General features: G+C 38.0%; 3 protein-coding genes and 1 long non-coding RNA gene across 5 annotated transcripts; 2 read left to right on the forward strand and 2 right to left on the reverse strand.

Moving 5' to 3' along the window:
- The first annotated feature begins 7,029 nt into the window (after positions 1-7,029).
- LOC129768581 (GPI ethanolamine phosphate transferase 3) lies at positions 7,030-14,402 on the forward strand. Its single transcript, XM_055770329.1, has 5 exons — positions 7,030-7,145; positions 7,205-9,469; positions 10,577-10,813; positions 10,873-13,866; positions 13,926-14,402. The coding sequence occupies exons 3-5, from the start codon at positions 10,643-10,645 to the stop codon at positions 14,118-14,120; spliced, it is 3,360 nt and encodes a 1,119-aa protein (XP_055626304.1). The 5' UTR covers positions 7,030-7,145; positions 7,205-9,469; positions 10,577-10,642; the 3' UTR covers positions 14,121-14,402.
- Positions 14,403-14,780: 378 nt separating this feature from the next.
- On the reverse strand, positions 14,781-15,414 carry LOC129768582 (uncharacterized). Its single transcript, XR_008741693.1, has 2 exons — positions 15,279-15,414; positions 14,781-15,144 (listed from the first exon to the last, which is right to left on the reverse strand). It is a non-coding gene; the product is annotated as an uncharacterized LOC129768582 (long non-coding RNA).
- A 15,685-nt stretch (positions 15,415-31,099) lies between these two features.
- Positions 31,100-227,495, reverse strand: LOC129764994 (uncharacterized). 2 transcript variants are annotated; one of them, XM_055764722.1, is made up of 9 exons: positions 227,219-227,495; positions 175,695-179,562; positions 80,018-80,139; positions 79,783-79,946; positions 63,995-64,163; positions 47,359-47,517; positions 47,104-47,272; positions 46,853-47,019; positions 31,100-36,791 (listed from the first exon to the last, which is right to left on the reverse strand). In XM_055764722.1, the coding sequence occupies exons 2-9, from the start codon at positions 178,958-178,960 to the stop codon at positions 36,583-36,585; spliced, it is 4,425 nt and encodes a 1,474-aa protein (XP_055620697.1). In that variant the 5' UTR covers positions 178,961-179,562; positions 227,219-227,495; the 3' UTR covers positions 31,100-36,582. The 2 variants fall into 2 exon arrangements, with proteins under 2 accessions (XP_055620697.1, XP_055620695.1); XM_055764720.1 differs by having other exon boundaries at positions 175,695-179,567.
- Positions 227,496-269,581: 42,086 nt separating this feature from the next.
- LOC129766970 (putative uncharacterized protein DDB_G0271982) lies at positions 269,582-270,649 on the forward strand (the record flags this gene model as incomplete). The annotated part of the gene is made up of 2 exons (XM_055767566.1): positions 269,582-269,665; positions 270,515-270,649. Coding segments are annotated over 2 exons (219 nt in total), but the record flags the coding sequence as incomplete, so codon positions are not given.
- Between the last annotated feature and the right edge of the window lie 17,709 nt (positions 270,650-288,358).

Genomic DNA, 288,358 nt, shown 5'->3' on the forward strand with positions numbered 1-288,358 from the left:
CAGGCCAGAGCTCCTAACAAGGAAGGAGCTCGAGTAAAGGTATAACACACACACACACACACACACACACCCAAAATTTCCCCCACCGAAAAGTAGTTGCGAGTTTCACTCGGACGGACCAATCTGGAGCCGTCTGATACTGAAACGTATTCGCGATTACGGGAATTTTGGAAGGGGCATAGCCCGTAAGAGACCAAAACAAGTCCAGGAAAATAGGCTCCCTGGCTTCGTTGCCTTTAATTAAATCCGTGATTCTTAGGCCTCACTTGCCGACATCTAGGGAAATAAGTTCCCTAGATTAATCACGAAGCGCTCGAGAGAGGACGAGCGAAAAGTCTTGCTTTAATTGCAAGCATCTAGGGAGTTCACATTCCCTAGATTTACATTGGTGGCTCCAGAGAGGAAGCCTTAAAACTCACGAACTTCGCGCACTTCGAGGCGGAAAGAATAATTGAACTAACGCACTTCGCGACAAAAGGACTTACTCACGCATCCTCGCGATTGAAAAAAATTGTTGAATTGAACTCCTGTTTGAATTGATTTGCGCCCGTCGGAGTACGGATGAGGTTCGGTCTTGTAAAGACGAACAAGGTGAGGCTGTCATGAGGACACCACCTAAAAGCCAAGAGGCATAATAGCGCATATCTCAGGAAACAGTAGATCGGTCCTGCAAGACGGACAGATCACCAAGGCAACAAATAAACAGTAATTTTGTCCTGCAAGACGGACACATAGCCAGTCAGGCAATAAAATTCCCGGCTTTGAAAAGCGGATAAACGGCGGAGGCACAGGTGCCTCGCCAATATATTACCCTGTCACGAGGACCGGTAAATGATTAATTTTACTATTGGAATCCGAGCTTCGGACTCAATTAAATAAGCGCAGACATCCAGGCGCCTTATCAACAATTAAAGTAAGAATGGCATCCCACAACGAAATTAAAATATTGTCATCCGTTGAACTAGCTCGTTTATCCATCAAATGTCTGAGACTTCTGGATAACGAATGCCAGGCCGAAAAAGTCGCGCTTTATGCTAGATGGAAACAGCATGATGAAGAGTATGCGGCAAGACATGAGCGAGGATGGACGGCCGAAGATGATCAATGGAAAGCTGAGGTGGAGACAGGAGAACACGCAAATCTGAACGAACTTGAAGAGCGAAGTTCGAAATATAAAATTGTAATCGATGAAATAGCAGCAGCTCATGGTATCCAACTGCCTCTGATCAGAATGTATGCAGTGAAGGGTCCATTAGAGCCTGTCAAAGATATTAAATCGGTAAACATTGTGGCAGATAAAACTATTGAAACAGAGGAAGCTCTTAGTGAATCGGCCACAGGTGTAAGAACTGTGGCGAATGAAAGAGAGTCGTGTCAGATAAGCGACACCACTCCAATAGGAAAAGTTGCCAGTAAGAATGTGGGCAGGCCCACTAAGGAACGGGCTATGACGTCAGATAAAGAACAATTGATCAATGAAATAATTCTAAAACTGAAGACTTCCGCATTAAATAAGAAATCGGTTGCAGTACAAGTCGATGAACAAATATTGGAATCTATGAGAAATGAATCGCCGTTTGTGATTAATGAAAATAATAACATCAGATCAGCAAGCCCGACGCGTAGAAGAAAACGTAGAAACAAAATTATAACAAAGGATGTCTCTTCACATTGGTTCAATGTATCGAAACTAATGAAATTAATGATGATGTTCGTAATATCGTTCACCCTGATCAACGCTATGTCAATAAAACCGATCGACACTGACGGATTGATGTTTAATCACCCAGGACCGTACTTACTGCATAAAGACACAGGGCTAACACATATACAAACGAACACAATTCCCGGTGATGAGGACAACCGTAGCGAGATTAACCGAAATATGTTGTATGACGGAAATATGGACACCTTTGAAAATTTTTGTATCCTTCGTAAGAAGCGAATTAAGAAGTCGGTGGATCAGCCGAATACTTTGGAAAATAGTGATGATATGCAGGAAATCCATATAGACGGCATTTATCAAATGAAGGATCCGATTGGAAGCTATTGTATGCAGAAGAAGAAAATGCTAAAATTGAATCAAAAGTTTGTGGAGAATTTCCTCGAAGATTTCAATGCTAAGTTATATGATTATCTGTCCGAGCTTCATGTCTATCTGAATGAAATGAATGGGCTCAATGAATGTGATGTTGAATTGGAAGAAGACTCAGTTGAAATTAATGAGGTAGAAAACATCAAAATGGAGACAGAGTCGAATTATGGAGAAGATCATAGTATCGCGTTATATCGATATAAAGTATTTTTGCAACCGGTCACAGAAACAGTGGGTGCAATTTCTCAACACATTTAACAAGGATGGTCTCACGAGAGGGACAAGGGTGAGATTATAGTTAACACCCCTTAGACGAACTTAGACTTAGAATGGAAAATGTAAGTTAAAATTTATGGTAAATAACAACGTAGATTGACTCAGATGAAAAATTAATAAGGCTGAAGCAAACTAGCTCATCCTTTAAGATTAAGGATACAGTTGCCGAAACGACCACACAGGAATATGAGGGCCGGCGTATGAAAAATGAAGTTCCCAAGATGGAACCGAGGGATTTGGGACCACCCAAATCTTATTTGCTTAGAGGAGATTGCAAAACAAAACAAGACTAAGGGAGAACTCCAGAAAATGTTCATGGAGGCTTCACGGGGAAAAGGAAAATCCATGATATAAAATGAAAATAAAATAAATGAATGACTACAACGGAGAGGTCAGAAACATTTCACAATTGGATGGAGTGAATAATTTAAATATTACCAGAGGCGGCTGTTTATGGAAAAACGAGTTTGACAACTGAACAAAAATTGATGCAGAGGAGAAATTTGCAGTCGATAAATAACGGATGATCATAAAGCGTGATTAATGTGAAGTATAATAATCGGCAATAGGAATAAACAAATAGTAATACTGGAAGGAACAATAATGCTGCAAACTGGGAAAATGAAGCGCTCGGATAGCGCAAACGGTTCGACGAGAAAATTGATGTGCATGCTGAATAACCACCCAAGTGGAAATATGGAGAGCTGTTTGAACGTGTAGCCAACACGTGTGTAATGTTACTGAATATAGACCCATGACCGGACTTCAACTACGCTTTTGGAAATGTGGATGAGTTCCACCATCAACTTTACCAGTATCATCGATGGCGCATCAAGAAGGAAACCTCTACTGGCAACATGGTATACCGTGCACGATGTAACCTCGCGCCAGAGGCGAGGTACCCAAGATGATCCAGTCAACTGATCTGGAAATAGACGTCGATGCTCGCTGCCAGAGCATCGTATCTGAAAGTAGCAGACCAAGGATGTCCGAGCTCGAAGCCAGAGTATCAAATCCGAAAGAAGCAGCCGATAGATGTAACCTCGTGCCAGAGGCGAGGTAGCCAAGATAGATCCAGCCAACCAATCTGGAAATACCAATAGATGCTCGCTGCCAGAGCATCATATCCGAAAGTAGCAGAGCAGAATGTCCAAGCTCGCTGCCAGAGCATCAAATCCAAAAGAAGCAGCCAATAGATGTTAGCTCGCTCCAGAGCCCAGGTATCCATGTTTCGAAGGACCAATCATTGAAATCGACCAACCATTGAAAGGAACACCGGATGAAAACGGGTATTATGCCGAAGAAATTTAAGTGTTTTTAAACTCTGTTAGAATATAAGGATGAATGTAAAATAAATGATGCTCCGAAAACATGTAAACAAATAGAGATATAAGTAACACAGGTAGCATAGGGTCCGTTCAGGAATTTTATAAATCGAACAAGTAGATTTATCAGGGCCGGAATGTTACGGACCCAATTTAGATAGCAAGGCCGGCCAATAAACAAAATAATGTTATTGAAGCGCAAACGAGCGCATAGAAAATTTATAGCCCAATGAATCACCAGATACGGCCATGTGATTCATCCCTTTTTTATTTTTCTTTTCCTTTTTGTATAGCTTCAGACAAGCGGTGCATGACGCACCAGAAAGTAGGGACAAATAAATAAACAAATTTGTGACCCGCACGATCCTCTGAATAGATCGTATTACTCATAGTGTAGCGCAGGCATACAAGATAGGAAATCACGTGTTCATTTGGGACCGTGAGCAGGCAGCATAGACAGATAAGGCGCCTGGAATACACAAAGACAACAAGGCACCAGGCGAAAGATGATTATTGCTGGTAATAAGCCTGGCCTCGCCCATTATCGAATATACGAAGGGCTATAAACAAAAATAACATTTTAGGTCGACGATGAGTAATAAACTTTCTAAATTGTACCCCTCTAGCGAGAGCGACAGAGGTCCGCAGAGATAAGCGGGTAGAAATTACATGGAGGGAAATAGCAGGCAGACAATCGATATGGGCTCGGTTGTCTGAGAAGGAAAGAGAGATCTTTTCTCTCCTTTATAGTTTTAACGCCTAGGAATGAATTCTTGGGTATATATACTCGGGATTCTGGCCTAGGAAGTCAGTTCAATTCCCGTTCAATTTCAGTTCAGTCAAGATTCAATTTAAGTTCAGTTCAAAGTTCAAGCATCAGTTCAAATAAAAACGGAAAGTTCAATCAAGTAAAATAGTTCAAGTTAAAAATATCCGAATCCGAAAACCCACTAAGCGTTGACAACCAGGCGTCACACATCAGAATCCGGATACCCCCAAATTGGCAACCAGGCGCCACGCACCAGGCCAGAGCTCCTAACAAGGAAGGAGCTCGAGTAAAGGTATAACACACACACACACACACACCCAAAATTTCCCCCACCGAAAAGTAGTTGCGAGTTTCACTCGGACGGACCAATCTGGAGCCGTCTGATACTGAAACGTATTCGCGATTACGGGAATTTTGGAAGGGGCATAGCCCGTAAGAGACCAAAACAAGTCCAGGAAAATAGGCTCCCTGGCTTCGTTGCCTTTAATTAAATCCGTGATTCTTAGGCCTCACTTGCCGACATCTAGGGAAATAAGTTCCCTAGATTAATCACGAAGCGCTCGAGAGAGGACGAGCGAAAAGTCTTGCTTTAATTGCAAGCATCTAGGGAGTTCACATTCCCTAGATTTACATTGGTGGCTCCAGAGAGGAAGCCTTAAAACTCACGAACTTCGCGCACTTCGAGGCGGAAAGAATAATTGAACTAACGCACTTCGCGACAAAAGGACTTACTCACGCATCCTCGCGATTGAAAAAAATTGTTGAATTGAACTCCTGTTTGAATTGATTTGCGCCCGTCGGAGTACGGATGAGGTTCGGTCTTGTAAAGACGAACAAGGTGAGGCTGTCATGAGGACACCACCTAAAAGCCAAGAGGCATAATAGCGCATATCTCAGGAAACAGTAGATCGGTCCTGCAAGACGGACAGATCACCAAGGCAACAAATAAACAGTAATTTTGTCCTGCAAGACGGACACATAGCCAGTCAGGCAATAAAATTCCCGGCTTTGAAAAGCGGATAAACGGCGGAGGCACAGGTGCCTCGCCAATATATTACCCTGTCACGAGGACCGGTAAATGATTAATTTTACTATTGGAATCCGAGCTTCGGACTCAATTAAATAAGCGCAGACATCCAGGCGCCTTATCAACAATTAAAGTAAGAATGGCATCCCACAACGAAATTAAAATATTGTCATCCGTTGAACTAGCTCGTTTATCCATCAAATGTCTGAGACTTCTGGATAACGAATGCCAGGCCGAAAAAGTCGCGCTTTATGCTAGATGGAAACAGCATGATGAAGAGTATGCGGCAAGACATGAGCGAGGATGGACGGCCGAAGATGATCAATGGAAAGCTGAGGTGGAGACAGGAGAACACGCAAATCTGAACGAACTTGAAGAGCGAAGTTCGAAATATAAAATTGTAATCGATGAAATAGCAGCAGCTCATGGTATCCAACTGCCTCTGATCAGAATGTATGCAGTGAAGGGTCCATTAGAGCCTGTCAAAGATATTAAATCGGTAAACATTGTGGCAGATAAAACTATTGAAACAGAGGAAGCTCTTAGTGAATCGGCCACAGGTGTAAGAACTGTGGCGAATGAAAGAGAGTCGTGTCAGATAAGCGACACCACTCCAATAGGAAAAGTTGCCAGTAAGAATGTGGGCAGGCCCACTAAGGAACGGGCTATGACGTCAGATAAAGAACAATTGATCAATGAAATAATTCTAAAACTGAAGACTTCCGCATTAAATAAGAAATCGGTTGCAGTACAAGTCGATGAACAAATATTGGAATCTATGAGAAATGAATCGCCGTTTGTGATTAATGAAAATAATAACATCAGATCAGCAAGCCCGACGCGTAGAAGAAAACGTAGAAACAAAATTATAACAAAGGATGTCTCTTCACATTGGTTCAATGTATCGAAACTAATGAAATTAATGATGATGTTCGTAATATCGTTCACCCTGATCAACGCTATGTCAATAAAACCGATCGACACTGACGGATTGATGTTTAATCACCCAGGACCGTACTTACTGCATAAAGACACAGGGCTAACACATATACAAACGAACACAATTCCCGGTGATGAGGACAACCGTAGCGAGATTAACCGAAATATGTTGTATGACGGAAATATGGACACCTTTGAAAATTTTTGTATCCTTCGTAAGAAGCGAATTAAGAAGTCGGTGGATCAGCCGAATACTTTGGAAAATAGTGATGATATGCAGGAAATCCATATAGACGGCATTTATCAAATGAAGGATCCGATTGGAAGCTATTGTATGCAGAAGAAGAAAATGCTAAAATTGAATCAAAAGTTTGTGGAGAATTTCCTCGAAGATTTCAATGCTAAGTTATATGATTATCTGTCCGAGCTTCATGTCTATCTGAATGAAATGAATGGGCTCAATGAATGTGATGTTGAATTGGAAGAAGACTCAGTTGAAATTAATGAGGTAGAAAACATCAAAATGGAGACAGAGTCGAATTATGGAGAAGATCATAGTATCGCGTTATATCGATATAAAGTATTTTTGCAACCGGTCACAGAAACAGTGGGTGCAATTTCTCAACACATTTAACAAGGATGGTCTCACGAGAGGGACAAGGGTGAGATTATAGTTAACACCCCTTAGACGAACTTAGACTTAGAATGGAAAATGTAAGTTAAAATTTATGGTAAATAACAACGTAGATTGACTCAGATGAAAAATTAATAAGGCTGAAGCAAACTAGCTCATCCTTTAAGATTAAGGATACAGTTGCCGAAACGACCACACAGGAATATGAGGGCCGGCGTATGAAAAATGAAGTTCCCAAGATGGAACCGAGGGATTTGGGACCACCCAAATCTTATTTGCTTAGAGGAGATTGCAAAACAAAACAAGACTAAGGGAGAACTCCAGAAAATGTTCATGGAGGCTTCACGGGGAAAAGGAAAATCCATGATATAAAATGAAAATAAAATAAATGAATGACTACAACGGAGAGGTCAGAAACATTTCACAATTGGATGGAGTGAATAATTTAAATATTACCAGAGGCGGCTGTTTATGGAAAAACGAGTTTGACAACTGAACAAAAATTGATGCAGAGGAGAAATTTGCAGTCGATAAATAACGGATGATCATAAAGCGTGATTAATGTGAAGTATAATAATCGGCAATAGGAATAAACAAATAGTAATACTGGAAGGAACAATAATGCTGCAAACTGGGAAAATGAAGCGCTCGGATAGCGCAAACGGTTCGACGAGAAAATTGATGTGCATGCTGAATAACCACCCAAGTGGAAATATGGAGAGCTGTTTGAACGTGTAGCCAACACGTGTGTAATGTTACTGAATATAGACCCATGACCGGACTTCAACTACGCTTTTGGAAATGTGGATGAGTTCCACCATCAACTTTACCAGTATCATCGATGGCGCATCAAGAAGGAAACCTCTACTGGCAACATGGTATACCGTGCACGATGTAACCTCGCGCCAGAGGCGAGGTACCCAAGATGATCCAGTCAACTGATCTGGAAATAGACGTCGATGCTCGCTGCCAGAGCATCGTATCTGAAAGTAGCAGACCAAGGATGTCCGAGCTCGAAGCCAGAGTATCAAATCCGAAAGAAGCAGCCGATAGATGTAACCTCGTGCCAGAGGCGAGGTAGCCAAGATAGATCCAGCCAACCAATCTGGAAATACCAATAGATGCTCGCTGCCAGAGCATCATATCCGAAAGTAGCAGAGCAGAATGTCCAAGCTCGCTGCCAGAGCATCAAATCCAAAAGAAGCAGCCAATAGATGTTAGCTCGCTCCAGAGCCCAGGTATCCATGTTTCGAAGGACCAATCATTGAAATCGACCAACCATTGAAAGGAACACCGGATGAAAACGGGTATTATGCCGAAGAAATTTAAGTGTTTTTAAACTCTGTTAGAATATAAGGATGAATGTAAAATAAATGATGCTCCGAAAACATGTAAACAAATAGAGATATAAGTAACACAGGTAGCATAGGGTCCGTTCAGGAATTTTATAAATCGAACAAGTAGATTTATCAGGGCCGGAATGTTACGGACCCAATTTAGATAGCAAGGCCGGCCAATAAACAAAATAATGTTATTGAAGCGCAAACGAGCGCATAGAAAATTTATAGCCCAATGAATCACCAGATACGGCCATGTGATTCATCCCTTTTTTATTTTTATTTTCCTTTTTGTATAGCTTCAGACAAGCGGTGCATGACGCACCAGAAAGTAGGGACAAATAAATAAACAAATTTGTGACCCGCACGATCCTCTGAATAGATCGTATTACTCATAGTGTAGCGCAGGCATACAAGATAGGAAATCACGTGTTCATTTGGGACCGTGAGCAGGCAGCATAGACAGATAAGGCGCCTGGAATACACAAAGACAACAAGGCACCAGGCGAAAGATGATTATTGCTGGTAATAAGCCTGGCCTCGCCCATTATCGAATATACGAAGGGCTATAAACAAAAATAACATTTTAGGTCGACGATGAGTAATAAACTTTCTAAATTGTACCCCTCTAGCGAGAGCGACAGAGGTCCGCAGAGATAAGCGGGTAGAAATTACATGGAGGGAAATAGCAGGCAGACAATCGATATGGGCTCGGTTGTCTGAGAAGGAAAGAGAGATCTTTTCTCTCCTTTATAGTTTTAACGCCTAGGAATGAATTCTTGGGTATATATACTCGGGATTCTGGCCTAGGAAGTCAGTTCAATTCCCGTTCAATTTCAGTTCAGTCAAGATTCAATTTAAGTTCAGTTCAAAGTTCAAGCATCAGTTCAAATAAAAACGGAAAGTTCAATCAAGTAAAATAGTTCAAGTTAAAAATATCCGAATCCGAAAACCCACTAAGCGTTGACAACCAGGCGTCACGCATCAGAATCCGGATACCCCCAAATTGGCAACCAGGCGCCACGCACCAGGCCAGAGCTCCTAACAAGGAAGGAGCTCGAGTAAAGGTATAACACACACACACACACCCAAAATTTCCCCCACCGAAAAGTAGTTGCGAGTTTCACTCGGACGGACCAATCTGGAGCCGTCTGATACTGAAACGTATTCGCGATTACGGGAATTTTGGAAGGGGCATAGCCCGTAAGAGACCAAAACAAGTCCAGGAAAATAGGCTCCCTGGCTTCGTTGCCTTTAATTAAATCCGTGATTCTTAGGCCTCAATTGCCGACATCTAGGGAAATAAGTTCCCTAGATTAATCACGAAGCGCTCGAGAGAGGACGAGCGAAAAGTCTTGCTTTAATTGCAAGCATCTAGGGAGTTCACATTCCCTAGATTTACAGCGGATGAAACGTGCTGGTGCTACCGACACTCCCTAAATAATGCAAACTAGAGCGATGCAGCAGGAAGAGGAACGAGAACTTTCCTCGTGTACGCTGCTCATAGAATAAGTGATATATTATTATTATAATGTATCCTAAGTATGTGGAGTTAAATGTAATCAAATAGAATTTTTTAAATTAAAAATAATTATAAACATTTTTATTATCCCTAATGATTATCTCTCACAAATGAGAAGCAAAATTTTCACTGATATTGCACCAATGTTGGACCAACAAATCGTAGTTTGTTTGACGTTTGTGCCTACCATTTTTCTTTCGTAATATGTACCAATGATTAGTAGGGTAGAAAATGACTAGAGAATTGGTAACATGTACCAAAAAATTCGTCGTACTTACTAACTATTCCTCTCAGTGTAGTTTATGTGTCGTGCATAGAACATTGATACGAAATTTGCTCTCAGTGTATCATCTCTCGAAACTAAACTAAAGAATCCATCTCCCATCAGCTGTTCGTAAGATGACATTTTGAATGGCTTCGAAACTGTCACAGCGTATGTTTAGAAAGAGGAAAAACAACGTAACTCATATTAGCACCGAGCGCACGAATCTACTAAACGATTAAGCAATCGTGGATAGACAGCAGTTTTATCTAAATTATAGTTTAATTAACAGTGTCGCGATAAACGTCGGCTGTAACGAGACCGAATCGGAATAAAAATTTTTGATACGACATTGCAGGTGCCATAAATCAGAAAATTTTCTTTTCTCAGGCGTTCAACCAAAATGAGTTTGCCCTAGTGAAGAACAAACCGAGGTGAAAAATATAGTAGATTCCAATGGCTAGTTCCTGGAATTTCGTGTTCGTGCTCGTGTGGCTATCGGCTCTGCTGGGTGCTGGCATACACCTGTTCTCCAAAGGATTCCTCCTGACCCGGATAGCGCAGACCGATTACAGCACCTGCATTCGCTATGAAGATTATAGGTGTGAGAATGATAAAAACTTTAAGGTCAGGAAAAGATGTTAATTTTCCATCGCCTGTATAACAATTTTCAATTATATTTGTAGGGTTCCTGCAACAGCACCGGAAAGGTGGTATCGATCCTGCAGAATGTGAACGTTTCTGCCAATATATGCTTACCCCCAAAAAGCAAGGTAATTCTGCTGGTCATTGATGCTTTGCGTTACGATTTCGGAACCTTTGATGCGAGTCTCGAACATCCGCTGCCGTACCAAAACAAGCTGCCGGTACTGACGGAGCTGCTGAATCGCTTTCCAGACCATACCCGCAAGCTGAAGTTCGTTGCGGATCCACCCACAACCACCCTGCAGCGATTGAAGGCGATGACCACCGGCAGTTTGCCAACCTTCATCGATATCGGTTCGAATTTCGCCTCGCCGGAAATCAACGAGGACAACGTGGTCGATCAGTGGGTGCGGGCGAATCGGAGCGCAGTATTTCTGGGGGACAACACCTGGACGGAATTGTTTCCCCGGCGATTCAAGCGAAAGTATGACTATCCGAGTTTTAATATCCACGATTTGGACTCGGTTGATAGGGCGATAAAAGGAGTTTTACCTAAAGAAATTGCGAAGAAGGATTGGGATGTGATTGTGGCACACTTTTTGGGGATTGACCACTGTGGACACCGGTATGGGCCGCTACACGGAGAGATGGAGCGGAAGTTGATGGAAATGAATGATGTTATACGCAATGTTACCGACCAAATGGACGACGAGACAACGCTGATAGTTATTGGGGACCACGGAATGACGCAAACCGGTGATCATGGCGGGGAGTCAGCCGAAGAGGTGAACGCTTTGTTTTTTATGTACTCGAAAGGGACTCAACTGTTACCCGAGGAGTATGACGAATTCCGCAAAACGATGCAGCAAATTGATTTGGTTCCTCTGTTGTCCGCATTGCTGGGAGTACCGATTCCGCATTCCAATTTGGGACAGATCAATTTCCAGTTGCTTCCGGATGTGAAGATTGATTCGTTTTTGCGCTATCAACCCGCCTTACTTCATCTCTGGCAAAACGCGCGGCAGATTCAGAAGTACTTCCAGCAATATGCTGACACAAACCGAGGAACATTCACGCTGGACCACATCGATGATCTGGAGAACAAGTTTCTAATTCTTACTCAACGCGTAAACACAGTATATACGGAAGCCGCCTTTCAGAGTTTTTCCAAGGATCTCCGGCTGTACCTGAAGGACATATTGGATAGCTGCCGAGACATTTGGGTGAAATTTGACCCGCAGCTGATTTCACATGGTCTTCTTGTTACTTTCCTGAGCTGCTTTGGGATATTTCTACTGATTTGCAACTCAAACGCGTACCAGCTGGGGCAAATATTCAACGGAACGGCCGTGTACTACATCGTGGTTCTTTCCTTCATGGCTGGCACTTCCGGATTTTTCTTCCACCAGGATTTTGGCCTTTCGTCGGCCGAACATGGGACCCTGTTCTTTGCGTCTATCGCCTCAATCGCCGTTCTGTTTTTCCTCATCATTAAAAATTGGCCCAGCATAACCGATAGTATCAGTCAATATCAACATTCGAAGAATTTCGTCACCCGGATATCGTTCACCTTCACGACTTGCGTATTTTTCTCCAACAGTTTCATCGTGGAGGAGCAGAAAATCCTCTCCTATGTGCTTATCGGGTTCTTCCTGCTGGCGCTGTACAACGTCCACAAGAACAGTCAATTCAAGGTGTCTCGATTTCGATGGGCAACGATGCGAAAATCCGCCTTCTTCAAGCTGCTTGCGCTGGCCCTGTTCGCGATTACGCTGGTGCGAATCTCCAGCAGCTACTTCCGTTGCCGCGAGGAGCAGGGCAACTGCACGGATTACATTGTGAAGGCACCGACGCCAGATGCGAGACGTAAGACCGGACCGGAATTCGATCTGGTGCCGGTGATTGCCTTGTCTCTGTACGTGATCTGCGCCCGCTTGTATCTAAGAGCTTGCGGTAATCTGACAGGAAATGCGATGAGCGTTATGCTGGCCAGATACGGCCCATCGGTTGGGGCCGTTTGTGCTTGTGGTCACTTTGTGCTAGCCAACAGTAACACAAGAGGAATTCCACAGATTCACGTCGATGCCCTTGCTTGGGTGGTCTATGTGATGCTCCTAATCCAAATTGTGACCATCGTGGTTCGCCCTTTGATGGTTTTTGTGCTTCCAAAGAAGAAAGATATGATCAATATCCTATACAGCGATCGGAACGTCGCTCCGGAAATCTACCGCCAACTTAAGGATAACTACAATTCGAAAAATCCCCTCCCACCGAATGAAGTACCCATTGTTTGTGGATTGGCAACAGTCTACTCATCTGTTTTCATCGGACTCGGAATCATCCTAACCATTCTGCTGTCCCTACTGCTCGGCTCGAATGGAACCACCGGACTTGTGATTTCGCTCGTCATCACCGTTAGCTATGGCATCATAGCCTCCATCCTGCAGTACGAGAACTCCAACAACTTGCTGACCTGTCTCCAGCCCACGTTCGGCTCACTCCTGTTCTGGATCATATCGTCGCAGTTCGGATTCTACGCCACCTCTCACCAACCCACGATGTCGCAAATCGATTGGAACGCCGCATTCATTGGACGCACCTGGCGTTACGACAACAATAACGTCATCTCCGCAATCCTGGTTCTGTTGAACACCTTCTCACTGAACTTCCTGCTGTCGGTGCTCTTCCCGCTGATTCTGCTCACCCCGTTCTGTGTGTACACCATGTGGCCATCGTTGGCGCAGAAAACCTACCAAAAATCAACAACCACCGGAGGGGGCAGCGGCAGCAATGGTGCGAAGCGGGGGCCTAAAAGTGCCCGCAAGGTTGATGGAGGTAGCGTGGAGTACAGGAGCGTAACGGTGAACAAGGTGGAAGATGGCGTCGATGAAGCGGCGGCGGCGGGCGGTTCCGTTGGGAAGGAAATCGATTTCGATGTGACCAAGGGCGAGATCAATTTGTACGAGAATGAGAAACTTTTCATTGGCACCGCGTTCAAGACTGCCTGCCAACTCGTTTTGATTCAGGGAATAAGGGTAAGCCATTCCGTTAATTATAACGCCAGAAATATTCACGTCTATATTCATATTTGTAGATATTCTGTGCCATGTTCGCCTGCACCCTGCACTGCAGACACTTGATGGTGTGGAAAATATTCGCTCCCCGATTCATCTACGAGGGAATTGGCAGCTACATTGCATTTATCGGGCTGAATTTGGGCTTCCTGGTGTTGCTACGGGTCCATCGTGCGGTCAACACGTTAATCACCCGAATCAACAAAGATCGGTAAATTGATTCTCAGTGAAAGGTGAAAGTCCTTTCTCTAGTCTTGGATTCGGTATTAGATTTCATTCATTCATTGAAAGGACGTTTCACGACAAACATTTATAACTTATCACAATACCATAACACAGTTTAGAGTTAGATTAAATGATAAAACACGCGCGTGTTGTTTTAATACTTCGAATCTAATATTAAACAATGATTCGATGTACGATTTATAGGTAGACTTTGTTAGTAGCGTAACAGTAAACACAAAGAGCATGTGTTCGAGTTGATTTGAAAACCTATGAAATGTCTTTGCTATTCATCCGAACTCTCCCTTACTTCCTAGAATCTAAGACCTCGATACACTCTATTTCGATGCGACCGAAGTTTGTTTACTCAATAGTTCTATGCCGACATTTATGTCCATATCCTCTGTGTAATGAAATTAAATTCTCTCACCCACTTTGCCAATCTCAACGAGAGCAAACTTTCAAATTAACTCACAGAATCAACATGTAGGATAAATGGGGGGAATTTGGACCCCTAAGCAAATCACCTAATATTTCTAAACCAATTCGGTTCAACTAAAAAATGTCACATTGTATACTTAGCTACACTTGTCTTCTCTCAATCAATAATGTTTAATCATTATATCAAGCTTCAAACAATTCAAACAAATGTGTGTTTCATCGAAAAAAAAACTTATATTTATGTAAAGTATTTTGGGATAATGTTACAATCAGTAACAGTGTTCTGGGATCGATACCAGGTGTCTTGGCCAGATTCCAGACCAGTAAAAATTGGATTGAGACCATCTCGAATTCTCCATGGATTTTTTTTTTATTCTTTATTTAAGAGACTTTCAGCCTCCTGGGTTGGTTCGTCTTTAATTCTCCATGGACCTTTTCACTGTTGCTCGAGCATTTTCCAACTCTTTCAATGCTTGGTCAAAGAAAATCCGTTCTTGATGGCCTGCGTTGTTCTTTCAAGCTCCTCCTTCATCGCGTGTGGTGCCCATCCTCCTTTTGTAAATCTGGAAGCGGCATCTGGAATCAATTAGACCAAAGAAAAGCCTCAAATCTGTTGGACCAATCCACCCCACAGAAACGTGTCCATGTCACCCCACACAACATGCAAAAATTAAAATGCAATTAATTTCATTTATTGTTATCAAAATTACAGTTTCGCTGCATCAAATTGTTGCACTTCTGTCGGCGAACAGAACTTTACAGTACAATACACAAAAAGTTTGTTTAATCAACGAGAAAAACCTTAAGCGGACCTTACACTCTCTGCTTACACGTTCAGTATTGTTGACAATATGATGACATTTGAGAGCATAGTGACAGCTGAACAAAACCGACGACGCAGAAACCAAGGCGGTATAAGGCAAGGCGCAAATTGAGACGCATATAGCGCGAGTAACTTGGCGCGATATAGCGCCTGTTTTTGTGGCTAATAAAAACATATAGAACGGCGCAAATTGGCCAGATGATGCGAGATGGTGGAGCGCTCGTGAGACAAGACTCGCGCGATGCTGTGGCTGAACCACAGTTTCTCGTGCTGGTCATGCCGGTTGTGGTAGTTGTGTTGGTGAACAATCATATTGCGCCGTGGGTTTGACACTGTATGGCTGTACTGGTCGGGTGATTGTGTTAGTAAATAAATATATCGCGCAACTCTGTGTTAATCAGTCATTGTATGCGAGTGGCATGTTATTTACACCAAACTGCGACTCAATATGCGCTCCACCACGCTACGTTTGTGGCACGTATGAGTCGGGTTGGTAGTCTCGCGTTCGCTTACGAGCGCTATACGCTTCTTAATTTGCGCCTAATAAGGTGGAACGTTATGTCAGAATTCCTGTTCAGCCATTACTTGAGTTCGAATTGACAGCGGCCAAACGGCTAGAGTTTTCTGAGGAAGAGGAAAACAAATGGCATGCAATGAGGAGTGCATACCGCTATGTGTTTACTGCACATAAACGTTGTTGTTGTTAGCGCTGTTGGCTTCATTGCTGTGTTTCGGTGACTGCTGCAAGTTATTGTTTTCATTGCTGGTCTACGGGACGTGAGGGTTGTCGTTCCTGCTGGTATTGGCAATTCATCGATTTTTTTTTTTGGCAGACTTATCTCACTTCTTAACTAGGCGAACCTAGCCAGAATTTTCACCTGCCCCCGGGCTTCTGAATGCCAAAGGGGGACTAGGCTCTGCGGAATGCACGTATCTGCATGCTCGTGCTGTTTCAGTCCTGACCGAGAAATTGTCGGACAATCGCGCAGGTGCTAAGGATGACCGACTTTTGGATGCCGGCCAATTCCTTCTCCATGTTCAACACCTTTAGCGCTTCCAGAAGTGTCTTCGGGACAATTCCAGTTCCAGAGAGAACGACTGGAACAATTCTTGGGACCTCCCTTAGCCCCCACAGTTCCTTGAGCTCCACGGCCAATGGTCGGTACTTGCAGATTTTGCGACCGTGGGTCGCCTCCAGATTCTGGTTCAGTGGAATAGTGACATCGATGATGGTGACTTTGCGGTCGCTCTTGTCGTAAACCATTATATCTGGGCGGTTGTGGTGGATCGAGAGGTCGGTCAGAACAGTGCGATCCCAGTACAGCTTGAAACGGTCATTTTCCAGGACAGGTGCAGGCAGGTACCGGTAGTTTGGTACGTTGTCTTCCAGTAGAGCACATTGGAGCGCCAGTTGTCGATGAACAATACGGGCCACGTTGTTGTGGCGCTCGGTGTAGGCTGCGTTGGCCAAACCGGGACAGCCTCCCATAATGTGCTCTATGTTTTCACCTGGTTGATGGCACATCCGGCAAATGTCATCAACGTCTTGATGCCAGACGTACCGCCTGCAGTTTCTCGTCGGCATTATCCTGTCCTGGATGGCTATCATGTCGGCTTCTACTACTGAAGAGAGTTCACCACGCGTTAGCCACAGATTAGATGCGGCCTTGTCGACGTGTGGCCGATCCAGTTGATGGGGGTGGGCACCATGCACTGCCTTCTGCTTCCACGCTGCAATATTCTCCTCCACTGTCTGCAGATTGCAGTTGAGTTGGTACTCCGCTTGCGCCAAGTGCAGAGCGCTGTATCCTCTGTCGGCGGCGCAGACAGCCCGGTATAGCGCGTTCTGCGAAGTACTCGCGCAGTTGTCGTACCTGGGCAACACACAGTGCAGATATGTCGACTATTCCAAGTCCCCCTTCTTTGCGTGGCAGTGAAACTCTCTCCAGTGCCGATTGAGGATGGTGCATTCCGGCCTCTTTAAATGCTTTCCTCATCCTCCTCTCAAGGTCCTCTAGGTCAGTTTTGCTCCATTTGGCTACACCAAAACTGAAGGTCAGCAGGGGAACCGCGAATGTGTTGATCGCGCGTACCTTGTTCCCCGCGTTGAGGAAAGTCCTCAGGACACAGTTCACTCGACTCAAGAACTTGTCTCGCAGCTCCGTCTTGATGTCGGAGTGGCGAATCCCGGTGAGCTGTCGGAATCCAAGATATTTATAGGATTCGCCACGAACCATGTCTCTTATGAACTCGCCGTCATAGACCTCGTAACACCTAGAGGCGAATGAACTGCAAAGTTTAAAGCCTCTTAAAAACAAAGAAACAAACAACCTCGTAACCTCCGGATTCGGTAAGCTGCTCTTTCAGCAGATGGACACAGCGGCACTTGTCAAGGCCGAACTCCATGCAGATGTCCCTGCTTATGCTTCGACAACCCGGATAGCTACACCTAGACGCTGACGTCAATCAGCGTAGACCTTGAGATCATCCATGTAGAAGGTATGGGTCACTTCTTCGTGGGCGCCGTCGCCATACCTTATTTTATAGCCATGACCGTTTCTATTGAGCGTCCTACTGAGGGGGTTCAGTGCCAGACAAAACCAAAGCGGGCTGAAAGAGTCGCCTTGGAATATCCCCCTCTTTATCTGCAGCGTTCTAGACTGCAACACATTTTCCCCATCACTGAGGTGTAGAGACGTACTCCACTGCCTCATCGCATGCTGCAGGAACCTAACGACGACGGGATCAATTTTGTAGAGCTCCAATACCCGGACGAGAAACGAGTGAGGTATGGAGTCATAAGCCTTCCTGTAATCGATGTAGGCCATACTTAGGTTCCGCTGGTTATATACCGCCTGGTCGACTATGGCTGCGTCGATGATGGCCTGGTCTTTGCAGCCATGCGTATTTTTCCTGCATCCTTTCTGCTCTTCTGCGATGATGTGATGCTGTTCGCAGTGAGCAGAAACTTTGGCGGTAATTATGCTGCTCAGTATTTTGTACAGACTCGATAGGCACGTTATCGGTCTGTACTTTGATGGGTTCAATGTGTTGCTGTCTTTCGGGAGGAGGAAGGTGACGCCACGGGTGGCGAATTCAGGAAGGTTGTGTGGGTCACGTAGCACCTTGTTGAAGCACTCAGCTATCTTTGGATGTGCGACGGTCAGCTTCTTGTGCCAAAAGTTCTGGACACCATCGGGGCCCGGTGCTGCCCAGTTCCTCAGGTACCGCGAGGCTTCGCGGACATCGTTCTCTCCGACGATGATAGCTGGCATCTCTCCAATTTCACCACAACTCTCCTCCTCCCGTCTTAACCACATTTGCCCGTCGCGATGTTCTACTGGGGTCTCCCAAATACCAGCCCAGAAGTTCGTCACATCGCTAATATCTGGCAAACCTTCGCGGTAGTCGGGCTTCTCGTCGCTAATGTGGTTGTAGAACGCTTTCTCGTTATCTCTGAACATCCGATTTTGTTCCTGGCGCTTTGCAGAGTCAGAGTAACGTTTCAGCCGTTTTGTAAGGACGCTCAATTGCTGTACCAGTGTGTCGAGTTTTTCCGTCAGCTGGTGAGCTCCCAGCTGGCGAAGTTCAGTAGGCCGCACGATCACAGCAACTAGGCGACATAATTTCACCGATCTGCTGCCTCTTTTGTACGCCATCAGTCTTCCAATTGCGGCGCGCTTGTTTAGGATCCGTTGCTCCAATCTCCTTCGCCATGGACGGCCTTTCACGGAGATGTTGGAGCAGTCCGCCTCTTGGCCTAATACGGTATCCTAAACTTTTGGCGGTCGCCACAGCAGCACAGTAAACTTTCAGTTGCAGCTCCTCCATGTTCTCAGCATCAACCAAGTGCAGCGGAAGAACGTGCTCGTTCATGAGCTTTACTGCACTTGTCAGCCTGCGGGAATGCTGCAACTTCGGGATCCTGGGGCGCGACAAAGGGTCCGTGTCGCGGAACTGTGAGATCGCCTCGTCGTAATGGAAGACCAGATCGCGTAGTAGTTGTTGATCTGGCTGTGGATCTTCCGGCTCAGGGGGTTGTTGTACTGTGGCCTCCACTGGTGCTGATTCGCGTGCCCCACTCGCGAATGAATTGCTCAGCCGTACTGAACTTCGTCTCGACACATCGCTTGCTCTGCTTGTTCTGGAGCTTAGTTCTCTCTGCACCTGCTGCTTGATCTCGTCGACTTGCGTTTGGGAGAGCATATTGTTGCGTACAATCGCTCTACGCCTCGCGTTCATCGCGTTTTGGTCAAGCCTCCCGACGAACTCTGGATACGCTTCCTCGAACATTGTGAGTATTCGAGGGCGACCGCTCATGTCCGTCTCCAAAGCAGTGCAGATGTAATAGGCGCGGATCACGAATTCGTTCATTTCGTGTGTCCACATGATCCGTCGCCTAGTAGTACCCACAAGTGTGGACGACTGTCGTCTGACAGTCGCAACACGCCTCGTAGGCGCAGCGTTTCGTTGGTGATGTCGATGGCTGCTGTTTCCGTGTGGCGGTAGCTCTTCGGGTTGAACCCGGCTGGTGGCCCGCTCTTGCACATCGCCCTCCAGCCGCTGGCCGCTCGCTCTTACGCCCGTTCCAGGACCAGCTCCAGTTCGGGGACCCTCCTCGGGCGATCGCATTCTGTGTATTCTTCGTGAACGTAGCTCTATTTTCTGGGTGTATCTCCTTTGCCCGGGAGACAGCGGGTTGGCAAGGCCTCCATGACCCGGGAGGCCTTCCCCGGGAGAGATATAGCGCTCTGACTCGCTCGCACCCCCTCACTTAGCCACTTTCGACACCCGTTCTCGGAGCCAAGACCAGGTGTGTGTTTCCAGTTCACGCCCGATCTAAAAATGTCGTCATATGATCTTCGTGGAGGCGTGAGATAGGAACATTTGAGACCAGCAGGTAGGCTCCTACCCTAGTGTTGATCCCCATTTGAGAACCTTAAAATTAAAAATAGTCGCTGTCATTTTTCATTCCCTCTCGCATCTTCTATGCCTTATCCTCATACTGTCGAAAACGAACCACCTGTCAATTGCAGCTCCTTGGCAGAAACGAGGCTCTGGTAACCCTATCCCAACCAATGCAAATTGAGCGTGGGCAGCATAAAACAGGGCTCGCGCTTAGGGGGCTCACGTATCGTTTAATATTTGGAGTATATATGTTAATATTTGATTACGTTGGATAGTTTCCTTTAGCAAGCGATGTTTGGATACCCATCCGGAAGCTTTCTTTGCCATTTGCAACTAAAATCATTGCTGCAGAACTTCATTTTTTATTTTAGGTTATGATTTCTATGCTCATGATTTTCTATGCTGGCTACAGAAAAGCGGGCATCTTAGCAATGACTTGCGCAGAAATCCGGCTTTTCTGATTTTCGATCATCAGTATTGTGACATTTCATAAAAATGGACATCGAGACTGAGTTGCCAGATTTGAAAGCGTGTCTGTAAATACAGTAGATTTCCGATTATCCGCGGAATAATCTGGAAAAATCAGTGCGGATAACGAAAATCGCGGAAAATGCAATAAAATACTAAAAATTGGATTCAAACACGAACAAAACATAATTCAGCATGAAAACTATGTTTTATCAATACAGAAATCATTAGAGTATCCACCTATACGCACATATACGCCAGAGTTCAGGTAATGTGGGACCTAACACAAAAACTAAATAGCAATAGCTTACCACTCACTGACGAATTTCGAGAAGGTCACGAGAATTACTATGAAACTCGCTTTCGCGGATAATCGAGGTTTCACTGTACAAAAATATTTAATTTTTGTTAGTCTTTTTTTGCGATTGCAATTAAATTTTGTGAACTTCAGAAATTCTAGGAAACATAAATGAAAGCATTTGGTTTGGAAAACTGATACTTTTAATAGCAAAATATGGTACTTTTCGCAATACAAATCAAAGCCTCAAAGTAAACTGACAATGTGATGTTGAGAGAGTGGATGAAACGTAACATCGTTTTAGGAGTTTTCTTAATGTTATGGACTCGGTTTTTTTTGCGCTAGCAAACGAGGCAGCCACTTCAGTCTAAGTTGTGTGTTTCTTCATACTCGCTATGAAATTTGGAGAATGAGAAGATCAGGGAAAATCACAGGCGGAAAAGCGTGCGGTTATTCAAGGTGTAGGATGGATATGATCTATAAATTATATATGCGGTGTACAGAAGGAAAGGGGTGTAAGTGACTCGATCGATTTTCCCACAATCAACAGTTTCTTTCGTGAATAGCTCAGCTGCAAAAACTTTTCAATTCGAGTTTGCTACAGAACCGATAATTGAGGATCTGACCTATGGTTCACATATATTTGCACCTATGTTATGACCGAAAGTGAGAGTCGATGAGAATAAACTCGAACACATCACTTACACCTTTTCCCTTTTCAGCCCCTCATATTATCTTATTCATAGAATGAAAATATTTGCTTGCAAACAATGTAACTCGCATATATTTTCCCAAACTAAAAAAGTCACAGGAAGGTTGTGTCCGAGACACGACCGCATAATTGACGTAGGATTCCGTTAGGTTATCTGTTGATTTTGGATAATTACATCGTTAAACTCTTTGATAATGATTAGGTGGACCTGAAAAAGGCCGTTTTGTTTGGTTGTTGGGTATTGTTTGTTCATTCCACCAGTGTTTAACGGGTGATGATGAAAGAAGAATGAGAAACAGTCGTTGGATGGTGCGTATCAAATAAGGATACCGAAGTGGAACGAGATATGATGAGAACCGCCCTCTAAATCCTAGATGAGATGCCTCTTGTGATATGTATTGATGAAATAAAGAAAAAAAAATCACCAATGTAATATAAGATAATTATTAATACCGAACACAATTATCATTTTTTCTTATCAGTAAAAACATGTTACTTTAATATAGCGAAAATATATTTGAAATGGGAAAGGTAATTTTCTTTTATAATTTTTACTTTCTGATCAACCCAATGCGAATTTTAATTGGACTAACAATACCTAATACTATATGTACACCTAATACTATATGTACACCTAATACTATATGTACTATATGTAGTGAGACTCTATGTTGTACGGGAAAGGGTTAACACAACGGCTATCGTATACAATTTTACACCTACCCTTGTGCTAAATTTTTCACAATACACGATCGGACATTGATATGGAGTTTCACGAAGCAACCAACATTAAAGTTCCAAATTTAAATTTTATTTGCTAGAATTATTCATATCACTCTTCTTACTTGCAATATAAAAATGCCCCCGACTTTCATGTATTTGCAATGCCGATTTCCATCAGGCAGCTTGGTTTTGATGTCTCTGTTTGGGAACACATCTCGGCGGGAGCAAAAGCTCCCCCTACTTTCATGTATTTGCAATGCTGATTTCCCCTAGGCAGCTTGGTTTTGATGTTAGGGAACCGCCTCATGTGTCGTCAATTTCGAACAATCAGAAGTGGGTATTTCCGTTAGGGTAGGGGTTGAGATTTTTCAATTGTTTGATAGTTAGTTTAATGATATATATTATTTTATTCAATATAAAAAATTGTTTTGGAGTGCCGAAATCGATTGACGCAAAAATTTCATCAATCCGTGAAAATGAAATGACTGAGCAATAAGCGTTTGAAATTGGACAATTTTAGCGATGTGCTCGATTCTCGATTTTCAATTTGTACCCCAATATGTTCCCAAAAGACGTAATCCTACGTCAATATATTATTTAGCACTTCGATGTTTATTTAAAATTACATTTGACGTAACTTTTATCGATGTCTGGTCAACGAATATTCGCTCGATTAATCGAATACTTATAGACATTTCCTCGAATGAATCGGTTATTGCTATATGCCCCTACGAAAATTTTAGACATTTCTAGACGTGATATGATGGTTCCCTGTTAGTTGTTAGTAGAAGATGTAAATATAAACAGTATTTTTGATCATAGTTTTATATAGTTTTTGTGGTAAGTGGAAAACAGTAAAATAAACTCTTTTGTTTCAAAACAAATTGATAGTCCTGAGAAGGACTGGAATGGTTTAATGGGTTGTACGGAATCTGCTGCGTTTCAGTCGGATGTAGCAGTTTAGTTTTGGGAGCGGTAGCTTTTACGGATTCGCTGATGCTTTCCTTGACTTTGGCGCCATCGGCTTCTGTGCGTCGATTTGCGAGGGTTTGATTGGCACAACCATGACGAGCTAAACGACGGATAGCGAGTGTGATACCATGCACTTCGCTCCTCTGCCTCCTTTGCAGCATCCAATTGTTGATGTGAAGAGGAGCGCACTAGCAATGCACACTAGATTTAATTCGATGCTCTCCGCTGCTTCCTCTTCTTTGCTCCCTTTGCCACATCGCATCCATCGTTGGTTGCCGATGGCTTCCTCTCCTTTGCCACACCGTATGGTGTTGGTTGATTTGTAGAGCACTGCACACTAGAAGCCCAGATGTTTGCCGATCTGAGCGTTGAACGAGAATGAGAAATCCAAAAATGCTACCGTCCTTTTATATCAGTTGGTATGTGAGAAATAGGCGCCCCCCCCACTCGCTCGCCATGCAAATATTTGACTTATTGGGGAACGAGAGAAGCGAAGCAGGCGAAGAAGAAATGACGTCAATTTCGACCAATCAGTACCGTTTGGATAGGGGTTGAGATTTTTCAATTGTTCGATAGTTAATTACATGATATAAATTATTTTATTCAAGGTGAAAAATTTTTATAGAGTGCCGCAATGTTTTGATGTCAAAATCTCATCAACCCGTCATAAAATGACTGAGCAATAAGCGTTTGAAATTGGACATTTTTCACTATGCGATCGATATTCGTTTTTCAATTTGTACCCCAATATGTTCCCGAAAGTCGTAATCCTACGTCAAAAACTGGCATCTCTGAAACAGAAAAGAACAGCCTGTATTTGTGAAGCGAGTATTATGATGTGTTTTTGAGAAGGAAAAACAGATTTTGAAGTCTAATTTATGAATGAAAATTAACTTTTTCGAATCAAATTAGTATTCTATGTGAATACATATAACTTTTTTTCTACAAATGGTGAAAAAATCTGATACGAAAATTATGTCTGAAATTGAATTTATATTATAATAATAATTTTTTGTAAGAATATCGGAAAATTTAGATGAAATAGGTTAAGTTAGGGTAAGTATTTCTTGCTACAAGTAATTAAATAACGCTATGTAAGAATTTTCATTCAAATCTGAGCAATTTAATATTGCTTCAGAGCCTCCTAAACTGATGGAGAATAGTTTGGATCCAGGTTGATGGCCATATTGACCGTGTAAGGTGTAAAAATATTGATTGAGGATAGATCGGATGTCGAAAGCCTGGCTGTCACGATATTGAAGACAGTTATTGTCAATAATTTTGATCGTGTAAGGTGCCTATTAAAACCACGATCGGAAAACTCACATTTTTTGTCAATCAAAGTGCTTGCCCTGTTCTACCAAAGTATTTTTTACGTTAGGTACATTCGGTTCAACAATAAAAGGAGATGACATTATAAAAAAATGTAAGTTGAGCCGTACTTTTTGAGATAAAGGGGTGATCCAAATAACCCCGTATGTCCAACTCACCCTACGTTACCCTACAGGAAAACGTGTTTTTGTGCGGTTTTCTGTTCTTTTGCGATTTTTTTTGTGCTGTATGTGAAAAGAAGCATATTTGACGAAGTTATCGTCCATTTAGTTTTTTTTCGATGATTTATATGCATTTCAGTGCGAAAAAAGCATATTTGTGTCTAAATTATCCACTTCCCAAATCACTCCAATCCTTCCATCAAATGCCTCATGAAGCGCATGGCATGATTTCTAATAGCAACAAATTTCAACATGAAACTAAAAGCATAAACAGCCACGAGTAACCGAAAAGGCAAATTGTCCCATCGCAAAGCAGGGAAACAAAAGGAAATTTAAAGGCGTGGATTTGAGTTATCTTCTCAGATGAAAACATTGTTTATGCGGTCCCTATCTACCGCACAAAAAAAGATTTTTTCAAATTGTGTACCGAACACGAAAAAGGTTTGCCTGTACTGTTGGTTGCTCGGTGTCTAGAGCATCACTAAAGCACTGAAATTATTGAAGCAGTTATTCCGTATCCTTTAGCAAAATTACAAAGCTCTCAGAAACAACACTCAGAACAGTTACAGAAACTCCGAATCAAATCGTAAAGTGGTGACTGCAATGTTCAAAATACACTTTTGACTTAGAACATCTTTCATTAAGGGTGCAAAACCAGAAAACAATTCACGTTTTTGACGTAGAACTACGTCTTTCATTAAGGGTGTCAAATCAGAAAATAGGTCACGTTTTTATGAAATAAAATTAACGTTAATAACTATTTTTGCCGTTAATAACGTTAATAACGGATTTTGGCGATTTACATACTAAACGAATCGGAAATTTCGTAAGATTTGTTGAATATGCTATACATTAGAATCCCCTGGTTTTTAAATGGTTAAAATTCATGAAAACTAAGCGTTTCCATTTTCCCATACATTTGTACTGTCCATTTGTGTGCTTTCCCGAACAGAGCTGTCAATAACGAGCAACTTGTCGCCGACCAACGGAGGGGAAATCGTAGGATTTAAAGTCTCCGTGAACAAAGGAAAAGTAGAAGAATGAAGGGAAATACTTGCCTACAGTATAAACAGTGGATCTCGCTGAGGCAAAGTTGGTGCAGTGAAAAGCGCTCGCACTGAACCGGGCTTTCGCGAGTGTGACACCGCATCGAACAACAGCGAAGTAGGCGATTTTGGCGCGTCGGTCGAAAATGTAAATGTCGTTACCCAGGCAGCAACCAAAATCAAGCTTCCCCCGCTAGTGGTGAAGGCGGTCGCTCTTGACAAACTCTTAAGCGAATTCGCATCGACGGGTGTCACAGCAGAGTACAAGGTGTGTGGCATAATTCAGTCTTTTTCCAAGCTGTTAAGATTGTTTGTTTTCCGTCATCATTAGGGCTTCGTTGGTGCCTTTGACAATGCATCAATGCATTAAACTGACGTTATGGCGAAGCAGGCGTTAAGGTTGTGCACCAAAAAATTATTTGAGGCATACCAAGCATCTTGAATGTCTTACTGGAATGTTATATGTTATTTGGGTTCGCGTGCCAGTCGTAAAACTGCCTTCAACTAGGATTGCATTTGCGCTAATATTGATCAATGCTTCATTGCTACTGTTTTCGAGGTTGTTTATATTAACAAAAAGAGATTATTTAGCTTGTTTAGTAACCAAGAAAGTAAATGTCGTTCTGGAATTTTATATGTCATTAGGTTTCGCTTGCCAGTAGCAAAACTTCCTCCACTAAGGGTGACAGCTGCGCTTCTCTCGAGCATGAGAAAGTAATGCAACTTTTTTCGAGGCCAGTAATATTAACAGAAACGTTTCTTTTGAGAATAGCGCAAAATGATGAGAAGTGTTTACATTCCTAGTAGTTTCAAGCCACCAATGTACGGCTCTGTATGCATGCTATGACGAACGCTTGTTTGGCGCTTGGTCTACGTTGTACGAACGATGCCTAGAGGTGCGTTTCCTTTGAGGCAATACTAAATAATATGTAGATGTAGATGTGATTGATGTAGTTATGAGATGTGGAATAATGGTGCTGGTGCAACATGTATAGAATCGACTGTAGCCGAGTCTATGTCAATTTCGAAAAAAGCCACCGGAATAGCATTCGTAGTAAATTTTCAATGCATTGACATGAAATAAATTGCGACATACGATCAGTTAGTGTATTGTTTTGCGAGGGCAAGAATGAATCATCAATCAATTATCGTCAACTGATTCTACAATGAAAAAACCATTTCAGAGATTATTCTACTAACAAGTTGTTTCTAAAACTTCACAGCATTATAGAATAATATCTGAAGGTATGAACAAGCGACTTATACAGGGTTTTCCAACTTTAAATTCCGAAAGTAAATTGAAATAAAACACACTTAGAATTCGAATTTTGATGAAACTTTTATTTCAAATTAAAGTTTGGTTTATGCCATTATGTGTGAAATACAACATCATTCAAATGTCCACCTAGGGCTTTCTCGCACACCTTGATCCGGAACAGGTAATTTTCGATGACTTTTCGGCACATATCGGGCGGTATCTCGGTCATAACTTCACGAATGTTGTCTTTCAAATGTTCAAGAGTTTGCGGAGAGTTAACATAGACACGGTCTTTCGCATAACTCCGCAAAAAAAAAAGTCTAGCGGGTTCAAATCGCATGATCTGGACGGTCAATTGGCATCACCAAACGCGAAATTATGCGTCCCTAAAATTTCGTTCGCAATATGGCAATGGCCACATGTCATCCGTATCCATATCTTCAATTTGTGGCAAAAAAAATCGGTTAACATGCGGCCATAGCGCTCACCATTCACAGTTACCGTCTCGCCCTCCTCATTTTCAAAGAAATACGGCCCGATGACTCCACCAGACCATAATGCGCACCAAACAGTGACTTTTGGCGGATGCAATGGCCTCTCAACAATCACGTGTGGATTTTCTGAGCCCCATATACGGAAATTTTGGGTGTTCACATAGCCACCGAGCACGAAATGTGCCTCATCGCTGAAGAAAATTTGATGCGAAAATTCAGCATTTTGCTGCTGTTGTTCGTTCACCCAATCGACGTATGCCCGACGCATTCCATGGTCACCACGCTCTAATTTTTGTACCAGTTGGACTTTATATGGATGTAGCTGCAAGTTGCAAAGTTGCAAAATGCAAAATTCGTCACAATGATGTGTTTGACAAGCCCAATTGCTGAGCACGTCGTGGAATCGAAACATTTGGGTCATCCTCCACACTGGCAGCAACAGCAGCAATATTTTCGGCCGAACGCACATTACGATGATGCACAGGTCTCACAATATCCGCTACGGATCCAGTTTGTTCGAGTTTACGCACTACATTAGCGATTGTGTGCTCTGTAGACCGTCCATGACGACCAAAATCCATCCGTAATGCTCGAAAAACATTTACCGGTTTTTCATCATTTTTATAGTAAAATTTAACAAAATTAACACGTTGTGCGATGCTAAAACGATCCATATTGTAAAATGGCAGACATTCATCTAACGATATGACGTTTTGGTTGACAGCTATGTCAAACGATTGTCAGCGCAGGGCTGTATACTTTCGGAAGCCTGTAACCCTGTATAAAATAACAGCGTAGTTCTACGTCAACAATGCGGTCGTATCTTGGACACAACCTCCTATATTTTTTTCTATTCCGAGCGCGAAATGCGTAGCGTCCATCTTTTTGATGTACGATGTAACTGCGTCACGAATTTCTTCAGTATAATCGAACCGTTGACCGCCGAACGCCATTTTTTCTGTTGGTGTTGCGTTGCGCCACCTAGCGTCGTCGAATGGTGTGATATACAGAAGAAGATACAGATTCAAACTTTTATCGCCCGAATTGTCCTCTTCTCGATCGATCGATCTGATGCTTCGCAATGATTAACTGAACCGCGCCACAGCTAACCCACGCACAGTCAAATTTCGGCCCTGTGTTGAGATTTGCTTTCCACCCATTCTCCGGAAGCTTCCTTAGCGTAAAAAACACGTCACTACGCACGAAAAGTTGACTAAACAGTTACGAAAATTATGTTTGTGTCAGATATAAACAACCAGCTGTCAAAACCAAGGGGTGCATCAATGAAGAAAACACGGCAAAACAAATTTACGCATGTGGATTTTTTTATGTCATACCCTAAAAGTACTTTTTTGTTTTTTTTTAAAAATAAATCAACGATACTGAAATGACAAATTGGTCTACTAATTACCAACATTTACGTAGTATTGACTGGTATATCGAAAAAATTAAAAAAAAATTACTATTGGAATACTTTGATTTCAAATTTTGCGTCAATCAGTGCACCATACCATACCATAACAAAACATACCATGATAGTTATCCGGAAGATGGAGTAAAAGCAATACAAAATTGTCTTACCTGAATGAGATGTTGCGTAGCCTCCTCTACTGGATTGTTTGTTTACGTTTGTTCTTCAATCTCCTTATGATCTTTAAGTTACCCTTGTAACTTAAGTGTTCTTCAATGTTTTCCAAATATATGACACGCCATTCCCATTTCCATTTACGTCTTTTCGCCACACTTTGTCTAATATCTGTCCGTTTCACCCTATAGTTTTCGCAGTAAATTTCGTAGGTAATTTCAATGGCCCTTCGAGCTTGTTCTAAAATTTATGGTCTAATAAAAAATCTTGTCGTCGATCGATCTTCTTTTTTTCATGAACTTTGTTTCTTGATTGTTTTATCTCCGTTTCCGTCACCGTCTCGAAGTTTCTTGATATGTTGTCAATGTCGTCAGCGAAACCTAGAAGTTAATTGTTTATCTGTTAGGGAACGTTACATCAAAAAAAAATCCAATGGAAATCACGTGGCCAAAATAGTTGACGTTGAGCTGTAAGTGTATCGTATATTAACCATTCTCTACCTGTTACAGCAAGTCGACTGGGCTTCATGGGGCTGCTATAATTATCAGCCATTCCATGCCAAACCGATATAGTTGTTCTCAGATTTTCGTCAAAAGTGGTAATTTTGTTCTTTAGCGCAAAACATCAGACCCGTATGTTTTTATTTTTTTATTAGGGTACCCATTTCAATTTCAGGGTGGTCCAAAAAAAAACAAATTTTCCCACTTTTTCCTAAAAATTACTTTTTTTTCGAAAATTCATAACTCTTGAACAGAGCTGCATTTTTTCATCAATGTCACCGACAACTGACAAATGGTGACTGGCGGAGTACGATGCAACAATTTGCCTGTTACTGAGCTTCGTCAATACGTTTTGACCGACCAAGTAGGCGGTAAAATTGTCAGCATCGAATTGATGATTGTCGTTGACTGCATTTTATTCTCATCGAGCAAAGGTTCGATTTTCGTTCCGGTTGTTGTTCCCGGTATTTACTAAAGTAAATACTATGTCGAACACGCGATAACGTGTAAGAATGGTGTTCAGGTAGCCCAACGTAAACAAATTCACCCTGGTAAACGAGTAAACTTCCATTACATCAAGTGACATAGTATTTTTCGTCTTGACGATCATATGGCACTGACTTGCAACATGCTTTGGTCGTCAACACACTCTGACAAACTATTTAGAATCGAAGAGTGAGGAATTTGTTTTGTCGGATTATATTTTGTTGCACGTCGTTTGGTGGTAATGTTGCAATGGTCGTCATAGTAGCCCATTGCGATTAGAATGGATTTAATTTTCGTTATTATTGAATGTAGTCGTTTTTTATTGTTTTAATGGCTTTGGACTAGAGGGCGCCATTTTTTTTCTTGAAGGTTGAGGATTTTTTACATAACACATATTGATATTAGAGATGCTATTTTTTTCGTTTTTGAGCAATGATTTTTCAAAGGTTAATGAAAAAAAAATCCCAAAAATCATTTTTCGGAAAAAATGGAGAAAAATGATTTTTCGGATCACCCTAAAATGGAAATGGGCACCCTGATGAAAACATAAAAAAACGGGTCTAATGTTTTGCGATATAGAACAAAATTACCACTTTGAACGTAAATATAAGAACCACTATATCGGTTTGGCATGGAATGGCTGTTATGCTAACAAACAATTCTCGGGTGCCCTAGGAACCAAACCAGTCTCCGCTCGCTGTTCGACCATGACCATCGCAAAGCAAGGCTTTCGGACATGACTGCATCATCCATCGTGCGCACCAGTAGCTCATTATAAAAAAAATTCAATATATTTTATTTATTTCTGATACATTTTTGTCGTGTGTGTGATTCATTCATTATCATCATCATCATCATCGTCGTCATTTTATTTATTTTAGTATCCTTATTACTTGTAATTATCAACATTTACAATTAAAAATATCATAAAAAGATTACTATTCGTGAATCCTTCCATTTGATTTCTCACTTTCATCTTTACTCTCGTTCCCAGATTAACATTCGTTCTGTTGTTCTGTAATATTTTATGTGTTTATCTCTCTGTCGTTTGCAATGAACCATACCGATATTCTTTTTTTTCCGGCTTTTGTGATAAACATTTGTGTTGCTTGTTTCTATATTTGAGAGAATCGTTTTGAGTAAGTGTGCTTACATATACATATATTTGTCTCCGTTTGAAAACGTCTTCAACATGCATTTCGGGGAATCGGGGGTGTTGTGTTACGTTCTAAGTCGATTGTGGCAAAATCTTCCAACACGTCGAGACGCTTTATCAAACACTTATTTGGAAAATGGTAGTTTTCACTACATTTGTAAAATATGGTTGCTGTAGAGTTTTTCTTTTGCTTTCGTGTCCTTTCTTTGTGTGCCTCCGCGTAGTGCTAATATGCTTCAATGTTTTTTTTTGTAAATATAGTTTTACCTAGTACACTATCTTTCTCTCTCTCTCTCTCTCTCTTAGAAGATTTTTGTGTGTATTTCTGTGTTTGTGTCGTGTGTAAAGCAAATAAATTAAATGACAAAATATGCCTAGCTCGAACCCTAGTGATACAAAAACAGACTACATAGTAAATTTACATGTTACCGTAGAAAGGAAAATAAGAAAATCCGCCTAGCATAATCAAACAGTGCAAAGCATAACGAGATGAATAATTGGGGAAGGCGGCGAACTAAACGAATCGACTTGAGGCGAAAAAAAAATAAACAAACGGAGAAACAAATTAATGAGAATGTGATGACAAAAAAACAAAACGGAGCGAATCGAGGCTCCGCCGTGTGGCAAACGTATCATATATCGTGCGCTAAAACTAGTTGCCTTTCCTTTGCGCAACGTGGTCGAATGATATTCATGCTTGTTTTTTTTTTTTACATTTGATTCAGTCTAGTTTGCTAATATTAATCGATAACTAAACGTAGTTTATATTCAAAGTAGTTTTATTCTAATGTCAGCCTGAGAGCTGAAAGACGCATGGAAGTGTGAAGTGTTTGTTTGTGGGGGCGCTGAGGTACAGTTTCTTTCAATGTGTCGCACACGGTTGTGTGGGAGGAAGTGGAAAGCGAGGGGGAGGAGGGGTTTATATCTCAAGTGGAAAATAGTTTTCTTTGCCTTTCTTCGTTTTTTTTCTACTGCTCATTTTCGATAGGAAGCCAAGTTTTTCGTTATTGTTTGTAATCTTCCCATTTTGCGAAATCAGTGTTGTGTTTTTGTCTGTATGCATGTGTATGTATGAATTGTGTTTATGTTTATGTCCTAATGTCTAATTAATTTTCTCATCGTTGAAGTCATCATATTTACAAATTGTGTGATTTTGTTTTCATTCTTAAGCCTATCAGACTGGATAGAGGAAAGAAGAAGCCAAATGCATCGACGTCATCCACACGTTGGGAAATGCCGAAGAAAATGCGAAATGAAATGTGTTTGTGTTTGTGGCAACGATTCCGAATCAGAGTGGGAAAATCGTTCCACGAATCGATGAAAAGCTCAATTAGTTTTTGTATATGCAAAAGCGAAAAAAATACTCGTCTACGTGAGCCGCAATTAGGAGTCTCGTGTTGTCTACTGGGAAGGGATTTTTTGGGGGGGTGGAAATGATTATAAAGTTTCGAAAATTCACGGCAAAAAAAAGATCGTACTAATTAGGCAATACTTACAATACTTATCATTGTAATAATACCGCTTAGTGGATTATGGATCTGTTCCGGGGACAAGACAAAAACGTTTAACCTCTAGAACAGCGGTACTCAACCTTTTAGACGTCGGACTACGTCTTTCATTAAGGGTGCCAAATCAGAAATTAGGTCACGTTTTTATGAAATAATGTTAACGTTAATAAACATTTTTGCTGCCAACCGATTTTGATGATTTGCATATCAATCGAATCGGAAATTTATTTGATATGCTATACACTACAATCTCCTGGTGTGTAAAGTGTTGAAAAATTTATGAAAACTAGAAGCATTCCCATTTTTCCAAACATTTGTTCTGTACATTTGTGTGCTTTCCCGAACAGAGCTGTGAATAACGGGCAACTTATGAAACCGCGAGAATAGAAACAACGAAAGGGAATAACGAAAAGAGAATATTTGCGGCTTAAACTCCACCCTTGCACAGTTTGGTCGCTGTCGCTAGCGTATAAATATTGCATCTCCTCTGAGAAAAAAACAGTCTCTTTCTATACCAAAAACAACGAACATCGCTTATTCTGCCCGTTTTGCGTCATCTTCGTTTTCCCTCGAGCTGTGGACGAATGCGAATATTTCACTCGCTGTGTATCTGACAGTGCAATCAGCACATCGAGCCGAGCCGAGGTCATTCTCGAGATGATGTTTCATTCTTATCGATGCATCGGTGTGTTATGCGTTCTGTGCGTTCTCTATGGGAGGCTTGTTTGATGCTGGTTGAATGGCGATGCACGGAAGATGTTTATAGGTGCGACACCACTGGAGCAACACTAAACAACGTTCAGTCCAGTTCTTTGTTTTTAAGGAGACCTTAAACTTTGCAGTTCATTGCACAACATTAAAAATGACACTTGATACTTGCAAATATCGCAATTATTGTTGTTTTTTATGGAAAATGTATATTGATAAGGTTAAGGAATGTGGAATAATGGTTTTGCTGGTTCTCACAAAGACAAAAAAAGAATCTTTTTTTTTCTAGAACTGCTTATACAAATCTACGCGAAACATTAAAACGCCAGTTAGAGCAAATTTTCAAATTAACTCATAGAATTAGCATGTACTATTGATTGCTCGCTTTCTAGAGCGACACCCAAACACTGAAATTACTGAATTACCAAGTAGTTTTCCAATATAACCCACAAAACAACGATCCAAAGAATACTTAGAACGACAACAGAAAATCCGAACCAAATCGTAAGTGTGGTGGGGTGGAGTCATCGACAGCAGACGCCTGCAGCTCTCACCACCAGAGATGCCAACCTTTCTGATTTTTCAGGATTTCCCAGACTTTTTGGCAATTTCTCGGATATCCTGACAAACATTCAACTTTGCCTGATTATACTGAAATGATCCTGATTTTCCCTGATTTTTGCACCTTTTACTTTATCGGAATAAAAATTATCCATACTAGCTCATGGAATAGGTGAATAAACTGAGAAAGTCTCTCAATAACTCATAACATCATCATCATTACACATTACTCTTCTAAAGGGTGTCCCACATCAAATTGTATCACGGAAAAAAATCGCTGTAGACAATTACCCATTGAGTATTTTCTCTTGAAAATTTGAATAGAAGTAGTTTAGAGTGTATTGTTTATACTGCTGTTAGTTTTTTATCGCTGTCTGATTTTCGAAAATTTTAAAAATGCCGTCACCCGAAAAGCAGCGTCGTGAATTGATTTTGCGCAAGCAGCTGGCAAGTCCTCAACTCTCTCATCGGGGTATCGGAAAACAACTCGGAATCATGCAGTCAATGGTGAGTCGTGTGATTGAAAATTACTACGACACTCTGAGCATCGAACGGAAGGAGAAAGGTGGTCAGAATGGATGTTCTATTAGTGTTCAAGATCATGAGCGTGTCGTAAAGTGTTTATGCGGAATCGCAATGCTTCGGTCAGCGCTGTGGCCAAAAAGTTAAATCTGTCCAAGCCTTTCGTTTAGGGAGCCATGAATCGGGAGAGGATACGTACAAAGTGCAGAAGGTTCCAAATCGTGACGAACGGCAAAATACGGGCCCGGAAACTGTACATTCAGATGCTGACGAAGCCTTATGTTCTCATCATGGATGATTAGACTTACGTGAGGTCGGACTTCCGGCAGCTTCCGGGGTTACTGCTCTTCATCGCCCAGCACTAGGTCGATGTTCCGGAGGAAATAACGTAGCAGAAACTTTCAAAGTTTGCCAAGAAATATATGATTTGGCAAGCGGGAAACAGGAAACGGGGTGCGGCGTTCGTGACAAAAAAGTATTAACGGTTAAATCCTTGCACCTCAAACGTAACGCACACATTTTCGAAACTTAATTTTAAACATACACCCCAGAAAAAATGCAGAAATGATGTGCTGCAAAAATACAGAAGCGCTCTCCACTGGACGGTATGAAAATCGACATAGTGTCTCAATCGAACGATATTGACTGTGTGTGATCTTCTATTTTTCCTGTATCGTGTAGCTGCCTACCAGCTGGTGCGAGCCTGTGACTTGAATAATCAACAGTTCATTCGCCTGTAGGCCTAAAAAGGCATACATTTGGTAACGAAACTAGACTCTCGACCTTGGGCCGAGGCCATTTGGAAAACCTCGTTGCCGTCTGGTCGCTAGCTAGATGATTGATGAATCGCGAATCAATAAATTACAACGGGCGGAGCTTAAATTGCAATATTTTCTCTATCAACATTGTCCGTAGAACGAACGCTGCATTTGCTCTATTTATTTCATAAAAATGTGTCCTATTTTATGATTTGGCACCTAATGGTGCTGAGATTACTGAAAGATGCAGTTCAGCGTCGAAAAAATAGATAATGATTTCTGGGGTGTTCGCATTTAACAAAATATTTTAAGATAATGTAACACCAGATGGGCCAACTAGAAAAGCCCGCCGGACTATATGCGGCCCACGGTCCGCAGGTTGAGTATAGCTGCTCTAGAGAACCTAATGCAAACATAAAATATTTCTGACGACATCTTTGCAAGTTGCAGTTGTCGTCCACGAAGGAACGAATGAACACATTGTTATCCATAGCCGTTTTAAAAGTATGATTGTTTCGATAAGTTTAACATTCTCTCTCTCGCTCTCTTATGCCAATGGAATGGCAATCGAATTAGGATCTTCAACCGGAAGTGGTTTGTCTGTTGGACTTGAGGATAACTGTGGCGCAATCAAGCTAAAATACTATTTGTTACAACTGTGACCGGGGTCAGTTTGTCGACACAGATGATCGCTACAATGTTTTGTATCTGTATCTTTTTTTTGTTAACACTTGCTGTGTTAAAGTGGGCTATTCAAGTGGGAGTTATGTTTTCGAAAATCGGGAGATTGTGGCGGCTTATATAGAGTCAACAAATCAATTGTATGGGTAATCGAGGTGGACACACTTAAATAAACAGCAGTACCTGACGTCTTGTCTGCGGTTGCTGTCGGTGGCGAGTTGTTCCAGCGGCGTCGGAAGCAGCAGCAGCAGCAGCAGCAATTGCGGTCGTAGAACTAGAAGCAGTAGTTGTAATAGAAGCGTCAGCGGCGGCGGTTGTTGTAGCTGATATATTAGCGTGTACGATCGCCAATTATCAGAAGGGGGCCGCCTCCTTGTATTCACTTGGGTCCATGGTGAAGAAGTCCTCCAGCTTCCACTGGAGCGTCTCGAAGGTGGGCCGCCGCATCGGATCCTTGTTCCAGCACTCGAGCATAATCTCGTACAGACTTGTGTTACAGTTCGGTGGCTGGGGCATTCGATATCCGTGCTCGACTTGGTTCAAAACTTCGGCATTTGTCATACCTAAAAGAGCAAATAATGAACATTAATACTTCACGGAATCCAATGCTGTTAGCTGTGCTATTGAGCTGAGCACTGACAGGAGAGTAGAACAAGAGAGAAAAGAGGACAGTCGTGTATTGGAGACAGCTCTAGTAATGAGTGTTCAAGTAGTGTTTTAAAAATTGGAATAAAGCAGGATATTACATTGGCGATCAAGCCAGGAATGTTTTTCTTTTTTTTTGTACTCTATTTATTTTTTTGTAACCTATCACCTTCGATTTTGAGGATTAGTATTCCGAAATGTGGTATCCATTTTGTTGTAAGAAATTGGGCTTGTGAAGAAAACATCGACCCTCATAGTCATATATGGACATATGAGGTGGAGCAGTAGGTAGAATATATTTGTATTGATAAACAAAATATGGTGTCGTCATTATTTACATTCAATGTGGAATGTACATGGCGCCTTCGTCTCTTCCACACTGAAGTAAATTATCTCATTCGTAGAATCCGAACAAATGAAGCGTACAAGTTTGCCCCAAAACGTGCGGTCCGAGGCGTATGCCTTACATATTTCTGTACCGCAAAGAAATATGTAAGGCATACGGCATAATATGAATGATTAACGAGAGTTGACATTTTTAACCATTATACCTTTGCAAACTCAATAAGTTCCCTAGTAGGGTAACACGGGGTGAGTTGGACCACCCCTTTATCTCAAAAAGTACGGCTCAACTTGGATTATTTATAATGTCATTTTCTTTTATTATTGAACCGTATGTAACTAACGTAAAAAAAACATTGGTAAAATTCGACAGGTGGAAGGAAACGGTAGCATGAGAACACAACAAGCACTTTGATTGTCAAAAAATGTGAGTTTTCCGATCGTGGTTTTAAGGTTTTTCCCGCTGATTAAACAAACTTTTCGTGTATTGTACAGTAAAGTTCTGTTCGCCTACAGAAGAGGAACAATTTGATGCAGCGAAACTGTAAATTTGATAACAATAAATGAAATTAATTGCATTTTTATTTTTGCATGTTGTGTGGGGTGACATGGACATGAGGTGAATTGGTCCTACATGTTTGAGGCTTCTCTTTGATATAATTGATTTCAGATGTCACGGAATTACAAAAAGAGAATGGGCAGACAACATTGGAAGAAGGACGAGCTTGAAAGAGCAACTCAGGCCATCAAGAATGGATTTTCATTGACCAACAACGAAAGTGTTTGAAAATGCTCGAACAACAGTGAAAAGATTTATGCAGAATTCGAGATGGTGTCAATCCAATTTTTTTGGTCTGGAATCTGGCCAATCGGGTATCGATCCAAAAACACTGTTACTGATTGTAAAATTATCCCAAAATACTTTACATAAACATAAGCATGTTTTTTTCGATGAAACACACAATGGTCCAAATCACCCCGCAACAAATTTCAATGTCCAAAAATCATATCTTTTATTTTATGATATATTTGGTAGTTTGAAGCTTGATATAATGATTAAACATTATTGATTGAGAGAAAACAAGCGTAGCTCAGTATACAATGTGACATTTTTTATTCAGACCGTATTGGTTTGGAAATATTCGGCGATTTGCTTAGGTAGTCCAAATTCCCTCCTTTTCCCCTACATGGGTAGTTTATCTTTTATAGTCCGATAGAGAATTAAGTTTGACGAAAAAATATACTACGTATATAATGCGATTTCAGCCATTACACTACACTTCTTATACAAAAAGCTACCCCACATTATCCTCAATTGTGCAACATGTCAAAAGTAAAAATAAGTGAAAAGTTAGCGTTTGATTATAGTTTTCCTTAATTTTGTCCCTGAGTTTCATAATGAACTTTATCGTCTTGATAAGCATAATTAATCATTTCATACTGCTAATACTAAGTCATTATGTTGGCGAAAAAAAGAAAGTGAGTGACGCTCATTGGATTGGATTTATTCGCCGAACAGATAGTTTGATTTAATTCATTTAATTTTTATTTCGTAATGATCTATAGAAATAAAAATGATTTGGTATCCGTTCCCCACGATTAATCTCGAGAACAAAGCAACGGATTTAACAGTATCAGGATTGATGTGTTTTAGTCTGCGTCAGATTTATATGCTAAAAAAAATATGAAAACCATTCGGAAAGTTGGAGGATTGGAACGTCATTTTGACATAGGACTACGTCTTTCATTTCTATACCGGGGTGTAAAATCAAAGTTTCGAAAACGAAAGCGTTACGCCGGAGACCGAGATTTTGAGCGTTAATAGCTCCTAAACAACTGAACGAAATGGTATGATAAACACTTCACTTCAAAAACTTGTTTCAATAGTCTTAAAATTGCTTTCAAAACAGGTTGCTATTGAAATCACCAATCGGTATATAAGCGAGCGGCGCTCGGAAATCCACTCAGTTCTAATTGAACAGCGATTGGAGCATGTTGTCGCTGTTGCGGTGAAGCTCTTTATTTATCATGAAAGCGCGGATGAACGGTGTCACCAAGAGCCTGTTTGTGCACCCTAGGGAATCTATCAGGAGGAGAGTGATGCCACAAACGGTTCCCTGGGAAGACATCGCTACACACACATACACGCGCGGCTATTAACAGGTGGTTATCGAGTTGGCATTAACCACTGGTGGGCTTCCAGTATCGAGGAAAATGTGGAAATATCTAATCGTTACTGAAAATAATCTGCCAGTTCCTTTGGGAATTTTCAAAATATATTCATGTGAAAGAGTTTAATTGAATGTTTTCTATCCATGTAACACTGTGACCAAATACATTTGGTTTTGTGGTTTTTCAATCAATCGCAATTAACAGGATAGCTTCAGAAGATTATTCTTCCCCATCAGTAGGATATTTCCGTATCCAATATTGTATGCGCCCGCAATCGATTATTGCTCATTCGCCGAAAGTTCCGAGCTCAGAGAGTTCATTCCCCTCTAGTTTGCCTTCCAAATTGCCATCGTAAACCACACCTTCTCTCGATTCAATCACACACAAAAAGCATACTTAAGCGATATTCTGGTGGTGAGACACATTCATTTTTCGTGAGGACATCGACAAGACAACATCGTTGCCTAACGTGCTGGAGGAGGTGGACGGCGAAGGATCGACACATACACGCGCAGAACTCTTTCCGTTAGGATGCCATTCAGTATCGAGAAAGTTCCGGAAAGATCTAATCATTGCTGGAAAATAATCTGCCAGTTCCTTTGGGAATTTTCAAAATATATTCATGTGAAAGAGTTTAATTGAATGTTTTCTATCCATGTAACACTGTGACCAAATATGTTTCAATCATGTGCTATTAACAGGTGGTTATCGAGTTGGCATTAACCACTGGTGGGCTTCCAGTATCGAGGAAAATGTGGAAATAACTAATCGTTACTGAAAATAATCTGCCAGTTCCTCTGGGAATTTTCAAAATATATTCATGTGAAAGAGTTTAATTGAATGTTTTCTATCCATGTAACACTGTGACCAAATATGTTTCAATCAAGTGCTATTAACAGGTGGTTATCGAGTTGGCATTAACCACTGGTGGGCTTCCAGTATCGAGGAAAATGTGGAAATATCTAATCGTTACTGAAAATAATCTGCCAGTTCCTTTGGGAATTTTCAAAATATATTCATGTGAAAGAGTTTAATTGAATGTTTTCTATCCATGTAACACTGTGACCAAATACATTTGGTTTTGTGGTTTTTCAATCAATTGCAATCAACAGGATAGCTTCTGAAGATTATTCTTCCCCATCAGTAGGATATTTCCGTATCCAATATTGGATGCATAAAACCTTGTGCCTCCAACGTAACGCTCTCGTTTTCGAAGTTCTCCAAATATTCATTCATTCAGAATGAATTCAGATTCAACTTCATACAAATGATCTCTAAATCAACGATAGTCCTACGTCACCCTTGCGGTTATACCATAGATATAACCCACTTCCTGTTTTTTAGCAAGTTTTGTATATCTATATAATTAAAAATGATTTGGTGTCCGTTCCTAACGATTTAACTCGAGAACGAATTTTTGAAAGAGTCTCGGCTCAAAAAAAGCCGCTTTTGAAAGAGTCTCGGCTCAAAAAAGAGCCGCTTTTCGAAAAGTCTCGGCTCAAAAAGGGCCGCGATTCAAAAAAGAACCCGCTCAAATGAGCCGGCTCGTTTCAATGAACGAGCGGCTCTGAGTCGATCACTGAACGGGTTTTGCCCACCTCTACTCTGTCGTTGTTTTGAAAGTATGCTGTGTTTTGTTTGTAAACACAATAAGCTTGAGGGGAAACCTCGCTTGGGATCAGCCTGTCCCTTTCACGCTTCAGGTAAATAATTTCCCTTCTGCTTTGTTCCGTACCGCTCTCCTAACCAACTTAGTGACAAAACGGCCTCACCTACTATCATATATCCGTCTTGCGTGAGACAAACCGGTAATGTAAATAAACACAATGACGAAAGAAGGGATGTCAGATATGGGTAAATTGAAAATCATTTCGTCTTATTTTTTTTTCGAAGTTTTTCATTTTGCAAGAATTTTCAAGTAATATGTAAGAAAAGAAAAAAAAGATGGGTATAGTCGCATATTCAAAATTATAAAAATGAGTGGGTTATATCTATGATATAACCGCAAGGTTGACGTGGAACTACCTTAGCTTAGCAATCATTCGTTTGCATTGATTAAATTTTTGATTGAATGAAACAGTTTCCAAATTCAATTGAGTTCAATATATTTGCTCTGTGATTGAAAAAAATGAACAAATGCCATGTAAAGTCAATTCATTTATTGTGATTGATTATTCTTCGTTACAAGTAAATTTAATGACGGACCTTTTACGTTTGGTATGAAGACTAGAACAAAATATATGTACGGAAGAATTATCAAACGTTTGATGAACCAGCCTAAGGCTGAAAATCTTTCCAATAAAGACAAAAAAAAAAAATCAAACGATTATTTTATTTTACATTTCCCTCTGAAGTTTACATCCCAAAAGTGTACATACTTCTCGAATCTCGAATTTGCTTGAAACTGGGAAGTTCATTCGCTTCTAGTGTCTGTACGATTTTCCCAGGTTCCTAAGTTTAGAAGATCATGTTAGGACAGACATATTCCACTCTGCACAAAGGCAAGCGAGGACAAAAGTACTCGCAGTTTGCATTTATTTGCAGAGCCGATTTCCACAGAAACCTCGGTTTTGAAGTCTGTGTTAGGGAAACACATTTCAATCGGAACAAAAATACCCCCGACTTGCATGAATCTGAAACACCGATTTCTCCAGGCACCTTGGTTTAGAAATCTCTATTAGGGAACACATTTCGGTGGGAACAAAAGCTCCCCCTACTTTCGTGTGTTCTTCTTCTTCTTTTTGGCTTTAAGAGGGTTTAAACTTTTCAGTTCATTCGCCTCTAGGCTCTTTCGTGTGTTTGCAATGCCGATTTCGCTGCTTGGTTTTAAAGTCTGTGTTAGGGAACATTTTTCGATGAGAACAAAAGTCCCCCTACTTTCATGTATTTGCAATGCCGATTTCCCCAAGGCTGCTTGGTTTTGATGGCTGTGTTAGGGAAACCGTAAATCGGGCCAATCAAAACGATGCAGTTAGGGCGTTTAGATAACGCCTAATATTTTACAGTTATTCAATTGTTTATCTAATGAAAAACAACATTTTGTTAGTTGCGATAGATGCGTAGAAATATTCCCTATCAAGTGATGCAAACATCTCTCCTATCCAGTACGAAATATTCGAGCTATAAGCATTTGAAATCTTTCATTTTGACGTAGGACTACGTCTTTCATTTCTATACCGGGGTGTAAAATCAAAGTTTCGAAAACGAAAGCGTTACGCCGGAGACCGAGATTTTGAGTGTTAATAGCTCCTAAACAACTGAACGAAATGGTATGATAAACACTTCATTCGAAAGATAAAATGTCTACGCGTTCTATACTTGTTACTTTCTGATCCAAAAACTTGTTTCAATAGTCTTAAATTTGCTTTCAAAATAGGCTATTGAAATCACCAATCGGTATATAAGCGAGCGCCGCTCGGAAATCCACTCAGTTCTAATTGAACAGCGATTGGAGCATGTTGTCGCTGTTGTGGTGAAGCTCTTCATTTATCATGAAAGCGCGGATGAACGGTGTCACCAAGAGCCTGTTTGTGCACCTTAGGCCAGAAGGGAATCCATCAGGAGGAGAGTGATGCTACAAACGGTTCCCCGGGAAGATCTCGAAGCAGCCGCTACACACACACACATACACGCACGGAATTCTTTCCGTCTGGATCGAGAAAGATCCGGAAAATAATTTGCCAGTTCCTCTAGGAATTTAAAAATACATTCATGTGAAATAGTTTATTTGAATGTTTTCTATCCATGTAACACTGTGACCAAATATGTTTCAATCAAGTGCTATTAACAGATGGTTATCGAGTTAGCATTTTCATTGGGGGGCTTCCAGTATCGAGGAAAATGTGGAAATATCTAATCGTTACTGAAAATAATCTGCCAGTTCCTCTGGGAATTTAAAATTACATTCATATGAAAGAGTTTATTTTAATGTTTTCTATCCATGTAACACTGTGACCAAATACATTTGGTTTTGTGATTTTTCAATCAATCGCAATTAACAGGATAGCTTCTGAAAATTATTCTTCCCCATCAGTAGGATATTTCCGTATCCAATATTGGATGCATAAAACCTTGTGCCTCCAACGTAACGCTCTCTTTTTCGAAGTTCTCCAAATATTCATTCATTCAGAATGAATTCAGATTCAACTTCATACAAATGATCTCTAAATCAACGATAGTCCTACGTCACCCTTGCGGTTATACCATAGATATAAACCACTTCCTGTTTTTTTTTGTGTTTAGGTTTTCATTTTACCCTCCATATATTCCGGTTAGACGTAGTCCCACGTCAAAAGGGTACACTTGTGTATGGTAACATATACTAAATTGTTTACAAAAGTGGACGTTTCAGTTACATCGGATTGTTGTCTTCAGTATATTTTTTCATTTGTTGATTTGCACACTAGAAAAAACCAAAATAATTGAATTTCAAATGCAGTTTTATTTACACTTGCACATTTTTGAACAAGTACGTTATATAAAGTTCTTGAAAAAATTCTGGCTCCCCTTCTAACGGAAAAGACAATTTGAGGTTATGGGTGTGTTCGACAAATGGAACATGAAATAAAAAAAATTATAGGAGGTTGTGTCCAAGATACGACCGCATTGTTGACGTAGAACTACGCTGTTATTCTATATAAGTCGCTTATTCATACCTTCGGATATTATTCTATAATGCTGTGAAATTTTAGAAACAACTGCTTAGTAGAATAATCTCTGAAATGGTTTTTTCATTGTAGAATTTGTTGACGATAATTGATTGATGATTCATTCTTGCCCTCGCAAAACAATACACTAGCTGATCGTAAGTCGCAATTTATTTCATGTCAATGCAATGAAAATTTACCTCGAATGCTTTTCTATTTTTTTGCCTTTTTCGCAATTGACATAGACTCGGCTAGACTCGATTATATACATGTTGCACCAGCACCATTTTTCCACATCTCATAACTACATCAATATATCTTTGGCACCGCATGGGAACAACAATGACAACACTTGCAAGTATCAAATATCATGCTACATGTATAGTATTGCCTTAAAGGAATCGCACCTATAGACAACGTTCGTACAACGTAAACCAAGCGCCAAACGAGCGTTCGCCATAGCATGCATACAGAGCCATACATTGGTGGCTTGAAACTACTAGGAATATAAAACACTTCTCATCATTTTGCGCTATTCTCAAAAGAAACGCTTCTGTTAATATTACTGGCCTCGAAAAAAGTTGTATTTCTTTCTCATGCTCGAGAAAAGCGCAGCTATCACCCTTAGTGGAGGAAGTTTTGCTACTGGCAAGCGAAACCACATACAAAATTCCAGAACGACATTTACTTTCTCGGTGACTAAACAAGCGAAATAAACTCTTTTTGTTAATAACAACCTCGAAAACAGTAGCAATGCTTCATAGCGCTAATGCAATCCTAGCTGAAGGCACTTTTGCAACTGGCACGCGAACCCAAATATGTTATAACATTCCAGTAAGATATTCAAGATGCTTGGTATTCCCCAAATATTTTTTTGACTCACAACCTTATGATGATGGAAAACAAACAATGTTAACTGCTTGGAAAAAGACTGAATTATGCCACACAGCTTGTACTCTGCTGTAACACCCATCGATGCGAATTCGCTGATGAGTTTGTCAAGAGCGACCGTCTTCACCACCAGCGGGGGGAGCTTGATTTTGGTTGCTGCCTGGGTAACGACGTTTACATTTTCGACCGACGCGCCGAAATCGCCTACTTCGCTGTTGTGCGATGCGGTGTCACACTCGCGAAGGCTCGGTTCAGTGCGAGCGCTTTTCACTGCACCAATATCGCGTGCATCATTGGATGACGCTTGCCTCGAAATATTATTGCCCCTGGCAATGCGTTCGTTTTTTGCAGGGCTCGAGCCTGCCTTACTCTTCTTCTTGCTCATCATACACTACGCGAAGCATCCAATTTATGACGCGGAAAGAAAAACACACGACACGAATAACGCGTAAAACGAACAGAAAAAACAAACGACGATATCCAAGTTGGATTTCCACTGGTGGGGTCCAATCTTAGATCGAAGCGTAGCGAAATCAAAGTGAACTGGATTGCTCAACAGTCCGATGCCGAATGAAAGTTTGCCTCAGCAAGATCCACTGTTTATACTCTAGGCAAGTATTCCCCTTCATTCTTCTACTTTTTCTTTGTTCATGGGAACTTTGAATCCTACGATTTCCCCTCCGTTGGTCGTCGATAAGTTGCTCGTTATTGACAGGTCTGTTCGGGAAAGCACACAAATGGACAGAACAAATGTATGGGAAAATGGAAACGCTTAAAGTTTTCATGAATTTTAACCATTTACAAATCAGGGGATTCTAATGTATAGCATATTAAACAAATCTTACGGAATTTCCGATTCGTTTAGTATGTGAATCGCCAAAATCCGTTCGCGGCAAAAATAGTTATTAACGTTAACTTTATTTCATAAAAACGTGACCTGTTTTCTGATTTGGCACCCTTAATGAAAGACGTTGTTCTACGTCAAAAAACTACATCTAAAAATGTATTATTCGTTTAATATTTTAGTGTAACAGAACCCCGGGTGATTGAAAAACTGTTGAAACATTCTATCAGGCGTTGTAAAAAATTAGAGGTAGTAAAAAAATCGCAAGCTTATTCCGAGGAGGCACTTTCTTATTTATATTTTTTTTGAAAATTACAGTGCCAAATGATCATTCATTACACAATATTTTTAATCGGGTTTTACAAAGGTGAGGGTTATATAAATGTTATCAATAGGGCAACATAACATGTGTAACTTTCAAACGCAGTTGTTTTTGAAGATAAACAACAATCGTAATTGATTTCTGCTCAACATTTGGAAAGTGTCAACAATTAGCGAGGTACCCTAATCCTAATTTTGTTTAAACTCAAGATAATAGACTGTATTCGACAAAGTTTTAGATCTTAGTGAAATATGAACTTTTGGCGAAGGCATCAACTTTCTATCTTTTAAAGTTTTTGGAATATATGGTATTTTTGTATGGAAACTCCTGAAAAAATAATGTTTTATTCGTAACCTTTGTGTGTGTAAATTCTCGCGTTTGACAAGTTTTTAACATGTTTCTAAATAGAAACAAGCCTCCGAAAAATGTAAATCGTGATAATCTATATATATATATATATATATATATATATATATATATATATATATATATATATATATATATATATATATATATATATATATATATATATATATATATATATATATATAACAAAAAAACATTCTTGTTACTGTTCATATATTTTTTTATAATCAGATTGAATCAGGGAAATAAGTGGTACTGAGCTGATTGACAGGCGAGTAGCACAAGAGAGAAAAGAGGACAGTCGTGTACTGGAGACAGCTCCAGCAGGAAATGTTCAAGTGGTGTTGTAAAAGTTTGAATAGAGTAGGATATTACACAAGCGTCAAGCACACATACCTGGATACGGTATTCTACCGTAAGTGACCAACTCTGTCAGCAAGATGCCGAAACTCCACACGTCCGACTTGATCGAGAATTTGCTGTAATTCGCCGCTTCCGGTGCTGTCCACTTGATTGGGAATCGTGCCCCGACGCGTGCTTCGTATTCATCCTCTTTAATCAATCTAACGACGGGGGCAAACAAAATAGAGACGATTAGCTGACTAATTCCAAGCCACTTAGTATTCTACCGACGGATCGGGACGTACCTTGCAAGGCCGAAATCGGCAATCTTAACGATGTTGCTATCGCCAACGAGTACGTTTCGTGCGGCCAAATCCCGATGAATGTAGTTTTGCGACTCGAGGTACGCCATACCGGCCGCAATCTGGGCGGCCATGTCGATCAGCTGGGGAAGCTTGAGATTTCTTCCCTTGCCTAGGAAGAGAGAGATGTATGTAAAAATAAAGTGTGTTTTTGAGTGAAAGTTTAGTCCGTGACTAAGCCAAAAATCGAGATGGTACCTTGCAAAAACTCTAACAGAGATCCATGCTTCATCAGCTCGGTGATGATATAGATTGGTTCCTCCAGGGTGCACACAGCGTACAGCTGAATCAGTTTGTTGTGTCGCAGCTTCTTCATGATCTGAGCCTCCGCAAGGAAATCCTTCGGATCCATGGTGCCTGGAATGGTTCGGTGAAAGAGAGGATATGTAGATGAGAAATGTGGCTCTAGGCTTAGGTTGAATGAAACTGTCAGCGGATATGGGCAACGATCTGGGTAATTGTCGCATAAATATTCCTATGTTCGTTGTATCCTTAGAGCACCAATCGCGCACAATGCGGTCAAGAAATCGATCGTAACTCGTTGTCTCCAAGCGCAAACACAGGAAGTAATAAAGAGAATGAAGGGCAGAAAGTAATCACAGCAAATTAATCTGTTTTTTTCAATCGATCGAAAACACAGTTTCGTGTGATTATATTATTTCACACTTTTCTTAAGACGGGATATTTAGATGAGAAACAGTCAAGTCGGTTTTTGACCCCATTTTTTCCCATTGGAGTGGGAAACAAAATCGGATAAAGTGGCAACAAACCGCATATTCGTTTCGAAAACAGTGATATACAGTGGGTAAACTTTTTGATTGGAACATAAGGTTGGAGCGCTTCTTCATAACGTATGCATTTAAAAAATGGACTTATTTCGGATGGCGATGAGAGAAAAACTCAATGGATCAAAAATACTACAATGCTACAAGCCGTCCAAAAAATGATTGGCCGCCCTGCCTCACGATAGTTGACTGGAACCTTAGCCATGATCGATAAACAAATAAATGTCAGCATGTTCTTCAGATTTTTCGTGACCTTGGCTGCTTCTCTGTTTGATCACAAAAATATTGGAGTAGATCCTCCGTTTGTGGTTAGCCCAGCAATTTTCTATCGGTCAAAGCAAGAGGACTTTGGAAGGGTTGGCGGACTTCATTACAACGTCTATTTTCAGCCGCTCTTTCTAAGTGACTGCCTGCGACTCAGACACGACCGGCCTAGGCTGACGTTTCCGCATAAAAATGTCCATTTTAACCACGTACTCGTTCACAGTTTGGCCGGTTGCTCCGACCCCTCGGCTCAAGGCGCGGGCTCAGGGCGCTTCCTTGCTCTTGGTCTTCCTCTTCAGCATCTGTCGCACTTTACGGTTGCACAGCACTGTCGGACGATCAGAGCCAGGCTTCCTTTCGCCGTTCTCGTCATTATCCTGAAGAAAAGGGATGTTGTAGATGCCGGATCGCCTATATCCCGATGACACAATGTAAGTGTTCTGAAGAACAATAATTTTTCAAACGAATGCTGTTTTTGTCGTCCTGCGTGTAATTTTGTCGTCACCAAAAACCCCAAAATTTTTCGAGCTCAATCGGCTGTCATTTGGACAAGGTCTGTATCCACGATAAGCTGGACATCCAAAACATGTAATAAAACAACTATGAAGCTTTAAATCTCCAATGTGTTACAGGTCGGACTCGATTATATACAGACTCGATTATATGTGATTCGATTATATACAATTTCGGACTCGATTATATACAGTTTGGAAAAAAATATTTTTTTAATACTTCAAATATGACTTATTTCAAGAAGAAATGTAACCTTTCAACGTTAAGGTGTAATGTATGTGGCTATTACATGTACAGTGGGGTAAAAATCGTGATTTTTGAAAATTTTCACCATGAATTGTTTATATCGATATTGCAGCCAAATTAAGAACGATAGAAGTTCGGTGTCGAAGAACAAATTGTAGAAAGGTTAAAAAGCTTCAATTTAATTGATAAAAACAATCCAGTTTAATATAATTTTTTTGGGATGAAATTAATAATAACACATTAAAAATAATTAGCTTTTATGTTTTTCATTTCCAAAATGTTATTAAAATCCACTTATTTAGATGATTCACTACTATATCCTGTACTAAATTTTCTCATCTATTAAATGAACGCAACAAAATCGTCTTCTGTAGCGTACTTTGTAATGTAGAGCCAGTTTGAGGCAACAGAGTCCGAAACAAAAAAAAACTCTGTCATTGTTGAAATTCGAACATATGCGTAGAAGGTTTTTTTTCATCAAATATGATCATCTATCACCTTCTGAAAGAATCCGGATAAATTTATTTTTTTCATGTGTGAAAGGTGTTTTCTGACTTTAAGGGCTTGAATCAAAACCCAAATTCCTCTTTAATATTCAAAAAACAAAAAATACATGCAAAAAAAATGAATAATACAAAACTTTTTTTTTTTTTGACTCGATTGTATACAGGATTCGATTATGTACAGTGATAAGAAATCAAAAACTGTATATAATCGAGTCCGCGCTGTATTTGTTTCATGTGTATGGAATATGGAGTAATTCCATGCCAAATTAACCGAAAAACGACCTATTTTGACGCAACCCTCTCCATTTTTTTAACCTTGTACATATGGCTACCCAAAATCACAATTTTCATAACCATATAACTGATTTTGAATACGACTGATTTTTCATAAGCAGAAAAATTGAACATTTTTAAAAAAAATCATAGCTCGAAATCAAGATTAAAAAATAATAGGTTCTCAAATGGGGATCAACACTAGGGTAGGAGCCTACCTGTTGGTCTCAAATGTTCCTATCTCACGCCTCCACGAAGATCATATGACGACATTTTTAGATCGGGCGTGAACTGGAAACACACACCTGGTCTTGGCTCCGAGAACGGGTGTCGAAAGTGGCTAAGTGAGGGGGTGCGAGCGAGTCAGAGCGCTATATCTCTCCCGGGGAAGGCCTCCCGGGTCATGGAGGCCTTGCCAACCCGCTGTCTCCCGGGCAAAGGAGATACACCCAGAAAATGGAGCTACGTTCACGAAGAATACTCAGAATGCGATCGCCCGAGGAGGGTCCCCGAACTGGAGCTGGTCCTGGAACGGGCGTAAGAGCGAGCGGCCAGCGGCTGGAGGGCGATGTGCAAGAGCGGGCCACCAGCCGGGTTCAACCCGAAGAGCTACCGCCACACGGAAACAGCAGCCATCGACATCACCAACGAAACGCTGCGCCTACGAGGCGTGTTGCGACTGTCAGACGACAGTCGTCCACACTTGTGGGTACTACTAGGCGACGGATCATGTGGACACATGAAATGAATGAATTCGTGATCCGCGCCTATTACATCTGCACTGCTTTGGAGACGGACATGAGCGGTCGCCCTCGAATACTCGCAATGTTCGAGGAAGCGTATCCAGAGTTCGTCGGGAGGCTTGACCAAAACGCGATGAACGCGAGGCGTAGAGCGATTGTACGCAACAATATGCTCTCCCAAACGCAAGTCGACGAGATCAAGCAGCAGGTGCAGAGAGAACTAAGCTCCAGAACAAGCAGAGCAAGCGATGTGTCGAGACGAAGTTCAGTACGGCTGAGCAATTCATTCGCGAGTGGGGCACGCGAATCAGCACCAGTGGAGGCCACAGTACAACAACCCCCTGAGCCGGAAGATCCACAGCCAGATCAACAACTACTACGCGATCTGGTCTTCCATTACGACGAGGCGATCTCACAGTTCCGCGACACGGACCCTTTGTCGCGCCCCAGGATCCCGAAGTTGCAGCATTCCCGCAGGCTGACAAGTGCAGTAAAGCTCATGAACGAGCACGTTCTTCCGCTGCACTTGGTTGATGCTGAGAACATGGAGGAGCTGCAACTGAAAGTTTACTGTGCTGCTGTGGCGACCGCCAAAAGTTTAGGATACCGTATTAGGCCAAGAGGCGGACTGCTCCAACATCTCCGTGAAAGGCGTGAGCCTCCATGGCGAAGGAGATTGGAGCAACGGATCCTAAACAAGCGCGCCGCAATTGGAAGACTGATGGCGTACAAAAGAGGCAGCAGATCGGCGAAATTATGTCGCCAAGTTGCTGTGATCGTGCGGCCTACTGAACTTCGCCAGCTGGGAGCTCACCAGCTGACGGAAAAACTCGACACACTGGTACAGCAATTGAGCGTCCTAACTAAACGGCTGAAACGTTACTCTGACTCTGCAAAGCGCCAGGAACAAAATCGGATGTTCAGAGATAACGAAAAAGCGTTCTACGACCACATTAGCGACGAGAAGCCCGACTACCGCGAAGGTTTGCCAGATATTAGCGATGTGACGAATTCTGGGCTGGTATTTGGGAGACCCCAGTAGAACATCGCGACGGGCAAATGTGGTTAAGACGGGAGGAGGAGAGTTGTGGTGAAATTGGAGAGATGCCAGCTATCATCGTCGGAGAGAACGATGTCCGCGAAGCCTCGCGGTACCTGAGGAACTGGGCAGCACCGGGCCCCGATGGTGTCCAGAACTTTTGGCACAAGAAGCTGACCGTCGCACATCCAAAGATAGCTGAGTGCTTCAACAAGGTGCTACGTGACCCACACAACCTTCCTGAATTCGCCACCCGTGGCGTCACCTTCCTCCTCCCGAAAGACAGCAACACATTGAACCCATCAAAGTACAGACCGATAACGTGCCTATCGAGTCTGTACAAAATACTGAGCAGCATAATTACCGCCAAAGTTTCTGCTCACTGCGAACAGCATCACATCATCGCAGAAGAGCAGAAAGGATGCAGGAAAAATACGCATGGCTGCAAAGACCAGGCCATCATCGACGCAGCCATAGTCGGCCAGGCGGTATATAACCAGCGGAACCTAAGTATGGCCTACATCGATTACAGGAAGGCTTATGACTCCATACCTCACTCGTTTCTCGTCCGGGTATTGGAGCTCTACAAAATTGATCCCGTCGTCGTTAGGTTCCTGCAGCATGCGATGAGGCAGTGGAGTACGTCTCTGCACCTCAGTGATGGGGAAAATGTGTTGCAGTCTAGAACGCTGCAGATAAAGAGGGGGATATTCCAAGGCGACTCTTTCAGCCCGCTTTGGTTTTGTCTGGCACTGAACCCCCTCAGTAGGACGCTCAATAGAAACGGTCATGGCTATAAAATAAGGTATGGCGACGGCGCCCACGAAGAAGTGACCCATACCTTTTACATGGACGATCTCAAGGTCTACGCTGATTCACGTCAGCGTCTAGGTGTAGCTATCCGGGTTGTCGAAGACATAAGCAGGGACATCTGTATGGAGTTCGGCCTCGACAAGTGTCGCTGTGTCCACCTGCTGAAAGGACAACTTACCGAATCCGGAGGCTACGAGGTCTATGACGGCGAGTTTATAAGAGACATGGTTCGTGGCGAATCCTATAAATATCTTGGATTCCGACAGCTCACCGGGATTCGCCACTCCGACATCAAGACGGAGCTGCGAGACAAGTTCTTGAGTCGAGTGAACTGTGTCCTGAGGACTTTCCTCAACGCGGGGAACAAGGTACGCGCGATCAACACATTCGCGGTTCCCCTGCTGACCTTCAGTTTTGGTGTAGTCAAATGGAGCAAAACTAACCTAGAGGACCTTGAGAGGAGGATGAGGAAAGCATTCAAAGAGGCCGGAATGCACCATCCTCAATCGGCACTGGAGAGAGTTTCACTACCACGCAAAGAAGGGGGACTTGGAATCGTCGACATTTCTGCACTGTGTGTTGCCCAGGTACGACAACTGCGCGAGTACTTCGCAGAACGCGCCAACCAAAACGCGCTATACCGGGCTGTCTGCGCCGCCGACAGAGGATACAGCGCTCTGCACTTGGCGCAAGCGGAGTACCAACTCAACTGCAATCTGCAGACAGTGGAGGAGAAGATTGCAGCTTGGAAGCAGAAGGCAGTGCATGGTGCCCACCCCCATCAACTGGACCGGCCACACGTCGACAAGGCCGCATCTAATCTGTGGCTAACACGTGGTGAACTCTCTTCAGTAGTAGAAGCCGACATGATAGCCATCCAGGACAGGATAATGCCGACGAGAAACTGCAGGCGGTACGTCTGGCATCAAGACGTTGATGACATTTGCCGGATGTGCCATCAACCAGGTGAAAACATAGAGCACATTATGGGAGGCTGTCCCGTTTTGGCCAACGCAGCCTACACCGAGCGCCACAACAACGTGGCCCGTATTGTTCATCGACAACTGGCGCTCCAATGTGCTCTACTGGAAGACAACGTACCAAACTACCGGTACCTGCCTGCACCTGTCCTGGAAAATGACCGTTTCAAGCTGTACTGGGATCGCACTGTTCTGACCGACCTCTCGATCCACCACAACCGCCCAGATATAATGGTTTACGACAAGAGCGACCGCAAAGTCACCATCATCGATGTCGCTATTCCACTGAACCAGAATCTGGAGGAGACCCACGGTCGCAAAATCTGCAAGTACCGACCATTGGCCGTGGAGCTCAAGGAACTGTGGGGGCTAAGGGAGGTCCCAAGAATTGTTCCAGTCGTTCTCTCTGGAACTGGAATTATCCCGAAGACACTTCTGGAAGCGCTAAAGGTGTTGAACATCGAGAAGGAATTGGCCGGCATCCAAAAGTCGGTCATCCTTAGCACCTGCGCGATTGTCCGACAATTCCTCGGTCAGGACTAAAACAGCACGAGCATGCAGATACGTGCATTCCGCAGAGCCTAGTCCCCCTTTGGCATTCAGAAGCCCGGGGGCAGGTGAAAATTCTGGCTAGGTTCGCCTAGTTAAGAAGTGAGATAAGTCTGCCAAATAAAATATACAGCAAAGTAATTGGAAACTCATTGAACTGTTTAGAAAAAATAATATTTCAAATACACCGTCGAAAAATACTAAAAACTTTCGTATCTCAAAATACTAGGAACCCTTAGATATTTTTAATACATTTTTATTATAAAACCCTTTCAATCCAATAAATTTTGATATACAGTAATGATTTTAGAATAAAGATTTGAATTTTTGAAAATTTATAAATTTTCAATACTTTGAGAAATCGTAGTCATTCATTTTTAATAATTCATATCTTTATTTTTAAGAGTCCGACACCGCACTACTATATGTCAAAATTGGTTAAAGGGGAACCCTGGTCTGGAAGGTGGAAAAAATCAAGTTTTCTTTTTTTCATTTTTGGAAAGCTTATGCCCTCAGAAATGTTGTCCTAAAAGGATTTTTCGGTATCTGATTTCGTTGGAAAGTTGCACCAAGAACTATGAAGTCACCTCAAGGGAAGAAGCATTGCTGTTCGAATCTTCAAACGCGTTTTTCTCGAAACCACAGTGTTTGGATTTCGATCAAAATCGAATGATACACAATGTGTCATGCAAGTAAACTCTCATGAACATATAACCAAATATGAGAGGATCATTCAGATACTTGTATGAATGTCAGTAATCACTTGTGTAACATTTAGTGATTAAACTAAGAGAGGAACGAAGACTGTTGATTGCATATCCGATCTGTATCAAACATCGCATACCATTTTCGAAGCCTGCATACAAGTTTGAACCGCATATATCGTCCCATTTTACTATAGCGAAACCCACTGCACAGAAAAGTGCAAAGCAATAAATGATACAAGGAAAAATTACGTCATCATTCAGTCACCATTTGCGGAGAGCAGCGAATGGGAAAAGAGATAAAACGCGAGAGTTTTTGCTTCTCACTGGAGCGGTGTTGCTAATAAAACTATGCGGTCTATATGAATATGCATATTTCAAGGGATAGCGGCGTTGAAAATGGAAAATATAATCTGACTACCCTCCCTTAGCCACTATCGAGCTAAATAATAATATAGTTTGCACTCTCTGAGACTTTAAAATCAAGATCTGCTACATTAGCTGAATATGAATCTTTCGCTTTGCGTGGTCCGTATGATCCTGCTGTTTCATGATGCATGGAGAGGTCGATATGCATATGTTAGAGGCAAAGAAGAAAATAAGCGTTCTGACCAAAAGCGTATATGATAGCTTTGCTTGCATGCTGGTGTGCAACAAAGTGCGAGCCGATGCAGAGTTGTCTCGTTCTCTTTTGTGTCGTGATTTGCAACACATAACAACAAAAGAATACCGCTGGGAAATGTTTCCTGAAAGATCATATTTGAACGAACGAAAGCGATTTTTTCAATGAGTGGACCATTTGGCAAACACTGCGAAACCATGTTTTTTCAGCTGGTGGTATCGATATCTTCTTCTCGATCGATTTGGCTGAAATTTTTTAGAAGCATGTAAAAATGAATTATCTAAAGCGTTACATAGCCGTTTTTTGATATAATTTTTTTCGATTTTTATGAGCATCTAAACAGAGATTTTACATTAAAAATAACTCATTTTTAACAAAAAGTGGCAGCCATTTTGACAATTTTTCGAATTTTCTAAAACCCCTATGTGACGCCTTAGGTATTGTCCCAATGTTTCGAAATATTCATTGGAATTCGTTCTGCGACAGCCCGTTGCTTCAAAACCGATACCACCAGCAAGGTATCGATTTTCAGACAGCATTACGCATCTAGCTGTCAACAGCGTAATAATCATTATTTGTGCACTCAAAAAATGGAAAATACATCTTAAATAATAGCCAAAATACCCGAACACTTCACTTTATTCCTAGCATTCGAAAGAAAATCACTAAAATTCATTTTTTTTTGACCTTCCAGACAGGGGTCACCCCTTAAATTAAATGAGTTTTGTAATAAAATATATCGAAAAATATCGAAGGATGGGCCTATGAAGATACAAATATATTTAACATTGAATTCAATTTTAGAGTAATAGTTTTAAAATATTTTTTTTTAAATACTTCAACTTTTTTTTTTTTTTTTTTTATTAATTCGTTTATTTTTGCAGGCTCAGTAACTTAAGTTTAAAGGAGCCGAATTCTTAAATATAATTTTAAAACTATATATATAAACAATTTTCTTACATCTATGGTTAGTAAGGTGGAAAACCGATTACTCGCGGTGTACTCGAGTTTAGAAGGGTGACATATTTTTAGGAGAAGGATGGGGTATAAGAAAACTGTAACAATGTTGATGAACACTCAATTCTTAAATCTGTTTGTATATCTATAGACTTCAACTTTACCGTGCGTCATATTTTAATCAGACATCTCGATTTTTTTAAATAAAGTTAAATTTTTCCACATGCGCCCTTATGAAAAATCAGTCGTAATTAAAATTGGTCGTATGATAATGGAAATAATGATTTTGGGTGACTGCTATCATATGTACAAAATTTCGAAAAAAAATCGGAGAGGATCGGGTCAACGGTGTGGAATTGCTCTATGGCTTACAAATTTAAACATTAAGAACATCATCATTCTGTATTTATATGAAAATCTCCTTCATTAAGAGTTATTGGTATTTTAAAACTTCTGCTTCTTTCCAGAAAGCACCCACTCCATCAGACCCCACTGTATTCCGATTTGATCACATTACGGTTTTAGCATAGTGGCATTGATGCCATATTGGATCAACACAAAGGATTTTGATGCTTGATTGATAGACGATCTTCGAACAACGGGACGACAAAAGATAATTACGTTCAAGTCTCAACAGACGTTGCTGCCTAATTCTTTCGAGCTGAATTCTGCCGTTCTACGCATAGTTGTCCCATGCCCCAAAATCAGCAACTGAGTAAAACGCAATCGAAGTTTTCTAGCATACTTGTCTACCAGAAACTTAAAGCATTTCAGTTGAGCAATACAGCGGGCTTCTTATGAGCAGTAAACTATTGTGTTATGAAATGTGAAAAAATCCCTCACTTGAATCAATCAAGCTTTATTATAATTTTAAAAATTCATGGTGGGACAGATATGCCTAGAATATCAACATGGGACAATTGAACTTGATGGTGTTTTTTGAAATACTGGAAACAAACAATAAGTTTTCTCGTATTTTTCCGAAAGATTATGCATGAAAATATTGTTTTATGAAGAAAGGAGTGAGTGCAAATAATCACGCACCATGCATCATCAGTGCCGAACATCGCACGCGAAGCTACACCATAAGAGGCTTTTATGAAAAAAATGTCACCTCCAATGATTTCACAAGAACTTGTAAACCGTGTTTTTTTACTCGTACAGACATGGTAGATGGTTGCAATCAATTAATCAGACCGTGGTTCCCGTGTTTTTTGTGTCGTCAATGTCTCAGAACGAGATAGTTGGGAATTTTTACGATTTTCTTCATTGGGATTTCACGTGCATCACATGGGGATATATTTGAAGCAATCAATGAAGAATATCAAATGGAATGGGAAATGTGGGATCTTTCGAAGGTAGGAAGCTGCACTATTTTGAACCTGTTTAAATAATTTTGAATTTTTAAAATGACTTGATTTTTTAAAATGATTATCCGTTGATGAATATCGATTCGTTTTTTCTCTTCAAACGTTTTGAACTCATACACTTCGTTTCATAACTATAGAACTACTCATATTTTTAGTTCCCAGTGATATACCGGATATGATTATACATGGAGTTGAATATATTAGTTATCTCTGTTTATAAGACTAGCTGTATACTAGAGTGCCAATGAATTTATGGGAAAAACTCGACCCTAAAATTTCAAAAAAGTTACCCCATACAAAATGTTCGAGATGGTAGTAGTTCTCGGCGTTTCATGCAATTTTAATACATTTGGCATCGATTTTTTTTAAACCCCGTTTTCCTTTACTCCTCCCTTGGCTGATTTTGCGATTTTCAAAAAACTCAAACTTTGACCGCTTTGCGACACTCTTCTTGAGCTGAAATTTAGCATAGGGTGTTTTTTCGAGGTGGTGAACATTTTTATGGGGTAACTTTTTGAAATTCGAGATGACCATTTTCATTGGCACTCTACTGTATACGCTTCCTTTTTTGATGATGCGCAAAACCCTCAAGAACGGAAAAACGCTTGTTTTATATCTCAAAATCATGAATTTGTTTCTTCTTCATACTTCTAACATCAATTTCGCATGTATTACAGGTGGTCATAGGCCTGCGTTGGATTGTCAAGTTGAAACAATTTTAATTCTGCGGCGCTAAGTACTAAAAAGCTTTGAGGAAAACGTATCAATGGTACAAATTCAGATTTGAGTTCTCGGATGATTTTCAAGATTCGTCAAATTAGGTTCGCCTCAACTTTCACCGATTTCCAAAGTAGGAAAGCTGAGGTTAAGGTGGACAGATAAAAAAGCATTCTGATCGTATCTTTAGAAAGTTACGCTTTCCAAAACTTGAGTGCAGTTTGTTGTAGCATTGTACTGTTTCTCGAATAATCGGTCATATATATCGCAAAAAAGTGTTTTTCAATGTTTTTTACTAAAAACAATAGACCGAATAGAACGGATAGCTAATGTAATATGCAAATCCAAGCGTCTTTCATTGTTTATCCAGCAATTGAAACGTACACAAAAAGAGAGAAAGGAAGAAAACGTCTTTTCATTACTATCTTTTCACTGCCGAATTACTCCCACTAAAAGCTGTTCGTTTTACCACTAATTGTGCAATTCATGGCACTTTCATCTTGCGTCTAAGTGTAGTGGTTAATGGAGAGTTCAAAGCATATTAACGAAATTCGAACGTCTTCTTCACAAGGGAACTCTTAAAGCTGTTCCAAAATTTTGAAATTTGGGCTACCAAAAAGTGACCATGTAACGGAAAATGAAAGATTTTGAACACTCACATCTCGGCCTTTTCTTGATGAATCGCCGAGATGTCCACCTCAATCGATTGGAAATTTTTCTACGCACCTATTGAAATATCGATGCAAGGAAATTATTTTAAGAAATTATGAAAGCAAAGTAGTGTTGTTTGGCTTCGGTGGTAAGCGTGTGTTTGTTAGACCTTCCTTGAAGACATAAACCCTACCCCAATACACGGTTGAACATGGCGGCGCTAAAATCGTGATGAAAAAGGTGTTTTCGAAATTTTGGTGGATTTTCGGTCAAAATTTTTTTTCTCGAGATAACACCAGAATTTTTTTTTTGAAACTCTCGATTTCGTGCATCCCTCTCTTGGGAGATTTTTGAGAATCAAAAATAAAAACTTTGAGCGTTTTGAGGCACCCCTAAATCAAGTTCGGACAAAAAATTGGGCTGAAATTTTGCACAGGTCTTTTTTTTTGGGCCAATGTCTTAAAATTGCATGAAACGTAAGATTCCTGCCATCTGTATTTTTTTTTTGTCTAAAATCGACACTGGGACTTTCGGAATACGAGGCAAAACGTATGGTTTAGGGTGTCAATGAAAATGGTCATCTCGATTTTTCATAAAGCTTCGCGTGAAATATTTATTTACACGATAAAATACCAATTTTTTTTCGAAAACAAAATTTAAGTTTTTCGAAAACCGAAAAATATAAAAAATATATACAGGGTAACTTCGATATAATGTATATTATACTTTTAAAACTGTACGTTGTATCGAATTGTACATTATATCGAAGCATAATAAAGAACTCAGAAACGAAGCTTATACTACTTTATTGTGTTTCTGTTTGAGTAAGGTTCATGAATAAATTCAACTAGAAGACGAAGCCAACCATTCTGATGAATAGAATCCGGAATCACAAAACAGTTGTATTTCGGGATTGGTTAAAGGTACAAAACAGGCTTTAGTATAAGAATACAGATAATTTCTAGTTCTTTCAAAAAAAAAATATTCAAAAAATTATTCCTTTGGACTTTGAAAATTTGTACGTTATATCGAGTGACGTTATATAGAGGTTACGTTATATCGAAGTTCCCCTGTATATTTTTTCGATGCCAAATGTCTTAAAGTTGTTATCTGTTATCTCAAAAAAAAATTTAAGTCAGAAATTGACTTTTTTGCATTCGGTCGATTCTCCGACTGAAAAGTCGATTTTTTACAAAATTTCGTGTTGATTTTCCCCCCATTTCGCATGAAGTTCCATATGAAAAGCCGAGATGACCATTTCCATTGACACACTTAACCATATGTTTTGCCTCGTATTCCGAAAGTCCCAGAGTGTCAATTTTGGAGAAAGAAACATTTTGTTTTTGAACATGTTGCTCGCTTCATGCCGCGCGTTCCAGTACTGCGTCTCCATCGTACGGCAGAAGGCACCTTCCCGATTATTTTTTCATTTGCAACAACATCGAAAATAAATTGGATTTAATATATAATTTTTAGACAAAAAAAAACGAATTTTCTACTCAACTCGACCCTGATGCATGCAACAACGATAAACTTGATTTCCCGTGAATTCCATAAGTGTAACAATTTCAATCTAACTATCTGATATCATAATTTACACTGGTTTTAGTGAAACAACCCCTATTATTTTCAAAACAATTAGTGGGATTTATTTAATGCTTTTTTTGGTATATTGAATTGTTTATCTTGTAGACTATTATACCAATAAAACAAGTTGTTTTCTACCTTTTTTTCTAAGTTATTTTATTAGTTCTCCTACGCTGTGTGAGAGAAAACACAACACTCGGTTTTTCAGTGAGTTAGCCAAATCTAAAAACAGGTCACGTTTTCATGTCATAGTTTTAATGTTACTAACTATTTTAACTGCGAACGGATTTTGATGATATTTATACTAGGGTGGCAATGGATGTATGGGAAAAATTTGTTTATTGGCCCAAAAAATGACCTGTGCAAAGTTTCAGCTCAATCGGATATGATTTAGGGGTGCCTCAAAGCGCTCAAAGTTTTGATTTTTTGGAAGATTTTCCAAGGGGTTAAGTGCCAAAAAGTCGATTTTCGGCCAAAATTTTTTTTCGAGATAACACCAGATCTCGACGTTTTAGGCATTTTTAAGACATTTGGCATCGAAAACAAATTTTTGATTTTCCAAGTTTCCTTTACTCCCCTCTTGAAAGATTTTCAAGGATCAAAAAATCAAAATTTTAAGCGGTTTGAGGCACCCCTATATCATGTCCGATCGAGCTGAAACTTTGCACAGGTCATTTTTTGGGCCAATAAACAAATTGTACATGGTCGGTTTTTGAAATTCGATAATTATTTTTTTTCCATACCTTTATTGCCTCTCAGGCTAAGTCCCAAAAGGTCGATTTTCGGCCAAATTTTTTTTTTCGAGATGACACCAGATCTCGACGTTTCATGCATTTTTAAGTCATTTGGCATTGAAAATAAAATTTCGATTTTCCAAATTTCCTTTAATAACAACCTCCCTCCCCCTCCCCCTTGGAAGATTTTCGAGGATCAAAAAATGAAAATTTTGAGCGCTTTGAAGCACTCCTAAATCATATCCGTTCGAGCTGAAACTTTGCACAGGTCATTTTTTTGGGCCAATAAACAAAATGTACATGGTCGGTTTTTTAAATTTGACATGACCATTTTCGCTGCCACCCTAATTTATACCAATCGAATAAAAAAACCCTGAGATTTGTCTGATTACCCGTAAATGGTTTAATTTAACGAAAATTTGAAGCATTTTCAGCAAAATGGCGTTTCCGTTCGATACAAAGGAAGGATATAATAGAAGATATCGCGCATAGTGGTGCAATTCAGTTCGGTGAAGGCACCGCGTCGATTTCCATGCCGTCTGGTGGAGAACGCTTCTGTATTTTTGCATCACACGCACACATTGTTGTTGCTTTTATGTGTTGCCAAAGATAGACTAAAAAGCAAAAGATAGACATGAAATTAGGAAAATCGACAATTTTTTTTCGATGCTAAATGACTGAAAAATGCAAGCTTTGTGATCTCGTGTTATCTCGAAAAAAAAAATTTGACCGAAAATCGACCTTCTGGAGATTCAGCTTGAGTGGCAATGAGTGTTTGAAAAAAAATCATTATCCAGTTTAGTGAACCGACCATGTGCATTTTGTTTATTGGACCAAAAAAATGACCTGTGCAAAATTTCAGCTCAATCGGACAAGATTAGGTGTGCCTCGAACAAAACAAACAAGTAACACAAGGGGTGCCTCAAAGTTTTAATTTTTTGACTAAGATTTGAGGTCAAAAAAATTTTTTTAGGGTTAACACCAGATGTCAACGTTTCATGTAATTTGAAGACATTTAGCAGCAAAATGTTTTTTTTTAAGAAAACCCTGTTTTCATGTACCCCTCTCTTGGGAGATTTTTTAGAGTCAAAAAATCAAAACTTTGAGCGTTTTGAGGCACCATCAAATCATGTCCGGACGAAAATTGGACTGAAATGTTGCACTGATCATTTTTTGGGCCAATAAACAAAATATACATGGCCGATTCTCTAAATTCGATGATGAAATTTTTTCATACATTTACTGCCGCTCAGTCTAAGTCCCCAGAAGTTCGACTTTCGAGGTGTACCGGTAAGTTTCTTCGGTTTTACAACAGATGGTGTAACTTGATCATTATTCCAGTGAATCAAATTTCCAGATATTCGTTGGAAAGCTACTGTCATTGCACGTCTTTTTTCAGTATATGTCGAAACAACATAGTTTTTTGCCACTTCGAATATGTCGAATTTCGTACCAACGAGAGTGTTTTCGCGGGGAGTGTTACTTTATTACATCAATATGGAGAAAAAAGCTGCGGAAAGTCACCGCTTTTTGGTGGAAGTTTATGGTAACTATGCTCCCACTTAGCGAACTTGTCAGACGTGGTTTGCACGGTTTAAAAGTGGTAATTTTGAACGATCTGGACCGCCATAAAAGTTTGAAGATGAATAATTGGACGCTTTACACGATCAAGATCCGTCATAAATGCAACAAGCACTTGCAGATACACTTTGAGGAGCTCAGCAAACCATATTCGATCGTTTAAAAGCAATGGGAATGATCCGAAAGATAGGACATTGGGTGCTGTATGAATTGAAGTTACGAGACGTCGAACGCCGTTTTTTCACGTGCGAACAATTGCTCCAACGGCATAAAAGAAAGGCTTTTTGCATCGAATCGTTAATGCAGATGAAAAGTGGGTCCATTACGACAATCCTAAACATCGGACAACGTATGGATACCCCGGCCATGCACCTCTACTGACGACAATTGAACATACTTGGAAACACAGGAAAGAGAGGTCCTATCCCACCCGCCGTATTCTCCAGACATTGCTCCGTTCGATTACTATCTTTTTCGATCGATTCAACAGGGCTTGGTTGACCAGCACTTCTTGACGAAGTCAAAAATTGGATCGATTCGTAAGTAGCCGACAAACCGGCCGATTATTTCCGCAAAGGTATCCGTGAATTGCCAGAAAGATGAGAAAAAGTTGTGACTAGCGATGGGTAATACTTTGAATATTAAATTTGTAACCATTTTTGCAGAATAAAGCATTAATTTTTGAAAAAAAATGAAGAAACTCACCGGTACTCCTATCATAAGGAGTTTTTTCATCTGAACAAATGACTACTGGAAAACATTATCCCAAAGCTTGGAAGTATTTGATGACCAGAACCCACCGAACTCGACCTGAATATCAAAATCCAGAAAGCTTTTCTCCGCGATAGTGCGTTAAGTTACAAATCACTGATTGTGCGTCAGGTTTTGGTACGAAAGCGCGTCTGTATTCACCGGATGTGGCACCACATGTCAGTTCTTTTTTCCCGAAAACCAAGGATAAACTAAAAGACATTTATCGACAAAGAACTGTTTTGACCGGCCTTTTTTTAAACGAAATAGAGCGTGCATCGAATAATCGAATAATAACATCAGTAAATATTGAAATTTTAATTTTAAATACTAGTGTTGAAAATCAATTGACACACTGTGTATGCTCTTTGAATGTACAAAAACCGTAAGTAAAGAGTCCATATAATGTGCGTTAGAACTAGTTTCGTTTTTTTTGTACAGCAAACTTACCAGATTTGAGCGTCTTGATGGCGACCGGCGTCGTGTTGTTCCACAAACCTTCCCAGACGTCACCGAACTGGCCGGAGCCGAGCTTGCGGACAAACTTGAGCGACGTTCGATCAATCTCCCACTGATCTCGTGTGCGATGGGACAGCCCATCGGTGACCGGTTTCTCGATCTAGAAGAAAAAAAACGAAACACAGAGAAAAAAAAGTTGGAATCAGTCAGATTCGAGAATGTGACACACTGCGCGCGCGTTATCAGATTCGCAATCAAACAAACACGGTTGCGATTATTTACGAATGCTGAAACGGTTTCTATGCTGGATGGTTGGATGGTGATATTTTTGCTGTATCGATTACCGCGGAGGAACGGGGTAAACGAACCTGGGGCAGAATCAAAACAAAGGATGAACCAAAACGGGGTTTTTCCGCAAAACACGAAATGCTCTATTCACCAGAAACGGGGAGGGGAATGAGTGGGTGTTCGCACAGGAAGGATGAGGAGGAGAGAACAAGAAAAAAGTCGTCACCGGGGTTTCTTTGAAAGCACGTGATGCCATTTGTAACGATGGGTGGGGTGTATTGGCTTTTGCATGAAATTTGCAAATGCCCATCGGCGGGATCACCTGACTCTCTCACATATGGGCGCGATGGATGAGTTGGAAGCATGCGATTAACATTTTTGGTTTCGAGCGCCACAACAAAACACAACACTGCAGAAAAAAAAGGTTATTCGGTTTAAGGTGGATGGGTCAGTTGTCGCCAAAAGGCGTTTGAAGCAGAGAGATTGTAGTTGCTAAAAGGTTACGCGGTTCTCGGAAATGCAATAAAGTCTGCGCTCGGAACATTATCCCTATGAGGTGTCGCATCAATATCTGAAGTATTCCTATGCTTGTCGAATGCCTACACACCGGTATCAGAATCGAATGGTGACACATCAGCGGAGCGTTTGTTTTATGCGTCGATTTATATTCAGATACGGGTGCACCACGATATTAAGATGGGCAGATATTGTTTTACGGCGAGTTTTACTGCATATTCTCGGGTAGTATACGGGGAAGAAAGTCGTAAACGTTTAAATTCTTCACTTCAACAGATGGCTGTCTCTCTTGGGTGTCAAGTCTAGGACGAAAACAGTCGTAAAAAATACATTTCATTCCGATAATTACTGGTGGCGTGTGCTGAATTGCTGAATTTGAATACCGTTGTACTTCACGCAAAATCCCAATCACTTACACGCGAACACAAACATATGAAGAAACTTGATCTTTGTTGATTGATTTTTTTGGCTTCCTTCATCTAATCCAACGTCCATCCAACATCTAATTCGTTGTTGTGTGTTCTCTTAGTTGCGGAAATAGAATCGCTCAAAAAAAGGTGAGAGGTAGCTCCACTCAACCACTTAGCTGCTGCTGGCTGGCTGGCTGGCAGTTGGCTGGATCTACACAGAAGCTTCTTTCAACAATTCTTGCAACACATTAAAAGTACCGCTATTCAGTGGATGACGAGAATGCAGATTCGCGGGTAGCCGCCGCCGCTTTGTGGGGTAGCTTCCGGAATTCGTGATCAATGTTTGAAAAGATTGTTTGTTCGCGGTGAAGTTCGTCGTCATTTGTTGTGTAGCACTGCACCACCATTGATTGAAATCTCTCACCCTCGCGGGCCAGGCCGAGGCCCAAGGTCCGATTAAAACATGGAAACGTGCCTTGGGTCTGGCATTTTGCGGGGTAGGTATAATTTGATGCGTTGAAAATTATCCGTGTGATTGATTCGCGGCGTTATAGCGGAACTTTCCTTCGTTCATACATTGGACTAGAATCTCGAAGCAACACGGTGGTGTGCGCATTAATAGTTGTAGTTTTGCTGAGCGCAATTCGATTCATTTGGACGAATTACTGAAGCACATTTGAAGAACATTCAATTATTTGTGTAGTTAAAATATACAGTGATAGACATTCGTTTAGCCGCACTTGAAAAAAAAAACTTGAAACACTTACAAAACAACTAGGAATGTTCTTTTTATCGGGATACTTATTTGCTGTAGTGATAGTATATTTAATTCACTTTAATTGGAAGGACCTGCGTCACAATCACACACACACAAGGCGGCATCGGTGAATATAAACATTCAAACGTTCTTTTTTTCCCGAGACATACGTTTAGCCGCAGGGCATAAAAATCACCAAGCCTTTATCTGTGTTTTTAAACGGTTTTATTTAGCTTGCCCTGTTTGTATGTTTGTATGTTTGTATGTTTGTATGTTTGTATGTTTGTATGTTTGTATGTTTGTATGTTTGTATGTATGTATGTTTGTATGTTTGTATGTTTGTATGTTTGTATGTTTGTATGTTTGTATGTTTGTATGTTTGTATGTTTGTATGATTGTATGTTTGTATGTTTGTATGTTTGTATGTTTGTATGTTTGTATGTTTGTATGTTTGTATGTTTGTATGTTTGTATGTTTGTATGTTTGTATGTTTGTATGTTTGTATGTTTGTATGTTTGTATGTTTGTATGTTTGTATGTTTGTATGTTTGTATGTTTGTATGTTTGTATGTTTGTATGTTTGTATGTTTGTATGTTTGTATGTTTGTATGTTTGTATGTTTGTATGTTTGTATGTTTGAATGTTTGTATGTTTGTCTGTAGCGCTGAACCATATTAATAAAAAATTGACCCCCTTCCTGTTGACCGATTGATCTGAAATTTGCAATACAACTTTATCTCTGTAGTCATTATAAAATTGCGTATTTCATTTTCTCGAAAATCCAAGATGGCGGCCGCTACAAAATGGCGGATTACATATTTTTTCAAAACCTCATCAATATGGGTTTTCCAAAACCGCATAAATATGGGTATCAAATGAAAGGGCTTGACTGGTAGATTACGGTTATTTGAGAAAAATGCAAATCCAAGATGACTGCCACTACAAAATGACGGACTACATATTTTCTCAAAACTTCATCAATATGGGTATCAAATGAAAGGGCTTGACTAGTAGAATACGGTTATTTAAGAAAAATGCAAATCCAAGATGGCTGCCACTACAAAATGGCAAACTACATATTATGTCAAAACCCCGTTAATATGGGTATCAAATGAAAGGGCTTGACTAGTAGAACAAAGTTATTTATGAAAAATGCAAATCTATGATGTCTGCCACCATCAAATGGCGGGCTGCATATTTTCTCAAAACCCGATTAATATGGGTATCAAATGAAAGGGCTTGAATAGTAGATCACAGTAGATCATGAAAAATCCAAATCCAAGATGGCCGCAATCACAAAATAGCAAATTACTTTATTAAACAGTTTTATTTAGCTTGAACTGTTCGTATGTATGTTTGTATGTCTGTAGGGTTGTCCCACATTAATAGAAATTTGACCAATAGGAACTGACCGAATTTATAAAATACCTTTATCTCTGCTGTCATTTTAAAACTGATTATTTTGAAAAATCCAATTTGGCCGCCGCTACAAAATAGCTGATGCCATATCATCTCAAAAAAAAAAAAAGGTTGATTGAGATATGTGTATCAAACGAACGAACTTGACTTGGAGAACACACTATTTATTTTCTGCAATCCTCTCAATATCGGTTTCAAATGAATTTTTTTGACTGATAGAATACAGTACAATGGTTTTATTGTAGAGAAATATTCTAATGAAACAGATAATGTACTAAAAATTAGAAAATAAAATAAGTAAAAAAAACTTTTTAAGTTCAACAGTTTAATTGTAATTAAACATAATAATGTACTAAAATCTAGAAAATAATTAAATAACAGTTAGCAGTTATCACACCTCTCCTTCATTAGTCTAGGGCATTGATAAGAGTAAAATAAAATCGTGGGGCACGTTGGATTTCCATTATCACAATTAGCGACTTCTACATATGTCCCACGATTTTATTTTAGTCCAATTGGGATGGTCCGGACTGTTACAGTTGCTATTGGTACATTTTAAGTCAACGGCATGTCGTGAGATCGAAGCGAAACTTTGGGGGCGGAAGTTTGACAATGTGGGGAGTCGTTTCCTATCACAGCAAGCTCCTCATTTGTTTCATTTTCACCCGTGAAGTGATCCGAAATTGAGGTGGACATACTAAATATTAGCTACCGATTGGACTCGAAATGACATTCCATCGGCTGTAAAAAAAACATTGCCATAGGATTTGACTATTTTCGAAAATTTCTTAAAATTTCAAATGATGTCTATAATCAGATGGATATGTTCTAAGACTCCACCACCTCGGAATAATCTTGTGTGCGTCTAATTCATATGAAAAAATAGTCATTCCATCGGCTACAAAAAATAGTTATTGGTATCTTCACCGTCATTGCAGCTATTCAGGAGACAGCCCAATTGACGCCATTTGTTTTTGTTTGTTGTGTAATATATGCCTGATAAAATTGTGATGGCAGATTAATCATAGTCATTCATTTTATCGTTGAAAAAAATCGTGAAATCTCAAGGGAAGTCAGCTGCTAGTGATGTAATCTATCGAATGATCGATTGATGACTGCGAAAGTTGTCTGTTATTTCAACGATTACTACGCAATTAATAATCGAAGCGTGGCAATGATTTGCGTAAATTTTTTTTCACTAGGGGTTTTTTCGTGGGAACTTCTGAAAAACAAATGTTATGTTCGTAACATTGTTGTGTGTAAATTCTTGGGATCGGAGTCTTCTTGGCATGTTTCTAGATAAAAAAAATTGCTGAACATGTCAAAAGCGAGAATTTATACCCAAAAATGTTACGGGTTGAACTTCAGTAGCAGTTTTTCAAAAAAAAAAAAAAAAAAAGGAAAAATTTGTCATTGGATAAACTTTTCCTGTATTCCTGTAGAAATACTCTCCTTTCGATGTATGGATGACTTGTTGGTTATTGTATGAGCTATTTATATATTTTTACAGAATTCAAATAAAAATATTATCAGAAAAAATATTTCAATTTTAAAATATTGTTTAAAATACCACAGTGCATATCGAAGGAAATTTCTCTGACGAAAAATCCCCCGGCCAGAACGGGAAACCAACCCGAACACCCGGCATGATAATGTGAGACGCTAACCACTCGGCCACGGGTGCACCTCGTTTCTCCAATATATATATTTTTTAAATTGTTTGATACTTTTTTGATGAAAACTTATACGTTTCTCTACATTATTATACCAAGATGTCAAGAAAAATTATAGTTTTAGAGTTAGCAAATTTTGTAAAAATTTAAGACCAAAACATTCATCCTTTTCAAAAAGAAGTCTTAATTATTTTCTTGAGATTTCAAGTAGCGAAGTTGCTCCACTGGCCAATGTCTTTACATCCACAATGTTTCTCTGTAAACTGTGATGGTGTTACCAATGCCCAGTAAATTTGGCTACAGTTTTGAAAAATCCCTGCGAAACAAAAACACGTAGGTCGTTCACCCGAAACGCAAATATAGCGTTCGTTCTATGGAGAGAGGAAATATTTTAATTTCAGCTTCATCTGTTTTCAACTTATTGGGCATAAATAACTTTTTCGTGATTTCAAATATGCAGTCTATTTTCAGCTAGCAAGTTCAATGCATTGTGTCCTAATGATGATATCACACGCAGAGATTTTGCTCGATGCAATGGTCAGGAGCAAATTCACTTCGGAGGATGATGTTGTTAGTGGAAGATATCACACACAGTGCCAAATCGAGGTTGTTAATAAATGTGGAAAATCGAGCAACAAATGTTTGATCTCCGAGTGTGTCTCAACTGCAGGAAAGTTCGCCGCGATAGGATTCACGATGAATATTCAGTTCAATGCGTGCATTGACATAACGAAAACATATTGCGACATACCTCCAGCTTGTGTATTGTTCTTTCGAAGCAACAACTAATCATCAATCAATCTTCTTCGGTTTATTCAAAGGTCACTCAAACATTCTACTAAAGTGTTATTTCTAAAATTTCGATGCATTCTGGAAAAATATCCGAAAATCCGAGACAAGCGAATTGAATGAAATCTTTTCGTAGTCCTACGACAACAATGCGGTCGTGCCTTGGTCATAACCCTCTATAGTTTTTTTTCGTCTGTAAACCAAATCTCACGTTTTTACATCTAACTTGTCCGAGAGGCTACGATCATAACCTCAGTTTGTTGGTTTACCAGTTTGGAGGTAAACCAACACCGCATTGTCGATGTAGGACTACTAAATTATTTCCAGCAAAAATATACATTATAAAAATTTAAAAATTAATGATTTAGTACAAATATTTGGTAGCACTGACAAGGGCCGACAAAAGCGTGCTTGCACTGAGGGCCGCAAACGGTTCGCAAAGTAATAAAAAGCCAATTTAAGCAAAATGACAGATTATCTCTTAGCATATACCGTTGGTTGTTCGCTGTCTAGAGCAAAACTGAGACACTGAACTTATCGAATACCCAAGTAGATCTAAGTACCCACAAATAATACTACGCAGTATATAGAATTCCTTTAGCGCAACTGAAATGCGGTTGATTCGATTTTCTCACTTTCAGCGCTGTAATACGGACATCAATCGTTTCATGTTAATCCAGTAAAAGGTAAAACCCCCATGCTCACGTTTATGAATGCTTTCATTCAGCGTCTAAGCTGTACGCTAGCAGGATTGAGCAGGATTGACTTCGATTTCAAATCCCTAATGGCTTATTAATATTGGAAACGGGCAGAAGCGAATGCATAGTTGCCCGTTATTGACGGTACGGATAGGTAAGCACACAAACTGGCAGAACAAATATATGGGAAAATGGGAATTCATCAATTTAAACCGTTTTCCGTAAAGGGAATCGTAGGGTATAGCACTTCAAACAAACCTTAGAGAACCTTCCGATTCGATTGGTATATAAAGAATTGGGTCCTAGCGGAAATAGTTATTTCATAAAAACGTGACTGGTTTTCTGAACCGGCAAAATAATTCTTCCAGCTGAATCCAGCTCTAAGAAAAAAAAAGCTAAAGACGTTTTACAATTTCCCACAAATGCGAAGAATCCTACTCCGTACCCATTAAAGATGCACATCCAAGTTACAACGAACCAACAACCTTGAAGAATGCGGTAGAGCGCCATCATAACATCCAAATGTAATAATGTGTCGTCTGGGGAACGCTGCATTCAGATGAAACAATAATAATGACTCAATTCAAGCCCAACCAACCCCGTGTCCTGCCCCACGGGTTTGAAGGGGTGGTATGCGTTAACCGCAGAATGGACCATAGGGAATGCACCGTTGCACCAGCAGCAAACCAACCAAAACAAAAACAACACATTTCACACGGTATGCTGCTGCGTGTGAAGAGGGGCATCAGTTTAAGAGGTTTTCTTTCGGTTCTTCGCACTGCAATAATCCTCCCTCTTTACACTGTGCGGCGATGTCCGTTTCTTTCGCGCTTTTATTACCTCCCACACTCTTCTCGTTGTCCCAGCATACAGAGTCTGAGTGACAGCCGTCAGATTCCAGGAAAAAGAATCACTCAACGTGACGAATCTTCCGGTAGCTAGCTGCTGTTGGGGCGATTGGCTGCGGCGCAAAATTTGATGAGCCGAGACAGGTTAAGTAGGGATAAGGTGAACTAAAATGATGGACCTATGGAATTTGTACCCGCGTGATTAGTCTGTGTTGTAGTTGAGTGCAAGTGAGCCACCTTAAAACAATCCGAGAAATACCAGCAACAATGTTCAGCAGCGTGAAACACGCATTTGTGCATAGTTCTAATCGACCCTGGCGTAAAAATCGCGCGATAAAAACGCTGCATTGTAAAACAAGCTTAACACATGGAGTAGCTCCCGAGAACAGTCTACCCTCAATCAATAAACCAAATAAGGGTGTAATTAATCGTTTGTTTGAATCGTATGCTTTAATTTCTTTTGCATTGCGGGCGTGAATGTCCAATTGTAAGCTTCAAGAGCAATCTCAATGTCGGGTGAAGGGTGGTTTTGATGAGCATTTGAATCGCATTGTTTCGATTTTCTATCGACAGTTACCCCTTGAATCGAATCGATTAATACAAGCCGGCAGCAGCATTAACAGAATCACGCATTCAGAATCCTACAAATTCACCGGGTGCGCTTCCCGAGAGCCGCAAGACGTTACGCCCCTTGAATATGTATAAAGTCGGATACAAAACGACTCATATCGCCTGTCATGGGTGCTGCTGCTGCACGCGGACCAGCAGACGATGAGGCGGACATCCGCTTCCTAGAACACCCAGAAAAAGCAAGCGAAACATGCCTCCCGGTCGGCGAGAGGCTCGTACCAACGCTTGAAGGCCGCCAACTTTACCAAGAATTACGACGATTGGGCTAGGTGGCAGGCATCGCGCCTGTTCAAAGGCGTGTTCTTTCGTGGATCGTGGGTCGCACTAAATTTACGACTTTAGGAAGAGTCTCAGATATAATAAAGAGTTGAATATTGGCAGTTGGGCGGCAGGTCGCGCGATTATCGTTACCCGGCGGTGGTGCGCTGCTAGAATCTGTAATCAGCTGGTCATGTGTCAGCCACGGATAGTGGTGAGCATATCGACGACGAGTCGTCGACGAAATGTACGCATTTTAACAGACAAAGCATGAATTGTTTGCGTGGTACTTTAAATCGTTTTTGTGTCTTGTCGCTCTGCGAAAAATCGATTCTGGTGGACGATGCGCGGACTTAAACAACACATTCAAGGTCGCTTTCGTGTCGCGGTTATGGCTATCGCCTGCGGCAGCTGCGTGCACAAAGTGTCAGCAAGCGTGCGTGTGCACACACGCCTCATCGATGGCTGCTGGTTATTACGGTTCGATCCGATAAGCGTTTTCGACTGCCAGAGCTTTTGGGAGGTTCAACGGGGTTGGACGGGGTATGATTACACACAATGCGATACATGCTTGCACAGAAGAGAATGATCCGTAGGGTGGGTTTTTTTTTCCAGAGTCTTAGATGGTGAAGTGATAGAACGACGTGGAGGGTGAATGATTTCACCCTGGTTGGGGGTAATTTTCTAGCGGAGTATACGTTATGGAAACAACAATAACAATCAAGCTACGACACCGAATATTCTACAATTGGAAATGAGAGGTCGATCATGCTGGGGGTGTCAATGAACTTATTAAACACACGCTTGATGGCTCAACGAGACTGCACGGCTACAGTTGATGAGTTTTGGCGCAACGGTTTTTACCGGCAGCAAATGATTTGATGTGATTTTGAATGTACCCATCGCGTTACACATGGCTGATATTCTGACAAGTGGATGTTTTAGAAATCATTGTATTGTTTTTTTTTTCTTTTATTTCATAGTTTTCCAGTTGAATTGATATGAAAGTTGATATCGAAAATAGCAAATTTACTTTCCAAATTGTATCACGCAACAACGGATTGCAAATTTAAAGTACACCCAGCTTCGAATCGCAAGAATTAGAGAATATATAAATAGCTGAGGTTCCAGTTCGTGAAAGTTTGCCAGCGAACGTTGGGTCAAACTGATAGTTCAAGCGGAAAGTAAGGAGTAACTAACGAGAACCAAATCAAGAAAAAATCTAGTTTTGATGTCATGAATGTTGAACATATAAATATAAACCTATTCAAGCAGGAGCAAATATTTGTAATTTTAATGAACACTATACCAAAAAGTGTATATTTTTTCATAAAGAAATATCAGAGGAAAATTCAATAAGGAAGCTCCAAAATGACTTGGTTCTGCTGAATTGACGTTCTATGGAAAAAAAAGTCATTTTCGACGTTTTGGACCACAGAAAATCTATGTTCGCAAAATGTCAACAATTCCTACAATTCCTAGTACAAGCACCATTATAAGCGCATATGCTATTGAGAGCCAGGAATACTGGTTTATAGTTATAAAAACCCGTAAAGCCTTCGAAATCATATTACCATCTACCCTTTTCAGAGTCATCAATTTTTTTTTGCTAAAAAGATTTCTAGTTTGAGAATTGGAAGAACAAAGTGTTTGAACATGTGCATGTCGAATTTAGTTCAGCTTTAAAAACGTCAAGTGGAATATTTATTACACGTGCAAACGATTCAATTTTTCCTCGTTTACTTGAATTCTATTAAAGCTCAATCTCAAGTTTTTTGATCATCATATAATTTCTTTATACATGCTCAAACGTTCTATATTGCTTTTCGAAAAATTTTAGACACTTTTTTTATGTCGCCATTGATTTGCAACATCCTGTGGTGTTGGTTTTTTCGATTTTTCCTGAATATACCAATTTTTGAAAAAATCGCGATTCAACTTGACCGATTTCCGATCTGATACCTACAAATAAAAGGTACTGATGAACTTTCTACAAATACAGCCATTCCATGCCAAACCGATATAGTGGTTCTCAGATTTTCGTGAAAAGTGGTAGTTTTGTTCTTTATCGCAAAACATTAGACCCGTATTTTTTTTATTTTTTCAGTAGGGTGACCATTTTCATTTTAGGGTGGTCCGAAAAATCAACTTTTTCCATTTTTTTTTTTTCCAAAAATGACATTTTTCATAACTTTTGAACTACCAGACCGATACAGATGTTCGATATATCAAACTAAAGCAAATATCCTTGTATTTTTCGGAAAAATACTAAACCTGCAGAAAAATTGAATTTTGTTCTCGTTATTATTGATTGTATTCGTTTTTTTTTTATTGTTTTCATAGTATCGGGACCGAAGACGCTATATATTTTTATATTTTTTTCTGGAAAGCTGAGGATTTTTCACATAGCATATGTCGAAACTAAAGAGGCATTTTTTTCCGTTTTTGAGTTATGATTTTTCAAACTTAACCGATGGTTCGAAAAATAATTTTTTTCCTTATTTTTCCAACACGAAAATTCATAACTTTTGATCTACTGGATCGAATCATCGTTCCATATTTCTATGCGACTAGATTGGATGTATGCGATGTATGCGTATGCAAAATCAATTAATTGGTAAATGTGTCATTTTTTCAAAAAAGACTGGCTAATTGGCTTTGATTTGATATATCGATCATCTGAATCGGTACAGTAGTTCAAAAGTAATAAATTTTTGAACAAAGTAATTTTTGGAAAAAAGTTAAAAACGATTTTTTGGATCATCGGTTAACTTTGAAAAATCATGACTTATAAAGGAAAAAAAACGCCTCTTTGGTTTCGACATATGTTATGTGAAAAATTCTCAGCTTTCCAGAAAAATTATAAAAAAATATAGCGCCCTTGGTCCCGAGACTATGAAAACAATAAAAAACGAATACAATAAATAATAATGAGAACAAAATTCAATTTCTCTGCAGGTTTAGTATTTTTTTAAAAAGACAAGGTGATTGGCTTTAATTTGATATGTCGATCATCTGAATCGGTCTAGTAGTTCAAAAGTTATGAATTTTATGAAGAAAGTCATTTTTGGAAAAAAGAGAAAAAAGTTGATTTTTCGGACAACCCTGAAATGGAAATGATTACCCTACTGAATAAATAAAAAAATACGGGTCTAATGTTTTGCAATAAAGAACAAAACTACCACTTTTCACGAAAATCTGAGAACCACTATATCGGTTTGGCATGGAATGATTGAATACGGAACTGTACTTCAAATGCTTAGATTTAAGTAAAACCTTTGAAAATAGCTGTTTTTGTGGTTTCCGAGGTGTCGAGACAATAGAGAGGGAGAGAAAGAGAGAGAGCCTAGCTGTTCACATCATTTTTGGAAAGCGAAGATTGCCATACAAATGAAACACAAATGTCTGCATAACTCAAGAACTAAGCATGCAAACAAAATTTGGCATGTGGATGTTTTAGGGGGCAAGAAAAGTTTCTATTGTGATACGAAACTACTCACCCTCTTTAAGTTTGGAAAGGAGCTGCCACATGAATGAAATACAAATTTCTGCGTATCTCGAGAACCAATCAAGCAAAGGGGTAAGCGCAAAACTCGAAGAATGAATTGTCCGATTTGAGATGTCATCATTTCATTATATTTTCTTTATCAAATATGTATTCCATGTAAGAAAGGAACATGGTTTTTGCAAGTGATTGAAAAATGTTGAACGAGAATTGTATCTGAAAATAATTTGATATTACAATGTCGAGTTTTGGTAGAAGTACTAGGAAATTCATAGTAAGGTAATTGTAAAGGGTCAATTAGAAGATCAATCAATGAATAGTACTGCGATTGGACCCAGGAACGTTCGCTTAGCAAGAAAACGTGAACATTTGAATGTATTGATAACAAAAAAAACCGTTTTGGACGGAACGTAGTTTGCCGGGTCAGCTAGTGGTATATAAAAATTGTACTTTTCTGCTGCATTGGTTATTCGTTATTAACAGCACGGGTTGATAAGCACAGAAAATCACAAATGCACAGAACAAATGTGTGAGAGAATGAAATGTACAGGTTGGACTCGATTATCCGGGATTCGATTATCCGGAATTTTAGACTCGATTATCCGGAGTATCAATATTGATATCAAATGAAAGGGCTTCACTAGTAGAATACAGTTATTTATGAAAAATGCGGCCACTACAAAATGGCGGATTACATATTTTCAGTAATTTATAAAAAATTATGAAAAATGCAAATCCAACATAGCGCCATATTTTTTTCAAAGCCCCATCAATATGGGTATGCTCGACTGGAAGAACACAGTAGATCATGAAAAATCCAAATCCAGGATGACCGCAGTTCCCAAATAAAAAATTACTTTTTAATGGTTATATTCAGCTTATCCTGATTGTATGTATGTTTGAGTGTTTTTAGGGTTGTCCCACATTAATAGATAATTGACCCCGTTCCTTTTGACTGATTGATCTGAAATTTGGAACATACTTTTAATTCTACTGTCATTATAAAACTGCGAATTCTATGTTCTTGAAAAATTTAATTTGGCCTCCAAAAAATGGGGGGTATATGATGAAACAACTAATTGTGGATAATGGAAAACCAACGTTTATTTCTTACCTAATTTTATTCGGAATATTGTCATGATGTACTGTATTCTATTAGTCAAATCATTTCATTTGATACCGATTATGAGGAAATTACAAAAAATACATAGTCGACCATTTAGTGGCGGCGACTTTTGTCTCGTGTTCTCCATGTCAAGTCATTTTAGCGATGGCCAAATTGAATTTTTTGAGATCATGGAATACGTAGTTTGATAATGACAGTATAATTAAAGGTGTCTTCCAAATTTCAGATTAATCAGTCAACAGGAATGGGGTCAATTAACAAACATTCAAACATACATACAAACAGGTCAAGCTGAATGAAACCGTTTAAAAAGAAATTAGTTGTTTGGGGCCTTTGGGGCGGCCAATTTGGAATTAAATTTTTCATGATTTGCTATGTTCTACTAGTCGAGAACTTCCTTTTGATACCCATATTGAAGAGATTATGAAAAAAAATATATGGCGCCATTTTGTGGTGGCGGCCATTTTGGATTTTCATTTTTCATAAATTACTGTAATTACTGTATTGATGGGGTTCTGAGAAAATTTGTAATCCGCCATTTTGTAGCGTCCGCCATCTTGGATTTTCAAGACAATGAAATACGCGGTTTTATAATGATACCAGAGATAAAGATGTGTTCCAAATTTTAGATCAATCGGTCAACAGGAAGGGGGTTAAATTTATTTTAATGTGGTATAGCGCTTCATACAAAGTTACAAAGTTACAAAGTTACAAAGTCACAAACATACAAACGGATCAACCTAGATAAAACCGTTTAATAAATAAGTGCAAATCATAATCATAATACGTTTACCGAGAGAAAATTGTTTTTATATAACTCGATTATCCGGAGTGAAAAAAAAATTAATACTCCGGATAATCGAGTCCGACCTGTAATGTATAGAATATCAAATCTTGAGGAATTGAAGATGGTTCAAAAAATATTTTTTCAAATTTTTCCAAAAAAGTCTTTGTTGAAAAAATCATAACTTTTTAACAACTAGACCGATTCAGTTGATCTAAACATCAAATTGTAGCCAATGATCTAGTTTTCTTTTAAAACATATTACGCTTGGGAAAAAATGGGATTTTCTTGTTTGTAATTGGCGATTGTGTTAGTTTTTCATAGTTGTCTCGGTTAAAGATAGAGGCGCTATAATTTTTAAATTTTTTTTTTGGAAGCTGAGGTTTCTTTTACATAAAATACCCAAAAATCAAAGATGTGTCTTTTTTCGTTTCGAGTTATGATTTTTCGAATTCAACTTGTTTCCCGTCTTCGTTCAATATTCCTATGCAACTAGACTAGATCTATGCTACTATAAACCGATTTCTTCGCAAGTGTTATATTTTTTCCGAAAAAAGACTAGCTCATTGGCTTCAATTTTATATGTCAATTAGCTGAATTTGTCCAGTGGTTCAAAATTTTTAAAGGTTTAATTTGATATATCGATCTTCTGAATCGGTCTAGTTGTTAAGTATTTTCGTAAAAAGTCATGTTTGAGAAAAAGGGGAGCAATGGATTTTTCGATTAATGAAAAAATGAAAAAATACTAATATAATATATTGCGATAAAGAACAAATATGCCACTTTTCACGAAGATCTGAGAACCACTATATCGGTTTCACATGGAATGGCTGAATAAGTATAATAAGAATCAAATGCTGTTGGCTTTCTGAGAAATTTGGACTTTAAATCCTTAATTTCACGAATGAATGAATAAAATAAAATATTATCCATAGTGCGACACCGAAATGAGAATTTTACGTAACTTTTTAAGCCTTTCGTAGGGAACTTTTATGAACAATAACAAAACATCATCTTTGAATTCGTTGAGTTGATAAACCTCTATGGGAAAAACGTTTTAGCTGACGAGAGAGGATAATGTGGAATGGCTGATGGTATTAATGGTCATACCATAAATCGTGTACAAACCAATATTTCTCTCGATAAGTTTAGTGAAAATTTCAGTAATATAAAATATCTCATACAGCGCATTCCCTATAAAAAACGACAACCCTTCAAACTCCATGACGAGGTTTCGATTTCGGTTCGATGGCGACTTCGAGAGCTGAACAGAAATAGATTCAACGTTGCTTGAAGATTAGAAGCGAATAAACTGAGAAGTTGAAAGCTTCTTAAGGCAAAAAAAGAGAAGAAGTAGCTTGAAGACGGTTCATTCAGCATTCACTCGAAAACTACTGTTTTTGTTTCGGACAAAAGAAAACAAAATAACGGAAAGGAATCAAACGATTGTTTAGTCAAAATCACATCAATTCTTTTGCGTGTCCCGGTATTCAACAACTATTTTCTGTACATTTTGGATTAGCGTGGTAAGCCAACGACAATCTAAGAGAGGGATAGGTGACTGACTTAAGGAACTTTATTTGTAGTGAACCAACAACACAAAACTACATCAAACTTGCTCTATGCTCACAGAGTGGTTGTAACTCATCCTACCTCAAACATCTGATAGTAACGACCGGACTGATAAATGAGTTGGTTCGGTTCGTTTGTTTGTTTTTTTTTTGTTTGATTATGATGCGCATACGTGTGATGAAAATGATCGGATCTCGAAGATGGCGGAAGAACATATGAGAAGATGGCGACAACAGGAGAGAAAGAGACAGAAGACAACACCACAAAACAGCACAGCAAACAATGGTGAGAAAGAGAAAGAGAGAGAAAAAGCAAAAGAAAGCAATTGTGAGACAACCAGTGTGACCAGTGATGTTAGAATGTGTATGATAGAGTGTGAATAAGTGTGTTTTGTGTTCAAGTAATGCTGAAATAATGAAGTAAAGCTAGAAATGAGGCAAAATTAAACGAAATTATAGCACTATAGAAGAGAAAAATGATGAATGCAATTGATGTGGGCCGGCTTACCTGTACGCATGGTTTGCAGAGATTCACGCAAAGCCCATCGGAGTCCTTGCTGTAGTGTTCCACGAGTTCCTGCAGCGTTCGGAAGGTTGTCCGCCGGGCGATGAAGAACCCTCCCTCATCCAGCTGCCGGATTCGATAGTGCTTGACAGTGTCGCCATCACGAACTGTTAGGGAGGAGGAAAATGTCATAATCGATTATTCTTCATCCAGGAATCAGAGATGCTTTCAAACTCACCCGACAGCGAGTAATCGTTGTGTCGACTCTCCGAGTCGCGGATCAAGAACGCGCCGTGCTCGTTTTCTGGCAGCAACAATTTCTTCTCCGCCTCTATTCTCTTGATCTTTCGGAAGTACCATCTAGGGCGGAAGAAAAAAGACAGAAACAAAACAAAAACAAACGAATTAGTCTTATATTAGTGTTGAACTTTTAGGTGGTTCACTCATTCATTCATTCATCGTTCGATAGCCGAAGTGACAACATCACAGTAGGATTTTTTCTCTCGCTCGAGTTTGGTTTTTGATCGTGTTCGTTCAAGTTTTCTTTTTGCGCGTTGGCAAGTGACGCTCTGTTAGACCCAGCCATGCGTGATACGCGCGGTGGCGCGAGTGTAAACAATTCCGGGAAGCGCTCCCGGTCGGTTATGAACGTCGATCCGTCGACCGTCGCTGCTGATCCGTCGGCAAAAAGGCTTTTAGCAAACAATCGGTATGCTGTGCTGGAAAATGGCGCTGAGCCGCCAGTTGCAAAGAAGGAGAAAGTGCCTCCTTTCTACGTGAAAGGTTTCCCGGAGAACCTTCGGGAAAGCATCGATTATTTCGTGAAACGAGGGCTTAAATGTACAATCCGTCTGTGCACAGAAGGGTTCAAAATAATGGTTGCGGCAATGAACCACTACGCTGCGGTGGAAACGCTATTAAAGAACCTGAAGGTCGAGTATTTCTCCCATGATATCGAGGCCAACAAGCCTCTCAAAGTGGTTTTGCGCGGCCTTCCAGACATGGACGTAGACACGCAGCTGAAGGAGCTCAAGGAAAAAGGGCTGAAGCCAGAGATCATCCATAAAATGAAGCGGCATGACCAGAAACGTAAATATCGAGACCAACTATATCTAGTAAACTTGGTGAAAAATTCCACGTGTCTCAAGGATTTGGAAAACATCCGCACCCTTTTCCACTTCGCCGTGAAGTGGGAGCGCTACCGTCCGGTACACCGTGACGTCACGCAATGTAACAATTGTTTGTTGTTCGGACACGGCACCAGAAACTGCCACATGGCAAACCGGTGTATCAAATGTGGAGCTACGCACGCCGCTGATGCGTGTGGTTTAATGGAGGATGCTGACCCAGTATGTGCCAACTGTGGAGCTGGTCACCTGGCCACCAGTAGGGCTTGTCCTAAGCGTGCTGAATATATAGAAATCAGAAAGCGAGCTTCAATCGGTAATCAGCCAGGTCGCAGACGAGTACCGGAAAACAATCAGCAAAATTTCCCTGCCATCGTTCAGCGTCGCCCGATTCCAGTGCTTCAACCACTCCCACTCAACAATCGAATAGCAGCCTCTGCTGCAGCAACATCAACTGATAGGGTTTCCAATCCCTCGGTTCGCCAGAGACAAACGTATGCAGCAACCGTCGCATCATCCCCGTCGCCCCCAGGACTTTCCTGGAATCAAGATCGTTCCACTCCAGTTGTGTCCGGAGAGACCGACGATTCCCCGTTCACCTCTCAAGAACTCGTCACTCTGTTGGCGGAGGTAATAAATATCTTGCGAAACTGCAAAACACGATCTGAACAGCTGCAAGCGGCCGTTGCTCTCATCGACAAATATGGACCGTGAAAACCTCCGAATAGCAAATTGGAACGCTTGCTCGCTCAAGAGCAAGAGCATTGAGTTCATTGGTTTTCTCAACGAGCAGAACATCGACATCCCCATCGTCACAGAAACTCATCTAAAGCCCGAAGTCAACATGTACCTTCCTGATTTCCGGCTCCTTAGGCTTGATCGAACGGACTCTAGGGGTGGAGGAGTGGCTGTTATTTTGAGAAGGAATATTCGCTGTAAGTTACTACCATGTTTTCAACTGAGGACCATTGAAGCTTTAGGGGTGGAAGTTTCCACTTCTGTTGGCCCAATCACCTTTATCGCGGCCTATTGTCCGCGGCAAACGAATGTAAGAGATGGCTCGACAGCAGCCTTGAAACGTGACATCGTGAAGCTCACTCGCAGGTGGGAAAACTTCATTATTGCCGGCGACCTGAATGCCAAGCACCAAGCCTGGGGCAACAGTCGACGTAACCAGAACGGAACTGTGCTCGCTGAGGATCTGCAGGCGGCGCAGTACACCGTCTTGAGCCCGGACTCTCCCACCCGGTTGAGCCGATCTGGTGCTCATTCAACCATCGATTTTTTCCTCACCAACATGGCAAACATATCGAATCCCGTCGTCTACCAGGTTCTCAGCTCGGACCACTATCCGGTGGTGGCTGAGGTTGGCTCCACTGTCCATAGGTTCCAAGTATCCAGACGCAACTACCATCATGCCACCATTGGGTGCGGTTTCGGCAGTGCGTTGATGAGTCCATCGATTACGAAACCCAGCCGGAGACAACTGATGACATCGACCAGTGTCTTCATCATATTAACGAGATGATTTCCCGCTCAAGGGAGAACAATATTCCATCATCCAGACAAGTGAGTAATACTCCGCACCTCGAAAGAAATACCAAAGACCTCATTCGTCTCCGTAATGCTATTAGGCGGCAGTACCAGCGTACTGGTCAACCCAACTTAAAAACACATTGCAACCGCTTTACAAAAATTATCCAAGCCAGGATGGTGGATCTTCGCAATGAAAATTTCAATAATTTAATCCGCTCTCTCCCAGATTGTGCTAAGCCGTTCTGGAAGATCACAAAAGTCTTGAAAAACAAGCCTAAACCCATTCCACCACTGATTCCACTGCATCGCCCGACTGATTCAAACATTCTACTGATAACCCCCACAGAGAAGGCTGCTGAAATAGGTCAACATTTTGTTAGCTCTCATAATCTGGGACAACACATGATCAGCCCGCATGAGGCGGCTATTGGTGAAAGTTCTACCATCCTCCAAACGATTCCGAACGTTTTTCCCGAAGAATCTGAGATTTCAGCTGACGAACTGTTGACCTATATCAAATCATCCAAAAACATGAAGGCCCCAGGTTTCGACAACATCCTGAATCTGGAGCTCAAACATTTGAGTCCCAGTTTTTTCAATCATCTGGCATTGATCTTCAACCAATGTCTCCGACTTGGCTATTTCCCCTCGTGTTGGAAGTCAGCCAAAGTCATTCCCATCCGGAAACCTGGGAAGGATCCCACGGCCCCTTCTAGTTACAGACCTATCAGCCTTCTTTCGGGGTTATCAAAGCTGTTTGAAAAAGCAATATACCAGCGTCTTTTGATATCTGCTGAAGGGAATAACATTTTGATCGATGAGCAGTTCGGTTTTAGGAAGGGTCGATCGACTATTCATCAGCTGATCCGAGTCACCAACATTCTCAGACGGAACAAGTCTGTCTCTAAAACATCAGCCATGGCATTGTTGGACGTGGAAAAAGCGTTCGATAATGTCTGGCATGATGGCTTGGCCTATAAGCTGCAACGATACGGTCTTCCAATTTTCCTCGTGAAAATCATTCAGAGCTATCTACTAGACAGGACATTCCGAGTCTCTCTCAACGGCTCCAACTCCGATGCTTTTTACATTAGCTCGGGTGTACCACAAGGAAGTATTTTTGGACCCATTTTATTCAACCTATTTACATCTGACATTCCAACTCTCCCTGATGGAGGAATATTGTCGCTGTTCGCGGATGACACATCCATAGTATATAGCGGAAGAGTTATCGGACCTCTCACTGCCAAACTCCAGAGAGGCTTGAATGTCCTGTCTGAGTACTTTAGCAGCTGGAAGATCTGTATCAATGCAGCGAAAACTCAGGTCATCATTTTCCCTCATTCTAGGTCTCCCAGACTTGTTCCGTCTGAGAATAACTCAATACGATTGAATGGCTCAGTGGCGGAATGGACTAAAGAGGCAGTGTACCTTGGCCTCACACTAGACAGCAAGCTTCTTTTCAGGGAGCATATTGATAAAACGAGCACTAAGTGCAATATCCTAATTAGCTCATTATATCCACTTATACATAGGAGATCTACCCTATCCTTGAAAAATAAGTTTGCTGTCTATAAACAAATTATCTTGCCTGTCATCGAGTACGGTATGCCCATTTGGGAGAGTTGTGCTAACAGCCACCATCTCAAACTGCAGAGGATCCAAAACAAGATCCTCAGGATGATTTTGAATAGTCCACCTCGAACTCGAAACTCTGAGGTCCACCGCCTGGCTGGTGTAGCGACCCTGGAGGAACGGAGAACGGTAGTTCTAGAGAGGTTCAGAGTTGCTTGTCTGCGATCCGCCCATTTGATTGTACGCGATCTTGTTCACTAGGTTAGGTTATCAAATTCTTTCAATTAGGTAGGTTGTCAAAATTTTTCAATTAGTTAGGTTATCAAATTCATCTGATCCTTTACTTGCCTTCAAAGTATAATTTTGTACAACCAGTTGAAAACAACAAACTTTGAATATTATAAAACTGTGAATTCCAAAGATGAAGCCGTTTAGGCTAAATCAATTGATATGTATAACCAAATTTATAGAACATTTGTTAATGTAAATAAAAGTTATTTTACTACTACTAGGTGGTTCACTCTGCCATTGACGATAGCGCGATGGGATTCATGTTATCCGCAACCAGCATCCACTACTTGAGGTAATTCTTTGAATGCATAATTACGGTGAACGTTATGTTGAAATCATGGTACAAGAGTATATTTGGTTGACTGATTGTAAAACTTGCATTTTTTTTATTAACAATAATTATAAATAGTCATATAAAATTCTAAATTCTGTTAAAGGATTTTATTCGTTTTTCAGTAACAAAAATTATGTATCTGATCAACGTTTTAAGATATGAGACATGAGTAAGATACACACAATTCAAATCGATATATCATGACATCACAGTAAACCTATTCGGGGAAGTTCTTTAGAGCCCTGATTTTGGGGAATTTTCTTCGTACTGAGAAATTCGTTGTTTCGAATATTTCCGATTTCGTTGAAACTCTACTCGGAATTTTCACCCTCGAGCATGGGTAGACGTTATACAATAGCTCGTACATCCTTCCCTCGTGTGTTAGAGGGATGTGTTTTTCGCAAATATTATCGCAGACAATGTCACTGTTCTAATTTCGCTGCAATATCATTAAACAATTCCATGTGAGCCCTCAATTAAAATCTTCAAAAAAACACGATATTCCACTATACACCCAACATTATTTTTGGATTAGGATTTTTCTTGTGGAGAACTGCAGCTATGGACCGGGTTTATTGGAGAAGAGTAGTGAATCAGATCTAATCTCAATGGGATGTAGAGTCATAGTAAATAAATAAATAAAATAAAATTGTGTACAACCCAAAGCTGACGTTCAGTCTGAGAGAAAGAGATATCTGCTTCCATACATTTACGTTTTTTAAAGCATTTAAAAAAGGTTATTTGTTCATTTTACCTTTCAGCACACGAATAAGCATTTTTTTCTTTCGAAGATGAAATGTTTTCTGCTGGTTTGGGTGTACTTATAATAGTCAATAAGCTTTCTAAATTTCACCTTAACTTTTTTTAAACTGATTATATACATTCCTCTTTATTCCACGCGGCGAGTGACGTGAGATTGCGAAGTTTACCACTTCATTCTGGAAGCCACAATACAAAAAAAAAATACAAAATACATACAAATGAGAACACGACTCCAAATCTCACCTAGTGACGAACTGTAGTCACGCCATTCGCCTACGGGAATGCAGTGACTTTAGGCATCTCACGTCATTCGCCGCGTGGAATAAGGGAGATTATATACATAATATACGAGTCTAAAACTTTTAAGCTTTTGTAATGTTTAAATCGAACTCATTATGTAAGCATCGCGATTTGTTCATATGGTATAAAAAATTCCAGTTCCGTAATGCTAATGTTTTATTATGTAAACCAAGAATCATGTTTCATACATGCATGATTAATTTACGTGCTGTTATAGTTTCACTGTTTCATTATCACTGGCGCTCGGTTATTATAATATGATGAATAAAATATAAGAAATGGGGAATGTATGAAGTTGAAGTCATTTTTTCACAGATAACTCTTACTATCCATTGTTAATTTTACTTTCATAAGACAACTCGATATATAACTAAGTTTTCCGATTGATTAAAGCAGGACATAAATTTCATTCAAACGTTGTGCGCCAAATGGACAATATTATTTTAATCACACCTGTCAAGCATAATCAGTCCAATCAAGAAAAACAAATGCCCCGCGATAAGCCTAAAAGCGGATATAACACTTAAAACACCACTAAACATTACCGCTACCGCCATTGTCGGTACCTTTGATCATCGACTCGATCGCTGCGTTAATTTATTGATCCTTTGTTATTGATTGTGGCAGTTTTCACTTTTATGACCATTCTTGGCCATGCCATGGTGGGTCTCGTTAGCCATCCCAGCGATTGAATACTGTGACGAGCAAAAAATGTGGATCTGCACTTTCGATGTGTGTAAAAAAACGAGGATACTGAACTGCTATAATGGGGTGGGCAGATTCTTCTAAATGTCGGCACATTTGCTCTGATCCTAACAAGCGGTGTTCGCGAAAGCGTTAACCTGAAACTCGAAGATGAGAGGTCGATCTCTCTGATCCAGACAGTGATCCTGATTCCCAGCGGGAGGAGGCACTTCTTCGTAGCGGTCCGTTACTTTTACTATAATGTTCCCCTTTTCCCAAATTCTGGAGGTTAAATAATAAATGGAACTATAATGCGAATCATAATGAGATTAGCACCATAACACTCCTACAGGATCTGTTTGGAAAGTTTAACAGTCGAAGCAACAATTAGCAACCATAAGGCAGAAGCTACCCATCGAGGGCCGCCAATTTCCAGCATTCAGTGAAATTACACTCTCGAACGATTCTTAATTATGAGAAATTGCACAAAAACGCCTCTCAGGCCAGATAAGGCTATTTTTATGGCCCGCAGATATACATATTCATGCATTGCATCTAATTTTTCGCCACTCTCTTATATCATTCGTCATCATCAGCGCCGCCAACGACGTCTGCCGCGCGGTAATTTGCTGGCGTCAGGCTTCAGCAGCCCCCAGCTCAGGTGTGCGCGTCGCGCGTTTGTTTTGGGTTGGAAAGAGGGTGCTGCCCCCGCGGGGTGAAAATGGGAGGTGTGTTTCTCTTTCTTCTCGGAAAATAACACCGCACATAAACAAACATCAAATTATGCACACCTCGGGTTCCACCGCCGATGCCCTGGGCCAAGCATTCCACCCACATTTGGGACGCCACCGTATTCGCTAAACTGTTTGTGCATGCATCTCGTTGTCACCATTTGGAGCCGCCGCTGGGGTAATTAGGAGCGCCTGCTAGTTTATACTCTTATTTTTTCATCATGCCTTGTTCGATTCATCGGCGTAGCGTGTTGTTGCTGCATCCACAAGTATCACTATCTACATGACAACACGACCACCGATTGATGCTAGGCACCCGGTAATTAGTGCACTTTCTTCATAGCCATCACTTATGTGCAATGACAACAACTGCCGCCGACAGTAGCAACCAGCGCTGGCCAACGCTGGATCAAGCCCCGTGGAAAGCCTCGGACTAATTACAAGTTGCGATGATCACGCTGAAAAGTGGTCCCGGTGGTTCAACGAATGCTCTCTCTCTCTCATTCTCTATCTCTATTGCTGCTCGGAAATGACTTACGAAATTGTTATCGGGGAATGAAATAAAAGAAAACTTTTGCCATGTTTCACGAAACAAACCATTACCCGTATCAAAAGATAGGTTGGTTTTTGTTGAGGCAAGCTTCGTAATTAAAATGTTCATTTTGTCAATTGCCACCTGATAGTGCGGTAATGCGGACATATTTCATGTTAGTTGGGGATGGACTTTATAGTCCAAACCGCGAAGAGGAGAATGGGCATACCCAGCTGGCTGCAAAACAAAAGATAGTCGTGTCAGTGCTGTTCACACATATCGATGTGGGAACTCCGGAGGATGACTACGGGATTCCTTAGGATTCAAAAAAAGGTGTTCAACAAAAAAAAAGCTTCGAACGAAACGCGAGCAAACGTTTATAAAAATTGAGAGACTCAATTTCATAGAAGCCACTGATAGAACATATTTTAGAAACAGTTGTAACATTTTGAAATTATATTTCACCTTCAGTTTTCATCGAAGAACATAGCTCTCACCGCTGAAAAATACCTTTTCCACATCCAGCTTGAAATACACTGCCATTTGACGTTAGTCTACAATTCTCTAGTTCACGAAAATTAAATGATCGATCGGAAAAAAATCATCAATTAGTCAGAATCAGAGTAGCAAAATCTCACACTCATTTCACTGACAGTGCGAGATATTGAGACAACATTAAATTCAATCACCAATGCCTCTGCAGTTCATGACAAATGAACCGAACTTAATTACATGCAACCGACACTCCGTCACGTGGAACATTTGGTTTTTGCATTATTCCCCACACTCATTCGTGTCACTGTCTCACTGATAATGAACACCCGAAATATTCATACGCATCTTCGATCAGCTGACAGTGGATGGGAACAAAATTCCATCCAGAGAAATATCATTCCACTGACACCGCGTCAGACGTTTATATGCGTGTTCGTGTGTATGTTTTCCTGGTATGTTTCTAGCCCCGGTCCCATTTTTGTGCCTCTTATTGCACACACATCGATGGGCAACGGCACATTCGAGTGCTGAGTTTATGGGTGTATGACCAAAGAAAATTTCACCAGGACGCAATGAAAGGTGATATTTTCGGCTTGAGCATTCACTGACATCGAGAATGGACTGATATTTCTGTCGATGGAACGAAAACTATATCAAAACAAACGTGATCCAGCAGTCATTGGCACCGCGACACCGCGATAGAAAGAAGAGAAGAGTGTCGATGGAGATATTTTGCACTGATAAAAATTGGTTTTCGATTTCAACATGTTCTTTCGAAATTTAGCATCCTTGGTCAGAATACACTCCCAAATTCACACAAGCACTCTCCCAAGGCAAAAAAAAAACATTAAAATCAACTCGCGTTTTATTACTTTGGATATTACTTTAGTGTGCATCATTTTTTTAAAAATAACTCTTTAGTAGGAACTTTTTGTGACCCTGAAAAGAACTGATGGTTTGCGTGGTTTTGTGGAAGCAGCTGAAAATGGTTGATTCGTAATCCATTCTTGTTCTCGCGAGAACAGTACACAAGCATTTCTTCTTCTAGATACACAGCAGATACCGAGTGCAACCACAGGAGATTATATATTTGTTACTACCAGCACTATCCACCTTTGACAACGCATTAAATCAACAATGCTTATGTATGATTAAACACGGCCCTTCCATATCGTTGGGTGGAGAGTATGTGGTGGATGGTTTGCGTTAGTTGCTCGTTGTTGACTGCCCAGCATGGGAGAGTAGCACATTTTCTGTTATTTTTAAGATCATTTGAAGTAATAAATCGGGATGCCAAAACATGTGCTACAAATTAAGTCGGATTTGAATCGTCAATCCAGACAACCCGGATGCACCGATTCCATTCTATACCTTATTTATATTATACATGGATTTTTATTATTTTTTTTCAATAAAATGATTAAAATCGAAAAAAAAAGAAAAAAATCGGCATCTTCAATGAAAATTCCAGTGCCTCTTTCAAACTCAAAGATCCTTGTTCCGTGTATGTCGCTGAACTGGGTGCGATATATTACGCATTAGGGATCATTGAAACATTGCCCATCGACCACTATTTTATTTTTTCAGACAGTCTCAGCTCAATAGAGGCAATCCGCTCAATGAAGGTTGATAAACGCTCATCTTATTTCCTAACAAGAATAAGACAACTATTGAGTGTTTTGGTCGAAAAATTATTCAAGATTACCTTAGCATGGGTTCCCTCTCATTGCTCGATTCCGGGGAATGAGAAAGCGGACTCGCTAGCTAAGGTGGGCGCTTTAGAAGGCACTCTTTTTGAAAGGCAAATTGCTTATAATGAATTTTTCCACATTCCTCGTCAGTATACGCTCGTAAGTTGGCAGCGCATGTGGAGTGGTGATGAGTTCGGTCGTTGGTTACACACGATTATCCCTAAGGGCTCGACGAGTGCATGGTTCAAGGGATTGAATGTAGGTCGTGATTTCATTCGTGTGATATCTCGGCTTATGTCCAATCACTACAACCTAAACGCGCATCTCTATCGCATTGGGCTCGCAGCAAACAATCTTTGTGATTGTGGCGATGGCTATCACGACATCGAGCATGTTGTCTGGTCGTGTATCCGATTCCATGCTGCTCGCTCTCAGCTCTCTAGAGCACTGAGAGCACAAGGCAGACAATCGGATATCCCCGTCCGGGATATCTTAGGTAGCCGCGATCTTGATCTTCTGCTTCATCTATACCTGTTCCTCAGAAACGCCAATGTCAACGTTTAATGATGTTTCCTTCGTTGTGTCCCTGTTTCATATCCATCCTATCCGATCTATAAACTTTTACTTAGTTGCGGCAATACATACACACACTCTTTACAGATACACGGGCCAAAGGTTGTGTAGTCCACTGATGATTCAACAAGAGCCAAAGGTTGTACCGCTCATGACAACTCTACACGAGCTGATGATTGCGCCGGCTAGCGACCATTCTATCCTGGATTCCTCGAGTCGAGAAAGACGCTCCACGCTAGATATGGGGTACAGACTAGGGGGGCGTTGCTGATTAATGGTCAGCTGCATCCCAATAGGAAGTATCCCGTGTCGGGCACACGTACAGAGCATCGAAGACTGCGACATACCAATTATGAGAACACTTGTAATACTAACCTCGAGTCAACCGCGAGTAATCGGTTACATATTACTAACATAGTCTAAGCAAACATTGTCAAAATATTGAACTCCCGGCCCCGTTAGGCTGACGCCATATGAGCCTTAATAAAATATATATTTTGAAAAAAAAAAATAATTTTCGATGTATTGGTGGGCACAATCCGCTCTCTGATCTGTCATTCTTATTAAAAGACGTAAGTGGAGCAGGACTAAAATCGGTGCGGCCGGGAGTTGGAGAACTGCAGCTATCGACCAAGTTCATTGGCGGTATAATGTTGTGAATAAGGTCCAATCTCTTCAAGGGATGTAACATTATTGTAAATAAATACAAATTAAGAGACGTGGTCGTACGTCAAAAAACTTCGTTTTGTATGATGAATATAGACACAATTCTCGTTCAAGATTTTTCAACCACTAGAAAATAACATGTTTCTCCGTTACATGGAATAAATATTTTATACAGAAAATATGATAAAATAAAGACAGCCCTAGATCGGACAATTCCTCTTATCAACACATTTGGCGATCAATTTTTATTTATATAGATAGAAGAAGATATAGGAGTGCGTTTTATCACATTAAAATCCATTTCAACTTTCAATTTCGTTAGCGCAAACATCAAATGGACTAATAACGCTTGTCACTATGTAATTGTAGAACATATGAGGATTGAATTTTCCCATTTTCCTTCAGAGTTTTCCGAAAATTTTCGATTGTCATGTTTGGTTGAAATATGTGTATTATTTTTACAGGACGCTCTCCACATTCCAGAGAAGGGAGGGGTGTCATACCATCACAGAAACATTTCTCGTACCCAAAAACTCTCACATCCCAAATTTAGCTCCATTTGCTTGATTAGTTCTCGATTTATGCAGAAGTTTGTGTTTCACTTGTATTGCAGCCCCCTTGCTCTTAGAGAAGGGATAGGTGTGTCGGACCACCAGAGAAACATTTATTGCTCCCTAAAACCTCCAGATGCAAGTTTTGATTCGATTTGCTCGATTGGTTCTCGAGTTATGTAAACCACCCCTCCCCTCTTTCTATATCCTCCACATACCAAATTTAGTTCCGTTTGCTTGATTGATTCTCGAGTTATTCAGACCCCCCCCCCACTCCTTCAGAGAGGAGGGAGAGTGTGAAACCGCCATAGTAATATTTATTACCCCCTAAACCCTCCATATGCCAAATTTGGTTCCGTTTGCTTGGTTAGTTCTTGAGTTATGCAAAAATCAATGCTTCATTTGTATGGCACCCCCTCTTAGAGAGGGGGGAGGAGTGTCTATTCACCACCGAAACGTTTCGTGCCTCCTAAAACCTTCACATGCCAAATTTGGCTCTATTTGCTTGATTAGTTCTTGAGTTATGCAGAAATGTATGCATCATTTATGTGTAGGTACACAAATTCGGTACCCCGTGGGTAATTTGGTACCCACCCGGATCTCCGGCGGTAATGAGCGCACTCTAGTGGTGATGAATGATGGGGTGCCAAATTTATACCCAGGCATCTCGGGTACTCAAATTTGAATTGTTTCACTTCTATGCTTAAAGCTCCGAGCCAAATCAAGATTTTTGAAATCGGTTTGCGGGGAAAAGTGTGCAATAGATCTCTTTATTAGCTGACGTAATATGAAGAAATTCCGAGCATTGGTCAAGAGCTAAGTCCAAAAAAAAAAAAAAATGAGGTACCGAATTTGTACCAGTTCCTCTATGCTTCATTCATATCTAAAAAACGAAAAAAAATAGCATCTCTGATATCGAGATATGGTATGGAAAAAAACCTTAGCTTTCAAGAAAAAATAAAAAAAATATTGCGCCCTCTAGTCTAAAGCCATGAAAACAACAAAAAAACGACTACAATCAATAATTACGAAAACAAAATTCATTTTTATTGCTAGTTCAATATTTTTTATAGCTCTATTCGCTCAATTGGCTTCAATTTGATGATGTCGATCATCTAAAACGGTTCAGTGGTTGAAAAGTTATGAATTTAAAAATTTCACCTATAGGAAAAAGTGGAATTTTTTTTTTCGAACCACCCTAAAATGGAAATGGTCACCTTTACCGAAAAAAAAACGGGTCTAATGTTTTGCGATAAAGAACAAAATTACCACTTTTCACGAAAATCTGAGAACCACTATATCGGTTTGACATGGAATGGCTGTATGAACAATACACCTATCCCTCGATTTACACTGAAGATAGGTTCCCGATAAAACCGTGTAGAATGAAATCTTAGATTTTGCTTTTTTATACCGTGTAAAACGAAATGAACGCTCAATATATACTCAATTCAATCCTTTATTAAAGTAAAATAATTATAAAAATCTACGTATGAAATTCTGGATACAAATAAACAAAGAATTCATCAAGAAACTAAATTGCAATAAGTTTATTCGCTATCACCACTTTTAGGAACTACCAGTATTTTTGTTCTGATTAGTATAAAGTCATCCTTATCACTTGAGCATTCCTGATGTGATTCTGGTTCAACAACAACATTATTTAAGAAATTTCCAGCCGAAAGTCGAAAAATATATCTTTCCTTTACTTTTCATTTTTGTCTTGGCATTCTAACAGCTTGAAGAATTGACACAAATTACACATAAAGACTCCAAAAGTGATAGCCAATTAATAACTTGCCAGTTCTGGAACATAAAATCGCACTCGCAATCAAAACTATGATACTATTCTACTTGCTTACATATGAACTACATATATACATTTTTCAAGTTTTTCAAAATCTGTTATTCCACAAATCGTGTAAAAGTAAAATCGTGTAAAACAGGTACCGTGTAAATAGGGGATAGGTGTACTTAACTTAAATGACACTCTTATACCTAATCTTTATTTTTCATGGTTTTCGAGTTGTCGGTACGATAGAACCTCTACTATAGCTTTTATATTATAATTAAAAGCTCTCGTCTCTTTACATAACATATAAAAAATTCCGGATAATTATTTTTCGTTTCAAAGCTATGCTTTCTCATTTTGTTTTTTTGGGAATTTTTCGGGATTGGTTCATTTTTATCAGTATCTTTTGTACCGCTCGAAAATTGTTTAGATCTTTTTCCAAAAAAATGCGCTACGCACTTCTACTTTCAGGCAAATTTAAATATAAAAAAAAATTTATGAACATTGAAATGTTCATATTAGAGAGATACTGAATTATTATGTTTTAGTTGAGATCTTTTTATTTAGAGATTATTTTTTTCAGATATTAAATCTATTTTGTAATCAATAAAAATGTATCTTAAAAAACGAGAAAATGTCTTTCAGAATTTGCTATATGCATATGTCATGTCATTGAGCTTCTGAACTATAACAAAAATCAGATAGTATATGTTTAATAATCTCGACAACATTTTTGCTTATTGATATAAAAAAGTTAGCTTTCCACAAATGATATAAACATCTCAAAACCACACAACGATTTTTTAAAGATTCCGCCTAACATCTAAAGTATTTGAAGTAATGGTATTTTGCTTGGAGAGTTCATCTAAATATCTTTCATTCGCTGTTAAAAAATCGAAAATCGGTGACCTCTGAACCACGGTTGGGACCGAACCGAACCATTATCTGCTAAAATCGACAAAAAACTAATTTTTAGAACCTTCGATTCAGAACACTGCATTCCAAGGGCCAAAAAAATATGATACGAATTATTTTTTTTTCTTAACACGTAAACTTACAAGATTTGAGCCTAATCTGATTTTTTGATTGATTCTGACATGGTTCACTGGACTTGACGGTGCTATGATTCAACAGTGAATATACCATCTAAGTGTTGCAAACAATACACACGAACAGAACCAGCATTCAATATCATTCGTGGTCAATCATCGAAAAAATGGGTATACAAGAATTGGTGAGAATGTGGAGTCAGTACTTCAATGTGAGCACCCTCGATATATACAGTCCTCGTCTAGATAGCAACGAAGACATTGAATGCAGTTTATCATATGAGCTTCTTAACCACGCGTAACTCTTCATTTCGATGTCTACAATATTATTTGAAATGTCATTATTTGCTTTTATGCCTTAATATTCTAAAATATTTGTAAAAATAGGTAAATAGAATTGTTTCTTATTTTATCGCGATGTAAACATTTTGCAGTTCGTGTATAACAGCAGCGATTGTTTCCAATACCGGATTTTGCTTCAATTCGAGCCCCTACGAACATCGGTGTACTTCAGCCTCCAATTCAACCTTCCAGTGGTGCTATTCTCTCCGCGTCACGAACACTGCACGATCTCTGTACGCTACGGTCTGCAACCGTGCTCTTCACAGTGCAACAATGCCCTTCACGGTGCGAGAAACTTTCCACAATTCCCACATAATGAACACTGCGCGGTGCTGCGGAGCAACGATTTGTTGTTGGATTGACGGAAGAATAGTTCTAGACTGCTCCTCCCCGAGCTGCTAATTGCCCGGCATTGAATTTTCGTGTAAATCCTTGCAGCGACCTGAAAGGTCGCGCGAAAGCAGCTCTCGAATAATGAATTAATACCTGCACGCTAACTGCGACCGCATCGTTCAAAAAATAAAACGTTAGTACAGTCGACCAAATTGTCTGTCAACAGCAGCAATAAACACCGACGCTCCATTAGTCACATAATGAAGTCTCGTCGGTTGCGCTTGTCGTTTAATTGAGATTAATGCTGAAAATGCGATGCGCAGTAGCGCGACTTCGGGGTAGCCGCGTAGAGCTTATTTTCCCAGGTTACGTTGGAGTCGGCTGGGGTGAATCAATGGCTATACGACACAGGCGAGACAACTGATGAATGTATGCCGGCCAACGTGATCCATAATATAATTGTTCTCAATCCCCACCCATTGTTGTTGGCTTAGTTTCTCAATCCTGGTAGCCCTTCGGGGGAATGGTTTGATCCGACTACCGACAATAGTTGTGTTCATCTGCTCAGCATGTAATTATAGTAAATAATTACAGGAGTACTACTGGAGCTATTGTTGGGTTGAGGTTGAATCAGCAGGGCTGGAAATATCAAATACGGAGTCGAAATCGGACTGCTTGCCTCGAGGCTGTCTCGGGAAGTGTGTGTAATCACTAGTAGTGATGCTTCGTAGGGCTAGGTTTAAATTTAGTTTTGATATTGAGGGCTGCTCCTCTGCCGTTGCAGGTTTTGTAATTCAGCTATGATAAAACCCCTTCCCGTTTGATTGCAGTTTTTTCATTTATTTCTATTTAAATTAGACCACGATCTTCAAGCTTGGGAGACGATTTCACATGGACCCTATCTATCCTAAGGAAAAAAGATGATTTTTCGTTTTGGAAAATCCCAAAGTTCTTCAAATTTTTATATCGTTCATATTTCTCATATTTTTTATATTCTTCATGCTCTTTATATTACTCACATTCTTAATTATTAATTCTCCTATTAATCCCATGGTCATGATTAAAGTTCTTGCGTCAATCAGTTCTTGTACGCGTAAAAATTCAAGTTTTTGCACACAACTTGGCGTTTCGGATGGTTTCGGAAACGCCCAATTGTTGCGAACGACGCACACTTCCGGTCTTCCGGACTTTGGCAAATCACCGCAATACCACTTGCCTCCAATCAGTGTTGCCACATTTTCATCTGTCCCAGAGAAGTAAAAAATCTTTCTCTGGACTTTTTCTTCCCAAAATCTATACCATCAAAAATATTCGTTGCAGGAAAAAACTATTTTATTAACATGAAAAAAATACTACATTAACATTTGCAAGTCATTTCAATTCATCAAATGCTCGATCTCTGAAAGTGTGATTTCCTTACGGAGTCATTTTACCTTTAGGGTACGGAATTCATTCTCCAGATCTTGCATGCTCCCATCGTAGAACCCTGGAAACGCCTCTAACACAACGAATTCCGTTCTTATGAAACTGATCAAATATTGCATTGTAAATGCTTTTGTGATCAGAAGCACCAAGTGATACTGCGGCGTAAAAGTTGTTGCTTTGTTCAAATGTAAGAAATTTCACACGCGGAAAAAATCTGCACAATCTGTACTTTTCGACGAATATCTGTACCCTGTACCGTACAGAATCTGTACCAAAAATAACGGAAAAATCTGTACCTTTCCAGATAAATCAGTACGTGTGGCAACATTGCCTCCAATTTGCACACCAAATAGATAATGGTCGCTGTGGATGGTGATACTTTTTCAATATTTGATATTTTTTCATTTTTATAGCGTTCTTTTCCTTCATTGAAGAGATTTTCAGCCGTTCAATTTCAAGAAATTTGCTAAATATTACTATTAAAATGACAACGATGATATTTTTAGCTTTTTGTTGTTTTTCTTTTGGTTCTTGTCTCTTCTTCTTTTTATCATTCTTTTTATTCAACTTGTTACTCTTCATCTGCTCCTTCCTTCTCTCTTCTTCGTTTCCTTTTTATTTTTATTACTACGCCGAATTTATAAAAATGAAAACTTTCATTACTCGTGGTTTTTTACTATAGGAATTGATTTTTTTTAACAAGAATAACGCAAATTATAAATTCTACAGATTATTCTGCATACAAAAGTGACACAATGAGTCTTTATCTTAAAACCATCGCTAGACAAAAATAATTTTTGATAATCAATCTTAAGACAAACATTTGCATATGTGTTTTTATGCGTTTCCATATGTGTAGTTTATTAAAAAAAAGGCTAATTAACACTATTCCTACCAAAGGTGTCAAAACATTTTTAAGGAATAAAATTAAGATTGATTTGTGTAAAATTTCATCATTTTTTTGGATCATAATTTGGTCCAAATTATGCATAACAGATATACAGGCCAAACTCGATTATATACAGACTCGATTATATGTGATTCGATTATATATAATTTTGAACTCGATTATAAACAGTTATATAAAAATATATTTTTTTATAGTTCAAATGACTAATTTCAAGAAAAAAAATGTAACCCTTCAACGTTAAAGTGAAACTTAAGTGGATATTATGACTACAGTGGGGTAAAAATCTCGATTTTTGAGAAGATTTTGCTTGAATTTTCACCAGGAGTTGTTTATATCGAAATCGCATCGAAATTAAGAAAGATAGAAGTTGGGCGTCAAATAACAAATTGTAGAGTGGTTTGAGAGCTTTAATTTGATTGATAGTAACAATCAAGTTTAATATGAGTTTTTGGGATAAAATTAATAATTGCACATTAAAAAATACTAACTTTTATATTTTTCACTTCCAAAATGTTATTCAAATACACTAATTTAGATGTTTCACTACTATTTCCTGTACTAAATTTACTCATCTTTCAAATGAAAGCAACAGAATTGGCTTTCGTAGCGTACGTACACTAGTGTAGAGTCATTTTGAGGCAACAGAGTCTGAAACAAAAAAAAGTTCTATAACTCTGTCAGTGTTGAAATCCGAACATATGCGTAGAAGGATTTTCTCTATCAAATATGATCATCTATCACCTCCTGAGAGATTCTAAAAAAAATTTTTTTTTCATGTGAGAAAGTTGTTTTCTGACTTTAAGGGGATGAATAAAAAATCAAATTCTTCTTTTATTTTCAATAAACGAAGAATATATACATAAAAAACAAATAACAAAAAAAAAAATTTTTGACTCGATTATATACAGGATTTGATTATATACAGTGAAAAGAAATCGAAGACTGTATATAATCAAATCCGCGCTGTACTTGTATATTAAAAATAATATTGAGGAATAGAATTGAGAGGAGGAAAAAAATTAAATTTTTATTCAGGATTTGAATCATTATTGCAAAATTCTACTTTTACACTCTGCTCGAGTAAGCAAGTTGTCATTCGACGGAGCTTTAATGGCAATATCTTCTCTCTTCGTTTAAAAGAAACATCATTGCAAGCGACCGATTTACGAGCGAATGATTCTCAGTAGTATTCTCAATTTCTCTTTATGGACGGTACGGTTGGAAAAACACACAAATAAGCAGAACAAATGAATGGAAAATGGAAATGCTTCTGGTTTTCTTCAATTTAAGCCATTCACAGACTAGATTTCGTAACGTGTAGCACATCAAACAAATCTCAAAGAATTTCCGTCTCGATGGATAGGTATGCAAATAATCAAAATTCGTTCGCAATAAAAATATGTTATGAACGTTAACATTATTTCATGAAAATCTGATCTGTTCCTGATTTGACACCCTTGCTGAAAGTCGTAATCTTACGTCAAAAAACTAAGGAATGATTTTGTTAGTTCTAATTATTGTTAGTTCTAATTTTGTTAGTTCTCTTTCACTTTGTCATTTTTAGTGAGATAAATTACTGTTATTTTTTATTCAGATGATTCAGATTTGATGTCTCGGAACATAACCCACTGTCCTTTTTTATTCAAATAATTTTTCGGTTTAAAAAAAATCTGTTGCATATCTCTAAAGCTTCAACGTTCAAGTTTTGGAATAATTTATATATAAATCAGAGTAGCACATCACCGTAAATTGTACGACAGGTACAAAATGCTATACGTATCCTCAGAATGAACGACTTGTAACATTAGTTTCATGAGTTTGAAGGTAAGAAGTATATGTATATTTGGGTGCCAATGAATGTATGGGAAAAAAGCGATCCTAAAATTTTAAAAAGTTACTCTATACAAAATGTTCACCACCTCGTAAAAACACCCTATGCTAAATTTCAGCTCAATCGGACTTAAGCGAGAGTGTCGCAAAGCGGTCAAAGTTTGATTGTTTTGAAAATCGAGATAACTATTTTTATTGGTACCCAAAATCATACTTTTCGTTTCGTACTCCGGAAAAAAAAGTCCCAGAATGCCGATTTTTGACAAACCATTTTTTTTTCGAGATGACACTAGAATTCGACGTTTCATGCAATTTTAAGATTTCAATTTTTTTTCGAACACCCCGATTTCCTTTCCTCCCCCCACTGGTAAAAAATTAAAAAAAAACTCAAACTTTGACCGCTTTGCGCCACTTTCCCTTAAGCCAATTGAGCTGCTATTTTGCATAGGGTGTTTTTTCGAGGTGGTGAACATTTTTTATGGGGTGACTTTTTGAATTTCTAGATGACCATTTTCAATGGCACACTAATGTATATGTAGGAATGCGTATGTATGTGTGTGAGTTTCATCAATTCTTGCAACCCTCATACCTGAAACTAAAATATATCTTTATTGGAAGGTCCTGAATGAACGTTCTAGGAAATCTATGAAAACTGAATAATGAGTTTAATTGTATTTGCTATTGAATTGTTAGGAAAATCATGTTAGCCCACAAAAATTTTCAAAAAAACAGAAAGAATGATATTTTTGTTTACAAACCTATATATAAAAATGTGTTCGTAATATATTCCAAAACTTGAATGTTCAATGCTTTGAAATGACGTACATCCCATCTCATCCCAAATCAACGCTTTCACGATGTTACGGCAAAATGAGCTAGAAGTTTCGCACTCTTTTTTTGGTCGATTGTAATATAACCAATTTTAGTTGAGATTATTATTTATGAAGACATTTCAAAACCATTAGATAACTTTTATCGGATTTAAATGCGCTTTTCGACAATGTTGTTAAGAAATTTATTGTAAAAAACAGAAAAACTAAATTAAAAAAAAAATCCCATCGAATCTTTTTTCTGTAGTTCTTAACTGAAAATGAAGACAAGGACGAATTTCATGCCAACTCGACTGGCCGTTGGCAGCACCATTTCAGATAGCAGTGGAACGTTGTGGGTGTAAAGACATGGGTCATTTAAGCAACTTTGCATACTTGAAATATTCGAAAAATAATTAGACAACTTTTTGGAAAAAGCCTAATTTTTTTCTTAAATTTTTACAAAAAATTATAACTTCTAAACTATGATACCTACAAAATTCATGCCAAAGAATGTAAGAAATTGTTTGAATTTTTACGAAAAAATACCAAAATTATTTGGAAAAAAAAACTTTTGCCGGAAAAAAGGTGATTTTAAAAATAAAAATAATTTTTTCTCAAAAACATATTTTTTTTTAAATTCCCACAAATACATATATGAATAGTCCTTAAAATTTCCAACAAGTCGTCCATACATCGGAAGATGGGCACTTTTACAGGGAAAAAGTTTTTCTAACAACATTTTTTTTATATTTTCTTTGAAAAAATACAACTAATCCTAATTTTGTTTACAGTCAAGTTAGCGATATAGCGATCGACAAAGTTTTAGATCTTAGTAAAATGTGAACTTTTGTCGAAGACGTCAAGTTTCTATCTTTTATAGTTTTTGGAATATAAGTCATTTTTGTATGAAGACTCCTGAAAAAAAATAATGTTTTCCTCGCAACATTTTTGTGTATAAATTCTCACGTTTGACATGTTCTTGACTTGTTTCCAAATAGAGAAAAGTTAGCAGAGCATGTAAATTGCAACAATTTATACAAAAAAATGTTACGAATTAAACATTAATAGTATTTTTTCAAAGAAAAAAATTAAAAAGTTGTTGTTCGAAAAACTTTTTTTATGTAAATGTACCCATCGCCCGATGTATGGAAAATTTGTTGGAAATTCTTTTTCAGAATTTTAGAAGCATATGTTTTCGAGAAAAAATTAATTTTAATTTTCAAAATATTTTTATTTCAATAAAATTTTTTGCCAAACAATTCTTTGATAATTTTTAATGACCTAAGTAACCTAAGAAACCTAACCTAAGTAATTTCCTACATTTCATTGATCATCTTTTTGTACATGTTATAGTTTTTAAATTAAGATTTTTCGAAAAAAAAAGTTGAAAACACTCAAAATTTAAAAAAAAACTACAAAAAAAAATATCAGACCTACAAAATTTTAGTCAAAAAATGGAATGTAGGAAAATATTTTAGTTTTCATTAAAAAAAAATTTAAAAAAATTTCATTGAAAAAAATTATTTGGAAAATTAAAATTCATCTTTCTCGATAACATATGCTTTAAAAATTCTGAAAGAGATTAGATATAAATAGCCTATAAAATTTCCAACAAGTTTTCCATACATCGGACGATGAACACATTTACATGGAAAAAGTTTTTTGATCAATGTTTTTTTTTTTCATGTTTTTCTTTTAAAAAAAGCTATTAATGTTCAATTCGTAACATTTTTTTGTATAAATTATCGCATTTTAAATGCTTTGCTAACTTTTCTCTATTTAGAAACATGTCAAACGTGAGAATTTACACACGAAAATGTTACTAGCAAAACATTATTTTTTTCAGGAATCTTTATACATAAATGACATATATTCCAAAAACTATAAAAGATAGAAAGTAGATGTCTTCGCCAAAGTTTATATTTTAATAAGATCTAAAACCTTGTCGAATACACTATATCACTGTCTTGACTTTAAACAGAATCAGGATAAGTTGTATTTTTTTCAAAGAAAACATGAAAAAGTTGTTGTTAGAGAAACTTTTTCCCTGTAAATATGCCCATCTGCCGATGTATGGACTACTTGTTGGAAATTGTAAGGGCTATTCATATATATTTTTGGGAATTTAAAAAAAATACGTTTTTGATAAAAAATAATTTTAATTTCGATTTTTTCCAAATACTTAAATAATTTCCTACATTTCATCCTTTGACAAGAATTTTGTAGGTATCAAAGTTTTTGAGTTATAAATTTTTGTAAAAAATTAAGAAAAAAATTGGCTTTTTCCAAAAAAGTAGTCTAATTATTTTTCGAATATTCAAGTATGCAAAGTTGCTTAAATGATCCATGTCTTTACACTATCTTACTACTATCCGAGATGGTGCTGCCAACTCCTAAGACGAGTTGGCATGAAATTCGTCTATGATTCATTCAATTGATCAAAATGTGAGTTTATCAATTTTGAGGAATCATTTGAATCTTACAATTTTAGTTTTTTTTATTGTAGTTTTTTTCTTATAATAATACGAAAAATATTATAATTATATAATATTTATTATTATCAATCATATGTGTCGTATATACTAAAATCAAATGTGAGATTTTTTTTATTCATATACAACCATTCCATGCCAAACCGATATAGTGGTTCTTTTCGATTTTCGATTTTCGTCAAAAGTGGTAATTTTGATCTTCATCGCAAAACATTACACCCGTATTTTTTTAAAAAAAATTTTATTAGGGTGCCCATTTCTATTTTAGGGTGGTCCGAAATTCTCATTCCACTTTTTCCCAAAATTTATAACTTTTGAACTACTGAATAAATCGGTTAATGATCGACATATCAAATTGAAGCCAATTAGCTAGTCTTTATTCAAAAATATTGAGCTCGCAAAGGAAATGGATTTTATTTTCGTAATTATTGATTGTAGTTGTTTGTTTATTGTTTTCATGGCTTTAGAGTAGGGGCGCCATATTTTTTTATATTTTCTCTTGAAAGCTGAGGGATTTTCTACATAACATATATCGATATCAGAGAGGCTATTGTTTCGTTTTTGAGATATTATTTTTCAAAGTTTACCGATGGTTCGAAAAAAACTTTTTTCCCCCTTTTTTCCACAAAATTAATAACTTTTGAACTACTGGACCGATTCAGATGATCGATATATCAAATTGAAGCTTATGAGTTAGTTTTCTTAGAAAAAATATTACTTGGATTTTCGTATTCGTAATTATTGATTGAGTTAGTTTTTCATAGTTTTGCGGTTAGATAGAGGATAGAGGCGGCTATATTTTTTAATATTCTTTCTAGAGAGCTGAGATGTTTTTTACATAATATATCCTAATATCAGTTATTTTTCGTTTTTGAGTTATTGTTTTTATTATTATTATTTTTTTTTATTTAACATGTTCTTAGTTTTTGCTCAATATTCCTGTGACTACACTGAACTCATGCGACTAGAATCCAAGCTTCCCGCAAGTGTAATATTTTAAAGTTAGCTAATTGGCTTCAATTTACGGTTATCTAAATCGGTTCAGTAATACAAATGTTATGAATTTTTGCAATAATTCATTTTTTGATAAAAGGGAAAAAAGATTTTTCGGATCACCGATTAATTTTGAAAAATCATATCTCCCAAACCAAAAAAAAGCTGATATCTGATATCGAGATATGTTATGTAAAAAATCTTCAGGCTTAAAGAGAATATAAAAAAATATTTTAATAATTTTTTTTTATTTATTTGAAAATGTTTTTATTTTGTATGACATTTGCGCGAAAAAATAACTTTATATGAAAATTTTGGTGCTGGCGTTGATGTTGCTGAATTTAATTTTCGTTGGATCCTGACGATGTTTATTTTGTGTCTGTACAATTTTTCAATTTATTTTGAATCCTTCTTCTTCTTCTTCTTTTTCTTGGTATGTTTTTTGTGGCTGTGTATTTGAACGTTACTTCGTCGGTGTTGTTTTAGTGACGATGTCTTGAATTGGAGAGACTTCAAAAATTTCCAGTTCATTCGTCTCTAGTCTCAAAAAAGGCCAATTTGGGAGAGTAAACTTAGTTTTTGAAATGCCATCTTGCCTTTGTAAGGTTTTGGATTTGAACCTTACAAAACCTAATCATAAATGAAATTGGTTATATGTCAATGAAAAACAATATTTAAGAAAGCAGTAGCTATAGGAGCAGAAAATACGGATTTCGCATTTCAAAAATTTTAAAATTGACATTAACTTGGGCTCTGCGCTGAACATAGTTTGACGTAGAAAAGTTAAATAATACTGCAAGAAGAATATTAATATGTTCGAGTATTGCACAATGCTTTGTGACATCCAAATATACTTGCTGTTCGACCGTAAAAATAATATAATATTCTCGGGGCAAACCTTAAGCTTCCGCGCGCTGTCTTGACGGACAATTTGCGTCACAACGGACGCTGTGGCGTGAATTTAACGCGTGATTGGCAGAGTCAACTTACCTGAAAAGAGAAAAATAACAATAGAAACGCCATTAGAGCTTATTCACTTCGGCTTCCAATTAGTGTAATTAGTCAAATCGTCTAATGAATGGAAATAATCGCTTTTTAATGAGTGAGCACATTATGTGTTCGGCGCGGAGAGATGACACTTCGTGGTACGGCATCGCGGAAACCGCACGATAGGGATTTTGAGAAAATGAAAACCACTTCAGATGTTCAACGACAACCGGTATATCCCGTTGTAGAAAAAAAATATCAAATTGGGTAGAACAAGAACATCATGATGATGGTTATCAATTAATTTCGCTGATCGATTGTTCGTGACGCGTGACTTGAACTTGTCGAAGCTTCCAGCCACAGCATCTACAGATCCCGCGGAACGTGAAAACGATGTGCACCGACACCGTGGCGTCGCAGGCATTTCGTCGGAAGAGATATATATCGTTCAGATTATCCGCCGATGTTGTGCAATGCGCTTCTCGGCGAAACGGCCATGCCCAATCATAAAAAAATATGAGGCACTGTGGCCCAGGAGCAAAAAACCATTCATCGCGCACAATTATTGCACGCAACTGGTTTGTGGCGACGGGAAATGGAAGGAAAAGCCGCCCGATGCCGGCTTCAGTTTTCACAAATTGGATTGTATACATGTTTGTGAGACAGATACTGCTTCCGGATCAGGTGACTGATGGCAAGTTGCGGGAACCCGTCATCGCCGCCATCCGAGCAAAAAGAAACAGGAGCCAATCAGTGGAAGATAACTTTTTTTTCATTACCCGGGGATACATTGATACCGAAGTAGAGTTATAAATATGAATGATCAATAATTGGATGACCCCCACCAAATTCCTCTGCTTGGTTAGGTCAGCAATGCCGGAACTAGGAATGATGATGCTCGATTTGTGTAATTGCGGTATAAATCACGCGAAGGTGTAGTTCTTGAAGATCAGGCAAACGGTGTTGAGAAATAGCGTTGTCGCGCAGGATTGCATAATTTCACATGGTATAGCGAAACTTTCTCATCTGAAATAAAGAGACATGCGAATGAAACGATTTCCAACCATTGTATCATTACTCATCGCCGCCATCGGCACAACATGACGTCTTTTTCATTGTCGTATATTTCACGCCGAATAACTATACAAAAAATAAAAAACGAACCAGAGACAAAGATTGAACGCGCGTCGTCCATATTTACAAGCTCCATCGAAAGAACCCTAAAAAACAGAGTGCACACACAGTTGAAAGTTAAATAATGAGACACTTCAAGGTGAGATACAAACGCGGAGCGCAGAATGCATATCGCGGAGGGGTTTGTTTTTGTGGGGGTGGCGAAGCTTTCTTACGAACGCTGCTTGCAGCAGCAGCAGCATTGCACATGAACTGCAGTCGAGTGATAAAAAAAAAACAAAATCATGAATTATGACAGTGTATAGCCCGCACTCACGTGTGCATGACTCGGCCGCCCGATGGTGATGATGGCGATTGTCAACCTTACATTGCCCATAACCACACTTAGGTTTGGCCCTCGGGAGATAAGCGGTCTAACGAACTCAAAATCGCGTTTTAATGGGTCGCAATTATAGTGCGTTTAGTGTGCTCAGATCGTAACCGATTCGGTTTTTTTTCTGTTGCTCCGAGGAGCAACCAGCTGCCACAGTTGCAGTGCGGTTAGTTTTAGGAGTTTTTATTCTGAACACGCGGTATAAACAACAAGGTAACTGTTCAGCGATTACCACTGAAATTGATAACAATCGTATCGAGACCAGACAGCAGCATTACAGTTATACTAGAGGTATCCGTCAGATACAGTATTTTGTATTCCAGTTAACTTAAAAAAACAAGCATTAGCTCCTTATGACCCAGAACAATCAGCGAGCGCAGTAGGATCATGTCGAAACGGTTATTTTTACCGTTTATACCGAATAATAATGACAGCGCAAAATTTTGCTGATGATGATGACGCGAAAAAATACGAAAAACTTCCAATCAGACAACTGTCCGAAGATACCTAAAGCAGCTAAAGCAGCTCCTTGTAGATAAATAAGGTTTCCCAGTGCTTTAGAACAGCAAGGTTCTAACGGGGTACCTGGAATCTTTACTCATGGACGACGGAACGTACGTAAATATGAATTTTAGACATTTTTCAAGGCAGAAGATCTATAATTAAACATATCGAGATGTCACGAACAAATTTAAGTTTCTTTTCTCTCAGGAATTTTCTTGAAAATTCTTGTTTGTGGCTGCGGAGTATTACAAACGTATTTAATTTTCACATTTTCAGTTTAATGTTATAATTTCATATTTTGCTTAAGTGTGTCCTCTATTTTGTTGAACTAAATCTAATCTTCTTGGGACGTTTTCCACCGCTCTCAAGTTCATGGCTTTTACTCGGACGTTTGTTTGTTCTGATAACAATTTTGTGGTCGTCAGAATACATAGTTTGTTGATTTTCGGTAAACTAACGAGAATCACTGGAATCCTCACTTCAAACAAAACTTTTGAAAAAAAAAAATCAGTGTTTCGCAACTTACCCAAAAACCAAATTTGAAAAATAAGTCTATAGCAGCATTCACCATAACAAATCAATGTGAAATGGCAAAAATAAGGCACTAGATGAACTGCGCAATCCGCGATGTTAGGTCTCTATAGCCAATTAATGGCGCGTCCGATTATTATTCGAACAGTCGTGGTTTTAATACCAGAATGATGCATCAATTGAATTTCCAATTAGTCTTTTTCAAGACTAGATGCGATTGATTTTTTTAGAATGAAGCCTTTCTAATAGAAAAAAAATCAGAATGACGCAATTGAGCAATTCCATGCCAGATCGGCCGGCCGCTAACTCGACCCTCTCCGATTTAATATTGAATTTAATTTTTGGGTAAGATTTTTTAACAGTGTATTTAAAGTATTATTTTTCTAAATAGTTCATTGGTCCAACAACTTTATCAAACATCATATCTCAATCAAGCTTCCGAATTTTCAGTTACGATTTTTTGAAAGAAAGATCAATGATTTTGAATACACCCTTTCAAAAATCAGTCGTAATTTAAATTGGTCATATGACAATAAAAATTGTGATTTTAGGTAGTTTCCATTATAAGTACCAAGTTGATATTCTAGGCATGAGAAAAGCCGCAGTACAACTAGTGCCAAAAAAACTCAACTTTCTTCAAAAATTAAATTGTACATGATTGACTGAAGTAGGATTGGGCGATCCTTAGAAAAAGAAACTATTTCTATTTTCTAAACGGCGCAGGGATCGATTCACTGATTAAATCGGTATCATCGAACTTTGAAAAAATGCCTTTATTCCAATTTATTTATTTGTTCTGTATAAGTATTGTCGTTTCTTTAAACATGAAATTAACATTTTATATTTCCATTCAAACATCAAAGGCATTTCAGTTTGATTCTCAGAATGATGGTAACAACAGGAAAGCAGGAAAACGGGAGAGCCCAGAAAAAAAGTATTTTGCATGAAATTCATCTTAAACCATCATGGAATTATCTAATTAAATAAACTAATTGAAAATTATTATTAGAAATTGATATTCATCTAGAACTCCGCTGACAATAATCCTGTTGAATCCAATCATTTAATACGCCTGGCATTTAGTTGAAATATTGGTAATTGTCCCAGTTCTAGCAAAAAACGCTTTAGCTGGATCTGATGTCAACATCCCATCTCGTCACAATTTTTACTGTCAGCCTTTTGAATATGATGGTATGAATATAACTTGTGACCACTTGTTTTGTAATGACCAAACTTACAAAACTGCTTTTCCTAAATTTACGACCACTAATTCGATAACCTTGAAAGGGATCCAATGTTTATGGAATTTGTCAAGTGGCTTTTGGTAAGAATCAATGTCCACTGAAAAACAAATTTACAATATTTTTTTTCTATGATCAAAAAGGTCGGAAAAAATAGCAAAAAAAAAGATGAATCGAAAAATCGAAAATCAGAGAGAAAAAAATCGATCTTCTAAATATCTATCCAAGATCGCCCAATCCTATTCACTATCACTAATTTGACATCCTCCAAAGTTATTCAAATGTTGTTTATAAAATTTTTCAGGTGGTGAGATTAAAATCGATGTACATAAAAAAAAACTTTAGGATCGAAAAAAACGAAAGCAAAAGATCAATCTTTGCGATTTTTTCGGGTACAATGAATCGATTCAAAAAATCGGAAAAAGAAATGGAGAAGATCGATCTTCTGAGAAACGATCCAAGATCGCCCAATCCTAGACTGAAGACATGCTTGAAGGGTCAAATTCTGATCCCACGTTCATTAAACGCATAACCACTGGTCGTTTGACTTTCTCCTATTTCCGAAACTCAAATTAGCGCTTCGTGGGACCCGTTTTGACAGCACTGAAATCATTAAAACGAATTCGCTGCGTAAAAAGCTGCGTGAAGACAATTTCTGAATACAGCTATAAACAGTGTTTCGATGACTGGATTGTTCGTGGAAAAATGTGTATTGCTTTATAGGTAATATAATTTTATAAATTTTAAATTTTGCGAAAATGTAATTTGAGATGATAAATAATGAATTTTCTTTATAACCATAAATTCCCGGTATATATTTGTCAGAATGTACAGTTTAATTTTCATTGTAATGCGTTTGTAAATGTTTTTCTAATATATTAGATTTTTTCAGTATTTTTACAATTTGAAATTTTATTTTTTTTTGTGTTTTTAAAATAAAAAAAGTTAGACACAACACTGCTCTAATTTCTATTTAAATATGTTTGTATGTGCGTAAGTATGTGCTGTGTAATTTTTAGAGCATTGCGCGGTACAAAAAATACTTAATATTTTTGGGACTCAGATTTCACACGTAAATCACACACGCGGGAATGTATTTGTGTGTATGTGTGTGTGTGTGTGTGTGTGTGTGTGTGTGTGTGTGTGTGTGTGTGTGTGTGTGTGTGTGTGTGTGAATTTTTCTGAATTTCAGAGCGATATAAAAAAAATTTACATTTCGAAATTTAGATTTTTTTAGAATGTTAGGGCCCGATACAGCTCTTTTTTGTAATTTATTTTTTCGTGTGATCTTTCTGAATTTTATAGAGAATTGCACGGTACAAGCAAGAATTTAGATTTTAACATATTTTCAAAAATTGATTTGGGCCTCAACACAGCGTTAATTTCAATTTCAATGTATTCGCGCATGTTTCTGTGTGATTTTTTTTCAAAATTTTTAGAGCTTTGCGTAAACTTTATATTTTTAGTATTTTGAAATTTTAAAAAAAGAGACATGATTTGCATACCAACCGTATCGAAAATCGTCTAAGATTGGTTTGATTTTCCAGTCCGTAAATGGATAAAATTCCCAACAATTTAAGGCATTAGCAAGTCCTTTCAAAACCGCACTGTCAATATTTGTTTGTGCTTTCAAAAGATGTATGTGCATTCAAAACTTCTGTGCTTACAGTCTAATGGACTAATGGAGTGGAAAAGCACTAACTTTATGTACAACTGAGAATCACACGCACATAAATCGATCGGTCGTAATGCAAAATATTAATGCAACTGTTGAAGGAAGGCAATCACAATTTCTATTACACAGTCTCGCTCCAGCTCCACCGAGCTGTCAAGTCTCTATAACACAAAGAAGAAGAAGAAGAATGTTCGCAATGTATACTCATCAGAGTTCATGCATTGGTAATAAAGACATAAAATTTCAACATATGGTCAGCTTGTGTATGGCTCTCGCGAGTGTAAGATTGAATCACCACAAACCATCTTCAGATGCTTCTACAAAATCACGTGAATCATCTGACTTTCGGGTTGATGGAATTCGGGTTGATGTTGTAGGATTAGAAGACCAGAAATGAAAAGTATTTTAGCAACCATAGTAATGTGGCATGTGGAACAATGCCAAACAGTAGTTTCAAGTGAAAAAAGATGTACTGTTGGAAAAATATGATTTTGTTTTATTTTATGTTATGTTTTATATGTATATGAAATATACTACCTTGATCAAGATGTTCCCGAAATCACCACCGTGTGGCGCTCTCAGTCACCCGTTTCTATTTCTTTTTGTAGGTTAGCACATCTGTCTTCTTCTTCTTCTTCTTCAATGGCACTAAAGTTCCTAGAGGAACTTCGCCGTCTCAACGTAGTATTACTTGCGTCATTTTTATTAGTACTTAGTTGAGATTTCTATGCCAAATAACACGCCTTGAATGCATTCTGAGTGGCAAGCTCTAGAATACGCGTGATCACAGTGCAAGTCGGAGGAAATTTCTTTGACGGAAAATTCCCCCGACCAGAACGGGAATCGAACCCGAACACCCGGCATGTTAGTTATGACGCTAACCACTCGGCCACGGGAGCACTAGCACATCTGTCACATTCTATAAAAATATGTAGTTTAGTTGTTCGCGACCGATAGCGCGAAGGAGGAGCAGTAACACAATAGTCATTTTTCGTTCCCATCCCTATCCTTATTCCTATCCAAATATATCCCCTCATTCTAAATGCATTGTTTGGTGTATGACACATCCACAACCAACACAATATCCCGATGCGAACGCATACAAACAAATACGTGCATGAAGAAAATCCCTACCAATATAATTTTCATTCCAAATCTATACGTTGAATGTGTCGCATCGCGAAATATATCTGTTGTGTTTAGTTAGTAGTTATCCAAGTGTGTTTAATTCTCCAACAAGCCACATCCAAACTGTATGGTCTTCCATAAGACCAAAGTACCAAATTACCTGAGCAAATTATCTGAGCTTTCAACATCCCGGCCTCCTTCAGCCGAAGGATCCGCTACCTCCTCAATGGTGTGATCCATCAGTAGTGTTTTACATTTCTAAAAGTTACGCTGTGTTGAGTATATCTCCTACATGGATTCTGATGTACAGGTCGGACTCGACTATATGTGATTCGATTATATACAATGTTGGACTCGATTATAGACAGTTTGGGAAATTTTTTTTTTTTTATATTTCAAATATGACTTATTTCAAGAAGAAATTTAACCCTTCAACGTTAAGGTGTAATTTAAATGCTTATTACATGTACAGTGGGGTAAAAATCGTGATTTTTGAAAATTTTGCTTGAATTTTCACCAAGAATTGTTCATACCAAGAATTGTTCATATAGCCAAATTAAGAAAGATAAAAGTCGGATGTCAAAGAACAAATTGTAAGGCGGTTAGAGAGCTTCAATTTAATTGATAGAAACAATCTAGTATGATATACATTTTTAGGATGAAAATAATAATAACACATTAACAATTATTAACTTTTAAGTTTTTCACTTATATCTCGAGTCCACCGCGAGTAATCGGTTTCCCACATTACTAACCATAGATTTAAGAAAATTGTTCATATATATAGTTTTAAAAATATATTTAAGATTTCGGCTCCTTTAAACTTATGTAACTGAGCCTGTAAAAATAAACGAATTTATAAAAAAAAAAGTTTTTCACTTCCGAAATGTTAATAAAATCCACTAATTTAGATGTTCTACTGCTATATCCTGTACTAAATTTCCTCATCGTTCAAATGAAAGCAACATAATTGTATTCCATAGCGTCCGAAACAAATAAAAATTCTTTAACTCTGTCATTGTTGAAATTTGAACATATGCGTAGAAGGATTTTTTTCATTAAATATTATCTTCTATCACCTGAGACCTGAGCGAATCTGTATAAATTTATTTTTTTCATGTGAGAAAGGTGTTTTTCGACTTTAAGGGGATGGATCAAAAATCAAATTCCTCTTTTATATTCAAAAAACCTTAAAAAAACATGCAAAAAAAACGAGTAAAACAATTTTTATTTGACGCTATTATATATAGGATTCTATTATATACAGGGAAACTTCGATATAACGTACCCTCGTTATAACGTACCCTCGATATAACGTCACTCGATACAACGTACATTTTACCTCGATATAACGTACACATTTTCAAAGTGTAAAGGAAAAAAAAAATCATTTTTTTTTCTGATAGAACAATGAATTATCTGTATTGTGATGCTAAAACAAGTTTTGTACCTTCAATCAATCCCGAAATACAGCTGGTTTTGTGATTCCGGATTCTAAATGAATCAATCTTTAATCAACAGTACGAAGAGAAACATTATGAGAAAGGCTGGCTTCGTCTTCTGATTGAAGTTAATCATTAACTTTACTAAAACAGCAACACAATAATGTATTATAGACCACGTTTGTGAGTACTCTATTATGCTTCGATATAACGTACAATTCGATACAACGTACAATTCTGAAAGTGAAATGTACGTTATATCGAAGTTTACCTGTACAGTGAAAAGAAATCAGAAACTTTATATAATCGAGTCCGCGCTGTATAATCTTGTATTTTTCATTTCCTGAATAAATTCCGGAAACTTTTTGATCATTGTCGTAGTATATGAGTACATGAAATGATTACTTACGCTTACAACAAATGATTGCAAAAACTACGATTGCATTTTCAATCAGCGGAAAAGAACAATGGATCAAAGCTCACTCAAACAAAACATCGATTCATTCCGATGAACAAAATCGACCGGGCATAATTAACATGCGGGCAGTGATTGTAAGGTTAATAATATCTTTAAAAATAAACAGCAAACAATTCAGAATAATCTGGAACAGATGAAACCTTGCTTCTGTTGTCAGCCTCACATATAATTTCGAACAGTTCATAGCGAATTTTCATTCCAATCAAGCACACATGGGTGATGTTCGCCAGTACCATAGTATTGAACCCATATCGAATAATGACGACGAATAAATCCGCCCAGTTTAAATGTGTGGGGTGGTGTGCAATCAAAACATCCGCAATAAATAGCTGCCACCGTATCACGCAAACACCACTGCGAAGGAGGGTCGGTCATGGTGTAGGACACATCGTAATGATAACTTTATGCAAAGAATAGTCACTGCAGAGTTTTCCCCCACCCTCGGGGGATATCTCGCCATCGTATCGCGAGAAAACCCGTTCCATCCACCAATGCAATGCGTACGACGATAATCCGCGATATCGCGTTCATGTGTCAAATAATAAACGGTTATTTACAGCCGCCGTGCGAATGATTCGCAACGCATGTTCTGCTGTTTGGAAACATTGCCCCGTAGTGATCAACAAAATGCATGCTAAAGAATAGAGCGTAGATGATTTATTGCGCCTCCTCGATTATCGCGCGTAGGAAACGCGATCGAACGCACTTGTGTCACTTTTTGTTTATGTTTTTTTGAAGTTGTTTTTGTTGTAATCAGCGCCGCCCGACGTTGTGTCCAGCCAGCAGTTTCAGGTGCCCATCTCCTGTGCCGATGCATTCCCGCCCGCCTACGGCCACGGAAAATGCACACGTGAAGGGTTAATTTTAAACTGCATCCGTTGGCGATGCCCGATAAGCGCGTCACACCTTGTGGCGACGGGGTGGCACACAGGTACGTGATAATGTACCATTTACGGGGGAATTTGATTCATGCGCGGCGTCGATAGGAATCATGTTGATGGTATTTGCAGCAAAAACAACTATCCTCGCGATGGATGAATTTTTAATTGCTTGGATCATCGGCTCGTGTGCGCGCGCAATTGTTTCGGATTTGCGCCGGATCGTGGCTTAATTGCTGCCACCACACAATCGAGATTCTAATAAGCCACGAGATACCATCATCATGATTGGGAAAAACAAATTGAAGAAATCACAAATCGGTGAATCTAAAATATAATAGAAAGAACATCAAACACTGATATATCAGCAACGTGCAAACTCGTGTACTACACATGATGAGTGAATCAGCAATCGGAGCGATGTATCAAAACACACAGTTCTGTACACTCGCGCAAACCAAGAAAATCATGGGCGGTTGTAATTAGCGGTTACATTTGTTTCGTATTCATCTTCATCCTACGCTTTTAGGTGGCTGGAGTCGGAACCGGGTATATAGGAATCATGCAACGAAGCACATCTCCAACCGACAGCGAAATCCGCTGCTGTCGGATCGAGAATGGGATTGAGTCGGTGGCATCCGGTGGTTGTTTTCGATACACACCGGTGAGGGATTGTGAGGTTCATTGTTTGTTTCTCCAGCTCTAGCTCTAGATTATGGGGTTGAAAATAAGAATTACCCTTTGTTTGAAAATGCTTCCATGCTTCCAGAGAGCTACTGCTGCTTTAGCAGATGAGAACGTTAATGTTCATGATCTATGACTGGGAAATTACGCATCTCGTAGAGAATGACATTCCAGATTTCACGAATGATCTACTGGGTTCGAGAATATAAATCCAAAAGTATATGGCAATAGATTATAATTGAGAAAACGGTTATTTGTACCATTGTGCCAGGTTTTGGACTGGACTATGTGTGCATTGCGAAATCGTCATTTAACTTCTTGGTAAATTGAAGAAGACTAAGAGAACACGATTTAGTTTTTGCCATTGATTTTCAGACATTTTCTTCCAGAAATAGGAATATATCAACCATCGTGACAATAGTCAACGTTCAAAAACTCTTCAAAAACCATAAGTTTTGGCCAAAAATAGGCATTTGGTAGGCAGTTCAATATTTTCCAATGAACTTCATTTGCGAAGATTGATCAAGCGATGTTTGGATCAGAAGATGAATTTTTAAAAATATGTACAATAAGTACAAAAACGCAGAAATATTTTCACGTCAAATTAGTCGAAAAACAGCCTTTTTTGACGCGACCCTTATCGATTTTTTCTAAATGTTTTGATGTTTTGAGATATAAAAGTTTTTAGCATCAGTTCCATTTCTGAGTAAGATTTTCTAACAGTGTATTAAAAATGTTATTTTTCCTCATTAATTTTAATCCATCATTAATTTTTCAACAATTTTGTGAAATACCATAATTCAATCAGACATCTGGTTATCGAGTTAACATTTTTCGAAAGAAATTTTTTTTGTGCATTTGTTTTATTTTTTTGAATAGGGGAAATGTGGGCATAGTGGTCACCCTAAGGAATATGTCCATTTCCAGCGTCCACACATCGATTCAATTCCCGATTCTCGAAGAACATTGTATCTCAACTCATTGTTCTTCTAGATAGCAAACGGCTTTCACTATAAAAATTCAAAATAGTACACTTTTCATCATTAGAAAAAAAAATGAAAACCCGAAATTTTTTTTTTGTAAACTCGCACATATCAAGCTAAATGGGATACATTTACGCGTTTTTTCGTCATTAAATTCTTCAAACATAAGGTTCAAACGCGTTTTAAGGTGACTATCAATATGACCCTTATTTCCAAATTTGTTCAAATCATACTTTATATAGTAGGTACATGTATGAAATAAGCATGGCCTATTCACCTAGAGCCTCAATTTTAATTTTCTCATACATACAAAAACCTAGTACGAAACACATAACGTTCCACATAATGAGGCTTGGTTAAGTAAGAGTCGCATATTTATCTAGGGTCAAAGCCACAAAAGGATCTTCTCCAAGAGCAGAATTTGATGCGATATATCAACTTTAGTAAACAGAACGATGTAAGTTGTTATTCACCTTTGCCCCCAAACATCAAAGTAATGTCCATGCTAATTAATCGCTGAGATTAAACAAAATATCTGTTCACCTCTCCCAGAATATGTTAACAGTCGTCCAAAATGATGATTTGTCCAATACATCAGTTTAAATAAACTAAATTTCACGAGAAATTCCTTAGATACCATGCGCACAGAACTACGGCCGAATGGCTATCGAGAGAGCAATTTCTGTTGCCGACAGCTCTTCTGAAGTACAGGGTGACTCAAAAGTCATTAAATTCTATAAACATAAGGTGACTATCAATATGGCATCCATAGTCAATAGTTATACCGTTCTGAATCATATTTCGGACAACATCATATCTCGGAAAACTCAGTCATAATTCAAATTGGTCATATGATAATCAAAGATGTACTTTTGGATAACTTTTAGAAAAAATCGAAGTAGGTCGATGCAGCGACCGGCCGATTTGGCGTGGAATTACTCTAAATCAAAAACAGACAACGAGAAATATCTATACCTTTCTGAATTCATGATATTTCATGTAAATAAGGCTCAGCTTTACAAAAATGATATAAAAAGCTAAAATCTCTTCAGTCTGTTTTTCTGACTTCTCAATTTTAATTTTATTCTGATTTTCTGTTATTCTACTTTTCGTAGTTTTTCCGCTTTTCGACCTTCAGATTTTCTGCTTTTCTGATTTTTTGCTTTTTTTGCTGTTATGTTTTTCTGTTTTTCTGTTTTTCCGCTTTTCGGCTCTACTGCTTTTCTTATTTTCTGTTTTTCTACTTTTTCCGCTTTTCCGATTTTATGCTGTTTAGATTTTATGTATTCTGAACTTCTGGTTTTCTGTTTTTCTGTTTTTCAGTTTTTCAGTTTTCTAGTTTTTCAGATTTATGTTTTTTTTGTTTGGATTTTTTAACTTTTTGATTTTTTGATATGTAATTTGTCTTTCAGTTAAAAAGTACGTGATTTACCATGTTCTAAATCTTATCACAGTTTTCACATTTAGATTCCACATTACAATTTCAAAATTGCAAAAAATGCCAGATCCTACATCTCAGATACAAGGTTTCATTCCTATCATTGTAGAGTCCAGACTACAGGTGCCGAATTTCAGATTCCTGATATCAGATTTCAAATTTCAAATTTCAAATTTCAGATTTCAGATTTCAGAATAGAGATTTCAGATGTTAGGTTTTAGATTCCGTAGATTCATATTCCAGAGGTTCTTTCAATCTAGAGAATCAAATTCCTAAGATTTAGATTCCAGAGATTTAGATTCAACAGATTCAGAATCCAGAGATTCAGATTCCCAAGAGTCAAATTCCAGGAATTCAGATTACATACATTCAAATTTCAAAGATTCAGATTTTAGAATTTCTGATTCCAGAATTCATATTCTAGATATTCGTATTCCAGAAATTTTGATTCCAGAGATTCATATTCCAGAGCTTTCAGAGAGTTAGATTCCAGAGATCCACAGACTCAGATTTAAGGGATTCAGATTCCAAAGAGTCAAGATTTAGATTTCAAGCATTCATATTCCAAAGATTGTGATTCCAGAGAGTGAGATTCCAGAGATTCACATTCTCAAAATTCAGATTCTAAATATTCGGATTCCGAAGATTTATTTTCAAGAGATTCATATTCCAGAGGTTTATACTACAGAGATTCAAATTCCAGAGATTCAGATCTCAGAGATTAAGAATTCAAAGATATAGATTCCATAGATTTCAGAGATTCATATTTCAAAGAGTCAAACTACAGAGATTCAGATTTTAGAGATTCAAATTGTAGAGATTTAGATTCCAAAAATTCTGATTTCAGAGATTCTGTTTCCCAGAAATATTGATTCCAGAGATCCATATTCTAAAAAAATCATATTCCAAAGATTCATTTTCCAGAGGTTCATATTCCAGAGGTTCATATTCAAGAGATTCAGATTTCAAATATTTTGGGTCTAGAAATTCAGATTTCAGTGATGTAGATTCCACCGACCCAGGTTTCAGAGTATCAGATTCCAAAGAGTCAAATTCCAGAGGTTCAAATTACAGAGATTTAGATTCCACAGATTTTAATTGTAGAGATTTAGATTCCAGACATTCAGATTTCAGGGGTTCAGATTCCTGAGATTCAAATTCCAGAGATTCAGATTCCACTGATTCAAATACCAGAGATTCATATTCCAGAGATTCATACTCCAGAGATTTTGATTACAGTGATTTAGATTCCAGAGATTCAAATTCCAGAGATTTAGACTATAGAGATTAAGATTCCAGAGATTCATATTTCAGAGGATGAGATTCCAAAGATTAAGATTTCAGAGATTATGATTCCAGATATTCAGATTTAAGAGATTTTGATTTCTCAGATTCAGATTACAGAAATTCGGATTCCAAAGAATCAAATTCCAAGGATTCAGATTCTAGAGATTCCGATTTCAGAAGTTTAGATTCCAGCGATTTAGATTCCAGACATGAGGATTCCAGAGTCTGAATCTCCAGGGATCCAGATATTCAGAGATTCAGAGATTCAAATCCCATGAATTCAGATTTCAGAGATTCAGATTACAGAGACTCAGGATGCAGAGATTAAGTTTCCATATATTCAGATTTCAGAGATTTGGATTTCACATATTCAGATTACAGAGATTCAGATTCCAAAGAATCAAATTTCAGAGATTCAGATTCCAGAGATTCAAATTCCAGAGATTCAGGCTTCAGAAATTTAGATTCTAGAGATTCAGATTCCAGATATTCATATTCCAGATCTTCATATTCTAGATATTGAATATTCAGATTCTAGATTCTAGATTCAGATTCAAGACTCATATTATAGGTTCCAGATTCAGCTTAATTCCGATAATGATCCCAAATAACATCGTATAATAATGTTTTAGTGATTGTGATTAGTTCAAGTAAATCATGACTATTTTAACGCATGAAGTATTCCTTTTTACGAATCCATTCTCTTTGTCTGTTTTCTAATACTGAGAATAGTGCAGATAGTATTTTTTCTATTTTTTTATTTCAGTATCTCCCCTTGACAGTTAAGATAAAATTTTCAATAGCAATGTTTCCACAGTAGGCCAGAGGCTATTAAACTGAAAATCAAATTAGCGTAATACGTCTACAAGTTCTCTATATCTGAAGATTTCATTTTACAATCGTAATTACAAAATATATTATCTTCATACCGTCTAAACCTTTCAGGAAAACCGAGCATATAAGCTGCAACTCGAAGTGGAAAGTCGCCTTTAACTCTATTTAATTCAAGCTTCATTTTTCCGCAAACATAAGAATTGTATCAAATTGTTTACACTTTTTGTTGTCGTTAAATTTGTACAGTCATAAAGTCACTCAATCGTAGCTCAGTAATGACGCTGGCTTAATAAATTGCTGCTCTCTTTCCAGGCTCAATGGATAAATTATTTCCTCTCTTCCGTGTAAGCTTTTTTCGCTTCGCATGCATGATATTCACAATTAAACAAATTTTGACATTTTCAGGGCGAATCGAGACATTCATTTATTCGAGTTTCGTTGTTGTATCCAAAATATATTCACTGAATCTAATAAAAAATCGTAAGGTGGAAGGTGGTGTAGTAATCCAGTATGAGTTAGCATTTTTTGTAGAAGACTATTCGAGACAATCCATTTCGATGAAATGAAACGAAAGAAACTTTCAATCAAAAACTACAAGTTTTCCGAAATGATGGAGGAGCGCAACTGAAACGAACGAAACAGGATGTATCGATTTCATTCCACCCCGATAGACTAAAATAAATGCATTTAAAATGATTCTGATTGATGTGAACGAGTAGAAAAAAATTAATATGTGGCTTAGTTTCGAAGAAAACGAACCCTTAACACAACTGTCCACAGTTTTGACGCGTATGCGATTTTTACAATGGAGAAAAACCACGAACCATCTCACAAGGTTTTCATTGTGAACACATTTCTGGTCAAAACACAACAGATATCATCGTTCAACCGTCATATTCACCTGACATGGCTCCGAATGTCTTCTTTCTCTATCCAAAATTTGATAGTTGAAAACAGATTTTTTCCATTACATAGGGAATAATTTGCTAATAGAACTGATGTTGATTCCGTAAAATGCGTCCGGGAAATGTTTTTAAAATTGAACTGAACATTGGAATAAGTTTTTCATTCCGGAGAGGCGATACAATAAATTTGAAAAAGTAATTAACATTTTGTGTTGGTCCGTGGTAGGGGGAAACAACAGTCAGAGCATAATTGAACAATGATATGTAGTGAGCAACGAAAACACAACACAATTACGCCGATTTCCGTTCATGCGGTTGGGGTTGACATTGTTCGAGGAAAAATTGACTTTTTCAGTGGCATTGAAGTGGCAATTTATCGAAACTACTTCTTGTCTAATTATTTGTGTTTGCTCAAATAATAGTTTATGTTTGAATACGAGCATTTTCTTCTGAAATCTTGCGTACGCTATTCTGTGATTGAATGGAAGGACAACGCCAACAGAAAGATACCTTGGCATTGATTTTAATTGGTTTTTCGAGTAAATATTTATGTAACGCGTGCTTTGAGATTTCATGACCAAATCATGCAGTGTTTGGTACCCATCAGCACCAAGGTGAGAGCCTTTAAATTGTCACACTTTCAATATAAATTGATTCTAGCTAGTTTTTTTTTGCTTGACATTGGCGAAATTTGCGACCTAGACTGACTGACTAACAGGCATCAAAATAAAACATTTGAACGTTCGATCAAGGCGTTCGCCGGTGTGCTTAGCTAGAATTTGCATTAGTCGCCCCCAATGGCCGCCACCAAGCGGTAATTCTTTGCGTATATGCTCTTTTTCGTTGGTTTTATTGAATCTATGAAGTTACCATCAAAAGGAAGCGGCATTCGGTGCGCATCAAGTGTTACTTATGTGACTCAGATCCTTGTGGTTGGAGGCGTGCGAAAACTGTTCCAATTTGAATTGGATCCGTTATTTGTTGTGTTGGATTGAATTGTTCTGGAGTACGTGATGTAATCAGTAATAAGTGATATAAAAATGTTTTGAAAATCATGAATCGTTCGAGATAGCGTCGATAACATCCTGTGGAGAGAGCAAAAATCCGGAAAACTAGGCCAAAACGATCACTTTTTGTTTCGTTTCGCGACATCCGATGTGTTTAGCATCCTTTGCAGTGGCACACGACGCGATTGGGTAAACATGAATTGTCGCGCGCGGGCGCAAATGATTTCGCTCCCACTCTCCTCCGCACGCGTAAAGGCGTGAATTTAAATCCGCGCGTATGATCCGTTTAGAAAAAAAAGATTATCCTCGATGACGGAGAGTGGCGACGACAACAAGGAAGGTAGAGAGAGTGCGGAAGAAAATGGAAATTGGCCGAAAGACGAAATTGGATTACGGTGCTAATGAACTCCGTCGCCGGACGGAATGTTGAAAACGCTTGAGAAGAGAAATGAGGGTGAGGAAAACGAAAGCAAATATACACATCGACGAAGCGACGTGACTTAGAAATGCAGCACAACAACAAGAAGTAAAAAAAAAACACAGAAATCGAAAATCGAAATTATTTGGTTAAGTAATGCAAGGCCATTTTGGCGCACAGATTGTGCGATCGTGTTAACCGGCGCAAGTGTGGAGAGGGCGAGCGCGCGCATGGCTTATTACGTGAGTTTTTCTGCATATTTGGCCTATATACGTGTACGGCCTTGAACTCGGGGGGTATCGGTAGAGCGCGAGATGATCGCATACTGATGGTTCAGTGGTGTCCTGAAAAGACCGAAATAAGTTATTTAAAAAATTCTACTAAAATGTATCCAAAATTCAATTCATGAAAATAGGAACATCAACACAGCAATTTTGATCACGGTGAGGACCTTCGAAAGGTGAAAGTCTGCTAGACCTAACTGGTACAATGTAAACTAAACTGTTAAAAATGCCTTAAAAATGTGTCACAAATTCTATTTATGAAAATCGGAATACGAAAACTGCAAATGTTAATCATGATGAGGATTTGGAACAAGTCAAAGTTTAAAGTTAAAACTGATGAAAATAAACTGATGAAAATAAACTGTTGAAAAATGAACAAAAAATATATCCAAAATCCAATTTATACGAATTGAACACCGCAATTTTGATTAAGATGTTAACCTCGAAAATGTAAAAAATTGTTGGAAAAAACATATTCTCAAAAGATGTACTAAAATGTTGTCAAAATTCATTTTTTAAAGACTTGAAAAACCAAAAAAATCATCATCAATCATAAAAAGCATCAAAACATCAATTTGAACACGATGAGGACCTCGAAAAAGTTAAAACTGGGAGGATTAATTTGTGAAATTTACTGTTAAAACGTGTACAAAAAAGTATAAATAATATTAAATAAATATATCCAAAAATAAATTAATAAAAATCAAAGCACCAAAACATCAATTTTAAACACGATGAGCACCTCGTTAATGTGGGTTAAGGCGTTAAGGTGAGATAAATTTGTGGAATTTACTGTTAAAACATGTACAAAAAATGATTAATAATATAATCAAAAATTTTTGGAAAAAAATCCATGTCAGAAGATGTACCAAAAATGTGTCCAAAATTCACTTTATAAAAATCGAAGCATCAAAACATCAGTCTTGAACACGATGAGGACATGTACAAAAAATTATAAATAATATGATTAGAAATATCCAAAAATAAATTTTCAAAAATTGGAATGATTTGGTCACGTTGGAGATCTCAAAAAAGTCAAAGTTTGGTGAGTTAAACTGATAAAATTAAACTGTACTAAGAATAAAATATGAAAATAACGATAAGTTGGACAAATCAATTTTTGGAATTTCGTTACTGTTGAACGGCTGGATCGATCTACGGTATCTTACCAGCAAACAAAAGGGGACATTTGAAGTTCAGTTGAGTATTTTTTATACAAAGTACATTCAAATTACTTTCATTTATTAGTAAGAGAATGAATAGAGGTCCAGAAGTGTGAAAGTTAAGACTTTACACAAGATGTTTATCGGCAAAAATGCGATTTCACAGTCCACCCAAATTCAGATTGGTGAAGTCTAGGTGAAAAAACTTTTGATATCGAATAATGGATGCGTTTGAGAACAAACGAATAAATTTTTTTTCGATAGAAAAAAGAATATCCATCTATTTCCGTTTTTCTAATTTCAACTCGAAACATTTGTTTGACGAGTGTTTTCTAAGAGTAAAAAGGAGAGCATAACGTGAATCTATATCCTTTTCTGCCTGGGTCGTGTATGTGGCAAAGTATGCGAAAATATTAAATGAGTGCTTATTTGCAATGTGTCTCTTGTTTCGCTCGCTCATATTGCTTTTATATTACGGTAGCATATCTCTATATATATAAAAATCTCGTGTCACGATGTTCGTGACCGAACTTCTCCGAAACGGCTCGACTGATTTTAATGAAATTATGCACAAAACGTTTGTTAAGCCGATTGCCATATATTTAATACCGATTAGGGTGACACTATACAAAAAAACTATTTTTCTAAATAAATTGAATTTTTTTTTTGGTATTTTTTTTTAATTTGGTTTCAGAAAAAAAATAAGAACCCAAATTTTTATCCTTTTAAACTCGTCCAATTTTCTAATTTTTTATTTTGCGATTTCAGTATTTTTGTAAACACAATATCCAAATAAAAAAATAACCGCCGCTCAATTTTCAAAACTGGGAAATTTATCTACGTTGTTGAACGACGAATAGCGCTACGTACGCTTCATCGAACTTACATCCATTATTATATATGTTAGTTATTGTTTATTAAATCATTCAAACAAAATATTCACTAGAAACAATTTATTTGGCAGAACAAAGTTTGCCGAGTCAGCCAGTATATTATACAAATGCTATACGAGTGTGGAAGAGTACCACATTTTCTGTTATTTTTAAGCTAATTTAATGTAATATATCGGGATGTCAAAACATGTGCTAAAAATTGATTTTGAGTGTACGATTTGCGGTCAGCATTGATTTTCTGCCATTTGAAGAAAACTGCAGCAGAATCGCATCGAATGCTTGGCGAAGCTAACGGTGAACATGCTCTGGTAGAATCACAGTGCATAGAGTGGATTCAGAAATTTAAAAACGGTGATTTAGACGTGAAAATTAATGAACGTGGAAAACCTCCGAAAAAGTTCGAGGGCAGTAACCTACGAACCCTTTTGGCCAAAGATGACACTCAAACGCAGCAAGGTACGATTCAGAGAATCGGAAAATCAGTTCCACACGAGCTGAACGAAAGACAGGAGGAAAACTCAAAAATCAACATGTGAATTGGAGCTCCTCAGGTACCAAAGGAAATAATTTTGCCATTAGATTGTGACTGGCGATGAAACGTGGATTTATTTCGAGAACCCTAAGGTTCAAAAATTTTGGGTGAGACAACATCGTTTGCACGGAGGAAAAAATTAAAATCTCACCACCGTAACGAATTAAGTCAGTATTTCCGGTTAGAAAAGGAACAAAACAAGAAAGGTGTTTGCTGATATTAAAAGTTCAAGTATATTTTTCATTTCGAGAAACTTTTTTAACAGTATATTTTCAAAGTTATTTTCTCCGTGTAGCTAATTAAATTTCAAATAATGTTGTCGATGATCACATTTTGACCAGACATGTAGTCATAAAACAAATATCATTTTAGGCACCAATAATTTTTTTTTTATTTCATTATTGACACATTAAATTGCATCACATCAGCTCAATATTTATGAAAGTTTAAGCTCTTATCTCGATGAGATTGTCTTTAATTTTCAGATTGAATCTAGTTATTTTTTATCCCTTTTGTTTATTTTAGGCTCATTAGCATTTTAGCTGTAACAGAGCCGAATTTTAATTGTGTACATGTCACATGTTTATCATATCTATAATTAGCACATAAACACAGCTGCCATTTTTCGGCGTTAGAGTATTCCCTTCTATACCATTGCATATGGTACACATTTACACAGTAGCCATTTAGGCGTAAGAGTTTTCACTCTGTTCTTCCATTATCTAGTTAGACCGGACAGCGAAGACAGATCATTGTTGAGTTATTTATAGAACAGCAGCCCGATGTGTCTTGCAGAGCAGAGCAGTTGTATGGATGAATCGATCTTATTTCGACCGTGGATCGATCCCATCGCTGATGATTGTTGCGTGGACGTAGTTATTCTGTAACAACACAAACAAAGATGGTCAATGAGGACCCTGAGTTTTGAACTCACGATCGATCGCTTACTAAGCGAACGCGCAACCAATGTGGCTACGGAGACCCCCTAAATCTAGTTACTCGTAGTAGTTTTTTTTATTCGATCGAATAGAAAAAAAAGCTGTGAGGAGAGATATTTCAGGTGAAGGTTCGAAATGTTCGTTGGATGGTAGATGTTTTTAAAAAAAAAGTTCAACGAATCGCCACTCGGCTATAACAGATCAGATCATCAGATATCAGATTAGAGTATTTTACTGAACATGGAACATGAAATGATTCTATTACTCCTTTAAACCACATCCGCCTTAACAACGGAGGTTTTCAATAAGGGTACCATTAGTAACAATTTGCACTAGCAGTTCAGAAACCCTTCTGTCAAGCCACATGCGTCTAATTATATGTTCTGCGAGAAACAACATAAGCGTGACGAAAAGTCATTTTCTCACTTTATAAGTATCCGAACATTACAGTAATAATGAACACTCTATCAGTAATCAGATCCACATGCGCCCAACTAAACAAAGGCTTCCTGCTGCTGGATATCATCTCCAAAGTTGCGCTCAATGAATGCAATCGGGTGAGTGTGTTATAGAGTTATACAATTTTGTTTACCCGATTCGATTAATCGCACTGCGATTCATCACATTAGCGTAAATAACCAGCCAATGCTCCCGCGTTTCACGAGTTAGCGCTGCTCCCATTCAATTGTATCGCTCGTCTATTAGTTTAAGATTCGCGCAGTGATAACACTACTCCCGACTGACATAGATTCAACGCGGAATGAAAACAAACAAGACGATAATAAAATCGAGACAATCGAATGTGTGCGTGTGTGTGTGCCCCCCCTGGGGCTATAAACATCCCTCGAGGCCATGGCGCCATCCGTTACCCGCGAGAAAGTAGTATCTTCGGTTACTTTTTCCCATCTGTTCAAAATACGTTCCGTCTACAAGTTCTCCCATCGATCGATGATGGCGTCGGCTGTTGGTGGTATAATAACACAATTGAACGATAAATTTTTATTGGATCGTAATCAAAGATTCTCTCGGCGGCTGCTGCCGCCGCATGGTTTATATATGATGGACCCAGGATTTTTTTTCTGTTGTATTTGAAGGTACGTCTACGTTCCACCTAACGGCGCTGGCCCAACGGTTGTTTTCGCGTTGCCCCCACAGTGCAAGAGGGGAGTATTTACGAGCCCAGCGAGACAATGACGAATGGAATTCGCGCTGATAGATGATTGGCTGATGGCAGAATGGCAGGACAAAAAAGCGGCCTACCCGCTGGTGATGATGATGATGATGTGGATACGATGAACTCAGAAGAAGATAGGTTGCCTTGTTTTCTTGCCACTTTTTTACTCAGCCCTCAGAGAAAATTTAGTAGGACAGAAGTGACAAAATATAAATGCGAGAAGTGACCACTGAACTGTTCTGTGCACCAGTTCCGTTTGGGTAGGAGGATGGTACGTGAACGAATTCGACACGCCCTCCGATGCTAAGTGGTGTTCTGAATTTCTCATTTCGATAGTCATCCTCTGACATGCCAACGCACCACACCTCGCTTGGTATTACCACTTGCAACCTGTCGCGAGGTTATTGACTCGGACTATCCGCAATCGTAGAGTATAATTTTGGCAAGCTCCCGTCAATATTCGCATCGGAAAGAGTGTTCACCATAATTAGTGCGTACACAAATCGAGGTTCAAAGGCCTAGGTGTGTTCTAGCAACCTTGAAACAAGTCTAGAATAGATCCAGAATGTATCGCTGAATTGCTAGAAAGCATCCGGTCATTGGTATACACCAATCGGTCACCCCGCCAATACCTTCGGAATATAAATACTGCTGAAGCAGGGAATGACCTCAATACGTACCTTTGTACAATCGAGTTCTGTACGTTCGAGGCGACCTCTCTGCAGAAAGAGCCTCCACGTGCCATCTGCGGGTCCAAGGTCTCGCGTTGATTGGCTTTCATTTTGGGGGCAACTCTGCTCTGTCTGGTTGTAGGCTTGATGGAGTTCGAGTGTGTATCGTTTCGTTTTCGTTTACGGCCATTTTCATTTCGTTTTGCTGCGGTTCTTTCAGAAAGCATCCTCTTTCGGCATTCGGAACGCTAACACCTTGACCGCCAGCCACGGCCGATTGCATCCTGCAATTATCTGCGTCGAAACCATCCATTATGGACGCGATTTGTGGACTTTGCTGTTGTTTACAAGTGCTTGCAGTTGAATCAAATCAATATCGAAATCAAAAAAAAACCTTTGTTTTTATATGTTTTCGGAAAATGAATCTTTTTTACACAGCATATCAAAAGTTCCAGAGAATATATACACAATTTCCGTTATTGCGATATATTTTTTTTCTAAATATCAAATCATATATTTCATATAATGAAAAAAATATCTACAAACGAAATACATGTTGTCCTAAATTTTGAAAATGCTGTGTAAAAATTGGTCGGATTTCTGAAAATCATACAAAAAAATAGGGTCACCCTTAGAAACTTAGAGTCACACCTCAGAAACTATAAAAAACGGAAATAAAAGATTTCGTCTGAAATTAGGCATATTTTCGTAAACATATAGTTTATTAACCTTCATTTGTTGTTAAAATATCAAAAGACGGCCAAGCAGCTAGAAAAATATAAATTTTTGAAAAATATTCTATTCGTCTAAAACAGGGGTTTTCAGATTTTTTTTAAGGCAGAGCACTTTTTATAGCAAAAAAAAAGACGGGTGGGTAATGTCGGGGACATAACCGGAGTGACGTAGGACTATACAAAGGGGACAGCTTTTGTTAAATATATATATTTTAAATATATTGTTTTATTTTCTTCTCCTACGGGAATACCTACCTATCTACCTGAAAAATGGATTAGTTTACTGTTTACTCTTTATGAATATGTTGATGGTTCTGAAAAGAACCTTTGGTGTTGTGTTTTTGTTATCACTCGATATTCCCATCTTGTTCGGTTAAACCTTCCAGTTTAGCTATTGCGTTTGCCATTCGCCACAGCTTTCACAGTTGGAAAATTTCTTCCCATCCAGCTTGTGACATGTTGTTCAGTAAATTACATTTAATGCGACGTGCCGGAGAAACACTTTGCCACTCACTGAAACTAATTGTTGCCTTGATGAGCGCCGAGCCGAAGCTGCTCTGTTCTTGATGCGGGTTTTCTGATTGTTGTGAGCAGCTTTGCAAGCCAACTCGAGCACTCCGACGGCCGAAACTCTATAATCGCTGTTAGGTATACTGGTGCTCCGGAACCAATCCGTTCGGCCTAGTTACCCTTGCGGAGCAATCAGTGAATGCGACCAACAGGGAACTGGAGACCTGCACGGTTCGAGTGAGACTTTGCCTTTCCCTTAACTTGTCCTCCTTTGTTACGTCCACGATGCCGATGCCGTACAACCACACGGGTTTACGGTTTGAAAGAAAATAAGATATTTTTTTGGGGTCCGCGTGTTTTATACTCTAGCGGTACACACTCACAGGATAGAGACAAGTCGGCAGACTCAGCCAGAGGGGCGAGTCCAACGAGACGAACGAATGAGCGTTAAAAGGGAGCGATGGCAAAAAAATACATTCATTACGATTTGTTCGCTCGTTGGATTCACATGCAGGCTCTAAAAGGGTCCTTTTCAGGATCACAAAATTATCTTCAATCTAAAGAGTTTATTGTTTTGTTATCACTCGATATCCCCATCTAGTTCGGCTAAACCTTTCTGTTTAGCGATTGCATTTGCCACTCGCCACAGCTTTCACAGTTGGAAAATTTCTTCCCATCCAGCTTGTGACATATTTTACAGTAAATTACATTCAATGACATGTCGCATTACCACCACTCAGTATCGGATTGGAGGTAATTTTAACTTGTAATTGAACATTTGCGATGACAGTGGTACAGTGTCGACTTTCAATGTGGGGTCATAATTTGGACCCCGAACTCTATGTTTACAAAAATTTCCAACTAAATATGTCGCATTACAGGTCCGTCCAATTAGCTAAATGTCGAGATAAGTGTAAATTACTGTACTTTCAATCTAGAAGCAATTTAAGAATTGGTGAAAATCAATAAGCTCAGAACAACTGCCAAATTCACATACTCATCATATCCTGGCAAACAAATGATGAAAAAATCAATTTGTGTTTTATTATTATTTTGGATAATGTTTTAGAAAGCATTGAACTGTATTTCCTAAACTCTTTTTTGGAAGGTTTAATGGCCCTGAAAAGCGCCTTGTTTTATGGAATGGTTCCAATTTAGAAAACTTAGTACTCGTGGTTTTGAAAAAAAACCATTTCGAACGCCCTCGATGCCGCCTTGTTCTGGATTTGCCACCAAAGCAGTCTGTATAAAGAACAAACTTTTTTATCTGCTACCTGACGTTTTGCGATTGCGTTTGCCACTCGCCACTCGCTGCAACTGCCTGTTGTCTTGATGTCCACCTAACCGAATGTGTTCTGTTCCGAATGCGGGTTTTCTTATCGTCGCGAGCAGCTTTGCCAGCTAACTCGATCACTTCGGCGGCCGAAACTATATAACGTCGGCTAGGTGGACTGGTGCACTGGTACTAACGCGCTCGGCCTAGCTACCCTTGCGGGGAACTCCAGATCAACACGGTTCGAGCGGGATTTTGCCTTTCCCTTCACTTTTCCTCCTTTACCATGTCCAGACATGGCTGCTTGGGTTGGTTTGTTGATGTGTTGTGATGCGAACCGATGTGGTGTACGGTTTGAATGAGAATGATCGTTACGGCAGCGGAACGGGGATTTTTAAGCTGACTGGCTGGCTCGAGAATTACGTATGTGTGAGACTGCGACCAATGTTTCGTTAATTTTTTTCATTTTCCTTCCCAATCGTGCTTTATTTTAATTCGCTGCTGCTCTGGTTGCCCGTTTTGGTCGGTACGATTTGAGGAGCACAAAATGGACCAATCAAAAATGGGCACATAGTGTATTTGGACAATGCTTGATATTTCACAATTATTCAATTATTTATCTCATGGAAAATGAAATGTTATTCGTTATGATAGATGCGTAGATATATTTCCTATCAATTGATGCAAAAACCTTTGCGATCTATTGAGAAATGCTCGAGTTATAAGCGTTCCAAACTTGCATATTTTCCTACTTGTTCAGTGCCTAGATTTCCATTTCACCCCCTATATCTTCCGGTTAGACGTAGTCCTACGTCAAAACATTTGACGGAGCACCTGCATTTTTTAATCAATAAAACAAATCCTATTCCGAGGTGGGTTTTCAAGGGGGTCTCCGTAGCCACATTGGTTGCGCGTTCGCTTAGTAAGCGATCGATCGTGAGTTCAAAACTCAGGGCTCTCATTGACCATCTTTGTGTGTAGTTACAGAATTACTACGTCCCCGTAACAATCATCAGCGATGGAGATCGATCCACGATCGAAATAAAATCGATTCATCCATACCACTGCTATGCTCTGCAAGACACATCGGGCTGCTATTCTATAAATAACTCAACAATGATCAATCAACTGTCTCCGCTGTCCGGTCTAACTGGATAATGCAAGAACAGAAGTAAAACTCTTACGCCTAAATGGCTACTGTGTAAATGTACTATATGCGATGGTATAGAAGGGAACACTCTAACGCCGAGAAATGGCAACTGTGTAACGTGCTAATTATAGATATGATAAACATGTGACATGTACACGATTAAAATTCGGCTCTGTTACGGCTAAAATGCAAATGAGCCTTAAAATAAACAGAAGGGATAAAAAAAAACTAGCAGACTCGGCGAACTTCGTTCTGCCTACAATTGATTTTTGATGGCAATAACTTTTTTTCCTCTTGGCAATTTTACGCCTCCGAAAATTTATAGTGACATAAAATTTTCCACTTGAAAACAGAATATAATTAGAATAAAAATGGCAGTGAATCAAAACAAAATAAAAAAAATAAACACAAAAAAGTGAACAAATTCCGGTAACAAAAACGTTTTCCTCGTTTTTTGTTTTTTTTCTCCTTATCTTTCATTTTCCCGTTGATTTTTGCTTATTTTGCATATAAATCTGACCCGGATCAAAACACATTAAATATCAAATTCAATTGTTTTTCATAACTGGACCATTGGTTGTCATTTGTACCACAAATTAATGATTTTGATGTGTAGTTTTCGGGATAAATACAAAAGCTTCAAAAATACTTCATTTCTTATGAAAAAACCGTACAAAAGGTACAAAAAGTACATGAAATCGAAAGTTTTTTCACGATGCAAAATGACTTAAAAATGCATAAAACGTCGATATATGGTGTCAACTCGAAAAAAATTGCCGAAAATCGACCTTTTGGGACTAAGCCTGAGTGGCAATGAAAGCATGGAAAAAAAAAATCATATAAATCAAAGAACCGACCTTGTACATTTTGTTTATTGGCCAAAAAAAAACCTGTGAATTTCAGCTCAATCGGACATAATTTAGGGGTGCCTCAAAACGCTCAAAGTTTTGATTTTTTGAACCTCGATAATCATCGATTTTTTTTTTCGGAGCCAAATGACTTAAAAATGCATGGAAACGACGAGATCTGGTGTCATCTCGAAACGAAATTTTTTGTTGAAACCTTTCGAGACTTAGGGTGGGCTTGAGTGGCCAAAAAATCAAAACTTTGAGTGCCATACAAATGAAACACAAACTTCTGCATTATTCGAGAATTAATGAAGCAAACGAAACCAATTTTGGCATGTGGAGGTTTAGTCACAAACACAAATTTCTGCATAACTCGAGAACTAATCTCGCAAATGGAAGCAAATTTGGTATGTGGAGATTTAGGGGAGCAATAAATGTTTTTATGCTGCTTTGACACTCCTTTGCTCTCTCTGAAGAGAGGAGAGGAAGGGTGCTGAACAACTCGAGAACTAATCAAACAAATGGAATTAAACTTAGCATATAGAGGTTTTAGGGATCGATAAACGTTTCTTTGGTGGTTCGACACTCATTTCTCCTCTCTAAGGGAGAATCTTGAACGAGAATTGTGTCTGAAAATAATCTGATATTATAATGATGAGTTTTGGTAGAAGTACTAGGAATTTTATAGTAAAAGGCAAATTCAACGGGGTCGATTAGAAGATCAATCAATGAACAGTTCAGCGATTGAACTCATGAACTTGCGCTTAGTAAGAAAACGTAAATGTTTCAAGGTACTGATAACAAAAAACAAATTTTAGGCGGGACGAAGTTTGCCGGGCCAGCTAGTTATAATTTAAAGAAGAAGAAAATGAAGAAGATATGTATTTAATATCGCTTCAACTTTGAAGACATACATCGATTCAAATTCAATCTCATAATAATGTGTTTCAAATTAACAAAAAAAAAAACGATTGGAACAAAACTTTCATTTATATAAAAATAATTATTGTCGTGTGTAACTACATTCAAGAACTTTTTTAACGTTTTTTCACATAAACATCATTGGATAATCTTTGGTTATTTCTCCGATCCATCAAGTTTAATGAAATTTTCATCATATCTGGTACATTTTATGCACCAATAATAACATAAAATAGTAGCAATCAAAGCAGAGAATCGTGCATCAATCGGGCATTTCAATAGAAAACGGAAAAAGTGAGCTCCATCTGCGCTTAGAAATTGCACCGGACGAGATTTGAAGAGTTGTATCATCTGTGATTTCTATTTTAGTTTCACTCCAGTCATCGAGCAGTCAACGGCATTTCTTAAGGCTAAGATTTTATTTTTCTTTCTTCCTTTTTTTGCTAGGATGAAATAGCCTAGCAAAAAATTGTAAACTGCGCCTCAAACGTGGTTTTTGAGCTGATGATGCCAAGGTGGCCCTAGCTGTATATATCGATTTTGGAAGGTATATATATTTGGTCACATAAAATATTCGAAGATTCAGAAAAGCAGAGCCTTTTTTTCATTTCCATGAAACATCTAAAACTCAGAAATACATTTTTTTTTGTTTTTGAAATATTCAATTTTTTCTTATTTTTATGTGATTTTTGAAATTAAGGAAAAGGGCCTGGCCGGGTAAGGGAGTAAAAAGTGCCCCCAAACCAAATCACTAGCTGTATGGCAAATATAGTAAAGGATATTAAATAAGAAATTTTGGCGGTTTATTTGAACCCCTATGTGGTTTGACGTAGGATCTATAGTGACAAACGTACTTTTTCGTGCATTTCACGCCATCCTCAATAGATCCGAGATAAAAATTTGAAAAAAATACTGAATGTGCATCTTACTACGATGTATCAAAAAAAATTATCAAAAAAAAATTTCATCAAAAATTTTAGTACTAAAAAAAATAATGAAATCTTGAAAATTTTTTTTTTGGGATTTAGAGATTCAGTACTACTCTAATTCATATTTTAATGTGTTTCTACGGCTTTTCTAGATATGTGTGATTTTTTTCAGATTTTTTTGAGTGTTGCGCGGTATCAAAAAAATTTTTTTTTATGTTTCCAAAGAGTGGTTAGGTAAGGGAGTAAAAAGTGCCCCCAAACCAAATCACTAGCTGTATGGCAAATATTGTAAAGGATATTAAATAAGAAATTTTGGCGGTTTATTTGAACCCCTATGTGGTTTGACGTAGGATCTATAGTGACAAACGTACTTTTTCGTGCATTTCACGCCATCCTCAATAGATCCGAGATAAAAATTTGAAAAAAATACTGAATGTGCATCTTACCACGGTGTATCAAGAAAAATTATCAAAAAAATAATTCATCAAAAATTTTAGTATTAAAAAAAAATTATGAAAATTTGAAAATTTTTTTTTGGGATTTAGAGATTCAATACTACTCTAATTCATATTTAAATGTGCTCTTACGGCTTTTCTAGATTGATAAATATCGTCAAGCTGTTTTTTTTTAAATATCTAATAATAAAAATAAAATAATAAAAAAGAAAAATACACAGTACAAAAAAATGTTATAGATTTTCTGGCATTTCGAAATTTTGAAAAAAAATATAACTTTGAGACCACAAATTCGATTTGTTTTTTTATTTTAATCTTTCAATTGAAAACCACGAATACAATAAAATAATCGATTTCAAAAAAATAAAAATAATAATGCAGACGATGAAGAAAATTATTTTGTGTCACACAATGCTCTTAAAAATTCAGGAAAAATTACGCCACATGTAGAAAAAAGACACATACGAACGCATTTAAATAAAAATTTGAGCAGGAGTGGGTCTCAAAGTTATATTTTTTTTTCAAAATTTCGAAATGCCAGAAAATCTATAACATTTTTTTGTACTGTGTATTTTTTTTCATTTTATTTTTAGTATTAGATATTTGAAAAAAAAACAGTTTGAAGATATTTATAAATCTAGAAAAGCCGTAAGAGTACATTTGAATATGAATTAGAGTAGTACTGAATCTCAAAATCCAAAAAAAAAAATTTTCAAAATTTTAATATTTTTTTAGTACAAAAATTTTTGATGAAATTTTTTTTGATAATTTTTCTTGATACACCATGGTAGGATGTACATTCAGTATTTTTTTCAAATTTTTATCTCAGATCTATTGAGGATGGCGTGAAATAAACGAAAAAGTACGTTTGTCACTATAGATCCTACGTCAAACCACATAGGGGTTCAAATAAACCGCCAAAATTTCTTATTTAATATCCTTTACAATATTTGCCATACAGCTAGTGATTTGGTTTGGGGGCACTTTTTACTCCCTTACCTAACCACTCTTTGGAAACATAAAAAAAAAATTTTTTGATACCGCGCAACACTGAAAAAAATCTGAAAAAAATCACACATATCTAGAAAAGCCGTAGAAACACATTAAAATATGAATTAGAGTAGTACTGAATCTCTAAATTCCAAAAAAAAAATTTTCAAGATTTCATTATTTTTTTTAGTACTAAAATTTTTGATGAAATTTTTTTTTGATAATTTTTTTTGATACATCGTAGTAAGATGCACATTCAGTATTTTTTTCAAATTTTTATCTCGGATCTTTTGAGGATGGCGTGAAATTAACGAAAAGTACGTTTTTCACTATAGATCCTACGTCAAACCAGATAGGGGTTCAAATAAACCGCCAAAATTTCTTATTTAATATCCTTTACAATATTTGCCATACGGCTAGTGATTTGGTTTGGGGGCACTTTTTACTTCCTTACCCGGCCAGGCCCTTTGTTACATTTTAACCGCTTGGTCGATTTTTAGGCGAAAATTTGATTTTTCAGTTTATATGATATCGGGACCTGGAAAAAATATATATCTCAAGAAAGGAAGCACATATCTTGCTAAATATGTTGCGCACTGCTTTTCAGAAAGCCTATGAAAAGCTCGATTCTTTTTGGTTTCGATACCTCAAAAACTTTAACAGTTTTTTTTTCAAAATTTTTGCCTGGAAAAACGGTTAAGCGGTTCAAATGTAACGATTTCTTAAAACTATCAACAATCGCCTAAACATGAGGAAAAATTAAATATAACTTCCTGAGTTTTAGATGTGTTATGTCAAAAAGTAACCATAAATAGCATAACAACTTTGACCTCAGCTCCTTGAAAACGACAAAAAAATTAAAAAAAAGAAAATAAATAATTTTTTCCAGATTTTGAATGAGTTCAGGATGATGCTTCCTACTTTTCACTTTTCACTGCAAAACATATTCGTAAAAATGTTTTGAAACTCACTTTTCACCACAGAACATATGCGTAATCGTTTTTTTTCAATTTTCCAATTATTCTCAATATTCTACAATTTAAAAACAAACTTTTGTTCTATCTATAAGAATAGAAGACTCGGCGAACTTTTTCCCGCCAAAATATGGTTTTGGGTTTTTTCCCGAAATTATGGTTTTCGTATATTTACAATTGACAAACGACGACGTCTTTTTGATGTAATAACAAAATGCTAATCGCACTTACAGATACCATAGAATGCCTTCTCCTCGCATAAAAATTCTCAGAAAGCTAAGGACTCTGTTCAAAAATAAGTTGCTTCGAACATTTTTCCGGAACATCTTATTGTCGCCTATCAGTGTTTTATGTCACCATTTACCGTGCCCCTAGGGCCCCTTTCACCGTGCATTTAGAGTTTTTATCCTAGTTCCATCAGGAAAGATAAAATCATCGAATGAAGTTTATGGTTTATGGTTTATATTTAGTCGTAGAATTTATTTGTGAAAAAAATAATGTATGAACTTTATTTAAAGGAGTATCAAATTCAATTCTGTTAAAACTAATCGTGGAATATTGTCTCAATACGAAATACATCCAAACTTTGGTGAGCCAGGAATTGCTTATGCACTCCCTGGAACCAATTCCTTAGTTGACGCTTTGTTACTTTAGGATATCTTTTGATGAACTTTTGATTTTTTCCCAACGATCCAGGGTTGAAGTTGAATAGAGTTTTCAACTTCATAAGGCGCCCACATTATCCCACACAGATCCAGAGCCTTTTAATTGTAATTGGAAGACAATAACGAGATGGCTCATTCTATAAAAAAATAGACAAATTGTTGTTTATGTATTGCGAAATTTCAATGCACGGTGAATGGAGAATTCTGTTTTATGAAGGATCCATTTACCGTGCATTTTTGTTTTGATGAAAAATCAATGTAAACACTATTATCTTCTATATTTGATACGCAGCCTCAACAAACGTATATGAAGCTGCGATTGTACGGTAAAACAGGAGAAAAACCCATGCAACAAGTATTTTAAACACTAAAATCTCAAAAACGTTTTTGCCACTTTTCTTCGTAGGGACACTGATGGAGAGCTAATTGCTTCGGATGTAGACAAAAAAAACGTCAAACCGAGACATTAAAAGGATCTTTATCGCAACTATGCCCCATATCAAAGCTTTTATACTATTTTTGGTAATATAAATGCAAAAGTGGGGTATTCTCCCACTATTTCGAAAAAATATTGTAACATATTTCGAAAATGCACGGTGAATGGCGACTTAACGGTATAAGAAATATACATATTCCACCTGAACAATCCACTATTATTCTCACAATAACGAGCACGAGCCTTAACACGTTCGACGCCCAACGCGACGTTTTTGAGTTTCTTTGCAGAGCCCAACTTGCGATTAAATTATTAAATGAAGATCAAACTTAGTTTGTAGATAACTTTTACATGATCTAGCAATGTTTATTTCCAATTGAAGACGAATTGATGACAATAACACATCTTCTTCTTCTTCAATGGCACTAACGTTCCTAGAGGAACTTCGCCGTCTCAACGTAGTATTACTTGCGTCATTTTTATTAGTTAAGATTTCTATGCCAAATAACACGCCTTGAATGCATTCTGAGTGGCAAGCTCTAGAATACGCGTGATCACAGTGCAAGTCGGAGGAAATTTCTTTGACGAAAAATCCCCCCGACCAGAACGGGAATCGAACCCGAACACCCGGCATGTTAGTTATGACGCTAACCACTCGGCCACGGATGCACACAATAACACATGCCAAAGTTATATTATAGGGGTTTTGCAAAAAACTGCAGTACAAACCTACTATTACTATAAATTAATAAAAAGTACAGTATGAAGAGTATAATATCATGGTTATGATTTTATTATTTTTCTTCATATCCTATACTTACATTTCGGTGCCTATTCTATCAAATTCCTTCTAAAAATCCTACTCAATTCGAGCGAGGAAAGTGTCCCCCATATCTGGGTGACGGGGCGTCGAAAGTGTTAATGGAGTCAACGTTCATTCCGATTTCAGAAATGTATTCCAATTGCAAAAAAAAACTTTTTTTTGTAAAACAAAGGCGCAACAGTTTTTTTTTTGCATATTTAAATCAAAAGTATTTACATTATAAACGCCTGTCTTAAGAAGTTAAAACATCTATTTTCAACGTTTACAGCAGATCGAAATGAAATCGTCATGAAAATGCAGATTATAGAAACCTAAGTTTTTGATTTGGATGAAGGTTTGTATTTGTTTTGGACTAGGACTCAAGAGTAACTTTTCAGAAGGGTGTATCGATTTTAGTAAGAGAAATCTTCGATCAATTCTACCTCAAAAAGTATGAGTACCGAAATCGAAATGGTGTTTTAGAAAGAGTTTCAGAGAATCGATTTTTTTAAACGTGAAAAAAGTATACTGAAATAATAAAAATGGAACTTTTTCATTTACAAAAAAAAATGCAATATCGGTAAAATTATTTTTGACGAATTTTGACGAACGAATTTTTATCTCCTGGCGGCGAAATATAATTCGAACTCTAGTACAGAAGTGTAAAGATAATAGAAAGCGTATAATTTGACCAAGTACACCAGACAGGAGACAAAACGCGAATGCCCGACAAAAAAAAATCTCCACCATCGCGAAAAAACGCCAACTGCAAAGACGTCAGTGACTTGTATGCTTCGAACGGAACGAACCCGGGGAAATTCCTTACTTATCACCGCCATCCGCTGCTGGCTGGAAAATCGCATTCGCGTACAGAATGTAGCAAAGAATGTGTGCAACACATTGTTTATAGCCGCCGCCACCGCCGTACAGTTTGTGCGCACAGTACCGAGGCGCCGCAAGTCGCCGATAAATCCGGGAAAGTTTTTCCTTCCAGCGATACGATGGTATCACTCTGGTTGTGGTTTGCGAACGTTACTTCCAGCTAAGGCAAAGAAAACAATCCACGAAGGAGAGACACACACACGGGGGGCTAGAGAGCTAGTTTTATGATGGACAGCATGTGTAATTTGGTAGGATCTAAACGGCGTCGTCACGGTTATCCGAACGTCGTTAATCACTTTAGCCTTGTTTTGTGCACAGATTTAAATCTCACTCGCCTGTCAAGCGCTCCCTGATGTGAGGGGAGACAAGAAAAGGTTGTAATTTCGTTTCGATTACCGTGCATATTTTCCTGTGTGTATTTCTTTTTCATTTCTCCTGCACCAATTATGCAAATATGATTTGCAAAACAAATGGTCACTGCACCACCTCCTAGCGTGAGACGCGACGTGTTCATCTTTCGTTCGACCGTGAGCGCATCAAAAATGCATTTCTGCAGCGATGTCGCCGAGGATTATGCTGACCGTGCGCGTGTTCGAGAGCGCGCCGATTTGTAGCGTGCCAATTGAGGCTACGGAGGCGCCATCGTCAGGAGAGCAAAAAAAAAGTACGTTTGAGCTAGTCATATCAAATTACAAAAGAGGTTGTACTGTTGCTACTGCTGAAGCCTCCCAACTAGCACCCCCACTAGCTTCTCCACCCTTCTTTTTTTTTACTATCGGCGATATGCGCACAAGCGCAATGAGGCTGAAATGTAGACTTTCAACCTTTTTCTAAATGGCGTTTCTTGGATTGCTGCTGCTGCCGGCCGCATAAAATGAGGCTGGCCTGGCGCCAGCGACACGGACGGTGCGTACGTATGCAACGTCTTTTTTTGCCTGCTTCCCCCTCCCAAGTCGGCACAGGTTTTGCACAACAAAACGGTGAAAAACCTGCGTGCAATCAGCTTACGGGGGAGGCGGCGCGCATCTAAAAATAAGTAATGCATCGTCAATCGATCAGGGTGGTGTGCATTCGAGGATATTTTTAAATCAACAGCAAGAGTAGCCAGATCAACGATTTTTTTCATACTTCAAAAAACCACAGATCATTAGGCAAACTCTATAAAATGTTGTACAAATTCTACGGATTTATAATGAAATTTTAGAAACACGCATTTCTGCACGTTTTGTTATGACATGCTTGACAATGCATTGTCATGGTATGCTGAAAAAAATAATAAAATTATTATATTTAGACAGCTTCGAGATAAACATCTGAAAATTTACATCTTACTATGGGGTACCACGACATTTCGTTCAATAAAAATTCCTTCAAAAATTCAGATTTATTTGGTATCAGAAACTTTGAAAATAAAAAAAATGTTGTGCCCAGCACTGCTCTATATTTTACATAAAATCATTTATAGGGGAAAGGGGGCAGTTTCGGAAAAGGCTTCTCAAAAATAAGTGGTACAATAGCCCTTCCACCAAAAACTGTCATATATTATGACAGCTCCTGGTCGTTTATTACTTACGAAAACAGCACAGTGCTTTTTTTCATAAATAAATTTTGCTATTGTTCGACAATCACAAAAGCAATTGCACTTTGGAAACAATTAAATATTGTCGTGAAAATGGCATAAGTCATGTATCCTTTCCACCTCATTGCACACATCGCTTACAGTTGCTGTATGTTTCAGTTATGGACCCTTTCAAGCAAAAGCTTTCAGTTTCCTCGAACGATTGGCCACTGAACCATTCTGGAAAAAAACATTTCTATACACGACCTTGCAATTATAGTTGCACTGGCTTATAATGCTTCTTCCACACCGAGTAATATCCTAGCTGCATTCAAAATGAGAGGTTGCTATCCATTGTCAAGAAACGTTTTTTGACAAAAAATTTGAATGCTACAATGATTTCACCTACTGGAGCGGAAGTAGCAACTGCCTCACCGGATAATACAACAATGCTCCAAACATTGCGTCTACTGTCCCACACCTGGGACACATTCGAAAAAAAGGTAATTTTCCAAAATTCGAATACAGGCAAACCTTTTTTTGTGCGGGGGATAGGGACCGCACAAAGAAGTCGCATAAAAAAATCGTGCAGAACTTCACCAGCAGCTTTAAAAATCGTTTTCGGTACACATTTTGAAAAAAAAAAAAAGTTTTTTGTGCGGTAGATAGGGACTGCATGAAAAAAGTTTCCCCCAAGAAAATAACTCAAATCCACGCCATTCACCATTCAATTTCCTTATGTTTCCCTGCTTTGCGATGGGACACTTTGCCTTTTCAGTTGCGCGTGGCTGTTTTGTGCTTTTAGTTGTATGTCGAAACGTGTTGCTGTTAGAAATCATGTAATGCAAAAACTTATAAAAACTTAGAGCATTTGATGAGAAGATGGAAATTATTTTAGAGATGGATAATTGAGACTCAAATATGCTTTTTTCGCACTGAAATGCATATAAACCATCGAAAAAAACTAAATGGACTTCGTCAAATAAGCTTCTTTTTATATACCGCACAAAAAAAAAATCGCACAAAAAAACCGCACAAGAACAGAAAATCGCACAAAAAAAAATTCGCACAAAAAAAACTGCACAAAAACAGGTTTAACTGTATACCATTCGTAATCGCAGCAACGAACACCTCTAACGCGCTCTTATGATACTTCGATGTCCGATGTCATCCTGGTTGTTGAATTCAGGATTGTTTTTAAAGTTTACAAAAAATATTAAAAATCAAGAAAAAAAATCTCCGAATATGTTTTTGTGTTTTTGAATATTTTTTAAAATTTTAAATCCCAGCACTGTTTTAATTTTTATTTAAATGCGTGTTCGTATGTTTTTTTTTCCATAATTGTGATTTTTCTAGAATATTTAGAGCATTTCATGGTTCAAAAGTTATATATTTTTGTCATTTCGAAAATTTGAAAATTTGTTTTTTCATTAGTTTTGAACGGAATTGTATGTGTTACTGATGAGTGATTTTTTTCCAGATTTTTTGGGACACTTGAACAAACGATTTCAAATAGAATAGAGCAAAAAAAATATTGTTATACCGCACCAATTCGATTTTTTTTGTGTTTCGAAATTCGGAAAATTTGTTTTTTTTATACGCAGTACTGCTTCAATTTTCATTGAAATATGCTTGAACGTGTTCTTTGATATTGAGTTTTTTACAGAATAATTTCGATAAAAGAAATATTTTTGGTGTTTCGAAATTTTGATTTTTGTTTTCAATTTTCAGACCCTTCACTGCTCTGATTTTCATTTAAACGAGTTTGTGTGCGTTTTGATACGTGATTTTGTTTTCAGAATTTTTAAAGCTCTACGTGGTACACAAATTTATATTCCAAAATTGTGAAAATTCGTTTTATTTTTGAATTTTGGACCTTGCCATATTTTTTTAACGTGAATTTAAAAATTTCGATATGTCTCATTATTTTAAGACTGTTTAGGATTTTTTTTGAAAACCAGACCTTTCATTTCATTAAGCTTTCTGAAAAAAATATTTTGGAAAGGTAAATGATGTTAGTTTGTCCGATTCTGGGCGTATTCACGCAACTAGTAAATGCAAAAAAAAAATCTCCATGAAAATCACATGTAATCAAGACGAGTTTGCGTTTGTTGAAAAGTCCCAAATCTCTAGTTGTTAAAAAAAGGTGCTGTTAAATAAACGCGTTCAAAATATTCAATTTTTCAATTTTTTTATGACTTTCTTCAAAGAGAAATTATGATCATGGTTAGTCCACCATTTTTGAATGAAGAAATCCGAACTTTCAAGTAGATGTTGAATTTATTATTGCTTGAGTTTACTGTCTTCATATTGGTCCTTTCATAATTTAGGCTTTTCTCGGGCATTTTGAAGGAAGGACACCATAAACAAATTGCAGCGCGCCAAGCGGCTGCCATATAAATCATGTGGACAAACCAACATCAGTCATTTCATTTTGGAATGTCATCATATTGGAATGATCAAAAACTTTTAATTTTCGATCATTTTTTTTTAAATATTTTCATCTCAAAGCTATTGAGAATGGTCTGAAAACACGAAAAAGTATGCTTTTCATCATGGTTCTTAAGGGAATTCATGGGGGATTACAAGGATTCAAAAATAATATTAAAATATGGTACACTGTACATTTTTTTCCATAGTGCTGTTGATATTTTTTGGAGCACTTTTTACATGCTTATTCAGCCGGGGTTTTCCCAGTAAACAGTAGAGGAGGGTGGTTCTGAATCGAACTCAGTAACAGCGTTTCCTATACGAAATATGACAACAATTCCGTAGATCTGTAAATTATCAAATAAGTCCACAGATTTAGGCAGAAAACAACCCGGCATCTCTGCAAAAATATAGTACGCAGTAGGGCATTAATAATCTACGAGAAAATTAACATCATCGGTGAATATGATCCTCGCACCCTAAAATTGCATAATACTGCTGCAACCGCTTCTCAGCCTGAGGCTTGAGGTGTGAAGTTGCCTCACTCCGAGTAATAACCATAACAATCCAATCAATAATCCCACGCTGCCAGCCAGACAGGATCGACTATTGCCTAGGTACCTCGCAGCATCAACCAGCGATACGACGAGAATCGTTACCAACGATTTGTTTGCACAAAAAATATGACGCTCGACCATATATATACTCGGCGAGGGGGTTAACAAACCATTCATTATCCGCGCGAAAGCGCGGTTAGCTCTAGAAACAAAACAACAACAAGGCAGCGGCGACGGACGGGCGGCTACATAATTTTGGAGAAACTACGGATGCGAAATAAAATTCAAGTTCACCAACCGCGTCCTTCCAGCACATTCCAAATCGAATTCCACGAAAAACTGTCACCTTCCGAGCGTTCGTGTACACCCGAAGAACCGGTGGGTCGATAATTCCAGATATAATCGGAGTGCGGTTGCGGCACAAATCACGGCTGATGAAATAGTAATAGTAATGAAATGCACTCGTGGCGGCGGCGGTGACAGATGATTCAGCGCTATCGGATGCGGAAATCCCAAGACATCGTCGGGTGTTGATTCAGCAGTAATCGGATGATAAGCTTCTTGATGTGTTAGGATTTTTTTCTCTCTCTAGCGGTGGCGCTGGAATGCGATATTCAAGAGCGATTGCGCCGGGGGTGCGTTCAAGAGAGTTCAAACCATTTGAAGTGCCAATTACGCGGCGTTGTTTGGCAGGGTTGTGTGATCGAATTACTCCAAGAAGAAGCGATCAAGTCGAATATTTGAACATAAAAACGAAAGAATTCGCAAATAACTACATTGGAAGCCGGGTTGTCTTGCAAACGAAAGAACGGTATCCGTGAGATTTCCAATAGGAAAAAATATAATTCTGTTTGCTACCCTTCTTGGTTACGATCATATCCATAGATTCTTTGACAGTAAATCCATGGTGAATAATAAATTTAGCCTGAACTCACGAGATCCGGCAATACCAAGTGTGATTTTTCACACCTATTTCTAGAAAAATTGACCGAAAAATAGCCAAACTCATTAGTCCGTAACGGGAAGAAATGGTTCGAGAGTGAGTGGCTCTCAATTGACTCGGAAGTTATGAAATGATTTAATCTCAGTGTAATCAAACTATTAATATGCGATGGTTTCCAGGCTGGACTGCAAAGCTGTTTACCGTCGCGGCTTCCCAGGCCGTTTACTCTGAATCGATCTAATACATCCAAAAGAGAGATGTTTTTCATGCTCCGATCTTTTTTCTTTTCACTTCTGATAGCAAATTGTTTTGAACTCTGTCCTTTTACATCGGAAGAGGGGCACTTTTACAGGGAAAAAGTTTTTCTATCAACAATTTTTTCATGTTTTCTTTGAAAAAATTACAACTAATCCTAATTTTGTTTAAAGTCAAGATAGTAAAATAGTGTATTCGACAAAGTTTAAGATCTTATTCAAAAATTAAATTTCGTCGAAGACGTCAACTTTCTATCTTTGATAGTTCTTGAAATATAGGGCATTTTGGATGGAGATGAATAAAATAATGTTTTACTCGTTACATTTTTTTTGTGTAAATTCTCGCGTCTTACATGTTCTTGGCATGTTTCTGAATAGAGAAAAGTTAGCAGAGCATGCAAATCGCGATAATTTATACATACAAATGTTACGAATTTAACAATCATAGTAATTTTTTCAAGAAAAACATGAAAAAGTTGTTGTTCGAAAAACTTTTTCCCTGTGCCCATCTTCCGATGTATGGGAGAATTGTTGGAAATTGTAAGGGCTATTCATATCTATTTATTCAGAATTCAAAAAAAAATCATGTTTTCGAGAAAAAATAATTTCAATTTTCATTGGACGACTTATTGGAAATTGTAAGAGCTATTCATATATCCTTTTTAGAATTTTAGAAAAATACCTTTTTGAGAAAAATTAACATAAATTTTTAAAATATTTTTTTTTCAGCGAATTTCCTTCAAAAAAATTGTATTTTTTATGAAAATTTGAACAATTTTCTACATTTATCCTTTGACCTGAATTTTGTAGGTATTATAGTTTTTGAGTTATAATTTTTTGTAAAAAATCAAGCAAAATTTTTGGCCCTTTTTAAAAAGAAGTCTAATTTTTTTTGGAACATTTCAAGTATGCAAAGTTGGTTAAAAGTCATGCGCTTACACCTACAACGTTTCGCTGCTATCTGAGATGGTGCTGCCAACGGCCAGTCGAGTTGGCATGAATTTCGTCTATAGCTGTTTTCAGCAATTTCTGGAAATTAGATTCGAGGTTAAAATCCTGGATGCTGAATTCAAATCCGGAGTTTCAATCTGAATTCTGGATCTTGAACTGAGAACGGGGATTCTGGAATCCGAATCTGGTATTTGGAATTGTTGTCTCATCCCAGGATTCCAGGGGTTTAAATCCGAATCCCGTGTTCCGCAATTCTTGTTAGAAATTTTTAAATCTAGATTCTGGAATCTGAAATCTCGACCTAGAATGAATTTAAAAATCATGTTTTGAGTCTGGAATACAAAATCCGACTAGAATAGTCTGAACAGAATTCAAAATGGCAATTTAATTTGTTCTGATCTCAGGAACCAGTATCTTAATTCAACATTTCAAATTTAGTTAAAGTTTTCTTCTCTACTCTAAATTCTGGGATTCGCAATCTTATTTGGTTCGATCACGATTCTTTATCTGAATCTCGTTCTAGGATTCCGTAACTAGAATCTAGAATCCGAATCTGGATCTAGATTCCGAATCCGATGTTTTAGTTATCCATCATTATTTTTTTGTGTCATTTCTGTTACTATAATTTGAAATCCATATCTTGATTCTGGAAACTAAAACCTTTAACTGGTTCTGAGATATAAGTAGTCTTTGTTATGAAATTCAAATCAGAATCTGAAGATAGCTATTTAAATTTCGAAGCATAGGATTTAGAATTTCAAATTTACTTAGGATCCTCTACTCCGTTCTCATTTCTGGATTTTGGAACATTAATTTAGTTCTGAGTTCTGTGTTTTGATTCGTAGTTCGAAACTGGATTCCGAATCTAAATCTGGTAACTTTTTTTCTGAGATCAGATCTAGAAACAGTATCTGGATCCTGAATCCGAATCCGATGTTTATTCACCCGTCAATATTTAATAATATCAATATTTATTTTCACGAAATTCATTTCTGTTACTATAATTTGAAATCAGTACCTTGGTTATGGGAAAGTACATTTTTACCTGGTAGTGAAATTCAAGTCTTCGATTTGGAATTTAAATCAGAATTTGAATTCAAAATCAGGAATATGGGATCTGGAATATTAACCCAACATTTACAATTTGGTTGGGATTCTCTAATCCGTTCTAATTTCTGGATTTCGGAGCATTAGTCTAGTTCTGGATCTAGTCTGGATTCCGTATTTAGAATCCGAATCTGGAATCTCGCATTTATAACGAGAATCATATCTTGGTATCCAAAAATCGAATGCGGTTGTTTCTTCACATGGATCTGAGATCTAACCCTGAATAAGTTTAAATTTAAATTTGGTTCTAAAAGCAGTATCTTGATCCCGATTCCACATCGGATGTTTTAGTCAACCATAATTTTTTTTTGTTATTCAATGGAACCCGTTCATTTCTATAATCTGAAATCCGTATCTTGGTTTTGGAAACTAAAATCTTCAATCTTCATCTCCCAAAGACATATATTGTAAACGACTTTCTAGTAGCTATCGTAAAACATTCGAAAACAAACCATTTTTTTATATTTCCTTATTTTGTAACTGTCAGTCCCTGTTTTGTAACTGTCAGACGTTTTTCTAACGAAAAGCTGAACGTCTGTCCCTAGGAACCGTGATAAATTGATGAAAACTAGAAGCATTTCCATTTCCTCATACTTTTCTTCTGCTCATCTGTAAGCTTACTTACCCGGGCCGTTAATAACGAGCAACTTATCTACGAGCAAAGAAGGGGAATATTTACGCTAGGGTATACTAATGAATCTCTGGTGAGGAAAATATATTAGTCTTTTTCTATATTCGAAGCAGTGAACTTCGCTTGTTTTGCGTCATCATAAGGGCTTCGTTGGTGGCTTTGACATTACATCAATGCAAAGATCTGACGCTAGACCACCGTGAATGTCGTGCTAGAATGTTATGAGTTTTGTGGGTTCGCGTGCCAGTCGCAAAACTGGATTCATCGAGGACGACATGAGCGCTAATCTGGATCATAATGAAGCAATGCAACTCTTTTCGTGGTTATTAAGATTAACAGGAAGAGTTGGAATCCATAACTCAAATGCGGCATGGATCTGAGATACGAGTTGCAAATCCTGACCCTGAATAATTATCTTGAAATTAAAATTTGAAACCTAGAAACAATATCTGGATCCAGAATCCAAAATCGTTGTTTTTTTCATTCAATGGAACATCCATCAATTTTATTTTTTAATTTTATGTAACTTGTTTCTGTTACTCAAATCTGAAATTTGGATGTTGATTTTGGAAAATTCAATCTTAGTCTGGTGCAGATGAATGTCTTCGATATGGAATTTAGAATAGAGTCTGAGGTCTGCAAGGGTCGAGGTCCAAAATCTTAACCCAGTATTTTGAATTTGGTTAGGATATTGTACTGCGTTCTGAATTGTAGATTTCGGAGTATTAGTTAGGTTCTGAGATCTGTATTTGAGTCTTGTGTTTCAATCAGGAAATCTGAAACTCGAGTCGGGATTTCTAGAAACTAGAATAAGAATCTTGATTCTCTCATTTATATCTAAAGTCAAAACTTGATATCCATTATTTGAATCGTTCGTTATTTCTCTAATTCTGAAATTGAAGCCTTTGATATGAAATTTAAATCAGAATCTGAAATCTTAAATTTCACTTCAAAATCGGATCCCGGGATCCAGAATCCGAAACTTGAGTTTCAAACGAATATCAGTCAAAGGTATGTAAGATACTTGAATTTGTATTTTGTATTTGTGTTCCAGAATTTAAAATCTCAATCTGATCCTATGACTGAGGTCTCGAAATTTCTGGAATCCAAAATTCGAGGATCTTAATCAGGATCAGAGGTTTAAGTGTTTGAAATGCAATTCTTTATTTGTCTCTAGCCTTGAAAAATACTCTTTCGGAAATCTTACGCTAAACTCTAACAACCGGCCATGAGCAAGATATTATTTCCCTCTAGAAGTAACAATCTTCAGATGCATGAATGCCTCATTGTTTATTGTGTGGACTTTTTTTCTGTATTATAGTGACTTTCAACACGTTTGGCTGGTATGTGAACTAATCATTTGTTTTCGAAATTTAAAAAAAAGGTTTTGAGAAAAATAAAATTCAATCATTTTTTTCAGTGTACTTTTTAAAATGTTTCTTCGACAGCTTCCTCTCTCGTACCATCGATCCAACCCACATAGTGATGCAATTTTGTTTCGTTGATATATCGCATTGGTTGTTTTCCATGCGTTTCCAAAGGTTGATAGAGGTGGTTAAAAAATGTGGAATAAAGGGCTTTTTTACTTTTTTTAATAAAGGAATGCTAGTGGAACAAAATATAATCGCCCCATGCACAATTCATCATTCGTCCAGCTAGCAAACCAGACGGCAACGGCGTTGTGTCCTCCAGATGGCCTTTCTCAAGAACGATAGTCAAAGTTTCGCGTTAGTTTTCCAAAAGGCTTTTTTCAGGGCTAGCAGCGAAGGAACTGCAAAAGTTTGAAGCCTGAAGCCTGAAGGGTTTTTTTTATGTGAAATCACTTTTAGTTGGGGTAGAAGAGAATGAATGATGTTAACCAGATTGCGATTTTTTATATCAATTTTTGTGCTCAAATTCGAGGTGGAGACTAAATGAAAAGGTTTTCATGCCGTTAGGTGGAGAGTGTGATTGAATCACATTTAAGTATTTTAGATTTTATGCGTTATCAATTATCACCAAAGAACCGATTCGTGTAGAATTATCTGTTCCCGTTATGTGAAGGGTGCTGCATAGCGTAATTTATGGATTATTTCTTTGGGGAATAACGTACTTGGAAGCGTTGGATATGTAATTTTGCTAGAATAATGATGTACTGAAAAAGGTCAGTGTTTCAGTGTCGCTCTAGACAGCGAGCAATCAACCGTACCCTAATCTTTATACTGATGAAGTTTTGACTATCGTTTAGCAGGAGAGATTTTGAATTGACTCAGCTTATTTCAGATTCATTATCTGCTTAATTTTTCCACTTCATTAGGAATCCTATGCGTTATGTCAAACCATATTTAGATGAATTGAGGCTTGAATATCGCTCATCCGTCCGGGTTTATATTTTGTAATGGAATTGAAAGCTCATCGTCCGCTTCGAAGCTCGAAGGAATGACTCTGTCGCTTGAATTATTCGATGCCAGCCATGCATCTCACACCTTGTGATAACGCTACAAAACAGCGTCAAATTACAACACCCCCTCCTCTCTCTCGTGCATTGCTTTACCCTCTCATGTACCACCACCAGAGTGTCACGCAATTTTTCTAATGCTCCACAACTCGAATACATCAGCTAGTAGTTGTTGCGATGAGTTTTCAGGTTTAATTATCTCTTCGCCATCGTCGACGTCGTCGTCTATTGGGAGGGGGGGCTGCGCCGAGATGACGCCGTAGCGGGCGGCTATGTTCGCCATGTTAACCATCTTTTTCTCTGTACACCGGCTCGCTACCTGAATAAATGTATTTTAATTGGATTTTCTTCTAAAAATACCCTCCATCGAAGATTGAAAAGAAGAAATTATAAGGGGGGGGGGGGTGTCGGTGGAGGTGTATATCTAGATGGCGCGCAATGTTGGTATGATTACAAATACGCCACAGATACGGGGGGGTGCCTATTTGCCGTCGTCCGATTGGAGCCACCGCGTTGCAAGAATGTTGCAATTTTAGTATCACAGACTAGTGTATGACTGTTTTTATTTCCAAATCTCAACTAATGCAGAAACGAGCGCGATTCGCGCTGTTTTGAATGGCTACTGATTGGTAATTATCGGTTGGAGCGCACCGCATTATCTAATTGCTGGTTGTTGCTTCGCGGCCGATGGATTAAAAATAGTGGATTTCCCAAATAGATAACGTTGCGTTGAGATTCCACGAGAGTTCTTTGTGAGTAACAGAATTCTTTGAAACTTAGATAAGTGGGTCTGCCAGTAGTGTGTGCGTGTGTGCACAAAGCAACAACCCAGGCCTAAGTTTTGGTCGGCCATGTCTATCATACCTAGCGTGCCCAGTGTTGGTAGCCTGGAGCAATAAATCCGTCCGACAACCCGACCACCCTCTTTCTCACCGTAGACGTTCGAGTTTTCGCACACCAGACTGACTCACTGACTGACATAGCTGTGACAGATACGTGTGCTCTCGGACGTGTGCTCGAACCGCTTTGATGAGCTACTATTTAAATTGTATCCTCATCGCCGATGTTCCCTCCCAAACCCAAAATTACACGCTATATTCCTCTCCCCTCACTCAACTCGTTGAATGCATAAAAATGAAAGTCTTTCAGCGAGAAAGTGCGATGACCCCGCGCGGAGACTGATGGACAGCACACATTTTTACCATTCAGCTCGCGAGGACTTCGCTGGGACCCACTAACAGATAGTGCGGAATTAGCTACGGCCACACACTTGAAAGTGGGTGGAGTCATCAACTGTCAACTGTCACTTCAAGCGCGTTAGGCGTGCGAAACGACGAAGCGTATGCTTTCCAGGGATAAAGGTAGGGCTCGCTGGCTGCTACTGCGGTAACCTATATCGTTCGTTGGTCTCAATCCGTTCGTTGGCCGTTTGGATGTGCAATTTTTTTTTACCATGGAGGGATTTGACGAATTCTGACGCGCTTCACAATTACCTTCAGCTATCGTGATCATTTCCACAATCCAAACGATCAGCGTTCAGGTCGCATAAAACGACCGCCGTCGAGGATCAAGCGCGAAAGGTTTTTAGACCATTTCAAATTTATGACCATTTGCCACCGCCGTCGTCGTCGTCGTCGTCGTCATTACGCCTCAGGGTTCTTACCACCGATTATTTCTGCTTGCGCAAGTCCGTTGTTGTGAATCAGAAAAGGTAGAATTTCTCGCCAGCCGTGGTGTTTTTGCACGGCCGCAGGTGTGTGTCAGGAATTTCAATTAGTGAGACTGTGTCGAAGAGCAGTTACAATGGAAGTCGCCCCACGGAATGGTATACCGTTGGTTTTTTTTGTCCCCCCCCGGTGCCGATAACGGATTGGCTGTAAGCCAATGTGTTGATGAAGTGATGTTCTGGAATGGTGGATCGTTTGAAACTCCCGTCGCGGGGTTCGCTTTGTTTGGATAGTTCGAATGAGTTCTATGTTTACGGTAATATAAAGAAAAAATGGGTCAGCATATAGAACGGCAAAGGAACGCGATTGTTTGAGAGCTGTGTATATTTGGTGTCTTCCGAAATGAACAGGACTAGTAGTTTAGTGGCAACACCTATAATTGATATCCATAATTCAAATGAAGACTCATCATTATGTTCTTTGTCTCAAAAAATCTCCAAAAAGTTTTGAAGGAATATTGTAATAAGTGAGAAAAACGATGTTCTCAATACTTTCAGGAAGCCTTTCGTCTTTGGTTTTTTTTTAATCCTTCTTTACCATCAACCATTTGCTATATTTATATGAATTGTAATTTATTTTATTCAATTTGTTCTCTATAACTTTTTATATTATTTTCAAATGCATTGAAATTTTTTAAATAACTCTTGCGTAAAAAGTTTTAGTGGTCTTGAAGGAAGCCGATGGCTTGTGTGGTTTAGTAGAATCAGCAGAAGATTGTTGATTCATGATTCATTTTTGCCCTCGCGAGAACAATACACAAGCTGACGATACACTGAGTATACATCGTAAGCATTATTCCTCTTTTTTGTACTATCTATAGCCATCGCTGCGATCTTTCTCACAGTTGACACACGGTCACATGCTATTCTACAAATCTCCACATGTCTACTGAACGCTCAATTAAGGGGCCATTTCAATCAACATTTGGCAACACATAAAAAGTACAACGATGTGTGTGTGATGCAAAATTACACAAGCGCTCTGGCTTTGTCAAGTAGCTCTCATTTAAACGCTATTTCAACAAATTAATCATTGAAAAAATTATAACTTTCTGTATCGCAATATATTGCTAGAGAATGTCCAAATAGATTGATGCAAAAAAAGCCGTACATCCATTATAAAATGACGCTCGAAACGCCGTTTTTCGAGTTTTTCGCGACCGATGTGCAGTTCTTCTATTTGCATCCCCAATATTTCCCGGAAAAAACGTAATCCTACGTCGAGAAATGCAAGTATTTTGTTTTGTTTTTTTTTCCAAAGTTAATGATCATAACAAAAATTGATGACTCAAAACTCAAATTCTAATCATGACTTTAGAATCAATATCTGTAATCTGGAATTTTAGCTCTGAAACCTCGAATCTATGATCAGAAATTGGTTATCTAATATATACAATAATTTCATGCCAAACCGATAAAGTAGTTCTCAAATTTTCGTAAAAGTGGTAGTTTTGTTTTTCATCGTGAAACATTAGACTCGTATTTTTCATTTTCCCATTTGGGTGATCATTTTCATTTTAGGATGGTCATAAAAATCAAATTTCTTTTTTTCACTTTCTCCTAAAATTCATAAATTTCGAACTACTGGACCGATTAAGATGATCGATTTATCAAGTTGAAGCTATTATCTTTTTAATATTTTTGCAAAACTCATTGGCTTCAATTTGATATGTTGCTCATATAATCGGTCCATTAGTTCAAAAGTTAAGAATTTTTGAGAAAAAATCATTTCTGGAAAAAAAAATTTTTTCGGACCATTTGATTTATGTTTACGGAGAAACTACTGGAAGAAGCCAAAACTCATTTGCAATTGAATGCAAAGGGTGATGGATTCATAATCCCCTGACTATCCTCAGTTGAATATGACTTTGCCGTGCCCTGTATAGAAATTTTAGGTCACAAGACCCTTTATTTGACAAATTTAAAACCCGACTTACAGATTTTGGTTTGAGTTTCGAATTTCAAACCTAGATCTCGTATTTAGAGATTTAAAGCCTCTGAACTCAGAATAAAATCAGCAGATTTTTATCAATTTTCAAATAGTACACATATTTAGGTGTAACTATATATCCATCACCAGCATTTTTCGACGTAGGACTATGTCTTTCAGTAAGGTTGTTATATCAGAAAAACCGGTCACGTTGTTATGAAATAGTTTTAATGTTAATAACTATTCTCACTGCGAACGATTTTTTAAGGGTTTGAATATCGGTATAATCCGAAACTTTTTAATACTTGCTTGACATGCTATACATTACGATTCCCTAATCCGTCAATTGCCTAATTGAATGGAAATTTCCATTTTCCATTTTCCCATACATTTTCATTTTCCCATACATTTTGTTCATTTCTGTGCTAATGTATCAGCGATATTCACAATACTCATATACTTGGCTGTAAGCTTTATTTATATAACATTTATGTACCGTATCAGGTGCGCGTAAATCGATCGCTCGAAATGTAAACGAGCGTTTGTTCTACGGACAATATAGATCGCGAACATATTGCAATTTGAGCTCGGCCCAACTTATGGTATAAATAAGCTGTTAGCAATTTCAAATCACAGTATCGTTCCAGCTAGCGAGCAAACAATAGTCTTGCCAAAGCTGATATTACACACAGAGGGTGTCACCACCCAGATAGTTTCTGGGCAGTTGAGCAGCAAAGTTGAGATGAGGATAGGCTGGCTACACGATGTTGATGAAGAGATGAGATGTGATCGAATATAGTCAAGGCGTTTGATCTGTACAGATCGATGGTTTATTTGTAACTGAACAGTTCTGAATATGTCGTGCCCTATTCATATAATTGGTCCCATAGTCATTTGAATAGCGTAATTGTTTGGGTTGCGTCTGGAATATTCGCCATGAACAATTGCTCTTTGTATAGCGAATCCGTTTTCCACATGTTCCTATCCCATGACAATTTTCTTGTTATTGTGATTGTTATGATTGTTTGGATGTTGTTTTGTTGTGCTGTCGTGTTGTATTTATTGAGCGGTAAGTAGCATTTGTTGTGATTGTGATTGATATAACGATTAATTCTTTTGCAGCTAATTTTTGTTAGATGAAAAAGTAGGTGAATAATATTATCATATGTATCTGCTCTAATTGTCCTCTTTCAACAAGTGCGGATTCAGGTCCTGGATTACCGTCTGGATGAGTTTGTAGTGTGTGATAAAGTGTTTTTATATGTAATGTGTAGAGTGTAAAATTGTGGGAATGCGTTATCAATAAAGCGCTTTTTATAAATAAATTGTGTGTTTTTTTAAGTGTTCGGACTGATCCGTAATAGAGGGCTTGCTCGGTACGAAGAGAGAATGACATAATGGAAAATATCACACACACTGGTGCAATTCTGTTCGGTAGACACCAATTCTAGAAATCAGATTCAGATTCAAATTCTCTATAGACTTGAATTTCAGAACCAGAACAAAAATTCAGCCAAAATGAGGGATATGACTTCGAATCACTGTTTCTTGGTTCAAATTTCTATTTCAAAATGCTTATTCGGAGTAAAGATTTCTGACTCAGATCTTAGATCCATGTAAAAATTTGTGAAAAAAAAAGTAAATTTCATAATTCAGACTCAGGACCTCGGTTTTAATTTCGAATTCGAATTTCAAAACTTGATTCGAGTTTCGTTCCGAACAAAAAAAAAGTTGTTATCCCTCCAAGGGCCCATATCTCGTAATTGCACATCGAAATACGCGAGCGTTTTTTAAGATCCTTCTGTGCAACTACAGTGATTCAAACTCGTAATCGTACCCCACCATGCAGATCTTTTTCTACTACTTTTGAATGTTGAAAATAAGCTTTCGAAACTATTCGATTATCATTTCAGAGAGCTTGAACCTTCAGCTTTTGGAATATTTTACGAACATATTTTTATCTTAGTGTGTGTAGATGAAGAGGACACAAACATCGAGAACATTTGTCAACCAAGTCAATAGCAAACCCATTTAACCTTATAAACCAGCTTCCACTTGGTACCTAGACCGTGTCTGTAGGATCTTTCAACACAGATATTTTTAGTTGAATTAAAAATTTCCACTTCGTTTTTGGCGATGAATAATTTGATACACGTTCTTTTTCGTGAGTTTGTGGGTGAGGAGTGCATGTATCATGCACACGTGTGAGTATCATCACTCCTTGCAATCCTCGAACCTACAAACGCATGAGCACGAAAGAGTACTCATAGCATTATGAACTTCAGGTACAATATGTGCGTTGAAGTGCTCTTTTAATTTACTCCAAAGTTTGATCGAACGATTAAAAAAACGGCTGAACGTATCAATATGAACGTTCACAGGTGTTTTGGTGGTACACTAGGCTAATAATTTCCATGCTAATATTAAAACATACTGCAACATTTGCAAAATTACAGAATATTTTCTAAAATCCTGTTTTTGGTACTTTTTAAAAATTGATGCAAAAAAAAATAAAATAAATTTGTTTTCGTCAAAACAACAAATTCAACTTGTACAGAATTTATTTGAGTTTTCAAAACTGCCTTTCGGTTTGCGTTGCGATCATTGGTTATTAAATTATTCATAACCAAAGACGAAGGGGTAATTTTTTTATTCAAACAAAAATATCTCTGTATAGAAAGGTCCATATATATCATTTGTATAATATATATGCTAGAGCCAATTTGAGGGAGCGAAACAGGAGACATATTTAAATGAAAGCATATGAAAGTTTTTCGTATAATTTGCCAAATACACGGCTCAGACAGAGAGAGATATATTCTCGTTCATGTTCTTCTTTATCGTCTTAGAAAACACCTTCCAACTTCATTTTATGATGAGGTGTATGTTATCACGCTCCTTTATAATAGCGCTGGCAGCTATATGGATAGCGTGGTCGTGTAAAGTAACTTTGCATTCCAGCCGGCCTTGGTTCGATCCCCATCGACGTCGTATGGACTTTTTTTTTGAGAGAAAGAGATGTTTGCTCGCATACATACAAACCATTTTTAAGCTTTTAAAATAGCTCATTATTTGCGCAGTTGACTCTCATGACCAGGAAATGGCATCTTTTCTGCCAAAGATGACATGTTTTCTGCCAACGCTAGTTTGGGTGTAGCAACAATAAAGGGTGTGTCACATCAAATTGCATCACGGAAAAAACGCTGTAGAAATTTAATTTTTAGGAATTATATCTTCAGCTTTCGCTTATAATCAGATAAGAGTGTATAGATCACGTTGGCCATACTTCACTGTCAATTTTTCGTAAATTTGGAAAAATGTCGTCGAACGAAAAAGAGCGTCGTGAATTAATCTTGTACACTCATTTCGAGAATCCGGAGCTGTCACATCGGGACAACGGTAAGATGCTGGGAATCGTCCAATCCACGGTCAGCAGAGTACTAAAACGATACTTCGAGAACCTAACCATCGACCGGAAGGTGAAGAACGGAAAAAATGGATGCTCCGTTAGTGAAAAAGATCACAAGCGCGTAGTTAAGCAGTGTAGACGTGATCCGAGAAGTTCGGTCCGGGATGTCGCCAATAAGCTGAATTTGTCAAGTTCATTCGTCCAGTGGACCACGCAGCGGGAGGGCCTGCGTACATACAAGGTTCAGAAGGCTCCTAACCGTGACGAAAGGCAAAACATGGTGGGGAAGACGCGAGCCCGGAAGCTGTTTACCGAAATGCTGACGAAGCCGCATTGCCTGGTAATGGACGACGAAACCTACGTCAAAGCGGACTTTCGTCAGCTGCCGGGCCTGTTGTTCTTCTCCGCAGAGGACACATTCAGCGTTCCGGATGAGATTCGCAAGCAGAAACTATCCAAGTTTGCCAAAAAGTACATGGTGTGGCAAGCGATCTGCTCTTGCGGAAAGCGGAGCGCCCCCTTCGTGATGACCGGCACGGTAAACGGGCAGGTTTACCTTAAGGAGTGCCTACAGAAGCGCTTACTACCACTATTGAAGCAGCACGAGGGCCCGACCATCTTCTGGCCGGATCTCGCTTCGTGCCATTATTCAAAGGACGTGTTGGAGTGGTACGAAGCCAACGGGGTCACCTTCGTGCCAAAGGAAATGAACCCGCCCAACGCGCCGGAGCTTCGCCCAATAGAGAAATATTGGGCGATTATGAAGCAGGCCCTCCGGAAGAACCCAAAAGTTGTCAAATCGGAGGCGGACTTCAAGAGAAAATGGATTTCTGTTCAAAAAAAACTACAACCTGACGTTGTACAGAACCTTATGGACGGGGTAAAGAGGAAGGTGCGAGCATACGGGCTTGGGCTCGAAGTATGAATAAAAATAAAATGCCAAAAGTTGTTTAATAGTTTTTATTTTACTGTCTAAAATTTTCAAAAGGATCGGTCTACTGGGCGAATTTCTACAGCGTTTTTTTCGTGATGCAATTTGATGTGACACACCATTTATTTACTATTGAAACTATTTCATACAAATGTAATCTGATATCTAATTTGGCACCCTCACTGAAAGACGTAGTTTTGCGTCAAAAATTGAAAATAAAAAGAATTACTTTGTAGCATGGTTAACGTAATTGAAAACCTGATTGTAATAATTATGGACCGATTTTTTCGAATTCAAAATGCAATTGAAACCATCCGTGTTAAATAACATAATGCCGTCCGAAATTATCCGAAGTAAAACAGATACAGTTTACGAGAGGATGTTTTGAGTTTTGTTACAAGATGTGTTTCGTTTCGTTTGGAGCATTTAGAAGAGTGCAGCTGTTCACCAAATCCGACATTTACCCTTCAATCAACACTCAGCTTCAATTTATCCGATAGAGAAATTGAACAGGCGAGGAAAGTAAATATCGTCAAGAACCTTTGTCCCTTGATGCCTGAAGAAAAAACAGGAAGATAACCCACTATCTATGGTATAACCGCAAGGGTGACGTAGGACTATAGTTGATTTAGAGATCATTTGTTTGAAGTTGAATCTGAATTCATTCTGAATGAATGAATATTTGGAGAACTTCGAAAACGAGAGCGTTACGTTGGAGGCACAAGGTTTTATGCATTCAATATTGGATACGGAAATATCCTACTGATGGGGAAGAATAATCTTCAGAAGCTATCCTGTTAATTACGATTGATTGAAAAATCACAAAACCAAATGTATTTGGTCACAGTGTTACATGGATAGAAAACATTAAAATAAACTCTTTCATATGAATGTAATTTTAAATTCCCAGAGGAACTGGCAGATTATTTTCAGTAACGATTAGATATTTCCACATTTTCCTCGATACTGGAAGCCCACCAGGGGTTAATGCTAACTCGATAACCATCTGTTAATAGCACTTGATTGAAACATATTTGGTCACAGTGTTACATGGATAGAAAACATTCAAATAAACTCTTTCACATGAATGTATTTTTAAATTCCTAGAGGAACTGACAGATTATTTTCCGGATCTTTCTCGATGCTGAACGGCATCCAAACGGAAAGAATTCCGTGCGTGTATGTGTATGTGTAGCGGCTGCTTCGATGGTCACCTTCTCTTCTCCTGAAGGATCGGCTTCTCTGTGTTCCCTCACAGTTTCAAACAAACTGCTTGCGTTTCAGGGCAGTTCTCGATCCTTCGCCGTCCAGCACCCTCAGCAAGATGTTGTTTTGTCGATGTCCTCACGAAAAATGAATGCGTCTCACCACCAGAATATCGCCTCAGTATGCTTTTTGTGCGTGATTGAATCGAGATAAGGCGTGGTTTACGATGGCAATTTGGAATGCAAACTAGAGGGGAATGAACTCTCTGAGCTCGGAACTTTCGGCAACTGAGCAATAATCGATTGCGGGCGCATACAATATTGGATACGGAAATATCCTACTGATGGGGAAGAATAATCTTCAGAAGCTATCCTGTTAATTGCGATTAATTGAAAAATCACAAAACCAAATGTATTTGGTCACAGTGTTACATGGATAGAAAACATCAAAATAAACTCTTTCACATGAATGTATTTTTAAATTCCCACAGGAACTGGCTGATTATTTTCAGTAACGATTGGATATTTCCACAGTTTCCTCGATACTGGAAGCCCACCAGTGGTTAATGCTAACTCGATAACCATCTGTTAATAGCACTTGATTGAAACATATTTGGTCACAGTGTTACATGGATAGAAAACATTCAAATAAACTCTTTCACATAAATGTATTTTCAAATTCCCAGAGGAACTGGAAGATTATTTTCCGGATCTTTCTCGATGCTGAATGGCATCCAAACGGAAAGAATTCCGCGCGTGTATGTGTGTGTGTGTGTGTGTGTAGCGGCTGCTTCGAGATCTTCCCGGGGAACCGTTTGTGGCATCACTCTCCTCCTGATGGATTCCCTTCTGGCCTAAGGTGCACAAACAGGCTCTTGGTGACACCGTTCATCCGCGCTTTCATGATAAATGAAGAGCTTCACCGCAACAGCGACAACATGCTCCAATCGCTGTTCAATTAGAACTGAGTGGATTTCCGAGCGGCGCCCGCTTATATACCGATTGGTGATTTCAATAGCCTATTTTGAAAGCAAATTTAAGACTATTGAAACAAGTTTTTGGATCAGAAAGTAATAAGTATAGAACGCGTAGACATTTTATCTTTCGAATGAAGTGTTTATCATACCATTTCGTTCAGTTGTTTAGGAGCTATTAACACTCAAAATCTCGGTCTCCAGCGTAACGCTTTCGTTCTCGAAACTTTGATTTTACACCCCGGTATAGAAATGAAAGACGTAGTCCTACGTCAAAAGACACTACATATGTATTAGGGAATCCTTGTAATCAACAATTAAATTGATGAGTTTGAACTATTAGTTCTAATCTTTATGAACTATATGTGAGAACAGCACTTCAAGCTAGGATAAACTTTACTTTAAGATGAGTTTGATTTTATGAATTTAAAGTACATGGTCTGAGACGAACCAGCCCAGGAGGCTGAAAGTCTCAAAAAAAAAAGAAAAAAAAAGTACATGTTTTTGTGAACTTCCTAGTACATGATTTGTGATTCTGAAAAGTAACATTACATGAGGATGGACTGTTTTTGATTAAAATATTTGGCATGACAAGCTTTTCGGAAAAGTGTTTTTTACAAGAAAGAAGGCATGTAACTTTTATTATGCTAAACGTTCATTACGGAAGATGTTGTTATGTGAAATTTGCTGTCCCTGCTCGTTCATCGTACTCTATCAGAACAGATCAAAAAATCACATCGCATCACTATCAAATTACGTCACAACATAGGGAAAATGGCACTTGCGCCCCATCACAGTGGAAATGGCGCTTGCGCCACTCCGTTTTCAAGCTTTCACGGGGTCATTTTTTCACATTTCTGTAAATTTTCACAGTTGTTTGGAAGAATTTGGCATTCTTTATCGATCTATAACAAAAAAGTAAAATGTCAATGTTGGCGCTTGCGTCACTTTGCGAGATTACGGCAGTATAGGAATCAAGAGTTTCGCAATTTGATAAACAGAAAAATCAAAGTTCAGTTAGGAGAAGATCACCTAAAATTCCTTGAAACTACACAGTCATGCATGTATTGCATTTCGAGAATGAAAACGTCAATAGTTAACTGATTTATATAACCAAGCATAGCTGTGTATGACCACCAGCTACAAGTCGTTTGTCCATTTTATCCGCAGACGCCCTAAAAATATCAGCGAAGCCCATATGGATTGCATCTCCATTGCAGCGCAGTCAGTCACCAGCGTCAGTCTACTGTCATAAAAAATCAGCATCGTAATTTGCCGATGGCCAGAGGCTCTAGGCTGGCTGGATTAGTTCTTCTATTTATAGGTCTCTAAACGATGCCCCCGAGGTAGGGCTGACAGATAGCCAGTAGCCAGCCAGCCAACTCTCGTCGGGGTCTATGATGTGTCGACTTTGATTGGAATCTTGGACCCACAATTTAAGGCTTCGATGGCCAGCTATGTGCACTATTGACGCGAGCCGTCGCTCTCGTGCGCCAAAGTGGACCTCGCTGGTGCTGCTGTGGTGAACGACGATGGTTTCTGAAGGGTGCGACGAGGGTAGAGCGAGGGGGTAGGGACCAGAGAGGGTTATTTTTAGAAGCAAACACGGATGAACTCGCACGCATCGGACGTGTTCACAGCGCCGGAGGAGATCAGTCAGAGAAGAATGTTGTGTTACCGGATTTGGAAAGTTGGTTGACTTGGCTGGGGCTGCCAGCCGCGTGTTGGTAGCGCTCTGCTATGGTGGAAGATGTAACCTAGATTGCGGATGCACCAATAAGGCGCTGACGGACGGTGCGATGGATGTGAGATTATCGTGCAGCCAAGCGACAACGCCATTTATAACATATTGCCAGAGTACCAAAAAGTGTGCCATACCTGTTGCGATCCGTTTGACAAAATATTCAAGATGAGTACAAAAGTTGAACTTACCTGGAAAGAAAGAACAAAATTTATTTATTAGTTATTAATATCAACACCGGAAATGTGATGGATAGCTATCGATTTCAAGAGGGTAAAAAACCTTGCTCACTGTCAACACGTTGAATTATGTACGTTCAACATGAGAAAGTTGCAAGTTAATGCATTACCATTACTCCATCGGAGCTTGTTTTCATAATGGGAAATCATTAAAAGAACGCTTATGTTGACAGCCCGAAGGGATCCCCTCCTTAATGGAAACCAGTAAAATGTTTACAGTTATTTTGACCGTGGTGTAAAAAAACCCTAAAAAACGACGAAGTAAAAATCAAAAGTATTTTTCCCGTCGCGTCTGCAAACAACTGCACACAACGGAGGCGCGAGGGGTGTTTTAATTATCAAATCATTAATCAAACATTGGATCCGGGTTGAGTCCGGCTCTTTGGGTCGATACGACGATTCCAATCAGTCAGCTGCGAAAGGGTCGACCAGCGGCCAGGTATTAAAAATTGCGCACCAACACCACTGCAGAGTGTTTCAATTTTGAGGCAACGCTCGTAATAATTGCATTCTAATTTCAATTTATTTGCCTCGAATTTCCAGGAAACCCCGCCGATCGTCTTCAGTGTCTTCTTCCCCCTTATGCCAAGCTGGAGGGGGTTTTAAAATATTCTGAGTTATTATTAAATTTTACAGACAATAAAGCATGCGCGAAGAACATGTTTTACGGCGGCGAAAAAAGTGCATTTTTCCTCGAAAGTAACATCTTGTGTAGACGGCATCGAAATTTAAGACCCCCATTCAGGGCTGGATGGAGTGCTCCCCCTTTCACAGCCTCTCTCCCAATCCCCTTGAAATTATCGCGCCACAGCTGGGCTCTTTTAGGCGGATGAGGGAGGCAACAAGTGAGATGGTGACGAGCCCTTCTTCCTTGGCCTTGTAACTCTTAAACTGTTTTCGGACCCGGTCGGCCGCGAATTTGTTGCTTCGTGTCTGGTGGTTGCACTTATCTGCTGTCTCCCTCTCTCTTGGATAGCGTCCTTTCGGGCGTTCTTTACCGGGGTCTCCGCTGCTTTTGTTCGCTGCCTCTATTTTTAGCGAACAGCGGCCACTCGAGTGGACTGTGAGTTTGCTGGAACGATTCATCGTCGTTTAAATGTGAAATAATGACCCCAATATAATGACGGTGTGCGATGACCGCACTGAGCGAAGACGAAGATCAATTTCAACCAATTGACTACATGCAAATGAAATGCTTTTCACGGTAAGAATGAGTTAAAAGGAAGAGAATCTGCCAGGATGAGTTTTTGGCCCTACCCACGACTGAACTGCTTGTATCGTGCTTTTTAAAATTGTGAAAATAATCAAATCATTGAAAGAACAAACTTTCTAACCACATTTTTTGTTTATTCAGTAATTTCTTTTTTTTTTATTTCGCCCTCAGGGTGCCGTCATTCCGAAATAAGGTGGCTTGAATTTTTTTGTGCCCTCAAACCTAATCACCAACACTATTCCATAGTGTTCTTACATGGTACATAGTACCAAATTAAACATTTTAGGTAATTTTATTGAGTCCCTATATGGTCAACCGTAAGAGCTATGGTGAGAATCATACTTTTCCGTTATATTTCGCACGATTCTCAAAAGCCTTGAGGTAAAAATATGAGAAAATTCGTATAGTGCATACTACTATGGTGTAGCCATCAAACGAATATTTTATTCATGTGTATTTTTCAGGATTTTTAGATCATGCGCGGTATAACAAAATTATTTTTTGTTGTATTTAGAAATTTTGAAAAAAAAAACTATTTTCATATTTTTGTATGTTGATTTTATGTGTGTGTGTTTCTGACATAATTTTTAGAGTATTGCGCAATACAAAAAATATGTTTTTGAGAAAAATTGATGCGTTTGAGCCGTTTACTGGAGAAAAAACGGCCACAATACGAGCAAAGATACGATAAAGTTATTTTGCAGCACGACGATGCTCAGCCGCATGTCGCGAAACCGGTCAAAACATACCTGGAAACGCTGAATTGGGAGGTCCTATCCTACCCACCGTATTCTCCAGACATTGTTCCGTCCGATTACTACATTTTTCGATTGATGCAACATGGCCTGGTCGATCAGCACTTCTCCAAGTTGGATCGATTCGTGGTTTGCCAACAAACCGGCCGATTATTTCCGCAAAGGGATACGTGAATTGCCAAAAACATGGGAAAAAGTTGTGACTAGCGATGGGCAACACTTTGAACATTAAATTTGTAACCATTTTTGCAGAATAAAGCATTAATTTAAAAAAACGAAGAAACTTACCGGTACTCCGGTAAAATCATAAATAAGAAAAAAAAATTGTACTACGCAGTACTCTAAAAGTTCTGAAAATACAAAAACATACGTCTAAATATATTGAGACAAAAATTGGAGCAGTACTGGCCTCAAAATTCATAGAATCGAAATTTCGGTAAACTAGAAACATAAAATATTTTTTGTAGCGCAATATGGTCCAAACATACATACAAATACAAAAAGCTGTTTACAAAACATTTCAAAAACATTCAGAAGTAGTGGGTCTCAAAGTTTAAAAAAAATCCGATGAGTTCCGAAATACCAGAAATTTAAAATATTTTATTGTACCGCGCAATACTTTGAAAATACCGAGGAAAAACACAAATATAAAAAACACGTACGAACACATTTGAATAAAAATAAAAATGAAAGCATATATATATATATATATATATATATATATATAAATATTTTTTACATGCTTACTCTGCCAGTCGCTTTGTAATTATTAGGGGGGGCGTACTTTATTTTGTTCAGTACTGGAAATTAGCTTGGGTTGGAGGTAAAAAGTAGAACTCAATATGTAGCAATTTTAGGCCAAATTGATCAGCCTCAATAGTCGGCTGTCAAATTGTCACATTTCAATTCGAAAAGAACACAACAGGAAATTCAGGAAAAATTTTAACAAAAGTTAGAAAAAAAATACTGAACATTGAATACTTCAAAGCTTTTATATCCTCAATTATTTACGATAGTAATCTTCTTCTAGTTTTCCATACAGAACTACGCGTAAAACAATTATATCTATAAATATAGAATAAATATTTGAAGGGATTGTGAAGTGAGTCACGAGTTATTGATATCGAATTGAATTTTGAATGTGTTTTGTTTGTGGAAATATATCATCTAGATTTTTATATTGAGTTGTTAGAAAAAAGCTGATTAACCCTTTGCGGTCGTATTAAATTTGGGCATGGGTGTCCTACTGGTCGGAATTATTTTTCCTTGAAAAAGCAGTGATACAGGCAAGATTATGAAAAATAAACTTTTTTTTGTGAACAATATATATATACAGTAGAACCCCGAATATCCGCGAGCAGATGATCTGCGCAGCGGATTATACGCGGCAGCGAGTTTCATAGTAACTTTATAGGGCTTCCTGGAATTTGTCAGTGAGTGGTAAGCCCATGCTCTTTTGTTTTGGTAATATAGTTATATATTGATAAAACATAGTTTCCATGCTGTAACTTTTTGTTTTCTCGCGTTTTTATCAAATTTTTAGTCGTTTGTTGCGTTATCCATGATTTTTGTTATTTGCGGGGACTTTGCCAGACTGTTTCGTGGATAATCGGGGTTCTACTGTATATGTATTAACTTAACAATGTATTTTAATGTGATGTTTTTATATGAAAAATATTTTGTCACTTGAGAACATTTATGCAAACAATAATTCTGATACTTTTGGACAATCTTTTCCATCACACCAAAGTGTTACAATGGCTGAATTCTGCTGTTATGATTTTTGTCCCACATTCCTATGCATTCAACGCACTGTGCGTTGTCTTGTGTGGGTGATACTGAGTACCGTTATCTATTACTCATAGGAGCACCGTATTGATTCGTGAACAGGTTCACTAAACATCAAGCTTCGTTTGGGATAACCATTAACTGATACTTGGTTCAGTAAAATATAAGATTAGCACGATTTCTGGCTGTGGTGGCTGAGAGTAGACAAATGACCACAAAGAGTTAATTTGTATGTTCGAAGCATAATTTACGTTAGGTCATCCTCAATCAGAATAGGTATGCCACATGCAACGTATCTCCTTAGTTTTTGGTGAAATTTGCATGTGAACCTATAGAATTTTCATGATTTTTTTCCATCTACTAAATCAACTAGTTTTTTATATTGGATTATTAGAAAATATATAGAGGTTTTACAACAACTTGGTTGAACGCCATGTTATTATCATGCAGTTAACCTTCGAGCTATGGTTATTGAAAAAAAAAAATCAATTATTATTAATAAAAAATCGTGCCATTTGATTATATGATAAAAAAAGTAATTTTGGAACGTTGTCCAACGTTTAAAAAAATATGAATCGGGTGTTCATCGGCTAATCTAGCATGGAATTGTTAAACAAACATTTTGAAAACAAAACAACATTCTTTCTCGAATTATCGATACATACAGTAAGCAAGTTTGAAACATAAAAAAAAACACTTAAACAGATCTCTTCGGTAACTACAACACCTAAAAATCCAAAAAAAAAAAACAAAATATGAAAGTGTTCGCCAGAAATCAGATATTTTATGTGCATTTTAGAATTTTTTCCTGTATGAAAAGTTCATTTGCTGCAAGAAAACTGGAAATTGGTGGAACTGGGGTGATCTAGAAATGTTTTTTTTAATTCGTAACATAATTTAAAAAAAAAGTGGTGCACCACGTGACCAAGTGAAAAAAAACGGTTCTAAATTGTTAAAAGATAAATATATGAGGGGTTGGGCAATATCAGAGCAGGTTGTTGTTTTTTTCTGCGAAATCGCTATATTGTCGTTGAAATCAGGGAGTCCTATGACGTTATTTTTAATATGGCGATTCCAAGGGAAAAAAAAACATACGATCTTGGGGAATTTTGTAGTACTTAGTAGGATTATTGATTATCGAAAATAACACCCGTATAATATCGTTTTCATATTGACCCGCTGTTTCCAGGTTCGACCCAAAAATCGCGATTTTTCAAAAACGTGATTTAAAAAAAATGTACCTTGGAAAAGATTCGAGTACATTGCAATTTCTTGATATGTTATGTAAAATTTAATTATCTTTCATTTAAAATTATTAAAACAAGTAGTCATTGCAGACACATTTTTTCAAACAAGATGAGGTTTTCTAGAATGCTTTTGTGTTTTTATTTCAAAAACTACATCTAATGATCTTTATTTTCGGATTTAACAAAAATCGGTCTAGCGGTTAAAAAGTTATGGTTTTTTATATGACTGTTTTGAAAAATCACCATTTTTTGGACCAGTCTAATCTAGAAAGGAGGGGGTCTTCGTAGCCACTTGGTTACGCGTTCGCTTACTAAGCGATCGATCGTGAGTTCAAACTCAGGGCCCTCAATTGACCATCTTTGTGTTGTTATAGAATAACTACGTCCACGCAACCATCATCAGCTATGGAGATCGATCCACGGTGGAACAAAGATCGATTCATCCATACAACTGCTCTGCTCTGCAAGAAACATCGGGCTGCTGTTCTATAAATAACCCAACAATGATCAATATCAACTGTCTCCGTTGTCCGGTCTACTGAACAATGGAAGAATAGATAGAATACCCTTACGCCTAAATGGCTACTACAGTGTAATTTACCATAATGTAATGGAACAGAAAACCTAAAGCCTAAATGGCTACTACTTCTACTGTGTAATTTACAATATATAGAAACATAAACATATGTACATGTACACGAAAAAACCCGGCTCTGTTACAGATAAAATGCTAATGAGCCTGATAAATAAATAAATGGGATAAAAAAAAATCTAGAAAGGAGTTTAATGAAAAATAAGGGTCTGATTTTTTTCGATGAGGAACAATCGTACACCCAAAATTGATTTTTAGCTCATGTTTTGTCATCCTGATTAATTACATTAAATGAGCCTAAAATAACAGAAAATGTCATGACTCTCAAATACTGGTAAGCATTTGTACAATATATATGGTACAGCAATTTAAGAATAATACGAGTGAGCGAAACAAGAGACACGTTGGAAATAAGCACGCATTACTTTGCCACAAATGTACACGGTCCAGACCGAGATGGACATAGATCTCCTTTATGCTCTCCTTTTTACTCTTAGAAAACACTTTTCAATTTTATTTTGTAATGAGGTGTAATATTATCACGCATTTGCGCAACAGCATCATTAGCTATGTGGATAGCGTGGCCGTGTAAAACAGCATTACATTCCAGCCAGCCTTGGTTCGATCCTCGTTGACGTCGTTTAGACTTTTTTTTGTGCAATCCCAAAAAAGATGAAAAAACAAAAAAGAAAGAGGTTTATGTCTCCATACATACAAACATTTTAAACCATTGGGGGACAGATGATTTTATTTGCTTTTTTGACGTTTCAAGACACGAAAAGGCATGGTTTCTGTCGGAAATGAAATGCTTTCTGGCAACGCTAGTTTGGTAATATAACGAAATTCTGCGAGATCATACAACTTTTTTTTGTGAAATTACTAAATCGGATCACAGCATGCATATTGGGCAAAAAATATAATCTTCAAGAAAAAAAACAACAAAACTGATCGATCCATCGAACAGCAAATAATGCTAGACAAGCCCATCTCATCCCGTTCCGATTTGCATAATTTAACACAACTAGAATGAACACCCATCTTCTCTTGTGTAATCGAAGATGCAACAACAACAACAATTCCCCTTCTCGTGAGACAACATAATCGACGTTGCGTTGGGGTTGGTTGAACCCAGCCAGGATGTCAAAGGCCCGAACGGAACTGGGCAGGATCGTCGATCGTCGCGAACGCTCTTATGTAAAAAACAGGTACAGGTAAGTATAACAGACGGTGCAAAACGGGCTCGGTGTAGAACAAGGTTGTTCTATACCATCATCATCATCATCACTAGAGTCAGAGCTAGCTAGCAAGCCAGAGAAATGCTCGCCTGCAGATCGTTGGCCTTGGCCCGGGGGTCCAGTCCGGTTCTTGCTGGCTTCGTCCCGCTTGCATAATCGTTTCTGCGTGCATAAGCGGTCCTATCCGGTCGGTTGGTCGAGAACAGCTGGAGGGATGTACATGAGACAGAGACAAGCTCTACAAATATGTTCTGTTCTACAAAAGGCGTTTGCTCTTGAGTCTCTTCTGTACCAGCTCCCCCTGGTGTCCAACAATCGATATAAATTATTGCTCGCGTAATGCAACCTGATGCTCGCTCGGGTCGAAGGGATGAACCATCTTCTGCTCGTCTCGTCTCAGTCGATATCGGATGGGGTACGATTTAAAAAGCAAGATAAAAATAGCCTTCGGCGCATTTCGATGGGTTGAGCAAATGCAAGTGTGTGAGGGGTGCTCAAGATGAAATATTATAGAGCAATTCCACGTCAAATAAGCCGGCCGCTGCCACAACCCTCTCTGATTTTTTAAAACCATGTAAATATCACGGTAGCTACACAAAATCACAATGTTTGTTGTCATATGGCTAATTCTAATCACGACTGATTTATTTCAAAAAAGGCATATGCAGAAACATTGAACTTTCTCCAAAAAATCTTAACTCGAAATCAAGATTTCTGGTTGAAACATGAATAGCGGTAAAGTTTTTGGAAAAGCATTAAGCTCTTCAGGAAAAATCATATTTTAAATACATTGTTGAAAAACATTATCCAAAAGTTGAATCTAATGTTAGAAACTTTTGTATCTTAAGAGACCCCATCGATGTTTTTTAGAATATTTTTATTAGAAATTAATTTTTCAAAATTTATAAAATTTCAATACTTTGTGAAATTGCAAGAAAATTAATTTAAAAAATGGAATCCACCTGTGATTCTACATGAGAAACTATATATAATGTTTTATCCTAGGACTAATTGTTCTCTAGATACGATCAATTTCATTCTATGCATTCTTTATTATTTCACGAACATGAGCAAGAAAGGATCCCGAAAGTCTCATATTTCGATGAATCATACAAAAAAACAAAAATTCTGTTTGTTCCGAACACCTCAAAAATCATGAAAACAATGTTTATCGAAATACTACAACATTCGGACGCAGTTTGAATTTTTCCTAGAAAGTTCATTCAAATGCTTTAAAAATTGTGAAATTTTAAAAAGAGTATATTTGTCGAAATCAGAATAAACATTCTAGAATGAATAAATTGGGAAAGCAGCCGATTTTTGAATTTGATCATTAAGTTTAAATCTGAAATCGGAGCCTACATTTGAAGGCGATGTTATAGTCTTGATTTGGATTTGGATTCAGATTATGATTAAGTAGGGGAAATCAGGGTAAAACTAGACTCTGACTTTTCAAGTTAAACTATTTTTTTGATAATTTTCCGATGCTCTTTGCTCACACTAGACATTTCTCATGTTTCGAGTCTCCATATAGCTGCTGAAGTCTCATTTCTCTGTCTCTGAAACAAACAACAAAACAAAACCGAACAACAAACTGGAAACAGTCCGTGAAAAATCGCTAGTGAAATTTAAGTATATTAGTCGGAAAATTTTGTAAAATCCGATACTTTTTGTGAACCTAATTCATCTCAGATCAATTTTCAGTTCATTCTGTGAGACAGCATGTAGTTTTGTTGCTTGTAGATGCTCAAATTTCAATTCCGTTCGGGGTAAACCGACACCATAAGTCAGGGTAAAACTGACGCCCGGTTTGGCTTTTGAATCTGGCTTTTAAAATGGCAAGAAAAAAACAACTTGAAACACCTTTTCAATACGAAAAAGATGCATTCATGGCTGAGATTCCTAGACCGAAACCCGAACCATTCGTTCCGCGAACCTACATCAACAGTGAGATAATGAAGATGTAGAGTTCATTATGTAGAGTTTAAGAAAAGTTTTGTAACGATTTTAAATCACAGAAACATGGGAGGTCTTGAAAATATGTGGAAATTCTTAGGGTGTCGATTTTACCCTGATTTCCCCTACTTTCCCAGTAGGTGCCTTCGAAATAAAGGTTTGAGAATCATATTCCAAATATCGAACTCACAATCATACTCTGACTTCAAATCCTATCCCAATTCTAAATACAAATCGAGAAGTACGAATATGGAACTCGGAATCATATTCTGAATCCAATTTCAAGTCCAAACTAAAATTAAATCCAAATTCAAGTAAAAATTTAAATGTTAGGTTTTAAAATCATTATCTGTCAGAATCTGCCAGAATCATATTCTGAATTCAAATCCAAACCCAAAATTTCATATTTAGATCAAGATCAAAGATCTAGATAAAATGAAGATTTGACAAGCATGTTCCAAATATAGATCTCAAAATCATAATCAGAATCCAAACGCAAATCAAAACCCATACCTAAACTTTACACCGGAATCAAGATCCAAGATCTAGATAAAATAAGATTTTTAGGATCATATTCCAAATATTTTATATTTGTAATATTCAAAACAATATTTTGAATACTAATCCAAATTAATATCAAGATCAAGAATCCAAATAAAATGAAGGTTCGGGAAGCATATTCCGAATATGCAGCTTAAAATCATAATCTGAATTCAAATTCAAATCCAAACACAAATCAAAATCCAAATCTAACTCTAAGCCTAAATCAAGATCCACGATTCAGATAAAATAAGTTTTAGAATCATATTCTGAATATAGAGCTCAGAATTATATTGAAAATCCAAATCAAGATTCAAGTAGGCAGGAATACACAATCTTTTATTATTTTGATATTCGAGTGAGAAATCAGGACCTAAAAAAGGTAGGAAGTCTTATCGATAATCTGGAATATAGATCTTCTTTGATCCGGAATCTAGGTATGTATCTTCATTCTAAAACTCAAACAGAATCCGAAAGCAAATACACAGAAAACTGAACATGAATCTGATTCCGAAATCTTCAAATCTGATCTTGATTAGTTCGGAATCAGATTTTGGAAACTGTACGTAGGATCTTATACTTGTGAACTGGAATCCAGAAACCCAGAGACCCAGAGAACTAGAGAATCTGGACCTAGCATATGCAATTTGAATACAAAACCCCAACATGGCATCTCATAATACGATCTGAGCCGGGTTGTGAATTTTAAATCTGCAATCTGAGCGTAGATTTGATCCGATATCTTGCATTGTGTTTTGGATTTGGAATATGATTAAGAGCTCAGAGAGATATTCAGAATATGATTAAAATAACAAAATAACAAAAATAAAATTCATGATCACTATCCTGAATCTAAATCTAAATCTAAATGCAAATCCAAACCCAAAAATCCGAAATTGCAAAAACTAAAAATCCAGTAATGTAAATGAAAATCCAAATTAAAATCAAGTTCAAATATTCAGATAGAATTAAGGTTTGAGAATCATGTTACAAATATAGAGTTCTGCATCCAAATCCAAATCCCAATCTGAATCGAATTCCAAACCTAAATTCAAGTTCTGATTCAAAATCCAACAATTTAAAAATCCAAAAAGCAAAAATTATAATCCGAATTTGTACCAAGATCAAGAATTCAGGTAGAAGGAAAGTTTCAGAATCGTATTTTTAATTTAGAGCCAGAAATCATATTCTAAATCCAAGTCAAGTTCAGAGTAAGTTGGAGTCCGGTATGTTTTTTTAAACTTTATATGTTGATGTCCGTTTGAAATATCAGGAATTTGGTTCTCCTCCACATTGTAGTATCTGATTCGAGAACTTTCATCGAGAATATTGAATATTAATCCGGTACCGTAACTATATTAGTAAGAGCAACCAGAATAAAAGTCTGATATTGAGAACTCTGAACCCGGAATAAGAAGATTTGATTCAGATTCATAAATCTGCATTTAGAGTTTGAACTCGGTATCAGCATTGGGATTTGGCGAATCTGGTAGAGGAACTGTAAGACGGATACGCGGTTGATTCGAACATCGTACTATGGAATTTCTTATTTATATTGATGGGTACCCCTCCTACATGTTGTTCTATTGGATCCCATCTTATATATGCGGATGTAATTTTCGCGAGTTCGGTATAAGGTATTTTCGGTGGTTTAATTCCGAAATTTAATAATCTTTTGGCTTTATTCCGGGATCTAAGTTCACTTAGAAACGGTGTTAGTGATGCATCAAATAGGTACATTCATTTGTAAGTGAAAAACAGTGAATGATTCAAATAATTGTGCTGGTGGGGTGGAACAGACAGCTTCTAGTGGGGGTAAGACGGGCACTGAAATGTTAGTAATGGGAAAAGCAAGCAATACGCAGCTCAATTTTTTTCCTCTGTGTTTGTTTACATTTTAGATGCTGGACAGGAAAACGATGAGAGATAGAAAATATAATTAATCCTTTCTCGGGCGATACACTTTTACGCTTCATGAATTACATTACATGACCTTCACTCTCACACCATATGTCCTTTTCATTCGCACATTTAAAATCTGAACCTGAATCTGGGGACAGATAACTGGAATGCATGAACTCCTAGCCCCTAGGTTTCCTAGGTTTTTTCTGAAAGGAATTGACTATGAGAGGAAAACGGTGTTCTATGAAAATTCACCAATGTGAAAATTAAGAACTCAATGAAACGATGTTTGTGCTGTGTGAACTCTTCTCTGGGTACTGGTTAGCAGTCTTCAGATTGCATCGCGGTGCTGATGTGTAACAAGTTCTTTGTACTCAGTTGAGTTCTCAGTTCTCACAAGTGCTCTGGCGAATGAAATCGCTCCGACACACAGATCAAATGTTTTGTTGTCAGCATCGTTTTTGCATAAAGTTTTGCGCCTGTTTTTCGACCGTGTTTCTATACCTGTTTTACACCGCGTTTGAATCTGGTTTGCTTTCTCTGTTGAGTTATTTTTTATCACACAAGCGCATACGGTTGGTATGGAGGCGCGCTGTTGTTTTTATGCTTTGCTTTGAACGAGCGGAGACCAAACGGGCGGTAGAATTTGATGAGTGTGCGTGTATAAAATGAGACGCGCACCACACATGAGATGTTCAGTATCTAAATTCTGCGCCGTGTTCGTTCGGCGCTCTCGTGTTTATGGATTCGGTACACTTCGTATCAAGATAAAATGTATGTTTTCGTATGCGTATGTTTTCTGAAGACATCATGTTTCCCGGTGAGCCTGAATGGAGAGAGCGTAACTTGGATAAGACATGAATTAAGAATAATACTTTGAAATATGTATTCTCCAAAAAATATGAAACAATAGCAGAACTGTATAGTTGAAAGACATAACATAACAAAAAGGCAATGATGATAATTAATCGAATTTGGCAAAAACTACACATAAATGGAAATTGCTAGTCTTTCAAGCAATAATCATTGCACAGCAAGTCAATGGGCAGTTTTGGAGATTTGCATGAATTATTTATAAGCTCCAATAATTGTTTCAATGCAATGCAATTTATTTAAATTTATTCCCATATTTTTTACTAAGAGTGCGATTTACAGGTCTGAATTTATTTCAACACTGTGATCACAGGGAATTATATATTTGTTCCACTCCACCATTATATACATTGGACAAAGTTTAAAAACAACAATTCTTACGTGCGATTCAATCACACACAACGCGATACATCTTGTCATCGAGGCCTTTCCTCAAAATTAAAAATATAAATTTAAAGATAGATTAAAATTGCACTGCGGTGTGAGATCTTTCATTTACAACTCCTGTGTGTTGGATGTTGGCTGCTCGCTGGCTGAAGCTAGAATTGAATTTGAAATGAGATTTATGTAATACTTGTATAATAATTAAATCTCTCTCTTGAAGTCCGCCAATATGAATCAAACACATAATTACTTGATACAAGACGTGGGTTTATGAGTATGATAGGCGAACCACACATTATGCGAGCTCATGGTGATTTTTTTTGTGAATTCGTTGATCAGGATGTTATAATCGGTCTCTCCACAGTATACACATTTTGGAAATTCGAAGAATGAAAAAAGTTCTCTCGGTAAGCAACCTTCGCAGGTTGGTCCCATTGCCACACGACCTTTGAAGACAATAAAATAATTGATTATGAATACAGATCGAACGAATTTTCCATCGAGATAGTAGTAAACAGAACATAGAACATCCCCAATCCCAACAGAATATCGAGAATTCGCATAAACCCGCGGCATACGTGCTGATGCGTTCCAGCATATTTCCTAAACACGAATCAGCAGCTTCCAGCCCCGTTCGATCGCGATGTTGCGTCGCGCGAAGTGAAGAGAGCAATGGCATAACATGGGCTGGCTTATTATCAGTGTTCAACAAGCGGCGGTCCGTCGCCCCAACCGGCAACGGCAAATTGCATAACCACCAAACAAGCAGGACTTGCTGCTGCCTCTGTGTGTCCGATGTTCTCTCTCTCTGCGAGCACAGCATAAATTAGCAATGTTTTCCGTCCTGCGCGCCGCGCCCACGGACGTAAAGTCAACACGATTTGGGTTCAGTGCATCTCCTCCCTACCCTGGTTGGAATTCCTTTTTTATGTGTTTTTTTTTTGTTTTCTGTGGTTATCGTTTAGCGGCCCTTTGGCGGGCGAAGGGAGTGCCGTTGTTCGGAAGTTCGCTCCCTTGGCGGAATCCTAAATCAACTATTTGTATTCGAAAGTTTTACCTAATGAGCCGCAGCCGCAGCAGATTAGAGCAGCATAGGAATCTGGCGATAAAATGACACTCACACACAACTTGGCTGCGAAAACCAGTTCCGTGTTTGATGGTGCGCACAATGCATGCATGCAGCGCGCACAGCAACAAGTGTGAATTAAAATAAAATTCCCATCCGCTGGGGGATTTGGGGTTCTCTTCGTTAACATAAGCCAAGTTTTACAAAAATAAATAACGGCGATGAAAAACGTGTAAAGCCTAATGAATTTCATCATAATCCCAGATTGTGTTTTCGGATGATGGGCTTCTGTAGAGAATTTTGGACGCGTTGACCTACATTTCGAAAATTATTAGGGGGCAGGTTTACGCATAACAATACTCACAATTTCTCGTTCAGGAACTCTCCGCGGGTGAACTCCGACAGCCGGCGAGTGCTCTTCTTCTGCTGAGGACACGACGACGACGCCGCCGTTCCGGCGGAGATCTTGCGGGGTAGCACCAGCGGGGAGAGCTTTCGCACCGGTCCACCGCTGCTGGATTGTTTGAACAGACGGGGATTTCTGGAGAACTTGTTCGGGGCCAACATGTCCAGCGAGTGGGACTTGAAGATCGCTCCCGGACGGGGCATCAGCAGCAACCTATCGTTCCGACCGGAGGTCACTTCGAACTGGTGCTGGAAAATTTTCGGACTGCTGCCGCTGTCTCCGGGTTCCGTGGGAAGACCCTCGTCGATCTTGGAGCAGAGAGCGTTGGAGTCGGTGGCGGATTTGCGTAGTTTCCCAATGCGGGAGTACAGGTCGTCGTCCCCAGGGACGCCTTGGATTCGCGGTTGAACGTTGGGTTGACGTAGTTTGTCCTGCTCGGGATGCTTCGAGCTAGCATGTGTAATATGGCGGTGGGAGGTTGTATAGTGTTTGGAACTGGCACGTTTGTATAAGTCTTCGTCACTGGCGGCGATCTGTTTTAGCCGGGCCGTATTGCTCGATAGTTTGCTAGGGTCGGGCAAAGTGGGTTCCGCCGTCGTCGTCGTCGCAGTACGTGGGCTGTAGGATAGAATATTGGAGAAGCGGCGCGCCCGAGTGGGTTTTTTGGCAGCGCCCATCGGTTTGGGGGTGGTGTATTCCGGAGAGGGTGGACCCTTTCGGGAGTCCGGCGAGCTTACCACAGCAGTAGTGTTCAGTTCGTTGCGATTGTTTTCGTTGCACTTCTGGAGTTCCTCCTCGGTGATTTTCTTCACTAGAAAGCGATTCTTGGTTTGCTGCTTGGGCGATTCGGTTCGCTGATGGATGATGTCGTATATCGTGGAGAGCGTATTGGAGTTACTCGTTGGTTCGGTGTCTTTGGAAACAACACCACTACTGACGACCTGGTCATGAATTAGGGAAGCAGCAGAAGGACCCGTCTGTTTACCCTGCAGAATGTCGTAGATGGTACCGAACTTGAGCGAACTGTAGGGAGTGTTCATGCTAAGTTTCCTTTTAGCGAATTTCTCCGAGAGTGCCCGCTTGCGCAGGAACACTTCCTCGGCGGCATCCGATTTACGGTGAAGGATTTCGTAGATCGTACCATAGGTCATGTACTTGTCGTACTTTTTGTATGCCTTGCTTCCGTACGAGATTAATCGGTCGTAGATTTTCTGGTTTTTGCGGTAGATTTCGTCCTTCAGGTACGGCGACAGCTCCCGCCCAAGCGACATCGTCTTGTGTTCTTCCGCTTTGCTCTTATTCCGCAAGATATCATAGATTGTACTACTCTTAACTTGACTATCGTCGTCTCTAATCTTACCTAGGCTATTACTAATCACTGATGGGATGGATTTGCCACCGCCCTCTGCCGTCCGCTGGGGGTCAGCCTTGTCGTTCATCTTCAGCTTCTTCAGGCTGAGACGTCGCGAGTTCTTGCGCTTCATCCTGAACAACCCGCCGACGCCCGAATGGGTCGTCGTGTTCTGCTGCTGCTGCTGTTGATCCTCCTTCTCCGACGTAGGTTTTAAATTACTAACGCTACTATCACAAATTTTGACTAAAGCTTTGAATTCCTCGTAAGACTTTCGTCGGGCCTTTATGCTTACACTACTGCTGCCGGTGTGGTCGGTACCACTGTTCTCCTTCTCGTCCACCACAGACAGCCGATTGCGGCACTCGGTTTGCTGTTGCTGCTGCTGCCGGAAGAGAGACTTGAACTCTTCGTAGGACTTCCGCCGGTTGCGCGATTGGGTCACCAAGCACTCTTTGATGTGCAGCTTGGACAGTTCATTGAGGCGATCCTCTTCGTCTACAACGACGATTGCAGCATCGATCAGCGATGATTGCATCGCCACCTCTTTCGGACCATCTTTCCCCGTTACAGTTACATCCGGTTGGCAAGAAGGGACCGTATGTGGGTTCTTATTTTGTCGTTCTTGCTGCTGTTGGAGCTGCTGCTGGAGTTGTTTCAATTGCTGTCGCTGCTGCTGATCGATAAAGCCAGAATCCATTGAACTCACCGTGCATGTGGAATCGAAACTAGTTTTTCTGCTGGAGCTATTGTAGGGCTTCCCGCCAGGGGACAACGGCGCGAGAACGGGCAATGATGGATCGTTATCTTCCGCCGCCGCCGTTGGGTTCACCCTGCGCTTGATCAGCTGTTGGCTGTCGAGTGCAATTTGTAGCGCCAAAGTGTCCGCATCGATGTTCTGCCGTCGGAGCGTCTCCAGCCGCGATTTGAGCTTCATTTTTTTATTAACCGTCGCGTAGATGGGTATATTTTCGGAACTCTTCTTAACCACTTTCCCCCCGGCAGACCGATCGCTTCGGATTGAACTCTTGCGGAGCACATTTCGGCGTGAGTCTGCTCGCGACTTGCTGCCCTTGTGATTGGCCGATCGCTTAAAGTACCGGTTGGATATGTTGTACAGAGGGTCACAGTATAGCCGGGCCTTGGCTCGACCGTTCAGAAACCGTGACAGCAGCTGGGATTTGTTGTTGAGCGAACTCAGGCTGCGGCTGCGATGACTGGGCGGATTGGAACAACTGGACGACGGATCGTTCATACATTTGGCACAGCAGAGAAACTCATACAGCACCTCGCCACTCTCCGCACCACCACCCTCGGCGGTACCATCCAAATCCGGCGGTTTGCTTTCCTCTGTGGTTAGCTCGGCGAGAAAGGCGTCCTCTATGATATGTTCTTCTTCGGCTTCTGCTTCTCCTCCCTCTCCGTTGCCCACCCCACCATCGACCTTGACAGTGGGGTCCTCCGCTGCTGTACCATCGCACCGATCGCTACCACCAATTTCATCAATATTTCCCCCACCATTATTAGCCTCCTCCTCTGTGGGCTCTTCTTTCGGGCCACAATTACCAGCATCACTTGCAGCCTCCGGACCGGCCGAGAGAATTGATTTATGATTGCTAGCCTTGGCCACCTCCCGTCCAGCCTTGCCCTCTATAACCATCGATCCGATGCTGAGGCCGCAATCCAGCAGGACAATAGCACCATCGCTGGGCAGCAGCAAACGACCTTCGGACGCCGCACTGATCAGTTCCTTCATAGCCAGCACATGCTTCTCGGTGATGTTACCCTGCAGCTGGATGCCCTGCAACGCAAACGCCTGCCGTTTCTCGGCGGAGTTCGGATCGGTGCACCAAACCACCGGCATGGTCGACATGTTCCACTGCTCGATCGCTCACTTGCGTCCGGTCAGCTATTGCGCGACCGGATGACGAAATTTTTCTCCTATTGCACTAAGACTCCCCACTCCGTTCCGTTCACCACTCCGGGGAGCCAATAGATTCACGTTCACGTCCTGCGCGTATAATCACACAGCAAGATCGGACGCAAAGTCACATCGAATACCGCGACTCACACACACTTAATTAACGTTAAATAAATAATTTATTATCACACAATATGATCGATCAGCTTCTTTCTCTACGTCTTTCAAGAAAAGAAATTAATTATTCCGTTCACTTCAACTCATTTTCTTCGATCCATTTCTCAGCCGTCGTCTTCGTCTCCGTCGTCGTTGTCGTCTTCTTTCAACTAATGGCAAGAGATTAAAATCACAACACAATTTCACACTTTTCTTGTACTCTTCCTTCTCGTTGGGTGTTGTTGTTTCAGCATTCACCCTGTGAACAAAACGTTATCCTCCGTAAGTCCGCGCTTGAGTTCGATTCGACAGCATCTCACTTCGAAATCAATCGAGTTCTGTCTTCGCGGGCACTCACATTCGCACTAACCGCTTCAGTATTCTTTTTTTCTGGTGACCTATTCTGAAAAAGATACAACGTTACTTTGGGTCCTGCCGAAAAATTCGGTTCCGTTCACTTCACTGACCACTGGCCACTAAATGGTGGCGCGAGAGCACGCGCGGGCGTGTCATGGGTATTGAGAGTTTGTTTCAAATTAGTGTAACAGAACTTTTTTTTCTCGAATGAGCTTCAGCAGCATGTGGTTTTCAGTAGTCGGACACAAATTGGGTATGTGAGTAGCGACAAACAAGCGAGAAAAAAAAGAAACTGAGCGAAGGTAAGCCGAGTCAGAACAATTTCATTTGATTGTTTGATTGAGAATTGTGTGGGGGCGGGGGAGTTCATGTACCGGTTCGCGGTTATATCTCTCAATGATGTCAACCGTAACAACGGAATGGCACGACTGTTTTGACCATGTGAGCAATAATCATGAGTTGTGAATGCTGTGTCGATGACAATGGCGGGATGCGAAACAGCTGTTTTTATGGCGTAAATATGAAGAGGTCATTGAATTTGCTAATAATTCTTCTAATCGGAAAACCACAAGTATAATCGACAATATTCTTGGTTGAGAATTTCGCCATTTCAATCTTATTTGCAATTCTAAAATAAAGCTAGAAATTTTCAGATATTCTAAATACATCCTGGATTGATTTCATGCGTAAATCCGCTAATCAGATAACGTCTTCTCATTTTTAAAATCAGATGGACATTTAGGTAAATGATGCCTCTTACTAAACTAATCGCTTAACATTCCCAGCCAAAATGAGTTCAAAAGTGAAACTGTATTGATTTTATTTCGATGAAACGTTGACACCCATTTATCTTTGGAAGCTGAGTACTTCTCACGGGTTCAAAAATGTAGCTTCGAAACTGTTGGTTGTACAGCAAAACTGTTTACGAATAAGTTGTGGGAACATATAGTGGTAGCTATCCAAAATCACATTTTCATTATCATTTGTCTTGTTTTAATTTCGACTGATTTTTCATAAGAATTTTTCCAAAAAAATCGTAACTACATATCAAGACGTCTGATTAAAATATGAAGTATGACAAAAAAAAATTAAAAATTAAAATTTCATATCAAACAAACAATCAAAGAATCAATTTAGTAAAAGCAGCACTTCAAAAACACCGTTCGAAAAACATTCTCAAAAATTAAATTACATATGTTTGATTCCATATCTAAAAACATGTTTTTATATTTTATGTAGAATACTCTTTTGATTTAACGAAGCTTGACGTAAAGTGGTGCCTTGTCAGACTCTTCAAAGTTAATTTATGAAATTGCAATACTTTGTGAAATTTTAATCATTGAAGAAAAGTAAAACAAAACATAGAACCATTATGCGGTTCAATATGAATAACTATATGAAACGTTTTATCCCATGACTCCAGATATAACCAGTTTTATATAATAAAAAATATTGTTCGTTAAATGATTACAACTTCAAAATATATTGAAATTTCATAAATTAAAAAAAAAAATTTCTTCATTTTGGAGAGTTCGGAGAGTTCGGTTCGGCATAGTGGTCTATGCATCAAACATTGTTAAACTTTAAATTCTCACACAATAAATGGATAGGAGGGTTTTTTGAGATATGAATGTTTTAAGAGATTTAAAAATTCATTTTTTCCAATTTTTGAGTTAATTTCTCACTATGTATTCACAATTTAATTATTCCTAAATATTTCAATAATTTCCCTATTTTACTAGAACTTTGCCAAATTTTAATCAATCGTCTTGTTTCCGAATTGCGAGTTTTTTTTGGGAAAAGTTCAATGATTCTGATTACGCCCTTATAAATACAATCAGTTCCAATGTAAATTGGTGGTATGATAATGAAAATTGTGATTTTGATTAGTCTCCACTTTATGTACGAGGTTCCAAAGGAGGTTCGGAGAGGGGTTGTTTCGTTGTCGATTTGGTGTGGAATTACTCTTTGTGTATTCCATTGAGGATTTTTTTTAAATTAAAAGGTAACACCTAATTTGAGTAACTAAAAAACCATTTATTTTTTTCTCTTCATATATGGATTGTAAAAAATTTGAATCATTTTGAAGTATTGACCACATTTACAATTTAAGCTATTTATGAATAAACGTAATCCGATAATGAAATATGATTCTAGTAGTTATTTAAAATCATAAATCTGCTGCTAGAACTTCAAACTTAAAAATTTAATTACAACATATTCAAAAAAAGAAAAAAAAGGACGAAAATGCGCTCTGTTCTTAAATTATTCAAATTTCACCAGTAACATGCACGAACACATTTAATTGAAAATTATCGCAGTACTGGGTCCTACAAATTCGAATAACATTTCACGATTTCGGAATATCAAAAATATATAATATTTTTTGTATCACCCAATGGAAGAATTTCATGTCAATTCGACTAGACATTGGCAGCACGATCTCAGATTGCACTGGAACATTGTGGGTGTAAAACACTGGTCGTTTTGTACTTTCTTTTAAATTTACACCGAAAAAAAATATTTTGAAAATTGAATTTTTTTCCCAAAAGCCATTATTTTAATTTAAAAAATACGACGTATTGATGACTTGTTGATTATTGAAAGGCTTTTCACATATTTTCAAGAATTCAAAAAAAAAACTTTCCTGAGAAAAACTAAAAAAAATTTTAAAAATATTTTTTAGTGTATTTTTATATTAGTTTGTTTTGTTTTTTTTTAATTTGCCACACTTTATTCGTTGGACTAAATTATGTAGGTCTTATAGTCTTTGAGTTAGAGTTTTTGTAAACATTGAAGAAAAAAACTTCGGCCATTTTAGGAAATCGTCTAGATTTTTTAAAATTTCATGTACGCATTGTTGTCTCAACGGCACCCGCAAAGTTTTTCATTCTCATGTTAGCAAGCCAGCAACTAGTGAATAACTTCACACTCATCCATTCCCGGGCACACATCGAGCATAGGAAGTATGGTAAGTCGATCGTCCACATGTAGCTCAAATCGTTCAAACTAAGCTGAAAACACTTCAGTGGAACTTCAAAAGCGATTAGTCAACACTATATGTTAAAGCTGTAAGTTGATTTGGAAATATTACTGCTGTGCCGATTGCTCGCACCGCTCAGAGGAAGCATTATGTGCAATGAAATATGCCTTTTGGTGGACAGAAAAAGTAATTGTGCTTTCAAATATGTTTGCAGTTTCTATATTTATTTTAGCTGTTTGAGAGTCGATTCCGCACATGTCACGTAGCAAGTGATACAAATTGTTTTGCTCTGTGGCCTCAATTACGATTCGGCAATAAACCTGTCGTTGGCGGCGACGAAGGCGTCCAAAATGGCCTTTTTCAAGGCTGAGAGTTTAGGTTCAGTCTTCCAAATGGTTAAGGTTAGAGGCGAATGAATTTTACAGTTTTAAAACTTCTCTCTATATTCCTCTTTTTTTCTCTCTCTCCCTCTCTCTCTCTTAGAAGCAGAAGCCTTGAGCATCGGATCAATGAAATAGAATCTTTCACCCTTTTTTCGAATCTTTTACCCAGTTCCTTAATCAGCTCCACCAAAAAAACTGATACAAATATGCTTTAAAATTATCTGCCTTCACCAACCATTGTTCTGATAGTGTTTTCTCTCTTTCAGCTATTCATGTAGCATCGTGAATTCAGGGTTTTCAGCCTGAAACCAACAATTCAATCTGTGGCAAAATTTCCTCCAAAAAAGCAACAGTCTTCAGTCAGTATTCTGCAAGCAGTCACGTTTATACCGAAATATTTTTCATCTGTACCATTTTTCTCACAAATGTGTATCGCAATCTCTACAATTCAAAATATTTGTTGCATGGAAAAATTTATTGAAAAAATAATACCAAGTCTCAATGATTAGAATTCAACATTGTTATCATCGTATCGTTACTTTGTCGATTTAGAACAACAAACTGTTGTTATAGTTAGAGGAAAATCACTCGACAGTTTTCGAGAAGTGAAGCATAGTAAGAATATACGAGCGAACTGTCATTACCTTTTTGTTCAACAGGGATTTCTATACGACGCAATTTCATATTAAGGCACGGTTTTCATCCCCCATCATGATGAATCACCCTAAGCTTGAAAATCTCTATAATAAAGACAAAAAATCCCCATCATAAATACTGAAAACGCTTCCAATACTTCTTTGATGCTTGTTAGGTTAGGAATGTTTCTTGGATTTAAAATTGAGGGTCCAAAATCAAATCTCTGTCTCACCAATTTTACCAACTCCACGTGTCATTAACTTATCACTCCAGAAAATCTTTGTATAAAAATCTGTTATCTGTGCCGTACAGAATATGAACCAAAAAAATAGAAAAAATCTGTACCTTTCCATATAAATCTGAGCTTGTGGCAACACTTCTCTAGACAGCGATCAGCCAATAACATCAATTTGCAATCTCTGTTCCGACTTGCACTGGTACAACATATTATTTGAACTTGTCACTCGAAATGCATTTGGACCGTGTGCTTCGGCGTCGTAATCATTCAAATGAGTCATTTAAGAAAGAAGAACCGGAAAAGTGCCCGTAGGATTAATTCTTTACTGTCGTATTAAATGTTGATACCGGTGTCGTTGAAAGAACAAAGAAATTTCGAAAAATTTAATATTGGAGTTGGAATCAATTTACGATCGGTCAAGAGTATTCAAGGGTTGAAAATTTTCTCGACATGCCACGGAATGTATACTTGTGACTTTATAAAGAAATACAGAATATAGCCCGTTTTCTTGCTTCCAACTTTCTCACAAGTTTAATCTAATAATATTTAAAAAAAAAAGAATAAGTGGGTAACATATGTGATATAACCGCAAGGTTGACGTGAGACTATGTTAACCAATTACCAAGTTGGCTTGGTAATCATTGATTGATATTGATTAAATTATTGATTGAATGAAACAATTTTCGAATTCAATTGAATTCAACATATTTGCTGTGAATTAGAACAAACGCCAAGTATTTGTAATGCACCTTAGTTTTGATGGCTGTGTTAGAGAACATAACTGCATGTATTTGCAATGCCAATTTCCCAGGGACCTTGGTTAAGATGGCTGTGTTAGGGAACACATGTCGATGGGAACGAAAGTTCCCCCTACTAGCACGTATTTGCAATGCCGATTTTTCCCATGGACCTTTTGAAATCTCTGTAAGGAACATCTTCATGATACTGATTTGGTAATTTTAAAAAAAAAATCATTCAGTGAAGAAATCTCAAATAGCCAAAAATGAGAATTGCTTTTCTAGCAACTTAATGCAAAACTACGCAATGATCAAATTGCTCAAGAAAAGATGGCCACCAGAAAACCAAGCTAAAAATGTGGATCCGGATCTTGTATTCAAATCTCTGAAATGAAAATTGATTACGAACCTGGAGTAAAATTCTGAAATTGATGTTCTGTGCACTATTCAAAAATAGTTCTGGATAGTACGACAAATCAGAAATTATATTGAGCAAACCATCCGGATTAAAACAAAGAAACAACCCTGTCGAACTTGAAACATTGCGAACTTGGAAGACGATGTATGGCAAATTTTAGCAGATCAAAACACCGAACCGTTCCGAACAGTCACCAGCAATAGAATCTTTCGGGTTTCACAAACACTGGTTATCCTTGAAAACACCGGCGGTAAATGGTGCCCGATGAGACCGATGAACAAACACAACTCGAACTGGTGATTGTTTGCGAATTTTAAAATGCGTTTTTATTAACTTTCGCTCGGTGCAGCCTGATGATGATCCCTTATTCTCCCAAGCCCCCGCGCCTCTGTAATGCATTTCTGCGCGCTGGTTTGTGTGAAAATTGAAATCGAAACCGGCTATTACTCATTAGCCGCGCACAGTTCAATGCCTGTGCGTGTGTATGCTCCCGGGCGCGCGTTAAACGCGAGCAAACAGTAAAAAGAGAAAATTCTAAAATTTATTAACTTTATGCTAATTGGTTGGCACTCCAAACAACCCTTTTCCTGTGTGCTATGTTTGAACGCAGAAGAATTGATGGTCACGCGAGAGCGAGAGGAAGGCTGAATGAATGAATGAATAAATAAGTTTCCAAGCAACCTGCAACTAGGTTAGCTCTAGTCGCGTCTCACAACGTCGAGAGCCCATCGAGACGAACGCACAGCGTTTCGATGCGTCCCTTTTAACATCCAACTCTCGTGTTTCGCGCTATGCCTGCGACCGTGCGAACGCAAATAAGTCGTCGAATGACTTTTTCCTTTTTCCTAAGCGCGCATCATTCTTTCACCCGAAGAGTTAGGCTGTTATGAACTTGAACACTTTTCTCCGGAGTAAGAGTATCACCAATCCCGCGAGTCGTGCACATTCTGGAAGAAAAACGGAACATAAATACGCCAACTCGATACGATACATTGTATTTTAACGTTCATAAAAATGCGCGCTTTATTGCTCCACATGAACAATTTAATTTTCTGCAGCGTTTATCGATTGTTTATGGCACAAGCACTACGCACACAGTTTGGTATTGGTTTACCGCGCCTATCTTAATTGAATTGAACACAGACACCCACGGTGCAAGTCGGCTCCCAGTGCACGACCGATATCTCAACTTCAAAGGGATAATGTTTGGCGGCACCTATTCACAGGAGAAAAGAGATGCTGCTCTGATATATCGTCGTTTCGTCGTCGGCTACAAAGCGATAAAGTACAACACACTTGGATAAACAGTTCAATTCGCGGACTTTTCGGAAAGTGCGGTAGATAAAAGAATGCAAAGAATCTCTTGTTTTGTTGCTTGTAAACACGAGAGGACCATCAGTGTTATTTAGATTATATTTGTGAATCGTGCTTACGAACAAAGAGTGTTTGTTTGTTAAATATGAGGGAACGAAGGACACGCAATTAGTGTCTAATGTTGCATCATTATTCGCGAATTTGTCACTCACTGTTGTCGTCAAAGATATAGTTGTGACAATTGTAATATTTCATTGATCATAGGTAGATTATTACTATTACACCTATGGGTAAAAATCAAGAATATTATGATTGTTCACAATACATTTGAACAATTAACTGAGGATTTTCCCTACTGCTATGAGAAATCGGAACGTTTTTTGATAGCTCTGAATTATCGCCAAGACGTAATTGTAATCAGACTCCAACCTAAACTGGAATATTGAAACGAAAAAAGGAAGAGTAGAATGATCACCTACAAAAAAAGAAATCTTTAAGAGTTCCAAATCATAGAACAGATCACGTTTGCATACCAATCGAAACGCAAATTCTCTGAATTTTTTTTAATACGCATTACATTATTATTCCCCAATCCGTAAACGGTTTCAATTCACGAAAATTGGAAACACTCCTTTTGTCCATTACTTTTGTTCTGCGTATTTCACCTAACCTATCCGAGCCGTCATTAGTTGCAACGAACAACTAATATATCAGAGTGATACTACATTAATATACCACTGCGAATCAGGCACGCATAAATCACTTGTAATGTAGATTTCAAAAACTTGAAATGTAAATTTAACGTTCGTTCAAACGGACTATGTAGAGAGAGGAAATATTGCGATATAAGCTCCGCCTGTTTTCAGCAAGTTGAATATAGATTAGAGATAAAACGGATATCCGATAACTATACGGTATCCGGCTTATCCGGCCAATATTTGCCAATTAGAAAAAAAATTCTCATTTACTTAAGATAAATCATAACACAATACAGCCATTCCATGCCAAACCGATATGGTGGTTCTCAGATTTTCGTCAAAAGTGGTAGTTTTGTTCTTTATCGCAAATCATGAGACCCGCATTTTTTTATTTTTTTGTTAGGGCGACCATTTCCATTTTAGGGTGCTCCAAAAAAACCGTTTTTTCGAATTTTTGCCAAGAATGGCTTTTTTCAAAAAAATAATAACTTTTGAACTACTAGACCGATTCAGATGATCGACATATCAAATTAAAGCCAATCACCTGGTCTTTTTTACCCGTAGAAAATTTGAATTCTGCATTGTATTCGTTTTTTATTGTTTTTATAGTCTCGGGACCAAAGGCGCAATAGTTTTTAATATTTTTTCTGGGAAGCTGAGGATTTTTCACATAACATATCTCAAAACCAGGGAGGCGTTTTTTTCGTTTTTGAGTTATGATTATTCAAAGTTACCCGATGGTCTATAACGCTTTATTTGCTTCATGTACGCCTGTCGTTTCTCTCAATTTTGTATTTTGCTTATAAAGTACCGAATACCCGGCCGCCGGATATCCGCCTTTCCGGCCTCGAAGCTGGCCAGATAACCGGTATCCGACCAAACCACTATTCGTTTCATCACTAGTGTAGATATACTATTCGTGATTTCAAATCACAGTCTCAATCCAGTTAGCGAGCAAACAACAATTCTTTCCCCATGCATAGAGGTTTCTCTAGATAGAAAGAATGAATGAAAAATATTGCAAACAGCGGTGCAATTTTGTTCGGTGGAAACACTGCGTCGTTTTTCATGCTGTCGAATGTGCTTCTGCAATTTTTGCATCATACGCACACATTGTTGTTGCGTTCCCAAAGGCACATCTGAGAGGTTGGTAAATGTGAAATATAGGAATATCCAGAGTGACATACATGTGAATTGAATAAAATGATTCGAACTAAATGAAGAAAATAATAATTAATTATTATTTTCTTCATTTAATTCGAATCATTTTATTCAATTCACATGTATGTCACTCTGGATATTCCTATATTATAATACGTCAACTATGCGATCGTGTGTTGGACAGAACACTTTCCTTCCCCCTTTTTAATTTTTTTCTTGAGAAATGCGTCTGAAACCAAAAATTATGTTATCCATTGCTTTCGCTCCCGTGGTCGAGTGGTTAGCTTCCCACATTATCATGCCGGAGGTCCGGGCACAGCTTCTAATCACCTCTGGAAGCTGTTCGATGGGAAGCGTTCAGTCTCTTTATCTCTTTATGTGTTTATGTTATAAATAAGATGGTTATATAACAAGTATCCGAATATATCATTAATTCGAAACACGTTTTCTCAAAACACATTTATCCGAACAAGAAAAAAACACGATCATGATTTCAGTTTTTTTCCGAAATTGAATAAAATCAATGGTTCTGGGAATAATCCCAAGAGTGTTCGCTTAGTATAATAAAATTAAATTCGTTTGACAGTATTTAAATAAAAATATGTCATTCGAGCGGGATCCCGACCTGGAAAAATGAAAAAGATCGAAATTTTTGTTATTATGTTTTAGCGTAGATTATAATCTTTTTCACGCGGGTTTTTTTAATGCGGCTTTTATACGCGGTTTTAGGAATTTACGACATTTATTTTTACGCGGATTTCAGAATTTACGCGTTTTTCACGCGGAATATGGGATTTACGCGGCACATATCAAATGCGTAAAAAGTTACTTTAGTGTAAATAGATTTAATGTGCTAATTGATGTGAATTCAGTCAATCAGTTGTTAGAATATGGATTGCATTTTAAACTAATAATTCACTGTTTGTTAGATTTTTATACGGATTTTCAAATCAACACGGTTCATTTTACGCCGGTTTTGTAATTTACATGATTTTTTTACGCGGATTTTGGAATCTACACAGTTTTCCTTTGCGCGTTTTTTTACGCGGAATATGGAATTTACGCGGTTTTCAGGGGTTTTTAGCGCGGCACGTATCAACCGCATAAAAAGTGACTCCAGTGCAAGCAAACCATTTGTCATGACAATGTCATGCGAAAATGCGAAAACAGAATAGAAACTGAGAGAGGTTGGCGTCGACATCATGCCTCATACCGTATGAGTCATATGCTCCAGTGTAAACAGATTTAATGTACTAATTGATGTAACTTTTCACGAAATAAGTTTGTATCACTCATTAGTAGTTGAGAATTAAAGGGAGAAACAGATATCATGATTGTAGCATTCAAAACAAATTTAGATAATCAATTGTTAGAATATGAATCGCATTTGCAACTAATAATTCACAGTTTGTTAGATTTTGAAATTAACGCGGTTTGTTTTTACGCGGTTTTTTAAATAATTCCACTGTATTTCAGTATCCATACGGCATGAAAAAACGTTTTTTTCAATCGCCATACGGCATGAAAAAACGTTTTTTTAATCGCATGGCTTAGCGGTTTTTTGTTATTTTTTTTATACTAGTATTTAAGTGTCGTTTATCCCTAAAAAAAATTGAAAACAAATTCCATGGACACCATTTTTGTGATTTTTTTTCCACAATTTCATAAGCATTGCGTGGAACAATTTGTTTGGTATTTTGAAATCTGTAGAAAATTTGCCTTTTGAATGCACTGCTCTAATTTTCATACAAAAGTATGTTCGTACAGGGTAACTTCGATATAACGTACATTTCAATTTTAAAATTGTACGTTGTATCGAATTGTACGTTATATCGAAGCATAATAAAGGACTCACAAACGTAGCCTATAATACATAATTTTGTTGCTGCTTCAGTAAAGTTAATGAATAAATTCAATTAGAAGACGAAGCCAGCCTTTCTCATGTTTCCCTTCGTACTGTTGATTAAAACTTGATTCATTTAGAATCCGGCATCAAAAAACCAGCTGTATTTCGGGATTGATCAAAGGTACAAAACATGTTTTAGCATCACAATATAGTTCAATATAGTATAGATAGTTCATTGTTCTTTAAAAAAAAATTAAACTTTTCCTTTACACTTTGGAAATGTGTACGTTATATCGAGGTAAAATGTACGTAATATCGAGGGTACGTTATAAAGAGGGTGCGTTATAATGAGGGTACGTTATATCGAAGTTTATCTGTATTATGTTCTTATGTGTAAATTTTTTTCATAGTTTTTAGGATATTTATATTTTTTTGAAAATTTTAGAAATTCTGAGAACAAACTTTTTTTTAGACCAAACAGTAGATTAATTTGTTATTGTAATGTATAGGGACGTGTTTTTTATATTTGTGATTTGCAAAAAAATATTTTATATTTATTGCAATTTCGAAATCTTGACATTCTTTAAATTTTGATACTTAGTACTGCTCTAATTTTTATTAGAATTTGCTTGTATGTGTGTTTATATGTTTGGGATTTTTTTTCAGATTTCATATTTCTATTTTTGTGATTTGAAATCTTCAAAAAACCTTTCGCATTTTTGAAAGAGTGCTGGACTGCTTCAATTTAAATTTAAATGTGTTCGTACGTGTTTTCTTACATTTGTGATTTTTTTAAACTTCTGAAGCCTTGCGCTGAACAAAAAGAAAAATATTGGAGATTATAATTTTTGGTATTTCAAAGTTTTGAAGATTTTTTTTATTCGAATTTTGAGGTCCAGTACCGCGTTAATTTTTATTTGAACGTTTTCATACGTGTTCAAATTAATTTTTTTTAATTTCAATTTATTTTTTTTTATTTTGCTTTTTTTCTTCTAAAAATAAAAAAAATTAATATTGATACATAGTAATTTGATTTTTTTTTTGAATTTTAGAAAATAAAATCGAGATTCAATTTTTTTTATTTTAGATCCAGTATTGTACTAACTTTGATTTGAAAGTGTTATTACGTTTTTTACGTTACGTGTTTTTTATATTTGAGAATCGTCCGATTTTCTAGAGCATTGCGCGTTACAAAAAAATTCTGTAATATTTTTTGATATTTTGAAATATGTTTTGATTTATTTAGAGACTTAGTACTGCTCCAATTTTAGTTTTCTCATATTTGTGGTCTAATTTCACAATTTCTGAAGCATTGCATGGAACAAAAAATTAATTGAAATTTTTTGGCGTTTCTAAGTTTTGGAAAGTTTCTCTGTTCGTGAGTATTTTCGGAGTTTTACGAACATTGTGTAACAAAAAAATCATTTTATCGTGTTTTGAAATCTAGTTTTTTTTTAAATATCGACAGTACATTAATTTTTATTTAAATGTGTATATATTTCGTACGTGTTTTATTTTTATGTCTTTTTCCTGATTTTTTGGAGCATTGCGCAATAAAAAATTTGTCCACAGATGCAAAGAGCACAAACGAGAGAAGAGAAGAGACGCATTTACGGTGTATGCCATTGCAAAATAAATGCAGCTACAGTGGGTATAAAAAGAAGTTCCATTCGCATTGAGTTTTCAAGCGTGAAATAGGCGTATTGGCGGACTAATCGATTTTTCAGACCACTCTAATTCTGAAGCAATTTTTTTTTTGTATCAGAAGGTCCACGTATTTAGTTTAGACAAATAAAACAATATCCAAAAATGTTGAGGACAAAAAGGGAGCGTAAACACAAAAGTTGGCGCCATTGTGTGAACAGAAACAAACCAAAATGGGAATAGTGTATCCCATACATTGCTGTGTTCGATTGCGCAACCCAAGAAAAAATATTCGCTGTTTTTCCTATTCCGTTGTGAATTTAAAATTATAGATAACTTTTCTGTCATCTCTGAGTCGCACACGAAGGAGGGTAATTCGCCACACAATCCCACCAGTTCCAAAAAAAAAAGTCAATCCAACACACGATTTCGCAAACCTCATACACTGAATAGGAATAAAAAAAAACGGTCTCATGACCCGAATAAGCTCTCCTATATAGCCATTGGTAACCCAAAGTGACACCAACGCATCCCGGCGACGAACCTCATCATCTGTGAGGGTGTATGTGTGTGTGGTGATGCAAATTTTTGCAAATCATGCAGCGGAACATTCCATCATCCGTTCGTCGAATGAGATGAAAACGATTTATCATCTTTTGTCAAATTCGTTTTTTTTCACCGTAAATAATATGACAATTTTTGTTCAGCATTTGTTTGCTTCCGCGAGGTGTGAATCCACGCGCAATTAGCTAATAATGGCGCGCGTTTGGGGTCGCGCTCGGCACATATTTGGAGTGCGTCAAAAATCACACGTTCCGAAGACAAAAAAGATGCCATTTTTTTTTTGGCACGGGAGAACGGCTTCTCGGCATGTTCCAATGGGTGATTTGGAATGGTATCACGGTAGAAAATTCTACCTCGCTGGAGCGGAATCGTCGCCGCGCTTGGTCGGGAGGGAAGGGTCAGGGCAAATCACGCGGAAAGGGGGTGTTCCAAACGAATGACGGCGCGGCTATCGCTCAAATCGTCGCGCTCCGAATGTCTCTGCCGCGTGTTTTTATCGACATCGGTGGTATGTTTACATAATTTGTCAGTCAAGAGCTGAGGGGGGAAGCAGTGGTGATTGTAAACAGTGCCCGAAGTGGTGTCGAGCAAAGTGTTTTGAATGTTACTGGTAGAAGAGATTGAATATATAAATTTCAGGGGGACATTTTGGTAGTGGTATTATGATTACCGCGCGCATTTTGGCGATTCGTAGACCGGGCAATATCGAGCCACTTTAGATCTCTGATCGATACGTATCATCGGGCGACCGCCAATATGTTTCTGCCCTCAATTGCTGAGTTTTCTATGTTAACAGCTTGTGCTGTGCTGGCCGTCAAAGGCCAAATATATACAGACTAAAGGGAGTGTGGTACGCCACCAGAAAGTGTAAAAACGCCTTGGCGAAACTAGCGAAAAAGAGGCTCCTCCGCGTTGTCGTTCATCAACACGCTCGTCGTTGCATGTATACATAATTTTACTTTCAATCGCACTCAAAGTTTCATCGCTGGATAATTTCACACCACCAACAGGGGAGGTTTTTGATTGCAACTCGTGCGGCTGCCTGTACCTGCTGCTTAATATGCATTGGTTGTGTTCTTTTGCCTCAGCTCTCTTGGTCCGTCCCTGGCTTCATCACCGTGTGAAGCCCATACGGCTTGCAGTCACGCTGTTTGAAGCTGAAAGGAAATATCGAGTATTGCACACACAGACCACACGGAGCAGCACGCAAAAGCGCATCGTTCGTTGGCAAGCGATTTTCAACTGCTTGCCTAAAACCCCCACAGCCCCGACCCCCCGTGATCGATCGCATGTGAATGGTTCAATACGCGCGGCGCACGGCCATGGTCTTCTCGGTATCTCTACTGCTCCATCAGCTGCAAAGCCAATACATATGGAAATCTGCGAAATGAAAATCGATGCAAACTGCACCACGCACACTTCCATATGCTTTGGTTATATGTGGCTAATGTTGCTGTTGCAGCGCATTGCAGATCTGAGGTCGTGTACAGCCTCTCTCGTGGTTGGCAAGGTAGGAGGAAAAGAGTTATTGTTATTCTACGGTTGGTTTGTTTCCGCGCACCAAGGAAGCAGACATAAGGTGGTGTTTGTGTTGATGTTACTGGTACTAGTTACACAAAACACAGCCAGTGAACATGGTCGTGAATTAGAATTTCAATAAACGCAAGCAGACAAAGCATAGAATACCTTCGTTCGATCAATCGATCGATGGCATCCCAGACGGAAAATTTATTACATCTCAGGTGAGATTGTTTTAACATAATTTACTGCGGGTGCGGGTATAACAATCTTAGGCCCTGGTCGTCCTTGGCCTCTAATAAAATATAAATAAAGGGAGCTCTACCACACGCAGTTCGATGAGTTACTAAAGGGTAACCTGTGATTTTTCCGCAGAGTGGCGTTTCCCAAAACCAATAATTTCATTACATGCTTCAAAATGCACGTTTAAAAAGTGAGTGTGAGTGCTGTTCAAATGCCTTCACATAAGAACAACCACCTATTATCAAGAAACACCTAATGCTCTGAAGAACAACTCGAAGCTGCTTCCAAGATTGATATAAATCACACCAACTCTTTGTAATTAACGCCAAAAACTGTGCGATTGGATATTGTCATGATTCAAAAACCAACAATTCTAGGGCATTCTTGAATTGTCTTTACATCGACAAGCTTCGTAATACACCAAAATCCAAGTTCCTGTTTCGATGAATGGTCCGAACTCTGGTTTCGAAATTTTCGAAAAAAAAACCTTTTTTTAATTATGATGGTCCCACCTCATTGCCCTACAAAGGTTTGAGTTGAAAAAACATCTGAAAATATCCAAGATTTGTGTCTCTGAAAATCCCAATATTCAATGATTCAAGGCATAACTTCAAGGTATCAATGTTCTATGATCTTAGAATTCTTCGAGAACAATTCCAAGAAGAATCGTTTATTTCATTTGAGACTTTTCATGACTATATATCTTTATTTCAAAAAACGGTAATTTGAGAAAATTATGTGGTCTTTAACATATTTTGCTGGAAAACTTGTTGGTTGAATCTAAGATACACTATTTCTACACGATTTTTGAAATCAACATTAAAATATAAGGTATAGTGGTATAGTGGAAAACAAATCCATTTGTGTATGATTTGTTCTTAGCCTTAGCGTTAGGCCCGGCGTACTTCTCGCCCAAAAATTATTTTTTTAAAGTTTCTTTCCAAATTTTCACGACTCCTCTCTCGAATTTCAATTACTGATTGACTTTAACACTTCAAATTCAATTGAATTTAACACCTGACATAGACCATAACACACACCAAACAATACCATAAATCGATGAACAAATGATCTTTTATGCAAAAATCTTCATTAAAATTAGTATTTAAATAATGTTCGGAATTGAAGACAAAAGTTTTCGGAATTGGAGACAAATTTTTAATTTTCTACCATGGATATGTATTTGTCAATTTTATTGTAGACGAATTTAATGCCAACTCGTCTTAGGAGCTAACATCACCATCTCAGATAGTGGTGAAACGTTGTGGGTGTAAAGACATGGGTCATTTAAGCAACTTTGCATACTTGAAATATTCGAAAAAGGATTAGAGTACGTTTTGGAAAAAGACAATTTTTTTTCTTAGTTTTTTACAAAAATTTATAATTTAAAAACTATGATACCTACAAAATTCTTGTCAAAGGATGAAATGTAAGAAATTGTTTCAATTTTCATAAAAAAAAACCAAAAGTTTTTTGGAAAAAAATTTCGCTGAAAAAAAAGGTTTTTTTTTATTTTAAAAGTTAAAATTCATTTTTCACAAAAACGTATTTTTTTTAAATTCCCAAATATATATGTATGAATAGCCCTTACAATTTCCAACAAGTCGACCATACATCGGAAGATTGTCACTTTTACAGGGAAAAAGTTTTTCGAACAACAATCTTTTCATGTTTCCTTTGAACAAAATACAACTAACCCTAATTCTGTTTAAAGTCAAGATAGCGATATTGTGTGTTCGACAAAGTTTTAGATCTTGTTAAAATATAAACTTTTGTCGAAGACATCAACTATCTATCGTTTATAGTTTTTGCAATATAAGGCATTATTGTATGAACACTCCTGGAAAAATAATGTTTTACTTGTAACATTTTTGTGTGTAAATTCTCACGTTCGACATGTTCTTGATATGTTTCTAAATAGAGAACAGTTATCAGAGCATGTAAATTGTGATAATTTATACATAAAAATGTTACAAATTAAACATTGATAGCATTAATAGTATGTTTTCATTAAAAATTATCAAAGAGTTTTTTGGAAAAAAAATTAATTAAAAAATATTTTGGAAACTAAAATTCATTTTTTTCGAAAACACGAGCTTTTAAAATTCTGAAAAAATAGGTATGAACAGCCCTTAAAATTTTTAACAAGTTTTCCATACATCGGCCGATGGGAACATTTGCATGGAATGATTTGTTTGAACAACAACTTTTTCATTTTTTTCTTTGAAAAAAATGCATTAATGTTTAATTCGTAACATCTTTTTGTTTCAATTATCGCAATTTACATGCTCTGATAACTTTTCTCTATTTAGAAACATGTCAAACGTGAAAATTTACACACAAAAATGTTGCGAGCAAAACATTATTTTTTTCAAGAGTCTTTTTACAATAATGACTTATATTCCAAAAACTATAAAAGATAGATAGTTGATGTCTTCGACAAAAGTTTATATTTTAACAAGATCTAAAACTTTGTCGAATACAATATATCGCTATCTTGACTTTAAAGAAATTAGGATAAGTTGTATTTTTTTCAAAGAAAACATGAAAAAGTTGTTGCTCGAAAAACTTTTTCCCTGTGAAAGTGCTCATCTTCCGATGTATGGACGACATGTTGGAAATTGTAGGGGCTATTCATATATATTTTTGGAAATTTAGAAAAAATACGTTTTTGAGGGAAACAAATTTTAATTTTTAAAATAACTTTTTTGTCAGCGAAATTTTTTCCAAAAATTTTTTGGTATTCTTTTGTGAAAACTTGAATAATTTCCTACATTTCATCCTTTGACAATACTTTTGTAGATATCATAGTTATTAAGTTATAATTTTTTGTAAAAAAATTGGCTTTTTCCAAAAAGTAGTCAAATTATTTTTCGAATATTTCAAATATGCAAAGTTGCTTAAATGACCCATGTCTTTACACCCACAACGTTTCACTACTATCTAAAATGGTGCTGCCAACGGCCTGTCAAGTTGGCATGAAATTCGTCTGTAGTCAAGAAATAGTACCATTTTGAATGATGAGATACTGTTTAATGGTCAACAAAGCTTAAGTGTTCGGAATTTGAGACAAAACAGTGTATGAATAACGTTTTGATTTTTATGATTTTCAACTTTTCTACCCGTTTTGAAATTCTATTTTGGCATATAATCATCACGCAGATCATTCATTCAAGATCAAAATCATTCAAATTAGTCAGTTTATTCGTCTAGAGGTTGCCGTAATGAAATCTGTGTTTTTGGTCTCAAAAAATCTTTTCATCTGAGTTTGTTCTCAGAAAATCTGTATCAAAATCTGTATTATCACTTCGCGGTCGTTTGTCTGCTCTCAGCCACCACAGCAAAGAAGTATATTAATATTATAATTTATGCACAAAATATATCAGTTCCCACTTTTTCTAAAATACTGTTAATGTCTTGTAAACTTATTCACGAATCAAAACGTTGCAACTATGAATAATAGATAACAGTTCCCAGTATAAACAAAAGTTGTCATCCATGCTTGAGGAAAGGATTAATGGAAAACTCCATGTATTGCGGCACTGTGTAGATGTAAAGAGTGTTGTTCTGTATGTTCAAACGTCAAACTAATTATTTTTGTGATACATGCGAAAGATATCATACGAAGAAGAATTATAGCAAATATTTTTTAAACATAAACATAAAAACATTGTTTAGTAAATACCTATGAGAAGTTTACAAAAAAATAGAAGGGTTTGAGCTTAATGGCACGGACGTAGGGCTGTGATTGTTTGAAACAATTGTTTTCATTGTTCAGAAATCTGTTATTTTGACTTTTTTGAAACTCCAAATGGTGGCCATGAAAAGGGTCGTTTGTTACATGTACTCATAACCGTTAAACGGGTTGTAACGAACAAAAAACAAAATTAGCTTTCCTGCCAGAAGCTCAACTGTTCAATTGTCTAACTGAAAATGATTAATGAATGTAAGTGTGATACACATTAAGGTGGAATGGTAGACGAAGTGGATCGGTAAACAAAAAAAAATATATCGTCATTGATTACATTGGATATGAAGAAGAAACAATAAATGTTGAAAATACTTACGATTTCGTGATATTTTGAGGCAAATTACATATGAAATCATAAAGCTGCTAAATTTTTAATGGACAGCTATGGTATTGTTAGTCATCGGAAGTTGCAGCTTTACCGGTGAGATAATGTTCGTTTGCAGACTATATTTTTTCACGTCACAAACACTGACACTTTGGTATCGCTGAAATAATTATTTTCTGAAATAATGGGCTTAATTCCCACATATACTTCACTGTGAAAACGAAATAAACGGCACGTCATTAGACTGAGTTTCACGAGTTAGTGAAGCATCGAAGATAATAATTATATATGAGAATTAACTTCTCCGTACCAAATTAGTGTTCAATGTGAAAGAAAATATTATTTTTCTTCATGCGGAAAAATAATTTCTTACAAAAATTGTATATGAAGATACTTTTAAATCATAATGTTTTAGTGGAAACTAATTTCGTATCCAGATGTCGACATCGTACCGTTGTCGTCGCGGCTACACTATCCAGTTTGTGTAATAGAACGAATTATTGCACATAATCTTGTGCTGTATACAGCATTCACGGGAAAAAAGATGAAAGAAAGAATTCATAATACATGATTTACCCTTGCATTCGCTCGCAAAACGTATCTCTCATATTCGTCAAATTGCTCACTCGATTTACTATTTCCACTATGGATGTCGAACTTGCCGTCTAGTGGTATATATTATAACATATATCCTTAGAACGATTCTGTGTATTATGCATTTGAAAACTCTTAATTTTTTGTTACATTTTTCGTAGCGTGACCCCCCTATATAGAAATAAAAGACGTAGTCATACGTCAAAATAAAGGAATCTAGTTCATCTTCCATTAACTCACAAAGATATACATCACTGCTTTTTCAAGTAAAAATAATTGCGACCAGTTTGACACATGTCAACATTTAATACGCAAAGGGTTAAATTTATAAGTTCAATTTTGAAGCATAATTTTCAGCATATTCGTGCTAAAAATTGTTATTATTATTAATTATTAACAGTTGTTATGAATCTTACGATGTTGATGGTATAGACGTGAAAATTCGCTTTCACTGTGCTTTAGTAGGAAAAAGATAAACAGTGTTATTTATTTGTGTAAAGCTAGCCGATAACGCAGGCTTTTTATCTTTTAGCCTTAGATTGAACATGAGAAAGCAATACTACACGCTACATATAAATGTCAAAATGACTCTCATTGATACAGATTCGCATGCTATATGAATGAAATTGGTAAGTTGGGCAAAAATATTATTGAGATTAAGCCATACCTAATATTGGATCGTTATTTTGAGAAATCTGTAAATCTGTATAAAACCATAAAAATCTGTAATCTATATCCACAGTTTCAAAAAGTTTGAAAAATCTGTATAAAAAAGGATCATTCTGTAGATATGGTAACTCTGGCCGGTGGGAGCAAAAGTTCCCTCAACTAGCATGTATTTGCAATGCCAATTTCCCCAGGTACCTTGGTTTTGACGGCTGTGTTGGGGAAACCGTGAATCGGGCCAATCAAAATGGGGCAGTTAGGACGTTTAGATAGCGCTTGACATTTTACAGTTATTCAATTGCTTATTTCAGGAAAAAAACATTTTGATTATTGTGATAGATGCGTAGTGCACCAGTGGCCGAGTGGTTAGCATCTCACATTATCATGCCGGGTGTTCGGGTTCGATTCCCGTTCTGGTCGGGGGATTTTCTCAGAAAAATTTCCTTCGCCTTGCACTGTGGTCACGCGTATTCTAGAGCTTGCGCCTCGGAATACATTCAAGGCGCGTTATTTGCCTTAAGAAATCTCAAATAAGTATTAATAAATGACGCTTGTTAATGTACACGTTGAGACGGCAAAAGTTCCACAGGGAACGTTAACGCCATTCAAGATAGATGCGTGGGCGTATTTCCTACCAATTGATGCATCTATCTGATCTATTAAGAAATGTTTGAGTTTTAAGTATGTTTCATTTTTTCCTGCATGTTTTGTGTTTAGGTTTTCACTTTACCTCCCATATATCCCGGTTAGACGTAGTCCATCGTCAAAAAGCTTTTATTCCTTTGAATATAGTGCAGGATTTAAGTTCAATCTTTAGACAAACAGTTTAAAAATTCATCCGTTGGTGGTACACTATAGATTCAAGCAACTGATCATTTCTCAAGTTTTGATATTCAGACTCCAGAGGCGTGAATGTGTAGTGAATGTATTATCCAACAATATATACTAATTAACAAACCGATTGAAGCTTATTAAAAATGGTTGTTTTGAGATGAGCGAATCTTTCCATGATTAGCTATCCCAATAACCCTTAACACTTTAAGGACCGGGAAGAAATCTGTAATACATACGGCTGGGACCGCACGTTTTGGCTTGTGTGAAGTTGCTTGCTTTGCTTGCAAGTTTTCAAGAGGCTTTAAACTTTGCAGTTCATTCGCCTCTATGTGTGAAGTTAGCGAATAAAAGTTCAACCGAAAACCGAAAACACATCCTCGAGATAGTACTCATTCGATAAAGAATATTTTCATTTATCTTTAGCCAAACTTTCATTGGTCGGAAAAGGGTATGGAAAAAGTTATTGGCCAAAACGTTCACGAGTTGTACGGGGAAAGGGTCTGGCTGGATAAGGACGTAAGAAGTAAAATGGAAGTAAAAATTTCTATTGTATAGAAATTTTGAGTGTTTTTTGAATCCCTATGTAATTCGCCATAGGATCTATGGTGAAAAACGTACCTTTCAATTTTAGCACGAAATTTTCAATAGCTTCGAGATAAAAAATTGAAAAAAATACTGAAAGCGCATCTTACAATAATATTGAGAAATATAATAAAAAAATAAATTCCTAAAAAATTAAAATACTTAAAAAAATCTTGAAATATTGATATTTTTTTGAGAATTTAGAGATTCAGTATTACTTTTATAGATATGTGTGATTTTTTTCAGATAATAATAAGATAATTCTCCTATATGATTCACTATAAGAGCTATAGTGAAAAAGTGAGTTTTTTTCCCCCATTCTCAATAGGATTGGAAATGAAAATTTGAGAAAACACTCAAAGTACATCTACTATGGTGTACCGCGACAAAATTCTATCCCTCGCGTAAAAAAAAATCTGGGTGTATAGAATTTATCAGAGTTTTCAAAACAGTTTTTCGATGATTATTTATTGAACTATTTATTATCAAATAAGAATTCGAAATTTTTCGTTCATGCAATAATATCTCATTACTGAATGGTCAACAACAACGTTATAGAATTCAAATGGAAGATAGTTGATAGCGTTAATTGAATTTGCTATCTTTGAAAGAACAGAAAGAAATCGATTTCTCATTGCTACCCGCTATTTTTGTCCATTACATCTACATACATCGAAATACAAATTTCTCTGTAAAATATTCCGGGTAGATCCATGTAAATTATGCTTGAAAGAGATTTATATCCCATCTTCCTGTGTTGATATTTCACGATTTTAAAGCATTTCAAACATCGTCTGAAAAATTCGACTTCGCACTTTTCCTTAATTTGTTTTCGAATTTGAAAAGTTCTATTTCCATTTTCGATGAATTTATTAATTTCCCTCCTACAACTTGTATACATTTTGGCCCATACCTTTTCTCAAATTTTTTTCCGGCCAACGAAAATTTGGCTGAAGATGGATAGAAGTATTATCTATCCAATGAGTATTATCTCAAAAAAGTGTTTTGGGACCTCTCAAATAACTTTTTTTCAATTTTCTTTAAATTTATTAATTTCCCCCATACATGTTGTATAGATTTTGGGCTATAACTTTTCTTAGACCCTTTTCCGACCAATGGAAATTTCGCTGAAGATAGATAAAAATATTCTATATCGAATAAGCACTATCTCGAGAATGTGTTTTGGGTCCTTTCAAATAACTTTTTTTTTCAATTTTCTTTAACATAATTAATTTCTTCCATACAACTTGGCTTACAACTTTTCTCATACCCTTTTTCGATTAATAAAATTGTGGCTGGAAGATAGGTAAAATATTTCTCTATCAAATAACTTCGATAACTATATTCGACTCATGCTCACGTTTCAGTCTATAACTTTTCTCTGTCACGAACAAGAAAAAAAAAATTATGTGGAAAGATGAATAATTCAATTCTCTATCTAATGAGCATGATTTTGAAGGTTGTTACTTGATAAACAATCAATTTATTTCAATTGAAATAATTCATTGTTCATTAAATCCAGCAAGACGTTGAACAGAAACTTGCACGGAACAACAACTTTTATCTGCTAATTTCACACAAGTCCGTAAAGAAGAACGCGAAAACGAGAAATCTCGTGAGCGGTCCGCAAAATGTTAAGTAAATCTGTGACTGAGGGCTGTACCAGTGTCGGCTGTAAATCATTGCAGACTTGGTGGAGCTGGAAAATTATGCGTTATGTTACGGTAAACGGATTGGACACAGTTAAACAGACCTGCGATAACAATGGTAAGAAACCAGAGCGCGGTTGGTTTGTTCTAGGAAGCGGCATTTCTGTACAATTCTTTCGTGACGGCTAGAAGAAAATAAGCTCGCGCTGCTCCAGTTCCTGTAATTAGCTGTGAAACCGAAACTTATTATGGGTAATAATTTCTCGCACATAAAATGCGTGATTCTTGTAGCTTTTTTTTGTCCGCGTACTTTTACAAACAAGATTTCCTGCAACTTTGATGAAAAAACCAACGAGACGGACAATGTTGATGTGAACAAATCACAGTTTTAAAGACTAATGAACAGCTATTAGAAATTACGGTTACTTTCTGATCATACTAGTATCTCATGTTCGAATCACATCATTTAAATTGATAGGTGCCAATCTGATATTATTCTCGTATGAATCTCTGAAGTGTTGCAACACTTTGATACTGACTAATGAGATAAATGAATCATACGCGTGATTAACACGCAGTGGTAACACGATGGGATTTTAATCCAAGGAATTATGATGAAATGGGGGAATATTGTCATCGATGGGTTTTTCCTAAAAATCACCACCATTCGGAGCAAGGTTAACTTTACATGAGATTTATTTTACCAATGCTTAACAAAAATACAGACTTCTCTAAACGCGCAGTACGCGCGTAATTGTGAATTACCTTTTATGCTCTGACATTTAGAAGTCGACACCATTCCCAAGAACAAACCCAAAAACTCACATCGAAAATAGTTTCAGTGCGAGCGCAGAAGAAACAACAATCGAATAAGGTGAACGGTTTGCAGAGCCTTCCACTAAAGCGTGGCACAACGAGAACGACACCAGGCTGCGAAAATGATCACTAGTAAGTGAGGGTACAAAAAATTATCTGTGTCAGAAACATTACGAAGCCTCATCTTGCACACTGCTCTCCCATCTATGGTGGTGAATTTTAGCAGCAGCAGCAGCAGCAGCTACTGAGGCCAAGGATGGCGACGAGTGGCAACCGAAAAAGACCACCAGACGAACCACCAAACCAAATCTCCAACGCTCAATTTAGAATCGGCATTGAGAATGCAGTCAGTCACAGTTTGATCGTTCGTTCTAGGCTTCTACGGCACGTGACCATCAACAAAGAGTGTGTGGCGCCAGTAATGGGTGGCTTACGCAACTTCCATTGGTCTCATTCTACAAAGTTCTATTTGATTGAATTTTAAATATGGAGCAAATCTTCGTATTAATGTTCAGATTTTTGAAGATGAAACAGGAGATTTGATTGTTTGACAAAAACTGGAAAAATCATCACTCCAATGTTTTATTTTTTGCAAATTAAGAAAAAACGACACCAGAGGCAAAACTTCGCAAAAATAACCTATTCGTTCAACACGATAGCTTCGACCAAGCCAATTACACATAAAATCCAAAAAGATGTTAATATAAAAATAGAACCGATTACCAACACGAAACCAAACATTTATTCAGCGAAAGTTGCCAAAACAACAACACCGACCCGTGTCGCACACTAATTATGGTAGACTCGCAACACGACACAGGGATCGCTCGCCTGAGGTGATGATGCTACAGGCTGTTGATGTGTTTTCTCTGCCCTCAAATAACGCGTACTCTGCATCACAGCAAGGACGGACACAGAAATTGTAGTACTCTCTCGCTGCTGCTCCGGGGGAGGGGGGATATGGCGCTACCGTGCGTCGTTTCACTATCGGAATCTATTTTCTTCAAATTGCACGCCAGAAGCGGCGAAACCGACACAGAAAGTGGTGTTCGCCCCGCGACCTTCACCGAGTTTTAATGTTGCTTGGTTGAGTTTGCCAATATTTTGGTTCGTTTCGCGGTTGTTGTTCGTTGAAATTTCCTCTAATTTTTGTGTACAAATACTCCACTTTGATGCCGGCGGTATGCACAAGTGGTATGGAGAAACGATACGAATCGATGCACCCCAGGGGCGAGGGAGGTGAACGAACGGGCAATACAAATGGAATTCATGTCGCAAATGGGCGGCGACCAAAAATGTTATTATGTTAGTCCCATTTCACATGTCAATAAAAGTGGTGTACAACATTTCCGCAAACTTTTGGGTCTCAATGCCAAACTGTGGACTTGAAGCTTGCTGGTAGAAGCAATTTGCTGAAGGTGTTGGGCGCCGCGAACTGGTTTATTGGATCTGGGATCAATTTATAACAAAAAAAAGTGTTATATAATATAAACGCCGCCTTCAGAACAATAAAAGTGGTACTAAACCGGGGGTACAAGTTAAAAAAAAACTGACAGCTTAATGAAAATGATCGGCATGACCAAAAACAATTTCATGATTATACAAAACGAAAGGATGAAGAACATTTCGAGACATCTTGTCGGAATTTCTTAGCAATTCAAACAAAATTCGTGTCATGTACTTATCATCGATAAAGGACCTGTCTGAGTCTTTCATATGAAAAGTGCTCTCAAAATTATTACGTACGCTATGGAAAGCATTATATGTAGAATCAAATGAGAGATTTAAGTATTTTTGTAAATCCCTGTATTGTCCTCTTTAAGAGAAATGAAGGAAAACGTACTTTTTCGTTTTTTTTCACGCCATTCTCAATATCTTTGAGATAGAAATATGGATAAGTGCATATTGCTGTGGTGTACCGCGACATATCGTCAAAAAAAATTTATCGAACCTATTTTTTTTTTGGATTTTGAAAAGAAATTTAATTTTGAGAGTCAGTACTGCTCTAATTATTTGTGTTCGCACGTGTTTTTATATGTTTTTTTCTCAAAATTTCAATATGTTTTTTTCTCAAAAATATTTTTTTACTGTATTTATTTAAATTTTTTTGCGAAATCGAGAATAAAAAAATGTATGGGGAAAAACGTTTTACGCTGCGAAAACACCAAACAAAACAAATTACTTAACAGATCGGAAAGATGTTTGCATCAATTGTTAGGAAATATTTTTACGAGTCTATCTCAATTAATAAAATGTTATTTTTCATGAGATGAACAATTGAATAACTGTAAAATGTCAAGCGTTATTTAAACACCCTAATTGACAAGTTTTGATTGGTCCGATTTACTGTTTCTCCAACACAGACTTCAAAATCGATGTACCTGTGGAAATCCGCTTTGCAAATATACATGCAAGTCGGGGGTATTTTTGTTCCCACCGAGCTGTGTTTCCCTTACACGGACTCCAAAATCAATGTGCATGGGGGAATCCGCTTTGTAAATACTTACAAGTCGGGGGTATTTTTAGGTGTTGAGTACTTTTTACAAAAACTTCGATGCATTCTAAAATAATATTCGAAAAGATAAACAAGTAGATTGCATAATATAATTGCGTAGTTCTACGTCGAAAATATGCGGTCGTGTCCTAGATACAACCCTTTACAACTTTTTTTTTTTATTTATTTTAATTTCAAAATTTGCTTGATATTTTTTTCATGAAAACATAAATAATTTCCTACATTTCATTCTTCAACCAACATTTTGTAAATCTTATAGTTTTCAAAGTAAGATTTTTCGAAAAAAAAGTTTGAAAGATCTCAAAATTTCAAAGACAGTTTCACATAAAATCTATCAGACCTACAAAATTTTAGTCAAAGAATTAAATGAAGGAAATTATTTGGGTTTTCATTAAAAATTATATGAAAACGTATATGAATAAGTTTTAGAAGAAAAACTCATTGATAAATAATATTTAGAAAATAAAAAATATTTTTTCCCGAAAACATGTTTTTCTAACCCATACAATTCCCAACAAGTCAGCCATTGTATCTACATCGGAAGATGGGCACTTTTACAGGGAAAAAGTTCTCTAAACAATAACTTTTTCATGCTTTTCTTCGAAAAAATACTATTATTGTATAATTCGAGAGAATTATTTTTTCAGGGGTCTCCATACAATGCCTCATATTCCAGAATCTATGAAAGATAGAAAGTTGACGTCTTCGACGAAAGTTCATATTTTAATAATATCTAAAACTATGTCGAATACACTATATCGCTATCTTGACTTTAAACAAAATTAAGATTAGTTGTATTTTTTTCAAAGAAAACATGAAAAAGTTGTTGTTAGAAAAAAATTCCCTGTAAAAATGCTTAATTTTTTTTAAGAATTTTTAAAATAATTTTTTTTCAGCAATTAATTTTTCAAAAAAAAAAAATTGGTATTTTTCTATGAAAATTCCAAAGTTTATCATTCTACAGTGTTTGAGTTATTTTTTTTTTTTTTTTTAAATCAAGAAACAAAATTTGGCCCTTTCCAGAAAGTAGTCTATTTTTTATGAATATTTCAAGAATGCAAAATTGCTTAAAAGACCCATTTATTTACACCCACAACGTTTCACTACTATCTGAAATGGTACTCCTAAGACGAGTTGGCATGGAATTCGTCAATTGATTAAAAAAACTCGAACAAGAATTGTTTCTGGTAACTTTTTTATATTAAAATGCAGAGTTTTATTAAAAGTATTAGAATTTTCTTTCTATTTTTTTCTACTTCTGACCTTCAAAAGTCCAATTGGCGATATTACTACCACTGTCTGTGCCCGATAGCACCAATCTGTTCATAGCGTTCTCCAACAGGCTCTAAGTATCTAAAAACAAGTACGAACCCGTTTAAATGAAAATTAAAGCAGTACCGGGTCTCAAAATTTCTTTTTTTTTTCAAAGTTTCAGGATACCAAAAAAAATTTTTTTAAATTGTTAGAATTTATGACTTTTTTTGATTGAATTAATTGAATTTATATGATTTTTTTTTGTAACGCGCAAAGCTCTAAAAATTCACACAAATATAAAAAAATAGATACTCGTTCAAATAAAAACTAGAAGAGTACTGGGTCTCAAAATAAAAAAAAATCTGAATTTCGGAATACCAAAACTATTAAATATTCGTTTGTACCAGACAATGGTCTGGAACGCAAGTTTCTGGAAAAAATAACACATATATAAAAAAACATGTTCGAATTCGTATAATAAAATTTTTCAGCAGTATGCATTTTAATCAAAATTGGAGCAGTACTAGGTCTCAAGAAAAAAAAACTTTAAATTTCGAAATATTAAAAAGATTAAATATTAAATCTTCCTTGTACTGCGCAATGGTCTAAAAAAGCAAAAAAAAACAACAAAAAAATAAGTGCGAACTCGGTTGAATAAAAATTAGAGCAGTACTGGGTCTCTATTCTTTTTTCAAAATTTACAAATGAAAAAATTAGATTTTTTGTACCATGCTGTACCATCATGTACCATATAAATTCTGAAAAAAGCCACAAATATAAAAGAGCACGTACGGATCCGTTTAACTAAAAATTAGAGCAGTACCGAGCCTGTAAATTCAAAAACAAAAACCTAAATTTTGGTATACCATAGATATTACATATTTATTGTACCACGTAATACTCTAAAAATTCTAAAAAAAATCAAAAACATAAAAAAACACGTGCCAGCTCATTGAAATGAAAATAGGAACAGTACTGGGTCTCAAAATGTTTTTTTTAATATCGAAATACCAAAATATTTGATTTTTTTTTGTACCACGAAATGCTCTAAATTTTTTTTCTAAATTTACACACATATAAAAACACATAAAAACTCGTATGAATGGAAATTTGGGCAGTACTGGGTCTAGAAATGCGAAAAAAAAATCTAAATTTCGAAATACTGAAAAACAATTTCTTTTTAAACATAAAAACACGTGAAAACAATTTCATTGGAATTTTCTTCCCTAAGTGAAAAAATTGTCAAACAATCCGAAACCTTGTTGTCGTTGGTGAAGAAATGCGAATAACTTATGAAAAGGGAAAATTTTCTGAAACTTTTACAATGTAATGAACTTAGGTTACTTATGTTATTATTAGGTCGAAAACGGATGTTATTATCAAGTTTATTACTGAGCTATATGATGTGGATAGATTTCTAGAATCATATTACATTATCGGAATAGCTTAGTTTAATTATTAATTAGAATTAGAATAGTAAGTTTAAATTTGAATTTGAAAATATCGGCTGTTTTATGTTTTACCACACCAAATATGGAGAAAAAATGAATGGTTGGTTTTTAGTTATTCAAAGTTTAGTGTGAATTTTGATTTTTTTCTTTCAAGACTCATATTATTTCTCAGTGTATTTTTACCCCTTATTCCCAACGAATCGTTTTAAAAAAAAAATTCTATAAAACCACAGGTTTATAAGGATCAATTTTTGAAATCAAATTTATGCTAGAAAGCATGTACCATTTCGAAAAATTCCTTGAGTCAAAGAAACATTCTTGTAAACCAAAACGATGAGGGCATCCGTAGCTACGATGTTCGCGGGTCTGCTTACTAAGCGAACACGACCATGGTGTAAGTCAAAGGACTCTCCATTGATTAAGTCTCTCATTAGTCTTTTTCAAGGCTAAAGGCGAAGGAACCTTGAAATTTGAAGAAAAATCCCAACATTCCCAAGCCAAATGCGTGGGAAACGGTTTCGTTCACAACGAAATCACTAAAACATTTGACGAGGAAATGCTCGCTTAAAAATAAGTGTTATATGCAATTATTTTTGTACTAAACAATGACTATTTTTATCGGAATTTTCGGTCCAGAGCATCTGCCAATTCCTTACGCTAAACCAAATGAATATTCCTCTATATTCAGTTAATTTTTTTTTACAATAGTACCTGAAATAAACCTAGATGAAAGTAGTAGCGAGGTTCAATAATCGCGTTTAAAGAAACGTTAACATGTATTTCTTTGAGTGAATCATAAATACATTTCATGAATCTTATCTAGTACTTGCGTGAAAGATTTTTTAATGTGTATTGTTGTTGACACTATCGTTTTAAGTTCTTAAGTTCTGTTCCAATTACATTTTCGGCATACGTCAGAAATAATTTACGGCATCGCAAAATGGGCACATGTAAGGGTAAAGTTATTCTAACAACCATTTCCTAACGTTTTGCCCTTTTTGAACAAAATAATAAAACTCAAAAACAGTACACCTGAAAATAAGTGTATTCAAAAAGTTACTTTTGGAAAATTGACTGAATTTTAATAAAAAATCATGAAAATAGCCAGTACTGTTCAAAAACTGAAAATACTTTTTCTCAGAATGATCATTTCAAAAATGGAATCATAGGTTGAAAAATGAAAGGCTATATATTTGGTTACGGGTTAACCATACATCGCAAAATGAGCACATGAACAGCAAAAAATTTGATATTTTGCTTATTATATGATTTCTGGGAAACAGTTATTTTCACACAATATAGTAAAAATTCAGGAAGGCATGTATTTCGATGGTTGACATATTTCAAATGGAGATTCTTCGTGTTATTATAGTATTGCTACGACCACGCAACAATCATTAGGTGAAAGTGATTACCAGCCTATCTCCGTTCACACACGCTCTGCTGCTTGAAGCGAGAAACATCGGACTATTGGTACAATAAAGATCACAACAATTGGAAGCCTCATATCAACTGTCTCAGCTGCCCGGTCCAACTAAACAGTAGTGGAACAAAAGGAATACTCATACGCCGAGAGGGGGATATTGTGTATTCTATCATATGTATCGATCCGACAAACATGTACATGATTTATTCTGGCTCTGTTACAGCCGAAATGCTAATGAGCCTAAATGAAATGAACAAATGGGATAAAAAAAAAATTGGGACATCTAAACTTAAGCTTGGGTAGACTGCACAATTCGTAGTTGCTCTTTGTGGTTGACCTGAACCAGCGAAATTGGACAAAGAATTATTGGGAGTAGCAAATCATTCTATTTGTGCAAGTTTCGGAGCTTTAAATAGCCAATAACGACGTCGGCCACGTCCTTACAGTCACCAGGGAAAAGGAAGGAATGTTAGTATGAAAAATCGGCGTTCGAAGGCCAAAAGAGTCGAATTATCTCTGGTCTCGACACCTAAAAATCATAAACATTTTTTCTTCGAAATTTTCGTCTTAAATCACAAATATAGGGCGCAGTTCACAGTTACAGCCAATTTTGGTCTTCGTTGGTCTGGTTCGTCTCTCTCTAGTGGATATTATTATTATTATCTGTTGTGATTTCAGTACTCTCAACCCCGTAATCTGAGTTGATAGTGTCATCCGAGATCACCATTCGAACTGGCACCAATTTTGGGGTGCGCAGATTACAGAAAACCCAACCAAGCTCCCACCATAAATCATCTCAGCTTTGATCCAATTCCAATTAGCATAATTTCACTACCGAAGTGGGTCGATGCCGGGCAGGGAGGAAAGATACCATTTTCCCCAACCGTCTCATCCGAAGCATCATCATGCGTCGTTTTTATGGGATGGGATCATATTCATAACTGTTAATGGCTCTGATCTGATCAAGTTCTCGGGTCGAAACGGTGCACTACACACATCATAGGCTTTGGGGTTTTGGATCGAGGGCAACAGAGCAGAAGAACGTAACGGGTGAGACTTTTATTTCTCTCTGTGCCTTTGTTTTGTTTCTATCCAATATTAATTACTGGAATATCAAGTTTACTACCGCTTGTGTGTTGGGCCTTCTCGAAAGTGTGACCTTCCACGGCAAATCAACCATCCGTGCGAACCGTCCGCGTGTCGGTATGTGTTTGGACCCTTTCTCTTTTGCATCCCCTGGCTTGTGTGTCTCTGCGGTTTATGATTTTCTAGCTCCATTCTCACAACATTTGCAAGTGTGCTTACGGATTGAATAATCTCCGGACTTCATTGTAACATAATGGTATCGGATCACATAATTCATTATACACATCCACTCTCCGGCTTCTAGGCGGTCATGGTTAATACGTGGAAAATCCGTAATCTATCAGTGCGGATATTTAGCATTCATTCTTGGCAGCCCTTCGGATTGTTGATTGAGCATTTATTAATAACTGCCTTCGGCAGCAGGTACCCCCATGGGTACTAGGTATTCAACGCATACTCCGATACCCATTGCAATGCATTATTATTCAACAATCGTTGCTCGACCGCCACCAGTTGCGCCCAAAGCGCGAGGAGTGCGTATGGTGTTGGAGTCGGGGGTCCGCAACTCGCGATAGAAGGTGTTCGAATTCAAAGTTTACACACAACTATAGATCGGGTAACAGAGCAGGTAACTATTGCCTGCAAAACCTTCCCGTGCGAGGAGGTTCACTGCGTTTTCCGCCGGGCGAAGTAGTAAATGTAATGCACAAGCTCTATCTATCCATCGGTGGTGTGTGTTGGAGCGTCGTTTTTCACGAACGCATCGTAGCGTGACGGGCATTTTGGTTGGTTAGAGTGTGGAGGTTAGTGGGCAGTAGAGGTGCACGCTGGTCATTCTATTATGGACTAATTGGCGAACTAGAAACTACTAGAAGCATCGTCTGCACTTCTGTTTGGTCAATTTGTTATAGTCGAATCGCGATTATAGCAATCGAACGAACAATTGATCCAACAGAAATAAACAGAAGAGAGTCTTTGAATCGATACCCAACCACATCATTTCAGACTGCAACGTGTATTGTTGAAAGGTATACAAAATCACCATGCAACAAAGGTTTATCGAAATACTACGTCAACCCTTCATTTTTTTGACAATATGCCGCGGTACAAAATTGTATGATGCACTTGGAGTAATTATTTCATATTTAATTCGCAAAAAAATGTTTTGTAACTTTTTCGTCGAAACTCTTGTATGGGACCATATAGAGATACAAAAAAAATCTAAATTTGTTACTTAGTACCCTATACCATATTTTCCATAGTGCAGTTGTTTGAGTTAGTTTGAGTCGTTTTCTACCTTCTTATTCTTAGCATATACTTTTTTTTCCAAATTTTCTTTGTTTTTGTATTCAGTTCCATGTATAGGACTGGATATAGAATTATTAATTACTGTGCAAAAGTATGACCATTTCAATCAGAATGTTTGAATCAAATGAATCGCGCAAACTGTATTCTGTTGGCTTTCTCTTCTTTCTACGATAGTGACTGAAAACAAATTTGTTTAGAAAAGTCACCTAGACGTTTTTTTTTGTAGCGAACTACTCATGTAAAGAAAAAGAATGTATTTCATCAATTCTTTGAATAAATCATGTCTAGAATTATCCAGATTTAGAAGCACTTGTGTCCGATGTGTTTTGGCTTGCGTCAGGTTTATATACAAAAGAAGTAATTATAATGTTTTTATAATTTGCTCAAAAATTTTAAATAAATTTTGTTTCTTCGTGTTTTCAAAACCGCCTGAACCTTGAACGATTTCTTTTCTTTCATCAGATTTGTTTTCAAAAATTGAAAACAAATTAATAAATATACAACAAAGATTCTGTTCGTACGTATACCTCATAATCACGAGAGATTTGAGCTGTATTTATTTCGTTGTGTTCGTCTCCTCCCAAATTAGAAGGATAGAATAAAATAGAGAATATTAAAGAAAAAAGGGTGGGTTATATCTATGATATAACCGCAAGGTTGACGTGGGACTACCGTTGCCTTAGTAAACATTTGTATTGTATTGAATAAATTATCGATTGGACGAAACAATTTTCGAATTCAATTGAATTCAACATATTTGCTTTGTAAGTAAAACGTTTGAACAGTTGCCATGTAAGATCAATTCATGCATTGTAATAGATTATGTTTTACGTTACAAGTAAATTTGATGACCGTCCTTTTACGTTTGATATGATGCCTATGACTACCAAACAATGTGAACGTAAGAATTATCAATCGATCATTGTATTACAGGGTGTCGACTCAAAACACGAAAAAATATTCCCTGATATTCCCTGATTTTCCAGTATTTTTTTAGAAAAAATCCAGATATAGACTAGTAATCAAATTCACTACTGTAGTTCCTTAAACATTTAGTTAGCTTAAACAGTGAAATTTAAAAACGTCTGTCGATATCTTCTAAAGAGTGAATTGTTTTTGATTTTAAATTGAGTTGAACGACTGAGAATTATCGGTCAAGATTAAAAAAAAAAATTTATTATTACAATTCGAAGTTATCTTGAAGGAGCATTAAACACTAGTACAGAATGAGTCATTTTCCTTTTTCATTCGGATCAAATTCATGAAATTGTTTCGATTTTAACGACATGTATTTTCTTGCAATCTTTCGGCTCCCTCCTGTGTGTTTTCCAAAATTTTCTTCATTTTACCTCACGAGATTTCTTATCTCGTTCTCGTTGCCGTTTTATTAACTTTGATTCATATGACGATAAAGAGAAAGAGAATTTCGAACTAGTCAAACTAACTACTAGCTGTACATTTTTATTGATGCTATCCTTCCAAAGTATAACATCACGAACTTGTCGCATAGTACAACCCACGCAAGTTTGTCGCAAGTTTCCTCCCACATGTTTTCATAAAAATATTCGCTATTAATGGAAAACCCCTCTCGTTGGGGTTTCCACGCGAGAGACAGAAGACCATTTTTGGTGAAAAATTGCGTAAAGCTACCTGTCTATTCCAAAAATGTTCCAGTCGTTCATTTTTCGGATCTTACTGAGCAAACTTGTTTATGATGCTAGCAATATTATTTCAGTGGCAAATCCGCTGGAGCGCCACAGATGAATCCTAAATCCGTCAAACATCAAAGTAGTCAAGAGCTTCTCGAATCGTTTCCCTCCATTATTTATCGGTATCAAACACGGAAAGAACAAGGATACATCAATGCTTCATAAGCTTTAAAACAAGTGCTCCGCATCTCAGACGAAATTTCAAGATGTCTGTCGCAAAGTTATGGCGACTTTTTTTTGAAGCCATCAATTCTTTTGACGAACCGTGTAAAATATGTAATAGCTACCCATATTCAAGAGTTTTTCTTCTCCATTTTGAATGTCCATTTGCAACACGCGTACATGTACATTGACGTCATGTAACGATTTACCACTATCTTCTCTTATTCATCCCAAAATCTGACATTCAGATTCATCTGCAGCCTCTTTGGAGTCTTGTTCAAAGACTAGTTAGACCTTCTCAGCTTTCTGGCTATCACCAAACATTCCTCTCAATAGAACTATGTCTTTTTCAGCAGTGCGGAGTAATTTGTGACACATAACTGTTCCCAGACATCACAGGATCACAGAAATTTCAAGCATGAATTTATCGACAGTTTTCGAAGAAGAACTGCAGATACTTATGCCAAATGTCAGTAAAAAAAAACAGCGCGAATGTGAAAGCCGTCTACGTTTGCGCTGTTTTCCTTTCGGAAGGATTAAGTTCACCTACAGGCAAAAGCAATCAACATAAACCGAAAAACCTACAGTGAGTCAAACTAGTTAAATACTTTTTTTTTGTATCTTTAACTTTAATTACTGCAATAATCAAACTTCCTCAAACTTCTGCAGTAATCAAACTTCTAATTGGCGGAATTTCATTTTTTCCAGATATGCTGACGAAATTCCCTGATATTCCCTGACATTCTATGAATTCCCTGATATTCCCTGATTTTCAAGGATTTTCAAGGTAGTCGACACCCTGTAGTATACCTTTCCCTCTAAAATTATTGCACATCTCATATTTACGTAGTTCTCGAACCGCGAAAGCTCGTTCACCTCTAGTATCTGAAATGATGATTTTCCCAGGCTTCTCAGCTTAAAAGAACGTTTTAGGGAAACATATTCTGGTTTGCACAAAGCCATGCGAGTACAAAAATACTCTGGACGTGCATGTATTTGCAAAGCGGATTACCCCATGCACATTGATTATGAAGTCCGTGTTAGGGAAACACAGCTCGGTGGGACCAAGATACCCCCTACTTGCATGTTTATTTGCGAAGAGGATTCCCACAGGTATATCGATTTTGAAGTCTGTGTTGGGGAAACCGTAAATCGGGCCAATCAAAACTTGGCAGTTAGGGCGTTTAGATAACGCTTGACATTTTACAGTTATTCAATTGTTTATCTCATGAAAAATAACATTTTATTAATTGCGATAGACGCGTAGAAATATTTCTTATCAATTGATGCAAACATCTTTCCGATCTATTGGGAAACGTTCTAGTTATAAGCATTCGAATTCTTTCATTTTTTCCTGCATGTTCTGTGCTTAGGTTTCCATTTCACCCCCATATACTGCTGTGAAAAGTTGGTACAATTTGAGTTCGTTTCCTCAGTTGAACAGACTTATACATAAAACAAAAAATCTATTCGTACGTATAACTCATCGTCACAAGTTCGATGTTTTAAACACCAAATACTTTTTCAAACTGTTTCAAACACCAATCGCCGTGTAAGAAGAAGTGCTTATCTTAACCCTATAAATTTCTATCTCAGCGGATCGTTTTTGTTGCCAGGGAATGGAGAGCAAAAAATGTGTTAGAATTTATTTCATTGGAAATTTAGAAATTTTTGTTTGTAGATGTGTGAATTGTGAATGAGTTGGGTTTCGATCAATTTTGGTCACATTTTATTTTTCTACAATCGAAACAGTAAAAATGATTTCCAAACCAAAAAATTTACAAGATCTGCATGGGGAAACATGCCGACAGAACGTCAATACCCAAATTTTGCTTCGAAAAATTTGTTTCGGATGGAAAAAGTGTATAGATTTTGAACTTTAATATATCCTTCATTAACATTAATAATATGACTGCTGTGCCGATTCTTGCGCTGCTCAGTGGAAGTATTGTGAGCAATACGTTTGATGGAAGATGATTGCTGTTTCTCTCTGTTGATTTGAGAGTTGCTTCCGCACATGTCACGTGTCATAGAACTAGAGTATAAATTGTTTTGCTCTGTGGTGGCGGCTGCTACGAGGCGTTCAAAATGGCCTTTTAGAGGCTAGAGGCGAATGAATTGTAAATGTTTAGAGTCTCTATGATTCAACACACACTCTCCCTCTTGATTTCTAGACTGCGTTGAAGCTGAGAATTAATTGGAAACTTAAAATGTATTGATTTTTATATTTTTTAGCCGAAAGGGAGCATGTCAATTGGAGTGTCAATTCACCATAGAAACGTCTCGTGCCCCCTAAAACCTTCACAGGCCAAATTTGGCTCCATTTGCTTGATTAGTTTTTGAGTTATGCAGAAATTTGTGCTACATTTGTATGGCAGCCCCCCGTTGGAGAGAGGGGAAGAGTGTCTAACCACCATAGAATCATTTATTGCACCCTAAAACCTCCACATGCCAATTTTGGTTTCGTTTGCTTGATTAATTCTCGAGCAATGCAGAAATTCGTGTTTCATTTGTATGGAGAAGGGGGAGGGGTCTCAAACTATCATAGGGACCTTCCCCGACCCCAAAAACCCCTACATGCCAATTTTTATATCGATCGGAGAAAGACAGACAGAAATCCATTTATATATAGATTTTTGATCAACAATTATTGACTTTTTCCAAACGATCATTCAACATACGCGAATTCGAACGCGATGTTACCGGGTTAGAAGTGGCGTCGAAGTAATGCACGTCTTAGTTCGGCTGTGAAGAAGGTATTTTGCTGCAGTTAAAGGGGTGTTCTTTGGTTGAAAACTGAAGGTAAACTTTTTTTTTCCACAGCGGTTGCTGTCGCCACCACCGCCACCCAACCGATTTGGCTCGCATTTTCAGTTTCCGTTCTGTAGAAGGTTCTACATAGCAAAATTTATAGATTATTTCTTTGGGAATGATATTATTGGAAGCGTTGGAGATGTAATTTTGATAGAAGATATTGATATTCAAGAAGTTGTTCAAAGTAACAGCCCTAATATAATCCTACGTCTCTCTGGTTAGGTCCTAGTCCCCGTTATATCTCCGACATTACCCACTTTTTAGAATAAAAAAATGGTTCCACATGAATCATTGAAAATGTTTCCCATCGATAGCTACGACTTTTTCCCATCTGTCTGGCAGTGTTCAAAAAGTTTCCTTCCTTTAAAGCCATCCACGAATCAAGACATTTTTGAAGTTTTCCTATGAGCGGAACAGCTGATCAGCCAGTAATAATCGAACGACCCAATATCGGGGGTATATGGCGAATAGTCCAGGCCTTCTCATTCGAGTGTATCCAAGAAGATTTAACGTTTTTGGCATCCTGAGGCGAGGTCGAGTGTTTTCATGCTGTAGAATCATTTTTTCGTGCCTCCGCTCCGTTAATGCGTAACATTTGGTTGAGTCGACGACGTAAAAGTATTATCGAAAAATCCTTCAACTTTCTTTCTTTGGGTTTCTGCAATGAATCCATTTTTCATCATCCGTCACGATGCGATAGAGAAAATTCCTCCCTTTTTCACGCTGCAGCAGTTGTTTACAGGCGAAAGAAAGGACGCTCCACGTTCCTTCTTTCTCTTGTCCCTTGACTTCAAATCATCCTTGCTTTTGGATTATTCCCAATGCATGAAACCGCTTGGAAATGGATTGGCGGTAATCTTCTAATGCTGAAGCGAGTTCTTCTTGCGTTTAGCACCGATCCTCACCGAACAATGACTTCAATTCAGCGTTCCCGAAGGCTGTTGACATTCCTCCACGCGGACGGTCGTTAGCATCGAAATCACCGTCTTCGAAGCGACGGCCTCATCTCCAACAGCAGCTCCGTAAACTCTGTCTGCAGCTCTCGATGCGATTCTGCCGCCGTTTTCTTCGATCGGAAGAAGAAAATCAATACGGTTTGTTTTGCATATGTCTATGAATGGCTCATAACCGATGGCATTTATTGATAAACAGCAGACACTTAGTTGCGCATCTAATATCAGTAGTCCACATAAGGTAGGACTATTTCAAAGTTCTGTGGATCATATTGAATTGCGTGGAACCCAATGAACCGAATCACCTGTATGCAGGTCTTTGTGTGTAACAAAGCCTTCAGACAGTATTCTATTTACTCGAAAAAAAAATCTGCGATCCCTGTGACTCACACGCGCAGGCATCTCCCTGAAAAGGATCTCTGTTGAGTTGAGCTAAATTACAATATACGACATTGCCATCATCTGATCCATACTGGTTCTGCATCCCAACTGGGTACTAAACTTTACTACCTTTGTTCTTTATTTGAATTGCTAATACGGGGACCGCTTCAATGTGACCAATACATGTGTTCAGGAGCGCCACACCCCCCTAAACAGTGGCGATAGCTTGTATCCAACAGAGCTCCTTAATGTCCCAATACAGATTCACTTTATAGCTCGTAAAATTTTACCGCACTTTAAGAGCGGATCTATCACTACAATAATTTGGTGGAGAGGTGTCATCACTAGATGCATAAAAAGTGTTGTTATGTTGGCGCACATTGAAACCAATACCAAAAAACCAATTACGCGAATGTGCACACCATTGGCGGCGAAAAAACGATCAGAACTGCTGCTGCTGCATCGATTGCAAAAGATCGATTGAGAGCACAACCACACACTCCAGCAGCAATTTATTGACCTTGAAACCGATTACAGGCCGCGCGAGATCGCCGAAACGAAAATCGGCCAGCTTGCGTGGAGTGGCAGTGGAAATACTACTAGAGCCAGTCCCCCCTTCGGGTTGACGCGGGTGATTAGAATATTACGCCAGTGGAGAACGTTTCGTGTTAGATGCAACGAATACATAGCGCCGGTACAGCAGTGTTGATCATGCTTAGTGTTGCACACAACCTGAGCTGCTAAAATCAGATCGTCACATTGAAAACTTGCGCATGGATTTGCATAAATAAACAACGGTTCTTGCGGCTCTCTCTCTCGGCTGCAACGCCTCAGACCTTTGCGTCGGATGATCTGCACGGGGTAGAAGTGTGGTCAAGGGGAAGGAAACAACCATACAACTATACATATCGAGCTACAAATTTGCATAACGAGAAAGGCAGCATTTTGATGACGATTCGAACGACGAGAAATCAGGCGGTCCCCAGTGGGCTGCAGAGCTGTCATCATGTGTTTGTCAGTTGCAAAAGAAACACAGTGCGAAAGAGAGAGGGGGTGGAATATGGCGAGGTAATAGCGGGTGCCCTACAAGATCCATCTCGAGAACGGGTCTCTCGCTGAGAGACTCGTTCAACACGTTGCATTGCGGATGAAAAGTGACATTGAAGAAGGAATTCGGAGCGAGAAAAAAACGAGACCACCTTTCGGAAGACTCGATATTTTCGGGCTGGACGATACTTCAATTGGTTGAAATTTACGAAACATGTGGCCTTGATCGTTGAGTCTGGATTCTGATTTTCGGCCGAGATTCTTATTTTATCGTTCCACGAAAATTGCGATGTTACAGAGTACTTGTATCAAAGATTGCACGCCAATTAATAGCTTGCCTTTAACGGAATGAATGAGTAAGACAATTCTCGGATTCCAGGAGGGAATAATGTCCCATAAATTTCGTAACCCCTTTTCCTCTTCCAACAAAATACAAAATGTCGTAACGATTGTATATCCCATTTGTTATTGAGCTTTGTTCCATTATGAAATGTCATGTTTCTCGCTATTCTCGTTCCCTGACGATTGTCTGTTTATATTCTAATCATCGAACACAACAGTTGCTTCCAATACTGAACCAATGACTTTTAGTGAGAGAGAAAAAAAAACAATCAAAACAGACCAGCCTAGAACGGCTGCCAGCTGGTGATGATTCATCACATTTAGTCTACGATGGCGGCGGCGTGGTCGTTTGCTAGGAATGTGAATGTGAACGACGTGTTGCACCTCGGCCAGACAGTGCGGTTCGCGTTTCAGTGGAAAAATTCTGCACCTTTGTAAACAGAACCACACTCTAATGCGACGTTGCCCTTTCTGTGGACGACGTCGACGGCGTCGTAAAGATCGGGACGGTTTTCTGTGGTACTTTTCTGTTGTTCTGTTATTTATTCCTGTTTTCAATTGTCAAATATAGACATTGTAGAAACATACCTACAGCAAATTACAGTACTGGACTATTCGCGTACCTATTCACGATATATTCATGATATGTTAAGTACCGAAACTTGTGAGTGATATATTATCTAAAAAAAAAGTATCATAACACGATCGCATTATTCAATGTGCTTGCTTATCACCTCCGATTCTATGTTAGAATGTATCGAAATTTTAGTGTTATCTCTTTAGTGAAATACTGTGGTAGCCCAGAAAAGGGTGGATGGTTCACGTGGTTTAGTAGAAACTGCTGAAGATTATTGATTCATGATTCACTCTTGCCCTCGCGTGAACAATATACAAGTGAATCAACCATTGTAATTTGTGTCCTAATAAATTTGAAAAAAAAATTATTTCAAAATACAATTTTCCGGAAATTCAGAAAAAAAACATGCGTATAAAAAAACATACGAACACATTTAAGTATAAAATCAAACCTTTGCTGAGTCAAAATAATGTTTTTTTTTACAATTGAAATTTTAAAATATCCAAACATTAGAACAATATTTTACCACGCATTCCCGAAAAAAATAACTTTGTCATAGTTGTGATTTTTATTATATGTACTCCGGGGCCAAGTGTCAGCGTCACATATCCCGTACTGGCCGAGAGATTTTCCGTCAAACGAAGTTCTCTTTGAAATATCCAAAAATATCAAGTGTAAAAAAACACATTTAGATAAAAATTCAAATAATTTTTTTTTTCAAAATACAAAAAAAAATTGGACAACGCAATTTTCTCAAAATTTTAAGCAGTATAAGTATTAGGTCTTAAAAAAAGGGTTTTTAAAATTTCAAAATACCAAGAAATATAAAATGTTTTTCGTACCGCGCAATTCTTCAAAAAAAATCAATAATTCTGTTACAATTGAGATCCATATGCATTGAACGATTTTCTCAGAGCAGTACTGCAGTAGTTTTTTTTCTTCGACATTTCGGAATATAAAAAAATGGACCCTAAAACACTTTAAAAATTGAGCAGAAAAGTATGAACACATTTAAATAAAAGACAGAGCAGTTTTGGGTCTCAAAATTCAAATTTCAAAACGCCGATAAATTGAAAACATTTTTTACGTCACACGATTTTCTTAAAATACTTGTACGAATATCTATATATACACCCATACCTCGCTTTACGTCCTAGATCCGTTCCACGAAACTTGGACGCAAAGCGAAAAGCCGTATAAGGAATCAATTATTATAATACAAATTCATACAAATGCAATCGGATCGGTGCCATAGTTATAAAATATGTAACATGGTTTATTATCCAATATGCATTTTATCTTTTCATTTCATTTAAAATCAAAATTACATACATAACAAGTACATACATTTGTACATTATATAATAATAGACTCCGAAAACTAGAAATAATCCATAAACAAAAATGAAATAACTTCATGTTACATAAAATATATGTATTTATACTGCAATTCCATGTCAAACCACCACTATATCGATACTCCGATCATCTGAATTGGTAGTCCAGTAGTCCAAAAGATATGAATTTTTGAAAAAAGTAATTTTTGTAAAAAACAGGAAAAAGTTGATTTCGGAACACCTTAAAATGTAAATAAGCCCCTTTTGAAAAAAAAATAAGAAATACGGGTCCACTATTGTTCGACAAGGAACAAAACTACCAGTTTTTACGAAAATCTGAGAACCACTATTTGACATTTTGGCATAAAATGGCTGTATTTCGACATCGACGAAAAAATATTTTTGCCGTTATAACGAATCTTTTTAAGCCGTAAATCGAAAACGTGACTTAATTGAAGAGGGCCGTTACAGCGAAATGCCGTATTAAGAGCGGCCGCATAGCGAGGTATGAGTTATGGACTCGGAAACTGCTGAACCGATCGACATAAAAATTGGTATGTAGGGTTTTTTTTGGGGTCGGGGAAGGGGGGCCTGCCATACAAATGAATCACAAATTTCTGCATTACTCGAGAATTATTCAAGCAAATGAAACCAAATTAGGCATATGGAGAATTTAGGGTGCAATAAATGTTTCTATGGTGGTTAGACACTGCACACCTCTCTCTCTAAGGGGGAGCTGCCATACAAATGAAACGCAAATTTCTGCATAACTCGAGAATTAATCAAGCAAATGGTGCCAAATTTGGCATGCGGTGGTTTTAGGGAACACGAAACGTTTTTATGGTGACTAGACACTCCTCCCCACTCTCTGAGAGGAAGCTTTTTACGTCACATGATTTTCTTAAAATTCTTGTACGAACATCTACATATATATAAATGGATCTCTGTCTGTCTGTCTTATTCTTATGGACTCTCGGAAACTACTGAACCGATCGACATGAAAATTGGTATTGGTATGTAGGGGTTTTCTGCATAATTCAAGAACTAATCAGCAAATGGAACCAAATTAGGCATATGGAGGATTGAGGGTGCAATAAATGTTTCTATGGTGGTTAGACACTGCACACCTCTCTCTCTAAGGGGGAGCTGCCATACAAATGAAACGCAAATTTCTGCATAACTCGAGAATTAATCAAGCAAATGGTGCCAAATTTGGCATGCGGTGGTTTTAGGGAACACGAAACGTTTTTATGGTGACTAGACACTCCTCCCCACTCTCTGAGAGGAAGCTTTTTACGTCACATGATTTTCTTAAAATTCTTGTACGAACATCTACATATATATAAATGGATCTCTGTCTGTCTGTCTTATTCTTATGGACTCTCGGAAACTACTGAACCGATCGACATGAAAATTGGTATTGGTATGTAGGGGTTTTCTGCATAATTCAAGAACTAATCAGCAAATGGAACCAAATTAGGCATATGGAGGATTGAGGGTGCAATAAATGTTTCTATGGTGGTTAGACACTGCACACCTCTCTCTCTAAGGGGGAGCTGCCATACAAATGAAACGCAAATTTCTGCATAACTCGAGAATTAATCAAGCAAATGGTGCCAAATTTGGCATGCGGTGGTTTTAGGGAACACGAAACGTTTTTATGGTGACTAGACACTCCTCCCCACTCTCTGAGAGGAAGCTTTTTACGTCACATGATTTTCTTAAAATTCTTGTACGAACATCTACATATATATAAATGGATCTCTGTCTGTCTGTCTGATTCTTATGGACTCTCGGAAACTACTGAACCGATCGACATGAAAATTGGTATTGGTATGTAGGGGTTTTCTGCATAATTCAAGAACTAATCAGCAAATGGAACCAAATTAGGCATATGGAGGATTGAGGGTGCAATAAATGTTTCTATGGTGGTTAAACTATCCACTTCCCTCTGTAAGGGGGGCTGCCATACAAATGAAACACAAATTTCTGCATTACTCGAGAATTAATCAAGCAAATGAAACTAAATTTGGCATGTGGAGGTTTTAGGGAGACAACAACATTTCTAAGGTGGTTCAACACTCTTCCCACCTTTCTTTAAGGGGGCTGAAATGAATATATAAAAAATAAATCAAATACAAATTTCTGCATAACTTAAGAACTAATCAAGCCAAATTTGGGATGTACGGGTTTTTGGGTACGATGTTTCTATGATGGTATGACAGTCCTTTCTCTTGTGGAAAGGGGATACATAAAAATATTGTACATATTCCAATCAAACATGATAATTGAAAATTTTCGGAAAACTCTGAAATGGGAAAATTCGAAAAATTCAATACGCATGTGTTCTACAATCACATATTGACAAGTGTTGTTAGTCCATTCGATGTTTGCGGCAACGAAATTGATCTTTGTTCGAAAGTGAAAATGAATTTTAATGTGATAAAACGTGCTCCTATATCGTCTTCTATCTATATAAATAAAAATGGATCGTCGAATGTGTTGATAGGAAAACTCGAGAAAGGAATTGTCCGATTTATGGTTGCCCTCATTCTATCATATTTTCTGTATCAAACATTTATTCCATGTAACGGAAAAACATGTTATTTGCAAGTGGATAAAAAATCTTGCACGAGAAATGTGTCTTAAAATAATCTGATATTATAATGTCGTGTTTTGGTAGAAGTATTGAAATTTGATATTAAAAAACTAATTTTAAAGGGTAGATTAGAAGATCAATCAATGAACAGTTGTGCGATTGGACCCATGAACGTGCGCTTAGTAAGAAAAAGTGAATGTTATAACGAAAAATAAATTTTGGGCGGGACGAAGATTGCCGGGTCAGCTAGTATTTTTTTTAAAAACAACATCAATGACTCACGATGTGCCATGAAGAACGTTTTCTTGTACCGTTTCCATGGATAAACCAGCAAAATCAATGTCAGCAATTGCGTTTAAATACTTACAAACGTTATGAAATTATCAATATAAGAATATGTAAAGATCCTAAAATCAGGTTAGAGATCACTTTTTATTTTTTCAAATTTATTGAGATTTTAACTATCATTTTCAGCACTTCCATAGGTGCGTTAAACAGTCAAGACAATGTATAATGAGCTTTTGCGCCAATTTTAAAATTATATAAATGGTTTCAAATGGAATCCTCCTTCAAATTGACACTTGTTCCGGGCAATTTATTCTTACGAAAGCTACAGAATTTGAACTAATAATTGGACCGCTTGAAAAAATAGCAAAGATTTCTCCAGCTCTGGAGTTTGTGGAGAAGAACAATAAAGCTCAAATCGGAGGCCAGCAAATAGTGTAAAAGAACCGAAAATAAAGCGTCACCTGAGTGATTTCTGGTTCTGGATAGGATTATCTCCAACATCTAGATTTTTTGGAGTTTTTTGAATTTCAAAATATTGAATTTGATTCCAAAGAACATTGGCGGGAAGTACTATGGCAGCAAGGATGATGATTTGTAACATGCTACTTCAAAGATAATCAAATAAAAGCTTTTTTTTGTATCGAATAGTTATTGGAGACAAAAATGGATTTATTTTGAGAATCCTAAACAGCTCGGATGGAGCCAGAATGTCACGGCTCATTACAGTCGTCGAATGTAGGATTATTTTTCCATGAAAAGTTTACCCATCCTCCCCGACTATAAAATGCTAAATACAAAGTCAAGAAAAAGAAAAAAAGTTCTGTTACACAAAGTCTGAAACAAACTCTGCTCTTTTTTCTGTCCCAGCTCGGACAGACCGCGAAACAGCTGCTACACCACATGACTCGCCGCGCGCTCAACGGCTCCGGGGCCGATTCACGAGCACTGTTTAATTTTTTTTTCTTTTTCTTGTTCTTCATAATATGTATGTCCGCCACTTCTACAACGACAGCAACTGAACATAGTGTCCACCGAGGGCAGTTTATCTTCCTGGCAGCATTTCGCGCGTACTTTCCACCGGCAATCGCGCTGATTAATGTTACCAACTGTCCATCACCATCGTCGAAAGAGAAAAGCTCTCGTTTCCCTGCTGCTGCAACTGTCCCTTACCTGGTGGTGGGCTCGCGGATAAGACTATCAATTTCTACTGGTTCAACAACTCAGCGTGTCTCAGAAAAAAACGAAACCGATATATCGAATCGGAACGTTACTACTTTTATGTCACAATATCTCACACATAACCACGCGCTGCGAATCGCACGGCCCAAACAAAACCCCGACAATTTAATCATGTCACATATCAGACGCCGCCGCCGCTGTAACCGAACATGAATTACCGATTCACAAAAGTTACAATACAAATGGCTATCACACTATTCTTCTTGCTGGTTTTTGTTTTTCTTCTTTTCCCACAAATGCGGGTATTTTCGTTTTTTCTTTGCAACAACATGCAACAACTAGCATATCCACTTGGAGCGCAAAAAAGGCACTTTTCATTATCCAAACGCGGCGCGATAGGCAAAAGGCTAAGTATGAAAACGGTGAGGACGCGAGGTGCGGACGTATTATTTGGATTTCTTTTTCTCGAATCGATTGCTTGGCGCGCTTGACAGCACCGATTGCACTTTTTCCCCCAAACAACTCTTCGCTGCCAGCGGACACCACCTCCTGAGCTAAACAGCAGTGCACGTGAATCGTTTATTTACATTGTCGTTTTGTTTTTTTTTTTTGTCAATTTTCTCACAACAATGGAACCGAATTTTTCAAACGTTTAAAACACATTATACATGATTTTTTTTTCTTCCATTTGTCCATTTTGTCTCTGTCGCTTCTGCTGTTATATAATGCTTCCCACCGATAGGCGCTCTGTGTTTATTACTGTATTATTACTTCTCGTGCTTCCACCGCGTCGCGTTGTTTCGTTATCGTTTCTTCAATACTTGCTTTTTACTAGTTGCTTCGTCTGTTTTCTGCATCTTTTATGCTCGCTTTCGACATCTTGGGCTTTTGAACGCGCACTCCGTCGCTCACTATATTTAGCATTTTTGAAACTGCACACTCAAAAGTCTAATAGGTAGCAACGTATCTCACACACATAATCCCGAGCATAGGCAGCGCACAGCTGATTGCGCTTGTCTCGCTTATTTTTTGACTTCTATACGCAAAAAAGTACGAGATAAATTGGGTTCACCGTCTCTCTATTCCAGGTGAATTTCTTAGTATGTGTATGTTTCGTGCAGTGGCACTGCGAAAAGAAAGTACATAAAATTACTACCCCTTCGTCCTTCTCTTTCGATTCGCGAGAGTTTATTGCAATGTTTTCCTTCGCCTCTCGGGGTTGCTTCAAGTTCAAGTGTCTCTCGGATGCGGAACCTGTTGCACCAGATACTCTAATAGAAGCGATAAACGAAAAATCGAGTTCGTCGCTGGCCGCTTCGAGCAATCACCAGCGAATTGCCAATATATGCACTCTTTAATGAGTCTTGTGAGTGTGTGTGTGTGTGTGTGCGAGCGTGTACACAGTTCTTACTTCTATCGTACCGTAATATTAACACTAATCATTGTTGCTAAGCCGAAGCAGAGAGCAGGCAAACAAAAGCAAGCAGAAATAAGCGACGATGCGATGGTCAGCCCCAAACAACAGTAAACAGCAACCAACCACAACCACAACAGTATGTGTGCGTTTGTGTGTGCAGCAAATCGGACACAGGTCGTGCGCGGCGCGGAAGAAAGTACAATTGCAGCAGAAGGACAGAGTCGTGCCAAACACAGTTAATAGTTATACTAACAATATTTAAGCTGCGCCAGGTAAACACACCGATTTCTTGCCCGCGCGCGCTTATAAGTCGTACAAAAAACACCAGGCTTTAAGCAGAGCAAGTGAAAACTAAAAACTTGTGAAAAAAAAACCACTCTAAGTACAAGGGGATGCTGTGGGTTGAGCGCGCCGTCACACAACTAGCCAAAAACAAACAAATATAGGCACACTAGGCGACCGAAGAGCGAGAAAGTACAACGTGTCGTCGTTTGAAAACTGAACACGTCTGTTCTGAGCGCGATACCGAAGACAACTGAGACCCAGGGCGGCCTGTTGCGCCACTAGACCTGTTGAACGTCGTTCCGCCGATGGCACCCATTGATGAGAATGAGTACACAACGAGCCCACTTGGAAGAGACACTCGCGCGCTGGAAATCAAAGGTGTACTCTCTGTTCTCTCGCTAGGTACCGGAGAGCAAGTGAGAAAAACAAAGCTTCGCAAAGCTTAGCAGTGGTGGGCTGCTTCTCACGAAGCTTTCGAGTGCCCGATTAGGGTTGACTGAGTGATATAATTGGGATGTTGTGGATGCCAGATCTTTGGACTTGTTTAACACTTTGAACGCCCCGTCACCCAGATATGGGTGACACTTTTCTCGTTCAGTTCGAATAGGATTTTCAAACGGAATTTGATAGAATAGGCACTTAAATGTAAGTATGGGATGTGTAGAATAATCAAAAAATCGAAAACATGAAAATATAGTTTTTATACTATACACACCGACAGTTGAATTTGGGCCCCGCAAGAAACTCGACCGAATCGCTCTGGGCGACGAAAGTGTTAACGGAAGCTTCTGAATGTTTTAGACATTGTTCGAAGATCTTGAACATCGACAACAAAAGATTGCACTTTGTATTTCTGACCCCAAGGAACCTGTTTATGGTCTCGTCCTTGTCTAAGTCCAAGATATAAAATGTCAATAGGTTTAACACGTTAAGCCCCGGGCCATTATTGTTACGTTTCCTATCCAACCCGCATCCAGAAAACATTTAACAGGAAACACTCGTACAATAGCTGATACTGCTACAATAAACAAAGAAATATGAACGGGAAGCACGCTGCAAGCTTAAATTTAGGCGGTCAGCAATGTTGGAACGTTTCAAGAATTGGAAACTTTTGATGATCCATTAGACCAGACAATAAATTTTGAACATATCAGTGAGCAGATAAATCTCTATACCGAGCAATCCAGAATCGCCTCAGAACCGGGTAAATGGACGCCAAAGAACAAACAAGAAATGAAGCGTTTATTCGGACTCATATTGATAGAGTGATAGAGTAGAGACACGTGATCATCTATCAAAAATTAAATTTATCACAGAAGAGTTGAGAAAAAAATTTCAAACATATTACGGTTCACCTGAGACAGTGTGCATTGGGTGACCGCAAAAATGGTCATGTCAAATTTCAAAAACCGACCATGTACATTTTGTTTATTGGCTCAAAAAAATAAACTGTGAAAAATTTCGGCTCAATCGGACATGATTTAGGGGGTTTTGATTTTTTGACCCTGTAAAATCTTCCAAGGGAGGGTACTTGAAATCGGAGTTTTCAAAAAACAATGTTTTTATGCCAAATGTCTTCAAATTGCATGAAACGTCGAGATCTGATGATATCTCGAAAAAAAATCTTTGATCGCTCAATGTCAGTCCCAATATCCCATGAAATTTAGTTTAATCGACCTGATATCTTCGACGAATAATTAGTTTGGACGACTGTTCACATATTCTAAAAGTGTCTATCTTTTTCTAAATAATCTAAGATACAAAGAAATAAATTTTGGACGCATATAACCAGATTGTTCATCGATAGATCGCATAGATGTTCCTATCAATCGATTGAAAATATTTACGTACGTACGTACGTAAACAAAAATTATAGATATTTTTGAAAAAAAAAATCGAGGGGATGTATCCTAGACGGGACCGCTTAGAACGTAGGACGTAGGCAATCTTTTTTTTTTAAATCTGTTGGTTTATCATTTCGGATATTATTTGCGAATACGTCGAAATTCCATAAATAACTCTTTAGTAAAAAGTTCCGAGGACCCTGAAAGGGTTTAATGGCTTGCGTGGTTTTGTAGAATTATTTCGAGAAGCAATGATTCTTTCTTGTTTCTTTATATCAATGCACGAAACGCACATTCAACATGCATCAAACACGCTGTTGGAGCAACCCTAGGATAAATAATACTTTCCGCAACAAACTTTCATATATCAAAAACCCTACAACAGTTGTGAACCCACTTATGGTCATTTCAATATCAGCAGCTTAAATCTGTTATCATTAAGCTCCCGATAGGAGAAAAATTGATCTCGATAGAGAGACAGAAACGTATTGAGGTGAATCTCTTTTTGAACTTAATTCCCATATCTATCAATACGGAAACAAGTAGCTAGTTGGCCAAAGTGGACCGCTCGAAACGTATCTGTATTCGTAGTCAAATAAAAGTTTTCGTAAATATATATCATTTTGAATCGTGTGATTAAAAAGTGTAGTGGTTAAAATCAGTTCTCGTAGTTCCTGTCCGACTTTTCAAGTGCGCAAACCGTTCAAATCCCACCGCGGAAACACACGCGTCTAACGAATGCACGCAGTGATAAAAATGAAACATCGAAACACACTTCATGTGAAATATTCACTAGCGTTCACAGCTCGAGGGGAAACATGAGAAACAAAACGAGCAGAATAAGCGACCTATGTTGTTTCGGGCACAGCAAGATTCTGAGAATTTTCCTCAGAGGAGATGCAATTAGAGATGGGCAAACCGTTCATGAACTATTCAAAAGATCAAAAGATATTCACTAGATCACCAAAAAGAGTAAACGAACAGACGTTCTTTTTTACTGGGCAGCAGTTCACATGAATTGCATACCCAGTTCAGAACGGACTGTGTAAGAAGACCGCTGAGTGAACTGTGTATACAGTACAGTTCAGAACGAACTGTGTACGGTGAACGATGAAGTGTGTATGCAGTTCAGAACGAACTGTGTACGATGACCGCTGGCGTAACTGTAAATACAGTTCAGAACGAACTGACCGCAAACAGTTAAAACAGGGAAACGAACGATAGCCTCGTGAAATAACACAAATAAGATGTTGGTATTGTCGTTTCCATAATAAAATATTTCAAGATACGGTGCTCCTTAAATTGGATTGTTCGCTTATTTATCAAATAAAATTTTTATTTCATGTTTTTAAGTTGAGGTTTAATATTTCAGTAAGATATGCGAATCTATCTCACCAAAAAATACAGTTAAAAGCAAAACGATTCAAACAGTCTTTTTCAACAGCAAATAAAATTTGCGTCGCTGATATGAAATGTTTTTATATTATATCATGTTGTGCTCGATAATTTCGAGAAAGTCGTTCGCGTTGTGGTACAGCTCTGTTATGGTAGTTATTGCAAAACTCCGTAAGGAAAGCAGCGCAACGCTAGTTTGTGCTGAAAAGAATGAATCACGGCTCAAACTGAATCAAAATTCCAAAATCGTAGTTTGATTTTCTATTCTGCTGAGATATTTTTAACAAAATTCGGACATATAATTATTTTCTAACAGCATTTTATGAATGAACAGAACAGTTCAACATAACATCTTACATTTTTTTATACTTGCTTTGGCATATCCCTCTAATGTACGAAAGAGTGAGTGAACTGCTCAAAAGAACTAGTTCACTTAGGTGAACGGTTGGTCACAGAACGGTTCATTAGAGTGAACGGTTTTGCCCATCTCTAGATGAAATGCATATACACTAGCGACAGCTTACATTTCATGCAAGGGTGTTCGTTTACTTCGTTTACTTCGCAAATATTCTCTTTTCGCTACCCCCCTTCGTTGTTTCTATTCTAGCGGCTGCATGAGTTGCCCGATATTGACAGCTCTGTTCGGGAAAGCACACAAATGGACAGAACAAATGTATGGGGAAATGGGAATGTTTCAATTTCCATCAATTTAAACCATATACAGACTATGGGATTGTAATGTATAGCATATCAAACAAATCTTAGAAATCTTCCGATTCGATTGGTATGCAAATCGTAAAATCCGTTCGCAGCAAAAATAGTTATTAACGTTAACTTTATTTCATAAAAACGTGACCTGTTTTCTGATTTGGTACCCTTAATGTAACAGTTTTGACGTAGTCCTACGTCAAAACTATTGCACAATTGCAAAATGTCAACGAGACTGTGTAGCAGTGTAAATACTGATTTCCGTAATTTCAGTGTCGCTGTAGAATGTGCACTACACACAGTACAAGTAATGCTGAGAGTTTTCAAAAACAATTTTCAAATTGACTTTCCGTTGTTTTGCTGTATTAGCTTTTATTCATCAGCCTTTGGCAGGCTACTAAAATATATTATTAACAATTCATGCGACAGTTACTTCGTCGTTAAACCAAACAACAGCGTTACCCAGTACTTCTTTGGTTGGCATGGGAACGAATATTACTTGGAAGCATGACGCGGGTGCGATTTCGTGGTTCGTTTTGGTTTCGTTTGTTGTTTATATAACCTACAAGTTTATTCACCTCTAGACCAATCGGTTACTGCTGAGCGAATCGGCGACGCCTGATGTGAAAATCTATCGCCCGTAAATAGCTCACTTCTAAATACAAATGCAGTTTAGAAGAAGGAAAAAAAATGGTCAACAGCCACACGCGACGCTCTGTGATTAATTCACCCTTCATTACGCTTATGTTTATGCTTTAGAAGTAAAACATACTGTGGCTAGAGTGTGGGTACATATGACTTATGCAGCGAAAAGGACTGTATCGCGCCACACAGAATTATAATTGAAGAGAACCAAATAAAGTATTTATAGATGAACCGATAACCGAACAGTATCATTTGTTGAATATCTTCGCCAAGGCTTCATAGAGTGGAGTACAGCAGCGAAGTCTGAGTGCAAAATCGCTCCGGAGGGTCGATAATGTGTTGTAAATAAGGAATGTCACAAGGCGGTGCAATTTTGATCGCTTCTTGATTTTTGTTCTCAAATTTGGGGTTGAAAAATGAATAACACGCATCGTGCCGTTTCCCATACCGGCAAGCGGGGTGTGTTTGCGTAACGGATGTTAAACAAAAAATGAGAATTTTTTCAATACCTTTCAGTAACTCAAATAAAGAGCGTAAAATTTTCTTTCTCCAAGAAAATTGCTCTTTGGGCTCCCTAGAAACAGTAGGCGTGTTTGGTTTTGCTAGTTTGAATTTAGTCAAAGCAAAGATGGCGTCGAAACAGCACGTGCTCCCCGAACGCATTGTACGGTTCTACGAAACGCATTTCCAGCAAGAAAAAAAGTTCACGGTGGCACATTTTAAGGAAGAAAATGTACCTGTCAGTACGGTATATCGTATCCTGGGTTCCCTGAACGTAGAGCGGAAGGTCGGAAGCAGTCGTCCGGTGACGATAATGACGAAGCAGAAGAAGACATCGTTAAAGAAGCTGTTTGACAACAAGGACGCAACCAGCCCGCGTGACGCCGGTCGGAAAGATGGAAGATGGAAGATGGAAGGAATCGTCTGCAGGAAGAAGACGAGGTCGCCGGAGTACACGGAGGAGCAGATTGAGACGATTAAATCACAGAGTCGGTGGATGACCAAAAAATCCCGCGGGACGTCTTTCGTTCTGGACGACGAAAGCTATTTTCCGCTGTCCAAAACGCATATTCCAGGAAATGATAATTACTAATCCAGCGACAAGTCATCCACATCGCCTGAAGTGAAATACAAGTTCAAGCACAAGTTTGAAAAAAAATGTTATGTTGTATATCGCCATTCCCGACCGGGGCATTTCAAAGCCTTGGTTTAAGCCGAGCGGTCTGGCAATCAACCAACAAATCTATCGAGAAGAGTGCCTCGATAAAATCCTGCTGCCGTTCCTGAACGAGCATCACGCAGATGGGAAGTACGTCTTCTGGCCGGACAAGGCGTCTTCCCATTACGCCAAGAAGATGCTGGCGTATCTTGAGGAGAAAAAGATACCGTTCGTGCCGAAAGATCGTAACCCAACAAACTTGCCCCAGTGCCGCCCAATAGAGGATTTCTTTGGCTAACTCAGTGCCCTAGTGTATAAAAACAATTGGAGGGCCAAGGACACGAAGCAACTGACTACAAGAATCCGGAATTGTATCTGGAAAATGGACGTAAGTGCCGTACAACGTTCTTGTGAGAGCATCGCGACAAAGTTGCGTCGAACAGCAAACCACGGCCCTTACTCAAACATTCACTGAAATTTTTTTTTGAAGAAAATACATTATGTTATTAATAAAAAATACTGAAATCGATGAAAAAAAATTTTTTTTTTTATATGTGATTGAAAAAATTCTCATTTTTTATTTAACACCCGTTATTGTTGAATCACATTAACGCATTGTTATGTTTCTGCCTCGTCAGAGGTTGATACTGATGGTGGTAGAACAAATATATAATCGCCTGTTGCTATTAGTATGCTGCGAAAAAAACCATCGCGATAGTTGCTAATCTCTATTTTTTAGAAGAAAATTTTTTGCGATACATATTTAGTGCAGTGCGCATTGTTAAAAACGAAAACAATTGTGTCGCCTAGTTGCAAAACCGGCCATCTCCGAAATACAGGAAAGACGATTTTATGTAGTCTCTTCGGTTCTTAGTGACGATAGGCAAAAGTGTTTGAAAGCGGCCCTTCAAATGACAGGGACATATGGAGGGGGGTGGTTATTCAAATTTTTATTTTGGATTTGGTCGCTTTTGCAACTCAATCGTTATAACTCGCTGTTTATATTATTATATACACAACTTCCGGAGGCAAATGAACAAAATTTCTGAAATAAGTGATTTTAGATTTTTGGAAAAAAATATATTCTGAATTTTCATTGAGGAACTCAAACATCAAGACAAAAAAATTGACTAGAATAATTTGGCAAAAAGGTTTAGGAACAGTTTTTAATAGATTTCGATATTTATAAACATCCTGGCACTCATACTCTTGTGGCATTACCGTCTTCGACTGGCTTACAAATTTCTCCCTGATGTCCTACTTCGTCCCTCTCCACTTCTCTGCTTCCTTCTTCTTCAGTAGTTAGTGCAAAGAAGTTCAAAACAAACTTTCTCGCTCCAATCTCCGTTCTACAGAAAACTCCCCTTAAATCAGTATTACGCTTGTTATAAAGATATTTTTGTAGCGGCGAATTTTGAGTGTCATTGTGTCAATGTATTGCTGGCAATATTCCAATCCGGGTTAGTTTAGTCTATTCCCGGTTTGAACACCGTTCCATTTCTCGAGAGAACGCCGTTGAACTTTGAAGGCTGAACGAGGTTCTCCATGTTTCTCAATTTCTTGTCAACTTGGGCAAATACACGATCTGGATAAATGAATGCTCGGGAATGGGGCAAACGACCTCCACCTTTTTCAGTTGATTAGGGGCGCACCGGGTCATCCAGTATTATAGCACAAACATTATCGTAGTATTTTTTAAGCCTTCACAGCCGTCATCTGAGGACAGTAATTCCGGTGAAATCGATGTTCTGTAACCTATGGAAAAATGCAGAAGCAATTTCATTTGAACTCTTTGGGCATTCGTGCTCTGCCCAGGTGTAAATGAACACATTATGTTTTGCCAAACAGTCATTACTAGAGCCATGAACAATCGTAAAATTATATAGGTGAGCCAAACCAAATGTTAAATCTTGTGTTGAAAATTATTCTGAAATATTCTGAAACTTGGATAGTTGCCTGGCAACAAGCCTTTTTGATCTGGAACTGCAGCGCGCCCTAGGGGATAAGGAGATGGCCGGTTTTGAAACTCACTGTCGAGAGGATTTGGCCGGTTTTGCAGCATATCATGATTTACAAACGCGTGTTTTATAGGGAATTAATCAATTTTGGCACTGTTGGCACTACCAATAAGTGGAACAATGTATTTAAGTTCTAAAAAACCGATAGAACTAATTTCTCAAATTTGAGGTTTTGCAACTAGACGACACAATTGTGATATATAGTCAGCTTATGCATTGGCGCGGAGGCCTCCATAAGCATAAGCTGCTAGGCAGACCACATTTGGCGATTTGATTTCCGCTAATAGACATGAGGTTTTTTATTTCTTAGGAAAAGGATAAACAGACTTTTCACTGTCCGTCTTGCTTCAATTGACAACTGTCCGTTTCACCACACCCTTACAATTTTTCCAATAATTTAAATTCCATGTTTCACTCACAAATGAATTTACTTTTTTGGTACATGCCTAACATCGGTTTAATATTGACTTACATATCGAAATATCACTATCAGTGAACTACATTCTGAAACTAAAGCATTACATCCGCTCACAGTATCAATGACCAAATCAGTCGTATGTCCATCTAACCTCCACTGTAACAGCGTTTCGCTCTAGAACTGTATGCCCCTTGGTTATGGCGGAACGCAATACGATGTGTTTAAGTGTGGTGACAGAGTGAAATGTCAGGGAAAGTAGGGAGGCATTGTTCATAAAAAATAATAGAGCCATTGTTTGAGCACGCGAAAAATTAAAAATTATATAGTGGATTTTGAACTGAAAACTTTGAACTTTGAAGTAAGTCTCAATTTCTAATTTATTGAGTTAGTAAATTCCTATTTAAATATTTTCCTAAATAGAATTCTAGGACGTTTATAAATATTCTTAAAAACTTAAAAGGAGGAGATTATCGCTGTAAGTTACATGCAATCAATTGAAATCTCTAAACTAAGAATAAAATATAGCTTTTAGCACAAATTATCACCCAAAACGCACGGTGTTTGTTTGCTGAGAAGAATATTTCCTCCCCGTTCCAACATCCACTGTCTGTCTTTATTTTGCTATATATCTCATAAGTATCAAACGAAAATTACAGTGCGTGATTAAAAATGATTGATTAAAAAATATTGATTGTGATTAAAGTGATACAAGTAAACTCTCTCGGCCGCCCGCAAAATGCAAACCAAACGACGGAACTTTTGATCGTCAACTGTGGTTGAAAACCAACCCGAATTTCAACATTTCAGATCATAAGTTGGCAAAAAAAACACTGAATGCCAATAGAGCAAAGACAATAGAATCTAGTTCATTCCAAATCAAGCCATCCTGAATCTGTCCAAGTCCAATAGAGAAGTATTGGGAGATAATGATGCGAAAGTAGAAGTTGAAGGGATCCGTCACCAGGAAGATTGATTACATGAAGAATTGGTGGAACCGACTGGCCAGAACTGTGTATGAAGAACGAAAATCTGGCATCACTGCTTGAAAACTCAGCTCAATTTCACACGAAGCTTTTGAGTGCGGCTTTGGCTCCCTGCGTTTTATTGAGTGATATTATTAGCAATTTGCAGCGCGGTGGAGATCGGTTCTGGTCGAAGTGAGAATTAAACAATTGAAGACAAGGGTACCCGCGTTAAAACCAAAATAGAACCAACCGCCGCCGGTTGTGTTCGTAGCGTACACATTAAACAACGACGCTAAGTGTATTGCGGCGACGAACTCTGACTGTTTGGAAAAAAAATTTTCCATCATTTCGGTGAGCGCTTAGCTGCTGCTGTTTCTTCTGGGGTTTAATGTTTCATCAGATCATTTGTTTATTGTGTGCCCGCCGCCGCGCGTATTTCTGGTGGATAAGTGAAGATGCTTTTAAGCAATAAACCTTTTTAGTCATTTGCGGAATCTAGCTCAACTCCCAAATGATTATAGTGTTTGGTGTTTGGAATACACTGAACACAGACAAACGAGATCTTAAATAGATGATTTCTTCGAAGATGTCACGAAATAATATTTCGTTACTGAGTGGAATTGCACGAAACACATAATAGTTCAAAGAGTCATACAGATTTCGTTATAACATTTTACAAATGAGAGTGGCGAAATGCTTTTTTAAACTTTTTTTCAACTTTTTCGGTATATAACAAATTGCATATTTATATAAACAAATTATAAATTTTCGAAAAGATATGATATTATAATGATATGCTAATAATATTCCAAATAGTTTTCGATGCAAAATTTTGTCCCGATCGGTTCTACTTCTCACTTATTTAATCAATAATAAAAATAAATAGATCCTACACTGAATTCTGCATGAAAAGATACTTATGGAAGTTATTACGAAATTTGCAAAATTTTTTTTTTGTAATATGCTTTATTCCAGTTTGTTCCGATTTGTGTTAAATTTTTTATCAAAATTGGGAATATCATTATCATAACTTACTACAAAATTTGGCAAACCATCGGCCCCTTTCAGGGCCATTAAATTTCATCATTTTATAAAAGATTTAACCGAACATCAACTTAGCAATAACTTTTGTACACATAAGAGTGAAACTCCATGTTCAAGTCAGATTCGTTCATTGCTTGGATGGTCAAATGTCATTGACATAACGGTAAGTTTAACTCTGGCTGTGCTCAGTTAGAGAATTTTGCACTTTTGCATGAGTAATTGGTAATTGCAAGCGTAATTATTAGCAATTGATATTATTAAGCCAGAGCACTCCAGCTGAGCCATGGTGATGGTAGTAATGCGCTTCGGTGTTGGCATAGAAGGCCGAAATCGGTAAAAACAGATACAAAGTTAACGATCCGTTAGTTGAGGACAGTAAACGAATGTCTCCCCTATGGATATTTTTTCATATTCGTTCCGTTTTTATTTAATGAAAAAGTAAGTTTAATTTTTTCGTTGATTCATGAATTTTAATTCTGTTATCTAGGACAACTCGATTCATAGCGAACAATCCAGTTGTTCATAATGTTGTGTACATCAAAACCTAATATATGATTCATTTTTGATCAACAAAGTTCTTAAATCATCCAGATTAAGAATACTTTATTTTTGTCATATAATCAACAGATAGGTCATACTGGTCGTTATATACCCTTGGGTAATATTCGCGCGAGACCAAGAATGAATTGTGAATATTCAGTTGATCCTACAGGGGCTTCCAGATTAAACGCTCACTCAACAAGTTTTAATAACTTCTACAAAAGTGAACCGATTTTTATTTTAAAAAATCGAAAATAAAGCTCATTTTAGGACATTTTCAATGTGACCATTTTTTTTTCGATAACGCGCTTTAAACGGTGAACAAAATTCTTCATGCACAACTCTTACATTACGACTTCGATGCTGTTGAAAATACGAGTTATTTCTTCTTTAAGTTCCTCCAAATTTTGTGGCTGATTAATATAGCAACGGTCCTTCACGTACCCCCAGAGAAAGTAATCGACGAAGAGAAATGTTGGAATTCTTACCATAAGAGGACAAAGTTTCGTTAAGACTTCGGTTGCTCGAGTAATACGATTTATACACGTTCTTGTAAATTGTACATCTTGACACTAAAAACCATCCGATCAGACTGTACGGGTAGCCGAGTATTATCGTCCCGAAATGGGAGTGCAGTGTTACCATCGACGGAGCGAAAAAAAAATTATAAGGAGCTATTCGATTTTTTTGCGTGAGCGTTTAGTCTGAAAGACCCTGTACATTACCACGTAATCCGTCGGCTCTGTTCGAAACCACAAAAACATTCCATTTCGAATAGTAAATTCTTAAAAAATTAATACATTCCATCATGATTCGAAGTGATAACCAAGCGAATTAAATTCTATGATTTCGTAGTCCTGCATCAACAATGCAATCAACAGCACATGTGAATGCTTAGGGCTAATTTACTCAAATTAGCTTTTAATTACTTTTTGAATCCTTCGTGCCCCTCAGTGCCAGCATGCATTCATCGGCCCTTGTCAGTGCTAGCAAATATTTTTACTAAAAATATCATTCTTAAGTTTTTGACTGTTTATTTTCAGTGGCAATAATTTTGTACTCCTTAGTGAGCAATGCGGTCGTATTTTGAACACCACCCTTCTATTTTTTTATTATATGAATACTCTCAAACTTTTACGTTTACTATGCTTATTGAACGATAGTTCGTGAGTTCGATCCCCAATTCATACATTGATTGATCTTCTATTGGACCATTTTCAAGGCTAGAGGTGAATAAACATTTTAGTCTGAAGCCTCTATAATAGAAAAAAATCAATAAATTCACGATGACGAATGTTAAGTATTACAGTATTTTTTCCCATTTGCAATAAAAAAGGCAACATGAAATCATTATTAACGAATTTTCCTATTTTTTGACGTAGAACTACGTCTTTCAGTCACGTTGTCATGAAATAAAGTTGAAGTTAGTGACTATTTTTAAAGCTAACGAATTCTGATGATTTGCATACCAATCGAATCGGAAATTTTCTAAGATTTATTTGATATGCTATACATTACAATTCCCTAATCCTTAAACGGTTTAAATTAATAAAAACTGGAAGCATTTCCCATTTCCCCATACATTTGTTCTGTCCATTTGAGTGCTTACCAACCCTTGTCGTCACGAGCAACTAATACTTTCATTTCTGTCCGTTTTCAACTTATTTGATATAAAAAAGCCATCCGCGTGTTGAAACCACACCACTTCTCGTTTGTTATCGAAGCAACATCGTTGCCGGCGACCGTCGAGCGGATTCTCTTTTTCAAGACAGGTTAAGGAGGAGTATTTAGTAGAGTTTCTTTCCACAAGGACTCTATATCTAAGATGTAATATATTGTATATCCAATATGTTCGGATTTTATAATATAATTCCGTAGTTCTACGTCGAAAATGTGGTCGTGTCCTAGATACAACCTCTTACAATTTTTTCAAAATTTTGCAGTTGTTCACTCCTTACTGAAGACTTATTAGATGAAGACGAACACAAAAATATGAAGACGGCTCAAATCGGACGACCTCTTCTTGAGTTACGTGCGGACAAATAATACGGTACAGGTCGGACTCGATTATATATTATTCAATTATATACAATTTAAGACTCAACTATAAACAGTTCGAAGAAAATATTTTTTTCATATATCAAATATGGCTTATTTAAAAAAAAAATATTTCGAAGTTAAGGTGAAAGTTAATTGGCTTTTATAAGAGCAGTGGAGTGAAAATCGCGTTTTTTGAGAATTTTAATTGATGACTCACCAGGAATTGTTCAAAATGATATTGCAACGAAATTAGGAAAGATAAAAGTTTATATTCAAAAAAACAATTGTAGAGCGGCTAGAGAACTTTAATTTGGTTGATAGTAACAATCAAGCTTATCATGCATTTTCGGAATAATATTGATAATAACACCATAACATGCAAGTTTTTCATTCAAAAAATGTTATTTAAATCCATTATTTTATAGATGTTTCACAACTATATCCTGCACTTAATTCTTTCATCTTTCAAATTGAAGCAACAGAATCGCTAGCAATGGTAGAAAACATTTCATCTTCGGCAGAAACAAATGCTTTTTAGTGTGTGTGAAGGGTGAAATGAACAAATGAAAGCACCTTTTTCAAAAGCTTCAAAATGTTGGTATGTATGGGAGCAGACATCGCTTTCTCTCAGACTGAACGTCAGCTTGGAATTGTACCCAAAAAAAAGCCCTAACGATGTCAACGGGAATCGAATCAAGGCCGTTTTACACGACCAAGCTATCCACATAGCCACTGGTTTTCTAAGAGAAAATAGGAGATCACAAACGTGAATCTCTATCGATCTAGGCCGTGTATGTGGCAAAGTATGCGAACAGCTTCAATGCCTGCTTATTTGCAATGTGTATATTAGGGTGCCAATGAATGTATGGGAAAAAATCGACCCTAAAATTTCAAAACGTTACCCTATATAAAATGTTCACCACCTCGAAAAAACACCCTATGCCAAATTTCAGCACAATCGGACTTAAGGGAGAGTGACGCAAAGCGGTCAAAGTTTGAGTTTTTTTAAAATCGAAAAAACACCCAAGGAAATCGGAAATCGGGGTTTTCGAAAAAAAAATTTTTGATGCCAAATGTCTTAAAATGGCATGAAACGTCAAGATCTAGTGTCATATAGAAAAAATTTTTTTGTTAAAAATCGGCACTTTGGGACTCTTTTTTTCGGCATACGAAACGAAAAGTATGGTTTAGAGTGCCAATAATAATAGTTATTTCGATTTTTCATTCGGAACTTGCTACGAAATGTTGATTTGCACAACAATATACCCTATGCAAAATATTAGCTCATTCGGACTTCATTTACTGGTGTCGCAGACGCTAAAATTTAAGTTTTTTGAAAATCGAAAAATCAGCGGAAATCGGGGTTTAAAAAAAAATTGTGCCAAAAGTCTTACAATTGCATGACACATTGAGATTTACAGTTATCTCAAAAACATTTTTTTTTTCAAAGATCAATTTTTCAGGCGGAAAAACGACCAAGCGCAGAAAAAACATTTTTTTGACAAAAAAAAAATTTCGAGATAACTGTAAATCTCGACGAGTAATGCAATTTTAAGACACTTGGTATCAGAAATTGTTTTTTAAAACCTCGATTTTCGGTGATTTTTCGATTTTCAAAAAACTCAAACTTTGCGGGTAATGCGGTAACTTTTTGAAACTCGAGATGATCATTTTCATTGGCACCCTAGTGTATATTTTCTCGCTCACTCATATTGCTCTTATATTGCTAAAGCATGTATTCAATACAAATGCTATACCAATATTGGAGAGTAGCATATTTTCTGTTATTTTTAGGCTCATTTGATGTAATAAACCGGGATGCCATAATATGTGTTAAAAATTAGTTTTGTGTATACGTAGCGTGCTTTTTATGTACAGCCAGTTAAAAGCAGAATATCCCGAAACAGAAAAGAAGTTCAATAACTTTAACATTGTTGAATTTCGAACACATACGTAGAAGATTTTTTTTATTAAATATGAACCCCTCAGAATGAATCACATTCTGAAATATTTTTGATAAGAATTTTTTTTGAGAGAAAGATAAGGTAAATAAATGATTGAAATTATTCAAATTCTTATGTTTTTTAACGATTTTCCTCAAAGACGAATTATGATCATGGTTTGACCACCTCTGATAATGGTTTGTCCGGTTTTAAAAATCTTCTTCTTCTTCTTCTTCAATGGCACTAACGTTCCTAGAGGAACTTCGCCGTCTCAACGTAGTATTACTTGCGTCATTTTTATTAGTACTTAGTTGAGATTTCTATGCCAAATAACACGCCTTGAATGCATTCTGAGTGGCAAGCTCTAGAATACGCGTGATCACAGTGCAAGTCGGAGGAAATTTCTTTGACGAAAAAATCCCCCGACCAGAACGGGAATCGAACCCGAACACTCGGCATGTTAGTTATGACGCTAACCACTCGGCCAAGGGAGCACTGTCATCATATTGATTCATTCATAATTTAGGCTTTCTTCAGAATATTGCATTTTCTTGGGAATTTTAAAAGTGTTCACCTCAACACACTCAACATAGAGAAACTTTATTCCTGCTATGTGCGAAGGCCACAATAAACAAACTGCAGCGCGCCAAGCGGTTGCCAAACCATGTGGACAAAACAACATTATTGAATTGGACAACTCATGATCAGAATTGAGTTCATCAGAATGCGTTAATTTAATGGTTTAGCTATGTAAATCTGGTACAAATGGTGTGCAAGAATGATGTTTACAATATTTGTAAGTGTTGTAATCCAGAAAAGGTCTGAATACGTGCGAAATAATCATCTGGTGATCGATTAAAAACTAGCTCGAATGAGGGGCGCATTGACACCAATAAATGGTGTGTTTTATAATCCTTTAAAACATGTGATTCCGTAGAAAAATACTATAAAACTACTGTAAATCATGAAAAAGACAATTTTATTTATATGTTTTGAAACATTCGAATACCTGATTTGACAAAGGTGTGCTGAATTAACCATGATCCTATTTTCGACTGGACAAACCAAAATCATTTACCGTATTTTCTGACTCTAATTGAATGAATCAAAAATTCTTTTATATTGAAAAAAACAGAAAATATATGTATATAAAACAATTTTTTTTATTTAATTGAATAATTGAATTATTACCAGTGAAAAAAATTGAAGACTGTAAATGATAGAGTCCGCCCTATACTAGGTAATACGCTATGTTTCAAAACTGATTTTTAGTCCTTTCACGAAACGAGACCACGGTCATAAAAAAATCACTCGTACAAACAAAGCGTAGAAGAATGGATTTCAGAACCAGATTAGAGGAATGTCGTACTCATGATTTGATTTTGATTAATAAACAACAGTTATGGAAGGTCATATATAATATTAATATACAATATTAATATATAATAGTACAATACGATTTTTCGAATGTTGTTCAAAATACGTGGCGATGGACCAATTTGTAAATTGTTATATAAAATAATTGAACGTGGGGCACCTATACGACTATCATATATTTCCACTTGTGTTCGTCAGTTAAGCCTAAAATAGAGACAGAACGTCAGCTCAATTCTGGCATCCGTTAATAGATGGTGCTTTTAGACGGTTCTAATTTGAAAGTAAGGCTCCAGAATCCGAAGTGAATTAATAACAACATAAATTGTGATATTCATTAGATCATGTTTCTTTTTTTTATTTTTCACAAGAGCACATCATAAGCATAACAAACCATTTTCCAGTGAGCTTTTCGACGGCAAAGAAAAATATAGCAGCAAACTTACCTGTAAAGAGAAAGAGAAAAGAGAAACGTTAGTATTTTATACTCTCATCGAACAGCCAAGCAAATAAACAAAGAGACTCCAAGTAGCTGCTCTCACACAATCGCGGAGTATGAATGAGAGCAAAAAGCTCTCTAATGCTCGCTGGAAATCACAATGCCGAGTGATTTCGGCCACCGAACACAAGCTTGAGTGTGTATGAATGTTTTCGCGAGTTCCAGCGAACGGTGAGAAAAATAAAGCAAGTTCTAACTGTTGAAAAGTTAGCGCTGCAAAGCTTAAACACAGCTTAACCCTTTCATTGCGCTACGTGTATGGGTGAATGAGCAAAATGTTTTAAGGCTACACCTACAGTTTGGTGCACTTTTCGGGCTTGGACGGGAAACGCCACCCTACCATGGTGTGAGTGGTATCGAATTAAACTTTCAGCAAAAAAACAGCACTAGTCCTCAGATATTAAACGCCGTAACTTCCTTCTTCGCCGCCGATTGCAGCAGAGCCCACCAAACGGTGGTGGTTGTACTCCCCTTTATTCCGCGCGGCGAGTGACGTGAGATGGCTCAAATCACTGCATTCCCGTAGGCGAATGGCATGACTATAGTTCGTCACTGGGTGAAATTTGAAGTCGTGTCCTCATTTGTAATCGACTTGGGTGTCAAATAGGAGCTCAAAAGTGAGGTGGCTTCTAGGATAAAGTGATACACTTTGCTATCTCACGTCACTCGCCGCGTGGAATAAAGGGGACTGTGTGTGTGGATTAAATTCGTAACAGCTGACTTCATGGCGTCGCTGCCTGCTGAACGCAGCCGGCCTCTTCGAAATCATGCAACCATCGGGTGTGGATTTCGTCGAAGTGAATAATACCTAACTGTACCTCTCTCCCTCCACTCCGGAGCTGCATGGGCTGATGCAAAGCAGTGCTATGATGTCATTGACATTATTATTGGCACCTCCTCGGCGTAAAACACACCAAGAAATGTACCGAGAAATACCGAGACTGTGGCAGCGCAACTGAAAGATCGCGTTGCTTGCTAAGTGTATCCCATTGACGGCCATATGTGTGTTGCCTCTGGCGCAAAGGGTACTAATTAAAATCCTACCAAAGAGTTAGCCATAGTGTTGGTGGGAGAAGAGAGAAATCGAAACACCATCCATCTATTGATTTCAATCGCGGTGATGGGGGTGGCAGCATTGAGCCATGATTCCAGGAAACGGTTCAGTGCGCGAACGAATTTGATCCGATCGGAAGCGGACAGCTGTTAAGGATAAACGGTGCTGACCAGGATGTGAGTCAGTGATTAACACCTTGTTATAACATTTCATGTTACGTTCCGCTGGCATCGCCACCACCACCACCGCTCGCTTCTCAAGTGTGTTCCTTCGAAGGACGCCCCAGCCAAGCCGGTACGGTCGGATAGCAATTGACACAGCTGACGACGACGACGACGATAGAAACAGCAAACAGCGGCGGCTGCTGCTGTTTCGGGTACGAACTTGTTTTCGATACAAAACCAAATATTGACGAGGTGCAAAATGAAATGGATGAAATGCGCCGAATGAGTTTGCAAATTAGGTGGAATATATGTTAATGGAATCGTAGCAACAGGAATATACAGGAGTAAAACATGATCGGCAATTAGCTGCGCTAAAACTTTGTTTCGTGTTCTTTATCTACCGACTAACCGCTTTGAATCGGACTGGAACAATCAATGACAGATAAACTGAACAATTTTTTTTTATTATTTGTTTATAAAAAGGGGCTAAACGAAAATTGGTCAGGTTTTGCTCAATACACTGGATTCTTTTTTGACACGATTTTTTTTATGCGATTCTCTTGAAAGAACGCGATTTGGCACTGCCTAACGTAGCTTCGCTGGGAAGACAAAGAGAAGAAAAGAATTCTGCGAGAGCGTGTGCGTGTGTGGTTGTGGCGAGCGCGCGCCGGTGATGAGGCTATCTTTTTTTAAGCGATTCTCTCGGAATTACGCGATTTGCTTGAAATTACGCTTTTTTTTTGCGCGCACGCATCAATCGCGTAAACAAAAAAGAATTCAGTGTAGAGATGGGCAAAACGGTTCATTTCAGTGAGCGGCTCAGAGCAGTGCACTCTATGAATAGAGTCGGCTCATTTGAGCGGCTCGACGGCTCTTTTCAAGAACTGGTTTATTCGGATATGTAAAGAATGGAAGACGTAAAAAATAAGGTTTAAAACAATAATCAGTGCAGAGAATAGTAAAAATATTTACTTTACTGATGATTCCTCTGATATATTTCCATCACAATAAGCTCCTTTACTTTTTTTATTTATAAACATTATCTTTTCAATATTAACTGATGAAAGTCTGCTACATCGTTCACTACAAACGTGTACTGCTTTCGGAAAAACTCGCTCACATGGTACTGGAGTCGCCGAAATACATAATATGTTCAAAAAAAAATGGTAGAACCGCGGAGAGATATATTTCCTTTCATTCCACCAAAGCAGAGGGTCATTTATTCTCTGCAAAATATTTATCTACAATAGATATTGCAACAGCTTTTGGATCATGTGAGGATCGAAGACACAGTTTTCTTTCCATTTTATATCCCAAACATTTTTAAAATGTTTCGAATGGAATCTTTTCATGATTAACTGTATTATATTAGTTAAATCATTTCATTCGATACCCATATGCTGGAGTTGCATGAAAAAAGTAATCGGCCATCTTGAAGTTGGATTTAGCATAAATAACAGTGCTCTACTAGAAAGGCCCTTTCATCTGCTACCCGTATGATGGGGTTTTCAGAAGAGATGTAGCCTATCATTTTGTAACGGTCGCCATTTTGGATTTAAATTTTCCATAAATAACTGTGTTCTACTAGTCAAGTCCTTTCATTAGATACCCATATTGATGGGGTTTTGAAAAAAATACATATTTCGCCATTTTGGATTTGCATTTTTCATAAATAACTGTGTTCTACTAGTCAGGCCCTTTCATTTGATACCCATATTTATGGGGATTTGACAAAATATGTTGTCTGGATTTGAATTTTTCATAAAAAACTGTGTGATACCCATAAATGTAATTCGCTAAAATTTACAAACATACAAACAGCTAAATAAAATCGCATAAAAAGCAGCATGGGAAACATATTTCTTCCGGACTGCCGCAGGTCACGATTTGTCAGAACGAGCGTACGATCCACGGTTCTTTACCAAAAAGCCGGCTCTTAAAAAGAAACACCGTTCTTTTATGAGCCGTGGCTCGTTTTTGAACCATGGTTCATTTGCGAGCTGAAGCAAATTATAACTAATCTTGTTTGTACCGTGCAGTGCTAAAAAAACGCACAAACTCATAAAAAATCACACATATAAAAAAACGTACGAACAGTCTGTTCGATTCAAATAAAAAAACTGTATATTTTTGGTTTCAAAATTTCGAAACAAAAAAAATATTTTAAAAAATTGTACCGCACAATGCTCTGATACTGAAAAGAATCAAACATATAAAAAAACACGTACAAACTCATTCAAATGAAAATTGAAGCAGCATTGTTTTTTTTTTAATTTTATATCAAGAAATTTTGACTTTTTTCATTTTTGTTTGTTTTCATGCCCTCAAAATTCAGAAAATATCAAAGCCATAAATAACACGTACGAACAGATTTCAGTAAGAATAAGACCAGTACTGAGTCAACTCAAAAGCAAGTTTTTTTTTCCAAAATTTCGAAATAGTAATTAGATCAATACTGGGTCTCAATTTCTTTCTCTATTTTCCGGAATATCATGTAAAACTTGAGTCAACCGCGAGTATCCGGTCATGTTGTACCGTTAGGCAGAGCTGCGATTTGTCGTGAGAATCAAGTGATGGTACTCACACAAAGATAATCAACAAATTTTGTGCTACGATTATCTTTGGTCACCATCCCAAAGCCAGTCCAATAGTGTGAGAAGAGTATTATCACAACACTAACACACGGTGAGCTTCTACTTGACAGTAGAAATCCGAGCTCCTTGGTGAGTGTCCTGTCGCTGAAATGTCAGAATAGTGCGACACTCAAAAGTCTAGCTGATGGTTTGGTGTTTGGCGATATTCACAATATTCGCCTCTTTGTGTTCGTTCTTCGTGACTAGGGATGCCAGATGTGAATATACAGTTTCATTTTAAATACAATTTGAAGAATATTGTGTTTTCAGGCATGTATTTTCTTTTCAACTTTTCAGACGGCCTTAACGTTTTTAGCGGCACTTCGCCGACTCTGCGTAGTAATACACGTGTCATTTGTATTAGTACTTAGTTTGTGGAATAACACGCCTTGCGTATCCCCTCTATTCCGGCTCCCGATCGGGTTTAAAATAAGCAAAATGATGCATTTTGTAACCCGTTCGACTTCGATTTTTTTACCAAATTTGTTTCTCATCATTGCACGGATACTAAATCTGCAGACATGTTCGCAATTTTACTGATATTTAGTGTCCTGTCTATTCTGTTGCAGACTTATATTTTCAGTTGCAGACTGCAGGGATATGGTATTTCTACTCTTCATGACTTGATTCCCTGCGCTAACAACCCCTTTTTTCATACATTACTTTGCTATTCTCGCGGTTACAAAAATATCTGCCATTTATACACATCAACATTTCAGTTTTTTGTCGAAGGCTTTCACAAAAAAAACATCTGGCATCTCTGGAGATGATGACATTTACTCTGAGAAAGGCCAACACTAAAATGACAAGTCACCAAGTATTTTTGTATACATCAAATAGTTTTGTGTACCATGTCTCTCTGGGTTGACCGCTACCGACCACGCCAGCTGTCCAAACTGGACTGCCACAAAACGCAAGTTACGCATCTGATTAATCTTTGCTCCCAGGGAGACTTTCCACATGTTCTACGGTCCTTCCAGGCCAGTAAGAAAACACGCATCATGTGTCTGCTGCGGAAACTACCAATCGGGCGCGAAACGGCTACGCAATGATATAATGAACTTCACAACGCCCGCGAACCGGAAGGTGGAAATCAGGACCATCAGCAATAATTACCACATCGAGTTGAATTTTTAATTTGTGTGTTCATCTCACGTTTATTAAATAAACTTCAATAGTTCTGGTAATGATTAACTCTAAATAAAAAGAACACGCCTTGTCGGTTTTCAACCGGATAGTTTTCATGATCCGCATATAATTATGAAATGATAATTTTATCAATATACTTAAACACCATTTCATTCAAAAACCATTATGCTGCACCGTGTATTTAATGTGGTTTTTGAAATTATGACACCATAATATTTTTTATTATAAATGTCTGTTCATTCTAACTACAAGAAATAAATACTCGTTCGATTAATCGAATACTGAAAGACAATTCTTCGAATGAATCGAATATTGGCCCCACGATTAATCGATAATCAAATAAACGAAAAATTTAGACATCTCTAACAACAGCAACAACTTCTACTTCAACGAACAAATTTAAACAACCGTCGCGATTGTCAAAATGATTGGAAATGTCTGATCACTCACATTTCTACTACCATCATACGCTACAACCACCGCTCTCGTAACGTAAAGTTGTAAACAGAGCGATCGGCAGTGAGAGGCATTGGAACCAACCGTCATTTGGTTAGGTGTCAGAAACAAAAGAGTGAGTATCACTACTGAATTTTTGGATCTCACGTGCCGTGAGAGGAATTGAGTGACTATGGTCAGCTTTTTTGTGACATTGACGGTGATGGATTGCAGCTCTGCCGTTAGGTATCTCGGTCCCTAAAAAAGTCTTTAAAATATCTTTGAACTGCGCAATGTCCATTCAGGTTTAAGGGAGTACTCTAGTGTAGAGACACGAATTTCAGATGTTTTTTCGAGCTCCGAAGAAATAAAACAAAGAATATTTTTACAATAATGATTTGTTCATCTATCTTATAACAATAAAAAAAATTGAACGAAAAAAAAAATCATAATAAAAAAAAGCCTTCAAATCAAAAAATGATATTTTTTTTATTGGTTCATGCGATAGAGCGACGCATACAGATTGTATTCATTTAAATTTGAAATAAATCGGTTCAGTAGAACTTGAGATATCGTGTACGCCAGTTTGAAAGAACTAGCTTGGAGAAAAACGCGTTTGAAGTTCATTGTAATGGTCGTACTAGATTAGATTGCATCACTAAAATTGCAATAACTTGGTGAATAATGGGATTTCCGAGAAGTCCTTTCTAGGATATATTCTTGAATGTATAAACTTCAGAAATATGAAGATTTTTTTTTTATTTTTTCAAAATTTCTAGACTAGAATACTGCCTTAAATAAAAATAACACATAAAAATACACGTTTGGTAAAATTTGAATTTAAATTACAAATAACACATAGACAGACAAATGGATAAATTAGAAAATGATATTAGAATATAGAAATATGATAAGTCTCAAAATTTAAGAAAAAAACGAAATGCGAAAAAATGTTGAAGAATTGTAGACGTAGTTTACGTCAAAAAATACTGTTTGTATCGCTGAATACTCTGAGAAAATAAAACTTTGGAAAACACATTCGAAATAAAAATTAGAAAAGTATTTGGTATCAGATTTTGGAAAAAAAAACATAATTTCGAAATACAAAAAATTTTAAATTGTTTTTGTACCGCACAATAAAAATTCCTCAAACACATTAAAAAAAACACATACGAGCACATTTGAATAGAAATTAGAACAGTAGTGGGTCTTAAAATTCAAATGAAAAAAAAATCGAAAAAAATATAATTTTTTGTGTCGCTCTGCTCTTGGTCTCGAAATTCTAAAAAATCACATAGGAGAACTGGGGGGAATGTGGTCACCCTAAGGAACATGCCTGTGTCCACATACCACTAAATTTCCCGTTCTACGAAGAATATTGTAGCTCAACTTATTGTGGTTCAAGATAGTAAGCGGTTTTCATTACGAAACATTTTTCATTATTAGAAAAAAGGCTGAAAAGTCGAACATTTTTTTAGTGAGGAGGTAAAGTGGTCACCTGTGGGGGGCAAAGTGGTCACTCGCACATATCACGCTAGAAGTAATAGATTTATGCGTGTTTTCTTAGCCAAATTAGTTTAAATCATTATCGAAATAGAATCGTAATTGAAATTTTCTCATACGTACAAAAACGTAGTAGGAAAAACATCACGTTTTTCAAAATGGCGTTTTTCAAAATTTGGTTTTGGTTGAGGTGGAATATTTTTTTCTGGGTCAAAACCATAAAAGAGAACAGAAGGTGATGAGGTAGATTAGCTTAGAAATATGGGAAATAATCGCTAACATTGAACAAAATATCTGTTCACCTCCCCTAGAATAAGTGAACAGTCTTACAAACTGTTGATTTGTCGCAAATATCAGGTCAAATACACAAAATTTCACTAGAAATTCCTTAAATTCGGAACGCACAAAACTACGGCCGAATGACTACCGATAGAGCGTTTTTTGTTTCTATTTATTTCTTGACATGCGACAGCTCCACTGTAGTACAGGGTGACTCAAAAGTCATGAAATTGTTCAAACATAAGATGACTATCAAATACGGTGTCAATAGTCAATAGTTATACTACCAAAAAGCAGGTGACCACTTTACCCCACGTGACCACATTGCAGTACAAGCGCATGTGCTGAACAAATTATAACAACACTGGGTCTCAACATTAAAAAAAAGTAAACTAATTGTTCTCGCATCGAACTGCCAACGATCAACGATAAAAAAGCAGTTTTCGCGTTTCTTTTCAAAATATGTTTATGCTTCATGGATGCCAATCTACGAAGTAATTGGGGTGATGGTGTTGCAAGTAGGCTCAGAAACAAGTGTATGATCTGAGTTCTTCCATATTTTGCGGTTATGTTTTAAACACTATAGACGAAGGACAGCGAAATTATTTCATTCAATTCACTTATTTCTTCAGGAGTAATTTTTGAATGCGTCAAAATTTTATAAATAACTTTTTAATAGAGAGAACGGTCCTGAAATAACCCGATGGTTTGCATGGTTTTACAGAAGCATTAGAAGATGGTTGATTGATGATTGATTTATGTCATCGCGAGAACAGTACACAAGGTGACTGACCAGCACCGCTGTTCCACATTTCTGAACCACTTCAATATACCTTCGGCAACGTGTGTGTGTGTGTGTGATGCAGAAATATACAAGCACTCTACACCAGACTGCTGGTCTGCTCAAAACCAGAAGCAAGACTGTGATTTGCAATTGAAATTGTAATATTCTTCTTTTTTCGTTTGTTTACATGATTTAATTTTAAAATGAACCAATATAGAATTTTCAGCCTGTTTTTTCCATTTCACATCCATGATGTGCATGGAGTTGCAATGAAAAATGATCTTTTTTACCATTTTTAACTACCGAAGGTTGTTAACTGAGGTTGCAAAATACTTATTTATACTAATTTATATTTATACTTATGTACATTTATACGTTTCTAAACGAAAAACAACTTTGCATAACATGTCAATCGTGAAAATTTACACACAAAAAACGTTACGAACAAAACATCAACTGTTCAGGATTCTCAATGCAAAGATGTCATATGACCATATGTCATATCAAAAGCCATGAGGAAAAAAAGAATACGTCTTAGACAAAAAGACGGGTGGGTAATGTCGGGGACATAACCGGAGAGACGTAGGACTACACCAAGGGATGTCCATTATTCGAATATCATGGATCACAGATCCCAGAATGATCAACTTTTCATGTACAAAATTACAGAAAAAAAATCAAAGGATAAAATAAAACCTCAGCACTCAGCAAACACTCAAACGTTTAGATTCAAATACGAAAAAAATCAAAATTTGTCGTGCAAATGTCGTGCGTTGCAAATGTTGCAGGGGTTATTGTTCAGCCGGCAACGAACACATAATTGATGGCAAGCATATCGTAATAGGAATCTACCGTCTGGTATCGTAATATAAATGGGCTTTGAACTCCTCATGAATAACCTTGTTCTACTAGTCAAATCCTTCATTTGATACCCATATTGATGGGGTTTAAAGAGAATATGGAATCCACCATTTTGTGGTGGCGGCCATTTTGGATTTAAATTTTTCATAAATAACTGTGTTCTACTAGTCAATCCCTTTCATTTGATACCCATATTGATGGGGCTTTGAGAAAATATGTAATCCACCATTTCGTAGCGGTCGCCATCTCGGATTTTCAATATCATGAAATACGCAGTTTTATAATGACTGCAGAGATAAAGATGTGTTCCAAATTTCAGATCAACCGGTTAACAGGAAAGGGGTCAAATTTCTATTAATGTGGTACCGCGCCATAGACAAAGATGTTACATATAAACATACAAATATGTCACAGGTAAATAAAACCGTTTAAAAACTCCAGCATTCTATCAAATCGAGCGCTATTAGCCACTCATTCACACGGCGCGACGCTTCCACCGCTTTTAACACACTTCGATAGGCTCTCCTGCTCTACATCCTGTCTCTCACTCTTGCGGTATCGCACCGCATACATCCCCGGCAAATGCAGCAATCTCATATGCTGAAAATCAATTCCAAGATCAAAGCGTCTTTCTTGATTGGCGTCCGATAATAAAATGAGGCCAAGCCCCACCATCGCTCACTTTATATAGCCATATAGTTAACGTTGTAGCGACCGCCTATATTTATTTATAATCTCTTTTTTGTCTCCCTCCTTCGTCTTGTTCATACGGTTCACCCGTACCCGTGATTGCTTGTAATGAATAGCTGTTTGCTGCGGGAGCGCAGACAAAATGTATGGGAAAGTAGGGAATTCTTTCTTCCAATTTTTCATCAGTTTGAACTTTAAATGAGCTGAAAACCCGTAATGTGTAGCATATAAACAATTGATGAGGATATTTCCTATCAATGTGTGTATTTGGAATCAAAATCCATTCATTAATTGAGGAGGTATTAGCGTTCAAAAACTGAACACTTTTTCATTCCAAAATTTTGAAATGTACCCCTATATTGAAAGGTAAGACGTAGTCCTACGTCAATAGTCCATATTTTAATATTATCTTGAATTTTTCTGAACACACTATATCGATATCTTGTCTTTTTTTTTATCTCATTTATTTATTTATTAGGCTCATTAGTATTTTAGCTGTAACAGAGCCGGTTTTTTTTTTAATCGTGTACATGTACATATGTTTATGTTTCTATAAATTGTAAATTACACAGTCGTTAGTAGTAGCCATTTAGGCGTTAAGTTTTCTGTTCCATTACATTATGGTAAATTACACAGTAGTAGCCATTTAGGCGTAAGGGTATTCTTTCTGTTCATTCATTGTTCAGCAGACCGGACAGCGAAGACAGTTGATATTGATCATTGTTGAGTTATTTTTAGAACAGCAGCCCGATGTGTCTTGCAGAGCAGAGCAATTGTATGGATGAATCGATCTTATTTCGACCGTGGATCGATTTCCATCGCTGATGATGGTTGCTTGGACGTAGTTATTCTATAACAACACAAAGATGGTCAATTGAGGGCCCTGAGTTTGAACTCACGATCGATCGCTTGGTAAGCGAACGCGTAACCAAGTGGCTACGGAGACCCCCCTTGATATCTTGTCTTAAACACAATAAGGATCAGTGTAACTTTTTCAAAGAAAACATGGAAAAGTTGTTGTTGTTAAACATTTCTTTCTCTATAGGAGTACCCATCTTTCGACGTATGGATGTTATCTTTGGCTATTCATAAAAAATTATTTAGAACTACTATTTTATTTAGAATGTTTTTTTTTTATAAATACTTTCAAACATTCACATTTTCTTACTAAGCGAATGTCCATGGGCTCAATCGCAAAATTGTTCATTGATTGAATTTGACCCTTTACAAATTCCTTTTACTATAAATTTCCTAGTACTCCTACCAGAATTCGTCATTATAATATCAAATTATTTCAAGACCCAACTCCCGTTCAAGATTTTTCAATCACTTGCAAATAACATGTTTCTCCCCTACATGGAATACGTGTTAGTTTTACCCTTACCCCTTGCCTGATCAGTTCTCGAGTTATGCAGAAAATTGTGTTTCATTTGTATGGCAGCCCCCCTTGGAGAGGGGAGAAGGAGTCGCAAACCATCATGAAAACATTTTTTGCTCCTTGAAACCTCCACATGTCAAAATTGGTTCCATTTGCTTGATTAGTTCTCGAGTTATGCATAAATTTGTGTTTACTTATTAGTGTAAACTTATCGCATTCCTCGATACTTTCCTGCATAAATCTATTAAATTCTTGCCGAGTCAATCCGCAGTCATGGTATCATAACCACTAATTGGTTACAAAGTATCGAACAATCGCGTGAATCGTCGTTCCGATTGGTACTAGAGAAAAATCAATTACACGATTTCAAAGCACCGCCGTCTCCTCTCAGTCCGCTGACAGCAGTTCATACGTCAATCGATTAGCCATAACTCGGCGCACTTGCTCACCCCATATCATATCACCCAGTCGCTTGCTCTGGTGATGTTTTCATACGCTAGAAATTCTCGAAAACTTGCGCACGATTTGTTCACCCAGCTGCCATTCCAGGAACCGGTGGACAGAGAGAATCCGCACTAACTGATCGATAGTTCTAGACATTCGACTAAGTGAAATGGCGAAATTATTAGCTCCTGCTGTTGTTGTTGCTGCCCTTAATGGGTGATAAATGAATAGCGGGAATTACCCCCCATAGATACCAAGTAAATGGCTTGGCAATAATTTTAATCGTACTATGATCTTCAAAGAAGATAGGCCCTACATCTTTTCTTGAACTGATCTGCGGCGGGTTCTTTTAAAATTATTATTGAATTGGGAAGTTGCTTATTCTTGAGTAAATACAGTACAAAACCGCTCAAATTACACCCACTTGATTGTTTCCAGGACGGAACTCATGCCTGGCGAGAACATATGCATCGCGTTGTATTACGCATCGGAGAGTTCAACGCTTCTGACGTCAGTACTGTGAACACTTGTGTCGGCAAATGGCTGGCAAACAAACAGAAAAAAACAAATGAGCTTGTTCCTTTGAGCTTATTTTGAGTGACTGCGCATCATCGTTGCATCTTTTTCTTCGGCGCAATTCTCCTATGGGGAATATAATATATCGCACCGTAAGATGAAACCGCTCTTCATGTAAACAAAACGAAGAAAAAAGTGGATTAGTTTCAATCACAGCCAGAAAACGAAAATGCGAACGTCATTCGCCAATTACTGGTACAGGATAGGATCATTTTGTGCAAACGAATTCTAACGGAACAGGTTGTTTAACCAATTGTTAGTTCATTTGCATCTGCCTAATTTCAGCTAATATTGTGCAATGATGCAGCAGAAGAACGGGGTAACCAGGTGTATCTCGGTTTTTGACGCGTATCATAGTTTATATAGACAGTTTCTATCTAGATTTTCCTACTCGTGTTGTGCATGGTGTTCCAATTGATGGATCGTTATCGTTGATCGTTATTTCTCACGTTTTTGACATATGTCAACAAGATCCATTCATGTCTCCCTTCTAAACTCGAGTCGACAGCGAGTAATCGGTTTACTACCATACTAACCATAGAATCAAGAAAATGGTTTATATATAGTTATAGAAATATAGTTAAGAGTTATAAAAACTATTGAATATTATAAAAAAAACATTATCCAATTCCAAATATCATAAGTTTCATACAGTCAGATTTTTTTTACGGTGTGAAAAATGGTGGATGTTGTGCCATTTTGCGGATATCATGGATTTTAGTTATAAACGAAAAAATAATCGCTTCCGTTTCGCTCTTGAATCGCAATATTATTAGGGTGTCAAAAAAGTCCTGCGGTATTTTCGCGAGGTGTCGTTATAAGCGCGTAGTTCTAGTTGTATTCATTGTATCGAGTCATACTATAGCATGATGGAAAGGTATTGTATAGTCCGCTATAATATAGTCCTTGACAGTGTTTTGTTTGGTTAAGTCGTTCGTGAGTTATAGTGTCGCAAATATGGGGCAAAATAAAGAGAAAATCCGACATATTTTACAGTACTACTATGACAAAGGCAAAAATGCATCTCAAGCTGCCAATAAAATTTATGCAGTTTATGGACCCGATACAGTTTCCATTTCCTCCGCACAACGATGGTTTCAACGTTTTCTTTCTGGTGTAGAGGTCGTCGAAGATGCGCCACGCTCCGGAAGGCCTGTCGTCTAAAATTGCGACAAAATCGCTGAATTAGCCGAGAAAGACCGGCATAGTAGCAGCCGTAGCATCGGCCAAGAGCTGGGGATAAGTCATGAAACCGTTATTAACCATTTGAAGAAGCTTGGATTCACAAAGAAGATCGATGTATGGGTGCCACACACGTTGACGCAAAAAAACATCTTTGACCGTATCGACGCATGTGAATCGCTGCTGAATCGCAACAAAATCGACCCGTTTCTGAAGCGGATGGTGACTGGCGATGAAAAGTGGATCACTTACGACAACGTGAAGCGCAAACGGTCGTGGTCGAAGCCCACTGAAGCGGCTCAGACGGTGGCCAAGCCCTCATTAACGGCCAGGAAGGTTCTGCTGTGTGTTTGGTGGGATTGTCAAGGAATAATCTATTATGAGCTGCTTCCCTATGGCCAAACGCTCAATTCGGACCTGTACTGCCAACAACTGCACCGCTTGAAGGTAGCACTCATGAAGAAGAGGCCATCTTTGATAAACAGAGGCCGCATTGTCTTTCATCAGGACAACGCCAGGCCACACACTTCTTTGGTGACGCGCCAGAAGCTCCGGGAGCTCGGATGGGAGGTTCTTTTGCATCCGCCGTATAGTCCGGACCTTGCACTAAGTGACTACCACCTGTTTTTGTCCATGGCGAACGAGCTAGGTAGTCAGAAGTTAGCCACAAAAGAGGCCTGTGAAAATTGGCTATCCGAGTTGGCATCTCGTTGGGAACAAGTCATCGAACAAAACGGCGCATATTTGACTTAAAACAGATGATTGTAACTAATTTTATGAACAAATGAAAATTCAAAAAAAAATACCGCAGGACTTTTTTGACAGCCTAATATTAATGTTTCAAAATGTTTTAAAGTGATAAATTGAATGTGATGAACGAAGAGCGTGGAAAACAAGCGAAAGTGTTTAAAGACGTCGAATTGCAAACTTTGTTGGACAAAGACGGTGGTCAACATCAACAACTCGCAGAACAATTAAATTTTGACCAATCGACCATTTTCCGATGTTTAAAAACTGGATAAATTCCGACAATCCCCTGATGCTTTGTTTACCATATCGATGAGATCGCTTCGGAAAGAAAACAATGTTGTGTGTTTTCTGGGTTCAGTGAGGTGTAGTCCTGTGTAGGCCTTTAGACAACAGACGAAACCGTGAATAGTGCACATTACCGAAAATAATTGCTGGAATTGGACTGTACTCCAAAAACGTCCGGAATGTCAGAAAAGGCAACTCAAAGCGGTTTTTATTGATGACAATGTCACGTCACACGGAGCAAGACCGGGCGGGAGATGGTTGAGCTACTCAATTAGGATCAACTGTCCATGTGGCTTATTCTTCAGACTCGGATCCTTCCGATTACTATTTCTTGAGTTGCCCGAAAGGTAATTGCCGATTTTATTACAAATAAAATACAATTTTTCTGTACATAGAATGAGCGCATAAATGTGGGAAGTACACAACTTTGTAGCTTAAACTCTCAAGTTTTAGAATATTTTACGCACAGATTTTTGTCTTAGTGTGTGTGGATGTAGTGGACAAAAATATCGAGAAAAAAAGAAAAAAATTCTCTTCGTCTTCGATGACTATTTTTTCAATAAAAAATGTTCGCAATCGAAAGGCAAAAGGATCGAAAGTTTTTTGATTATCAATATTTCGAAAAACAGTGATTGCCCAGAAAATTGATAGGCAGTTTCGGAAACTTGATTAAATTCTGTACAAGGGGAAATCATTACTCTGGCGAAGTCCGATTAAAGTGTTTACGGTTCGTCGTTCAGAAAGAAAAACGACAAGATGAGATGTTTGTATGTAGGTGACGTATGCGACAACATGAGCAACATTGACTTTTTGGTTGCTATACATTCTACACAACGTAATACATATGCTCAACATGCATAGAAACGTTTTTTGTTCGAAGACATTTGAACAATTTTTGAAAAAGTCGACACTCTAGGTTTTTTTTCGAAACACGAGGCAAAACGTATGGTTTTGGATGCCAATAAAATAGTTATCTCGATTTTTCATTCGGAACTTGCTGCGAAATGTTCATTTGCACGATAATATACCCAATGCAAAATACTTGCTCAACCGGACTTCAATTACTAGTGTCGCAGACGTTTAAATTTGAGTTTTTTGGAAACCGAAAAATTACCGGAAATCGGGGTTTCTAAATTTTTGTTTTTGATTGATACCAAATGTCTCATAATTGCATGACACGTCGAGAATTGCAGTTATATCAAAACAAATTTTTGACCAAAAATCGACCAAACGAAAACAAACAAAATTTTTTTTGACAAAAGTTTTTTTTTGAGATAACAGTAAGTATTCACGTTTTGTGCAATTATAGGACATTTGGCATGAACAAAAAATCTTTGAAAACCCCGAATTCCGGTGATTTTTTGTTTCCAAAAAACTCAAATTTTAACGTCTGCGACACTAGTAAATGAAGTCCGATTGAGCTAATATTTCACATTGGGTATATTATCGTGCAAATCAACATTTTGCAGCAAGCTCCGACTGAAAAATCATAAAATGAAAAAAAAAAACATATTTTTTGCCTCGTATTCAAAAAAAAAACAAAGTCCTAGGGTGTTGATTTTTGACGAAATTTTTGCTATTTGAAGACATTTGGCATTAAAAAAAAATTTGGTTGAAAACCCCGATTTCCCCTTGGATGATTTCTTGATTATCAAAAAATTCAAACTTTGACCGCTTTGGGCCACTCCCTCCCTCCCTCTCTGACGATTGAGCTGATATTTAGCACAGAGTGTTTTTTCGAGGTGGTCAACATTTTTAATGGGGTAACCTTGTGAAATTCGAGATGATCATTTTCATTGGCACCCTTTAGTACATGCCAAACCGATTTAGTAATTCTCAGATTTTCGTTAAAATTTGTAGTTTTGTTCTTTATCGCAAAATATTAGACCCGTATTTTATTATTTTATGTTTTTTCATTAGGGTGTCTATTTCCATTTTAGCGTGGTCTGAAAAAATCTATTTTCACCCCCTTTTTCCAGAAATGCATTTTTCCAAAAATTCATAACTTTTTGAACTACTGGATCGATTCATATGATCCACACATCAAATCAAAGTCAATGAGCTAGTCTTCTTTGAAAAAGCATTAAACCTGCAAAAAAGTATTTTGTTTTCGTTTAATAGTTTGCATATAAGCGGCCAAGGGCGCTATATTCAGTTCTAAAAACTCAACTAATAACTAATTCAAACAATTGATACTTCATAGAGAAGATGAAGTTCCTCTAGGACAGCGATACTCAATCTATGGCCCACGGGTCGCATATGGCCCATCGGGCTCTTCGGATTGCCCCATCTGTCATTACTCTATTCCAAACAATTCAGTAGGTGTGACAATTACGAAAACATAAGAAAAAAAATTTTTCGACCTAGGACTACGTACTAAACACAATTCACATTTTTATGAAATAGAAAGAGCATATTTACGGACAATGTGGATAGAAAAAAATATTGCAATTCAAGCTCCGCTCATTTTCACTTTATTGAGTAAAAAGAAAGTAGAAAGACAGCAGTCTTTCTCAATGCTGATGTCAGACACAGATCGTTACAAAGCAAAAATGGGAGATAGATATCGCACATAGTCGTGCAATTTTGTTCGGTGGAAGAATCGCACCTATTTTCATGCCGTCTGGTTTAGAGTGAATTTGTATTTTTAGATCACATCATTTCCGCATCTGTACTGGAGTGTGAGTTTCAAATATCGAAAACTAGAGCGTTACGTTTGGAGTGCAAGAATTTGAGCGTTAATGCAACTGTTGTGACCTCCGAAAAATAGTGGTCTTTCCAATTCCCGACGCGTATTAGATTCCCGGGGTGATTAAATCGCGCTCTCCCTTTATTTGTTGCGTGGGCTGCTTTCTATGGTATAAAGTCGCTACGAAAGCTTCTTTCTCTTCGAGCTTATTTATTGCACGCGATCACACACAACATTGTACAATATGGTACAACATTTAAAAACTTTATTACACGTTACATTTACACAAGACGAACTCTTTATTTGACAATTAACACTACATTTATTTTACTTAGCTACTTTAATTCTAATATTTTCTATGATGGCCGGCCGTGCGCCTTTTGTTAATTGGACATTCAAAACTGAGAGCGGGTATCATGGATGCCGCGCCTTTTTATATCGTAACAATGTTACGACAGTAGTGTAATTTCGTACTGCTCGAAAATGATCGGCACCTATCGGAAAATAGTGCAGCCGCGTATTCGCTACAGTGGAGCTTTTTCGACTACGACTACAGTTGAGCTTTTCAGATTACCTTCTACACTACTGCTATGACTACTATAGTCTTTTTCGTATCATACAGCAACTTTGCCGCTGAACGAAGTGGTATGACAATCATTTTCGAAAGATAATGTTACTGTTATGTTTATTACTTATTGATCCAAAACCTTTTTTCATTAGCTCAAAAACTACATTGAAAACAAACAATTGAAATCGCCAAAATCTATAAATGTTCTTGAAACTCCATTGAAGCTCGGTTAACGTAGGATGGGCGTGAAAGCACTATAAATATTGTGTTCGCCCTGGCCAACCTCAGTTTCTTTTTTGCGACCGCGTTAAACGGACGTGCAAGATTTTCTGCATGCGCGAATTTGTTGATTTTATGCGTGATCAAATAGATAACAGTTATGAGGGAACAAATGATCGGTGTTCAGTCAGACCGAACTATGGGATATTTAAAAAAAAAAAGCTTGAAGTTCTGTGCAATAGAGGGTTTCCTTGATCATTCAAAACAATTTCGATCCGTTATTCCTGCTGTACGCTTGATTTTCAAAGTCTGATGAATGTGGTATGTAGCTTACTCAATGTTTAACTTAATGCAATCATTAACTCGAATTTTTTAATTTCCCGACTTGGTCATCTCTGACTTAACACCGACCAAATATGTAATCGTCATGGGTCACACTGTGTCTGTGCATTGGCAATAAGGCGAGAACCAAAATAAATCATGAATCACTCATCTTCAACTGCTTCTACTAAATCAAGGAAGGCGTCCTTAACAGGGCCACCAAAACATTCAACTAATGACTTATTCAAAAAATTTCGATGCATTCTAAAATAATATCCGAAATGATCAAAAGCGAATTGAATTTTTATATATTTTTCGTGGAATAAAAATTCTGTGAATTGAATAGCGTGTCCGGATTTATTGGTGCAATGATGATCATGTTTTGGATTATAACTAGAAGCTTTCACAGACTATCAGAATTTCTCAGTCTCTAGCCTTAAATATGCAAATTTAGAAAACTAAACACTGCCGCTAGCATCTGGTTATTAGAAGGATGACTGATAAATCGAGAATTATTTATTGGTGACTTTTCCGATTGATAAATTAATGTTCCTGAATTCAAACATTGTATCCGGGTTAAAGTGGCATCAAAGTGCACCGTATTTCAAGACGGATGTGAATAAATTATTTTTCAACGGTGGGAGCTGTGTTTTTCAGTGGAAAATTGAATGTGAAAATTTTTTCCGCTCAAGGCAGCGAACAATCAACAGTACATGTTAAGTCAGAGAGATAATAAATCTGCACAAATTGGAGTTAACTTTGAGCGCTTTAAGGCACCCCTAAATCATGTCCGATCGAGCTGAAACTTTGCACAGATCATTTTTTTGGGCCAATAAACAAAATGTACATGGTCGGTTCTTTAAATTCGACAATTTTTTTCCATACCTTCACTGCTTCTCAGGCCCAAAAGGTGGATTTTCGGCCAAAATTTTTTGACACTAGATCTTGACTTTTCATGCATTTTTGAGTCATTTGGCATCGAAAAAAACATTCGATTTTTTAAATTTCCTTTACTCCCCCCTTGGAAGATTTTCGAGGATCAAAAAATCAAAACTTTGAGCGCTTTAAGGCACCCCTAAAGCATGTCCGATCGAGCTGAAACTTTGCACAGATCATTTTTTGGGCCAATAAACAAAATGTACATGGTCGGTTTTTGAAATTTGACATGACCATTTTCGCCATTCACTCATTGACATTGATAGTTTCATGAATGTTGCTCGCCGGTTATACTTTCATAGTCCTACGTTAACAATGTGGTAGTGTTTTGGACACCACCCTTTCTTGATTTTTGCGGCTCGCGAAAACATGCTTAACAAGTGTATGTGTCCCTTCTGGAAAAAAGGTTGAGTACCACTGTTCTAAAAACTTCAGTAATATTTGAAGAGGAAAAAATTGAGAAAGCATGAAAAAGCATAGAGCGATTTCTCGCAAAATCAGTTGATTCTGTTCTACTCTTCTCGGTTTTTTTTTTTTGACGTAGGATTACGTTTCAGGAAGGGTGCCAAATCAGAAAACAGGTCATGTTTTTATTAAATAAAGTAGTTATTTACGTTAATAACTATCTTCACTATGAACGAATTCTCATGATTTGCATACTAATCGAATCGGAAATTCTCTAAGATTTGTTTGATCACCATTCGCTGATCTCTAAACGGTTCAAATTCATGAAAACTGAAAGAACTTCCTTTTTCCTCAAACATTTGTTCTGGCGATTTGTGTGCTAACCCTACCCATTTTTGGAATGCTTATAACTCGAATATTTCTTAACAGATCGGAAAGATTTCTACGCGTCTATCACAATTAATAAAATGTTATTTTTCATGAGACAAACAATTGAATAACTGTAAAATGTCAAGCGTTATCTAAACGTCCCAACGGCCAAGTTTTGATTGGTTCGATTTACGATTTCCCCAACACAGACTTCAAAATCGTTGTATCTGTGGAAATCCGGTTTGCAAATATACATGCAAGTCGGGGGTATTTTTGTTCCCACCAAGCTGTGTTTCCCTAACACGGACTTCAAAATTAATGTTCCTGGGGGAATTGAGTACTTTTTCACTCGCTTGTCGTTGTGCAGCCCGGAATATGTTTCTCTAAAACGTACTTTTGAACTAACCCACCCATTTTTTCTTGAAAACAGGCTATTGAAATCACATAAATCTGTATATAAACGGATGCCCGCTCGGAAATCAACTCAGTTATGATTGCGCAGCGATTGATGTACGATCGCTGGAATGTTTTTTTTTCCTAACACAGACTTCAAAACCACGGAGCCTGCGAAAATCGACATTGAAGAAGAGATGCGAGATGAGACTGGAATATGTTTCCCTAGCACAGACTTCAAAACCATGAAGCCTGGGTAAAAATAAATGCGGTTCGGAGGAGAAATCGATTCCTCTTTCAAGCGTTAATAATTATTAACCAACTCAATGAAGTGGTATGGTAATCATTTTATTCGAAAAATAGAATGTCTAAGAGTTATATGCTTACTCCTTATCAACCCAAAAAATTGTTTCAATAGCCTGAAAAAAGCTTCGAAAACAGGCTATTGAATTTGTTCGAACAGGGAATGCTTATAAGCTTATATGCTCATATTAGTTACCTTTATTATCATATGTTATACTGTCAGCCAACGATGACTGACGTGGCAGTTAACGTGTTAATCAAAATCGGAGTGTGTAGGGACAATGCCCGACTGATTTGGCGTGAACTCGAAATTTTATATTTTGGTAGATATTTGATTGATATTTACTGTATTTTGACGTAGGACTACGTCTTTCATTTCTATACCGGGGTGTAAAATCAAAGTTTCGAAAACGAAAGCGTTACGCCGGAGACCGAGATTTTGAGCGTTAATAGCTCCTAAACAACTGAACGAAATGGTATGATAAACACTTCATTCGAAAGATAAAATGTCTACGCGTTCTATACTTGTTACTTTCTGATCCAAAAACTTGTTTCAATAGTCTTAAAATTGCTTTCAAAACAGGCTATTGAAATCACCAATCGGTATAAAAGCGAGCGCCGCTCGGAAATCCACTCAGTTCAAATTGAACAGCGATTGGAGCATGTTGTCGCTGTTGTGGTGAAGCTCTTCGTTTATCATGAAAGCGCGGATGAACGGTGTCGCAAAGAGACTGTTTGTGCACCTTTGGCCAGAAGGGAATCCATCAGGAGGAGAGTGATGCCACAAACGGTTCCCCGGGAAGATCTCGAAGCAGCCGCTACACACACACGCGCGGAATTCTTTCCATTCGGATGCAATTCAGCATCGAGAAAAATCGGGGAAAATAATCTGCCAGTTCCTCTGGGAATTTAAAAATACATTCATGTGAAAGAGTTTATTTGAATGTTTTCTATCCATGTAACACTGTGACCAAATATGTTTCAATCAAGTGCTATTAACAGATGGTTATCGAGTTAGCATTAACCACTGGTGGGCTTCCAGTATCGAGAAAAATGTGGAAATATCTAATCGTTACTGAAAATAATCTGCCAGTTCCTCTGGGAATTTAAAATTACATTCATGTGAAAGAGTTTATTTGAATGTTTGCTATCCATGTAACACTGTGACCAAATACATTTGGTTTTGTGATTTTTCAATCAATCGCAGTTAACAGGATAGCTTCTGAAGATTATTCTTCCCCATCAGTAGGATATTTCCGTATCCAATATTGGATGCATAAAACCTTGTGCCTCCAACGTAACGCTCTCGTTTTCGAAGTCCCCCAAATATTCATTCATTCAGAATGAATTCAGATTCAACTTCAAACAAATGATCTCTAAATCAACGATAGTCCTACGTCACCCTTGCGGTTATACCATAGATATAACCCACTTCCTGTTTTTTCCTCCTTTATTCATATGATAATAATCAAGTTTAAGTTTATAGTAGCAGTGAAGCAGCGGAGCAATGAACACTAAAACAATCATGGCGCTACCGTAGAGCACATTTTCTATACTGCAAACCGTCCTTTTGTTATTTATATTCATTATATGAAACCCTTTTTTCCACTCCAGGCAATCCAGTTGCCCTCGACAGCACCAACACGGTGGGTATCTCCACAATGTGACAAGCTTTAAGAGGGAGCTTTCGTGCGACGCCTAGCAAAAATGCTGTGCTGCTGGCTGCTTTGTGTTCTGAAAACTAATGAAATTAATTAAAAGCCACTTTTTATCAGCGCCAGGTCCCGAGTTTCCTAGGATCGGGGCTGTCATATATAGTGGGTAAGGGGTTCTCCCCCCAGTGCAGAACAGCACCACAAATACTGGACTGCTTGGGCTTCCTTTAACCATGAAACATAGCACAGTAATCAGAGAATAAATTTGCGCACTCCTGCCCCACTGATAACTGCGGGGTCATTCATCCAGGAAGCGGTTCGATGCAGAAGAAGAACACTACATAATGCTAATAAATTGTTGCGCTCTTGACACTTTTATTCCCTGTTAATATAAAGTTTCTCGTTGAAACACACCTTGGCAAATATCAAACCTATTAGCATTCCTTCGCTGGCTGCTCTCCCGCGCGTCAAGGGTGCATAGCCCCCTCATAAAAGGACGCACGCGTAACATATATCTATATTTCAATGAACTAATTACGGAGCAGTCAGTCGTCTTCAGATTAAATCCATGCTGGCATTTAAAGCCGGCAGGATTGATGCACCGGCTGGGATAATTGGCAGCGGTCTCCGTCGTTCGGAGTGGCCACAATGAGATGAGCTCTGGTGACGACTATCAAGTGTCGCGGATTGGGAAACAAAAGCACCACACGAGAAGACACCGCGTTAATTGTCCCGGCATCGCGTTTCGTAGTTTACTCAGTTGATGGCTAAGTATACATTTGTGTTTTGTGGTGGCCATAAGAGGAAATGTGTGATTTGTTAGCAGCTGGAAAATCGCTTATGTTTCTTTTTTTTGCAATCGAAACATTAGCATATCAATGCTTTGAGATATGTTTTGAGGGTGCCAGATGCATAATCCCAGCTGTAACGAGCTGCCTGCAACAAATGACACGTTATCAATTAAACACGATCGATTATTATTGCTTATGAGGAGCATCCAGAGTCATTATCTTCGCCCAGGATGTTTACCCATGCTCGCGAAGTCTGCAGAGTGCGGCCTTCGGGAAACATTGAACCCACACCAGGCCCAGCCTGGGAATGGTTCACCGCTTCCGCGTTTATCGATTCGATCACGCAGCAAAACAAACAAACCTCCAAGCCCGAGAGGCTCGTCGTCGGCGCGCTGCTATTGACTTTGACACATCCCTTATGATCCCTTTGTGTGTACAAATAGCACTGCAAAAGTCGGAAGGGAACGAGCCTGGATAACAGCGCGCGAACATCCTTTATCCATTCGGCATGCTTCCATTCTGTGATATGTTGGTTAATAGCTTTTACGGTTCTTCTTCTGCGAACTTGTATCGCCAGCAGCGCTTCGCGAATCGACAGAGATAAATCGTTCAAGGATCGAGGTAGCCAATAAATCAGCAACAAATTGATCGATCGTCCTGCTGGGAGGAACAGATTCTGCGGCATTTGTCCCTTCGGCCGATGGGTGGAGGAAGCGTAACCAGTGGATGACGCTGGCGATGTTCGCAGTAATTAGCATTTATTTATACCCATCTCTCCGATTGTCACTCTGGACTAGGTCCCTTTGGATCTTTTTTAGATGTGATAAGGTTGATTTCAAATTTTACAACCGATCATAAATTTTCTGGCGTCTCATTGTAGATACAAGTATGTTGAACGATGGTGATGAGATCGTGATTAATAGAGATAAACCTTGATTGAGTGTGATGCGCACAAGATTGAGATGGGTTACACACAGAGAGACAGACGTTGTTAGTGTAGAGAATGGGTTTTTTATCGCCGTCATAAAAATTATAAGGACAGATTCAAAGACAGGAACAAATAATTAAGCGGAACTCGGAGACCTGCGATAACGGTTCGATGAATTCATTGGATGGAATTGTTAAATTGGATTTGAGATTTGTAATTAATTGTACACCGTTCAACCAATACGCGATTTGGTAAGTGCAAATGACCGATATTTTGGTGAACTTCTTTGAAATATTTTATGGCATTTCAAATGCCTACACTTTTAGGCGAGAAGTTCAAAAATGTTCGTTTTATAATGGCTTTCGAGATGTAGATGCCTATCGGACACTGATCTTTATGTCATTCGTAGAAAACTGCGACTTTTTTACATTAAATATCAAAATTTTTAGAAGCATTTTTTTTGTATTTTAAATGTACATTTTTTCCTCAGGAAACAACTAACTGTGGATAATGGAAATCCGACGTGTCCCACGATTTTTTTATTTAATCAATTCTCTAGATTAATGAAGGAAGGGGTGTGATAACTACTAACTGCTACTTGCCTAATTATTTTCTAGCTTTTAGTACATTATCTGTTTTATTGTTATGTTTCCTCACAATGAAACCGATTAACTTAAAAAAAGTTATTGTATTTTATAGCTTGTAGTACACTTTCTGTATCATTGTATCATATCTCTACAATAAAACCATTCAACAACTTTTTAAATATTATTATATTTTCATGATGTACTTTATTCTATTAGTTAAATCATTTCATTTGATACCTATATTGAGGGGATTGCATTGCATGTACATTATCGATCAATTTGTGGCGGCGACCTTTTTTAGTTTATGTTGTTTGATAATGTAGTGTGTTCTTCCATTCAAGCCATTCAGAATTTTTTTAGCGCCCGTCACCTTAGATTTTGAAGATCATGAAATGCGCAGTTTAATAATGACTGCAGATGAAGGTGTGTTCCAAATTTCAAATCAATCGGTCAACAGAAAAAAAAAATATTATAAAAAAATTAAAAATAAAAGGTGTTAAAATTGCCATAGTTACAAAGTTACAAAGATAAACACGTACAAACGGGTCAAGTTAAATAAAACCGTTTAGAAAAAAAGAAATAACTCTAAAGCCGTTCAATTCGATTTTCGATCTTTTTACATAAAATCAAAATCATTCAAATGGAAGGAAAAATATGCTTTTTAATTTTTTAGACGAAAACTTTGAAAATAGTTTTTTTTAATTTCTGTTGATGTTTTTTTTTTTTGAAAAATTGAGTATTTTAATAAGGGATATTTTTTCATTACCGAAGAGAGAGGGGAGAAAGAGAGAAAGAGAGAGAGAGAGGAGAGAGAGGAGAGAGAGGAGAGAGAGGAGAGAGAGGAGAGAGAGGAGAGAGAGGAGAGAAAGGAGAGAGAGGAGAGAGAGGAGAGAGAGAACGAAAGAGAGAGGACGAAAGAGAGAGGAGAGAGATAGAGATGAAAATGAGAGGAGAGAGGAGAGAGAGGAGAGAAAGAGAAACAACGAAAGAGAGATGAGAGAGAGAAACAACGAAAGAGAGAGGAGAGAGAGAACGAAAGAGAGAGGACAAAAGAGAGAGGAGAGAGATAGAGATGAAAATGGAGATATATATATATATATATATATATATATATATATATATATATAGAGATAAAAAGGGAGAGAGAGAGAGGAAGAGAAAGATAGAAAGAGAAAGATATACAGAAAAAGAAAGTGAGAGAAAGAGAAAGATAAATAGATAGGAAAAGCGAGAGATAGATAGAAAGAGCTAGAGAGAGAATAGGGACCAGGGGGGAGAGAGAGCAAGGGACCAGGGGAAAGAGAGAGAATAAAACCAGGAGAAAGAGAGAGAAAGAAACCAGGAGAAAGAGAGAGAAAGAGCAAGGGACCAGGGGAGAGAGAGAAAGAGAAAGGAACCAGGAGAGAGAGAAAGAGAAAGGAACCAGAAGAGAGAGAGAGAGAGAGAGAGAGAGAGAGAGAGAGAGCAAGGGACCAGGAGCGAGCGAGAAAGAGCGAAAAGTACCAGGAGAGAGAAAGAGACCGGAAGAGAGAGAGAAAAAGGGACCAGAAGAGAAAGAGAACATGACCAAGAAGATAGAGAGAAAAAGGGACCAGAAGAGAGAGAGTGACCGGGAGAGAGAAAAAGGGACCGAGAGAGCGAGAGAAAAAGAGACCGGGAGAGAGAGAGAAAGGGACCGGAAGAGAGAGATAGAGAAAGGGACCGGGAGAGAGAGAAAAAGGGACCGGGAGAGAGAGAGAAAAAGGGACCGGGAGAGAGAGAGAGAAAAAAAAGGGACCGAGAGAGAGAGAGAAAAAAAGGGACCGGGAGAGAGAGAAAAAGGGACCGAGAGAGAGAGAAATGGGGACCGTGAGAGAGAGAGAAAAAAGGACCGGGAGAGAGAGAAAAAAGGACCAGGAGAGAGAGAGAAAAGGGGACCGTGAGAGAGAGAGAAAAAAGGACCGGGAGAGAGAGAGAGAGAGAAAGGGACCGGGAGAGAGAGAGAAAAAGGGACCGGGAGAGAGAGAGTGAGAAAAGTACCGGGAGAGAGAGAGTGAGAAAAGTACCGGGAGAGAGAGAGTGAGAAAAGTACCGGGAGAGAGATAGAGAGAGAGAAAGGGACCGGAAGAGAGAGATAGAGAAAGGGACCGGGAGAGAGAGAAAAAGGGACCGGGAGAGAGAGAGAAAAAGGGACCGGGAGAGAGAGAGAAAAAAAGGGACCGGGAGAGAGAGAGAGAAAAAAAAGGGACCGGGAGAGAGAGAGAGAAAAAAAAGGGACCGGGAGAGAGAGAAAAAGGGACCGAAAGAGAGAGAGAAAAAGGGACCGAGAGAGAAAGAGAAAAGGGGACCGTGAGAGAGAGAGAGAGAAAAAAGGACCGGGAGAGAGAGAAAAGGGGACCGTGAGAGAGAGAGAGAGAAAAAAGGACCGGGAGAGAGAGAGAAAGGGACCGGGAGAGAGAGAGAGAGAGAGAGAGAAAGGGACCGGGAGAGAGAGAGAGAAAAAGGGACCGGGAGAAAGAGAGAGGAAAGGTGACCGGGAGAGAGAGAGTGAGAAAAGTACCGGGAGAGAGAGAGTGAGAAAAGTACCGGGAGAGAGAGAGTGAGAAAAGTACCGGGAGAGAGAGAGAGAAAAGGACCGGGAGAGAGAGAGAAAAAAGGACCAGGAGAGAGAAAAAGGGACCGAGAGAGAGAGAGAGAAAAAAGGACCGGGAGAGAGCGAGAAAAAGGGACCGGAAGAGAGAGAAAAAGGGACCGGGAGAGAGAGAGAAAAAGGGACCGAGAGAAAGAGAGAAAAAGAGACCGGGAGAGAGAGAGAGAAAAAGGGACCGGGAGAGAGAGAGAAAAAGGGACCGGGAGAGAGAGATGTGTGGAGGCGATCTGGCACAGTGGTAGCATTAATGGCGTCTAGTCCGCCTGTTTAAACTGTTCATAGAACAGGTAGGTATACAATGTCAGATTTGTTTTGTTATTATTTCTCATTTGTAGCATGGGTGAGGAATTATTGACGGTAATTTACTTGTAAATTCCATATTATCCCGAATATCCTTATTTTCTTTTCTGTTTGCCTGAAATTTCTCCAACATGAAGAATGTAATCCTATAACTACACTTGACTACAACACACCACCCGCACGCACGCAACACAACACAGCACTACGAAACAAGCAGTAATGACTACCGGGTTCAAACCTTTCATCTGAACCCACTGTCATTCGTGAATTTTTGATGAAAAAACAGATTTGTGCCATCGACCACCCTCTGTATTCTCCTGATCTATCACCAAGCGAAAATTTTCTGTTCCCTAAACTAAAAAAAAATCACGAAATAAAATTTAATATTATTTTGTTACGTGTTCCACGATTTGAATAAAAAGTCCATCATTTATTGAACATGCTGTGTAATTCTCACACTGAGGGTCACGAGTTCAATTCATCACTCCCGACATTCTTCCGAAATGGAAGGGAAAAGTGACGAGCCAACCAAAGGTGTTGAAAGTCACTATAATACAAAAAAAGAGAGATAGAAAAAGACCGAGAGAAAGCAAAAAGGAACGTAAAAGAGAAAGAGGAATGGACCGGGAGAGAAAGAAAGAGAAAGGAATCGTGAGAGAGAGAGAGGGAAAAAATATAAAGAGCGAGAGAGAAAGATAAAGAGAGAGAGAAAGACAGAGAGAGAGAGAAAGAGAAAGAGAGAAAGATAAAGAGAGAGAGAGAAAAAGAGAGTGAAAGGAAAAGAGGACAAAAGAGAAAAAAAAGAAAAAAAGAAAAAAAAGAAGAGAGATCGAAAGAAGAAGGGACCGAAAGAGAGAAAAACTGAAAGAGAGGGGGATCGGGATGGAGAGAAAGAGAAAGATCGGGAGATTATATTCCTTCTCGGACTCAAAAACTACTAAACTAATTTTTGTATACAACAAATTTCCGTAACACGTTAAGCCTCGCAACGTTATTGCTACGCTTTCCTTTCAGCCCGCATCAAGAGAGCGATAGCATTTATTTTCCTACTTCATAGGAAAAATAGAAGTTTCATAAAATAAACTAGAACGACTTTTTGAAAAGAACCGAATTTGCCATTGGTGGCGTGCTGGTATAGAATTCTCAACTAAGTACTAAATAAAAGCCGCAAGTAGTTGTAGTAGTTTTTTCTTAAATTTCTACAACAACTACCAAAAACTATAAAACAAAACTTCAAGACCTGCAAAATTTTGGTGAAATAATGAATTGTAGGAATTTTCATTTAGAAAACTCAAACTCAAAAAAACATTGAAACAAAATTACACTAAAAAAATAAAATTAACATTCATTTCAAAAAAAAAAATCTTTCAAAATTATGAAGAAAAAAATTAAATGAATAACACATAACATAAACAAAAAAAAATTAACAAATCGTCCATATATCGGAAAGTCGCTACACGAAGGGTTTCCTTGATAACAAACAACAATTCCTAATTTCATTTCATATCGATATAGTATATTCGACACAGTTTAGGATATTTTTAAAATTGTTAGTAAACTTGCTAGTTATCGTATGACCTGAATTTTAAATGAAAACGTTTTCGAGAAAATTGAATTTATTTTTTAAAATTATTTTCTTCAGTATGTTTTTTGTCAAATTCATAAATAATTTCTAATACTTCATTCGTTGACCAAGATTTTACTTACAGTTTTATAGTTTTTGAGAAAAAGTTAAAAACAAAACTCGAAATTACAACAATGTCTCCAAACTTTAGGACCAAGCACTTGAAAAGCTACCAGGGCGAAATTCAAGGCATGTGTACAATGTAGTAATAAAAAGGACGGAAGAGTAAGAACAAAACTTTAAATATAGCCAAACTCATCCGCGTTTTGGCATATGTTGGGCATAATGTCGAACATTTCATTCTTTGACCAAAATTTGTTAGATCTTATAGTTTTTGAGTTTCGAAAAAAAGAATTCGTTTTGAAGAACAAACAAAAAAAACCACATAGTCGTTGAACGATTACCACTTGGCAATCCGCAGTGCAAACAAATCGCTTTCCAAGTACTTCCTCAACCATTGGTGATGCTAGTGATGATGTACGAGTTGGACATCATAAATATATTGGAACTTATCAACGCGCGTTCGAATGACCTCCTCTTGTTCCCCTAGACGCGTGTAATAATTCGAATGTCACACCGGCGTCGGTGCGTCCATCGGACCGTACTACCGTGTAAATGTGTCGCCCAAGGTGCTGTTGTTGACAGTTGGGGTTTACAGAAGAAAGATGAAAAAAATAACCCTCATCACTAATCAATGAGTGTGATACAAAATGCGGTATGGATCGATTACAAATTAGCGAGGAAGAGCAAACAGCCCTATTCGAAGGACCAATTTTGGACATTATTGCCCATTAGGGGTAATATACGCCAAGGTCAGCCCTTCGGATGGAACGTGCACTGCATGTGCACGTTCCGGGGTTGAGTGTCTAACGCTGCCCTACTTCCCAACTTCAACGAGTGCCGGCACAGCCGCCGAATCACACTGTCGGGAACGTGCAGCGACCCGATGATGATGATGAATAGGAAAAATTGCGCAATGCGGTACTGTTTAGCGCACGCAACACCGCGACACGCACCCTTTGCTCTATTAGGGGTCTAGAAATGTGTCGTCGTTGCAGTTCACTACTCTCCTCAGAGTCAACGAACAATCAATAACTACCGACCGGCGAGGCGATGATCTTTGGAACCCAGATCGATAAGCTCTCCCACGGTAACGTGCCGGGCAACGTGTTCCAATTGCACGCAACTACAATCCGGGGGTGTTAAATCGCGAAACATATCCGATAGGATCAGGACAGGAAGAGTCGAATTTTAACACACACACTAGATGGGCAATAAATTTGCTGCTTTAAGTGTTAGTCTTTCATTGGATAACGGGTTTTTTCTTTAGTACTCTGTGCGAGCCCAACGAAGGACATTCAGCAATTATTTTATTACCGCATTAATGTGTGATAAGAGTAAATGCCCATCTGAGGTTGCGAACGCACGTGATTACCCCGTGGATTGCTTGTTTGTTTCTAATTAGAATCCGATCGAGAGGTTATCGAAACATCAGAAGGAAGTAGTATCGTGTTCATTATTTCATTAGTTTCCATCGTCCAATTTACAGTACGTTGTTATATAAAAAAATGACAATCCCTAGCAAAAAAAACAGATTAATGAAAAATATAGTTTCATTCAGAAGGAAAATTTTTACAGAATTACTGGAAAAATAAAAACCAAAAAAATTAAATACATCCCCAGAAATCCGCGCATTCAATACCGCGTGTGACCTCCTTTTGTCAGAGTCACGGCATGGCACCGATCCAGCATGGATTCTACGAGCTTTGGAAATCTGCTGACTTGATATACTCCTTTCATCAACGATCAACCGTTTTAGATTCGTTGGATTTTGTTCTCGAACTTTTCTTTCCTGAGAATGGACCATAGATGTTCGATCGGAATAAGGTCCCGAAGACTGATAAACCCAATCAAGGACCTTCACTTTCTTCCTCTCAAAGCTTTGTGGCACTAGTTTTGGGTGTGCTTTGGATCTCCGTCTTGTTGGATGATGATATTCCGAGATATCTTCAACCGTCTGGAATTGGTGTGAAAATTATGATCAATAATGTTCAAGTAAACTTCCTTTGTCATATTCATATTATGTGTCATGTCATGTCCCTTTGTCTGTCAATTCTAACGTTCCGCAACAATTCCAGTACACCGATCCGCATCGTGAGCCCTGTAATATAACCTACTAATAGAGCTACATTAGGGTTCCAATGAATGTATGGGAAAAATCGACCCTAAAATTCCAAAAAGTTACCCTATACAAAATGTCTCAATCAATCTTAAGGGAGAGTGGCACAAAGCGGTCAAAGTTTGAGTTTTGACGTAGGACTACGTCTTTCATTTCTATACCGGGGTGTAAAATCAAAGTTTCGAAAACGAAAGCGTTACGCCGGAGACCGAGATTTTGAGCGTTAATAGCTCCTAAACAACTGAACGAAATGGTATGATAAACACTTCATTCGAAAGATAAAATGTCTACGCGTTATATACTTGTTACTTTTTGATCCAAAAACTTGTTTCAATAGTCTTAAAATTGCTTTCAAAACAGGCTATTGAAATCACCAATCGGTATATAAGCGAGCGGCGCTCGGAAATCCACTCAGTTCTAATTGAACAGCGATTGGAGCATGTTGTCGCTGTTGCGGTGAAGCTCTTTATTTATCATGAAAGCGCGGATGTACGGTGTCACCAAGAGCCTGTTTGTGCACCCTAGGCCAGAAGGGAATCTATCAGGAGGAGAGTGATGCCACAAACGGTTCCCTGGGAAGACATCGCTACACACACATACACGCGCGGCTATTAACAGGTGGTTATCGAGTTGGCATTAACCACTGGTGGGCTTCCAGTATCGAGGAAAATGTGGAAATATCTAATCGTTACTGAAAATAATCTGCCAGTTCCTCTGGGAATTTTCAAAATATATTCATGTGAAAGAGTTTAATTGAATGTTTTCTATCCATGTAACACTGTGACCAAATATATTTCAATCAAGTGCTATTAACAGGTGATTATCGAGTTAGCATTAACCACTGGTGGGCTTCCAGTATCGAGGAAAATGTGGAAATATCTAATCGTTACTGAAAATAATCTACCAGTTCCTCTGGGAATTTTCAAAATATATTCATGTGAAAGAGTTTAATTGAATGTTTTCTATCCATGTAACACTGTGACCAAATATATTTCAATCAAGTGCTATTAACAGGTGGTTATCGAGTTAGCAGATTATTCTTCCCCATCAGTAGGATATTTCCGTATCCAATATTGTATGCGCCCGCAATCGATTATTGCTCAGTCGCCGAAAGTTCCGAGCTCAGAGAGTTCATTCCCCTCTAGTTTGCCTTCCAAATTGCCATCGTAAACCACACCTTCTCTCGATTCAATCACACACAAAAAGCATACTTAAGCGATATTCTGGTGGTGAGACACATTCATTTTTCGTGAGGACATCGACAAGACAACATCGTTGCCTAACGTGCTGGAGGAGGTGGACGGCGAAGGATCGACACATACACGCGCAGAACTTTTTCCGTTAGGATGCCATTCAGCATCGAGAAAGTTCCGGAAAGATCTAATCATTGCTGGAAAATAATCTGCCAGTTCCTTTGGGAATTTTCAAAATATATTCATGTGAAAGAGTTTAATTGAATGTTTTCTATCCATGTAACACTGTGACCAAATATGTTTCAATCAAGTACTATTAACAGGTGGTTATCGAGTTAGTATTAACCACTGGTGGGCTTCCAGTATCGAGGAAAATGTGGAAATATCTAATCGTTACTGAAAATAATCTGCCAGTTCCTCTGGGAATTTAAAAATACATTCATGTGAAAGTGTTTATTTGAATGTTTTCTATCCATGTAACACTGTGACCAAATACATTTGGTTTTGTGATTTTTCAATCAATCGCAATTAACAGGATAGCTTCAGAAGATTATTCTTCCCCATCAGTAGGATATTTCCGTATCCAATATTGTATGCGCCCGCAATCGATTATTGCTCAGTCGCCGAAAGTTCCGAGCTCAGAGAGTTCATTCCCCTCTAGTTTGCCTTCCAAATTGCCATCGTAAACCACACCTTCTCTGGATTCAATCACACACAAAAAGCATACTTTAGCGATATTCTGGTGGTGAGACACATTCATTTTTCGTGAGGACATCGACAAGACAACATCGTTGCCTAACGTGCTGGAGGAGGTGGACGGCGAAGGATCGACACATATACGCGCAGAATTCTTTCCGTTTGGATGCCATTCACCATCGAGAAAGTTCCGGAAAGATCTAATCATTGCTGGAAAATAATCTGCCAGTTCCTCTAGGAATTCAAAAATACATTCATGTAAAAGAGTTTATTTGAATGTTTTCTATCCGTGTAACACTGTGACCAAATATTTTTCAATCAAGTACTATTAACAGGTGGTTATCGAGTTAGTATTAACCACTGGTGGGCTTCCAGTATCGAGGAAAATGTGGAAATATCTAATCGTTGGTGGAAAATAATCTGCCAGTTCCCCTTGGAATTGAAAATTACATTCAAGCGAAAGAGTTTATTTTAATGTTTTCTATCCATAAAATATCCATATAATACATTTGGGTTTGTGATTTGTCAATCAAGTACAGTTAGCAGGTTAGCTTCTGAAGATTATTCTTCAGAACAAGGTTTTTCGTATCCTATATTGGATGCATAAAACCTTGTGCCTCCAACGTAACGCTCTCGTTTTCGAAGTCCCCCAAATATTCATTTATTCATTCATTCAGAATGGATTTAGATTCAACTTCGAACAAATGATCTCTAAATCAACGATAGTCCTACGTCACCCTTGCGGTTATACCATAGATATAACCCACTTCCTGTTTTTTGAAAACCAAAATCACCGGAAATCGGGGTTTTAAAAAAAATCTGATTTAAAATGTTTTAAAATTGCATGACACGTCGAGATTCACAGTTGTCTCTTTTCCTTTTTCAAAAAAAAATCAAGTTTTAAAGTTTGTGACACCAGTAAATGAAGTCCGAATGAGCAAATATTTTGCATAGGGTATATTATCGTGCAAATCCACATTTCGTATCAAGTTCCGAATGAAAAATCGAAATAACTATTTTTTTTGGCACCATACCTTTCGTTCGTATTCCAAAAAAAAAAAAGACGGGTGAGTAATGTCGTGGACATAACCGGAAAGACGTGGGACCTTCTCACTTCTTGCCTCCACTTTTCATTCGGTGGAAATATCTCGATGCTGATGATGATGGACACCATCGCCACCGCCGGCAACTGGTTGTTAGCTGACTGATTATCGTATTGTTATTGACACTAAAAATTTAATCCACAGAACGGACAATGTATACATCTATTACTCTCGATGCAACTACTTCTTCTTCTTTTCCCTTGTTTACGGAGACTTTAAATCTAACGATTCATTCGTCTCAGAACTTATTCTTTTTATATTTCCCAGGCACATTGATTTTGAAGTCCGTGTTAGGGAAACACGGCTCAATGAGAACAAAAATACCTCCTACTTGCATGTATATTTGCGAAGCGGATTCCCACAGGTACATTAATTTTGAAGTCCGTGTTGGGGAAACCGCAAATCGGGCCAATCAAAACTTAGCAGTGAGGGCGTTAAGATAAAGCTTGACATTTTGCAGTTATTCAACTGTTTATCTAATGGAAAATAAAATTTTACTGATTGTGATAGACGCGTAGAAATATTTCCTATCAATTAATGCAAATATCTGTCCGATCTATTAAGGAACGTTCGAGTTATAAGCATTCGGAATCTTTCATTTTTTCCTGCATGTTCTGTGTTTAGGTTTTCATTTCACCCCCCATATACTCCGGTTAGACGTAGTCCCACGTCAAAACTCCCAGTCCCAGAGTGTCCATTTTTGACAAAAAAAAAACAAAAAACAAAACAAAAAAAAAACTTCGAGTTCAAGCGCTCTGTTGGTTTTCTCAACGTCCCAATGATTCCGTCAGATCCAGACAAGATGATTTTTGTCTCATCAGACCACAACACGCGCTTCCAGCCATCAATTGTCCATGTTAGGGGAAATGGGGGGAATTTGTAACTCCTAAGAAAATCGCTCAATATTTCCAAATCAATACGGTCTAAATAAAAAATGTCCCATTGTAGACTGAGCTACCCTTGTTTTCTCTCAATCTATAATGTTTAATCATTTAAACAAGCTTCAGTTTGCCAGATATATCATAAAATAGAAGAAAAGATTTTTGGACATTAAAATTTGATGCGGGGTGATTTGCACCGTCTGTGAGGTTATTTGGTCCAGTGTGTGTTTCATCGAAAAAACATACTTATGTTTATGGAAAGTATTTTGGGATAATGCTACAATCAGTAACAGTGTTCTGGGATCGATACCAGGTGTTTTGGCCAGATTCCAGACCAGAAAAATTGGATTGAGACCATCTCGAATTGTGTATGGATTTTTTCACTGTTGTTTGAGCGTTTTTAAACACTATCGATGCTTGGTCAAATAAAATCCGTTCTTGATGGCCTGCGTTGCTCTTTCAAGCTCCTCCTTCTTCCAACGTTGTCTGTCCATCCTCTTTTTGTAATTCAGCGGCATCTGGATTCAATAAGACCAAAGTAAAGCCTCAAACCTGTAGGACCAATTCACCCCACACAACATGCAAATATTAAAATGCTATTAAATTCATTTATTGTTATCAAACTTACAGTTTCGCTGCATTAAATTGTTCCTCTTCTGTAGGCGAACAGAACTTTACTGCATAGTACACGAAAAGTTTGTTTAATCAGCGCAAAAAACCTTGAAACCACGATCGGAAAATTCACATTTTTTGGCAATCAGTGTGCTTGCTGTGTTCATGCTACCGTTTCCTTCCACCTGTCGAATTTTACCAAAGTATTTTTACGTTAGGTACATATGGTTCAACAATAAAAGGAGATGACATTATAAAGAATCCAAGTTGAGCCGTACTTTTTGAGATGAAGGGGTGGTCCAAATCACCCCGTATCACAGTGGGACCGTTCTAAAAACAGACGGTCAAAAATCTTTTCTCGTTTTACCTTACATGTTAGATGTTGGGTGTCTTCAGAAAAGTTGTTCAATGTTGACTCGGATAATTTGACGGTTTCATTTAAACTCTTACTAAGTTACAATGAAAATTTAAAAAAACTAACTTTTTATACTTACGAGATAGTTGAGCTTTGTCTTCAGCAATATTGTAGAGCTATAAATTTCATGAAATTTTGCTGAAGATACATAACATTTATCTATCAGTCCTTCAGAGATATAACTGTTTTTCTGGAAAGACTATCTCAAAACTAGTTTTTAAACTTAAGTTATACCTAAATTACATTATATCAACTCAACATGTTCCACAAAGTTTTAGATAACATAAAAATACATAACTTTGCTGAAGACACTATTAGTGTCAAATGACACCATTGCGATGTACAGTGGTTACAAATCTAGAATATGTCACTTTTATTAATTAAATTATTCAAAAATGTACACGTTTGTGCATCAATACTCAACGTCATTTTGTTCGTCAGGGTTTGGAGTATACGGCAAACTACTTTTCGAACTCGGGAACTCTCGGGAACATCACTTTTTATTTATTCAATTTTTAAAGCGCAATTAAGTAAATTTTACTCTGTTTTCTTCTTACTTTATATACTATTGGTGTTTATTTGCATTATATTAATTTAAAAATCAATTTATTTCTTACCTAATTTGCTTCGGAATATTTTCATGAAGCACTGTATTCTATTAGTTAAATCATTTCATTTGACACTGATATTGAGGGAATTGCAAAAAAAACATAGTCGACCATTTAGTGGCGGTGACCCTTTCGAATTTATGTTGTTCATGATGTAGTGTATTCTCCAAGTCAAACCATTAGCCAGTTTTAACGGCGGTCAAATTGAATTTTTCAAGATTATGGAATACGCAGTTTTATAATGGCAGTACAATTAAAGTTATGTTCCAAATTTCAGATCAATCAAGTGATCAGGAACGGGGTCAAATTTCAATTAATGTGGGACAATCCTACAAACACTCAAACATACATACAAACGGGGCAAGCTGAATGAAACTATTTAAAAAGAAATTAGTTATTTGGGAACTGCGGCCATCTTGGATATGGATTTTTTTCATGATCTACTATGTTCTACTAATCGAGCACTTTCATTTGATACCCATATTAATGTGGTTTTGAAAAAAAAATATATGGCGCCATTTTGGATTTGCATTTCTACTAGTCAATCCCTTTCATTCGATATACATCTTGATGGGGTTCTGAGAAAATGTGTAATCCGCCATTTTGTAGCGGCCTTCATTTTTGATTCACATTTTTCATGAATAATTGTGTCCACTGGAAAAGCCTTTCATTCGATACCCATATTAATGGGGTTTTGGGAAAACCCACATTGATAGATTTTTGAGAAAATATGTACATAATCCGCCATTTTGTACCGCCGCCATCTTGGTTTTTCAAAATCATGGAATACGCAGTTTTATAATGACCCCAGAGATAAAGATGTGTTTCAAATTTCAGATCAAGCGGTCAACAGGAAGGGGGTTAAATTTCTATAAGTGTGGTACAGCGCAACAGACAAAGTTACAAAGTCACAAACATACAAACGGGTCAGCCTAAATAAAACCGTTTAATAAATAAGTGCAAATCATAATTATATTACGTTTACCGAGAGAAAATCCGTTTTTGACGTAGGACTACGTCTTTCATTTCTATACCGGGGTGTAAAATCAAAGTTTCGAAAACGAAAGCGTTACGCCGGAGACCGGGATTTTGAGAGTTAATAACTCCTAAACAACTGAATGAAATGGTATGATAAACACTTCATTCGAAAGATAAAATGTATACGCGTTCTATACTTGTTACTTTCTGATCCAAAAACATATTTCAATAATCTTAAATTTGCTTTCAAAACAGGCTATTGAAATCACCAATCGGTATATAAGCGAGCGCCGCTCGGAAATCCACTCAGTTCTAATTGAACAGCGATTGGAGCATGTTGTCGCTGTTGTGGTGAAGCTCTTCATTTATCATGAAAGCGCGGATGAACGGTGTCACCAAGAGCCTGTTTGTGCACCTTAGGCCAGAAGGGAATCCATCAGGAGAAGAGTGATGCCACAAACGGTTTCCCGGGAAGATCTCGAAGCAGCCGCTACACACACACATACACGCGCGGAATTCTTTCCGTTTGGATGCCATTCAGCATCGAGAAAGATCCGGAAAATAATCTGCCAGTTCCTCTGGGAATTTAAAAATACATTCATGTGAAAGAGTTTATTTTAATGTTTTCTATCCATGTAACACTGTGACCAAATACATTTGGTGTTGTGATTTTTCAATCAATCGCAATTAACAGGATAGCTTCTGAAGATTATTCTTCCCCATCAGTAGGATATTTCCGTATCCAATATTGGATGTATAAAACCTACCTCCAACGTAACGCTCTCGTTTTCGAAGTTATCCAAATATTCATTCATTCAGAATGAATTCAGATTCAACTTCAAACAAATGAACTCTGAATCAACGATAGTCCTACGTCACCCTTGCGGTTATACCATAGATATAACCCACCTCCTGTTTTTCCATGACTCGATTATCGGGAGTGAAAAAAGACGGGTGGGTAATGTCGGGGACATAACCGGAGTGACGTAGGACTATACAAAGGGGACAGCTTTTGTTAAATATATATTTTAAATATATTGTTTTATTTTCTTATCTACCTGAAAAATGGATTAGTTTACTGTTTACTCTTTATGAACATGTTGATGGTTCTAAAAAGAACCTTTGGTGTTGTGTTTTTGTTATCACTCGATATTCCCATCTTGTTCGGTTAAACCTTCCTGTTTAGCTATTGCGTTTGCCACTCGCTACAGCTTTCACAGTTGGAAAATTTCTTCCCATCCAGCTTGTGACATGTTGTTCAGTAAATTACATTTAATGCGACGTGCCGGAGAAACACTCAGTGTCGCATTGGAGGCGATTTTAACCTGTAATTGAACATTTCCGATGACAGTGGTACAGTGTCGACTTTCAATGTGGGGTCATAATTTGGACCCCGAACTCTATGGTCACAAAAATGTCGCATTACAGGTCCATCCAATCTGTTCCTCAGAAACGCCGATGTCAACGTTTAATGATGTTTCCTTCGTTGTGTCCCCGTTTCATATCCCACCTATCCAAACGATAAACTTTTACTTAGTCGCGGCAATACATACACACACTCTTTACAGATACACGGGCCAAAGGTTGTGCAGTCCACTGATCATTCAACAAGAGCCAAAGGTTGTACCGCTTATGACAACTCTACACGAGCTGATGATTGCGCCGGCTAGTGACCATAAAAAAAAGGTCCATCCAACTATCTAACTGTCGAGCTAAATATAAATTACTGTACTTTCAATCTAGAAGCAATTTAAGAATTGGTGAAAATTGAATAATCGGGAAAATCCCCAATCTTCAATAAGCTCAGCACAACTGCCAAATTCTCATACTCATCATATCCTGGCAAACAAATTATGAAAAAATCAATTTGTGTTTTATTATTATTTTGGATATTATTTTAGAAAGCATTGAACTGTATTTCGTAAATTCTTTTTTGAAAGGTTTAATGGCCCTGAAAAGCGCCGTGGTTTATGGTGGCTGCTTTTGCCACCAAAGCAGTCTGTATAGACAAACTTTAACCTTCTTCTACCAGCTGTCGTTTTGCGATTGCGTTTGCCACTCGCTGAAGCTAATTGTTGCCTTGATGAGCGCCGAACCGAAGCTGCTCTGTTCTTGATGCGGGTTTTCTGATTGTCGTGAGCAGCTTTGCAAGCCAACTCGAGCACTCCGACGACCGAAACTCTATAATCGCTGTTAGGTATACTGGTGCTCCGGCACCAATCCGTTCGGCCTAGTTACCCTTGCGGAGCAATCAGTGAATGCGACCAACAGGGAACTGGAGACCTGCACGGTTCGAGTGAGACTTTGCCTTTCCCTTAACTTGTCCTCCTTTGTTACGTCCACGATGCCGATGCCATACAACCACACGGGTTTACGGTTTGAAATAAAATAAGATATTTTTTTGGGGTCCGCGTGTTTTATACTCTAGCGGTACACACTCACAGGATAGAGACAAATCGGCAGACTCAGCCAGAGGGGCGAGTCCAACGAGACGAACGAATGAGCGTTAAAAGGGAGCGATGGCAAAAAAATACATTCATTACGATTTGTTTGCTCGTTGGATTCACATGCAGGATAAAAAGTGTCCTTTTCAGGATCACAAAATTATCTTCAATCTAAAGAGTTTATTGTTTTGTTATCACTCGATATCCCCATCTTATTCGGCTAAACCTTTCTGTTTAGCGATTGCATTTGCCACTCGCCACAGCTTTCACAGTTGGAAAATTTCTTCCCATCCAGCTTGTGACATATTTTACAGTAAATTACATTCAATGGCACGTCGCATTACCACCACTCAGTATCGGATTGGAGGTAATTTTAACCTGTAATTGAACATTTGCGATGACAGTGGTACAGTGTCGACTTTCAATGTGGGGTCATAATTTGGATCTCTATGTTTACAAAAATGTCCAACTAAATAAGTCGCATTACATGTCCGTCCAATTAGCTAAATGTCGAACTAATTGTAAATTACTGTACTTTCAATCTGGAAACAATTTAAGAATTGGTGAAAATTGAATAATCAGGAAAGTCGCCAACTATCAATAAGCTCAGAACAACTGCCAAATTCACATACTCATCAGATCCTGGCAAACAAATTATGAAAAAATCAATTTGTGTTTTATTATTATTATAATGTTTTAGAAAGCATTGAGCTGTATTTCCTAAACTCTTTTTTGGAAGGTTTAATGGCCCTGAAAAGCGCCTTGTTTTATGGAATGGTTCCAATTTAGAAAACTTTGTACTCGTGGTTTTGAAAAAAAACCATTTCGAACGCCCTCGATGTCGCCTTGTTCTGGATTTGCCACCAAAGCAGTTTGTATAAAGAACAAACTTTTTTTCTTCTGCTACCTGATGCCGTTTTGCGATTGCGTTTGCCACTCGCTGCAACTGCCTGTTGTCTTGATGTCCACCGAACCGAATGTGTTCTGTTCCGAATGCGGGTTTTCTTATCGTCGCGAGCAGCTTTGCCAGCTAACTCGATCACTTCGGCGGCCGAAACTATATAACGCCGGCTAGGTGGACTGGTGCACTGGTACTAACGCGCTCGGCCTAGCTACCCTTGCGGGGAACTCCAGACCAACGCGCTCGAATCGCGTTGCCGTTGCCGGATTTTGCCTTTCCCTTCATTTTTCCTCCTTTGCCATGTCCAGATATGGCTGCTTGGGTTGGTTTGTTGATGTGTTGTGATGCGAACCGATGTGGTGTACGGTTTGGATGAGAATGATCGTTGCGGTAGCGGAGCGGGGATTTTTAAGCTGACTGGCTGGCTCGAGAATTACGCATGTGTGAGACTGCGACCAATGTTTCGTTAATTTTTTTTCTTTTTCCTTTCCAATCGTGCTTCATTCTATTTCGCTGCTGCTCTGGTTGCCCGTTTTGGTCGGTACGATTTGAGGAGCACAAAATGGACCAATCAAAAATGGGCACATAGTGCATTTTGACAATGCTTGATATTTCACAATTATTCAATTATTTATCTCAAGAAAAATTAAATGTTATTCGTTATGATAGATGCGTAGATATATTTCCTATCAATTGATGCAAAAACCTTTGCGATCTATTGAGAAATGCTCGAGTTATAAGCGTTCCAAATCTTGCATTTTTTCCTACTTGTTCAGTGCCTAGATTTCCATTTCACCCCCTATATTTTCCGGTTAGACGTAGTCCTACGTCAAAAAAAATCAATACTCCGGATAATCGAGTCCGACCTGTACTTGGCAACGTAGGTCGGAGCTGTCAGTTTGCGAACAAAAGCAACAACAATGTGTACGTGTGACAAAACTGAGCTTATTTTTAAGTGTTTGAGCAATAAAGGAAAAATAAAAAGATTATATTTTAATTCAAATATTTATAATGAATAACCTGGAACGTGCTTATTTGGAAAAGGGACCTTCGCTTTAGTGGTAGTAAAAAATTCGAAGCCCCGAATGCGTTTCAGAAGCACACATGCTGTCAAACTACCTACCGCGAAGCGTTACAAATTTCCAAACAAACTGGTAACCATCATGTGAAAAGTCTACATGCAGGCGTATGTACAGCTCGTCTCACGTGATTCGTCGATTCCGTTGCAACAAGCAACAGTAGCAGGAAGGCTGTCAATTTCGTTGCATCTCCTCACCCGCGACAGAGTGGCCGCCGCCCAGCAGAAACTGAATACTCACACTCACAGCACCCCACCTCGCCTGCCACTCGACTGTCCGAATTTCCATGCCGTTGGTCGAAACATAATGCGCGGTATTATTTATTGTGCCGACCCCATAAATAAACGTGTGCGTAACGCATATAAAAATAAAAACGACCGAGAATGAGTTGCAATAACATACATTACACACATTCCGACGGTAGCATTTGGTGAGGGCGTGTTTGACATCGTGTGTTTATTGTATCAAATTTCGGTCAGTCCCTTTTCAAAGTTCACCACAGGTATGCACTAGAATCGCTTTTTTTAGGATTATGTTTTGATTATTTGGTTTATTTTTCCCTTAAATTTCAGTCCACGCATGATCTTGAATGTTTACAATGCTGCTCAATGGGTTCTAGTAGTTGTTGTTGTTTCTTTGTTTTTAAAAGGCTTTAAACTTTGCAGTTCATTCGCCTCTGGTTTCTAGTAGTTCGATTCGTGTCGTAGTTAGGGTTTCTTTTCAGTTTTGCTTTAGCGATTGGCTTCCCCGCGAGCCACCGTAATTGATCATCGTTTTCCTAGCTACCACCCCGCCGTTGGCCGGCTTATACAGTAGCGCATTTATGGGAACACGCGAGCCGCTCGGTGGTGATGGATATATTGGAACATAGAACTCATTGAACCATTGCCTGAAATGACGAACGCATGATGTTGCTTCTGCTAACAACATCACCAGCGCGCAGCCATTGGTGCGGAAACGACAGCAACACTATGAAAAAAGAGGGGCATTCTCCCCCATCGTTTACGTGAAAAACACTGAAACGGTGGAGTAATCGATTTGCAGTGGCCAATTACACACGCGCTATCGAGGGGAAATGGAACGGTCAACTAATGACAAACTGTGAAAAACCAATTATTTATCGATGATTTGGATGAATTGCTCTATTCAGAAATATTTTACTGAAAACAACAAAATACTTCTGATAAAATGTGATTACAGGAAAAGTGACCATGAATCAATTAGAATTGGAAATGAACACTACATAAAAGCGGTCAATAGATTTGCGAATATCTAGAGCAAATTATCGAAACCAAACCAGGATGCAATTATCAGATGCAATTCATCTTCAGCTTCGCGCGACTGCTATCATGAATAATGTACACTTGGAAAGCTTCTGCTGCACACCGATGACGGCGGTGCAATTTGAATGTTTGTTGTTTTAATGATTCCACACACACAGCACCGCGTGTCTCTTCCCGTTGGGAGTTCTAAATATGGGACTCGCAATGGATTTACCAGAAGGGTCATTGATCGCAGCATAGCGCATTCCACCCGATTGGAGTTCGAATTGACACACATTTCGGCAGACAGCAGCCGCAGCAGGAGCGAGTGACGATGCATTGTGGCGGTGGATTTCCCCGAGGAGGAATACAATCACGTGAAAATATGAGATAGCGCGCTCTTTGCTGATTGCGAAAAGCAGCAGCAGTTCAGACAGAGGAACAAGCTCCAGATCGAGCGATAAGCACGTGACACACCCAACGAATCTTGTTATCTGTATGAAAGTAATAAAACTGAAACCATCCAGAACGATACTTTCATAGAACTGGCACAATCAAAATAGTCTGGAAAAAAGGGAATCAGCGATAAGTATTTGAGAAGGCAGGATTTCACGGGTTCTGGCCATAATTTGAGTATTCAGTTATACTTCAAGATGATATAGATCAGTAAATAAACAGAAGCCGTACCAACTAATTGATCATTTTTCATTATGCAACGTAAGTTACAGTAATGACATGCATAGAAATTAAAAACAAACATTTCAGTCTTTTTTCTGTTAGTTTTGACGTAGGACTACGTAAAGGTACCAAATCAGAAAACACGATTTTATCAAACAAATTTAACGTTAATTACTACTACGAATGATTTTTGATGCACACCAATCGAATTGGAAATTATCTGAGACTTGTTTGATATACAGTCTGTTTCCCTAATCCATAAACGATTTGAATTAGAAGAGCAATTCCACCCCAAATCAGCCTGGCGGAACTTGGTATTTATGATGGAAACTACTTATAATCACCATTTTTATTATCATATTGCCAGTTTTAAGTACGATTCATTTTTAAAAATGTTTGATTAATTTAAAAAAAATACTATCTTTCTTTCAAAAAATCGTAAATCAAAATCCAGATGTCTGATTAAAATACGATGTAGTTTTTGAAAAATAAATTTAATAAATAACCATTACCATTAATAAACCATTTAGGAAAAATAATATTTTAAATTTACTGTTTAAAAATCTTACTCAAAAATTGAATTTAATATTTAAAACTTTTATA

Source organism: Toxorhynchites rutilus, chromosome 2 (assembly GCF_029784135.1).
Source record: "Toxorhynchites rutilus septentrionalis strain SRP chromosome 2, ASM2978413v1, whole genome shotgun sequence".
In the NCBI taxonomy this organism is placed as follows: Eukaryota; Metazoa; Arthropoda; class Insecta; order Diptera; family Culicidae; genus Toxorhynchites; species Toxorhynchites rutilus.

Excerpts from the sequence above, each read along its gene's own strand:
- LOC129764994 (XM_055764722.1), bottom strand. The coding sequence starts at position 178,960 with ATGTCGACCATGCCGGTGGTTTGGTGCACCGATCCGAACTCCGCCGAG. Across the intron at positions 80,140-175,694 it reads GAGTTCCTGAACGAGAAATT|ATGGTACTTCCGAAAGATCA; the intron begins GTGAGTATTGTT and ends CTTCCGCCCTAG. Across the intron at positions 64,164-79,782 it reads TCTGCAAACCATGCGTACAG|ATCGAGAAACCGGTCACCGA; the intron begins GTAAGCCGGCCC and ends TTTTTCTTCTAG.
- LOC129768581 (XM_055770329.1), top strand. The coding sequence starts at position 10,643 with ATGGCTAGTTCCTGGAATTTCGTGTTCGTGCTCGTGTGGCTATCGGCT. Across the intron at positions 10,814-10,872 it reads AGAATGATAAAAACTTTAAG|GGTTCCTGCAACAGCACCGG; the intron begins GTCAGGAAAAGA and ends TTATATTTGTAG. Across the intron at positions 13,867-13,925 it reads TTTTGATTCAGGGAATAAGG|ATATTCTGTGCCATGTTCGC; the intron begins GTAAGCCATTCC and ends TCATATTTGTAG.